The 288,358-nt window shown below is 39.0% G+C and overlaps 1 protein-coding gene and 1 long non-coding RNA gene across 2 annotated transcripts; both read left to right on the top strand.

Annotated features, from left to right (window-relative positions):
* Positions 1 to 66,223: 66,223 nt before the first annotated feature.
* On the top strand, positions 66,224 to 256,794 carry ANO4 (anoctamin 4). The gene is made up of 26 exons (XM_058568797.1): positions 66,224 to 66,263; positions 70,857 to 70,961; positions 82,521 to 82,657; positions 85,245 to 85,403; positions 115,904 to 116,004; positions 131,410 to 131,541; positions 159,728 to 159,834; positions 170,645 to 170,700; positions 173,053 to 173,174; positions 176,424 to 176,558; positions 177,633 to 177,729; positions 182,487 to 182,547; positions 200,270 to 200,352; positions 203,778 to 203,918; positions 206,451 to 206,615; positions 212,252 to 212,288; positions 214,395 to 214,506; positions 215,378 to 215,435; positions 215,576 to 215,673; positions 217,577 to 217,719; positions 231,051 to 231,203; positions 232,183 to 232,330; positions 238,485 to 238,604; positions 252,028 to 252,133; positions 253,883 to 254,078; positions 256,240 to 256,794. Exons 1-25 carry the CDS (start codon positions 66,224 to 66,226, stop codon positions 254,072 to 254,074), a joined length of 2,808 nt encoding a protein of 935 aa, XP_058424780.1. The 3' UTR covers positions 254,075 to 254,078; positions 256,240 to 256,794.
* Positions 256,795 to 275,432: 18,638 nt separating this feature from the next.
* LOC131421765 (uncharacterized) lies at positions 275,433 to 283,744 on the top strand. The gene is made up of 3 exons (XR_009223948.1): positions 275,433 to 275,831; positions 279,321 to 279,753; positions 280,586 to 283,744. It is a non-coding gene; the product is annotated as an uncharacterized LOC131421765 (long non-coding RNA).
* Positions 283,745 to 288,358: the final 4,614 nt, after the last annotated feature.

The following is a 288,358-nucleotide window of genomic DNA, read 5'->3' as shown; positions in this document are numbered from 1 at the left end:
TAAACATATTGAGCCATTCAATCTACGAACACAGTATAGCTCTTCGTTAAAATCTACTTCATTTTCTTAACCATGTTTTCCACTTTCTTTATAGAGGTATTGTATATCATTATTCTTAGATTTAGTCTTAGCTATTTGGTATTTTGATGCTGATACAACGGTATTTTCTTGAATTTCATTTTCTCTTTGCTGGTATTAGAAATATAATTAATTTTTAGATTATTGACTTATATTCAACAACATTGCTGAAGTTTCTTATGAATTCTAATAATTTACTTGTAGATTCTCTTGGATTTTCTACAAACATAATCATGTCATCTGTTCATAATGATACCTTTGTTTCTTTCCTTTAAATGTTATATCTTTTATTTGTTTTCTTGTCTTAAATGGTGATAGTATGCATAGGTGCCTTGTGCCTTATCTCAGAGAAAACTTTCAGTAATTCACTGTTAAGTATGATATTTGTTGTACTTTAATCATCAGATTAAGAAATATCTCTGTTCTCCTAATGTGCTAAGGGATGGACATGTGATTTCTCTACTTTATTCTGTTAACTTTTAAGGCCTTTTATTTTGAAAATTTTTAAACTTACAAAAAAGTTGCAATAGTGAAATGCACTACCTGATACTCTTCACTTAGATTCACTGATTGTTAACATTTTACCACATTTACTTTATCATTGTCTACTCATATTTTTATTGTTATTATTCCTGAACCATTTGAAAGTCAGCTGAAGATATTATGACCCTGTAATCCTAAATACCTTCTAAGAATAAGGGTATTCTCTTATAAACCACTGTAAATTATCAAATTCAAGAAATATAACATTGATATAGTTCTGTTATCTAATGTATAGTCCATAGTAAAATTAACCTAATTGTCCCAATAATGTCTTTTATAACAATTAGTTTTTCCTATCTGGGAATCATGCATTGTATTTAGTTGTCTTATCTCTTTAGTATCCTGTAATCTGGAACCCCAACTTTTCTTTGTCTTCCATTTCTCTATGCACTATTTTTTTTTCTGTGTTCTTTTTTCTCCCTTTCTTGCTTTCTTTTGGTTTGGGCATTTTTTTCTTATTCTGTTTTTTCCTCTGTTAGTAAAAGACTATAGCCTTTATCTACCCTTTACCTTAGAAATCATAGCATGCTTCTTTGACTTATTAAAGTCTAGTGTTAATTGTAGTATCCATGGATATTTAACAAGTATACTCATCAGAAGCTAAAGATAGTATCTCTGTCTTCTTCCTCAACAGCACAAGGATCTAAATACTGTTGAACTATAGTCTTCCCACTCCTGTATGTAATATTTTGGTTTAGTGTTTTACTTACACCTGCTTTCTGATCAGCCCCAAATTAACCATTATTATTTTTCTTGTAGTCAATCATTTTATGTAGATTTACCAATATGATAACCGGTTTATTTGCTTTTTGTTGCTTTTGAATTTCACTCATTCCTTGTGGATTCTATTTGGTTCTTAGCAATGAGCGTCTTTATGGCTCTATGGGTGGCAAAATCTTATTTTCTTGAAAATGTCTTTGTTTTGCTTCATTCGTGAATCATAGTGTTGCTGAGTATAGAATTCCAAGGTGAGTTATTTTCCCTTGGTTCTTAGAAGATAATTTCTTAGTTCTTAGAAGATATTTTTTCATTGCTTTCTGCATTTTTGGTAGCTCATGAGAAATCTGTCGATCTAATCGTGGCCTTCTTGTTGGTAATTGTCTTGTTCTTTATTTGTTTTAGCTCTTTCCTCTTTTCTTTGAAGGAGTGCAGTTGTACTAGTTGTGCTAGCTGTGGTTAGGTTGAGAAGTGCTAGAGACCCATGTCTTCCTTCAGTTGTGGAAATTTTTCAAACATTATTTTGAATTTTCTCTCCCCCGTCCTGTCTTCTTTTATTTTAGAACTTGTGTATACACAGGGTTGGGTATTCTGTCCTTCCTGTTTCTTAATGGATCTTTCATATTTTTTTGTTCCTTCATTTCTCTGTCTTGCATTCTGCATGACTTTCCAGGTCTATCTTCTAGTTTATTAACTCTCTCTTCAGTTGACTTCTTTTTCAAAATAACATTTTGTTCCCATAGAGCTAGGTCCCTGTTCTTTTTACTCATTCAATAGAGTAAACATATTTATTTTATAGTCTCTTTTAAATTTTTCTATTTCTTTAGTTTTTGAGGTACAAATTATTTTCTTTATTTTTATCTCCTTAATCTTGCTCATCATGTTTCATTTCCTCATGTGGTTTGTAGCTTTCCTTTGGGAGCTTATTTTCTGCAGGAATTTTGATTGTTGTGGTTGTTTATGTGTGCGTTGGTGGGGAGGGGGTTCCAAGCGTCCTGGCTCCTATATGGTTCCTTTCAGAACCAATTGATATTTGCCTCTAACTGGCCTAGATGGTTAACCAGCCTAACAGCTGGTTTCTATTTTAATTTCTCAGCTCAGGATTCTCACTCCATGCAAGTCTGAATTTGAATTCTATACCCACCCATGATCAAGCCAAGGGTTTGGATTTCTCACAGGTGATTTTTCTTTTTTCCTCCCTCATGGCATGTGCAACCAGCAAAATTCCTTGTTACTTTCATGGGTGAATGAGCAGTGTTTACTTAGCGCCCTTTTCATGGACTGGGTGACCTTTTGAGTTCCTGGGCTTCATGTAGGGAGACTAAATACCAGCTCTCACCTAACGTAGTCTCAAGTGCATTTCTTTTATCTCCTCATATGCTTTATACCCCAAGCTCCTAGGTTTTTAATCTGAAACCCATTTGGACCACAAATGTATCAATTTCTGCTTCCTTATCAGGAACTGAGTTCCTTCTCTATCTCTGTAGCTGGGATATTCCATTTCTTGTTTTCCAGCTTGGTCTTTTATCACTTTGTTAAATCTTTGTGTCATTTCTATGTGTTAGTAATGTCAGCTTGGTTCAGCACATCCTTTTATTTCTTCTTTATTTCTGTTTTTATCTTTATTGACTTTTCTACTTTCTGTCCTTAAGATTTTATTATTATTTACCAAAATACTTTATGCTAACATTGGAAGAGGTTTATAAAAAATAGAAAACTTTTCCCATAACCTCATAATTGAGGCAGAATGGTCTATTTCTAGTCTCTGGATATCCTTCAAATCTTTATTCGTAGGGCTCTATAGTTCCAACCATGCCATCTATTTAATTTTGTTTTCTAACTCTCTTCTGGTTTACATAATTTTTTCCATATTTCTAAGTAATCTTCAAATTACCATTTTTGATGGCTCTGTGATGGTCTCTTGAATTAGTGTACTCTATCATGCTCACAGAGCTTCTTGTTTCAAACAATTTCTTCCCAGAATATTTTTTTGCATATATAGTTTTACGTTATTTTCTATGGCTAAAATATCAGGAAGGAGGATATTAAATTAAAAATCCTTGTCCAGACACTGCCAGTTTGTTATTTGAGGAGACTTTTGTCATTTTACAGGGGCGTCAGGAATACATTCACATACCAGCAAAAACCATTTATTAACACCTACTGTGTGGAAAGCTCCATGCGTTTTTGAATGCCATAGTGATGAGTAGGACCTACATCAATTTTCAAGGAACTTACAGTGAAGTCAAGGATGTAGACATGCTAACAACTTTTATGATATTAGGACAGATGGAACAAGTGCTGCAGTCAAGATCTAATCAAGGAAGAAATTTTACAAAGGAGCTTGCACTGCAGCTGTGGGTAGAGGAAAGAGTAGGATTTCCCTGGGCGAGGAGAGGCAGGATAATGTTCCATGCTGAGAAAACTTAGTGGACAAAAAGCCAGAGGCATGAAAAACTATAGTGCATTTGGAGAACGTTGAACTTGGTGGTGTGGCTGGAGCAATGGTTGAGGGAAGGGAAGGTTGTTAGACTGTAGATCTTGAGTACTTTGCCAAATGATTTTGGATATAATCAGCCAGAGTGTTCATTTTTGCCTCTAATTGCAAATACTGGTTTTAGAAAAGCATGCATCCTAGAATCATGCTACCTTATGGTTGGCAGAGGACTTAGCCAGCCAGTTCTCTATTTTGTAAATGAGGAAAATGATTACTATAGAAGTTAAGGAACTTTTCCAAGTTTACAAGTTACTGATAAGTAGCAGTATCTCTGAGGGTAAACTTGCTTCCTCTTTTAGGAAATATTTGTTGAGCATCTGTTCAAGGCTCTATACTAAGCACTGAGAAAATAGGAGGTGAGTAAAGTATAGGGCCAGCTCTCAAGCAGTCGGGAGAAATAGACACAAAAATCAATTATTGTGAAACAGCAGGGTACAACCAATGCTAGAGAAGGGTAGAGGGTGTTCTGAGAACACAGAAATGGGCAGCTACTTCATCTTATCAAGGTTAGGGGGAGGTTGTGGAAGATGATGTCTGTATTGTATCATAAAGGATGTGTAGGAAGAAGTCTGCTAGGTATGCCAAGACCATGGTCAGGGGAGGGTGTTCCAGCATGAGTAAAGACAGGAGTAGGGAAAGAGCAATATGAACGTGGGAACCAAGGCAGCTTCCCATTGTGGGAGAATCACATGTGAGGTAGAGAGTGGCAGGATATAAAGCAGAGGCTAGATGGCTAGGTCATGTTTGCCATGGTAAGCAGTATGGGCTCTATCTCTTAGGACAGCAGAGGATCTTAAAATATTTAAGAGGGAAACTTGGCAAGACTTTCTGATTGATTGGATGTGGGTGTAAGGCTGAGGGAGAGATGAGAAAAATATGATTCTCAGGTGGACCTATCCTTTCTTCTCTAGTTAGTTGAGTTCATCAAGATTTAAGGTGATGGTGCTTTTGTTTCAGTAGAAGCAGTGCAGTGTGGTGTCATATGGTAGTGGAGAAAACTTCAGTGGGCATATGGAAGCTCAAGTGTTCTTGAAATGCCTGAGAAGACATGCAGGTACATTTGGAGGTCACAGTGGGCTGTGCACACTGTCACATTTTTAATAGCCCCTCTTTATTGCTAAGAAGTTCGTGGGTATAAAAAAATGCATTTATAAGGTTCATAAAACCTTAAATGGATAATCTCAAATGCACAATAGGCAAAGCAGAGCCAGAAGTTCTTATGGGTAGTGGAGCTTATCAGTACAGAATGACAATAGTAGGTAGTGATAATAGCAACTAACATTTATGGAGCGCTCACTGTTTTCCACTGTTTTACTTCACAGTCTTACTTAATCCTCACACAACCCTTACATGGGGGAAACAAGGGCACAGAGAATGTAATTACTTGCCCGGGGTCACTAACTCTAATGCAAACCCTGAGCCATGCCAACTCCAAGCCCCTCGCTCATAAACTCCAGTGCACCCTGCCTCCCTGTGAAGCTGATATGTGGACAGGTGTGGTGCCACATCAAGATTTTCAGGGTTCAGCTGGCAAAACGATGGCATCATTGAGCTATCCATGTGAAATAGGAGGTTGAGTGCCCTACGCCAGCTGTGTTTGAGAAGTGGTAGGATGGGGGATGAAAGGAAGAAATTGGGTTGTCTCTGAAGCTCTGAGTTTGTAATAGAACTGCCATCTCCTTAAACCAAAATTATAAAATAACCTATGTCACTGCTTTTCTTATGAAAGAATTTTCATACTAAATAGGTTAACGTGAGAAGACAAAATGAAACAGATTGTAGATCATATTAAAGGCCTTCATTTGAAATCAAACCATTAGAACCAGAAAAGAAAATGAAATGTCACCATCTCTTAATTCCCTGGCAGGGATATATGTATGAAAGCATAAATTTTATCATTGGCGGTAGGAGAATTTGTGATTGAGGACTTTATGGGCTGGGAAGAACATTTTTTTTTAACTAAGCTGATGAAAATCCATACAAATGATATTTTGTATTTGCTAAAATAAAGCTGTAGACCTCATACTAAATAGAGAAAATTGACATTTCTGTATTTATATGGGGATGAATTGTATAATTAATTTCTACTTATCATCTTTTGCTTCTTAGAAACTTCATGCTCCTTCATAGTTTAAAGAACATCCCTCTTAATTTCTCCTGTTTGGTTACAGATAGTTTGCATGTAAAAATGCTTTTGTCTTTATTTTCTTTGCCTGGTTCTCCATTCCAATATTCAATGCCTGTGTTACTTCAGTCCCTTTCTTCTTACAGATACGGAGTAGGGTTTCAGGATTGGGGGTCCGTTTTTCCCTCAGCTTCCTGTTTCTTGGCAGTAGCTTTCTTGCAAAAGCCACTACTCCTCTGCCATCTGCCCCGCTTCCATTTGCTATGTCCCCCCGCAGTTTCCTCATTTTCTTATTATTCCCAACAGCAGTGACTCAAGTGTGTATTGGAAGCAAGATTCCCACAGTTGATAAATAGGAACAGGAAAGTGTCACGTACTAGATTTTCACCAAGGGAGTCATTGTGCATCTGGATTTTCATCTCCCAGAGAAGAAGAGAAGGAACTCGCAAGGGAAGCCAAGCCTTAGGGCAAAAAGTAACATAATAAGCATATTTGGGAATAGCGTTTTCAAACTTCCGTTTCTGTTACACCTTTAAGGTGGTCTTCAGGGCTGTTCACAAATATTTGATTCTCTTCCTCTTTTGGGATCAGTACAGTGTAGTTACTCTTCTCTACTCAACTGAACTCAGATATGGCCATATGACTTGCTATAGCCAATTAAATGTGTGGCAGTGACAGGTGTCACTTCTGAGCAGAAGCTTTAAGAGCCAGTGAGTGCTTTGATGTATTCTGATTTTTGATGGTGGCTGCTCTATCAGCTTGAGTCTCTGAGTAGTGATGTGAACAAAGTCCCTCAGCTCACTCACAATGGGACATATAACATGAGCAAGAAATAAATCTTTGTTGTTTTAAGTTTCTAAAATTTGAGTTTTTTTTACCATGGCATAACCAAGTCCATCCTAATACACTATAAAACTTCCAGCATCTAGGCCCATAAAAAATGTATAGCAGATGCAAATCTCATACCTCCTGTACATAAATCAAAGATGATTTGAAGACTTAAAAATGTAAGTATTTTTAAAGCGTTCACTCTAAGAGAATGCACTTTTTCTGCATCCCTGTAGTAGTGTGTAACCTATCACACGATAGTTTTGTGTTTATAGATCTGCCATGGTTCCCGAGGCTCTTGGAGGGCAGGGATGATGTCTCTTTCTTCTTCACTCCTAGGCACCCAGCACTATATGTGACATTTAGTGGGCACTAGCTGATGATAGTTAGAGTAAAGAAAAGGACCAAAAATTGCCTGGCACATTAGGTGCGGAGTAACTATTTGGTGTTAAATATGTTACTATTTGTGGTTGCACAAAGTGCATGGCTGACATTTCACCTCCTTGGTAGCTCTTTGGCTAATTTTCCAGGCATGAAGAAGCAGTTTAATGTAGATTCTCGAATTGTATTTTCCCTGCCATCAGGGTCTTTAAAAAGCCTTATTTAAAGAAGTACCATTAGTGCAGCTTTGGCTGGAGGGATGATGTATTTGCACATAAAGTGGTTTGGAGTTGGTGCTGAGCTTGTATCTTGACCATCTTTCCACTGGGTGTCATAATTAGGAGGAAATTCTGATGCTAAAGCCTGGCTAGTGCATAGTGATTGATTCAAAGTTTATTACTTCACCAGGGATTGCAAAGAACTTTATTTGGTTCAAAAAGTGCTTAGTATTTACATGTTATCCTGAGGTGTCGAGGGATTATCGACTTGGCTGCTTTGAGAGCTTGCGTTGATCCGGTAAAAGCTCTGCCTCCATCCCCCTCCAGCCCCGGTTTTGTTTGTTTCTTCCCAGGAAGGATTTCAGGCATCTGGAAGAACATATGTACACAAGGCTGTGGTGATTGGGTCCTTGCTGCCTACCTCTCCATATTCTCTCTCCTAAATTTAAATTCCCTCAATGGAGCACGCTTTCCCATATCTCTGTCCTCCGTCTAAGATGTTTCTCCAATGGTTCATTCGTTCATTCTCAAAGATGTATTAAGAGCCTAGTCTATGCTAGGCATTGTTTTAAGCTTTGTGAGTACAGCTTTCCTGGAACTTATATGCTGTTGGATGAGACAGATGATTAACCAAGAAGTAAATGGGTAGTATGTCAGGTGGCTGTAAGTGCTATGGTGAATAATAAAGCGGATGAGGGAGATCATGATTGTGGGTGTGGGGGGGGGCAGTGTTGCCAGTTGTTGCAGGGAAAGAAAAGCCTAACTGATAAGGTGCTTATCAGATGCCTCAAGAAAGTGAGGAAGAAAGCCATGAGCACATGGGGTGGAGAGGAGCTGGAAGGGTTCCCAGCAGAGAGAACAGCAAATACAAAGGCTCTGAGGCAGGAACATGCTTGGAGGGCTAAAGCAGAGGAAAGAAGCCAGAGTCAGAGGGATGGGCTGGGAGTGGGTTGTTCAGATCACATAGGGCTTTTTGGTCAGTGTAATCTAGTCTTTAGTCTGAATGAAGTGGGAAGCTATTGTGAGTTTTTGGTCAGAGGTGTGTCTTAAAAGCATCAGGTTGTGATGAGGATAGACTGCAGGGTGGCTAGAACAGGGAAAGGGTGACCAGTTAGGAATCTGTTAGACTAATCCAGCATGAGATGAAGACACTGACCTTCGATACTCAGCTCAAGTGTTAACTCTTCTGGGGAGCCTCTCCTGACTCCCCTGGGCTGAACTGGGTCCACTTCTTCTGATCTCCCATAACAAACTTACTCTGAAATGAAAGTATGTAGTTGAGTCCACTTAAGTCTGGAGGCCAACTATATAATTGAGAGTTCTCTGAATTAATTTCCAATTAGAATACAAAGTTAATTAATAAATTAGCCTATTTTTACTTAAGGCTTATATGTATATTATGTTATTAAAACTTAACAGTAACTGCAACAATTATTTGGAACTTTGACTAATAAAAAGATTTTGGGGGGAGGAATAATTTTGATAAGGTTTAAAATTGCCAGTGAATGGTGATAATAAAAAGCAGACTGACTCATAGTGGGTTCTATTATTGTTTTTAAATTCTTTATAATCTACCTTCTTAATGCCTGCAGCCAGGGTAGATTGATCTCACTACCCTGCCATTGGTATGTCACTGATAGTAAGAACTTTTTCTATTGCAGGTGACAGAGCACCCAACTCAAAATGCCTTGAGAAAAAGAAAAGTCCATAGGAATATCTAGCTTCAGGCATGGTTTGATCCAGGAGATTCAAACAGTGTCATCAGAGCTGCTCCCCATCATTGCAATCTATTTTCCTCTGGGTTGGCTTCCTTCAGGCAGGCTGTCCACTCTTAGCTGCAAGGTGGCTGACAGTGGCTCCAGCCATCTGGATGCCTTGTTCCAGGTCACTGCAGCAAAAGTCCCAAAATATGACTCTCATACTGTGATATGCTCACTCTTGAATCAGTATCTGTGGTCAAGGGGATGTGATACTCTAATTGGCCAGACACACCTGGGTCTCTTGCCCCGCTGTGGATCTAGGGATGAGTTGGGTTCATTTCACTTGAATCACATGGAAGTAGGATAGGGAAGGACAGGCCCCTAAGAAAAATTAGGATGCTGTTAGCAGAAGAAAAATTAGGAATAGATATTGGGTAGTGAAGCAACAATCGTGTACTATCAGTGATTATTTCCTATTTCTATCCAGAATTCTATCCTAAAGGGTTCCCAGTTGGTAGAACAGGTAGATAGATGTGAAGTTCTCACCCCTAAGTTGATTGTCACTATAGTTTCCTCTCCCTTTAGGCTTAGGATTCTCAGTGGGAATTCCTTCTTCAGCCTCTCACTCACACACACATACACACTCCCACACAGACACCTTTTGTAATAAGCTCTGCTTTTGCTTCAAGGACTTTACTTAAACTTATCTCATCATATTTTTTGTGTATGTGTTCAGAAAAACAAACCTCACCAAAGCTGCATTTTATTTTACCCTGTTGATGCTATATAAATCTGGGTCTCAGCAGGAAACAGATGGAACGCTCACATTAGGATAATTTGAGAAGAATGTAATACAGGAACCATTTGCAAAGGTGTGGGCAGGGTGTAAGGAAACCACGGGGGCAGTACAGCGCTCTGGGGCTAGAACCTGCAGCTCTGTTTCCCTCCCCTAGGCCTGAAGGGGTGGGGGGAGGAGGGAGCCCCTGGCAGACTTAGGTGGGACACGACAGACACAATGGACACAGCCAGCTGTTGCTGATCCCACAGGGAAGGAACTGGAGGAGTTAATACCCTGACATCTCTCTCTTTTAGCCCTCTTGTCTTTTACTGGTGCCTCCCATGGGCAGAACCCAACGAGAAGCCACAGGGAAGACAGCCCATTGGTAAAATCCGTTCTAGTCAGCCTTTCAGTGCACAGGGCAGGATGGAGAAGGGTAGAGACCTGGAGGGGCAATGGATGATATCCGGCACAGCCCACCCTTTTTGCCGCTTAGTTTACGTGTTTATCTTTTATTTAAGTGAAAAGTTCTTGTTCCCTTCACAGGGGACACAGAAGGTCCCATCAGCTATAGCTCATTAAATAATGTCTCTTCAGTGATGCTCCCTCCTCAAACCTTTGGTCAGGGAATAAAGGAACAATGCAAAGCATAGCTGCTGCAGTTCTTGATTCTGTAGCACAAGCTGTCTTCTCCCATCCCCCCTCCATGTTCCCCTTACTTTCTCCAGCTCCTCAGCTAGGCGGGGCTGGAAGGGGGTGACCCAAACCTTTATTCCTGCAGAATCTCAGTCCTGGCAGCCCCCTCTTTATTGGGTTGCTACAGTGTTCCCTGGTTCCAAGCACAGTCCTCCGTGTTGTATTAGCCCAGTTTCCCCCTGGTAATTGGGATTAATTAGTGAGTACTTCTCTGCCTGTTGGTTAAGTAGTATGACCAACCCACACTACCCAGGGGTAAGCTCAACTTCCAAGTCAATGGAACTCTGGCTGTGTTTCCTGATAGAAGCATTTCTCCTTTAGGTGCTAGGACTTCTGAGGTCAGGTGGTCAAGGTCATGGGGATGTGAAGCAAAAATCCTTCAAGTGGGTTATTAGGTGTTAGGATTAGAGTTAAGATAGGAACACTCTTACCTCACCTTCTTGTTTCTGGACCTGGATATTCTGGTTGAGGAGGAGATAAATTATGTAAAATAATGTTTACATGGGAAACATGGTAACATCTGTGAACCCAGGCATGAGAGTGCACTGCTACACTTCTCATGCCTTAAAATACATTCCCTGGACAGAAGCAGTGTTACATGAGATACCACAGCAAATGGATAAGGCATTCTGCAAGTCCATAATAGTGGTGCTGGCAGAAGTGCTCCAGACAATAACATGACAGAGAGGTCTGAGGCTAACAGTAAAAGTATACCGTTCTCCCCAATAACTGAAAGCAAACTGATTCTGATTTTCTTTGTTGATGGAGATGGCGGGAAATTGCATTTGCCTGGTCAATAGCTGCATACCAGATGCCAGTCTGTGTTTATTTCTACAGTAAAAATACCACTTCTGGAGCCCCAGCTGTGACTGGCAATACCACTTGGTTCAGTTTGTGATGGTCGCCTAATAGTCTCCACAAACCATCTGGCAATTTTTGCTGAGTTAAATGAAGATAACATAGGAATCACCACTCCTTAATTCTTCAAGTCATGGAGAGTAGCACCAAGCTCTGCAATTCCCCCGGGTGTGTGGCAATGATTTTAGTTTATTCTGTCAGGTGGAATAGTTCTAGGGGCCCATTTGCTCCTCATTCAATGAATCATCCAAACAATGTGGGGGTTTTGCCAGTTGATAAATATATCTATTTCTACTACATATTCTGGGACTGGGGAAATAGCCCCAGGATGGGTCTCCGGTACCATTGGACCAATGTGAGGTGGACTCAAGCCAAGACTTTATCACGTATCTCCACAAGCACCCCCCCACTCCCATTTGAATGGTGCACCACAGCAATATTTTAGAGAGCTCTCCAGAGTGCAGTGCAAATTGAGATGCAGTATCTAACTTTTGGAAGATCAATTTCCCTTTCTCATGTGCATAGTCACCCTGGAAACAGCCACAGGATCCTCTATGGAAGGCTTGAGGGATGCTGAGGCAGCATTGCAGGGTCCTCCTCAAAAGGACCCAGCCTCTCCCTCTATTGAGAAGCTATGGGTGAGTGGAACTTGGTAAGAGGCTGAGGGTCCCCACTCCAGTGACTGCATTAGGTTTCAGCCCATCAGACCTAGAATTTTTCCTCTTGTATGTTTCAAGTAGCACCTTTGTAGGTTGCCCATCTATTTCTATTTCATTTCTTGGAATCCTGTTATCATTTAGTCATCACCACAGATCCTTGTGGATCAAGGGTCTGATTACAACTCATCCCTGTGGTTTGTTGCCTCCATCTTGTCACTGACAGTTAAGTGCCACCAGCTGGCGTCTACCACTTTTGGATCCCTTTTTCTCCATTGAGATCAAAGAACCTGATTCCATTTCAACATCCTCCCCTCTCACACCCCGTCCATCTCCAGTCTTCAGAGGACAGCCACTACAGAGGACAACCACCACAAGCTTTTCAAGGGTGCCTTCCCCCCAATCTTAGTGAAGATAGTAGTTGAAATTAGGGAGTGGTGGTTGCTCATAATAGATCCACTTCAGCGCTCCCATCTCTCTAAGGCCTTAGACTCTTTCCACTAAAGCAGGATTCAACTCAGCCAACTTCTGTACAGGGCCAGATAGTAAATATTTTAGGCTTTGTGAGCCAAGAGGCAAAATTTCAGCAACTGTTCTTGCCAAAGGCTGATAGTTTTTTGTTTGTTTATGTGTTTGTTTTTTTAACATTTAAAAATTGTAAAAAACATTTTTAGGTTTCAGACCACACCAAAACAGGTGGCAGTCCAGATTTGGCCTGTGGGCCATGGTTTGCTGACCCCTGCTCTACAGGATGGCAGGAAAGTTCAACTTGACCAGATAACTTAGGCCACTTTTGAGTCCAGGCTTTAATTTGACAATTTGGCAGATCACTGGTGCCACTCTCTGGTGCTCAAGTTAAAACATTAAATCCTAAATCCTGGGCGAGTGCACTGTGTCAATGAATTAAACCAGATTGAGTCTTATATTTTGTCCTTCTTGGTCCAGTGCTCTTGGGAACTCATGAATGCTCTTCTGGTTCCTGCCAATACAGACTGGCAAAGTCATGTAAATCTTAAGATATGTAGGCTGTCTCATACTTCTCCCTCTGGGCTGTGCTGTGACCTAACCTTAGATAGACCTAGAGGCAATGAGAGGTGGTAGGAGTGGGTCCTAAGGGGAATAACCCACCAATAGACTATTATAGAGAAAGAGGCTCTTTTCTTAGACGGGGAGGAAATATCTGTCCCCATGTGCAAGAGGATTTTGTGGGTTCAGAGTTTTCAGCTTTGTCTGTGTCTGCCCAAATGATTGCATCCCATTTATCAGGGTCACACTCCCTTCCCACCAGTGCCTTACCTTAATATCAGACACCTGGTGGAGCTGATCATGTGACTGGCACTGCAGCTCTGCAACCTTTACAGTCGGGCCCTGGGCTTGGTCCTCAGCCATATCTACTCTGCAACCCTAGAAGATGAGGGATTGCTGAGACTGTAGGAGATGAGTGGCTATGGGGACTTTAGTTTATCCTTGCATCCTCTCAATTGTATATTCTCAGATTTCAATTTCTCATTTTCCTTTTGTACACCTTCTAGGGCTCTGAGAAGAAGCCAAGAGACTTGATAATCTTTATAATCATTACCATCACCACAGCAATTAAGTGCCTCAGCTCCTTGCCCTCCCTGTACCTTCCCTTCCACCTGCACTTCATCCCATGCCACCACTGGTGACAACATGACCAGCTGCTGTCACCACTTGCCCTGGGTCATTGGTTTTCCATTTCCTCCTGGCAAGGGAGATTCTGCCTGCATTTCTCAAATACATGAGCAATCCAATATTAGAATCCCATTTTGGGGTCTCAGTAGAAAACAGCATATTCAAATTAGGATAATTTGAGGAGAATTTCATAAAGGGATATGGAGGCCTGAAGCAGTGATAGAAGGGAGCAGTTGCTGGAACTCAAGGCAGGGAGAACTGGGTGGAAAGGGTTGCCAGAAAGGAGCTGAGAGGGTCCTAATTTGAGGGACAGGCTCAACACTTTTGATATTTTCCTGTAATATTTTATGCAGAAAATCTCATTTTAATGTACCTTATTTAAAACTCCAGGGCATCATATGACTTCTGTTTTAAAAAGTCCACAAAATAATTATTTCAGTTTCTTTAGACATCCTTATCATATTCTTCAGCTGATGGAATTCAGTTAAGCAGCATTGGTTGTCTATTGAAAAATGAAATGAATGCAGTGAGGATTTATTTTCAGTTTTCATTAATTCTTTTTACAGCATAGTCCTTGAAACATGACAGTTTGTCATTCCATATATTTGCAGAATTTTCTTTTAGAAAACCATCCTGATCTTCTATTTTCTTACTTTCAAATGCCATCATAGCATAATTTATTTTAATCCCTTAGCCTGTGGGTCACTTTTATCTGATAACGGCTTTCATTTAAATTTTAATTAGGGTTTGCAAGCCCTTCTTTTAGACACTGCAGGACAATAAATAAACTTTTGTAGTGTGGCAGGGTAATCCATAGTCCAGGAAATCAATATCCAGTCTTCTATATGCATTAGTTCAAGGCAGGAACTATTGTCTCATTTGTTCCTGAAATTACTTTAGGTTTCCAAACATATAATTATATTGGATTCCATACATTAAGGGTATAGGTTTGTGGTTCTAGAGAAGTCGCCTTCTCCACGATGGTATTTTTCAGGTATTATTGGGATGTGTCTTTATTTATCTGGAGAATGGGTACACTTCCTCTCTGCCTTTATTACATCATTCCTACCCAGTACTAGGAGACGACAAAAAGAAAATCTCTTTTAATAGGTGGCACATATGCCTCTTAATATTGCTGTCCCGTATATGGTGCTGTTAACTGTCCCCTGGAAATCCTTTTACTAGAGCTGTTCCTGGTAGTCTATCTGCATCCATCACTTTGTGATTACTGAGTTTTTATATCACCTTAAATCTTTGATGATCTGTTCCTCAAAGAAAAGAAAGTCATTTATCACGTCTGTCTTATTGAAAGGACTAGACAAGATGAAGAGGTGTTACAAATCCACGGCATCCCTGAAACTTTCTAAGCCATATTCAAAATGGATAGCAATTCTTTAATAAAACTTGGTACAAAATAAATGGGGTGTTGTTTGTGAGAAACCCCTCTCTCTCCACACCAAACTTTTTAGCACTCTTCAATTTACACCTTGAAAGTCAGCTTCTCTATGAAGTGGTTTTTGAGACTGTTGGAGGCAATTAGCTGTTCCCAGAGCTGTGCCCCAGTGTGCTTGGTATGCACTTCTGTTACAGCACTAAACACCTCGTGGCTTATAATGTATCTTTTTATAAGTCTTTCTCCTTTTGTAGACTTAGCACCCTGAGAGCACAGACTGTTAATTATTCACCATTCTGTACATATGGCTACTAGTCTGTAGTGGCTGACTGAGTAAATTTTGAGCAGTAAGCTTAGCTGACATATCTTTGCATTTATATGTGATTGCCACTAATAACTCCAATTACTGAATTTATGATGCATTAGTGATGCTATTTTCCTAGTCTCAGCAGTCAAATGGTTACTGGATTAACTTTTTCAATATTTTTTCATTTGTTCATTCAACATGTATTGAGCACCTACTAAATACCAAGGTCTGATTTAAGCTTTGAGAATCCAAGAAGAGTTAGACCTTATTCTACTTTGCCCTTCAGCTAGGAAGACAGACATAGAAACAAAACAATTGCACCACAACGTTATTAGATGTTGGCACAGGGCAGAGAGGGAGCAAAAGGAGATTGAGAGGGGCAGGGCAGCTGAAAGATGCCCATTAGTCCCCAGGGAGAATGAACATGTGATCTTGAGATTAGCTCTATTTTATGAGCAACCATGGCAAACCAGAAAATGGTCAGGGATGTCATGGGTTTATGTGTCCAGGTAACCATTTGTGTTTCACTTTATGATGCTAAGTGATTATGAGGATTAGCTGCTGAATTAACACGTGTTTTCAGCTAAGCAAGTCATTAAAAATAAATGTAAGTCCAATTTAGCTATTCTTTTAGCTTTAATAAACTAACATGTTGCAGTAACAACCTTGTTAATTTGTGCATTGATAGGAAAAAGCCACAAAAATGACTTGATTTGCACTTTATTTTCAAGCAGCTATCATTTTATAAAACTGGGACACGTTGACAATCTAAAAAATACTTAGTTATGTAGTTTCTACAAGTCACTGAAAGTAATTGTCACATCATAATTGAATGCTTCCCTGAGGTTCCCTTAGAGAGTAAAGACTATTCTGTCCTAAGCCACCTAGGGCCTTTTCTCCCTACCATCCATTTATTTAATGAACACTTAATGAGTACCTACTATGTACAAGTGAACAAAAAAGACAAAAATCCAAAGGTCACTCTTGATCTGACTCCTAGGTGAGGTAGTATACTATAATTACTGAAAAGGATACTCTCAGAGGCTCCTTCCAACATCCTGCACACTGATTCCTAAACAAGTCCTTTGAGCTCCCTCTCCTTTTGAAACTGTACATACCCCAGGGACCTGATGCCAGAGAAATGATGAGTTTCTATTAGTTAAAGTAACTCTGGTTGCTATGGCAGTTAAATATCAAAATCCCTATCACTGAGCACAATAGAAATTTCCCACTCAGGTCAAGTCCAACTGTCCTGCAGGGAGGGATGAAGCTCTCCCCAACTTCCGGGGATCCAGGGCTAGACTCTGCTGTCATCCATACATGGTTTCCAAGGTCAACTTGGGGTACACCAACCAGCCAGCAGACCGTGAGGAGAAAGAGTAGGTGATTTCCTGTAGGAAGGTTCTGTGAGCCAGGATGGCGACATCACTCTGGACTTATTCCACTGGCCAGAACTCAGGCACATGGGCACACATTCTGCAATAGAGGGGGCCTGGCAAATATAGTCTAGCTGTGTACATAGGGAAATCGAAAGGAACTGGATTTGGGGAATAATTAGCCAGTCTCTGCCACAATGATGATGGATTTTTTTAATTAATCACATTATCTACAACTACCATTTATTGAGCATCAAACTGTAAAATAAGAACTTTCCACCAATTGTCTCATAATTTTCACAACAACCCCATTCACCCATTTGTTCATTGAGAAATATTTGTTGTGCTTCCATTATGTGCAAAGTATTGGGCTAGAGTGAAACTACTATCCAAACTTTTTACCACGTCTACTACCATGGCTAGTAGGCGTGGTAAAAAGTTGGTCAGATGAGGGATATATTTTGAAGCTAAAGATGATAGAGTTTTTTGATCGATTGGATCTGGGATATGAGAGCAATGGAGAAATCAAGAATGCCCTTCAAGTTTGGGAGAATAGAGGTGTTAGTCACTGAAATTGGAGCACTGAGGCAGGGGCAGGTTTGTGGGATGGATAGAGGAAACTCGAAAGTTTTCTTTTGGCCATGTCAAGTGTGCAATGTCTCCTAGATGTGCTAGTGGAGATGCCCAAGTGGCAGTTGGGTAAAGAAGTCTGGAGCTCAGGGGAGAAGTTGGGACTAGAGATTTAGTTTAGATGTCATCAGCATAGCTGTGGTTATTAAGCCTTGAGAGAAAATGAGATCCTTAGAAGGAGCATAGGTAGAAAGGAGAAAAGGGCTTGAGGTGGTGCTTGGGGACCCTCCAACCTTTAGACAAAGTAACCAGAGACAGCTTTATGGGCATGTGGCCTGTCTAGTCACACAGGGCTCCCCTGCTTAGAAGGGTCCCACGTTTGGTTTACTGGTTGGCTGTTGCAGTCTTGAAATTCTTAATTTTTTTAAGGGCCTCACATTTTCATTGTCCAGTGGGCTTCACAAATTATGTAGCCAGTTCTGGAAGGAATTCTTAGTGAGGCAGAGGATATCGTGAGAGTGTGGGGATCTAAAAGCAAAGAAAAAAAGGCTTTTGAGAAGGAAGATACGTGAGAGACCAAGGAAAGTAAAGACAGAGAAAGAGCCATGGATTTATTAAGATGGGGATTGCTGTTGACTTTGACAAGAGGCCTGAGAGTGGAGTGAGAGGGTGGAAAGCCAGTTGGAGTTGGTTGAAAAGAGAATGGTCCTATAGCTGACTATGCCCACAGTTTTGAGGTGGCTAGGGCACAGGGGAATGGGATGGTAGCTGGAAGGGGGTGTAGGTCAAGAGTGTTTTTGAAAGTAAAGGATGTTTATCTGCAATGTGAGTGATTCAATAGAGAGGGAGAAAGTGATGATGGAGTGATAATGGGAAGAATTGCAAAGAAAAGTGATAGAGTAGGTGAGAGGGCAGAGATGCGGAGGACAAGGGGAAGGGTTGATTCTAAGAACAGACATGCTCTTGGGGCCAGTCTGGTCCGTAGTGGTTAAATTCATGTGCTTCTCTTCAGCGGCCTGGGGTTCTTGGGTTTGGACATACTGCTCATCAAGCCATGCTGTGGTGGCATCCCAGATACAAAATAGAGGAAGATTGGCACAGATGCTAGCTCAGGGCCAATCTTCCTCACCAAAAAAAAAAAAAAAAGAAAAAAGAAGAAGAACAGGTGTTCTTCTATTTCAAAAGCAAAGAAGGCAGAGTCTATACATTCAGGTAGGTTGGTGATATGGTGTCAGTTCTAAGCTGGGTGCCTCCTTTTTTCTTAATGGAATATGAGGTGAGGACAGCGGCTGAGGTGGTGGGAGAAGGTGTCATGAGTTTGGTGAATTACTTCAGACCTGAAAGGTTAATTTACTAGAAAAAGGTAGGATTGTTGGGCAATCCTACACTGAGTTCCCATTTGATATTTTGTGATCATCTATTTACAGTCAAAACAGTTGAATGATTTTTTTTCCAGCATCTTTCAACTGCTCAGATGCAAGTATAGAGTAGAAAGATAGTTGGGTTTAGACAGAGTTGGTTCTATTATTGTTCTTGTTTTACAGACAAACTGGGGTCAGAGAAGTAAGTAACTTGCTAGTAATAGGCAGAATTTGGACATAATCTTCTCTAACCCCAGGCCCCAAGCTTTTGAGCACTATGTCATATTTCAGAGTTGTTCTTGATATCAGGTGCTAATCAGTGTAGATTCTGTGATATTCTCTTCCTTCCCCCAGTGGTGAGCAGGTGAGTGAGTTATAAATTGAGATACAAATTACACACTGGCCTTCAGCATCACACAGCAATATTGTCCATTAAAGATATGCTGCTGGGGTGGAAAAAATAATGCAGAGGTTGAATAACACCTCTCCTGCCTACTGGCCATGTGACTGGCATTACTGTGTGAGAAACCATTCAACATTTATTGAGCACCTATAGTGTGCTAGCCACTGTGGAAGATGCTGAGGAGATAGAGGTAAATCTAACTTAGTCGTGTTCCCAAGGAATTAGTCTGGTGAATTAAGACAATATATGTGCAATGTTGTGTCTGACACAAAGTGGGCACTCCATAGGTGCTAATTCTCTTTGTCTTCTCAATGCAATTTGTCCTCAAGTGACGACAGGTGTCCTCAGGTAACGACACTTCTTGGTGAGAACATCAGCACTCAGTGGGAAGTTTGTTCCATGTCCTGATCGGATATTAAGTGAGGGTCCCACTTATGTGTAAATATCCAATGGTGTTACCACTTAAAAGTTGGTTCTCCTGCAGCCAAATCACAATCAACAACTTAGAGCCAAGACAGGACTCTTACTGAGTTGACTCTCCCTCCACCAATAAAAAATAAACTTTTTCCTAAAGCAATAGGAATGAACACAAGTTACCATGATTGTCTGTTGGCAATGCTGGAATAGTCTCCCTGAGGAGTGCTGTTCTCTAGCTGGCAGTTACTTTATTTTTTAATGAAAGGAGCATCAGCTTTTCCTGGTTTATTTGCTTTCAAAAAGCCATGAGAATTCTTTAAATGAAATGAATCAACCGTTGATAGATCTTAAATTTTACCTTCTCAATGGTGCATTCTCTGATTCACCAGTCAATATTTATTTCTGAACCTCAGATCTTGAAAAGGTCTGTCAATGGTACTTGAATTACTGTGTCTCAAGAAACCAACCCCTGGGAAGGTGTTGGTTTTGTAACACAAGAGAGGCTGGATTTTGTACTCTTGGAGGGAAAGTGTTTTGTCTTTCTTCCCTGTATCAGAGTGCCTACTGCAGGAAAGTTTGTTAAATGAATGAAAGAATGGATCCACAGGGGGAAAAGGTCTTGCTTGGTATCAAGGTATTTGAGTTCAGTACCATAAATCTCTTTTATAAAATTTCTAATGCCATTAAAGTTTCTGACAGTGAAGCAAACTGTTGAAACACATTCTTGTGAATATTAGATGTATTATTATACACTCAATTTAGCTTAGAATTATTTTATATAATTCCTCTGCAAGTGGAAATCATGTAGATAAATGAGCAAGAAATTAAGAAGTTTGGAAACCTGTGGATTAGTCTCAATCTCCACTAATAGAGCAGATAACTTTGCATAACTGTGGAGCCCAGTTTCATCTGGGGATCAAGGATTGGATTAGAGCTTGTGAATCTAACTGTGGTCTACTTGTGAGACTGGGAGTCTCTCAGGGCTGAGAGCAGATCTTTTTCTTTTGGATCTATTTCAACATCTAGCACAGTGCTAGGCATATTGTAAATGCATGATAAATATTTGATGTATTAAAAGCTGAGTATTCTGTTTATTATTTAGGAAAAAATGTATACATAGACATTTTTTGTACACTTGAAAGTTGCTGAGAGTAGATCTCAAGTGTTCTCACCACAAAAAAGTTATATGAGGTGATTAATTATCTTGATCTTGGTAATCGTTCCATAATGTATATGTGTATCAAATCATTATGTTGTCCACTTTAAATATATATAATTATATTTTTCAGTTATTCCTCAATGAAGTTGGGGAAAAAATGAAGGCAGAGACCATTTCCTGTTTTTCTTGTATTTCAGCATCAGGCAAAACAGTAGGGAAATAGTAGGCATTCAATAATTGTCCATTGACTCCTCTCCTCCCTCTTTTTTTTTTCATCCTTCTACAGAAATTTATTGAATGCCTTCTAAGTGCCAGACACTTGAGATACATCGGTGAAAGAACACAGTTTAGAAGGGACAGAGTTATTATATTTAGGTAATTACAAAATAATAGGATAATGGTTATAATAGAAGTATGCATAGTTTCACTGATGCAGGGAACGAGGAGAACATGCATTGGCTTGGGCATTGGGGAAGGCACTCCAGAATGGTGATGGTTGAGCTACCTCTATAAGAAAGAGTAGGGCTTGTCATAGTGGCCCAGGATTGAGGGGCAAGGGAGGCGCTCGAGGTGGAGAGGACGATGCACACACGTTTATGGAGTTAGGACATAGTACAGCACACACTGCGGGGGTAGTTTAGCATGGCTGGAGGCAGAAGTGTGTAACAGGGAAAAGGGTGTGGCCAGAGAGCTGAGATGATTCTAGGAGATTGTTAGAAGTCAGAGACTGAAGAACATCACAAAATAGGAAAAATTGAATGGCATGCGTGCTTTTCTGAAAGACTGTAATTAAATTCTTTAGGTTCTCTCTCAGTAGTAATGGTGATAGTAATATCAATGGCTAATATTTATTGAGTGTTTTCTAGAGACAAGTACTGTTCTAAGCACGTGACTCATCTAATCTTTACAGTAACTCTTTCAGGTCTTTATCCGCATTTGACAGATGAGGAAACTGAGGCATAGAGGTGCCTCATGGGAGGTCACAGAGCTAGTCCAGACATTAACCCAGAGGGTCTGGCTCCAGAGTCTGTTCTTAATCACTATCCTGTGTTGCAGTGTGGAAAGTATATTGTAATATTGCAAGTCTGAAGTTAATTTATAAAATAAAAAGTCACATACATCAGAACTTAATTCTCATTTCATATCCAAAGAGCAGGGTGAATCACTGCTTCCAGGCTTCAAAATTTTGTTAATCCCTTGACCATGTTTCTTCCTAACGATGTGATTTTTCTGAGGTGAGCAAGTTAAGGTCACTGCCAATGGATCCTCACCACCATTTTCCATATGCAAGACTTCCATAAAACATGTTCGTATGTTTAGTGCAACTTTCGGCCAGGCCTTTGTGCTGCAAGAGTATCTAGCCTAAGCCATGAAGACAGTTATCTATGTGACCTGCTCTGAAATTCCCTTCTTCATCCCTAAACCAATGCATGCATCCACCCAGTGCAGTCTTAGGAGGGGTCAGATTTGGTGGACGTGTGGGCCTTTTCATCAGAGTTTATTTGCAGAATATACTCCAAGCATTGATAGGCTCTGCTTATCAAATTCTCTACTATTTAACCTTCTCCAAATACCATATGATTTCCTTCATTAAGTAGTAGATAACAACAACAATAAACAAACTCACAGAGACAGAGATTGGATTGGTGGTTACCAGAGGGGAAGGGGGGAGGGAGGAGGGAGGAGGGCGAAAGGGATAATTCGGCACGTGTGTGTGGTGATGGGTTGTAATTAGTATATGGGTGGTGAACATGATGTAATCTGTGCAGAAATAGAAGTATAATGATGTACACCTGAAATTTATACAATGTTATAAACCAATGTTACTGCAATAAACAAAAAATTAAAAAAAAAATTCTCTACTATTTAGTAACAAGTAGATTACAATGTAAAATGATTTCCATTTAGGTTTCTATCATTAAGCCCCAGCAGTGTTTTGTGATGGAAGGGTTTGAGACCAGAAGATCTGATTTTAGTTTTCACTCTGATGCCAAAATTGTGTGGTCTTAGGCCAATCATTGAACTGTGCTAGATCTCCGTTTCCTCATCTGGAATATAAGGTTGTTGGAATAGATGATCTGTAAGCTTTCTCCCAACTCGAACATTATGTGCTTTTGGAGTTTTATAATCTAATACAATTGTCTAAAAGGGAGAAAAGCAGTTGTCATGGCAACTCTTATTTAATACACAACCCTGTTTCTTTTTGTTCAGCTTTGTTGAGTTATAATTAACAAATAATATAGTAATATATTTAAAGTGTACAATTTGATTATTTAATATACATATACATTGTGAAGAGATTCCCTCCATCAGGTTAATTAACACATCCATCACCTCACATATTTACTTGTTTTTGATGAGAACACTTAAGTTGTACTCTTAACAAATTTCAATTATACAATACAGTATTATCAACTGTAGTCACTATGTTATACATTAGATCCTCAGACCTTATTCATCTTATAACTGAAAGTTTGTACCCTTTTACCAGCCTCACTCTATTCCACCCCCCCACCCCACACTACCCTCAGCCCCTGGCAACTACCAATCTGCTCTGTATCTTTGAGATTTTTTTTTTTTAAGATTACACATATAAGTGAGATAATATAGTATTTGTCTTTCTTTGGCTTATTTCACTTAGCATAATGCCCTCCAGGTTCACTTATGTATAAAAGGAAATGGCAGGATTTCATGTTTTAAGGCTGAATAATATTCCATTATTTATATATATATATGTATATATACACCAAATTTTCTTTATCCATTCATCCATTGATAGACAATTAGGTTGTTTCTATGTCTTGGCTATTGTAACTAATGCTGCAGTGAAAATGAGGGTGCAGATGTCTCTTCGAGATAAAGATTTTGTGTACTTTGGATACAAACTCAGAAGTGGGATTGCTGGATCAAATAATAGGTCTAGTTTTAGTTTCTTGAGGAACCTCCATAAGTTTTTCATAGTGGCTATTCTAATTTACATTCCCACCAACAGTGTACAAGGATTCTCTTTTTCCCACATCCTTGCCAGCATTTGTTATCTCTTGTTTTTTTGATAACAGACATCTTAACAGGTGTGAGGCGATATCTCATTGTGGTTTTGATTTGCCTTTCCCTGATGATTAGTGATGTTGAACATCTTTTCATTTACCTGTTGGCCATTTGTATGTCTTCTTGGGAAAAATGTCTGTTCAGGTCCTTTGCTCGTTTTTAAGTTGGATTATTTGTTTTTTTGCTATTGAGTTGTATGAGTTCCTTATATGTTCTGGATATTAACCCTTTATCAGATATGTGGTTTGCAAATATTTTCTCCCATTCCATAGGTTCCCTTTTCATTTTGTTGATGGTTTCCTTTGCTGTGCAGAAGCTTTATAGTTTGATGTAGTCCCATTTGTTTCTTATTCTTTTGTTGCCTTTGCTTTTGTCATCAAATTCAAAAAATCTTTGCCAAGACTGATGTCAAGGAGATTACCCACCGTGTTGTTTTTGTGTGTGTGTGTGAGGAAGATCAGCCCTGAGCTAACATCTGATGCCAGTCCTCCTCTTTTTGCTGAGGAAGACTGGCCCTGGGCTAACATCCATGCCCATCTTCCTCTACTTTATATGGGACGCCGCCACAACACGGCTTGACAGGTGGTGCTTCGGTGCGCACCTGGGATCCAAACCCTGGGCCACCACAGTGGAGCACGCGCACTTAACCGCTATGCCACCTGGCTGGCCCCTACCCCATGTGTTTTTATCTGGGAGTTTTACAGTTTCAGGTCTTACATTCAAGTCTTTAATCCATTTTGAGTTGATTTTGTGGATGGCGTAAGATAGAGGTCCAGGTTCTTTTTTTTTTTTTTTTTTTTTTGAAGATTAGCCCTGAGCTAACATCTGTTGTCAATCTTCCTCTTTTTGCTGAGGAAGATTAGCCCTGAGCTAACATCTGTGGCCATTTTCCTCTATTTTGTGTATAGGATGCTGCCACAGCATGGCTTGATGAGCAGTGTGTAGGTCCATGCCCAGGATCCCAACCTGCGAACCCTGGGCCACCGAAGTGGAGCTCATGTACTTAACCACTACACCACTGGGCCAGCTGCCCAGAGGTCCAGTTTCATTTTTTTGAGAGTGTCGATATCCAGTTTTCCCAGTACCATTTATTTAAAGAAACTGTCCTTTCCCCACTGTGTTTTCTTGGCTCCTTTGTCAAAAATTAATTGGCCGTATATGATGGTTTTATTTCTAGGCTCTCTATTCTGTTCCACTGATCTTTGTGTCTGTTTTTATACCCATACTATACTGTATTGATAACTATAGCTTTGTAATACAGTTTTAAATCAGAGAATGTGATACCTCCAGCTTTGTTCTTGCACAAGATTGCTTTTGCCATCTGGAGTCTGTTGTGGTTCCTTACAAATTTTAGGATTATTTTTTCTTTCTGTGAAAAATGCCATTGGAGTTTCAATAGGGAATGCTTTGAATCTGTAGATTGCTTTGGGTAGTATGGATATTTTAACATCCAGTCCAGAAACATGGAATATCTTTCCACTTATTTGTGTCTTCTTCAATTTCTTTCATCAGTGTTTTATGGTTTTTGGTGTAGAGATCTTTCACCTCCTTGGTTAAATTTATTCCTAAATATTTTATTCTTTTTGATGTTATTGTAAATGGGGTTGTTTTCTTAATTTCTCTTTCTGCTGGTTTGTTATTAGTGTATAAAAATGCAACTGATTTTTGTTTATTGATTTTTGTATCTTGCAACTTTACTGAATTTGTTTATTCTAACAGTTTGGTACAGTTTTAAGGGTTTTTTAATACATAACATCACGTCACCAGCAAATAGTGACAGTTTTACGTCTTCCTTTCCAATTTGGATGCCTTTTATTTATTTTTTCTTCCTAATTGCTCTGTCTAGAACTTCCAATACTGTTTTGAATAAATGTGATGAGAGTGGGCACCCTTGTCTTGTTCCTGATCTTGGAGGAAAAGCTTTCAGCTTTTTACCATTGAGTATGATGTTAGCTGTAGGCTTGCCATATATGATCTTTATTATGTTGACATGTGTTCCTTCCATATACCCAGTTTGTTGAGAGTTTTTATTATGAAAAGATGTTTAATTTTGTCAAATGCTTTTTCTGCATCTGTTGAGATGATCATATGATTTTTATCCTTCATTTTGTTAATGTAGTGTATCATATATATTGATTTGCATATGTTGAACCATCCTTTCATCCCAGGAATAAATCCCACTTGATCATGGTGTATGCTCCTTTTAATGTACTATTGAATTTGATTTGCTAATATTTTGTTGAGAGTTTTTGCAACTGTGTTCATCAGGAATATTTTCTTGTAATTTTCCTTTCCTGTAGTGTCCTTGTGTGGCTTTGGAATGTTGGCCTCATAAAATGAGTTTGGAAGTGTTCCCTCCTCTTCAATTTTTTTTTGGAAGAGTTTGAGAATGATTGGTATTAATTCTTCTTTAAATGTTAGGAAAATTCACCAGTGAAGTGATGGGTCCTGGCCTTTTTTTGTCTTGCGGAGTTTTTGATTACTGATTTTATCTCCTTACTAGTAATTGGTATATTCAGATTTTCTCTTTCTTAATGGTTTAGTCTTGATAGGTTGTATGTTTCTAGGAATTTATCCATTTATTCTAGGTTATCTAATTTGTTGTACAACTGTTCATGATAGCTTCTTATGTTCCTTAGTATTTCTGTGGTATCAGTTTTAATGTCTCCTCTTTCATTTCTGATTTTATTTAGTCTTTATTTTTTTCTTTAGTCTGGTTAAAGGTTTGTCAGTTTTATTTATTTTTTCAAAAAACCAGGTCTTAATTTCATTGATCTTTTCCATTGTTTTTCTAGTCTCTTTAATTTGTTTCTGCTCTCATCCTTGTTATTTCTTTCTTTTTGCTAACATTGGACTTAGTTTGTTCTTTTTTTTCTAGTTGCTTGAGATGTAAAATTAGGTTGTTTATTTGAGATCATTATTTTTTCTTAATATAGGTATTTATTGCTGTAAGCTTCCCTCTTTTGGAGCTTTTGCTGCACCTCGTACATTTTACTACATTGTGTTTCCCTTTCCATTTGTTTCAAGATATTTTTTGATTTCCCTGTTGATTTCTTGTTTGACCCATTGGTTGTTCAGGAGCATGTTGTTTAATCTCCATATTTTTAATTTTCCATTTTTCATCTTATAATTCATTTCTAGTTTCATACAGTTGTGTTCAGAAAAGATGCTTGGTCTGATTTCAATATTCTTAAATTTGTTAGGACCTGTTTTGTGGCCTAACATATGATCTATCCTGGAGAATGTTCCATGTGCACTTGAGAAGAATGTGTATTCTGCTGCTGTTGGATGGAATGTTTTCTTTATGTCTGTTAAGTCTATCTGCTCAATTATGCATTTAATTTTTTTAATTTTTTAAATTTTTTTAGATCAAAGAATATGTTTTTATTTTTAGATTGTTTAGAAAATAATAAAAATAAGGAAACTACATATCAAAATGTATCGTGTGTGGCCAAAGCTAAAATCAAATATGAAGTTATAGCCTTAAAATTTTCATTTTGAAAAAGAATAAATTGGAGTAAGTGTACTAATGTTACAACATTGTAACCACTAGCAAAATTGAAATATCAACCCCAAGGAAACCAGGATAAAGGAGATAATGAAAATACAGCATAAATTAATGAAAAATATATTGAGTGTTTATGATGTACCATTCAGCAAAATAAATTTTTGTGTTTTCCATGTTCTCTGTAATGTTTATGCATTTTTTAAAATTTTTTGTTTATTGCAGTAACATTGGTTTATAAGATTGTATAAATTTCAGATGTACATCATTATACTTCTATTTCTGCATGGATTACATCAAGTTCACCACCCAAATACTAATTACAACCCATCAACACACATGTGCTGAATTATCCCTTTCGCCCTCCTCCCTCCCCTCTTCCCCTCTGGTAACCACTAATCCAATTTCTGTCTCTATGTGTTTGTCTATAGTTGTTATTATCTACTACTTAATGAAGGAAATCATACGGTATTTGACCTTCTCCCTCTGACTTATTTCACTTTGCATAATACCCTCAATGTCCATCCATGTTGTCACAAATTGCTGGATTTCATCGTTTCTTATGGCTGAGTAGTATTCCATTGTGTATATATACCACATCTTCTTTATCCATTCGTCCCTTGATGGGCACTTAGGTTGCTTCCAAGTCTTGGCTATTGTGAATAACGCTGCAATGAACACAAGGGTGCATGTATCTTTATGCATTGGTGTTTTCAAGTTCTTTGGATAAATACCCAGCAGTGGAATAGCTGGATCATATGGTAGTTCTATCCTTGATTTTTTGAGGAATCTCCATACTGTTTTCCATAGTGGCTGCACCAGTTGGCACTCCCACCAGCAGTGTATGAGAGTTCTTTTCTCTCCCCATCCTCTCCAACACATGTTGTTTCCTGTCTTGTTAGTTATAGCCATTCTGACGGGCGTGAGGTGATATCTCATTGTAGTTTTGATTTGCATTTCCCTGATAGTTAATGATTTTGAACATCTTTTCATGTGTCTGTTGGCTATCTGTATATCTTCTTTGGAGAAATGTCTGTTCAGGTCTTTTGCCCATTTTTTAATTGGGTTGTTAGTTTTTTTGTTGTTGAGATGCATCAGTTCTTTATATATTTTGGAGATTAAGCTCTTATCAGATGTATGGTTTGCAAATATCTTCTCCCAATTGTTAGGTTGTCTTTTCGTTTTGTTGATGGTTTCCTTTGCTATGCAGAAGCTTTTTAGTTTGATGTAGTCCCATTTGTTTATTTTTTCTATTGTTTCTCTTGCCTGGTCAGACATGGTGCTTGAAAATATGTTGCTAAGACCGATGTCGAAGAGTGTGCTGCCTATGTTTTCTTCTAGAAGTTCCATAGTTTCAGGTCTTAGATTCAAGTCTTTAATCCATTTGGAGTTAATTTTTGTGTATGGTGTAAGGTAAGGGTCAACTTTCATTTTTTTGCATGTGGCTATCCAGTTTTCCCAACACCATTTGTTGAAGAGACTTTCCTTTCTCCATTGTATGTTCTTGGCTCCTTTGTCAAAGATTATCTGTCCATAGATGTGTGGGTTTATTTCTGGGTTTTCGATTCTATTCCATTGATCTGTGTGTCTGTTTTTGTGCCAGTACCATGCTGATTTGGTTACTATAGCTTTGCGGTATATTTTGAAATCAGGGAGTGTGATACCTCCAGCTTTGTTCTTTTTTCTCAGGATTCCTTTACCTATTTGAGGTCTTTTGTTGTTCCATATAAATTTTAGGATTCCTTGTTCTATTTCTGTGAAAAATGTTGTTGGAACTTTGATAGGGATTGCATTGAATCTATAGATGGCTTTAGGAAGTATGGACATCTTAACTATGTTAATTCTTCCAATCCAAGAGCACGGAATATCTTTCCATTTCTTTGTGTCTTCTTCAGTTTCTTTCAGAAATGTTTTATAGTTTTCGGTGTACAGATCTTTCACCTCTTTGGTTAAGTTTATTCCTAGGTATTTTATTCTTTTTGTTGCAATTGTAAATGGGATGGTATTCTTAATTTCTCTTTCTGCTACTTCGTTCATAGTGTAAAGAAATGCAACTGATTTTTGTGCGTTGATTTTGTATCCTGCAACTTTACCATATTCGTTTATTACTTCTAAAAGTTTTCTGGTGGATTCTTTAGGGTTTTCTATTTATAAAATCATGTCATCTGCAAATAGTGACAGTTTCACTTCTTCCTTTCCAATTTGGATCCCTTTTATTTCTTTCTCTTGCCTGCTTGCTGTGGCTAGGACTTCCAGTACTGTGTTAAATAGGAGTGGTGACAGTGGGCATCCTTGTCTGGTTCCTGTACTTAGAGTGATAGCTTTAAGTTTTTCACCATTGAGGATGATATTAGCTGTGGGTTTCTCATATATGGTCTTTTTATTATGTTGAGGTACTTTCCTTCTATACCCATTTTATTCAGAGTTTTTATCATAAATGGATGCTGTATCTTGTCAAATGCTTTCTCTGCATCTATTGAGATGATCATGTGATTTTTATTCTTCATTTTATTAATGTGGTGTATCACGTTGATTGATTTGCGAATGTTAAACCATCCCTGCATACCTGGAATAAATCCCACTTGATCATGGTGTATAATCTTTTTAACATATCATTGTATGCGATTTGCTAGTATTTTGTTGAGGATTTTTGCATTGATGTTCATCAGTGATATTGGCCTGTAATTTTCCTTTTTTTTGTGTTGTGCTTGTCTGGTTTTGTTATCAGGGTAATGTCGGCTTCGTAGAATGAGTTAGGGAGCTTCCCCCCCTCCTCAATTTTTTGGAAGAGTTTGAGAAAGATAGGTATTAAGTCTTCTTTGAATGTTGGGTAGAATTCACCACGGAAGCTGTGTGGTCCTGGACTTTTATTTTGGGGGAGGTTTTTGATTACTGTTTCGATCTCCTTACTGGTGATTGGTCTATTCAAATTCTCTACTTCTTCTTGATCCAGTTTTGGAAGGTTGTATTATTCTAAGAATTTATCCATTTCTTCCAGATTGTCGAATTGGTTGGCATATAGCTTTTCACAGTATTCTCTTATAATATTTTGTATTTCTGAGGTGTCTGTTGTAATTTCTCCTCTTTCATTTCTGATTTTACTTATTTGTGCCTTCTCTCTTTTTTTCTTGGTGAGTCTAGCTAAGGGTTTGTCAATTTTGTTTATCTTTTCAAAGAACCAGCTCTTGGTTTTATTAATTTTTTCTATTGTTTTTTTGGTTTCTATTTCATTTATTTCTGCTCTGATTTTTATTGTTTCCCTTCTTTTACTGATTTTGGGCTTTGTTTGTTCTTCTTTTTCCAGTTCCTTTAGATGCATTGTTAGATTGTTTATTTGAGATTTTTCTTGTTTGTTGAGATAGGCGTGTATTGCTATAAACTTCCCTCTTAGAACTGCTTTTGCTGTATCCCATAAATTCTGGCATGTCGTATTTTCATTTTCGTTTGTCTCCAGGTATTTTTTCATTTCTTCTTTGATTTCTTCATTGACCCAGTCATTGTTCAGTAGCATTTTGTTTAATCTCCACGTATTTGTGGCTTTCTGATTTTCTTCCTATAGTTGATTTCTAGTTTCATACCGTTGTGGTCAGAAAAGATGCTTGGTATTATTTCAGTCTTCTTAAATTTATGGAGACTTGTTTTGTGGCCTAATATGTGATCAATCCTGGAGAATGTTCCATGTGCATTTGAAAAGACCGTGTATTCTTCGGTTTTTGGATGGAATGCTCTGTATATATCTACTAGGTCCATCTGTTCTAATGTATCATTTAAGGCCAATATTTCCTTATTGATCTTCTGTTTGGATGATCTATCCATTGGTGTAAGTGGAGTGTTAAAATCCCCTGCTATTATTGTGTTACTATTTCTGTTTTTATGTCTAATAATTGCTTTATATATTTAGGTGCACCTACATTGGGTGCATAGATATTTATAAGTGTTATATCCTCTTGTTGGATTGTTCCCTTAATCATTATGTAATGCCCTTCTTTGTCTCTTTTTACAGTTTTTGTTTTAAAGTCTATTTTGTCTGATATGAGTACTGCTACCCCAGTTTTCTTTTCATTGCCATTTGCGTGGAGTATCTTTTTCCATCCCTTCACTTTCAGTTTGTGAGTGTCTTTAGGTCTGAAGTGTGTCTCTTGTATGCAGCATATATATGGGTCTTGTTTTTTTTATCCAATCAGCCACCCTATGCCTTTTAATTGGAGCATTTAGTCCATTGACATTTAAAGTAGCTATTGGTAAGTATGTACTTACTGCCATTTTTTAACTTTTTTTCTCAGTGTTTATTAGTCCTTCTCTGTTGCTTTCTTCTTCTATACAGAATTGATGGTCTCTTTAGTTTGACCTCTGTCTGAAAGCTCTACTTTTTAACTCCCCTCCTCCCTCCTTGTATGTTTTTGATATCATATCTAACCTCTTTTGTGTGCATTTGTATCCATTACCCTCTTATCATGGAAATAGATAATTTTTCCTATTTGTGGTCTTCTCTTTTCCCCTTAAATCAGTCCCTTTAACATTTCTTGTAGCACTGGTTTCTTGGTGACAAACTCCTTTAATTTTTGCTTGTCTGGGAAAATTTTGATCTCTCCTTCCATTTTGAATGCTAACCTTGCTGGGTAGAGTATTCTTGGCTGTAAGTTTTTTCCTTTTAGCACTTTAAATATATCAAGCCATTCTCTTCTAGCCTGTAAGGTTTCTGCTGAGAAGTCAGCTGATAGCCTTATGGGGTTTCCTTTGTATGTAACTTGACTTTCTCTTGTGGCTTTTAGGATTCTCTCTTTATCTTTAATTCTGGATGTTTTGATTATGATGTGTCTTGGTGTGAGCCTCTTTGGGTTTATCTTGTTTGGGGCTCTCTGTGCTTCCTGTACCTGGATGTCTGTTTCCTTCCTTAGGTTAGGGAAGTTTTCATCTATTGTTTCTTGAAATAGATTCTCTGACCCCTTGTCTCACTCTTCTCCTTCCGGGACACCTATAACACGGATGTTAGTGCGCTTGATGTTGTCCCAGAGGTCCCTTAGACTGTCCTCACTCTTTTTAATTCTTTTCTCTTTTACCTGTTCAGCTTGGGTAATTTCTTCTAGTCTTTCGTCCAGCTCACAGATCCGTTCTTCTGTATCCTCTACTCTGCTTTTGAGTCCCTCTAGTGAATTTTTCATTTCCAGTATTGTAGTCTTCATTTCTGATTGGTTCTTTTTTATATCTTCCATTTCTTTGTTGACATTCTCACTGAGTTCATCTATTCTTCTCCCCAGATCAGTGAGCATCCTTAACACTCTTTGTTTGAACTCTCTGTCAGGTAGGTTGCTCATTTCTGTTTCACTTAGTTCCTTTTCTGGGGTTTTGTCCTGTTCCCTTACTTGGAATGTATTCCTTTGCCTCCTCATTTTGCCTCTTTCCCTGTGATTGTGTCTACGTATTAGGTAGGTCAGCTACATCTCCTGCTCTTGGATAGGTGACCTTATGTAAGTGATGCCTTAAGAGTTCTGCAGTGTGCTCCCCTCAGTTCTCAATGTTCCAGGGGTGATCCCTATGTGGGCTACGTGTGTCCTTCTGTTGTGGCCTGTTTGCTCTCCCTGTAGGCACCCAGGGAGGCCGAGTTATGCTCCTGGCCAGCTGTTGTAATGCTCAGCTGCTTGTAGTTGTTGTGGGCCCTTCAGTCTCTTTACCAGGTCAGGGGAGCCCCAGCACAGTTGGCTGCAAGGTCTAATACCACATTTGTGTTGCAGTATTTCTTTTAAGTGAGTAGGCCCCCAGCGTGGCAGGTTGTTAGGCTCAGGGGCTTACAATTGCTATAGGCCTCCAGCCTTTAGGTCTCTTGTCAGCTCTCTGAGGATTGCAGCTGGGTGGGGCTGGCCTCAGGCACAGGAGCACTCAATTGTTTCAGGCTTTGGAAGGTTGGGGCAAACCCCCTATGTGGGTCTTTGAGAAGCACAAGTCTGTAGCTGACAAGCCCTGCCACCCACAGGTCCACACAGTCAACACAGTCCTGCCCCGTGTGCGCGCCTTGACCTCACGAAGTGGACCCAGTCTCTCCACGGTGGGAGCCCCACACACTCCACCACCGCCCCACTCTCTCCACCCGCTCCTTGTGTATGCCCTGTCCCACTGAAGTTGGCTCAGTTGCCAGGCTGCAGAGAATCTAGTCACCAATCTATGCAGGCCCACAAGTTGCCTGCGGGCTTGTTGTTGGGTGGGGCCAGTCTCTAGGGTGGACTGCCTGCCCTGGCTGAGCTGGATTAAATCGGTGCTCTAGTGGGTAGGGCAGACCTGGGCTAGCAGGCCTCAGGGAGAACTCCAATGGTGTCTGTGTCAGCACGCCCACACCAGGCCACAACAATGGCCGCCGCCAATGTCCCAGTCCCTGGAGAGGTCTCACCTCTCCCCAAGTTGCACACAGGGCCTAGTAGGTGAGTCTCTTTTCACCAAAGTACTGTGCACCTTTCTTTCTGGTGAGTTTAGGTTGCTTTCTGAAACGGGTTAGTTTGTGCATGGGCCCTTTAAGAGCCAGTTTTATTTCTTTGTGAACCAGCTTTACTGGGGGTACTCCCCAATGTTTTAGTAGCAGACAAAGGCAGATATTATGCCACTCGTCTCGATTGTGCTGGATCCACAAAATGCCCACAGTGGGGGTGCTCCCCGCCTCAGGTCCCTGCTCCTCCAGCGAGGCTACGTACCTTTGTGCTGCTCCTGGGCGGCCGTGACGCTGGCGGCTTGTGAAGGCGGCGTTTTTCCTCTCCAGAAGAGAGTTTCTGCCTCTTCCACCTCAGTTAGGATTGTCCGTTGTTGCAGGAGTTCCTCTTATCCAGTTTTCAGTTCTGTCTCAGGGGTAATTTTTCCACGAGTAGTTGTAAATTGGCTGTGTCTGCGGGAGGAGGTAAGTTCAGAGTCTGCCTACGCCGCCATCTTGACTTCCTCCTCTCAATTAAATCCAGTGTTTCCTTATTGATTTTCTATCTGTATGGTCTTTCCACTGTTGAAAGTGAGGTATTGAAGTCCTTAGTACTATTGTATTTGTGTCTGTTTCTCCTTTCAGATCTGTTAATATTTGTTACATATTTAAATGTGCCAATGCTGGTTCATAAATATTTATAATTGTTATATCCTCTTGATGAATTGACCCCTTTATCATTATATAATGACCTTCTTTGTCTCTTGTTACAATTTTTGGCTTAAAGTCTATTTTGTCTGATATAAGTATAGCTACCCCTGCTTTCTTTTTGTTTCCATTTGCATAGAATAATTTTTCCCATCCATTCACTTTCAATCTGTTTGTATCTTAAAGTTGAAGTGGATCTCTTGTAGGCAGCGTACAGTTGAGTCTTGTTTTTTTTTAATTCATTCAGCCACTCAGTGACTTTATTTTTTTTATTTTTTGTTTATTGTGGTAACATTGGTTTATAGCCTTGTATAAATTTCAGGTGTACATCATTATACTTCTATTTCTGCATGGATTACATCATGTTCTTATGTTCACCACCCAAATACTAATTACAGTACATCACCACACACATGCCTAATTATCCCTTTCACCCTCATCCCTCCCCCCTGCCCCTCTTTGCTTAGAGAAGTTAGCCCATTTTCATTTAAAGTAATTATTGATAGATGTGGACTTACTATTGCCATTTTGTGCATTGTTTTCTGTCTGTTTTGTAGTTCCTTTTTCCCTTTCTTGCTCTCTTCCATTGTGATCTGATGATTTTCTGTAGTGATATGTCCTGATTTCTTTCTCTTTATTTTTTGTGTATTTACTATAGGTTTTTGCTTTGTGGTTACCAGGAGGCTTACATAAAACATCTTATAGTTATAACAGTCTATTTTAAGTCTTTTTAAAATAAGTCTATTTTGAATGTGTATAAAAGGTCTACATTTTTCCAGTCTCCTTCTACATTTTACATTTTTGATGTCACATTTTACATCTTTTTATATTGTATATTCAACACATTATTGTAGTTATAGTTATTTTAATGCTTTTGTCTTTTAAATTTTATATTAGACTTATAATTTAACTTTTATATTAGAGTTATAAGTGATTTTCCCACCACAACTCTAATTACAACATTAGAGTATTCTGAATTTAACTATATGTTTAATTTTACTGGTGAGTTTTATACTTTCCTATGTTTTCATGTTACTAATTAGCCATTTCATTTTGACTTGAAGAACTCCCTTTAACATTTCTTCTAAGGCCCATCTAGTGGTAATGAACTTCTTCAGCTTTTGTTTATCTGGAAAACTCTTTATCTCTCCTTTAATTCTTATGGACAACTTTGCCAGGTAGAGTATTCTTGGTTGGCAGTTTTTTCTGTCAGCACTTTGAATGTATCATCCCATTCCCTTCTGCCCTTCAAAGTTTCTGCTGAAAAATCTGCTGAGAGTCTTATGGGGGTTCCCTTGTATGTAGCAAGTTGCTTTTCCCTTGCTGCTTTTAAGATTTTCACTTTGTCTTTAACTTTTGACAATTTAATTCTAATGTGTCTTAGTGTAGGTCTTTGAATTCATTTTATTTGATACTTTTTGGGCTTCCTGGATCTGGATGCCTGTTTCTTATCCCAGGTTAGGGAAGTTTTCAGCCACTGTTTTGTTGACTAAGTTTTCTGCTCCTTTCTCTCTATTCTTCTGGGATCCACATAATGTGTGTATTGATCCTCTTGATGGTGTCTCATAAGTCACTTAAGGTATCTTCACTTTTTTCCATTCTTTCTTCTTGCTCCTCAGATTGGAGTAATTCTACTGCCTTGTCTTCAAGTTTGCTGATCCTTTCTTCCCCTGATCTAGTCTGCTGTGGAACCCCTCTATTGAATTTTTCAGTTCAGTTATTGTATTCTTCAGTTTTAAGAATACAATCAGGTAAATCTATCACGTAAATCTCTTATCTCCATTTCATTAAGACCAATATTTGGAGATTTATCTTCTTCTTTTGTTTGGAACATATTCCCTTGTTTCTTCATTTTCCTTCGCTCTCTGTGTTGGTCTGTGCATTAGATACAGACTAGCCTCATGTAGGCAATGAACCTCGTCAATTGGTCCAGCATAAGCTTCTTTTCTCTGAAATCTTTGTGATTGTCCAAGCCACCATCTTTGTTCTTAGTGGCTCCCAATACTTTAGGTTGTGCCAAGACCTGTCAATGTCTCGAAGGGGATGATCACAGTCAGCACCTAGATGCAGGCTGACTAGAAGCTGGACCCTCAGGCAGCAGCTGGGAAAGTATATAGTTAAGCCCCTTCCAGGGGGAAACTGGGATATGAGAATTTTTGCTTGCTCCTGTGCTGATCCTGGGTATATAGCTGTCGGAGGGGAGATGTTTCTGCATCCATTTTTGTTTGCTATTTTTCTGTGTGACTTATGAATGCATGCCTCATTGGCTATCAGAGCTAGAAGATATCAGGCCCATTCCTCAGATGGAAGCCATAAAAGTTGGAATGCTAGATGTGTGGACAAGCTCCCTCTAGTGAGATACTGGCAACCAGGTTTTATTGTTGGAGTGAGCCAGAGAGAAAAGGCAGGGGAAGTACCCATTGACTCTTTTAGGCTCCAAGGAGGATCACAATAAGTATTAGATGCATGCTAGTTAGAAGTCAGAGCCTCAGGCAGCAACTTGTAAAGTGTGTGGTCAATCCCCTTCCAGGGAAAGACTGGGAGATGACTATTTTTGCCTGTTAACTCTGCGCCAAGCCCTGGGGGGAATAGCCACAGTGAATGCTCACTATCTTTTAAGAACTGTTTGTTTGCTATAGTCCTGTGGGTCTCATGGACATAAGCCCTGTTGCCTTCAGAGCTAGGTGTTTCGGGAGCCCGTCCCTTGGGTGGGAGCCTTAAAAGTTGGGGTGCTAGATGTGTGATCCAAACCCTTCGCTCCTCAAGGAGTAGCTGGGGGTTGGAAGTTCCCTCCTGATTGTATGGCACTATACCGGGGATGAGATTTATGGCATGAGTGTGTCTCACACTTTCCTACATATTTCCATGTGGGTATTTTCTCATTAGCCCAATGTGTAGGAGTCACTCAGCTAGTTTCTGTATTTCTCTCAGAGGGAATTGCTCTTTGTGTAGCTGTACATTCACTCCATCTGTGGGAGGAAGGAATTTTAGGAGCTTCCGACGTCACCATCTTAGTCCCTCCCTCCACAACCCTGTTTCTTAATCAGCCTTTCTTTCTTTGAAGAAATTTGCCTCTATTATGATGAAGGCCTAAAGGTGTCCTAATGCCACTTTTGGAAAGGCTCAGTTTCCAGTTCCATCACTCAATGAATGAAACCAGGTATTTAACCTCCCTATGCCTAAGGTCCCTTATCTTTAGTGTTGATAATAATATTGACCTCATAGTGAAGAGCATTTATAATTAATGTTCAATAATGAAAATGTTAATAATGATAATACTAATACTAAAAGTAATAAAAATAGCTAACATTTATTGAGTGTATACTCTGTGCTGGGCACTGCTATATGCATTAACTTATATAATCCTCAAAACAGCCCTATGGAGTTGATGTTACTATTATTTCCGTAGTTAGATCAAGTTGTCCAAAGTTCCACAGCCAAAAATGAGTGGAACGAGAATACATGCCAACCTAGGTAGGTGGATTGTAGAGCTTACACTTTTAACCATTAGTCTAGTTTTCAGTGGTAACTAATATATCATAGTAAATAGTCAATATTTTAATAAAATTTGCTATTTTCCCAAAACTGCTGTATCATATGAGGTAAATACTTATTCCCATTTTATAGACAAGGAAACTGAGGCCCCCTAGAGGTTGATTAGAACACACAGGTGGTGGTGGCAGAGGCAGGATTTGAACTCAGGCAGTCTGGATCCAGGGTCCATGATCCATCTTAACCATGATGCCTCAATATAAGCTATTATTACCACTATACCCAGTTCATTTCAGCCTCCATGAACAACCTAAGACAATGATTAAATTATAATATATATTATGTTATTATTATTTTAGTTCCTCACTAGACTATGTGAGCCTTTTTGTGGTCTATTGGATCTCTGTTTATACTCTTCCCTATTGTTCCCAACAGCCCCCAGAAATGTACCCCTAAACTACCACATTAGTGTGTGAAAAGGCCAAGCAGCTACACAGGTATTTTTCTATGCCTTACAAAATAAAATGAGAGGAAGTAAATGTCAAAGTCAGTGAAATTTCAAGTCATTAAGGTCCAAAATTTCAAACAACAGATATAGTCTGTGAAATGTTTGAGAGTTTGCTTCAATAGTCACAATACCTGAGCAATGCTGTCCTAATACCTTAGCAATATTGATTTAAGACAGGGGTAGGCAAACTTCTGTAAAGGGCCAGACAGTAAATATTTTCAGCTTTGAGGGCCATAGGGTCTTTGTCACAACTATTCACCTCTGACATTATAGTGCAAAAACAGCCATAGATGATACAGAAACAAATGAGTGTGGCTGTGTTCCAATAAAACTTTATTTTCAAACACAAGTTGTGGGCCAGATTTGGCCCACGAGCCATAGTTTGCTGGCCCCTAATCTAGGAGAAAGATTGTCCACCGCAGCAGATATTTTATGCTAGTGAATTTTGAGATCAGTAGCCACTCGGAGGCAAGTATTTTAAAGCAATATTAATGCCCTGTTTATTTTCACCTTACTTCCTTATTTTCTAGAAGACCTGATCTTGCTGTTGTTACACATTTACTGAATGAGGTACTTGAAAACTGTGGTTGGCTAAGGCTTACAATATTTACATTGCTATAAAAGTGGTACATACCTGATTCCAGCTATTAGACTCATTAATATATTGAAATTTGACTTGAGGGACAGGCTTCCAACACTATGTAACAGTAGTGACAAAACAAGTTTTAAAAGATCATATAGAATGAAAATGTGTGAATATATACCTTGCTTTGAGCTATTTCAAATCCTTCTGCTAAATATTTTTGTGAAGTAGGGAGTAAATTATTTTAAATATATGTTTGTTTAAAGAAAATGGACTTTTAAAAAAATAATTTAAAACATTTCAAATGGGTCTTAAAAAATAATAGTGGTCTGCCAGAGGGATTGTCATTAATTATTAACTGAATCAGAAATTTAATTGAGTTAGCACTGAAATTAGTGAAGATCCACTTTATAAATCAAATCACATAAATAACCTTCATTGTTCCTTTGAAACACTCATTGTAAACTCAATTAAAAAGTTACGTTTCAAAGTCCATGTAATTTAATGTCATTTTGTTCCTGTTTTTCAAACATTTGTTAAACCGAGTGTCTGTAGAAGCACATCGTATGGCTAAAAATCTAATTGCACCATTATTAGCATAGAGCAGTAATCAGCAAATAATTAGTGAGTTGCACTCTGGAGATGCTTTTGGTAAATTTTTAGACTTCTCTGAGTTAACATTTGTTTTATGGTCAGTTAAATTAAATATTGATTAAGGAAATTCAAGGCATCTTCACCATCTCTCTCTTTCACTGGCCCCTCAGTATGTTGCCTTGGACATCGGGGAGGCCATGCTGACACTGGGGAAGGTCCATCATCAGTGGTTGTTGACTGGGACAGGCTAGAGGACCAGGGTCTTAGAATCATTATCAAGAATATTAATCAGGGGCCGGCCCGGTGGCATAGCAGTTAAGTTTGCGCGTTCCACTTCGGCGGGCTGGGGTTCGCCAGTTCGGATCCCGGGCGCAGACCTATGCACCGCTCATCAAGCCGTGCTGAGGCAGCGTCCCACATAGAGCAACTAGAATGATGTACAGCTATGACATGCAACTATCTACTGGGGCTTTGGGGAGAAAAAAGGAAAAAAAGGAAGATTGGCAATAGATGTTAGCTCAGGGCCAATCTTCCTCAAAAAAAAAAAAATCAGATTAAAGAGAGTTGGGGACCTGAATTAGTGTTCTATTGCTGTGGTAACAAATAACCACTTACTCAGTAGCTTAAAATGACACAAATTTATTATCTTAAAGTTCTTCAAGTTAGAAGTCTGACACAGGTCTCACTTGGCTAAAATCAAACTGTTAGTAGGCCTGTGTTCCTTCTGGAGGCTTTAGGTGAGAAGCTATTTCCTGGTCTTTTCCAGCTTCTAGAGCTGCCACATTCCTTGCCTCATGGCCCATTCTGTGAGCCGGCAACATAGCATCTCTCTCTGACTCCAGCCACAAAATATTCTCTGCTTTTAAGGACTCATGTAATTAGATTGAGTCCCCCAGATAATCCAGGATAATCTCCCCATGTCAAAGCCCTTAATCAAATCTGCAAAGTCCCTTTTGCAATGCATGGTAACATATTCACAGGTTTCAGGGATTAGGACTTGGACATTTTAGGGGAGCATTATATGCTCCTGTCAAATTATTCCATCTGTGTTTTTATTTCTGTTAGTATCTTCAGATCCAAACCCCGATTTTGATTCTCTCCTGAGAATCAATAGAGATTCTATTCTCTATTTATCTAATAAATAGAGATTCTATTCTCTATTTATCTCTATTCTCTATTTATCTAATATCTCTATTTATCTAAAGGAGAGAGATTCTCTCCTTTCCCTCACCTCTAAATATCAAAACGCTTATAAAATCTACGGAATGTACCTTCAATCTGTCTCTTTAACCTGTTTGCATTCCTCATGCTGCTGCTCTGATCCAGGCTCCTATGACTATTACCTCGATCTATTGTTCCAGTTGAAGTAGAGCAGTCTTCTTAAATCCCTGCTCTGATCATGCGTCCCCCACCTTGCTCACATATCCTCAGTGATTCTCCATTGTCTTAAAATAAAGATTATATTTAGTGCAGGATTTAAGGCTCTTCAAAAATTCTCTAAAAATTTAAAAATTCCGTACAAAAGTAAATTTTCATTGTCATTACTTTGAGTTTAAACAGCCAGTGTTCCTGCTCAGACACCTTAAATATGGTTGAAACTGGACACGACGCATCTTCCTTTCCTGAATTTGCTCTTTTCTTTCATACCCTCATGCCTTTGTTACCAGGAACCGTCTTTCCCTCCATCTCTGCCTATTAGAAACTTACCCAGCCGTCCAGGCTTAGTGTCAGTACTGCCCTCCTTGTGAAGCCTTCCCTGATAGCCTTCCCCCTAACTCTCTAAGTCAGGGGTGGGCAAACTACAGCTCATCTGGCTCACTGTCCGGTTTTATGAGGAAAGTTTTATTGGGACTCTTCCATACTCATTCATTTATGTCTGGGATACAGTAGCAGAGTCGAGTCATTTCAACAGAGATCATATGGCCTGCAAAGCCGAAAATATTTACTTTCTGGCCCTTTACAGGAAAAGTGTGCTGACCCATTGTCCCCTTGGAATGTACATAGTCTGAACTCTACCTGCCTTGTGAACCTTTCACGTCTCCCTTCCGTTAGAGTTACTCCTGCACACCTTTTTTCCTTGCGAGAGCACAGATTCTGCCTTCATCCTCCTTGTTTTTGTCATTGAAGCCTAGCAGGATGTAGGGCTTGGTAGTTGTCGGTAGAAATAAATTATTCTGTGAAAAAAAAATTATTGTTAACTGAATTTTACTCGCTTTCCTAGATGACCAAAATCTTATATAAAACACTGTTCCCTTTAGGGGGTTAGTGGTTATCATTTGATGTTTATGGTAGTAAGATATTTTGGGTTTCATTTCTAGAAGCATTTTATTGACTGCCAAGGTCAGTTACAAAGTTGAGTCCAAGGATTTTAGGAATAATGTTCTTATGCTATTTAAGTTGCTCACTTGGTGATACCATTTAATAAGTGGTTCCGCTGAAATTTAGGATTGCAGTGTGTACTTTTTCACAATGTGTGCATTTCACCATGTGAAGTAGACATCTAGTTTCTCTTTAGATATTTTTGTTGCCTACCCCCAACTGTATGTGCCTGGAGTATGATAACATTTGACCATGCTTACGAAAAATGCCAGATAGTCAAATTTGTTTTAGGAAAACCAGAGATACCTCACCAGCTTCTGAAGGAGAGACCAAATGACCTTGATTTTTTTTTTAATCCAGAAAGTATTGATATCTCCTCTGGGTTACATTAGATGCCCTTGCTCTTTGTTCCTTTAGTGCTGGGGGGCTGCCTCCTCTGTCAGACTGAGCTGCATGAGTGCAAGGACTCTGTCCTTTAGTCTCTGAATCCTCAGTGCTTGGCACGGAGTAAGCTCTTAACAAATGTTTGTTGAATCAATCAATAAACAATTGAAGATTTCAAAAAGAACTCTTTCCCAAGGTAGTAATTTTAAACCATGTACTTATAATTGCCTACTTTCCATCTTGTTCACATCCTTGAATACCACCTATGACAATTATCTATGATGTTTTATATCTATCTGTGCATATTGGGATGGGGGGCGAGTAGTCCACAGAACACAAGGAAAACCCTCAAACGAGAAATCCATAGCCTTTCGCTCAGTGTTTCCCTGAGTGAAAATATAGTGATTTAGTATAAATTAAATAACACAGGATAAGGCAAAGTGAGAAATCCAGAGTTTAGATAGGTCTTCAGAGCAGTGAAGAAAAAAATATAACCCAAAATGAGAAAATCTTGGGGAATAAAGGTAAAGGATAGCAAACATGACGTTTTTGAGAACACTCTAAGGAAGTTTTCAGTAATGTTGTTGATTTATGAGGATGTAGAACCATTAACTGTTAAGATTGAAAGGGATGGATTTCCAAGACTCTAATATTCAAGGTTCAGGTAGGAAACAGAATTCCAGTAAATGAAGAGATTTTAATAAAGGGATCTCTTATGCTGCAAAGGGGCGGATAGGTTAAGGAAGTTAACAAGAAAGGCAGCCAGTGGTGGGTAAGCACCCAGGGTCTAGCAGTGGTGGGGAGCCTTTACTCTGCCTAAAGAGGAAAGGATAATATTGGAACCTGGCTAGAGTGGGAGCTGTGGGCAAGGGGCCACCCAACAGGAGTAGACTTGTAGAGGGCTTTCAGAAGTTCTGAAGCAGGAAGGGAGCAGGGAAGAAGTAACTCAACCTCTCATTTCACCCATTCTCCAGCTCCTGCTGGTGCCTCCCATTGGCTGAGGCCAACTGGAAGCCTGTGAAGGAACCCAGTGACGCAGTTTGTAGGAGTCAGCTTCCCAGGGCACAGAACAGGGTGGAGAAGGATAGAGAATAGACTTCAGACGGCAGGGGGCCAACAAAACATCACCAGCACAGAGAAGATCTCCAGAGAAGGTATGAGGAATTGGGAACAATGATCCACCTTGTCATTGTGGGTTCCTGAAATGAAGTCCTTCTAGTAGAATTCTGTAGCAGGGGAAAAAAAGGAGACTCTAAATCATCCCCAGCTGCAGGACAGAAAGAAGTTACAGAAAGGCTATAAAGAATCTAGAGGTAGATTTGAAGGAGAGAAGCCCTGGTAATTTATCTCCAGCACTTTATTAGAATTCAAGTAATATTGGTTAAACATTCCTATAGGCTCTTATCCTTTTTGATTCTGTAAATTCTTCATATAGACATTGAGTCAAAAGTTAAGTCTGGGTAGTATTGTATCGAGTCCTTAGCATTTTGGTCTGTTTCCAATGTGCTTGAATGCCAAGTTAATGTGGCTTTAGACAGACAACTGTCACAAAATTACAAATAACAGCGATTTGGCAGGAAGTTCTTCCTGGTTTGATGTGCTGGTACTGCCAGATTTGTGTAACATGCTGATGCCAGTCCATCAAACAGCCTGTCGAGATGCAGGAAGACCAAACAGAAGGAGGTGTGACACACCTAAGGACCTAGTACAGTGGAGGAAGGTTGGACTGTAGCAAATCCTCTCATCAGGCCTACTGAGACTAAGCGGTGATGTAGCTTCAGGCCTCTGGAGGCTCCCATATGGGTTAGATCTCGGCATCTGTGACTGCTCCCTGCAACGCACCCATTTTGTTACTTGCCGTTTCTGAGGCTCAAAGCTCTGCAGAATCTGTTTGCTCTGGGTCCATCTGAGCTCACCTCACTGAGGTGGCACAAATTCTGTCCCCTCTAATGGGAACATGCTTAAGCTAATGACAAGTGGGGTGTGCTATTTGCTCTGTGCAGTCCTATGGGTTTGAGTCTTTTTTTATCCCTAGGATATAGGAGGGTATCAGTCTATTTAATAACTGTTTTGTAAAATGTTTTCTGAGCCAGATAATAGAGGATATTAGAAAACCTCCAGAAAGTTTGGGAAAGTAAATCCAGGCCTGAGATGAGCCAGAATTTCCACCTCCATATTTGTAAGTGTTCTGGGAGGGAGAAGTGCCCGATTTGTTCTCCACTTTGTAGTTAAATCTGAGTAAAAGAGAAAACTAGAAATAAATATCCCCTCCTACAGATGATTTTTTTTCTTAATTAAGAATAGGTGAGTCTTATGTTTTGCTCATGGTGGTGACATTCAAAACATAGTTTTTCAGTGGTTTGAAAAGTAATTTATCTAAGAAATGACAAGGAGAGTGATGCAACACGTAGACGCTATTGCTGCAAGTTGTAAAACATTGACAGAACTACAAATGTTCCTATGGCACAGAGCTCTTCTGAATCACAGGAATGACATTTAGATGAAAGCAAATCCCCTTTACACAGGCACACTTCTACCGTGCGATGCAGCCAGAACTGGTGTACCTTGGAAGTGAGCCAGAAAGAAAAAGCACCAAAGAATTTTATTTCATCAAGAAAAATGCTTACATTTTAGTTAGAATTTTTGAGAAATAAAGATCTGAGGAGCTTGAAAGAAATCTGAGCTTTGTTTTCTGTTATCAGAATGTTAAGCGCTTGTGTTTCTGTGGACTCATTGAATTTCTCAAGAGAAACCTCAGATTAAATAGGAAAGATGGGCTTGAAATTTAGGAGACAGTGCAAAGCAGGAGTGACTTTGGGAGCTGACAACACAAAGACGGCAGCTGGAGATGTGGAGTACTGAGGATTACTTGGGGAGAGGAGGTAGAGAAAGAGAAGGCCCAGGTCAAAACCTTGGGAAATGTCTGTGTCCTAATCCCCAGAACCTGTGAATGTGAACTTATTTGGAAAAAGAGTTTGCAGATGTGATTAAGTTAGGATCTTGAGATGAAGAAGTTATCTTCTATTACCTAGATAGGCCCTAAATGCCATCACAAGTGTCCTTATGAGAGAGCGGCAGAGGGAGACAGAGACAAACACAGAGGAGAAGGTGATAGGACTGTGGAGACAGGGATTGGAGTGATGTGATCACAAAGCAAGAACCACCAAGGAATGCCAGGAACCCTAAGATGATGAAAGAGGCAAGGAACAGATTTCACCCCCAGAGCTTCTGGAGGAAGCACAACCCTCCCAAGGCATCAATTTCAGACTTCTGGCCTCCAGACTGTGAGATAATAAATTTCTGTTGTTTTAAGCCACCAGAGTCATGGTAGTTCATTACAGTGGCCCTAGGAAATGAATACCCCCACGTTTGGGAACAGGAGAGGGAAGAGAGTTTGAAGTTAGGAGAGGTAGCAAGAAGCTTAAGTGTCATGGAAACCAAAGAAAGAGTTCAAAAGCAGATGAGCAGAGGCAATGGTGTTAAATGCTAGGGCCGAAGGGGCAAGAATGAAGAGTAAGGGGAAGTCATTGATGTGATAGAAGGTAATGATGACAGCTAACTTGTACCAGCACCCACTTTATGCCCCGCACTGCCATAAGCACTTTAGAGGTATTAATTCATTCTCACAACTCTGTGAGGTATAAACTGTTATTGTACCCATTTTACAAGTGAGGAAACTGAGGCTCAAAAAGAAGAAATAACTTGCAATAGGTAAAACTGGTAGTAGATGGTGTGGCCAAGAATTGAACCCAGAAACCCTGACTCCAGCACCCACTTCTTAACCACACACTATACTTCCTTCTCCTCATCCCTAAAGGTGTGTGTCTCTCAAGGTTCTGACTTTGGTTTTTGATCAAGTAAGGTAGATGATAGGTCCCAAGAGGAAAATGTATTTTTTTTTAAAGATATTTTGAGGTAAAAAAAAAAAATCTGCTTGAAGGTTAGAAACTACGTCATCTGCGCTTCATCTTCTCGGCTGAGTGAGAGAGGAAGCTGCCTGCTGAAGCTGAGGGAAGCAGCCAAGTTTCAGGCCTCAAGGAGTCTAGGGGAGATGACGACGGTATACTGAAACAGTAAATTAGAAATTTGTTGCACAGGTAAACATGCTCAGTGTCATTTCCTTGACTGGCTCTTGATGCTGTGCTCTGCCTGTGCCCGAGCAGTCTTTGCACCTTGTAGAATGCAACATGCAGGGGGAAGATGGGGTAAAGGGAGGTTGTCACCCCATATCTCTTTATAGAATGTCCTTTGTTCACAGCTGAGGAAGGAATCAGAGAAGTACACGATGTGATCCTTGCCCTTAGAGACTCTAGAGCTAGTTGGAGAAATGGGATGGCAGGGCATTGCATTATAAGGGCTAATTGCAATTGGAGTGTTGACTGGGAGCCAGGGGAACTGGCAGGCCTTCAAAGGGAAGGTGTAGTTTCCACTGGTTCTTTCTGACTAAGGTGTTTGCTAGCTGGTCAAGAACCAGGAGGACATTTCAGCATGGATGGAAAGGTGGGGAAAAAAGATAGCTCTATGAGAGCTTGGGTCAAAGGAGTGCCAGCATGCTATACCTCCCAACCGCCTTGATAGATTATAAACCTTCCAACCCCACCTCGTTAAAATTTTCAGAATCACTACAGACAAAAAATTAGCCTATGGATTGGTATTTAATTCATCAGGCTATGTGCTATAGTGGAAAAGAGTAGAGTTAAAATTTCAGTTACTCATCTGTGGCTTTTGGCAAGTAACTTCACCTCTTGAGCCGCAGGTTTCCATCTGTAAAATGTAGATACTGATTCTCTGTCTTTTAGGGTTGTGGTGAGGCATTAATGGGATAATCATCAATATCTAGCACAGTGCCTGGCATTTAGTAGATAATCAGAGTCAACATTTTTTCCAAAGTAATTAAGAACAAATTGGATGAAGCAATTTATTGACTGACAATTCATTTCTGAAGATGTGACTGCTGAATTTTCCATAAATGTTAACTTTTCATATGTCTGGAGAATATTTGCTGTCTTGTGTACTATTTGTTTACATATCTCTTTCCCCTATGGACTTAGCCATTGGATGAAGAGAGCTCTGATGGGCCAGGCCCTTTATTTGTACCTCTGAGGACTCTTAATTCTTGGAGGATCCAGATGGATTTGTTCAGGCATGAAGGGTTCCTCCCAAATTCCCCTGTAGTATACCCATCTTCTTCATGTCCATCCTCTCCTGGCAATACTCCTGAATTCTTTTTTATTTTTAACATTTTCCCATGGCCTACATTGTTATATTTTTTAAAATGTGGAATTCAACCATTTCAAGTACCTATGCCATTTATTTACACTGTGTAATTTTTATTCTCATTTCTGTCATTTTGTGCTTCCTTGAGGGGAGTTAGATAAGAGCTAGAAGTTCCATGCTGAGTCACAGTGCTGGTACCTTCAATAATCCTCTGCAAAAGAGACAAGAAGAAATGAGAGAGTGGTCTATTTCATATTTGCAGACTGAGACTGCATGTACCATCTGATATTGACTTAAGACATCTCTCCCATCTCCTTCATCTGTCACCTGAAAATCTCTGCATTCTTCTAGAGTCTTTATGGGTCTACAGATGTTCATTTTGGACCTCTGGAAATGTGGAGCATACAATGGTGATAGGGAGCTTGGTTGCGTGGAAGAATACCAGGTTGACGCTGTAGTGCTAGTCCTGTCCACAGAGAGTCTCACATTTGCCTGAGCATTAGAGCAGGGCATGCATTGCTATGGGAAGGCTGCCAGGCTGTATCCCAAGGGGCCACCCAGCATGACAGGCCTTACCTGGGTGAATTTCCTAAGAACAAGGCTCAGGCTTGCAGCTTGTGGGCTTAGAAACCAGATCTTGGGGGCAGGCTCATACTAAACAACTCATAAGGAGGTAGTTGTGTAGAAGACCAGAATGCCTGTTTGTTAGCCCACACTGAAAACCCTGTCTGCTGGGTAGATGGGAACACTAGTGTAGTTACTCTCTTTCTGCACTGAAAGCCAAATTCTAATCTGAAGTTTGTCTGGTGAGCGCTGTCAGAGCGAGGGCAGTTAAGTGAATAAAGAGAAGTAAAATTGTGTGTTAGGACTGTCTTCCTGTGCAGTTGGAACCCTTGAACTTTGAGGCTATTGCCTGGATGGGCACTGCCCATGTTTGTCTCTATTATACTGTTTTTTTTGTTTGTTTTTTGTTTTTATGCTTCCATGGCTGACCAAACTTCATTCTGATTTGAGTCATCCTTTCTTAAAATTCGGTGGAATTTACAAAGTGGCCCAGGTCATATCCTTTTTATTTTCCCTTTTGGGGAAATTCAAGGTAATTCTTCATACTTCTGACAATGACTCATGATTGCTGTTTTACAATTGACCTCTGAGCAGGCTTTTTATTTCCCTCATGTCTAGGATTTTGGTAGACTTCGCACTGCAGCCTTCCAGTACTGGTAACATGTAAACCGATTGTTCTACCCTGCCAGGCTCAGTTTCCTCATCTGTGTAAGGCATCAGATTAATTAGCTAACCATTAAGCTAACTTGCATCTCTAAATTTCTACCTTCAAGTGTCAAGAGATTCTTCTTAATAAAAAATTCTGTGATTTGGTGAAGTTTAGCTTTCCCTTATCACAGGGCATGATTCCTGACCAACTCTCCCTGGCTGGTTGGTGTTAAATAAGGCTAACACCTTTCTTTGGCTCTTTTTAAAGACCAAATCTGTATTCAGTCATTCATGAGTTTGAATTCCAGCTCTATCCTCACAGTGCTTCTTTGGATAAATCATATTGCCTCTCATATTTCACTGAGACTTCTAAAATGATTTTCTAAATCTCTTCTCCATCAGTAATTTACTACCTGGAATTCTTCTGTAGTAAAGAACTTTCTCTTATCAACTATTTGGTTACCTTGAAATATGGTTAGTAAAGGAAAACCAGGATAAATGCTTGCTTCTTGCCCTTTATTTATCAATTTTCTGAGTAATAAATTGGTATTTTAGCAACCTCCAATGATGATCAATGAGTATTTTTTTAATATATCTTTTGAACTCAGAATTTTTTTATATAGTTCATAAATATCAGTAAGTGTAATCCATAAACAAACTTACAACAAAGGGAGTAGGATAAATGAAGATTGGGAAATTTTTTTTTTCAGTTTTATGGAAAAATCTTGATATTTGTTGAAGCTGGTTGGTGGGTACATGGGGCTTGTTATAATACTATTCTTTTTTCTTTTGGTATATTTAAAATTTTCCCAGACAAAAAGCGGTACTAAGAGGGAAGTTTATAGCAATACGGGCCTACCTCAAGAAACAAGAAAAATCTCAAACAATCTAACATTACACCCAAAGAAACGAGAAAAAAGAAGAACAAGCAAAGCCCAAAATCAGTAGAAGGAAGGAAATAATAAAAACCAGAGTGGAAATAAATGAAATAGAGACTGAAATACAGTAGAAAAGATTTATTAAACTAGAACTTGTTCTTTGAAAGATAAACAAAATTGACAAACCTTTAGCTAAACTACTAAGAAAAAAAGAGAGAAAACTCAAATAAATAAAATCAGAAATGAAAGAGGAGAAATTACAATGGATAGCACGGAAATACAAAGGATCATGAGAGAACACTATGAAAAGCTATACAACAACAAATTGAATAATCTAGAAGAAATGGATAAATTCTTAGAATTATATAACCTTCCAAAAGTGAATCAAGAAGAAATAGAGACTCTGAATAGATCGAACGCTAGTAACGAGATTGAAAGAGTAATCAAAAACCAAAAGTCCAGGACCAGGTGGCTTCCCCAATGAATTCTACCAAACATTCAAAGATTAAATACCTATCCTTCTCACTCTTCCAAAAAATTAAAGAGTAGGGGACACTTCATAACTCATTCTATGAGCCAACATTAGTCTGATACTAAAACCAGACAAGAACAACACAAAAAAAGAAAATTACAGGCCACTATCACTGATGAACATATACGCAAAAATCCTTAACAAAATATTGGCAAATCGAATACAACAATGCATCAAAAGAATCATACACCACGATGAAGTGGGATTTATTTCAGGATGCAGGGATGGTTCAACATCTGCAAACCACGTTAATAAAATGAAGAATAAAAATCAGAAGATCATCTCAATAGATGCAGAGAAAGAATTTGAATTCATCTGAAAGTTTCAGCATCCATTTATGATAAAAACTCTGAATAAAATGGGTATAGAGGGAAAGTACCTCAACATAATAAAGGCCATATATGACAAACCCACAGCTAACATCATACTCAATGGTGAAAAACTGAAAGCCATCCCTCTAAGAACAGGAACAAGACAAGGATGTGCACTTTTGCCACTCTTATTCAACATAGTATTGGAAGTCCTAGCCAGAGCAGTTAAGCAAGAAGAAGAAATAAAAGGGATCCAAATTGGAAAGGAAGAAGTAAAACTGTCACTATTTGCAGATGACATGATTTTATATATAGAAAACCCTAAAGAGTCCACCAGAAAACTACTAGAAATAATAAATGAATGCAGTAGACTTGAAGGGTACAACACCATCATACAGAAATTAGTTGTGTTTCCATACACTAACAATGAAATATCAGAAAGAGAAATAAAAAATACAATCCCATCTACAATCGCAACAAAAAGAATAAAATACCTAGGAATAAATTTAACCAAGGAGGTGAAAGACCTATATACTTAAAACTATAAAACATTGTTGAAAGAAATTGAAGACACAAAGAAATGGAAAGATATTCCATGCTTGCGGGTTGGAAGAATTAACATAGTTAAAATGTCCATACTTCCTAAAGCAATCTACAAATTCAGTGCAATCCCTATCAAAGTCTCAAAAACATTTTTTCACAGAAATAAAACAATCTTAAAATTTATATGGAACAGCAAAAGATCCTGCATAGCCAAAGCAATCCTGAGAAAATAGAACAAAGTTGAAGATTTCATACTCCCTGATTTCAATGTATACCACAAAGCTATAGTAATCAAAACAACATAGTACTGGCAGAAAAACAGATACACAGATCAATGGAACAGAATTGAGAGCCTGGAAATAAACCCACACATATATAGACAGCTAATTTTTGACAAAAGAGCCAAGAACATACAATGGAGAAAGGAAAGTCTCTTCAATAAATGGTGTTGGAAATATGGACAGCTACATGCAAAAGAATGCAAGTAGACCATTATCTTACACCATACACAAAAATTAACTCAAAATGGATTAAAGACTTGAATGTAAGACCTGAAACCATAAAAATCCTAGAAAAAAACATATGCAGTATGCTCTTTGACATCAGTCTTAGCAGTATCTTTTTGAGTATCATGTTTCTTCAGGCAATGGAAACAAATGAAAAAATAAACAAATGGGACTACATCAAACTAAAAAGCTTCTGCACAGCAAAGGAAACCATCAACAAAACAAAAAGACGACCTAACAATTGGGAGAAGATATTGCAAACCATATATCTGATAAGGAGTTATTATCCAAAATGTATAAAGAACTCATACATCTGAACAACAAAGAAACAAACAACCCAATTAAAAAAGAGGCAAAATATCTGAACACACATTTTTCCAAGGAAGATATACAGATGGCCAACAGGGACATAAAAAGATGTTCAACATCACCAATTATTAGTGAAATGCAAATCAAAACCACAATGAGACATCACCTCACACCCTTCAGAATGGCTATTAATAAAAAGACAAGATATAACATACGTTGGAGAGGATGTAGAGAAAAAGGAATCCTTGCGCACTACTGGTAGGAATGTAAACTGGTGCAGCAACTATGGAAAACAATATGGAGATTTCTCAAAACGTTAAAAATAGAACTACCATATGATCCAGCCATTCCACTTCTTCGTATTTATCCAAAGAACACGAAAACAGTAATTTGAAAATATATATGCACGCCTATGTTCATTGCAGCATTATTCACAATAGCCAAGACTTGGAAACAACCTAAGTGCCCATCAATGAATGAATGAATAGAGAAGATGTGGGATATATATATATATATCAATGGAATACTACTCAGACATAAAAACGATAAAATCTTGCCACTTAACGGCAACATGGATGGACCTTGTGGGTGTTATGCTAAGTGAAATAAGTCAGACGGAGTAAGACAAAGACCATATGATTTCACTCATGTGAAACATAAAAAAACAACAATAACAATAACAATCAAACACATAGACACAGAGAATAGATTGGCGGTTACCAGAGGGGAAGGGGAGAGGGGAGAGGGCAAAAGGAGTAAAAGGGCATATTTAAAATTTAAATTAAAAAAAAAAAGCTCTAAAAGCATACAGAATTCTAATGTTATCAGAGGTGTAAATCTGAGTTCAGTCTTGAACTCTGGCTTATACATGAATCCTGTGGAGAAAGTGCCTTGATTTTTATTGAAATTCCAGATAGCCCAGAAACAGTTCCTAATCCTCACTGTCCCTGATAACATCATGTCAAATATGAGCCTATTTTCCAAAGGTTTTGGAAAGAATTTTAATATCTATCTTCATTGGATTCCTGTTCATAAAACCCTTTCATGATAACTGAGAATGTCTACTTTTGAATGAAATAATGTTCAGTAAATAGTGTAATGTGAAAGTCAGTTGATATCACAATTCTAGCATCACTAGTATTCTTTGAGAATTTGAAACATAGTTGCTTATGCTCTCTGGATTTCCTGCCAGAAAATGATTTGGCATTTTAGCCATTCTGAACTGACTTCTTCCATATAATGGTGCTATTTCTCATTCCAGGTTTAAGTTTATCTATTCATGGGGCTGAAAAGCGTTTGCAAATCCATCAACGGCGAAGTGTGGCAAGCCGCCCAGGGTCACGTCGCCTGCCTGTGGTCAGGCATTCCTCACTCCCACCAGGCAGAAGGTCAATAAAAATGGAGGCAAGCTCTTCTGGAATCACTAATGGGAAAACCAAAGTCTTCCACCCAGGTAATGCACGGGGAAAGTTCAACAGGGACCAATTTTAGCAGCAGCCTAATGCAGCCTGCATTATATTTTTATTATCTAATTATGCCGTAACTCCAGTTAAGCTTGCTTTTTTAGAGAGTCTTGTTTTTTCCCCTCTCTTTACTTCAGTCAGTGGTAAATGTCACCACGACCAATAAGAGGAGAGAGAACTTGATGTAGCAGAAAGATTAAGGCTACATTCCACCTACAGTGGAAGAATCTAATGAAAATCCCAGTGAATAAACTTGCTTAGTTCAAAAAACTTATTGTATAATAAAACAAAATAGAGTTTTGGCCATTTTCTTAATAATTTGCTTAGGATAGCCCAGGGAAAAAGTCAAGCTGAAAATGCCCACTTTTGAAGCCTGAGTTATCTGGTTTGATTTGCCTACATCCTCCTAAGATTAGGGGAGAAGATTGAAGTCATATTAAATTTCAAGGCTCTGAGAAACATTTTAACATCTTAAAAATGTTAAAATGAGTCTATATCAAAGCCAGAAATTCCAACTAAATGGTTTTATTTGCTTGTTTGGATGAGAAGCTCATTTAGGTATTCATTCATTCAACAAAGTGCCTACTATATGCCAGGCATTGTTTTGGGTGCTGAAGAAACATAAGTGAACAAGGCAACATTCCTGTCCATCTGCCTTGTAGGAACATCAAATTGTGAGGGAATTCAGAAGTCATTTAGTATTAACTCGCAACTGATCCTGATTCCTCTGTGTAGTGTCCTGGCAGGTGACTACGCAGTCCCAACTAAAGCCAAGCCTCCATCTCTAGCCATGTCACACCATTCTCTCTCTCTCAGTTAATAACCTTATTTCCTAATCTCACTGAGAACCCCAGGGCCAATGGGCGTGAATTACTGCAGAGCCCTTACCCTCCATCTCCATATGTATTTCTGTTTACTCCCATCCTTCCCCACTTTCCTTCAGTTATCAGAAGATGAGGGTCCTCCCAGTGTCCTTAAATAAGCCTTCATCTGTGGCCTTGGCCACTCCTCCTCTCTTGAACCTTGCTCAGGAGAATGTGTGGCCTCTTGTCATCTCTCTTCTCCCTCCCTTGCTGCTGGCTCTTTCCCTTCAGTCTATGAAAAAGGCTCAAGCTTCTCCCATTCTAATCATCTTCATTTGACAGTGTATCCTTTTCTCTCTTCGGCCACTTTTTCCTCCTCTTTTCTAAGCCAAACTTCTGAAAGAATAATCTACCCTTGTTTGCTCTGCTCTCTCCATTTGCAGTCACTCTTCAACCCAACACAATCTAGTTTCTAGCTCCTTCACTCCAACACAGCTCTTCTTGATGCCGTTAGTGACCTCCTTTTGTCACTATGTGGTGAGTAGCAAACTCTTCTGATGCCCCAGACAGGATGGACCACCACTTCCTCCCAAAACACTGTTCCCTGGCTTCTATGATGGTCTTCTTTCTTGATTCTCCTCTTACTTCTCTCACAGGTAATGTTCCTCATTTCCCAGTCTCCAGCATCACTCTCTCTTCCTCTTGCCTCCTGTCCTAGTACATCCTTTACACCAAATCCAGAATGACTCATCCTCCACCCCAATCACGTCATTCACTTTGCTTGTCCTGCCGGTTAGAGGGTAAAGTTCAAACCTCTTAGCATGTTAAAAACAGATACCTTATATGATCTAGCCTTTACTGCTTCTCATCCTTCATTTTTTTGCCCTCTTCTGCCTTAAACTTTATACTTTAGTGTATCAGTGTGGGTTCAACCAGAAAAGCAGACCAGTAGAAGATATGCACTGGAGATTTATTACAAGGAATTGACTTCCCTGATTGTGGTAGCTGTCTAGGGAAGTCTGAAATCCATAGAGCAGGCTGTCAGGAAGGCAGGCTGGAACTCTTGGGCACCGCTGAAGTGAAATTTCTTTTTCTTCAGGAAAGCCTCAACTCTGCTTTTTTTCTGTGTGTGAGGAAGATCAGCCCTGAGCTGACATCCGATGCCAATCCTCCTCTTTTTTTTTTGTGAGAAGGATGGGCCCTGAGCTAACATCTGCCAATCCTCCTCTTTTTGCTGGGGAAGACTGGCCCTGGGCTAACATCCATGCCCATCTTCCTCCACTTTATATGGGATGCCGCCACAGCATGGCTTGACAAGCGGTGCATCGGTGCGCACCTGGGATCTGAACCGGTGAACCCTGGGCTGCCGCAGCGGAGCACGCGCACTTAACTGCTTGCGCCACCGGGCCGGCCCCAATCCTCCTCTTTTTTGCTGAGGAAGATTGGCCTTGGGCTAACATCCGTGCCCTTCTTCCTCTACTTTATATGGGACTCCACCACAGCGTGGCTTGACAAGTGGTGCGTAGGTCCGCACCCGGGATCCAAACCTGCTAACCCGGGTGGCTGAAGCGGAGGGCGCGCACTTAACCGTCGCACCACCATGGCAGTCCCATCAACTCTGCTTTTAAGGCCTTTCAACTGATTCAATCAGGCCCACCCAGATTATCTAGGAAAATCTCCCTTACTTAAAGTCAACCGATTATGGACTTTAATCACATCTACAAAACACCTTTGCAGCAACACCTAGATTGGTGTTCACTGAGTAACTGGGGACTATAGTCTAGCCAAGTTGGCAGATCAACTACCATCACATCTAACCAGACTGACTTGCTTTCAGTTCTCCAGACACATGATGCTGTTTGATGTCTCCGCATCTTTGCTCATGCTGCTCTCTCTAGGATGCCCTGGTTTCACTCCATTATCTTTTAACATTTTGAAATTACCTGTTCATCTCTCCACCATAAGGTCTTCAAGGGCAGGGATTCTGGATTATTTATCTCTGTACCCCCCCGAAATATTTGTAGGGTAGGACTGAACTGAATCTTCATTAGCTGTTTTTCAGACTATTGCAATAGCTTTATTGGAGTATAATTGACAAATTACAATAGCTGTCCAACTGCTCTACCTGCCTTTCTTTCAACAAATATTTATTGAGGGCCTATTAGGTTGCCAGGTACTCTTCTAGTACTTGGGATACATCAGTGAATGAAACAGACAAAGGTCCTGGCCCTCAGAAAGTTCACATACTAGCTGGGGGAGACAGACAATATGTAAACATAATAAATAGATAAATTATATAGTGTTTATGAAGAGGATTTGTATTATGGATTAAAAAAGGTAAGAGAATCAGGTGGAAGGATTACAAGTTGCAATTTTAAATAAGGTGGCCAGGGTAGCCCACACTGTGGAGGAAATATGGGATCAAAGACCAGAAGGAGCTGAGCGAGCCATGTAGATGGGCAAGTGCATTCCAGTGAGGGATAGCCAGTGGACAGACCCTAGGATAGGAATGAGTCTGGAAGTTTAAGGAATAGCACAGTGGCCCCTGAGCCTGGAGTGAAGGAGAAACATCAGCTCAGAGAGGTCAGAGGGACCAGATGGGGCGGGGCCTTGCAGGCCGTTGTAAGGACTGTGAGCTCTGTGTGAAATGGGAGCTCTTAAAGCGTTTTGAGCAGAAGAATTCCCTGATCTGACTTACATTTTAATGCGATCACTTTGGCTATTGTTTGAGAATAGATTATAGATGGAGAAGGTAAAAGGAGAAAGGTCAGATAGGAGGCCACTGTAACAATCTAGTTGAGAGATGATGGTAGCTCTGACTATGGGTGGCAGAAGTGGTGGTGAGAATTTGGATTCTGCAAGTATTTTAAAGTTGGGCCAACAAGATTTCCCAATGGAGTGGATGTGAGGTAAGAGAGAAATGAGAACTAAGGATGACTCCAAGGTTTTTGGGCTGAGTAAATTGGATTGGTATCAACTGAGATGGAGAATGCCACAGAGGAAGCAGATTTGGTGGGTTTGAGGGCAGACATGGGGCCAAGATCAGAATTGTGGACATGATAATATTGAGAATTGGTGAGATCACGTGGGTGGTGGGATAAATGTGTTTGTAGTTTGAGAGATTAGTCTGGGAAGGAAATATAAAACTGACTATTGACATATAAATGGTCTTTAAAGCTGTGAGATGGAACAAGATGGCCAAAGGAAGAAGTATAGATAGAGAAGGGGAGAGGATTAAGGGCTGAATTCTGGCACATTCCAATAGTAAAAGTCAGAGAGAACATGAACCACTAGCAAAGAAGACCAAGAAAGAATTATCAGCAAGGATGGAGAGAAACCAGAAATTACATGTCTTGAAAGTTAAGTAAAGAAAGTTTATCAAGAAGAGAGGAGTGATTAAGTTAAGTGTTGCTGAAAGTCAAGGTGAGGACTAAGAGTTGGCCATTGATTTTAACAAAGGACAGATAGATGGTAATTTTGTGAAGAGCAGTTTTGGAGAAGTGATGGGGATGAAACCCTGGTTAAAGTGGATTTAAGAGAGAATGGAAGGATGTGAATTGGATACTGTGAATACAGATAACTTTTTTAAAGCAGTTTTGCTGTGAAGGCTGGTGAAGAAATAGGGCAGCAGCTGCAGGAGAAGTAAGGTCAAGAGAGAATTTCTTTTCAAAATAGCAAATCTCCAGCAGATAATTCATGATGTTCGGGAGACGGGAGGATTCGTGATGTGAGCGTCAGTGAAAGAAGTAAGAGCTATGCACAATAGAATTGTGAAGAGTTTATCTGTGATAACAGATGGGAAGGGAGAGTATGTGGATGTTGGCAGTGTGAGGAGGGTCTAAGAAATTCTTTTCCCACTGTCAGTTTCATCTGTCAAGTGGGAAGCCAGGTCATCACTGAGAATGAGAATAGAGTCAAGTTGAGAGACAGAGATGGTATGATGATATGATGGTATGGACAGGGGAAATACGATTGCTAGCCCACATTGAAGGGCCATTTGAGATTCATGGTCATGAAATTGGAGTAGGACAAGTCACCATGGTTGTGGATTTTTCTTTAACCTTGTTTAGCTACATCACTGAAGACAGAAAATAGATGGAGAGTTAGATTTTCTAGTGAGGGCTGTGATTTTGCCAAGGAATTAGGAAAAGAGAGAGAGAGAATCAAAGCTGCATGAGAGGGAATGATAGCAACAATCAGTTATGTGATTTAAGCTTGACAAAGAGAGGAGTGAAGCCATCAAGGGGGTGAGGAACAGTGGAAAGTTGATAGGATCAATTGGTTGAAGGTCCCAGAGAGGTTGAAAAGATGTTGAGCTTAGGGTAATGGGAGGAAAAGCTGGAAATGTAAGAGGTAGTTGTGAGAGTGGAATGCATGGGACTGATATTATGGAGGGGGGTGCTGTTATTAGTAATGACAAAGTCTAGACTAGGGTATACAATGGGTGACTGTAATAGGGTAGATGGCAAGATCATTGGAGGAGAGAATTCTCAGGGATTGAGAAACTAGGGTTTGGGAAGGATCATCTACAAAGGTATTAAAATTGTCAAGAATTGAATAGTTTTGGGGAGAGTTATAAGAGGCCAGGAGTTAACCTTATCAAGGAATGAGGGAGCATGACCTAGGAGGCAGCAGGAGAGCACAATGATAAAGGATAGAAGGTGATATACTATAACAACCTGAGATTCAAGGCTGGAGGTATTTAGGGAAGAGGGAAGAACAATGGTCTGAAGGTGGCATTAATGCCAAGGAAGATACCTCCTTCTCCAGATCCATTGGTGTCAGGGCTGTGGGAAAAAGATAGTAACAAACGAAAGAGCCACAGGGAGGAATTGACCTCTGGGAAGAGCCAGGGTTTCATTAGAGCAAGAAGACAAAGGAAACAATCTGAGAAAAGACTGATGATGGGAAGAGAATTCTGGAGGGCCCAGTGGGAGGGTTTTGGATGTTGGAGAATGGCCTTCCATGGCTCTCTTTAATTATCTTTCCAGACCACCCCAAAGTTCTCCTCCAAAGGTGGTTAATATTATCCCTCCTCTGCTTAAAAACCTTTATTCTGTCCAGAAGAAAGTGCAGCCTTGTGAGCCCAGTTTTTCAAGCCCTCTACAATTTAACCTCTCCCTGTGTTTCCTGGCTTATCTTCCTTTATGCTCCACAAGCTGCCTTGTTCTACTTTAACCATCCACAGCTCTTCACTATTTCTCAAGTACGCTTTTCCTCTTCCATTTCTCTGCCATTGCTCAAGCTCCTTCCTCTTTTTGGAATGCCTCTTCCCCCAATAAATCTCTATTTAACCCTTCTCATTCCTCAAAATGTAACTCAAATTCCACTTCCTCCCCAAAGTCTTTCTAGATCTCACTAGTCAAAATTGATCTCCCACTTTCCATTAGAACTTGGAGGCCTTATCAAAGTCCTCTTGTTAGATTTTATAGTTCTCCTGGAAGGCAGGAACTATATTCAATTTATCTTGTATTCTCCATCTCCCCTAACCCCATACATTATTTGGAGTAGGTTTTACTAAATGGTTATGTGCTGTTTGTTAAAATCTATTCCACCTACTGGATCTAGGTTTGCATTCTGAAGTTATACAGAGTAAATCTAATTCTTTTTCCAAATGATGATCCTTTAATTGTTCAAAAACTGATCCAGAGCTATTTGCCAACTGAAATACTTCCTACTTTCTTCAGTGCTTCCTTCAGTGACATGGTTTTCAGATTCTTTACCATCCTACCTGCTTTGCTCTTAGAAACAGTCTCATTTCATTACTCCCTCTTTGAAAATACAGCGGCCAGAATTGCATAGAATATTCTGTTGATGTTTGTCCCGGGTAGAGTAGAGTCAGCCTTTAATTGCCATCCTATACTGATATTAATGTAATACAAATTTAAAGAAATGTTATTAAGGTATTTCCTAATGGTGTAATATCAGCGTGGGGTAATTTAGCATATCTCGAGTCACTGCTCTTGCCTTAAAAACACATCACTACGTTTATCTATCCGTAATTTTATCATAGATTCTGGAATTCTACTTGCATTTTCTATTGGTCGAAAATATAAATAAAACCAATTCTTCAGCACAGAATTATAATTAATAAAAATTAAACAAATTACAGTTAGAAACCTGTTTTTAAATATATATGTATAACTCATATTATTCTGCAAGATAGCTTGTGATTTCAATTCCATCCCTTTATTTTTAGTGTACTTCTACTAATGCGTCATAGCTCTCTGTTGGGAGATTACAGAAGAGGTCTCAAATTGAGTTTCTTATTTGTAGTGAGTCAGATCTTAGAAGCAGCCTGGACATTTTAGTCATATTGAGGCCTATTAAGTTATCCATCTACTTTTTACAAAGTTAATAACCCCAATTCCCAAAATGCTATCTGACGTCCACTCAGAGTGGTTGTTAAGTACGAAAAGAGAGAGTGAGAGGGTCTTGTAGATCTTCCATGCCATCAACCCTAAACAATTTCAGGTCATTTACCCAGCTTTGAGTTTACAAACATTTCTGAATGCCTACTATGTACTAACAAATAATTATTTGGAAGATACCTCTTCGGGGCTGGAATGGAATAGAACTCTACAACACATGGACCTTAGAGAGCTCATAGTCAAGTCCAAAGAGATGATCAGTCAGGGTTCTTTGGTTATAAACAACTGAAACTAATTATTTAATCCAAGCAAAGAAGGAATTTAAATTTGAAGGATATGGATGGAAAGCCTGGAGAACCAGCCTTGGAAAAAGGAACAGAAACCAAGAAAAGAACTATTTGACTATCTGGAATAAATGAACTTTTATAATTTTTATTAATTTTTTGTCATTTGGCTTAAGCTTTGAAGACCTAGGAGAGACAGTCCTATTCACCATGTACCCCTCCCTTGGTTGGGTAGAAGGTGATGAGAGAAAAAATAGCACAGACAGAGACCTCTCCCTTCAACTTTTATAATAGGAGAGTAGGATATCTTGGTTCTCCTCCCACTTGACTTACATACAGTGTGGGAAAGCACTTCCCCAAAAGGGAATAGAGATGATGTTAGACAAGGGAAATGTACATGGAAGAATGTCCACTACAGGGACCTGTACTTAACTTGCTATAATAGAAGTCAAACTGTATTAAGGGCTGGAACAGAGATATAAATAAATTTACGGGAACATTCTTACTGGGGAAAATTTAAGAAAGATTCAAAAGGCACATGGTCTACAAGTTGGACTTTGAAGGTCAACTATGATATTAACAGGAGGGTGGCCATCCAGATATAGGAAAGAGCATAATAATAGAGACAGTGTGTTATACTGGCTATGAATGCAAGCTTTGATGTTAGGTGTTTAAAACCCAGATATGTTACCTGATAGCTATACAGACTCGGGCAGATTCTCTGAATCTCAGGTTCCTCAACAGCAAAAGAGGATATTAATTCCTCTCTCATGGTGTTAGGGTTGGTAGATGAAATATAAGACTCACAGTTAAATTTCAGATAAACAATGAATACTTTTTGAGTGTAAGTATGTACCAAATATTGCATGTGGCACACTTATAACAAAAAATTACTAGTTTCTTTGAAATTCAAATTTAACTGCGTCCCCTGTATTTTTATATGTTATATCTGGCAACCCTATATGGCATTGTTATGACCATTAAATAAATTCATTCACATAAAATGCTCAGTATGATCCTTGGCACATAGTTGGTGCTCAGTAATAAATGGTAGCCATCATTTTTGTCGTCACCATCATCAAAACCAAATCAGAAGCCTGAAAGTGCATGTGTCCCGGAGTCACTTCTTGCTTAGTCATTGCACCATAGAGCAGTTTCCCAGTTAACTTGTGCCAGAATACCAATAAGATGGCTTCTCATTGTGCTATACTGACACAGGAGCCATTCATCATCATCTTGTATTTGTGTGGTTTCTCTTTCCTCCGATTGTTTCAGATGTTTCTCTTGTGTATCAATTTCATTTTGACCTTATCCTTTAGCCACTTGTAATTAACAAATATTATTTTCTATTCCCCTTTATAGACCAATAATAAAAGTTTTAAATGGCACCAGACGTGGGACTACAATTTAAGGGTCAAGAGCAGAGTAAACTGAAACATTGATTGCAAATTTTTTAGTTTGAAACTATAAAGATTAGTGGGTATAGATCAAATTATTCCAGTTTAATGACTAGGTCATATAAAATCGATTAGAAGTATTCTGAAATCTAAAATATTCTATTGCTTTTCCTGTATCTATTAGGCCCATCATATAGTCCTAGAGGAATGCCATTAGTCCCTGAATAAGTCCTTTATTCTCTTTTCAAGTTTGTAAAATGATGTTTAGCTGTTATGTCTCATTATTTTCCCAAGTAATTTTTAACACAATTCTTTTACTTCCCTTTTAAAACCTAAGTGGCTCTTTCCCCTTTTATGCATGATTATTTTTCCCTTATAGAGATACGGTTTTTGAATGCTGGGACAAGTCAATTTCACATAAGAGAAATTTTAGGATTTTGTTGTTTCCAGCGAGCTAGAATGATTGTAGTGTTGTCTGTATACAGGGGTATTAAATGTTTGACAATAATAAAATTATAGCTACAATTTATTAAGCACTCTACCATATTCCCAATCTCAAGAACTGTTAAGCTATTTTGCTTTCATTGTCTCGTTTAATTCCCATAATATCCTCATGCTATTATTGTTATTTTATGGATGGGGAAACTCAAGCACAGAGAAAGTGAGGTAACTTGCCCAAGAACATGTAGCCAGTAAGTGGTGGAGGCAAGATTCCAACTCAGGTGGTCTGATTCTCTCTTTCAATGTGCCATGTTTTACCTTCTTCTTCAAATAACTGGGTAGCAATATTTCCTAGCAAGTTTGTATAAGAAAGCCTTACAAAATTTAAGTTAAAAGCCCTGTAATAGTTCAAACCTTAGCATGAGAAGATTGTACTGAAGAAGGGACCAGTAGGATTCCATTGAAAATATATGTAGTCACCTTAACAGATGATTATTTCTTTCTGTACAGTCGTCCCTCAGTATCTGTGGGGGATTGGTTCCAGGACCCTACCTCCCAGTACCGAAATCCACAGACGCTCCAGTCCCTTATATGAAATGGCAGAATAATTGCGTATAACCTAGCAAATCCTCGCTTGTACTTTAAATCATCTCTATATTACTTATAATACCTGATACAATGTAAATGCTAAATAGTCATTATACTGTATTGCTTAGGGAATAATGACAAGAAAAAAAGTCTGCACACGTCCAGTAAAGACTCAACTATTGTAGGCCTTTTGGTCTGGAGTTGGTTGAATCCGTGGGTGTGGAACCCGCAGATAGGGAGGGCCGACTGTATAAGTGAGGCTCCACTTTGTAACTTCTTTTCTGTTCTACTCTGCATTAAACTTTTGTTTTTCCATCCTCCCTTTTTCTGTTTCCAATATTATGAAACTCGTTCCTGTTTCCTTGAGTTTCCAAGCTTTCATTCTGGCCCTTCTGTCAAGACCTGGTCTCAAATTAGGGAACGTTCTGAACTCAGTAAGTGCATTTCATAATGTGTTTCACTCCGTAAACAGCAGTACCAGAGGCTGCGGGGAGAGAGCAAGGAGAGGAGCAATTAAAGAGAGATTTTAAAAAAGAGAGACAGCCAAGAAAGATGTGTCTCTAGTTCTGCCTAGATGAGAGTCTAGATTTAATTCGTTCTTTAGGGGAAAAAAAATAAGGAAAAGTATAACCAATCTTTACAACAGTAATAATCATAGTCCTATTAGAGGATGCTGCAGTTGTTTCCCAAGGGCTTTCACAAATGTTTCTCCTACATCTCATGTAGTTCTTACAGCAGTCTGTGTAGTGGAAGTACCCCTATTTTACTGTGGCTCTGGAAATGAAATTACTTGCCTAAAAGTACAAAATTAGTAATTGATGGATCCTAGCTAGAACCTATGTCTTTAACTTTTTATGGATGGTTTTTTACACTGTGCCAATTTTTTTCTTCTTGAAGATGAGCATTACTGAGTGTGAAATTTTGGTGTTTTCTCATCATCACTTTATCTGGAAACAGACATTGAGAATTGTGGCTGAAGCTTGTTTACTGAACCCAGGGAATCCGCCTGTCCTCCTTGAATAGATCTGAAGCTTGGATGAAATTGTCTATTTGTTTTCCTATTTGTGAAATGGATTTTTGGTGTGGTTGGAAGATAAAGTCTTCCACATGGCTTTGAAATTATGTGGAAGAAATACTATAAGAGCTCCTTTGGACTTCTGTTTTATTTCTTACTGAGTTGAAGGTGAATGTTGTGCCTTTCAGAACAGTTAGTGCTATGGTTTAGAAATAACACTAATCATCCTTCACTTGAATCTTTTCCTTTGTAAGTGGGGCTTTTTTTAAGATGTGTGATATGAGTTTAATAAATATGGGATACTTAGGAAAACAAGCTATTTTGGGCCTTGGCAAATATGGGCATTGGTATCTGTGCTCCTTCCTGTCATTTGCTGAGTAACAAATTTGTGTTTTCTAAAAATACATACCAAATTCTTTCCTTAGATATTTGCATTTTTTCCCTTTGTTGAGGGACATATGCACATATTTTGACCTACATGATACAGTTAGAGAGACTATTCTGAAGACTCCTTTCACAGCCGTTTGAAAACACAAAGTGAATGAAGAAAAGCCGTGGAAAAGGCAACCACACAAAAAACCCAAGTGATAAATTTCTGGAAAGAGTGTTGTGTTTTATGGAATTTGAAACTGCATCTTCTGCCTGAGGCTATTTCAAATAATTTTATATGTGAGAAGCTTGGAGAGATTTAAATAACTATTTAGCTCAACAACATGTAACTATAACTAAGCTCTAACCCTAACCTAAGCCCTTAAGTGTGGTAGATAGTCAGGTAATGGTGAACTTCCACTATGCTTAATTCCCTGAGTTAGGGGTGAGAGGCTGATGCACAAGCTCTCATGAGGCTTGTTGTCTTGCAATGTCATACTGCTTCATACATTCATTTCAAGCCCTTCTGTAGATTTATCACGCAAGTTAAGAGAGTAAACCACATTATAGTGATGCTGAAAGTCTCGTGGTTTCTACTCTGTGACCCCTCCTAATCCTGAGTTTCTCTCTTCCCCTCCTCTGTAAGATTCCCTGTCCTCACAGCAACAGACTTCAGTGTCTAGGAGCTTGGGAGACCCCACAGAGCCCTGCCTATAGGACTCACAAATTCTTCCAGCCTTTTGGAGCTTTGCAGCTCTGATTTCCAGGCCCTCTCTGGAACTCTTAGTGCGGAGATTCATTATAACTTAGGAGATCACTATCTTGCCAATCTTGGGAAACGTGGAAGCAATTTTGTTGAAGGTCAGCCATTACTGGCTGAAGCAGTGGGATTCTTATTTTCATTTTAGACCTGAGAAACATCTGCCCAATATAGTCAAATGTGATTCTCCAGTCAGGACCCAGTCCAGAATTCAGTCCTTAGAACTACTCAGTGTAAATAATTTGAAGGAATATCTTTAGCTTTTGTAGTGACTAGTGTGAGTGAATCAGTCTGTTTATTCCTGCTGATACAAAGCCGAGCTTTCTTCTGTAAAAGAATGACCTTGCAATATCACTAGATTTAGAGTTATGCAACACTGATATAAAAGAGTGTGATTCGTGTCTTTTTGCAAAGCACTTATGAAGCATCCTCTATTGTAAGTATTATAAATGAAGTTAAGAAACAGAGTTGGAAAGTTTTTCCAGAACCAGTAGAATATCCCACAGGTAAATCTAGGGTTTCTGATTTCAGATGCTCCAGAAGAACTAAATTCATTTCCATTTTTCCTTCTTGAAAGATTTATCTTGGACACTGGCTGATGCAGGGAAAGTCTGTAAAGAAGATAGAATGTACCTCCCTCCCTTCTTAACACCATTCTCCATCTCATAGAAACACTGAATTCACTTATGAGGAACTGAAAACAAACTCCCAATTCCAAAAATTGTGTCTTTGCATCCTATTAAGTCCAAAAATGTTACATGTGAGGATTTATTTTATTGTGTTGAAATATCACTGCTTCCTATTATGTAAAAAAAAAAAATGCTGCATTTAAGGATGTGTATTAAACATACCTCTCAGGACAGGAACTACCAATTTTTTGTTTGCAAAATGTAAATAGAATATAGACAAAAGCGCAGATCTAGCATCATTTATTAGGAAGAAATCACGAAAAATACCATTTGTCCCCTTAAACCTATGTTACAGAGTCCTCCGTCTTTTGTGTTTCAAGAGGAAGGTAAGATTTGTTTTGTCACATTTTCCTTTATTTCTGTTTCGATATGGAATAACTATTACAAGTCCAAATTACAGGATTTTTTTTTTTTTTTACTGAATTGTTTTTATTTAGTCTAGGCCCTAAACTTGGAATTGGCCCTCATTTTGCAGAGAAGGAATATGTTACATAAAAATTTTAGTGGATCATGGTGAACTAACACTATGACCAAATTATTTACAAGCCTCCCAAAATTTCATCCTTTCCATTTTATAAATGGAAAAAATGAGGCTCATTATTCAATGGCTCGAGGTCACATAAAAATGGCATTCAAATCCAGGTCAGTGTAGTGCAAAATCTGCTTTTTATACCACTTTGTGTTAATTTGCAAATATAAGATTTGTATATATTTGATTGAATAATAAATTGAATTTTAAGTAATTTGTTTAAAGGTACTAAACTAAGACAGTATAATAGAATAACTAAGAATAGTGATTTGATGGGTAGGTGAAGGACAAGGGAGAGTGACAGTAATATGTTATGTAGTCTTGTGTCATAGCATAAAACAATAAGTGATATATAAAATTGATCAAGAAATGATGGAATAGAGGTGTCCAAAAGAAATAAAAACATAAATGCTTAAAAGTGGTTGAACTGGGGGAATAGAACCGGGGTTGAGAAAGGGGTAGGGTTGGCAACTACTGATTTTCATTATAAGCCCTTTAGTGCTTTTCGATTTTCTTTGTTATTTGACAAAATTTAAAAAGATTTTACAAAAAAGGCAAATGTGTGATCTAGAATATGTCTTTCATAGTCATCTTTAGCTAGCCTATCAAGATGCCTTAAAATTGTGGACTAGGAAGGAAAACTGGGACATTGTCTTAGTCTATAATGGATTATTGTTACTAGTAATATGAAATTGCAGTAAAAGAGCATTAACTGAGCAACTAATATGTTTAAGGCCTCGTTCTAAGTTCTGTAGGAGATAAAAATGTGGATGCAGTTTGGTCCCAGGCCTGCATCATGTTACAGCCTAGTTGAGGGTGCTAGAGATGAGGATGAAACCCAGATGCGGAGGAATAGGAACTCACATTTTGTCAGTGTCTCCTCCATACTGTGCTGGTAGGTACTTTACCTACCTTATTTTTGATGGAAAATGTAGATAGCTATATGGGTTCAATGGGTGGAAAATAGTATTTACTTGTTAGGATCAAGAAATGCTTCCTGAAGCAGAGCATTTAGGATGGGCCTTAAAAGTAGAAAGGGATTTCTACAGACAGATGGAATGAGAGAGGCATTGACATATTTGCTAATCAAGAAACTCATATTTGGAACTTGTTCTTTTTGATTCCTTTGGTATGTAAGTATTGAGCTAAAATCCCTGTAAGCTAGATACAAACCTGAAATGAATTTTTAAAATATTGTTTGCTCAGCTGAAGACCTTTTCCTAAATGTAAGTGCTGTTATCAAGATTACTTGTATTGAAACTACTTTCAACTTGACTCATACTACAGAATCACGATTAAGATTTGAATATAATCACTCCTATCAATCAAGTGTGAGAAAAACTAAAGGTAAATTTGGAGATCACATGAAATTTGTAGCTATTTTTGATTTTTTAAATTGTTCAGTATGTTCTCCATGTCTTTAGGAATCTTTTTAGCTTCCCTCTTTAATGTAACTTATTTGTTTAGTTTCCTTGGGATTGCACTTAGTTGCATGTCAATGACTGAGGCCCAGTGGGGTTATATTTTATTTTAAAGACTCTTCAGTTTGAAACCCTGACATCTTCACCATCTTGCCTAATTTTTCAGAGCTTTGTGTTTTGACTCAGTTAGAGACATCCTTGACTATAGGAAGAACTCCAATTCTCAATTTTTTAGAAATCACATCAAAACTATAGGACTAAGAATAAATAATTAAACATCAAAAGTTCAAAGTAGATATACAATTTTTTGTGTATTGAGGTTATTTAGTCTCTCTCACTTGGGCAGTATGTTTTAAAGATGAAGACTGTCACCTTGAAGGATTCATTTGGAAATGTCCTTGCACAGTGATCACTCTCCATTTAGGAAAGTTTACAAAAGTCTCTGTTTTACAGCATCCCTCCTTTGTCATGTGAGACTTCAGTGAATGACTTACTGCCAGAAGTTCCAGACCATTATATTATACTTTATGAAAGTGTATTTTATGTTTCTTCTAGAGCAGAGGAAGAAAAATACCTTATATTTTAGGGATTCCAAACGAGGTCTTATTGTTTACTGTGACGAAAATGTTACATCCTGCAATTTGGAGCTATTTGACTTATACATCTTAAGAATTACATTAACTTAGAAAATCTTAAATTAATTCCTTAATGGCTTAACATCTGTACTGTTTAAATTTTGAATCTTGAACTCTGAATGCTTAATATCCTCCACTGCCACAATCTGAATTTTTAAATGACTTTAAAATTAAATATTTTATGCTTATTGTGAAAAACAGAAAAGATAAAGAATAAAACAAAATACACCCCTAATTTCACAGCTGAGAGATAACTTCTATACCCATTTGGAGTATTTTCTTTCTGACTTTTTTTCTAGTTGTATAAAAGGGTGTGTTTTTTGTATACTTGAGACATATCTATATTTTTATCTGTATCCTTGTATTCCATTTTTTAACTTTTTCATTATATCTTAAGCATTTCCCATGTCATTAAATATTCTTTTAGACAGACTTTAATGACCTGAATGCCTCCTTTATCTTGCGGCTTTTATGACTTCTTATACTCCTATACTATATGTCCTCTAACAAAAACATTATTAAAAATTTGTGGAATTTTAGTTATTTAAAATTGTGGTTATTTAGTAGTCATAAATACTCCTGCATGAATTTATAAGCTCCTGACTATGAAAAACAAAAAGTAAATAAATTGGGCTTTTATTTATTAGTCTATTTAGGAAGTTATTTGCTTTTTAGGTTATATAATGGCTTTTCTATTGGTCTGAAGTCACTAGAACATGGGACTATTGGTAAATCCAATTCTCTTATTTCCAGCAGCCTGTATTTGTGACTGCTTGGATGTGAGTGGTGTTAAAGACTAATTAACAGCATGGCTTGGTATTATAGCTTTCCAACTTAGTAGCTGTGTGACTTTGAGCAAATTGCTCCTTCTCACTGCACCTCCTTTTCAAGGTTAGAGACTAAATGAGATAATAAAGTACATAGCATGGAGCCTGGCAGATATATAAATGCCAGTGTTGCTTTAATAAATTATTATGGGTGATAATAGTAATGGCTTCCGTTTACTGAGTGCTGTGTGACAGCTAAGAGCTTTTCATGCATTATCTCATTTAGTCCTCATGGCTACTCGGTAAGACTGTTATTATCACCCCTATTTTATAGATGAGGAAACTAAGATTTAAAGAGATTTGATGTTACCTAATAAGAATTTGAATGCTGCTTTGTCTGACTCCAGAGTCTGAGTTTATAGCTTTACTTGTAGCTCTACTGCCTTTGTTTCATAGTTACCACATAGCCTCATTCATTTATTCAATATACATTTGTTGAGGGCCTATCTGTGTAGGCACTGTTCTAAGTGCTGGATTAGAGCATGCGGATGGAAGTTCCTGGCTTCCCAAAGCTCGCCTTCTATTATATTAAGTTACTTGTGTCCCTTTCTCTCCTAGAATGAGTGTTCCTGTAAGACAGTAACTGTGTCTTAATCTTCTTGAGTTAGGGATATAATTAAAATCTTATTTGAGGCTAAGAATAATTCCTGGGCTTATGAAAGAATTATTTCTACAGAAATATTGGAAGCTAGGGCATGCACCATTCTATTCATCAGGCTATCTGTTTATTTTAGCACTGGCTTTTAGCCCTTCCAGACTCCTCAAATTGGAGAAATTCTTACCAATTATTTTAAGAAGCATTTGGAGATTTATTATTGTTAATGATAAAGCTACTTTTTAATATCTTGGTTTCTTTGACTTCCTTAAATGTCCTGTAGGTGTGTGGAGCAGCGTTAAAAGCCTTTCCTTTAGAACACACCAAAAATACATCAGACAAACCTTATACAAAAGGCTTAATTATTTCATGGAATAAATAAAAGTATTCTAGTATAATTGAAAAATAAATGATGTAGCAGAGAAGTCCAAATGTGAGGGAAAAATATTGATACCTTTTTTTCTGTGATATCAAGAATATTAAATCCTTCCCTAAGAATGAATTAATATAATTTTAAAGAAGATGATATCATAAAGTGTTTGTGTTGAATGTCACTTTTTAGCCATGTAGAAGCTGAAAATAATTTTCAGCTTGAAACCTCCTTGAGTGGAGGTTAACATGTTATATTCTTCACTAGGAAATCATCAGTAAATATTATGAAATATGTGGTATTTTAAGAAAGTGATTGCCTTATTTTTGCATTGGAAATACAATTAAACCTTTTTGGTCCCATAAGGAGCAAATGGCTGGTAATGTTCCTCATTTTTTTAAAGTCATTTGTCCAAGAGGGAGGATCATTGGCAAACCAGCTGGCTGTTCATTTTAGATTTTGACATTGCTTCTCTTTGGGACCCTAATGCTGGGCTCTCTGATAACCGGTGCAAACTCCATGAATATCTTTCATTTCTCTAGAAGGAGGTGTGGATTTGCAAGGCTACCAGCTGGATATGCAAATACTACCTGACGGCCCAAAGAGTGATGTGGACTTTTCAGAGATTCTTAATGCAATACAAGAAAGTAAGTTCCACTCAAATTTTAAATTCACCATGAAAAGGAGAAACTATTATAATACTTGGGAGGGTTAATAAAATTAGAAACCTTAGATGCCAAGCTTTTACAAAGTAAAATGACGTCTTAAAAGTGATACTGTGTAAAATAATTTTGAGACCAGAAGAGATGGGTAGTGAGATGTGGGTTTAATTTATGAAACTGAACCACATAATATTGGGGTCTTTGAAGAAGCCTGGTGGAAAAGCTGTAGTGGAATTATAAATTCTGTATATTTAGTATCCTATAATATTTAGTAAATCATTAGGTATTGTCATTTTTTAGATTCCTTAATTCATCATAATAAAAAAAATTGTTAAAAAAAAACCCAGAATACTATTCCTTTACTCAAATGTAAGTAGTAAGTGAATGTTGATGCCGTAAGCTGAAATCTGGAATTTTTTCTCCAAAACGGGTGTCTGGAGTCATTGATGATGGCCTGTGACTCAGAAGTGAACCCCTCTCTTCTAAGCGTTTTGATTAATCAAGGTTTACTCTTTTTAAACTACTTTGTGTTTTATAGTTTTCACTAAGAATATTATCATAATCAATACATTAACTCAAGTTACAGATTTAACATTGAGGCTGGGTGACACCATATATCACATACTAAGTCATTAACATTCGTATTTTGTTATCAGAGCTCTAATTCTAGATAATGATACTCCTCTTTTAATATCAGATAGTATTATATAATGTTGCATTCGAAGGGTTTAGATCTGAAGAGCATTGCATAAAGAACCACTGCAATTCTTTGCTACTTTTAGTTTTGTGACATTGCATTTCTATACTGATTTTTAATGAACAATTTTAAACATTTTTATAGTTGTTACCCCCTGTTGTCATTCTACTCCCCTTTGACCTTATGAGATAATTAGTATCTCCACTTTATAGGTACGACAACTTAGCGTGGGAAAAGTCAAGTACCAAGATAATATGATAATAATGGAGACCAGACTAGAATGGAGGGTCTCCTACCCTTCATTTAATTCCTTCACGAATGTGCTCGGTATGGGGTTTAAACACAGTGAGGAGAAGGATCCTAAAACTGAGGAAGATGAGGCTTGTTCTGAGAGAAATATTTTTAATAAAGAATATAAGAGGACCAGCTATTTGTTCTGGATCAGCAATCCCTTCATATTAGGTTAATGAATAAAGGAGAAAAAATTTCCCCAGGAGAATAAAAATCAAATTAATAGACTTTAGAGAGAAAATAACTGTGCATGAAAAGTTATAAAATTATGTGGTTACTTTATTTGATTTGAAAGATGGTAGATTATACAATGCTGAAAGGATTTTTAAAAAATTTTTAGTAAGTGATGAAAGTTGGCTTCTGTGTAAGTACAGGAGATGAACTTAAAATTTTTTAGGGCTGAACAAACTTATACCAAAATGAACTAAACGTTTATGAGACTAGTATAGTATGAGTACTTAATATTTAAATTTAAAAATAAAGAAAAGGAAATATTGCTTCACTTTAAAATGCAATCAACTTTTTTATAGGTTTAAGAATTTTCTAATACTTTGGAACTAATATATTTATTTTCTTTTTAAAAAATAAGTATTATGTTAAGTAGGTTCGGGATGTGCCCACATAGCCTGGGTCTTTCTTGGTAGGACACATTTGGGCCATTCATCTACCTTCAATTTCTACATAGATTCCAAATATGATTCAAATGTTTAACCAGTTTATTGAAATTTCTAAGTATAAAAATACATAGTTTGGATCTTCAAGGGACTGTTCCTTAGATTATTGTTTATAAAAAGCTTTGAGAAACCAGCATATAAAAATGTAAAAAAATACAGAATTTGTGTGTCAGTAAAACTCCTCTCCTACAAACATTTTTGTTGAGATTAGCAGGATGATGGAAAGATTTCACTGTTTTCTTAGAATTTTGTGAACATATATGTATGACCTTCAAGATCAAGCTAGAAGAGAGGGTGTGTGTATGTGTGTGTGTGTATTTCAAACACTTCTTGAGTGTCTGAAGTAGGCTGGCCATCATGGTAAGTGCTTTTCCGTGCTATCTCTTTTCATTTTTAAAACACCCCTAAGTAATATTAGATACTATTTTCTCCATTTTAAAGGTGAAAAAACTGAGTATACACCCACAAGGCTAGATGTTTACTATCTGATAGAGTCAATATTTAATTGTTATGTCGGCCCTTGTTCTGCTAAATAGAAGATTAAATAAAAATGATTAGGAAAAATGAACTACTTTGGATTTTAAAAATTTTATTCTTATGTTGTTACATCTTGAGACAAGAATTCCTCCCCATGCTTCTGCATTGTAAAGTACATTTACATTTTTTTCCCCCTATAATATTATTCCCTAAGAATAGCGTCATCTATTCAAAAGAAGATGCCTCAGAGTGGCTGGACATTCCTTAAGTTGTTTCTCAACTTCCCCCATATCAGATGGACAGCTTATAAGGAAGAAGAGAGTTATTTTATCCATTCATCCATCTATCTATCTCACCTGTCATTTGCCAGGCACTGTACTAGGCATAATATTTTCAAGCAGTGGTGAGGGGCCGGCCCGGTGGCACAAGCGGTTAAGTGCGCGTGCTCTGCTGCGGCGGCCCGGGGTTGGATCCCGGGCGCGCACCGGTGCACTGCTTGTCAAGCCATGCTGTGGCTGCGTCCCGTATAAAGTGGAGGAAGATGGGCACAGATGTTAGCCCAAGGCCAGTCTTCATCAGTGAACAGAGGAGGATTGGCCGATGTTAGCTCAGGGCTGATCTTCCTCACAGAAAAATAAATAAATAAAGCAGTGTTGAAAGTTTACATAGTTCAGTTCAGGAAAAATTAAAAATTCACAGATCACATTTTGTTTTGTTGTTAACATGAAAACAATTTGATTGCTTTCTAGGAGAAGAGCATTTATATATGGCAGTATAATGTAAGGGGATATTTGTGTGTGTGTATTTCCTTGATGTGTTTTTTCCCTCCCTCTCTATTCTCAACCTTCACTCCCCATCCCAAGATGGCAGCCAGGTCCCTTGAACTCCTTTGTTTCAGCAGAATTTTGTGTTGGCTAAAGTTCTGGCTTTTGTTTTCTGATAGCCTGAGCTTCTGAGTGGCTGATGCTTGGATAGGAGAAGAAAAAAGAGAGACAGGGGGAATTTCCTAAGACCAGCTCTTTTAGAGCAAACTGCAGTGGTAGCATGGCTTCTTGTGGGTGGGAGGAAGGGGAGGGAATGGCTGTGTGGTGTGCCTGGGGGACTGCACCTGAGCCACCTGAACTGCCAGCTGTGGCTGAGATTCCCCAGCTTGAGAAAGGAACAGATCCTCCAGCATTCAGGGAATTTTGGAGGCTCTAGGAAGATGGCAGTCTTATTTTCCTGTTTCTTTGTTGTATCCTCATTACCTTGAGCACAGAGTACGGAGTATAGTAGCTGCTAAATAAGTTTTGTGAATGAATGAATGAATGAATGAATTCCACTGTAGACTTGAGAGGGGGGCAGCTCAGCAGTAGCCACTGCATCTTGGAGACCTGAGTGATCTCTTTAAATGTTCTGCTGTTTACAAAACCTCTAGAACCTTTGTGTAGTCCTGGATACGTGACGTAGAGGAGTGGGAATGTCAGCAATGACTGAAATTAAATTGTCCACCAAGCCAGTGGGATGGGGACTCCGAGACAGATTTAACTTGATGTAATGTTGACAAAGTCATGGGGCAATTCTTACACTTGAGTTTGTCTAGTAAGATTCAAACCCTCTATACATAATCTAAAGATTTGAGTGCCTACTTTATTATGTATGATAATATCAATTTAGACAAAAAACAAATCCTGCTTGTTAGTTACCAGTTTTAAAATCCAGATGTTTTTGAGAAGTAGACGTTTAAAAAGATTTCATTCCGAAATTAGATTGAGAATCACATCTTAACGCTCTGCAGTCCATGAAGCAGGCATGTGTATATGTGTATAAGCATGCATTATATGAGCAAACCATTGAGAAATATATAATTCAAAGGGTAAACCGACCCTTTTAATACTCGCTTTAAATTATTACCAATGCCGAGCCCTTTTTAGAGATCATTCCTTTCCCTGCCTTTTGTCACTTGTCCCTCCTTCTTGTCCTTACTTCTTCTTTTCTTGATTCCCAGTATATACAGACAGAGATTGGGGGGACTCTTGAGTGGCGTTCATACTCTGGCAGACATTATTGTGTTGTAGTCTTCTAGGTTTTTATGAAGGAAAGATTGCAAAGAGCAAAAAGCGTTTGAAATGAGAACTCAGAGGTTGGAAGGATTATCGGATCATTGTTATTTTATAGTCTGACCCTTTGTGTTTGCACCTGTGCTTACATAATCCTGTAGCTGTTCCCACATTGGTGGTGCCCTGTGCTTCTGTAGCTGAGGAGACTGAGTCATTTCTCAGTGACGTCCAGTGAGTCATTTTGAATCCAATTTCTTGAGCCCTGATTTCCAATTTTATTTTTAATCCATACGGTCATGCTGCTTCAAAGGGTAAGATGGGGAGAGGGAGGGGCTGACATATATTGAACACGTAATCTTGTCTGGCAACTCTGTGGGTGACATTTTACCTATATTATTGTATATAGTTTTAAACTCTCTTTGCCTTAATTTCCACATCTGTAAAGGGAATAGTTATAGTAAATCTATGTAAAGCCGTTAGTGTAGTGCCTGGTGCAAGGTAAGTGCCATATAAGTGTTGACTACCACCTTGTCTTCATTCCTCTCAACAATCCTATATGGTAAATGGTATTATCCCCACTAAAAAGATAAGGAAATTAAAGTTTGAATAAGTTAAATAACCCAATCTAAATGCTAGTAGGTGGGAGGACTAGCATTTGAACCCGGACTTGTCTAAATCCAAAGCTCATGCTCTTTCCCAAGAAGAAGAAATTATGGTCAGTAGACTTTGAGGATCCTCAATGCAGAACATCACTGATCTCATTTCAAGTTGTGAAAAGGTAACCAGGGCTGTTGAGCAAAGCTTGAATTAAGTACACAGTTCTTCTCTAAATATCATTCCCGGGGTTGTAAGAGGTGCCATCATTATCTGCCTTGTTATGGAAGTAACCCAGGTGTCTGTCTTGTCTTGAGAATGAAGGAGTAGCAGAAGCTCTTCATCAGAAACATGCTGTCCCAGGAACCAGTTAATGATCTCGGCCCCATCGCAGAGTGTACTGTGGGCGTCCCGTGCCATTGTCTGTGCTCTGTTTTATAAACTGCATCATGACTGAGCCAGGAAATGCCAATGAAATGATTTTTTTTAACGACCACACATTTTTAAAAATCTCATGATTTTTTTTTTTTTTTTTTTTGGAAAGACGTATTTTGAATCTCTAAGTATTTCAAGTAAACGTTCCACAGCAGAAAAAGAGTGCTTACTCTCAGACCTGTAACAGTTAGAACCCCAGCTTTCTTACGCCAGTTTTAATTTGGGAAGATGTTAACCTAACCATTTAATTGTTGCCATAACACACTAGCAGAGGTTTCCAAACTTAAAGCAGTAGAATCTATTGTTTTCTCCCCAAATATATTTTTTACATATAATCTCAGTATATAAAACAGATGACTGAGCTGTTTGGGGTAGGAGGGGTAGAAGGGATAGTGCTTTGCCCACTCAGTTTCCTCTCTGTCCCTCCATGGCTCCTGAAGCCCCTCAAAAGGATCCAGGGGTTCCAGGGAACACACTTTGAAAACTACTGGCCTATTGGAACCGAATAAAACCGGTTAAGGAAGGATTTATGTTCTTTCCAATTACTTTATCTATTTATGTTGAGTTTTCTAAATTAGGCCCTCTTTTTTTTCTTATTGGTAAACCAGGCAGTCTCTGCCTTAGAGCCATTATCAGATTCATTTGAAGAGTAATGACCATCTAGAGAGTTCTAGGCTTGCTAGTGTCATAGAAATGCTAAGTAGTGTTTGGTTTTTGAAATCGCAGCCTAGGGTGTGCAAAGCTGTGCTGAGTCTGTGTGTTTCCCTGAATTTTTGAAAACATTTAATTTGATCTATTTGTTAAGTTTTAAAAAGTGTGAGACCTGTTGGGCTACAGATGTAATGTCTAGCTTTATTCAGATAAATGTGAAAACTGTGACAAGACAATGGTTTGGTGGTTAAATGACTTCCTGTTCTTGAAAGCCAAACCTCATTTAACAACAGTGGAGTGCTTTCCACGAATCAAGAAGCCGGCTAGAAATAGCATGGATTTGGGAGTCAGAACTGGGTTAGAATTCATCTCTGTCACTTACTAGCTGTGTGGCCATTCTTAGATCTCTGAAGCTGGCATCTTTCTCATAATACCTGTCTCATGAGGTGTTCTGAGGATGAAAGGAGAAAACAGACCTGAAAATCCTTAATACATAGTTTTTGCCTTTCAGTAAACTGTCCCTTTCTACTTCCTTCATATTTAATCTCTGAGAAACAGATTCTTTCAAGAAGTCTCACTGGGATAATTAGAATAAGAAAAAATAACTATTGATATGATCTTACAACTAGCTTTTGTTTATTTTAAAATGGACATTGAGCGCCTCCTATTTGCTAGCCCTTGTGTCAATTTTCGAGCCATCTTGGACCTTCACCTGAAAGGGACCCTAGACGTAAAGATGAACTTGTTATAAAATAGCCAGGTAAGTGTTCCAATTAAGATATAAACAATCTTTTTTTTTAAATTTATTTTTTGCATCCTAAATTCTTCCTGAAGGTGTCCTTTTTTGCATTGTCTAATGAGGCTTTGAGGTCAATATGCAATACTTTCAGAATTCTGAGTATCAGATGTAATAATTTGGAACTCAGGACAAAAATAGTATAATGAACTGGTGCTCTGAGAACAAATATAGATATTTGGATTGTGCTGCACAACTCTCTTGCGTCTTCTTCAGTGACCTATAATTTCATTTTATTTTCTCTGCATCAGAAAATACTGAGATTAAAGTATTCCTATACTGTAATACCAAGATAGGGTTATTCTGCTGCATTTGGAAAATAGAGAATTAAAGAAAAGAGCAGTGAGTTGAACCATTTGATTGTTTGGTATTTATTTTTTCTCTTTTAGACTATTTCTAAAACACATTTAGTGTTTGTTTTTTTCATTGCCTTTATAGCACTGGTTCCTTGATTTCATCCTCTCGTCTGGAAGGACGAGGCTTCCCACTCTTGTTTTGGTCATGTTATACCTCCAGCACCTAAAGTAAATGTGGTTCGATGAACAAATGGCAGAAGATAATTAATTAGTTTCTTTCTTTCTTTCTTTGAGCCCCTTGCAGTATATTTCTGGTCTCTTTTCCCTAGAGAATGAATAATAGCTAACATCCCAAATGGTTTTCACTGAAGGAATAATTGAAATAATCACAAATATTTGATAAGTAGATTTAGCACTACCGCAGTAAATTTGCCTTCTCATCACGTAAAGAATGTCAGGCCCTGCCTGCCTCCTGGCCCTCTGACTTCTCTGCTCTGCCCCTATCCAGGGATAGTACAGCAAGCCAGCCCTCGGAAATCTCTTTTCTGTACTGAGTTTATTGCTTTACTCAGACTCTGTAGCTGATTTTTGGTCTCCCAGGCAATTTGAGGTTCTTGACCCTCATTCAGTTGTGATGTGGGAGTCCCTGCTGTTTTGTTACCAAGTCTTTTTAGGCTGAGTGCCTGCTTTTTGCAAAAGAGAATCATTGGGGTATGTCCCTTGCTTTCCCAAATGCATGGTATCCACCTACCCTGACCCGTCTTTGCTGCCCAGTTCTGTTCACACAGCCCTTCCTTAGGGGGGCTATGCAAGTAATGCAAGTCCATTACTTGGGCTGCATGGAATTTTTGCATTCTCTCTCCCTCTTGTCGTTTTTAATTGACTCCTCAGAACATTTGGCTCTCTGTCTTATTTAATGAGCTTAATAGCAGAATTCTACCAGGCAGATAATTATCAAACATTTTTCTATTTGAGAAAAAAAAGTGTAACGGAGGTGATGGAATCCATTAAGTGACCTTGTTTGGATGAGGAGTATGTTTGCAGTGTCCATGCCCATGGATAGAGAAGCCCCACTCCCACCTTGGCTGGACGGTGAACTCTGTGAGGGCAGGGACCATGCCTGTCATGTCCAGTACTTGAGCCCCAGTTGTTAGCCCAGCACGGTGTCTGGGCATGGTATGCACTTGACAAATGTTTGTTGAATGAATAGATTTTTAAAAATTGGTTAACTTTGGAAGTTGGGGGTTGTTTTCTCCTTAAATAAAATGATATAAGTTTGCATCAAAGGATATTGTGCTTTGCTCCTAAAACTTTCCTGTAATTGAAGGTGATATACCAGTAACAATGGTGAAATATTGATGAAGGGCACGTGTTTCTTCTGTCTGTGGAGTGTCTACGTGTTCTACAGAAGCTGATCACTTTCTGGCAGTTCAGCGTTTCTAATCTCTACTGAAGCTCTTGAGAAGTTGGCAAGTGATAATGGTACCTCAATATCACTTATTCTCTAAAAATCAGATTGCCATGACATACTAATTTCCCTTGAGTACTCAAGTTGCATTAGCCCCATAATGACTTCGAGACAATAATTCTGATGGGCAGCAATAAGGAAAGTGAAAGTCTTCTCTCCTTTTCCCAAGTTAGCTGATCCCTCTAGAATCACATAATTGGGCCTTTAATATAGAACAGAATTTCTCAACCCCAGCACCATTTTGAGATGGATAACTCTTTGTTTTAAGAGCTATTCTGTGTATTGTAGGATGTTTAGTGGCATTCCTGTCCTCTACCTACTAGATACCACTAGCACCACCCCCTCCCTCAGTCATGATGATCAAAAACATCTCCAGACAATGCCAGATGTTTCCAGAGTGACAATTTGGTCCCAGTTGAGAATCGCAGATGTAGCAGGCTTTATTGAACTGATTGTGCCAGTGCCAGAAAGGGATACTGGCAGAAGATGACCTGGTAATTTTCTATCCTTGCCAAACCTTAGGGGCAATTATCATGGATGGATATTTAAGAGTTTCTCCCCGGTGTGAGCCAGTCACCTAGATGGGAATCTGTGTCCTTTTTAGCTTCCCACTTATCTCGCATCTCATTCCAATTCATCCCTTATAACCATTCTAACTTATAAATGCCTCTTCTGCCTTCTCGTATTGATAAAGCTAAAATGCTAACTTAAGATCCCAGAGTCTAAAATCAACAAACCAACATTTCTTGCAGCTCTGCTATGTGTCAGCCACCCTGCTAACTTATACATTATCTCATTTAATCCTTTCAGCCACCCTGAGAGAGAAGTTTTCTATACGTGACTCACCAGTGAGGAAATGGGGGTGGAAGTTCACACAGCTAAGTGGTAGGGTTTGAATAGTAAGCAGGTCTTCTGACTTTGTTAAAATAATATTTTTATCCTGTTGTTCAAATCTAATCAATATCTACTTGAGATTTAATCACTATCTACTTGAAAATTGCATCAGTATCCACTTGAAACTGTAGCTCTTGGCTTGTGACTAAGAATTGTGTTAGAAGAAATGTATATGAAAAGTCCTAGAAGCATAGAATATGGCTCTCAGACATAATTAGACTGTGACCACCTTGGGATCATCATTGTGTCATTAAACAAATATGTGTTGAGGGCTTACTTGGTGCCAGGATCTCTGTACACCAGTTAAGACAGATAAGGTCCTTGCCCATATGGAGGTTATATTCTAGTAGGGTAGACATCTAGTACACAAGTAAATAAATGAATAAAGAATATAATTACAGATTGTGATAAGTGCTGTGACGGAAATGAGCAGTGATGAGAGACAGAGAATAATTGGGTGAGGAGGAGCTTCTTTACGTAGTGTGGTCAGAGAAGTTGTCTTTGATCTTGACGCGTCCCATGACACTGGACATATTGCACTCCCTCAAAAGTGTTGCTTCCTCTCCTTGAGTACTTGGCACAGTTCTCCTAAACCTTGGTTGTATGAAAAGACCGTGGTGTTTTTTTCTCTGTGGCCGCAGAATCTAAAAACCTGTAGTAAGTGTGTTAGTTTCCTTTTGCTGCTGTAACAAATTACCACAAACTTAATGATTTAAAGCAACACAAATTTATTATCTTACAGTTCTGGAGGTCAGAAGTGACCAAGGTGTCAGCAAGACTGTGTTCCTTCTGTGGGCTCTGGGGGAGAATCTGCCGTCTTGCCTTTTCTATCTTCCAGAAGCCACTGGCGTTCCTTGAGTCGCTGCCCTATCCTCCATCTTCAAAGCCAGCAGCATAGCATCTTCCAGTCTCTCTAAATAATCTCCTCATTTTAAGATCCTTGAGTTAATCACATCTACAAAGTCCCTTTTGCCATATAAGGTAACATTCACAAGTTTCAGGGATTAGATCCGCTTTGGGGACCATGATTCAGCCTATCACAGTAAGCAATAAATGTTAGTTTTATTCTCATGCCCATTTTATTATATAGATGAAAAACTTAGAAGTTAAATGAATTGCCTAAAATCACACACTTGGATACAGCTTTAGATCCTGGTCACCTCGTTTAAGTACATCATCTCTGTTTTCTCTATAGCCAAACTCTGTTCTATTCTTCATAGCACTCACCACACTACATTTCTTTGATTGTTTTATCTGCTTATTACAAGTGCCAGAAGAATGTCACTTTTATTCGCCAAGGTACAGCCATCACACAGCTCTATGCCTGACACATAGTATGTACACCTCTAAAAATTTTTAGAATGAAACAATGAATAGTCTTTTATATGCTTGGGTAAATAGAACCCAATCTCCTACAAATTATTCTGTGCAGTGGCTTCTGACAGGTTGAAAATCTTTAGCCATTTTTAAAGCATCAAAGCTTCAATGTTGGTCCATAATTCGAGTTGGTCAAGAAAGGACTCATACCTGGCATTATGTTTTCTCATCCACTAGTGCTGAACTTTCCTTTCTGGTGTACTGCAAGGCACTGTGCATTTGGACCTGGTGTTCTGTATGGGGAACTCTGATAGACAGTACTTTATGTATGGACATGTTAGCATCAACAGTCTTTTGCAAGAGCCCTGAGTGTCATTAATGAGTCACTTTTTGACTTCTTTGGGTTTTCTCTCTTAGGCTGTAAATAAGGAAAAAGGAGGAATAAAATGACAGTTCTTACTGAACCATGCAAGTGGCACGATTGTGGGTTCACTTAGCAAGTTATATGGCACTGAAATGAAAAAATAAAAAATAAAAAAGTATAGGTTATCTCCAATGTGGAGAATAAGTTTTTAGAAGTCTTAAATGAAAGTACCTTATGTGAAGGAAAGCTAAACGAACACAACACCTCTTGTGATCATGGAAGACAAATTATATTTATATTATGGAGGTACTTGACTTTGCTTCGCACTTGCCTTAATCTTACCTTAATCTTGCCTAATGAAGACACTGTTTGGTCAAACATATTTTGCATCTGACATCGTTTTTTCTTAGGAAATACTATACCTGTCACTCAAGGTGTTATTGAAACAATGAAAAAATATGAAGCCAAAGGGTAGATGTCTCCTCTTTTAGTATTGCTTCTAAGATCCCGGATCCTTAACCCCACTTGTAATGTATTTACTTTGGTTCTAGTGGCCAAGGATGTCAATATTCTTTTTGATGAATTAGAAACTGTCAACAGTCCTTGCAAAGATGACGATTCTCTCCTTCACCCTGGAAACCTGACCAGCACTTCAGATGATGCTAGCAGATTGGAAGCAGGGGGAGAGGTAAGAGTGTGTGATTTCTTAAAAATGCAATTCTTGATCTAGATGGGAACCCGTGAAGCATATTCCAATGGACTGTTTAAAGTCTCATTGAACTGTAGGTTCCTGGAAAGCAAGGGGCAGGTCGTATATTCCTTTGATACCCCCATGGATCTGGCACATTTCAGGAATCCTAAATCTACCTTTGCTCAAAACAAACTTTCAGTGGGTCGTTCACTTCCCTTGTTATACCTAAAGACATTTTGTTTATACAAAGGAAGATTCTTAAAACCACCTGTCATTTTAAGATAATTTACATTGTGAGTGTCACTGACTAGTAAAAAGTAAGCTTTACATGGATGCACTTCCTTGTGTAAATCCACCAGTACGTAGAACAGTGAAACAAAATGGACCAGCTCTCAGTAGATTGTGTTGTCTGACGCCTCTTCGAGTTTCCATTTGCCTCTATAATCTGGAAACTCATTGCCATTGTAAATAGACCCATCTGTTCATATGTCATTCTGGAAAAAGAAGTCTTTTGTTAGTGACATTCACTGTTGCTCTAGTTGCATTCAAGGGAGTTTAATGTCACCTTTGTAGCTGCACTCGGTACAGGTAATAGGAACATAGGATCAGAGTCATTTGTTTATTGCACATTCTTAATTTTTTATTATTCCAGAGCCAGTTAACCATTGAAAGGATTAGATCTTTGAACAGGGAAAATTGTTTACTTCTACCAAGCTTCCCAAACCTCTCCTTACAAACACCCTATGCTACTATCCATGTATTTTTTTTTTTAAAGAAAAAACATTCTGTCATCATCTCTTCACACAGATACTTTGAATGTCATGATGTGACATAAAGGAGGGATCTTGAAAAGGACCTCAAAAGCAACTGGTCTCATCCTCTTAACTTACAGATGAGGAAACAGTCTCAGAGAGGTTAGGGCTTTGCTAATCCTCTTGCTGATGCCTTGGCTGAAGCCCTGTTTTTGCAGGCAGGTGCTGATTTGCTGAATCTACAAGATAGTTCCCTTGCTTGGCAAATAATTGTTAAGAAAGTGTTTATTCAGGTAGACTTCCAAGTACCTCTTAAGGCAAGAGCCAAAAAATAGTCAGTAAGGATTGGTCATCAATTGAAAACATCCACACCAAGACATGGGACATGAGCATTTCCATCCCTCCTGGTTGAAATTTTCCTTTTGGATGATGTGTGCGTGGCACTTGTGCAAGAATGTGGATTCTAGCAAAGACTTTGGAGGTATGGCATGTGTCCTTCACACCACTATTTGGAAACTGATGTAAACTGTGGCTTGGAGAAAAGGTAGCTCCCTCGTTTCCACTTGCTAGGTTTACAGACATGTTTTTGAAATCTATCAGCCTGAGAAGCCTGGCTCCAGCCTAACCAGCCCGTTCTTGATGGTCTCTTTCAGTGTTGTACATAATTACAAGCCTATGGAGCCTGGATGAAAATTACACCTACTGTTTTTGTTCTTTAAGTTTTATATATGTAATCACTGCAAAATAATACTTGTAATTCACATGTAGGTTATGAAGCATAATAATAAAATGAACACTTTGAACCACCATCCAACTTGTGAACTAGAATGGTATTTTTCAAATTATGGTGGCAATCTAGTTGTAGGTTACTAACTCCAATTGTTTTTTAATGTAATGGAAAATTAATATTAGCGTGTTTGTAAGTAGAAAGGATTAAGTATTGTTTTGTAAAACTTTTGTCCAGATATTTTGTGTGTTTATATACATACACAAGTATCACAAAATAAAATATTTTTCTTATCTCTTTTAACATTTATTTCTCATTTTTCTGGAAAAGTTTGAGAAACATTAAAACCATCAAAGCTATTTGCACTCCCATCCCTCTACCCTACCAGAGGTACCATCTTCCTGAATTTTTGTGTTTTTTGTTGTCTTGTTCTAAAATAGTTTTGTCACATACATATGTAGCCTTAACAACTTCTTTTTAGATTTCCTTTATTTTGTGCTTTATAAAAATAGTATCATGCAGTATGAAGTCTTCTGTGACTTGCTTTTTTTCTGTCAGTATTAAGATTTATGCTTACTATTAGATGCAACTATAGTTCACTTTCACTGCTGTATAATATTCCACTGTATAGCTGTTCTACAATTTATCTATTTGCCCATTCATGAACACTTGAATTGATTTCCATTTTTATTTTCTACTCTTATGAACAATGCTGCTATGAATATTCATATATACGTCTCCTAGTTGCTTTAACAAGAATTTCCCTAGGATTGTATGTTATGCAAATATTCAATTTTACAAGATAATGCCAGTGTGTTTTCTGGAGTAAATATATCAATCTTCATTCCCACCTGTAGAATATGAGAATTCTCAGTTGTTCCACATCCTTGCCAACATTCAGTATTTCTAGGTGTCCTAAGTTTTGCGCATTTGACTCAACGCTTTTTCCAATTTTTGTATTTTGTCTCCTCTTTACATTTTCATTAATAAAAATGTAATTTTGATAAAACTCAATGAAAAAATTAGTTTTGATTGTTCTTTAACATTACTCACTTGGGGCTGTTTTATGAGTGTCTTAAACTTGTCCCTTTCTCTTTGTGTGCAGACAGCGTCAGAAAAAAGCAAATCAAATGGACTTTACTTCAGAGATGGAAAGTGTCGAATTGACTACATTCTTGTATACAGAAAATCCAGCCCCCAGACTGAAAAGAGAGAAGTATTTGAAAGAAATATTAGAGCAGAAGGATTACAAATGGAGAAAGAGGTAAATAGATAGCTTGGATGAGAAAAAAATATAAATATACATCTATTCCTATCAAGAGGCAATTTAAAATGTAAAATTAGTCATTATGTTAACTGAATGCTTCATTTGGTCAGAGTTTGCCAATCTGCAGTGTTTGGGGAATGTTTCAGCAATTAGACTTTTGCAGCACAGAAAACTTGGGATAAAATGCAATCACCACACTCGGGAGGTTCTTTTCACATTTCAAGAAACCCTCACACACCGGAAGAGACTGGGTGATTTGGCCAAAAACAGCTGGAACTTACAAAACGATTCCAGTTTTTTTGTGTGTGTGTGTGAGGAGGTTAGCCCTGTGCTAACATCTGCCAGTCCTCCTCTTTTTGCTGAGGAAGGCTGGCCCTGGGCTAACATCCACGCCCATCTTCCTCTACTTTATATGGGACGCCGCCACACATGGCTTGCCAAGCGGTGCGTGAGTGCGTGCCTGGGATCCAAACCGGCGAACCCCAGGCTGCCGCAGTGGAGCGTGCACGCTTAACCGCTTGCGCCACCAGACCAGCCCAAAATGATTCCACTTTTAAGAGCCTTTCAGGTTGTTTTTTTCAGGTTCCCAAACTCAAGAGTTATCTTTAGTGTTTTGCTCTCCCCGCTTCCTTCCTTCCTTTCTGCATGAGGAGTTTTAAGGAAAAATTTAGTAAGGAAGGCACAAGAGGCCCAGCCAGGCCTCTGATAAAAATCCACAATGGGGTTGTTGTGTACCCGGCCCTGTTGGCTGAATTATATAACTCTTCTCAGATTTTCCCTGAACATTGTGCAAAGCTCCTCGAGCTTTTCAGAGTCAATGAGAAGAACATATTGGCAGTTAAAAATGTTTGCTTCTCATTCTACTTCTCAAACCTGAGGGGATAGATCTTTGAAATCAGACACCGAGATTTTTCTTGTACAGTGCTGGTTCCATGCTGATCTTGGGACACTTGAGATAAATGGGATTTTTCCGAATCTGTTAGACTGACCTCAACTCTTGAGCATTTATAAAACAGAAGCGATATTTTTCTGGAATGTCTCCAAAAAAGAGAATTAGAAAAACGGTGAGATAAGTATGGCCTTAAGGGAACATGTTCTCCTCCTCAGGAAAGTGAAACCAGATTGCTCAAAACACCATGTCAGTTGGAGGTTTCCCCAGAGCAACAAACAGAATTAAATGTTATTTTTTCCACTTTTGTGGGGTTCCAGAAAAATCTTTCCTGTACCCATTGAACGTATCCTTGATAAATCTTGTTCTTTAAGTTCTTATTGAGACAACTGTATACTCTTTTCTTAACATTAATAGTGCGTAAACATTTTTATCCTTAAAAATCATTCCTTAATCTTTTATTCTTTCTCCTGTTTCAAAATTTTTGTATAAAGAAATAAAAGATCTGAATTGCCGCATTATCCTAAATAATGAAAGTTCTTCCTCTGATCCATTCTGACTCTGTCAAAAGTTTGATTGCCATCAAAACTAGGTAGCTTTGTTCAATTAATGAAAGATTTATATTTTGAGCTTCATAACTATTTTCTCCATTCCTAGCGTTTCTTCTGCATAGGTCTTTTCAATGTCATTTTATGACCTATTAGTTAAAACTCAAAAAGCCTAATACTTTTGAATACACATTACTAAAGAGGTGACAAATCTATGTGTGTCATAAAACATCATCGGTACTACAGGGTTCATCTACCAGGATTAGAGCAGGGAGCTGAGGAGGATTACTCTGCCTTTGTTGGACATTTGTCCTGTGTAATCCAGTGTTGACCATGAGATGATGATGGGCTGCTCATGTGATTTGGGTTGTATATAAGATAATTTTATTTGGAGATAATTTTTAAAAATTTTATTAGCTAAGTATTTTAACGTATACTATATATTATACTATAATATATACTAATATATTTTAATGTATACTAAAAAAAATAATAGCAATTGGAAAAAAGGCAATGTCACCAGATGGCAAAGCTTCATAAAAACTTATCTAAGCATCTCTTCCTCTCCTTCCCCCAAAAAGTTCTTCTCTGGGTGGCAGCTTCCCTGTCTCTCCTTTTTCCCACAATCCTCTATTCACAACCAACAACTAGGTTTTCCTCTTTCTGGAACTTCTTCCTCAGCAGCCTTTCCCACTGCCTGGCTCCAGTCCTGCCCTGCTGCCCATACCCCTTGCATAAATGGCACAGTTGGCTCTCACTCAGCCTCCAACCTCTGCTTTGCATCCTCACAGCCTCAGCCAGCTCAGCAAGAAGAGGGGCCTTTGCAGGTTCTTCTTTGCTTGGGAAGCAGCAGGAAATTATAGGTAAATTAATTTTTCCTGTCACAAAGAATTAAAATAAAATGTCCCTTGGTTGAACAATAAATAAACCTGTATCTACTTTGTGTTATTAGATTTAGAAACCATCAGAAGCACTCTTATTTAAATCAAGTGTTTTATAAACAGCTGCAGCAGAGAGACAACAATTTTATAGCTATTTCAGTTTCTAGAAGTTACTTCAACCTTTTATATATAAAACAAAGAGCTTAGTTCAAGGTGGAAAAGAAAAAAGAAAACCCAGGGAGCTTACTGTGAATCCATATATGTCAGAAATGATTAACACTAAGTACATTTTATGAATTATTTGTATCTTCATTAGCTATGTGTCATGATGTCCATCAATTATGGCAAACGTCTCACAGACTTAGAGGTTTATGCTTCCAAGTGGGTAAAGACAGGCTCTGTAGTTGGACAGTTTGACAGTAAGAGAATCCTTGTCTCTTTTAACATTGAATGTCAAGAAACACACTAGGAGAATCTTTAATTAATGATAAAAGTGAGGACATAGTCAAATTTAATCTTTCTTAAAACCTTTGCCCCTTCCTGATTAGTCAGCAGGTAAGTGCTTGCTTTGGCACCCTGTGTCTTTAATATGCTGTAACTCATCTTTCATATTAGTCCCGAGAAAGCAAAGCACAGCAAAATTCCCACATAAAATATCATTAAGTTCAAGTGATTTGCTTCTCAGTGTTTGTCTGTTTAAAGAGATCCTCTTCCTAAAGGTAAACTTACGTATATATTAATTCACATTTTCTATTTTAGATATTTTTCCATTTTTAATTTTATGTCCATCATTGACTTTTTGGTACCTATTTTGAAATCATTATCATCAATAAGAAGTTTATCTTTTCCTTCATATAAATAGTCAAATAGTGGATGACTTGAATTACTTGCAATGTGTGTGTAGCAGTTGTATTAATGGAGCTCTCTTCCTCTTTAGAATCATGTAGAACATGGGGGAAAACCCATGTCATTACAGGCATTACAAAATAACTATAATCAGAGAAATCATACCATCTTGATGATAGTTAATTCATTCAACAAATATTTTATTGCACACTCTATGTCTGGCACTGCTTTAAGCACTAAGAGCTCAGTGATGAATAAAACAGACAAAAATCTCTACCCTATTGGAACTTAAGCACAAAATAAATAAGTAAATATATATATATATATAAAATATCAATAGTTGCTAAGGAGGAGAAAGTAAAGCAGGAAGTGTTGGGAGGGGCTTTCATTTTTATAAAAATTGGCAAAAGTGGGCCTCTCTTCCAGAGAAAGTGAGAAGAGCAAGTGCAAAGGCCCTGAGGCAGGAGCATGCTTGGTGTGTTCATGGAACAATGAGCAGGCCAGTATGACAGGAGTTGACTGAACAAGGTGGAGAGTAGTAAGAAATTACACTAGAGAGGCAATAGAAACCAGAGGACATCAGGCTTTAGCAGTCATTGGGAACTTGAGCTTTTCTTTGAGTGACATAGGAAATCATTGGACAGTTTTGAGCAGAGGCATGACAAGATCTGGTTTCTGTTTTATCAAGGTCACTCTTGTTGCCTGGTGACTTTGGACTGTGGGATGGGGAGAGGTGGCAAGGGCAGAAGAAGGGGAAGATCAATTAGCAAATTTGTTGTAAGAATCCAGGAAAGAGATGATGGTGGCTTGATAAGTGCACAGCAGAGGAGATGTTGAGAGGAGTAGAAAGTAGAGCTCATGGGGATTGCAGACAGACTGAGTGAGTGGTGTGAGAGAGAAGAGTCACAGGGCTCTTCATTTGTCATACACTGTTCATTTAAGGAGTTGGAAGAAAGGAGTTGTCATTTATGGGATGCAGAGAGGAGTGGGTCCCGTTGTAGTTGTAGACATGTTAAGTTTCAGGTGTCCCAGTGGTGGATGTGTTGAGGAAGATAGAAGAGTCTGGAACACAGGGAAAGATCTCTAGGCTGGAGATATACATTTGGTTGACTACAAATAGAATGACTACAAATAGAAAAGACATCCAAGAATTGAGCTGAGGATGGAAAGGAGCCCGCAGAAAGGAGCTAGAAGGAAACCAGAGCGTGTGGTGCCTGGAGGAAAGAGTTTCAGGAGGCAGGGTGACACTGACTGTGTCAAATGCCGCTGATGTGATAGTTAGATCAAGACTAAAAGTTAATCTTTGAATTTAGCAGTGTGGAGGGTTTTGGTGAGCTGAGCAAAAGAAGTTTCCATGGAGAGGTGGAAGTGAAAGCATGACTAACGTGTGTTGACGGAAGAATGGGAGGGGAAATTTGGAGACAGCAAATATAAATAGCGCTTTCAAGCAGGTTCACTATGAAGGAAAAGAGAAAATGGGGTGATAACTGGGGTAAGAAATTGGGTCAAGAAAGAGTCCTTTCTATTTAAGATGGGAGAAATAACTGGTTGCTTTCACGCTAATAGAAATCATTTATTCGGGAGGCAAAATTGATGTGGAAGAACGAAGGAAGAATTTCTGGAGCAGTGTCCTTGAAGCAAAGAGAAAAGAATGACCAACAATCCCTCCCAATGCATGGACCACCTGCCTGCATCTGTGCCCACAATTGTAGCCTTTCCCCTGGTGTGAAGGACCTCCTGACCATGCTCCTAGCTAAGGCCAGCCCTTCACTTTGGGCACAAGACCCCATCCTCTCAGTCCTACTCAAGGACATTGTCTCCAAAAGAGATAAAATATAGTAAACTTTAAAAATGAAAATGCACAAAATAATGCAATCTGTCAAAACAGTTTATTTCTGTTTTCACTCATCTCTCAGAAGGATTGAAAAATCTGACGGCAGTAAATACGTACACAGCACTCAAGGTTGGGTATCGTGGACATTTTTCTTTGAGATGATGACAAAAGTTAATAAAATTTTCGCTCTTGCATTTATTAAGTACTTACTATTATCATCCCCATTTTATAGATGAGACAATTGAGGCAAGGCAGTAACTTGCCCTAGGTGACAAGGCCAGTAGGGGATAAAACCAGGATTAAAACCTGACTGTACTTGCTCTTTACCCTTATATCGTGTTGATTCATGGTATCTAAAGATGAATCTCAAGGTTGAAGAAGTTAGGAAACAGGCTGAGTTATGAAAAGGAAAAGAAAAAGGAACCAGGAAAATTGGGGTGCATAAAGAAGTAGGGTGCTGTCTAGACTGTAGTTTTGTGCACTTTGGCTGCCAGTAGCCAGCTGTGTATTTGAATCTTGGTACAACCATTTACGAACTGAGTGATCTTGAGCAGTTTACCAAATTTTTCTGGATCTCAGTTCCACATTTTTCATAATAAGGATATTATTTACCACGAACTCGGCAAGGACTAAATGAGCCCATATACATAGTGTATGTGTTAGTACATATACCTAGTACAGTGCTAAGTCTTTGTTTTTTATTTTACCTTACCTATTTACCTTCCATTTATGACAAGTAATATTGATTTTCCATTTATAACTGTGATATAAAAGTTGTTTCTAAAATAATTATTTTAAAAAGTGAGTCAATTTAAGGAAATATAAACAAGTAAAACATTATAGATGATGTACAAGTTTGGCAAAAATTGAGAAGATGGCACAAACATGATGATTGCAGTCTGTTACTTACCTAGTGGTTGTAAAGTAAAGACCCTAAAGTCTGAGATGCCTGCCTCCTGGTTTTCACACCTTTGTATAATTCTCTCCCCTTGAGAGCAGGTGGGAACTGAGACTTTTAACCAATAGAATATGGCAAATGTGGTGGGATGTTACTTCTATGATTATGTTATGGTACATAAGACCCGTCCCAGCCAATTGGCATTAGACTCTCCTTTGCTGGCTTTGAGGAAGTAAGCTACCATGTTGTGAGACAGTCTATGCAGAGGGCCACATGCAAGGAAAGGTGGGATGGTCTCTAGGAGCTGAGAGTGCCCCCAGCTGACAGCGGGCAAGAAAACAGGGACCTCAGTCCTACAACCACAAGGAGAGGAATTCTGCCAACAACTGAGGGAGCTTGGAAGCAGATCTTTCCTCAGTTGAGCCTCTCATGAGACTGCAGCCTTGGCCAAGACTTGTATTGCAGCCTGCTGAGACCCTGAGGCAGAGGACCTGGCTAGGCTGTGCCTGGATTCCTGACCTACAGAAACTGTGAGATTGTTAGTGTGTTCTTATGCCTCTAAGTTTGTGGTCATTTGTTATGCAGCAATAGATAACTAATACAGTGGTTAAGAGTCTGGGGTCAGAAATCTGAGTGCACATTTGGTTCCACCATTAAAAGCCATGTGCTCTTGGGAAAGTTAGCTCGTCTGCAAAATGAGGCTAATAATGGGATCTATTTCCTGGGTTATTATGATAATTAAATGAAATAATTCATATCAAGTGCTTATCTCTCTACCTGTCATATTGTAAGCATTTAATAAATCTTTATTATTACCATCATTATAGTTATTATAATATTATCATAATAGCTGATACAATGTATTAACACGTTTACTTTTAAAATAGTTTTTTAAGGCAAAGTTTTTAGGAAATTTTTCATACAGTTTACAAATCCCTTAAAATGTTACCATTAGGAATAGCAACATCAATTGACCATTTATTGCTAATGTATATGCATTAATGAGATTTATGATTATCTTTAATGCTCTTGGAAGAACTCAGAATTCATCAGGTAACAAATTTAGCATTGTCAAAGTTCAGACACTTATCGGCTTCCAGAGGATTTGGTTTTGGATTCATCAGGGAATGAAATTATGTCAACCCAGAACTAAAAAACTGTCCTTCATTCCCCATCCTCGTCTTGCTTTACCCCTATTTAAGGGAAAACTTCACAAAGATTTCCCCATGTAGGGTGCTAATCTCACCCAGACTGTTCTCTGCCTTCATAGGCTTCCTGCCCATACTGTTCTATTTTTCATCCCTGTTTGTGTTCTGCGACCTTATCCAGCTTGTTACTGTAGATGCTCTCTCAGGATCCAGATTCTCTCTGAGAATATGAGGAGAAAAGAACCAGGGACTCCTCCATTCCTTCGCAATTAAAATCACAATAATGAATGTCTAAAATAAATGTCAGCACAAACTGAACTACTCAAATTCCTGTCCACTAATGCTTTCTGGCCTCAGAAGAGAAACTCAGACCTTACTCCACTCAGTAATCTCCACTTTTTTTTTTTTTTTTTTTTTTTTTTTTTGTGAGGAGATCAGCCCTGAGCTAACATCCGCCAATCCTCCTCCTTTTTTGCTGAGGAAGACGGCCCTGGGCTAACATCGGTGCCTATCTTCCTCCACTTTATATGGGACGCCGCCACAGCATGGCTTACCAAGCAGTGCGTCGGTGCGCGCCCGGGATCCGAACCAGCGAACCCCGGGCCGCCGCAGCGGAGCGCGCGCACTTAACCGCTTGCGCCACCGGGCCGGCCCCAGTAATCTCCACTTTTTTATATGTCACACGTATGTATTACCAAGGGTCTCAGATTGGGGTGAAGAGAAATGAGAATTGAGGACAGATCTAAGCAAAGAATGAAGAAAGCATATTTCCTTCTGAACATCAAAGCCCTGGAGATTCCTTGAGTGTCTGTCTTAATCCGTTCAGGCTGCTATAACAAAATACTGGGTGGCTTATAAACAGCAGAAATTTATTTCTCACGGTTCTGGAGGCTGGAAGTCCAAGATCAAGGTGCCCGCAGATTCATTGCCTGGTGAGGGCCCACTTCCTGGTTCATAGACACCGTCTTCTCACTGTGTCCTCACATGGCAGAAGGGGCTAGGGAGCTCTCCGGGGTCTCCTTTATAAGACCAGTAATCTCATCCATGAGGGCTCCACCCTCATGATCTAATCACCTCCCAAAGGCCCCATCTCCTGATACCATTACCTTGGGAGTTGGGATTTCAACATAAGAATTTTAGGGATACAAACATCCAGACCATGGCAGTGTCCTTCAGGAGTTACCGTTGTTGATCTGTACTTGCAGTGGCGTTTTTTTTAAGTGATGCCTTAGGTTCAATTTCTTCCCTAAATAGAAGCAGAGCCTGAGGTGATGATTCTTGCTAAAGTTGTTGATTGGTGGAGTGTTCTGAGGAGATGGGAGAGTGAGGGAAGTAGAAGAGGGCAGGGGAGAAAAGCTAAGCCAAGAATGTGTTCTCTGATCCAACAGGGAAGCTCTGGGGCAGAGAGTGCACGACAGCTGGTTTACCTTTAAAGCAAGGGTCCCTTGTCCGTCAGTCAGCTGAGGTCTGTGGAGATGGTGGGAAGTGGGTGCAGATCCTGTTTGCCTGAGGGTGATTTTCCAACACTCAGGGCAGCTCGACTCCCAGGCTGGGCACCAGTCAGCGTTCATTACCACTGATATTGAGTTTGTAGTAGAGATGCTACCAAATCTACGGTTTTCAGACAACCCACTTTGAGATCCCCAAAATCAGGGAATTCTAGGGGTCCTTGATGGAAGTGAAAAAAGAAAGAACAAGTGCACATAGCCATTTATTCTTTTTTAATTTGCCCAATCTTTCCTCTAAGTTTAGGATACTGAATCTTAAAGGCAAAGATTCCATGTAGCTGGTGAAATCACTTTGAGAGCAGATACTGTGTCTTACTGATTTTTATACCCCAAAGATTTAGCCCAGTGCTTAGCTAATGGAATTTTGAGTTTCCCACAAAAGATTGTGAATAGCTGATTTCCATGGTGTGTCTGGATAACACCAATCTGTTCGGCTCCAGGATTTCTCAACCTCAGCACTATTGATGTTTTGGGCTGGATAAGTCTTTGTTGTAGGGGCTGTGCTGTGCATTATAGGATGTTTAGCAGCATCCCTAGCCTCTACCTACTAGATCCAAGTAGCACTCCCCTCCATGTAATGACAACCAAAAATGTCTTCAAGCATTGTCATATGTCCCTGGGAGCAGGGGGGGCAAAATCATCCCTAGTTGAGAACCACCGAGTTAGACCCTTTGATCCAACATTCTGTATTTTGTTGCCGTGTCTTTGAAGTTGGTAGAGAAATTATAGGCAGCTATTCCATTCTTTCATCCATGTGGATCAACTGATTTAAGCACTCTTGAATCAGAAAGAGGCCTATATATTTGAGTGGAAGAATAGAGTAGGTTAAGATTGGCCTTTCAAGCCAGACAGCTGGGATTTACTCCCACTTACTACTTCATCATTTACTAAGTAAATAACCAGACAAGGCTATTAACCTCTCTGTGCCTCCATTTCTTTATTTATTAAATGGCAGATAATTCCTATCGCATATGGCTATGAGGATAAAATGAGTTAATACATTATGACATTAGAAAAGAGTCTGGCACTTATTAAGTGCTCAATACATGGTTGTTGTTGGTATTCATAAAGAAGGGAGCGGCTTCAACCACTGGTTATCCTCTTTCCTGTTCTGCATTCAACTCTCACCTTTTGGACTGGGGGGTCCCTGGCCTGTGTCAAAGGAAAGCTAAAGGGATCTGGTGGGTGACAAGAGATACCAATGGTAAATCCTACCTCATCACCAGGTTTTGGTGTCGCCTCCCACTACCCTGTATCAGTCCATTAAAATCAGGGTCTTATTCTCACTGGTCCATCTTCTTAAGACAGTTTCATCAAACTGTTGCTGGGGAGGGCACTATCTCTGCCTTTCTCTTTCTGTCTCTCTCCCTCTCCCTGTCTTTCTCGTCACTTAATTTCGCTTTAATTTTTGAAACCTGCTTGAAGATCTGAGGGCCTAATTATTATTGCTTCAACTGCTTCTTCTTATTTTGGAAGACAAAGTTTAATCAAAACATTTTTGTTGCCAGGTCAAAATGACCAGTACAAAGTTATCTTGAACTGATTTACTCAAAGGATTATTCTAAATCAATACATGTTTCATGTGACTCATGCATATTCTTTCACTCAAGACAGAACAATGTTAAGAAAAAAAAAATACCCATTATACAAGGCACAGCTGAAGAACTGAAGTCATATTATGAACTATTGTTACCATCCCACAAGAAGAAACTTAATTAATCTAAAAGATCTTCTCAGTGATCTAAATTGAACTTGTCTAATTATAAAGCACAAATATTGTGTTTTATATCAGAATGCGTCACATAAAACACATTGTCATCATTTTTCACATACCAGATGTAGGTGTTGTATTGTTGCAGCTATGAAAGGAACTGATGTCCTTTTTTTATGGGGTTGTTTTTGTTCCTGTTGTGTTTTTTTTATTTTTTATCTATTTATTGTTTTGGTGAGGAAGATTGGCCCTGAGCTAACATCTGTGCCCATCTTCCTCTATTTTTGTATAGGGGACGCCACCATAGCATGGTTTGATGAGCAGTGTGTAGGTCCGCGCCCAGGATTCAAACTCGCAAATCCTGGGTCGCCAAAGCAGAGCGCGTGAACTTAACCACTATGCCACCAGACTAGCCTCTGTTCCTGTTGTTTTTATATATATGTATGTATAGTAGGAATATGACAGTAATTATTCATTAGAGAGATGGAGAGATTTCAAAGCTTTGAAGCAGTGTGGAGAACTGTAAATGCATGTCTCCTGCTTGTGATGCTTAGAAGTGGAGCATTTGAAAAAGGTGAACTGTAAAGTGAATTTTATTAACCAAGCCTGATATACTCTAGTTGCAAAACTGGTGATGCAGCACTGTCCCTTGAGGCAGGGGCCAAGGCTTAACTCACTTCCTGTTGTGTGTTAGGCATATTTTAACAGCAGTTGATGGTGTCTGAGGGTTCCATTTCCAGATGGAGTCATTCTTTATTCATTCATCAAGTATCTAACGAGTATCTACTACCATTGAGGAGAGAGAGGCATTAAATAAACAACTATGTCAGGTGTGATGAGTGCTGTGGAGAAAATATGCAGGAATGCTGGAAGGGAGTCGCTATGTCCTCCCAGGAGTTCAAGGACAGTATGATAATGGGGGAACTAAGCACAGAGAGAAATTGGGGTTCGCTTTCCTAAACACAACTCTCTAAAGCAGTTCAGAGTGTTCCCACTGTTGGGATTACCTTTGCCTGGTGTTTCCCCATGTGTGGGCTGGGGTGAGAGTAGGAAGAATAAGCAGAGCAACTGAATGGGGGGGCGGGGTGCACTATAGGAGGCGGAACCAGCTGGGTTTGGCTGGGGGAGGGGGCGGGGAAGACTGGTGTTTGCATCTAAGTGACCTCTAAGTGACCAGGGGCAAATCAAGTGCATGAGCAGTGTTGGGATCTATGGGGAGACCTGACCTGGTTGCCAACCCCTCTCTAACTTGCTCTTTGCCATTCATCAGTTTAGCTTCCACCTCTTTTGTGGTCTTTCACACTTTCGTCTGCATACACACCAAAGTTTCTTCTTTGAAAGTCTTCTCTAGAGCTTGCAGCTGTTTGGCTCCTCTTTCAGTTAGGAGTCTTTCAGAAGACAAGCCACTCTATGTCTTCCAAGTTTAAGTGTTTCGTACAGAGGCTTACAGCACTGCTGAAAAGGCTGGGGAATGACGGGCAGGGAAGCCACCTCCAACTACTTCCTGAAGCACCAGAGCTATGGGTCCCAGGAGCTGGCCGGGAAGCCTCTATGCATCTCAAGAATGTCTGGCTGTGGCACAGATGATTCTCAAAAAACTTACCCGAAGCTGTCTCTAACTTACACAATAACTTACACAACTGTCTAACTGCATACCTGGGGGGAGAAATAGCCTCTTCTTTTCCACCTTCCAAATTTCACTTGAGCACCCCCTCCTCTTCCCACAGGAAAGAGGATTCTGGGAAATGTAGTCCCAGCTTCTCCTCGGCAATGTGGAGGAGGCCTCAGAAGGAGGGGGCAGAGATACCAAGCTGACAACAAACGGTATGGGGCACCCACCAGCCCTGCTTCTAACAGATTTAACTGGCCACCTGTCCTTTCACTTAAGGTTATGCCAGCCCCCTCTCTGTCATACCCGAATGATGTTACAGTTGTAAGTCATGAACCCTAATACTGCCCCTCAGGGTGATGGTGGGATAGTTTGTCTGGTGTTTCATATGGCTGAGTAAGTCACAGTACCTCCGCCACACCCACACCTTGGTTCTGATGTGAACACTAGGCAGTTCTCTTTGTTCAAAGCAGACCTAAATTCATTGAGACCAAATCTTTAATTTGAGAGTCAAACAGTAGCAGTCACAAGCCTGCATAACGAGACATGCGTGTGCTTGTGATGCAGGGGAAAGGGAAAGAACAAAGGAAAGACCAGCTGAAAACTGCTTCCCCCACAACTGCTCACCAGAGGAATAAAGAGGAAGGTTCCCTCCACCACTTCTGGCTCCTGTGGTGTTAGAGCGTCAATCATCAGGCACACATGTATTAAGTGCCTGTTATAGCCCAGGTACTGTGCCAGGCAGCAGAGAATCAAAAATGAAAAAGTGTTCCAATTATCTATTGTTGCATAACAACTCCAAAACATGTGGCTTAAAACAACAGGCATTTATTTTACTGTCGAATCTGCAATTGGGCAGAACTCAGCAGAAACAGCGTTTCTCTGCTCCATGGGGCATCAGCTAGAGCAGCACTTCTGGGGGTCTGGCAGACCCCTTCTCAAAATGGCTCACTCACATAGCTGGAAAGTTGGTGCTGGCTGTCAGCTGAATGCCTTTCCATGTGGACCTCTCCACAGGCTTCTCTGCCTCAGGCTTCCTTATGACCCGGTGGCTGGGTTCCACCAGAACAAGGCAGAAGTGCATTTTTATGACCTAGACCCAGAAGCGTTTCTTCTGTTGCACCCCATTGGCAGAGGCAGGTCCAAAGGGAAGGGAGAGGGATTTACCTCTTGATGGAGAGTGACAAGCTCCTAGAAGACATGTGGAGTGAAAGCTATTGTCAGGGCATCTTTGGAAAATACAACTCGCCACAGTATGCTCAGTGTGTTTGAGGAGCTCGTTGACTAGCAATGAAGACAGACATAAAGCAGGTGATTAGAACGTAGCCTGAAAAGTTTCTGTGAAAGCACTAAGGGAACTTTAGACTCTGCCTAGAGGTTTCAGGGAGGTTAGAGGAAGTGACCTGGTTCTTGAGGGATGAATAGGTATTTACTGAGCAGGAAAGTAGAAGGGCGTGGCATTCCAGACAGGAAACAGTATGAGCAAAGGCACAATAACTTCTGATTGAGGCATCACGGCTCCTCTGTGCGTCCTTGCTTCTCCAGTCGGAGTGGGACTCCCATGAGGACCACGAGGGTTTCCCCACTGAGCCCAGCATAGTGCCTGGCTCACCATTTTATCTGGACTTTCACATTGTTTATGATCGTTCCTCAATTTCCCATGAATATAATTTACATCAGATATAATTATTCTCCCTTAATCACTGGAGATACTAGCCAGATATGCATTTTTTTACTCACTTTTTTCAAGATGATCTAACATTATATCATTGAGCCTCTTTGCAACCAAATCTATCCCAGTGTACTTCTATTTAAATTGTCATCTCATTGCTGGATTTCTTTCAGGCCAAGGGTTTTACTAAACCAACCATACCAGCTATTACCTGCAAACTTAACTAAGATCGTGATGGTCTTCCAGATGGTGTTTATTGCTCACTAGAGCTCTTTGTTTTTCACCTCCATCCTTCATTCTGACTTTTTCTACATATGTCAAAATTAAACAGAGCTTTATAGAAGGCTGGGAGTAGAGCAGGCAGAAGAATGAAACTGTACTGCATACAATTTTCCTTGACCTTAGCAGTCCAGTAGGTAGGAAAGAAAATTACACACAGTGAGACCTCGTGTCCATTAGTGTTTCAGAAATGCATTATGTCTCTTCTTGGGGCCTCTCCTCCTCCTCAGTGTGTAGGTTCCTTGGTTTAGCCAGGATATTATTTTGGATTGCACAGCAGTAAATCACTTTGACATTCATTTGAGGCTGCCTTTATTCAGTTTTTCAGACTCTAATGAGTGCCTGTGGATCTTCTGAAATCTAGTCCTTCATTCAGTGACTCATGGATAACACTGTATACGTTATGTTGGAGGCATCCACTGAATGCTGGAAGGGATCTCCCACTCTGCACTTCCCGGTACAAACTCCAGTCAAATGAAAAACTGCTAGTCTTGATTCTTTATGTCACATAGTGCTTTATTTGGTTGGCAAAACATAGATAAGAAGTAATCAGTGAGTATGTACTGAATTTTAGTTTGTGATTTTCCATTTTTTTTTTCTTTTTCTATTTATACTTAGCAAAGCTGTACCTTAATCTCCCTTTAAAACAAAGTCTCTTTAGGGAAAGAGGATACTAAGTAAACCTTTAAATACTTGGAGCTAGTACTTGGAACTGAAACTTGCTTTGAATGAGTTTAAATATTCCAAAATGTCACTGAGAAGTACATTGAATATGGTAATGAGTCTGCTGATGAATTGTCCCAACCACTTTGACCATCATTTAGTTTTGCTCATTACTTAGCTTTGATTCCATAGTCCATCATTACGACCGCTCATTTACGAGCACCTGAATCCTCTCATTACTCTGACTTATTTGCCTGGCAAAGCCTTGACCTTGATTGAACCCCACTTTCTTTGTGTCTGCACTTGAGTGCGTTGAATGTTGCTAGAAAAACATGCTGACTGGTTCACTTTAAATCATGACCACCATCTCAGATGAGCACCAAAGCATGCCAGAGAGCCTAGTTGGTTTGCTCTCTCCCTAACCCTAACAATGAACTAACTTCATTCCTTCTTCCCATCCTTTCCATCCTTCTTGTCTTTGCCTCCTTGTGTCTTTCATATATTCATTTTTTATTTCAATACAGTTTTCCTTGACCTTAGCAGTCCGGTAGGTAGGAAAGAAAATTACACACAGCGAGACCTCATAAATATATGGTGCCTGGCACAATTCTAGGCACTAATAATACATCAGTGAACAAAACAAAGGGCTCCTATCCTTGTAGCACTCACGTTCTAATGGGGGAGACAGTGAACAACAAACATAATAAGTAAAAAGCATAGTATGTTAGAAGGTGATAAATGATATGGCAAAGGAAAAAGGATAACAGAGTATGAAAGTACTGGGCATGAGGGGGTACTAATTTCAAATAGGGTCTTGGGTGGGGGGCTCACTGAAGGTGACGTCTGACCAAAGACTGAATAGGTGAGGGAGTTGGCCAACTGTTAATTCATTTTCTTTCTCCCCCCTCAACCATCTGACCTCCTTTATCTGCAACCCTCCCCCCAGCCCCACCACCACCATGCATGCACAGGCTCTGCTGGTAACCTTGCCTGTACTCAGAGAGAATAGAAGCCATCGGACGGGATCTTCTGTGACTATCCGCACAACCTCTGCCTTCCCTCTGTTACTATGCATGAAGCGTTGCTGCTTTCCCGGGAGCCTTCCTATTATGTGCTGAATCGCCTCCCATTTCACCTTCTCAAGGACTTTGCTCCTGTAATTGTCTCCTGTCTCCCCTGCATCATCAGTTTTTGCTCTCTACTCAATCATTGCAAACATGCTCCTGTAACTCATATCTTAAAAAGAAAAATCCCTTGACCCGCATATTCTCCTCCAACCACTGCCCCGTTTCTTTTCTCCACTTCGCAGAACAACTTGTTGAAAGATTTGTCTAGCGTCACTGTCTCCATTTCCTCACCTACCATTCTCTTTTCAAATGACTCAGTCTGAGCTTTCTCTCCCACCATTCCACAGAAACTGCTTTTATAAAGGTCAACTATAACCAAATCCAGCGGTCCTGTTGTCTCTCTTACCTTACTGGCCTTGTCAGCAGCATTCCTGTACATGGTAGATTGTTCATTCCTTGAAAAATGTTCTTCTTTTGGCTCCGGAGACATGTCATGCTCTCGTGGATTTCTCCCTTCTTCCTTGGCCTTTTTTCAATCTCCTTTGCTCAGCCTCCTCTTCTATTTGATCTCCAAATGTTAGAGCATCCTAAGACCTGGATCCTGGGTCCCCTTTCCTTCTATATCTATCTCCCTGTGATCTCATGCGGTTCCACGCAGGTCTTTATGTAACTTCTACATGTCACTCAAGCCTTTGTCATCTCAAAGGCTTATGGCAACAGGATTTACTTCTTGATCTCAGGACAGCAGGGGTGGGGGGAGGGGGAAGGGAACTGTTTTTGTAGTTACCAGGGACCCAGCATTACAAAAGCTTCATCCAGACACCTCCTCAGGGAAAGGCAAATTACACACCAGTCTTCAAGGCTTCTGCTCACAGCTCAATGGCTGGAGCTTATCATATGGCTTTAGCCTGCCACAGTGGGCCAGGAAGCTCAGACTTCCATGTGCCCTGAAGGAGAGGAGAACCAGATGCCAAGGACACTAATGGCACTCATGCAACATGGTTTCAAATTCATTGTCTAATATAATATTATATGCTTATATATAATACTATCTAACAATATATAAAGATCTAATATAATAATATATTTAATATTTATATATAATATATATAATTATCTAATATTTTGTATATATCTTAGCCCCGTAAAGTAGGGAAAGGAGTTCTATGAGCATTTTACCAATGAGGGACTGATAGGAGTTGAGGTATAATCTATCAGCTACATTTCTCTGTTATCAAAAATCATGTGAGCCCTATTTCTTAACAGCTTCTTCATAACCTTTAGGTAAAAAGCACTTTGTAAGATATACAGCTCTGACCAGCATTCCACGAAGAGGTAAATATAATAGGCCTAGGAGGGATGTCGTAACCTTTCCACAGGCATTAAAAAGTATTTCCAAAGTTAAATTGCTTCTTCGCTGGCAGCGGGCACCCTGCTCATCTGTCCTTTCTGGGTCATGCTTATTTCATGGCTGTTAATCGCTGCAGTTTACTAAGGGCATAATGACACATGGGTTACTGGCTGGGTCATAACTGAATAGTTATCAGTGTGTTGGTCATTTGTGATAATATAAAGCATAATTGTGATGATATAGTTGTCCCCATGTTCAATTTATCTAATACACCACCTTGAAGGAAGAAGGAAATGTCATGATGATCTGTAGCACGTGAAAGGACTGTTGGCGTTCTGTAGATCAGAGCTGACGTTGCTTACTTCTGAGGAGAGATTTAGTACTGCACAGAGGGAGCATCCACAAGGGAGCATTTTCTCTCCTGTGCTCCCAGAGGACACTAGAACAACTTCGTTTCATATTCATCACATTATTTTTAGTTAGTATGATAGTTGCTCTGCTGAATTGTGAGTTTCCTGAGATCCAGGACCATGTCTTAGGCTTCTCTATATCCTTAGGGGCCAATATAGTACCTGGAATGTATGTAAGATTATTTTCAGGTGTTTGACAAATAAATTTGAATGACTTTATGGTTGGTTACCTTGTAAGGAAGATAAGACGTTTGCTTTACATGATGGATCTACTGCGATCCTAAGTAAGTGATAGAAGAAGGGTGTTCTATATAAGTTGTGTATTAATTAGCATTACTCATCAGATACAATCTCTCTTTCTGGTAGCCTTGTAGACAAATGGGTCCATGTGACTAGTTATTTTTGTCCAGTGGGCGGTGCGCAGAAGTGGCCTATGTCCTTATGAGACCCTCTGAGCTCTACCTTCTTTCTGGCACAGTGACCCATCATCATGAATCACTGAGTCACTAAAGTGACCTGACCTGCAATGGACTTGTAGCATAAACAAGAAATAAACCTTTATCATAGCACCAGCCAATAGATGTAATGTAATTTTAAATTTTCTAGTAGTTACATATGAAAATTAAAAAAAAACAGATTAAATTAATTTTAATTTTTTATTTAATACAACAGATCTAAATTATTATCAGTTAAACCTGTAATAAATATAGAAATTGATGAGGTATTTTATATTCTTTTTTTCAGACATTCTAAGTCTTCAAATCTAGTCTATATTTGTCACAGACAGCATATCTCAGTTTGGACTAGCTATGTTTCAAGTTCTCAATAGCAACACATGGCTGGTAGCTACCATATTGACAATACAACTCTACCATTTTAAATCACTGATATTTGGGGTTACTTGTCACTGCAACATAACTTAGCCGATCCTGACTGATACACCAAACGTTGATTTTCTTCAGATATCCTGATACAGTAAGTTTCCTAGGCTTGATGCAGGGATGATGCAGATTAACCAAGAGCACGTAACAGCAGTGTTTACTTGATTGCAATGCACGGAACCTCTGATGAAACGTGAAAATTTGCGCTTAGCTCCTTAGCACTGGACCTCTCCTGATAGTGGCCTAGAGGAGTGTTTACCTGAGCTTTTCATAAATTTAAACCATGTTGAAATCTTTGTGGTAGCAAGAGGATGAATTTTTTCTATCTGAGAACAGTGTTTTAATAAGGTAATCAATAACATGAGAAAGCTACTCATAGTCAAGATCCCAAGATGTTTATATATTAATTTAGGAAACATTCATTCTCAATGACTATGTACTCGGTAACATCCTGGGTGCTGGCAATACAGCTGTGCAGAAATTGTACAGTCTCTTAGAGACAATGGCGAAATACGTAGAATTAATTAATTGAAATATGACCAGTATTAGTTTTATATTGCTGCATAAGAGATTACCTCAAATTTAGAGGCTTAAAACAACCTATGTTTATGATCTCATAGTTTCTGTGGGTCAGGAGTATGGGTTCAACTCAACTGAGTCTTCCAATCAGGATCCCATAAGGCTGCATCTGGTGTCAGCCATGCTGCATTCCCTTCTAGAAGGTCCTTTCACATGGTTATTGGCAGAATTTAGTTCCTTCTGGTTGTCAGACTGAGGTCCCCATTTTCCTGCTGGCTGCCAGCCAGGAACTGCTGTCAGCTCCCAGAGGCCACTCATGAATCCTTGCCTTCATAGGCCCTCTCACAACATGGTAGCTTATTTCTTCCAAGTCAGCGAGAGGATCTCTCTGACCTCAAGACTCTCTTTTAAGGACTCACCTGATTAGTTCAGGCCAACTCAAGAGAATCTCCCTTTTGATTAACTCAAAGTCAACAGATTAGTGTCCCAATCATAGGAGTGATATCCCTTAATATTCACAAGTTCCACCCACACTCAAGAAGAGGTGGTTATTCAGGACGTGTACACTGGGCAGGTGGGACTCTTTGGGGCCATCTTAGAATTCTGCTTGCCATATAAGATAAGACCTGACGGAGCAGGATTTATCAGGCAGAAAAAAATGACACATGAGAAAATCCTTAGGTTGTCAGGAGTTTGGCAGCTTGGAAAGAAGAAAAAAGAAGGCCATGTGACTGGAGCCCTTTTGGAACCCAGAGAAAGGAAAAGTGGCACAAGATAAGGGAGTGGCCAGATCATGCGTTGGCCACTTTAGTGATTTTCCAGATAGCCGCGGGGAAACCCTGGATCACATGCGTTTTTAAACATGTCTCTAATGTCGGTGAGAATACACGAGGCAAGAATGGAATTGGAGGGAGCCCAGCTATGAGGCTATTGCAGTCTTCAAGGAGATAGATGATGATGTCTTAAGGGAGGATGATGGCAGTGGAAATGGAGAGAAGTAGATGGATTTGAGAGCAATGTAAGAAGTAGAATCAATAAGACATGGTGATTAATTGGATGTAGGGTAAGGAAAAAAGGAGAGGTCAAAGCTGACTCCTGGACTTGAGCAACAGGGTGGATAGTTGTGCCTTTTCCCGAGTTTGGAGGCGCAGAGAAGAGCAGTTTGCCAGAGAAGTGGGATCCATTTTAGACACATTGAGTCTCATGTGCCAATGAGACAACCGAGGGCAGATGTCATGTTGGCCATTGGCTGTGCTGATCTGAAACTTGGAAGAAAGGTTTGGGCTAAAGATATGAATCTGGGAAACATCAGATGATAGGTGACATCTAAAGCCATGGGAAAGGAATGAGATCAACCAGCGAGAACAGAAAGATGAGAATAGAGCCTGAGTGAACTCCTCAGGGAACCCCATTTAAAGGTCTGCTAAGGAAGAGAGTGACCATTTCACACACCTATTTTCTGTCGCTGATGCTAATGTCATCTTCAAGGAATGAACATTGTGACCATTTAGGAACACACAGAACCTCATAGGCTTCTCTCCACCAGGGCACAGTGTGTGTGTGTGTGTCTGTGTGTGTGTTTGTGTGTGTGTGTGAGAGAGAGAGGGAGAGTTGTGAAGAGAGAATTGTGTCAGAATCAGTTGAAGAGTTTTTTTAAACTACACTCACAAATCCTCATGTGTCCCTAAGGGAAGCAAGAATAAAACACACACACACACACACACACACACACACACACATACACATACACACATATGCCCTTTTATAGACATGTGCCCTCATTTTTCAGAGAAAACTAAAGCTCAGAAAAGTACAAGTCATTTGCCCAGTGACACGCAGCTGGTTGGATGGCAGCCCCACTGAGAGGAGATGAAATTGCTTAGTGATTACTTCCAGCCCTGTAACCCTCCAGAAATGTACATTTCTCCATCAGTTTCAGAGACTAGATTCCAGATCTACCAAGAAATTCTAGTGTCACCTATAGGTTGGCAGAATGTCCACTGAGCATTCAGTAACTATGGGAAGAAGGAAATTCTTCCTTATTGAACCACCTACGATACAACCATGTCAGCTTCAGAACAACCCTGTGAGGTGGCTATTGTTATCCCCATTTTACAAATGAGGAAACTGAGGCTCATGAACTAAGGAACGTGCCCAGAAACACACAGGTAGTGAGTGGCAGAACCAGGCTTCAGGTTTGTTTTCCCGCTGGCCTTACATTCATCTTAGGATGTTCAGAGGGCACTGTATGCACTGTACTTTGGATTCCAAAATGTAACCAAGCATTTTTGCAAAAAATAAAATGACAATGGAATTGAATCCATGAGAAAATACATTCAGGTTAGCCCCAGCTTTCCTGGTGGAGCAGCTGTTCTGAAGCCCAACTGCCTTGGTGAGACTCCGGGCTCCCCTCCACACTCACTGTGTGATCCTAGCCAAGACACCCGACATCTTTGTGCTCGGTTCCTTGTCTGCAATAAATTGAGATAAACATGAAGCCTGCCTCATAGGGCTGGTGTGAAGATTAGATTATTTACTGTACATAAAAGCCATAAACACTACCTAGCATGTAGTAAGCACTATGTAACTGCTTCCCCCCCTACCACCACTGTTTTTTTTCTCCAAGGGCCTTATCTGAGTTCCTAATTGGAAATTAATATCTCCTTTTCGCCCAAGAATTTTAGGGGTTTGCTTTGTTTTTCTAACAGCATAGTTATGAGAAAGTGATATCCAGGTACAGAACAGATGCGAGCGGCTACCCTGATTTGACCCTTCGTGCTCAATAAATTGAAACGTCAAGCATATTTATGCCTCAGGGCCTCGGCCTTTGACTCTTCTCACTGCCTAGAATGCTCTCTCCCTGGATAATGGAATAGCCTTCTTCCACACTTTCTTCAGGTTTCTGCTCAAATGCCACCTTGTTAAAAGGCCTGTCCTCACCGCTCTATCTAAAATAGCATCTCCTTCCTACCATTACTTTCTATTTCCTTACCCTTCTTTACTTCTTCAAAGTACACCATCGGAAATATTATCTACCTGTTTATGAAGGGTCTATGTCCCCAGTAGAACTTGAGCTCCATGAGAGCAGGGATTCAGTCTGTTTTGTTCACAGCTGTACTCGCAGCACCTGGGAGGCATATAGTAGGCCCTCAATAAGGTCTGTGGAATACATGCACGGATGAGTGAGTGAATGCTAAATTACAATTCACACGCTGAGACTCATGGTCATCTGCAAGACCATGATTTTCAGGTTCACTTCCGCTGAACAAGTTTGTAACAGACTGATTCATTCCAGCCCCTCCTTCTGCAGGTGAGGAAACCGAGGGCAGAGAGCAAGAGCCAGGCTCCAAATCTAAGCTAGCCAGAGACTGGACGGGACTGGACACTCTTCCACATGCTCTCCCCAGACTGTTCCAGTCTGTGCCTCAAAACAGCCCTAGAGGTTTATAGCATAGGAGTCATGTTATCTCTGTGTGGAGAAACTGACAGGGAAGTGAAGGGACTTACCCAAGCTCCTAAGGGAGAGCTGTGACAGGACGTGGCCCACGCGTTCTTTCCACCACACAGCAGCGCACAGTTGGCTGTTGGCCAATGATCACCTTTCAAGTCAAATCAAGGATACTTCTAGATACTTCTATAAAGTATCTAGGCCTAGGTCTCCTTTAGTCTTCTGTACTCTTGATAAAGTTCCAGCTCTTAAGACTGTTTTCTACTGAGTTAAAGAAAGGATTTGGGATCATCTTTTGAGCTCAGGTGGCTTTTTTAACTTCGACAGCCTCTTGTAGGACCCCAGGACCTCTTAGGGTGCTAGACTAACCTAGACCCATGGGGAGAAAATTTCCAAACAGACCTCTGTTTCATTCCCCTTCTCATGCCCTCCTGTTCCAGGTCCCTATTTGGCACAAATGTAACCCCCATATGCACTTTTTGTCTTAGGTGAAACCAGAATCAAATAAGCTTGCAAGGGAGAGCCAGGTCCCTTTGAGCATATCACTCTGTAATATCCACGGAAAGGAACATTGCTCAATTCTCAAATGCAGCTGCCTTTCCTAGTCCCGTCAAGCAAATACCACTCCATTCCTAATGTCCCATCACTATGCTTTTGTGGCCAAAATTTGCAAACCGGGTGGGAAGAAAGCAATCTTTTTTGTTCTTCAATCAAAGCTTTAACTTTTAAAAATATTTTCAAATGCCTTTGATGAATCACTTACCTTCCTCCTTACCATAAAGAGCATTTGTAGTGCAAAGGAAACTAGCTAAGTGCTTTGCACACATGAAACCCTGTAGTCCTGAGAAGAAATCTGAAGTCAGTGCTGTTGTTATTCCCACTTCACAGGCGAGAAAATTGAGGCTTATAGGGGTTAAATAACTTGCTTAAGGTCACCAGCTACTAAGTAGCAGATCTGGCCCTTGAACCTAACTCCAAAGCTGGGACTTTTAACCACTATACCGTGTGGTTTCTCTACTCAATGTACAAAGAAAGGTTGCATATCCTTGGACTTGTTTATCTCTTGTTCTCTAATTCTACTCAAATTCCACATGTACTTCCAGGTGGCCACAATCCACAGTTGGTTGAATCCGTGGATGTGGAACCAGCGAATGAGGATGGCCAACTAAAGGGCTTGAACCTTTAACATCCATGGATTTTGGAATCCACGGGGGTCCTGGAACTAGTCCTCACCGCAGTTACCAAAGGAGAGGCCCACTGTATTTTATCTCCATGGCTAGGGTATTGGCGTCTCAGAGGCAAAAATGGCTTCTCTCTCTTTCTTTTTTTGTATAGCCCAAGGTACATCAGAGCTAGTTGCCTTGTTATAACACAAATGACCCTTTCCCAGCAAAAGGCAAAAGGTTAATATGTGTATAGTAAATATTTGATAAATAAGTGATTAACCAAATCTTTTAAAATTATTTTCCTTTCTCCTGCTACCTTTAAAGAAGTGCCACCATCCTGTTTCAATATAGCTCAATCAATGAAAATGGACTTGAAATGAAAATAAAATTGATAAAAATTTCCCAGAATAAGGTTGCTATGGAAAACGTGATTTCTGGTATATTTCCTTTATGCGTGCACACACAGACATACACAGCCGTGTGTGACTCTATACAGGATCATGATCTCATGCAGACAAACATCATAGGCATAAAATGAAACTCAAAATTGCAATGAGATTTTTCTTTGAAATCAGCATATGTGTGTGTAATGAGGACCTAGAGGTGGAGGTGAGGCCGATTTGCATGCCCACCTCAGGAATTCCGGGAGGTTGCCAGGAGTTTTTGTTGCCTGATAACCTTTGGGAGAAGTGTGGAGAGCTGCAGCCTGGGTCTGGGAACCTCAAGTGCAGAGCAGAGACTTGAGCCTCTTCTGACCTCTTGACAAGGTGCTCTGAGAGGGCTGACAACTCTCCCCAGCGTCGGTGACAGGAGTCACGTGAGGGCTTCATTCTTTGCTGCTGGTTTGCATGTGGCAGGGAGGTGTGCTTGGGAGATAGACATGGTTGGTACCCGTGTGCCCTCCTTGAACTCAGCTCTGACTCCTCAGGAGAACCAGCTGGAATATGGAAGTTCTCAGCTTCCCTTCAGGGAACAGGCTGACAACTGTTAGAAACAGTTCCATCCCAGCTCTGCATCAGCATCAGGACCAGGGCCAAGGGCACTGTCAGCAGGTAAAGGGGAGGCCGCCCCAGGGATGGGACAAGCGGCACTGCTGAATGAGGCCAACTCCAGGTAGCAGCCCAGGGGTGGCTGTGGGAAAGGTTACCTGGGCTGTCCCTGGATTATCTCACACAGATCATCCTTTTGGAAGCATTTGGGCTTCTGCTTTGTCCCTCTCCCTGTTTCCTGCCTACCTCTCTGATGGCTCCTTCTCAGTCTCCTTGATGGTTGCTTTCTCATCTTCCAAACCTCTAGGTGTTACTGCCCCAGGGCTCGGTCTTTACCACTTCCCAATACTCTTTCCCTAGGTGACTTCATCAAGTTCTTTGCTTTTAAATATCAACTACATGCCTGCCATTCTCAAATTAATAATTCCCACCCTTCTGAGAGCCAGACTCGCGTATCCATTTGCCTACTTCAAACTTCTGTGTAAGTGTCTCCCAGGTACCTCAAACATGCATATCCCAAAATAACCATCTTCTCCCCAATTCTTCCCTAACTCAATATGTGGTACTACCATCCGTCCAGTTTTCTGGGCAAAACAACCTACGCATTATTCTAGACACTGGATTTTTTCTCACTCTCCTCGTTTGATCAACCTCAAATCCTTTCAAATCTACCTCCAAAGAGATCTCAAGTCTGTCCATTTCTCTCCTAGCCACATCCACCTTCTGGTTCCAGCCACCATCTTATCTCCTCTGGCTTACTGGAATAACCTTCCTATTGAACTTCCCAGTCCTGTGCTCTCTCCAGGACATTCTCCACAGGGCATTCAGAGTGCACTTTCTAAAACAAGCAATCCCATCACCCCTCTGCCTTTAACCCATTAGGGACCTCCCATTGACCTTAGAGAATAAAATCCAAACTCCTTACCACATTGGACCTGGCCTGGCATGGTCTGTCTCCAGCCCTCCTCTCCAGCCCCATCTCAGGTAACTCTCCCTACCCCACACTTTACAATGTCCAATCACCTGAACGTTTCATTTCCTAGTACCATCTCTGGGTCTTTGTACTTGCTGTTCCCTCTGCTTGGCATGCTTTTCACTGGGCTTCTCCCATGGGTAACACCTTCTCACCTTTTGGATCTCAGGTTAGATGTCACGCCTCAGAGATGAACCAGCTGATCTAAAGGAAGTGCCCCTAGTTCCTCTCTCTCCCACAACACTACATTCTTTCTGTTTCTACCACTTTTCATAATTTTAAATCATGTTTGTTTATTGTTTAATGTCTGTCTCCTAATCTAGACTGGGAATTCTGTCTGCTGTGTCTACTGTCTACATCCAGCACCTGTAGAGTACCTGATATGTAGTAGTCACTTAATGAATGAATGTTGAATGTTGTTGAATGAATAAATGTCCTTAGAGGAACATGTAGGAGACCCTGGGGACCATGGGGGGACAGGAGACAGGAATTGTGGGCTTGACTCACAGCATTTCCTCTGGTTGAGCCTTATAGTCAAGGACTGGAGAATCCTTTCCAGATATTGGTTCCTTATTTATTGCCTTCTCAGGATCTCAACTTGAATGAGTAGACGTGCTGTGTTCTTCCCACCACCACCAATATGGTGTGGCTCTTCCTGGAGATAACGATAACATGATTTTAGATGTACTATGAACATCTTACCTGTATTATGCCATTTAATACGATTCAATAGATATTGCTATCATTTCCCATTTTGCAGTTGAACAAACTGAGGCACAGAGAGGTTAAATAGCTTGCCCAAGATCACAGAGCTGTTAAGAGATATATGAATATGAATATGTGTAGTCCAACCTCAGAGTCTGCATTCCTAACTAACCTCTGTGGTTCAGCTACACGTGTGACACTCTACCCATACTCTCTCTCAGAGTGACCTCATCCAATCCTGTGGATTTAAATACTGTCTATATCCTGGCCACCCTTACTTTGTATCTCTGGCCCAGACTGCTCCGCTGAGCTCCAGACTCATTTATCTAACTACTCACAAGACATCTTCTCATGGGCATTTTGAACTTAACATTTCCAAAACTGAGTTCATGATCTACCTCCATGCCCCCACTCCTAAACCTATTTGTCCCTCAGAGTCCCCTTCTCAGCAGTGCTGTCAGGGGTCATGAGATGTAGAGATGTGTACAGTCATAGATAGGTCTTTCAGAGATGGATTGCTTGGATCAGATAATGGCATCCTATTTCTTCTTTTCCTTACTGTTGCCTTACCTAACCTTCTCTTACTCAATTGTGACATACCACAGCAAGGACTACAATTTATATATCTTTGCATTCCCACCATATAGTACATAGAAGGTGTTCAACGTGTTCTTGTTGAATGAAGCAAAGAAAGAAAGAATGTTTTCTGTGAATCTTATCTATTTCTACTCCAGGTAGTTTCCCTCTACTGCTTAATTTCTCCAGTCATTCTTCTAAGGATATTTTTCCAGACTCCTCGAAATGGCCATTTTTCTTCTCCCCAAGGTTCTAACCTAAGGGATTTTTATTGTTGTATATTAATGAAACAACTCTATGTTTCAAAAAATCATTTTCATTTCTCTTCACTTTGGCCGTTGCATACTTAAATTTATGTGGAAATAAATACTTAATAATGAGGAAAAACCTGTTTAGAAGCAGTAGCATAATCATTCAGCAGTAGAGCAAAGAGTGAAATATGAGCCATATAATTAGCAATCATCTGTTTCACATTTATTTTTCTGGGCTGAAGTTCAGTTCCTCCTTGAAAAATTGCATTCAAATAGTAAGTCCCATACACACACAGACACAGACAGACGCACACAGTGAACCTATGAATAGACATTCATCATCATTTGAGGGAATTCAGTTAACATTTTTCTCAAGATGATCAAAATAACTTTGAATAGTTCCAAATCCAGTCTCAGTTCATTAGTAGTTTAATTTTGCTCTTTGTGTTTGTTACTTTGTTTTCTAAAATATGAAATTCTTTTCAGATTAGTTTGTATAAACTGGGAAAGGAGCAATTCAGAGATTATGCCTCTTCACTCCATGTACAAAGCCACAGATTTGTTTAAACCTCAGAGTTTATTAGATGAAATTGACAAGGGAGTCAAGGGATGTGGGTGTGGACTCAGCTCTGTGTGGGGCAAGTGTTCGGTTTGGCTGTGAGCAAGTTGCTTGACCTGTTCTCTCTCTCCTCTAAGAAATTGAAAGAAAGCCTCTCTCACAAGGTTTGTGTGAGAATAAAATGAGGTAACTTGTGAAAATGCTTCCAAAATTACAAAGCTCTAAAAAATTAATAATAAAGTGAGAGTGATCTTATAATTATTATTATAATTGAAATAATAAGAAAATGAGGATATTTTTATCATGCCAAATGAATCAAAACAGCTGCACTTTTATGCGGAAAATGGTTGGGAACCTACATTAGAATTTTTGTTGACTGAGTATGTATTCAGATAATTAACTTTGCTTTTCTACACTTAGAAATGTGGCATTTAAAATGTGCCCTAAGTGGAATATGTTATTGTGGTCTCCTTAATATTTTCATACATTCATGGGGATATCCAAAAAGATTTTTTTTCACTAGGTTGTACCTTTTCTGTAAAACTAGCAATTACAGTAATTCCATGGAGAGAGTATACTCTGAGATGATATTCTGCTCTGAATCAAAGTTTGGCTGATTCTGTGAATCAAGTCACATTCCCGTATTGTCTTCCATATTGCACAGTTTTAGTCGTTTTCTCATAGGAAGATAAAAGAAGAAACAACAGCTTGTAGGAAAGCTAGGTGAATTTAAAGATTTCCCATTACCACAGTTAAACTTTCTAAGTAAGGAAGTCATAAAACCTTCCCAGACTCTAAAGTGTATGTTTAATATAAACAAAAAGACCCATTTTTAGGAACTATAGTCTTTCTTCTGCTTTATAACTTGGAACACTGTACTATATTTGAAAAACAAGTGGCCGTCTTTTCCAGAGCACAGAAATGCTCAACTGATAAGCTGTGAGACCATCTCAGATCAAGGCATCAGTGCGTCCACAGACGTGAACGGGACAGGACGGAGAGTGTGTGTGTGCGTGTGTGTGTGTGTGTGTGTGTGTGTTGTGTTTCTCTATGTTCTGTATGCACATTGCCATCAATGAGCTCATTCACGTGCCCCCTGGCTCTAAGCACTCAGTAGAGGGAGAACTGAATATAATAGGTTATTAAATAGAAAACCAGTTTGTGCAAAGACACAGCACTGGCCGTCACATCTTCAGTGCTTACTGGCTTGTCTGTATCCCGGTGCGGGGTGTCTCATTTGCAGTAACCTGCTATGCTGGCTTCAAGAGTCACTTCATCAAGAGTCCCTTCCCGCTTCACAGGACTCACAGCTTTCACCTGGGCCGGGACTAAATATTCGCATTTCACTAACCATGTTCATGAATTAGACAGATATTTGTTGTGCTCCCTCTGTGCTAGGCCCAGAGAATTCAACCATGAATAATGGAAACATTCCTTCTTCTCGGGGGGCTTACAGTCAGGGGTCTGCTTGTCCCAAGTTGAACTGTAAAACCTCATTTCAGATGATCTTATCTGCTGTGAAGTTTGATTTTTCAGACCAGTATCAGAGAGTACCCCCTACCATCGTGGATTTGGGCCCTGGCCCTCCTCTCCATGGGAAATTCAACATCACCAGAGTGCCTGAGAACATTGTAGTTGACACCAGTTTGATTTTCATAATATCTTGAGGAGTTCTTATGAATTAAGTATAATGTTCGGAAAGAAGACCCTGAATGACAGAAAGATAAATGAATTATAATCGCGTATCATCTGCAATTTAAAAACAGTTCCTTGTAGCACAGATTTACCCTAGCTAGAGCATGTAGTTGAGTTTCTATTTTTGTCAGCTGTGTAAAAACTGTGGCTTGTTTATAAAGACTATTATAAGGAAAGCTTAGCCACAAAGGCCTAACATATCTTAAACTATAAAAATTTAAATCAACATTCTTAAGCTATACAAGGTTAAATGGTTTTCAGTCCAGAACAATCCTGTGTGAAAAAGATACAGATAAATAATTGGCCATTTTGCTAATTTAAACTAGTTTGGCTTGCAGTTTTCTCACTTTTGTTCTACCTCCTTCCACAACCCAGTCCTCCCCCTGGGAAATGACTTTCAAAGGAAGTCTAACTGGAGATGTCCCTTTGGCCAGAGGCGTAGACCAAAACCTGTTGGGTTGCTATCAGGGTGTGAAGTCCTAGTTTTACTTTCCTGTCTAAGTTCTGTGTTGATAAAAAGCCCCAGAGAAGGCGAAGGTTTTGGGCTAAAGAGCACAGTCCTTTGAGAAAGCTTTGCCTGATACTGACGCAGATTTAAGTCTCACATCCCTTAGCTCCCTCCATCTCCACCACCACCACCATTTGCTTTGCCTGGATGAAAGAGAGCATCTCCCCTTCTCTCTGCTTTTGCTGCCCCTCTCCCTTATAATTTATTCTCCATGCAGCAGTCCCATTGACCTTTGAAAACCTAAATCAAAATGACTACCTAGTGTTCCTAGAGTAAAGTCCAACCATCTTGCGGCCTGTGAAGCACAGCACACTCCGTCTCCTGCTCACCTTTTCAGGCTCTTCTCATGCTAATCTTCGTGATGGACATGCTCCAGACCTCTCCTCTCCCTACTGTTCCTCTAACACGGGACATACCAAGCAGTTTCCCAGTGTAGGGCCTTTGCACCCAGAACATCCATCCCATGCTCTTTATCCAACTGGCAGCTTCTTTATGTCTCAGCTCACATGTCACCTCCACAAAGAGGCCTCTTTCCTTGACCCCTTGTCCTAAGTAGCATCTGCCGCCTCCCTGTCACTCTTTCTCCCATTACTTTGTTATCTTCAGAACACTCATCACTATCTTAATTTATCCTTCTCTGTTCAACTTATTTTTGCCTGTCTTCTTTTTTTTTAATATTTTGACAGAATGTAAATGACATCTATCTCTTTTGTTCACAGCTGGGTCTCCAGTGCCTGACACACAGTGGTATATTTGCTGAATGAATATGCACACATGTAGGGCTTAACTTATTGCTAAAAAAGGCCCCAAATCTTAAACTCCATACCAGTACATGCGTTCGAAGTTCCAACTCAATTTTAACCATAGGAGACTTGGATATACTTTTCAATTTAGTTTCTTTTTTCTGTTTCAGTCCTCTCTAATAAATAGTGACATTATCTTTGTGAAGTTGCATGCTCCATGGGAAGTGCTTGGAAGATATGCAGAACAAATGAATGTAAGAATGCCTTTCAGGTAGGTGGAAATGTATTTCCCCCCAACTCTGTCTGCTGCTTCACTGTAAACCCAATGTGCTCCTCTCTAGGAACAAATATAACTGAAATGCAGCCTGGAATCCTGTCAGAGAAGAAAATCCTTCAAATGTTTAGGAAGTCCTTAAGTCTTCACAGCCAATAATGACTTCATGGCTTTTTGTGAAATTTTCTGGCTAATTCATTGCTTAGCAGGTAGATATTTCAAGTGCCTGTGAGAAAGAAGAACTTTACAAGTGGCATTTTCATTCCCCAAGTGCCATTTTTAGAAGCCCTGTATACTGCTGCTTTGAACAGCCAGACCCCAGGCATCAGCAGTACAGGGGAATATTTACGGTCCTTACTGACCAGTCCTTTAAATCTTCTTCCACTGAAACAAGTTCAAGAAATTTCGTGAAAATGTGATCTATTTTTTAAAATATCCTATTTTTAAATTTTAAAAAGTTAAGGTCATAAATACCATGTAAACACAAGCATTGATTTTTTTTTTTTTTTGTGAGGAAGATCAGCCCTGAGCTAACATCCATGCTAATCCTCCTCTTTTTGCTGAGGAGGACCGGCTCTGAGCTAACATCTATTGCCAATCCTCCTCCCTTTTTTTTCCCCAAAGCCCCAGTAGGTAGTTGTATGTCATAGTTGCACATCCTTCTAGTTGCTGTATGTGGGACGCTGCCTCAGCATGGCCGGAGAAGCAGTGCGTCGGTGCGCACCCGGGATCCGAACCTGGACCGCCAGTAGTGGAGCGCGCACACTTAACTGCTAAGCCACGGGGCCGGCCCACAAGCACTGATATTTATTCCAAGGGGAATAGAAAGTACTTTGTGTGGATTGCTTAGTTATTTAAAAAGATGAATTTACCTTCATCTCACAGTGAATATTCTTATTTTCCCTGTGGATTAAGGAAAAGTGATCTTTCTTTGCTAGACGGAAATAAAATATTAAACCTGAAATTATAAATGCCAAGATATGTGGGAAATCCATAATGGAATCTCCTAAAGGAGGTGGAGGGATTTAGTACCAAGGACAGTTCCAAAGGGAATAAAGAATTAAATACTTTTGGTTTGCAGTTTGCCAATAAGACCAAGTCAGACAATAGGAACTAGGCAAATTGGTGCCAGTTCTAAAATATACACCTTAATGAGCTGTGGAAAATTATAGAGACAAAGAATCAGCTACATTCACAGAGACAGAGAGGAGCTGGGGACACATTTAGAGAAGGGCAATTTCCATTCATAGGCCTGTAATTGATCTCCCTGGTGCATCTTATTTTCTCTGTTTATTGGCCTTTATGTCCTAATACCAAGTCAAAATAGAGGCTGGGATTTCTAGTATCCATTTGCCTTGAGGCAAAATTCTCAAAAGAATTGAGATAAGCATAGTTCTAATCTTTGGATTTATTTTTGTATTTAAAATGTTACAAAGGAAATCTAAGAAACCAAGGATTTTTTAAAAATTATATATTATCACTAAGAGAAAGAAGGAATATCAATTTAGTTTCCACAAAAAATTGTTCATTATAATTATAATTAATTAAAGCCAGTTATTTATCAACGCTGTAACTATCTAATGTGGATTAATACTATATCACATATAAGAACCAAAAGAAAAAGAAACCACCACAAAAGATGCTTAGGTAGAGTCATGTATCAGACCAACATCTTCTAGCCAACAAAACCAAAAGTCTGCCTTTATTGATGTGATTTTGTCTAAGCATGGTTTCACTTGATGCAATGTGATATATTTAAAATTTATGCCATCATATTGTCCACAGTTTCAGACAAATAACTCGAGCCTACGGAGATATTTTTATTTCCAAGGGAGGAATTGTCCTGCCATATCATTTCAACAAAATGTACAAACATCAATTTGGCTGAATTTAAATGCCCCAAAGAATATCATCTGTATTTATTATTTTCTGTAGACTGCACTTCTGCATCTAATCCAAGGTTTAGTCTCCTTGGATTTTTATTCCTACAATGTTTGAAAGGAAGTTGAGGAATAGGATTCTTATGGGAAATTGCAAATACAACCTGATTCTCAAATACCTGTATGTCCATGGATATGGGTTTTTTAAATTAATAGACTGTTTTTTTAGAGCATTTTTAGGTTTACGGGAAATTGAGTAGATAGTAGAGTGTTCCTGTATATCCCCTCTCATCCAACTGACAGTTTCCTTATTATTAATATCTTAATGTGGTATATTTGTTAAAATTGGACCAATATTGATACATTTTTATTAGCTAAAGGTCATAGTTTACTCTAGGGTTCACTCTTGGTGTTACGCAGTTCTATGGGTTTTGATAAGTGCATGTGATGCGTCCACCATTACAGTACCACACAGAATAGTTTCACTGCCCTGTACTCCACCTATTTATCCCCTCTTCCTCCGACCCAAACCCCTGGCAACCACTGATCTTTTTATGGTCTCTGTAGTTTTGCCTATTAAAAACATGGATATATTTTTAAATTTTCACAGATATGCAAAATAAGTTTTGGCGTATAAACTTCCCATTTTCCAAAGATAAGATAGTTCAGTAACAGTTCGGAATACGTATAAACCACATCACTTTCATTACTACAGTAGTCTCCCCTTATCCGCGGGGGGGATACATTCCAAGACCCCCAGTGAATGCCTGAAGCCACGGAGAGTACCGAAGCCCACACATACTATGTTTTTTCCTATACATGCATATTTGAGGTACAACAGCAAAACTAGCTTGAGTTTCTTTTCCTTTCTTTGCAATTTCATGGAAAGAAGAATCATTGTTACTGTAGATCTTAGCAACCTCAATATACCATTTTTTTCTTTTCATATTAAGTTGAGAACTTTCACTTTTCACTTAAAGGAAGCACTTACAGCTTCTCTTTGGTGTATCTGAATTGTCAGCATCACCACTGTTGCACTTTGGGGCCATTATTAAGTAAAATAAGGGTTACTTGAACAGAAGCACTGCGGTACCAGGACAGTGGATCTGATAACCAAGATGACTACTGAGTGACTAAGGGTCGGGTGGTGTATACAGCATGGATACACTAGGTAAAAGGGTGATTCACATTCCAGGCAGGACAGAGCAGGATGACATGAAATTTAATCACGCAACTCAGAACAGCATGCAATTTGAAACTTATGAATTGTTTATTTCTGGAGTTTTCCGTTTTTTATTTTCGAAGCACGATTGACCGCGGGTAACTGAAACTGCAGAAAGTAAAACCGTGGATAAAGGGGGACTATTTTACTCCATTGGTTGAAGCCCAAATATGGAAAGGGAGATTGCATTTTAATGAAGCATCTAACACATGTACTCTCCATTCAAACTACACACAGAATTTTCATTTGTAATATTTTTTTAAATGCAAATATACAGAAGTACAACAGATTCTTATTAAGTCAGATTTAAAAAAATTTTTTCCAGGATTCCTTGATTTACCTCCTTAGGTCATCTATAACCAGGGGCCAATGGTTAGGCATTATGCCCTAGGGTGGTGATTTACAGCAGAATGTTGATGCTGATTGATGTCCTTCCCATACTGGTTGTAAAATATACATATTTTTGTATTACCCCTCCCTATATCTAAATGAGTAAGGTATTCTGTAAACTTAAAGTGCTATATAAATATTAGTTAATATAATAGCGTGCCCATTAAATTATGTATGTTGCCAGCACGCTGGCAATCCATCTCTGCATCCCTGAAAAAAGTCTGACTTCAGCTGCATTCATACAAATACCAATTGCTCCAAATCATTGCTCTGCAGGGGTTTTGTAGGCAAAGAGCAACCACAAAAAATTATGGTAATGAGGAGGGGAAAAATATCAAATGGAAACTGTTTCATAAGATTTCATGACTCAAAAACGCTTGCCCTGTGTTCCCACTACATTTCTCACTGTTAATCTCTCTTTAGTTTTTTCTTCTTCACCTCTTACAGGCTTCTATCTTCAATCTCCTTTCCTTCCTTGCTAGTTCAAACTGTAACTGACGATGGGTTTTCTTCTCGACTGGCTTCATTTTTGCTGTTCTTCCAGGAGAAAAATCTATTACCTGCCCCGCCGGTACAAGTTCATGAGCAGGTTAGTGGCATGCTCTGTCATGACTATGTTTGCTTGACCTGTTGGCTTGTGTGCCCCGACAATGACAAGGAACACAAGATGGGCAAGATGGGCCCTTGTCACATGGGAAAACAGGCTGCCATGCACATTCCAAAAATAGCTATTTCAGGTTAGCCTGAAGAAAAAGCAAAGATGAAAATATCCCTCTCAGAGTGTTCTCTGTGACTTCTCCACACTTGGGAGGACGCAATTCATCTGCAGGTGTGTTGGGACTGGGTTTTTTTGTTTGTTTGTTTTAGCCCATCGTATTAGATAAATTATCCCATATCCTGGCTGTCTAGAGGATCTTTGGCCTGGGTGTATTTTTTCCCACATAAATTTCTCCCTCCACTCTATGTAACTCGAATTCTTGAAGTGTATACAGTCACCTTCTCAAAAAGCTGATAGTTTCTTGGCCCTCCATGGGCAGGCCCTCCTATGTTAGTAATATTTCAGTGAAGTATACAGGTGTATTATCTCACTCAGGAGCACTTCCTACCCTCTTTTTTACAAAAAGAAAAAAAAAATCCCACTGGATGAAGATGTCTGTATTATACTATGTCTCCTTCCAAAGTTGATTTGTCCTTGTTTTTCAGAAGCCAGGGAGAAGGGGAAAGCATCAGTGATGTCCTTTACTTTGATTCTAGTGTGATCATTGGCAATCAAATTTCACAATTTTCATTGGTCTTATGTGACCATTCCCCCTGAGCTGTGCTGGTGGTTAAACTTGAAAACTGTTGCATTTCTCTGAAAGTCCTATACTTCGTCCAGTTCTGTGAGATTTAGGATTCAAGTTCACTCTGTTTCTGTGTAATGCATGGTGATCATTAAAAGAGTAATTGTTTTATTTTAGTGGGTTTACTCAAATGCACATGCACCCAACAAAGTATGGTGTGAGAATTGGCATCTGAAGAAACTAAGATGTTGTGGTTTCCCCAGATTCCCCTGTGCACATCCTTATTAGCAGTTCTTTCATTAGGCGGTAGCCATGGCATTTGGATTCACTGCTGCTTAGATTAGCCCCTCGTCGCATAATGACCTTCTGTAAAAGCCTGATGCAACGCTTTAGCCTATGTCAGTAGGTCTCAATAGTTCTCAAACTTCAGCCAGCCTCAGAGTCACCTGAAGGGCTTGTTAAAACACAGGTTGTTGGACCCCACCCCCAGAGTTTCTGACTTAGCATATCTGTGGTGGGGCTGGAGAATTGTTATTTCTAACAGGTCCCAGGTGGGGCTAGTGCTGCTGGTCCTGGGACCACGCTTTAGAAACCACTGGTCTGTATGACAGGTCCATCGCCACCTTCTCATTGAATTGAAGGTTTGACTGACTATGGGTGGAGTGAGTTAAAACCCAAATCAAATAAAACCTGAAGTAAACACGACAAAGTGAAGAGAAAGTTCTCCCCACTTTGGTGGCACAGTGGAAATATCAAAACTATACATATTGTTTCAGTGTATTGAATGCAGTATATTCCAGATGCTTAACGGAGTGGGGAGAAATCTTACTCTCATCCAAATTTGCCAAGCAGCCTTCATTCAATAAATCCAATATGGGTGGGAAAAGGCACATCCTGTGGGATCATAAAACCTGTGTTTAAATTTTGGCACTAGATGACTTTGGACAAGTTACTTCACATCTTTGAGCCTAAGTTTTCCCCATTTGTAAAATGAAGATACTAATTCGCAACCTGTAGGGATGATGTGAGGTTTAGTGCCTGGTGTGTAGTAGATCTTCAATAAATGGTGTCTATTAATGGTATCTGGTATCTTTCATTATAATGGATGGTATCCATTATTATATGTAATATTTATAATAATAACCTTATGTCTTTTCATACCTCCTATTTCCTTTCTGCTTCTGATCTTATCCTTCTCCTATAGTCTCCTTTTTCCACCCTCTAGTGACTAGTCCACTAACACTGTTCTGATTTTGCTTGTCATTTTCTCCATTTGTATTCCCTTTACAGGCCTTGTCTACTACCCACACAGTCACCTCACTTAAAACCTAAGGTTCCTTCTGGATGTGTTGCCCCCTCATCTAGGCAGTCTTTCAAGTTATGCAGATGCTGCCCCATGAACACCTCTAGAATCCATACATTACACTCAGTTCCCACTGCCATTAACTTTATTGAGCTCTCATCACCGCTTGCCTATTTTACACAAATTTATCTTCCTACCTCTGTTCTGACCCTCTTCCAAACTCTCCTCTAGTCATCTTCCTAAGGAGCAAATCCGATCTTGTCACTTGGTGGCTTCCTCATAGTAGGAAAATAAAATAAATTTAAAAGCCTTCAGCTTAAAACACATCCCTTTATAAATTGTCTTCATCCATCTCTCTCCTCCCATCTTTCTCCTCTTCCTCTTTGCTCTATCCATATGGAACCACTCATGGTTCCCAGACACATCATACTCACTTGGGCTTATGTACTTTTGCATATAGTTCCTTCTGGAAGGTTCTGTCTCATCTTGTTCACCAAGGTAATGCCTACTCAGTCCTCAAAACTCAATCTGCATGGTTGGACCTTTTAACCAGGTTACATGATGCCTCTTCTCTGTTCTCCCATTGGTACCAGATGCCCCCATCATCCTGTGCTATAATATATGATATAGATGTCCATCTCTCCACCTGGATGGTACCTATAGGCAAGGATGACTCATTCAATTCTATATTTCTAACACCTAGCATATAGTAGGTGGAGTGAGTGAATGAATGAATCTCCATACACACATGTGAGGATTGGAGTGGGCGGAAAGGAAGTCAAAAAGAAAAGAAGCATAGAAAAAACAGGTCTGCCTAAAGTGTCAGACACAGACTTGGGACTGAAACATTTGCTCACGCTATGGGGGAGGAATGGGAAATGAGGGCTTGAAAGAAAATGGTGATAGAAGGAACCATGTAATCTCAGGGTCGGATAGGATATCAAATATCATCAAGATATTTACACATCTCTGAAGACAGGGAATTCCCAAACCCATCTGTGGGCACCTCTGACTATTAGAAAATTCTTCCTTAAAATAAGCTGTAATCTCTCCCTCTGTAGCTTTCGCTCTAAAGGACACTCAGATTGAGGTTCTTCCCCCTGGATAGATGAAAAATAACCTACAGAGCAAAAAGGCAAAGTATATGAGAAAGATTGTGAAATTATAGGCCAAAGGACTTAGTACTTAGCAGATATTTGGAAATTGAGAATTGGGAGGAAGAGAAGGAGGTTTCCATACCTAAGGGGTTGGGAAAATGTTGTTGGAGGTAAAAAAGAATGGAAATCTGGAGGAGATATAGGTGTGGTGATAAAGATGATAATTTTTGTTTTAATAATTCTCACAAAAATTAAATTTTGTTTTAATAATTTAATTAATATAACTCACAGTAGGTCTTTGAGGTGTTGGTGTCCTGAAGGCCTTTGGAACCAACGGCAAAGCAGTTGAAGCAAGAGGTAAAGCTGGAGAATCCAATTTGGGAGTCAAAGCCATAGAAGTCATGACATTAGCCAGAGGAGTGGATGGAATTTCCCAGGGAAGGATGTAGAGAGTGACGAGAAGAAGGCCAGTGCCAATTCCTTGGAAAATCTGTGTTAAGGAGACAGGAGAAGATGGGAGGAGGATGAAAAAGAACAATGTAAGAAGTCAGAGGAGAACTAAAGGAGGGCAGTGTCGAAGGTACCAGGAATGAGTTTTCATAAGAAGGAGTGGTTCTTCAGCTCCTGATGAAGGATGAGAGATGAGAATTGCTTTTGGATCCAGGCATACCTCGGAGATACTGTGGATGTGGTTCCAGACCACTGCAATAAAGTGAATATCAGAATAAAGCAAGTCACACAAATTTTTTGGTTTCCCAGTGCATATAAAAGTTATTATTTGCACTATACTGTAGTCTATTAAGTGTGCAATACATTATGTCTAAAAATATAATGTACATGCCTTAATCAAAAAGAACTTTATTGCTGAAAATACGCTAACCATCATCTGAGCCTTCAGTGAGTCGTAATCTGTTTGCTGGTGAAGGGTCTTGTAAAAAACACAATACTGTTTAGAAGTTGCTGGTAACTGCCGTGATAGCAGTCTCCATGGAGTGGTGGTTCTCAAACTTTAGCATGCATCAGGATCATCTGAAGGGCTTTTTAATACTCAGATTACTGGGCCCCTTCCCAGGATTTCTGAGGTGAGGCTCAATAGTAATTTGTACAAGATCCCAGGCGATATTGATGTTGCTGGTCTGGGACTACATTTTGAGAATGATGACCACAGAGTGGAGGGTGAGGAAACCAAAATATAGCTGGTGGAGAACACAGGGAGGTCCTGACAAATCAGGGGCAGTGATAAGTTTCATGGTAGAGGAAAGGAGAAAGAGGAATGGGATTTAGAACAGAAACTAAGAGGAGGAAAGCAAAGGAGACTGAACACATGACCAATCATGTATTCCCTTTGTGTGCAGAGGAGAGATTTTGAGTGACTAAGAGCTTAGAAAGCCTTGTTTCTTGAACTGGGGGAACAGCTTACTAAACACTAATCTTTGGCCTGAAAAAGTGGGTGCTACTTCAAGTGCATAAACCACAACCGTAAAAGAATGTAGGCATTGGAAGGCACTAGAAGACGCTGGGAAAAAATAAAGGAAAGAAAATCCTAACTATGGTGGTATGACACATTGATTCAGAATGGCCTCTTAAGATAAACTTCATTGCTTACCGCGTAGAATTAAGTTTTGGACATTGCTGTGGTGGTGTAACCAATGTCTGGTGTAAATTTTAAAATGTAGTTTGTCAGAAAATTTTGTATCTACTTTAACTCTTTATTTCACCTCAGAACAGACTGATTTAGATCATAAAGAGTGTCTCTTTGTAGCCAGGACTGATATTACAAATTGAAGTGCACATCTACAACTTGTTATCCCGGGCGTACACAAGTAATAAAACATTGACTTCCAATATTCTAAAATTCTCACATCATACTAAATATGGATTTTTATTTTGGATTTTAGTTTCATCCATATAAACGATATTTCATTTCATTAGTCCATGGGAGCATCTCTGAAATAAACCTATCTCCTTGAAGGATAAGAGAAATGAATTATAAATTTTGTAAAGTTTCTGAGCAGGCAGAGAAATAAAGCATCGTTTTACAAATATCTTTATTTGAAAAAGTCACCTGACTCCATAAAGTACACTCACATAGTTCAGACATGTATTTTTGGAGTAAATGCTCTTTTCATCCACTTACTCGGTCTATTAAATGCTGTTTTGACTCTTATCTTTGGGCAGACTTACAGGCATTATAAATTACGTATCCAATAAAGAAAGAGAATTTATCATCTTTATTCTGCCTTATAATTTTTTTTTTTTGCCTTCACCAAATAGTACAAATATTGTCTACAGAAGATGTGATTACAAAGTAACAAATCTGATTATTGTGGGTGGCTTGTAGCTGAAGTCTCATTACTGCTCATTCTTTTTTCCTCCATTCCCCCATACACAATCTGCCTGCCATTATTCTTTGCGATGCTTGGCAGAATGAATGCTGGACCCTACTACATTATACTTTCAGTGCAGTTGTAATCATATCAGATGAGCATAGAGGCAAAATGACAAAATGACTTGTATATTTCCATCCCTGTTTTTAAAAATAAATATACATAAGTGTTCCAAAGCCTTTGGACTCTTCTGTAAGATATTTAGGCTGTGCCTCAATTAGTAGCCCTATGACCTAAAAGAATTGCATTAGCTTCCATCCCTAACTCCTATCCAAGGAGAGGCTACAAATACAGGGGACTTGGCTCTAGGAAGAGGAAAAAGAAATCTAAGCCTGCTGTTGTCTACCTGTTATCAGTCTAGGAGGCCTTCACTTACTACAATGTAGGGCTGTGTGTGATGCCTCTGTTTAAAAAACAGAACAACAAACTCATCTGTAGGTTCCCTCTAGGCATATCATCCCTGAAAACATAATGTAACTGTTAGAGATATGATGCTATTATTATAATATTCCCATTTGGGGAAAAGCAGGTGTCTCTGAGGTAGCTTGTTTCATTTAATTCAGCCTAATTAAGTTGTCATTGGTACAAACTCCCTCCTGGGTTGGCAGTGGCTCAAGGGAAAGGCCTTTGTCTTCTATTTTTCAGGGTACACCTTCAGGGTACATCATCCAGGTCAGGGCTCTGCACATAGTAGGTAATTTATAAAGGCCTACTGACGGCTTAGCATGTTGGGAGTGAAGTCCTTTGCATATGGCCTTTTCTTGAATCATCACCACTTCTGAGGTAGGTAGGATTGTCTCCCCTTTTTACCACTGAGTTAACTGAGGGAAGAAGAGATATAAGCAGAACCTTCTCAAGGCACATTTCCAAGGCACACCTTGGGAAGGCACAGCACAGCAGAGGTGGTGTCTGTGCTCATTTGCTTGTGCTGCACTGCCAGCTCTTTCCAGCTATCTGAAACCTCACCTGCCATGAACCAGCATTTTGACGGGACCCTGAACTTACCATCAGAACAACTTTCTATAAAAGTAACTCATCTTTTAGTCCAGATATTAACTTGACAAGTCAAGGCCAGAAATCCCCAAGTGGATAATCCATCTTCTATTTATTGATTTGCCTGTGTAGTCTGTAAGAGGGCTTTTGCTCAGTAAATGGCAGAAACGGAAAAAAAGTGACAATGTATCTAACCCAAATCAATGCTAAATCCTTAAGCCAATGTTTTTTCTTTTCTTTTACCTGCCAGTAGAGACTTTATTAAGTAAGCCCCACTCCTATACTGAAGAGATAAATGGGATGCCTTCTGGTTGGTTCATTTCTCAACTTTTACATGTCTAAGTAAATTTCAGGATTGCCTGTTCAGGGATGTTTATTAGATGCAATGTGGGAGCACAGACCTCAATATACAAGTGAGAATCAGAGCTCTTAAATTTCTGTTAAGAACTTTCTACGTGAAAGTTCATTGTCATTGTCACCATTTTCTTCATCCTAGAAACTACCACTTAATTGAGCATTTTGTACATCCAAGGCATTGTGCAAACACTTGATATTCCTTATCTTGTGTTGTTCTCACCACCACCTTATGCAAAGGGTATATTAGCTCAGAGAGGTTTAGTCACTTGTCCAGTATTGCACTCACCACTAACAAGATGTGCAACTAGGAGGTGAACCCACTTCCAGCTGACTCCAGTGTCTGTCATTCTATACAGAAGATTATCTATTGTGCATTGAGAAAAGGAAAGCTCTTTATTAACTCAAGTTTGTTTAGAGTGATAAAGCCAAGATATTGCCCAAAGCATCACCAATGTGTAGTATCTAAAAAGCATTTGATTGCTCATCATTTTAGAGATGAGGATACTAAGGCTCAGTGAGGATAAAAGGCTTGTCGCAGTCCACACTGACACATGATGGCAGAATCAAGAACCCAACTGGAGTCTCACACTTTCCAGCCCAGTGGCTTTTGCACTATGTGTTTATCCTTTGCACGGTGAGAGGGGATCCTCAATAATGTCTCAATGGCACAGTTTGAGGGTGGGAGTGGGTTTGTGGAAGAGCGGTCACCCAATATCCAGCCACAGAGAGATGAACCGTTGTTCCCAGAGCCGCCTGTCTGGAAGGTGGAGGCAGCATGTGGAACATCAGCCTCAGCCTTTGGGAGCCTGACGAGCCATCAGGTTTCAAGGGGAAGGTCAGACCCAGACTGTTTTAAGAGGTGTATTAGTTTCGTATTGTTATAAAACATTCCCAAAAACTTAGCTACATAGAACAATACAAGTTTATTATCTCACAGTTCTGCAAGTCAGAAGTCCTGGGGAGGGGTCTCAACCAGTTGCTTTGCTCAGGGTCTCACAGGCTGAAATCAAAGTGTTGATCAGTCTGGGTTTCTCTGGAGGCTATCGGGGAGAATTGGCTTCCAGGCTCATCCAGATTGCTGGCACAATTCAGTTCCATGCAGTTGTAGGAGTGGGGTCTCTATTTCTTTACTGGCTGTTAGGCAAAGGTCATTCTCAGCTTTTAGAAGCTGCCCGCTCTCCCTGGCTCCTGGCTGTCTTCATTTTCAAAGCCAGCAACGGCGGGTTGAATCCTTCTTGCACTTTGAATCTCTTTGACTTCTCCTCTGTCTCATCTCTCCTGTCTCCAGCCAGAGAAAATTCTCTGCTTTTAAAGGCTCATGTGATTAAACTGGGTCCACTTGAGTAATGCAGGATGCTATTTTAAAGTCCATAACCTTACTTACATCCGCCAAGTCCCTTTTGCCATGTCACATAATGTATTCACAGGTTCCGGGGATTAGGGTGCATACATCTTTGGGGGGGCCATTCTGCCAACCAGAAGAGGGCACAAACTGCTGACCACGTTTGAGTATTTGTTTCTGTCACTGTGAAGAGCACACAGCATGGACCAGCGTGTGTGATGGAACCCGGACAATCCATGCTTGGTCCTCTTGCTTCTACTCAGGCTATCCCAGTGAAGACCAGTCCATACCCTCCAGCCAGTTAGTGTCTCAGGGGTTTTATTTTTAAGATATCTGAAATATCTATCTTCCACCATAGTTTTTAAAAAGCCCAGTTCCTCTGCTTTCTATCACTTTTACATTAGTCTCCATGGTCCTCAAGAAGTTATTAATAGCACTGCTATCTACCTGGAAGCTTCTCTAAAGCATTTCATGCACACCATCTTTTATAAGCCTCCTAACAATCCCGTGAGGTCAGTAAGATGATGACAATGATTATTATCCCATTTTTAAACCCTTGAAAATAAGGCTCAGAAAGGTGAGTGATTTGCGGAAGGTAACACAGCTGACAAGCAGCAGAGCCAGGATTTAGGCGTCCTAATTACAAATCCCAGCTTCTTTTCACCACATCAGGCAGCTTCCCCTCACTTCCTTTTGCCCCTCCTCATTTTTCGATTTATTAATCATTTTCATTACCCTGTTCTTCTCTCTCTTCACCATCTTCACATTTCGTTTAAATTGTGTGCTACAAGGCGGTTCCTGAAAGCTGCCATTTCTTTCCCATAGAGTATTTATGCCTGATTTTTTACAGCTTTATTAGTTTTTATCCATGCTGAGCACTGTACCTAGCTGGATTTAATTCATAGTCATTGCACGCAGAGCCCAGATTCTGTGAGAATGTGAACTTCACAAAGTGTAATCCGATTAGTGCTGCAGACTGGAGATGTGTGGGAGGTAAAAGCTCTATTATGAAAAACCTCTGAGCCAGTGTCCTCTTTCTTGAATGAGTTTTAAGGCAAGAGCCAAGAGCCACGAGGAAGACCACCAGCTTATCCTAGGAAGTCAAATTTATGAGTCCATTTAAGGACTAAATCATTGAACTTGGACAAGTGATAGATGCTAGTGAAGCACAATTAACTTTGAATTGAAAAGCAAAAAGGCAAATGTTAAGAGGCAAGGGAGTTGCTCAAATTCTTATTTTTGATAAAAAAAAAAAGAAAAAGAAAGTAGTAATAATAGCCAGTGGCTTACTGTACACCAGACACTGTTCTGGAGACTTTACGTATGTGTTGATCAGTTCATCGTCAGAACTCCATGAATTGAGTATCATTATCATGCCCATTTTACAGATGAGGAAATTGAGGCAACGCAAAGTTCAATAACTTGCCCAAGGTCACACTACTGATATTTACAGAGCCAAGATTTGAATCTAGGCACTCCTGCCCCAGAGTTCATGTTCTTGACTGCTGTGTCATACTGCCTCTCTGAAGCTCATCATCTCTCTGTATTTTAGCTATCTTTAAAGAGATGGTGAGGGAAGGGAGGACCAGGAGGATGAAGGATGGAGGAGATGGGAACTTTTCCCCTTCCTGGGGCTGTGGGCCCTTCCAATCTACTATTCTTTTCTGGGTACATGACCCTGGGTAGAATCTTTACTTCTCTGTGTGAATATGTGGTGGGGATGGGTCATCTTTGAGAGGAGGGGCCTAGAGAAGCTGTGAGACCCTTTCCAGTTTGAACTTCAAGAGGTTCTGGAGAAAGGATGGCCGCCATCGGACAGAGTAAGGGGTCGTGATAAGGCTGGAACAGTGCTGAGAATAAAAGAGGTGGTAAAAGAGGAGTTTACCATTCATTTTTTCATTTTTGAGTTGATTGGTTATATAAAAAATAATCTATTCAGCTGGGAGTTTCACTAAAAAGGATAAATTGCCATGTAAATATTTTTTTAATTGGAAAAAAACAAAACATGCCCAAATTCCGTGTATTTTCAGTTAATAGACTTAGAAGTCATTTAGAGATTTTCTTCTTTAGAGAAATTTGTCCCTTCTATAGCCCTTAAGTGAAGATTCCCATTATCAACTACTTTGATGGGGTGATCTCCAAATCAAGAGTCCAAAATCTGCATCTTGGTCCTTTATACACTGGCTGGGTCTGCCCTGGGTCTCTTTTGTGATGTGGAAAACGAGAATGGTACCTGTTCAGTCTACCTCACAGAGATGCTATTTGATATGGGCTCTTGGAAAACAATTTTTTCCAGTGGTATACATACCTGAGGTGGCATAATCATTTTAAAGTCTGGTGTGGTATTTGCTCTTTCTAGTGGTTTGCTGTGAATAATTCAGAATCTGAGCACTTGGAAGCCAGATGTTTTCATCAGCAGAAATCAGAGGAAATGGGGAGGTAGCCAGGGGGAAAATGTGTCTTGAAAACCATTTCTAGGACACTGTTGTTTTCCTTGACTTGGCATCATTGTGTGCCCTGGCCAGAGTGACACATGTGTCATGACACCCCAGCACCATGAGAACCATGGGGTCAGTTTGAGAAGAAAGCATGAAAGCTAAACAGCCTGCTGTCTGCTGAAAGGCTGCCCACGGAAGATATGAGAGGCAGGAAGCAAACTGTGACGTCAGGCTCTCTGTGCGCAGTCAACCCACTGGGATGTGCTGTCAGGCCCCCTGGCCAAAGTTATCTACAGCTAGAGCTCTTCCCTGACCTCAGAGGGAGAGATTTTCCAAGCACAAAATGAGTTTCTAGAACCTGCAGAATATAAGAAGTTAGTCTCTGCTGCTTTGCTTAAGGGACTGTCAACTTCTTTCCAGAGCCTACCAGCCTTGTTATGACTCCTTGGTTATTTGTTGGCATGTGGGTGGGCATATAACTCATGGCTGCTGTTTCATAAACAGTAATATCGAGCCCCCTTGGTGAAAGCAAAGGAACAGAGGAGTTGTGGCTCTCTTCTTTCCGTCTGTAAAATGGGGGTATCATGAGTGCAGTGAGAGTGCCTGGAGGGTGTGGTGTCATAATTACGGCTCTGTGGAGACTTCCTGCCTGTGTTTTGGGGCAATGCTGACATGCTGTACCCTTTGGTCTTGCCTTTCATGTACCACAGGATCGATAAACAAATAAGCAGGTTTCGGAGATGGTTACCTAAGAAGCCAATGAGGTTGGACAAGGAGACACTGCCAGACCTGGAGGAGAATGACTGCTACACTGCCCCTTTCAGCCAGCAAAGGATCCATCAGTGAGTGTTTCCTGTGAAAGCCCTTGTCTTACTAAGGACGTGCAGCTGTGGCAGAGCCTGCTCCTGCGCGCCTTTGATTCCTTGGCACGTGGAAGAAACAGCTTAGTGCCCTTCTTCCCTAACAGTCCTGTGAGTGTTCATATCCCTATTGTATTAGGGTAAGCTAACTGCTCTAACAAACAATTCCCACATCTCAGCGGCTTAATACAATAGAACACATGTCCATATGTATGTTGGGTCAACGATCTTCTCCATGGTGATTCAAAGCCCCAGGCTCCTTCTGTCTTGTGGTTCTGCCAATCCCCAGTGCTCAGAGCCCCCTGCAGGCTCATCTGCATCTCGCCAGCAGGCAGGGAAACTGGTCTACTCCTTTCCCTGTTGAAAAGAGGGGTTGGCTTTTTCAAAAATCTCAGTTCACTTCTCAGTTCCCCTTTCTTCAGTAACTCACCAAGTTGCTCCAGGAAAAAACCACATCACCTGGCAGCCGGCTTCCTGGTTCATTTATCAGACATCTCTGAACAGTAAATTGTCACTATTGACATGCAGGGGGACCAGGAGAGAAGTTGGCTGAGTAGTTGAGCCTTTGAGAAATTGCAAAAGTGATAGACAGTTGACTCTGAAGCTTCTGAGATGACAAGAAATCATGGCTGGATGCCAGGGTCTGTGGTAGGAGAGAAAAGCATGCCAAAGACTGTAAATGACTAGGCAAAAACAGCCTCCTAAAAGGGGGATAAATCAGGTCGACCCAGCCTCACTCTCAGCCAGACTTCAGGAATTCCTGCCTCTCCCTGCTCCAGCCATAGAGACAGCCTCAATAAAAATGACTTACCTGGAGGGAGGAAAGGAGTGACAGAATTTTTAAAAAATAGGTTACCGACTTAGAGAAAAAAATAAACCAAATGGTAGTTGTCAAGTTGCAGGGAGTACGAGGTGGGGGCACATTTCAGCAACAGAAAATCAATTAAAGTCTGTGGACTTCTGGAGGGCAAAGGAGAGAAGGAAAATCAAACAATGTTCTGTATCAAAATGTATAATGTACAATGCAAAGGAAGCAATTCAGTAGGCCTCTGAAATAGCCAAACCCTGGATCCCCACAGGTCAGATTGATGCCAACCTAGCCACGTTATGTGAACATTTGAAAGGGTTATTGAAAAAGACATGAAACACACAGCCAGGCCTCAAAATTCTAGTTAAATCCTGCATGAGAAATAGGAACTGAGAGGGACTTCATGTTAACTCAGAGATTAGGACCTATGGGTGTTTTCTTAAGAGAAAAAGTAAAAACTGACATGTTTCCACTCTTAATTTAAACTTTCACCATGCCTATGTTGTTCATCTTGAAGATTCTTACACAAGTGATTGTTTGACTTTAAATTCTACTGGAGTAGAGTCTGATTTACCTGCAGATTTCCTCTTTGCTTCTCCCCTGCCTGAGAGAGCGCCTACCACAGCTTGGGAGGGTCTCAGAATTTTTGGATGGATGGATGGATGCATGGAGTTTTTAAGTTTTAAGTTTTTAAAAATATATAATAAAGAGGGATGATAGCACGTGGGATAGAGGTATTCAGCCATATCTGTCATATATTTGAGAAGCCTTTTTTGACTTGTTTGGGTATTCATTCATTGAATAATTGATTCATTCAACAGTCACTAATTTGGTGTCTACTTCTTGCCAGGCACTGTCTGGTTACAGAAGATATAAAGATAAATAATACACAGTCTTGATTCCGGCCTAGTAAAGACAGCAGACCATTTAAAATAATTGTAAATAGTATGATGGGTGTGACTTAAAAGAGAGAGTGTTCCATTTTCCAGATTTGGAGAGAGGTTGGTAAGAGGTGAGGGTTGAACACAAGAAGAAAATGCTTGAGGTGGGTCTTGAAGGATAACACTTGCCCAGGCAGGTAAGGTGGAAAAGATATCCCAAGAAGAGAGAATAATGTGTATATAAGAGAATAAAGGCATGAGACAGAATGGAGTGTTTGAAGAACTACAAGTAGTCCTCTGTGATTGGGTAAAGGGCATGAGAAAACCTGGCATTATTGTTTGAAAAATGGGAGTGATCAGGGGAAGACGAGCTTTCAAGACAGGAGGACTAAGGAGGAAAAAGTAATTAGAAGTATCTGGTTAATGAGCTCCGGGAGTTATAAAATGATCTCCTGGTTTTCCAAATGCAGTCCAAAATCTCCTGTGACTTCTTGGTTTTGCAGAATGTTTGATATTGTATTTGTCTAGGAATAAAAGAGAATAATAGAAATTTAAGTGCGTGTGTATGTGTAGTAGAAAGAGAGAAAAGAGAATTGGAAGTTTAATAAATAATGAACAGAGTGGGAAAACAGCCTTAAAAATATTTCTCTCTCAGGATAAAACCCAGACAGCTAAGCTGGCTCACTATCTCCTGCTTCCGTCGCCTGGCTGTGTGTTTTGGCCACGCTGAGCTGCTTTGATCTCCTTAACTCACTGTGTCCTCTTGTCTGCTGTCTACACATGCTCTTCCCTCTGCCTGGAATACCCTTTCCCTTAGGCTCCCTTCTTTCAGGTTTCAACAGAGACATTTCCTCCAGAAACCCTTCCATGATTTCCAACTTATACCCCCATTTCTGGGTGAGATGCTCTCTTCTATGCCTTGGTAATATTTTTTTTCCTATCATAGCTCTTAATTAATAGCACCATCCATTTTCATTGCTTTCTCCTAGTCTATAAGCTCCTTGAAAGGTGATGTCTGTATCACCATTTTTGAATTCCATAGTTGGTTCTTAATAATAATTTGTTAAATGAGAAAATAAGTAGGAATGAAAATAAGAGAATCACGTGAGTAAAGAATAAAGATGATGTGAAGTTAGCTCACTGCACACTCAGCTCAAACCAAATTCAAGGTGTTTTATCCTCAAACGTGGTCCACTTCCATTGTCCCCTGTCTCAGTAAATGGTACTAATATTTGACCAGTTGCTGAAATCAGAGTCTGGAAGCTATTCTAGATACCTCCCCCACCTCTACTTCCCAAGGGCTGATGATTTTAGTATATCTCCAAGGGCTGATGATTTTACATGCTAATTATCTCTCTAATCCAGCAACTTCTCTCTGTCTTCCCCACTATTATCTCACTTCTAAAACCCAGAAATAATATAACAGATCTCTCTGGTTCTATCCTTGCCCACCTCCAATCCATTCTCTCAAGTGCATAAAGAATGATGTTTTCAAAATGCACATCTAATCATATCACTTCATCCTATTTAAAAACTTTAGAATAAATACCAAAATTATTGAGGTGACCTACAAGGCCTCAGATGGCCTGGCCATGCTACCAACTCCTCTCCAGCCTTATCTGCCTTCACTGCCTTCCACTGCTCACTTGTTATGATCCAGACACATACAACCTCTCTTCATTCTTTGGATGCACTTTGCCTCAGGGCATTTGCACATGCTGTTTTCTCTCCTGGAATTCTCTTCCCATTCCTTCCTCCTTCGCCTAGTTTACTCTTATTCATCCTTTAAACCTCAGGTCCAAAGACTCTTCTCAGGAAAGCCCTCCTCCCATCCTTCCAAAAACCAGGTCTCCTTGCTGTATACTCTGTTAGCCTCATGTTTCCCACGTTAACATTTTTCATTTTTGAAGTTTTATAACATTTGGGTATTGTATGATTAATGCCAAACTTTCCAGGTAACCTATGACGTCCATGGAGGCATAGGCCGTGTCTGTTTTTGCTCACAATTGTATCTCCTCCACCAACACAATGCTTAGCATACAATAGAAGCTCAATACTTGTCTATGAAATGAATGGAGTAAGGATAAAAGTAATAAAGACAACACAGAATAGTCCTAATCTGTATTTTGAACTATATTGTACAAAAAAATTAAAGTTGAGAATCGATTAAAAAATAAATAGCCTAGTATTCTATTTGAACATATATATCCATGTTTGAGAAGCAATAAAAGCGAACCTCTGCATACACATCTCTATAAGTCAGTGTAGCATGCCATTGGTCATTTTATGTGGTATCACCAAAAGTGGGCCTACAGATGGGAAAACTCTTACTTGATGCAAGACACTATTTTAAAAACTTTAATCCTCACAACAACCCTATGGGAAAGGAGCTATTATTGTCACCATTTTACAGATGAGGAAAGTGAGACAGAAAGAGGTTAAAGAATCTGCAGTAGGTCGCACAGCAAGGCTAGTCTACCTGCCCGAACAACTGCCAAATGTCAGAGGTTTAACGGTATAGAAGTTTATTTGCTGTTCACATCATTGCTTAGTGTGGGTCACCACGGGGAGGGAGGTGCAGTGTCTGTTCCACATAGTCAGTCGGGTACCCAGGCTACTTCTGTCTAGTAACTCTGCCATCCCCTAGATCCCTTGCACTTGGTTGACAGAGGAAGACAGATGAATGACTTTGTAGAAAGTTTTTATGGGCCAGGTTTAGAAGTGGCATACAGTACTTTCACCCACATTTCGTGGGCCAGAGCTTACTCATGTAGTTACCCCCAACTCGAGGGATGCTAAGATGCATTGCTGTGTGCTCTAGAGGAAAAGGGAAACAGGTTTGCTGAACAACTAGACAGTCTGTCTCAGTGATGGAGCAGGAATTCAAATTCAGACAGAGAACCTTCAGATCCCACACTCTTAAGCGTTGTGCTCTGCTGCAGGATTTCTGAACCTCAGCACTGTTGGCATTTTTGACTGAATAACTCTTTGTTGTAGGGGGCTGTTCTGTGCATCGTAGGATGGTTAGTAGCATCCCCGGCCTCTATCCATGAGGTGCTAGTAGCAGTTCCCTCCCACCTTAGTTGTGAAAATCAAAAATGTCTCCAGATATTGCCAGATTTTCCCTGCTGGGGTGGGGGGGGGTGGGTGCAAAATCGCACCCCTCTCTCGCCTTGAGAACCATTGCTCTGCTGTCTTTTACCACGTGACACCCTTCAGGCAGGACCACCCACTCTCGGAGATAACTTAAACCTCTAGTCGAATCTGATGACTGTGACAGACAAGTCCATTCAGGAATTAATTTATTCGTCTTCACCTCCTTGCCTGTAATATTGTCCTGCTTGAGTAATTGCCCTTGGGGCAATTACTTTCTAAGGTCAATATTTGTAATAAAGGTTTTCTGCTGGTAGACAGAGAAGGGGAAATGCGAAAAAGAGTCATATCACTTTTTAAAATATATATACAGTATAGTCTATCAAGAAATAAATCAATTCTGAGCTGTCTTTCAGAAAAATGTTTCTGTTAGATACAGAGAGAAAAATGTTCCTCCCTGTATTTTTTATTTCTGATGTTACCATTATTTTGTTTATTTTTATGAAAATCCATAAAAAGGAAGTGAAATATTGATCACTTCCTAATAGAAGAATCTGAAATTTGTTTGTCGTGTGTGTATATGTTTGAATTGATATTCACTCATTCACATGCTCCACCACCGTTGTTGTTCTGGGTGCTTGGAAATGAACAGTGAACAAGTAGGCAAAGATCTCTGCCCTCCTGGAGCTTCCATTTTAGCTGGGGGTAACCGGCAATAAGTTATGAACCAATGGTTCTCAATTGGGGGGTGATTTGGCAATGTCTGGAAACATTTTTGGTTGTCACAATTCAGGGTGGAGGGTGCTACTGGAATCTAGCAGGTAGAGGGCAGAGATGCTTCTGAACATCCTACAGTGCACAGATAGCCCCACAAACAAAGAATTATCCAGCCCTGAATGTCGATAGTGCTGAGGTAAACATTTAAAAAAATCAATTGTAAAGCATGTTAGAAGGTGATAAATGCTATGGATAAAGAGAAAAGAGGAGGGGAATGAAGAATGCTGGCCTGGGGGCGTGGGTGCAGGTTACATTTTCAAAAGACAGTGTTTATATTCTTCAGGCCTCAGATAGAAGGTGTGATTAGAGAAAGACTTGAAGGAGGGAAGGAGGGAGAGAGAGAGTTCCAGGCAGGAGAATAGCCAGAGCAAAGGCCCTAATCTGTAATCTGCCAGCACTTCTGGGTGTGTTCAAGGAAAAGTAAGACCCTTGTGGCTGGAACAGAAATGACAAGGAGACAGGCAATAGTGATGAGTTAGAGAGGTAAGAGAGAGGCTGATGATATACAGCCTGGGGGCCACTGTAAGGACTTGGGCTTTTACAGAGGAATGATATGGTCTAATTTAACTTTTGAAAGAGTCATTCTGACTGCTCTGTTAAGAACAGACTGTAGGGAGCAAGAGTAGAAGCAGGGACCAGTTAGGAGGCAATTATGGTCATCCTAGTGAGAGACGATGTATTTATGTATGATTTTTACATTTCTAGATTTTGAAAGTCCATAGTGAAAATATGTACCACATATAACTCAGCACCAGTCCATTTCCTTGCAAAGGTTGGTTGTACACAAAACACTTCAACGTGTGTCCTGGGCATGTATGAAATGGATATTATAAAAAGACCCCTTGAAATGGCATTTATTCACATGCCTTTCTCCCCCTGCTAGACTGTGAGCCACTGAGGGCAGAAAGTGTGTGCCTGGCAGCCAGTGGCACCCGGGTATGCTCCTAAGACCTAACAGAACAGGAAAGGAGCGCACAGCAGAGTTGGCATTATTGCCACTGCTGGAGGACAGAGCTGGGGCTCCAGAGTCAAATTCTCTCATCTCCTAAACCCAGAACATCCGGATGAAAAGTTGAAAAACACAGTCAACTAGTCAGTCAACTGTGGTCTCCGTGTTCAACTTGAATTTACCCATGGCTTGATTTATTTTTGGTCTCAATTCTGCTAACTGATAAATCATCTTCCTTATCCATTAAATCCTGTTATCAAGACTAATGCCTGACCCCAAGATATTTAACTCATGCATCACACATTTTAATTCATGTGTCATGTGCATATACAAAATGGGCAGCATAAAAAGACCACTTGCCATGAAATTGGCTTGCATGCCTTTTTCCCCTCATCCTGACTGTGAGTTAGGGAATAACAAAAAAGTCTAGGGATTAACAAAATGACACACCTCTTGGTGCCCAAGAGACCACTAATCATGGAAATCTTGGTGCTAGGCCAGCAAGGGCTAATAAGGACAGGAGAAAGTTGCTGAAGGGTTGGTGGTGGGAGATTATCTGTAACCTCCCTTTGATTGCCTTTTTATTATTTGACCTTCCTCTCAACCAAATAAGCCAGCAGACCACGGCAGTGGGGTATAGACAATAGTGATCAGCCGAATGGCAGTCTTCAAGTAGTGGTAGCAACAATTGCAATGATAAAAAGTGATGCTGACCACCATTTATAAACAACTGTTGTATTCCAGAGTTACACCACAGATCCATTACAACTCTGAGAGTACAGGTAGTATGATGAAGGTCAGAGAGACAGAGTGGCTTGCTCAAGGTCGCTCCAATGAATGGCAGATTAGCGAACAGGAGAGAAGTATGTTTTCTCCACAATGCTGCCACCTCACATGTGTGCCATACAAGTGGATCCAAAGTGGTTACTCAGACATATTACACTAGCGTGAGCCTGTGCGTATAAAAATATCTGACTGCCTTTGGAGTTTATTGTTAAAGCATTTGAGATGGGTTAAAGAGACAGATAAAATGGTATAATGTACATATTCAGAGCCAAGGAGAATAACATTTAGAATAGGCATTCAGGTTCAGGAAGAAAATAGGCTCAGATTTGTAGGCCTCCATGGCCTATATATCTGTAATGGTTGATAAATGAGCCAAAAAATTGGGCTTTCAGCCTAGCGGGTAGAGCAGAGGGAGAAACAAAGCAAGTCACGTGATTCTGATTGTTGGAGAGAAAGGAAACCAATCCCTTAGTGAAGCAGTGCTTTGCTTAACATTTTCCCAGTATTTACGAGAAATAAAATTCTTGCATGGGAAGGGGGGCTCTGAATGAAGTGGTGGACGATATCCTCAGCCACCTCCTCAAAGCAGACACCTTGTAGGGCTTTTCCAGAGTCTGTTTCCGGTAGGCCCCTCAGCATGGTTCTCGAGAATTCGTTGCTCATGGCCATAACCTTCTGTGGGAGTTTAGACACCTCTTCAGCAAAATACTGCAATGTACCCTGAATTAATCTCATTCTAAGTCTTTGTTGTTTGAACTACATTCTGCAAAAATTAAAGCTGAGAATGGATTACAAAGCAGATAGCCTCACATTCCATTTGAACATATCTTCATGTTGGAGAATCAATGAAAGCAAATCTGTGGGTACACATTTTTGTAAGTCAATGTACAATACATTTGGTCATTTTTTTTTGTTTTTTGCTGAGGAAGATTAGCCCTGAGCTAACATCTGTTGCCAATCCTGCTCTTTTTGCTGAGGAAGACTGGCCCTGGGCTAACATCCGTGCCCACCTTCCTCTACTTTATATGTGGGATGCCTGCCACAGCACGGCTTGATAAGTGGTGCATAGTTCCATGCCTGGGGTTCCAAACCTGCAAACCCCGGGCCGCCGAAGTGGAATGTGTGACCTTCACCAGTACGCCACGAGGCCAGCCCCCAATTTGGTCCTTTTATATGGTATCACCAGGACTGGGCCTACACGCTGCTTGCCAGCTCTGATTGTGTGGGAACCTGAAGATCTGACCACACAGAAAGCTCTCCTGCCCTAGCCAGCTGTGGGGCCCAGGTTGTCATCCTTAGAGTTAGTCATTTTATTGAAGCATTGAAGTTCCAGAAAGCCCCTCTCAAAACTCAGACAATTTCAGGGAAGCTAATTCAATACAACAGTAGGGAGTTCATTGAAGGAATAATGACAGCTAATATTTATGTGGTGCTTACTAGGTTCCAAGTACTTCACAATTATAAACTCATTTAGTCCTGTGAGTAAGGCATAGTCATTATCTCCATTTTTATAGAAGAGAAAACTGAGGCAGAGAGAAATTAAATAATTTTCCCAAGGTCACACAGTTGGTAAGGGGAAGGGCTTGGGTTCTAGGGTCAGGCTTTCTGGCTCCAGTCAGCCTATTAATGTTATGTATTAGTTTTCTATGGCTGCTGTAACAAATTGCCATGAATTTCATGGATTAAAACAATACAAATTTATGATCTTATGGTTCTGTAGGTTAGAAATCCAACATGGTTCTCAATGGGCTAAAATCAAGGTGTGAAAGGGCTGCATTTTTTTCTAGAGGCTTTGGGGGAGAGTCTGTTTCTTAGCCTTTTCCAGCTTCTGGAGGCTGCCACATTCCTTGGCTCGTGGCCCCCTCCTTCATCGTCACAGCCAGCAACGGCAGTTGAATCCTCACATCGCAACACTTCACTCTGACCTTGCTTCTGTCATGATGCCCCTCCTCTGACTCTTCTGCCTTCCTCTTCCATTTTTAAGGACCTTTGTGATGACATTGGGCCCACCATCCAGGCTAATGTCTATCTTAAAGTCAGTTGATTAGCAACCTTAGCTTAACGTAGTCACAGATTCTAGGGATTAGGATGTGTGCATTTTTGAGGGACCATTATTCTGCCCAGCACAGCTATATAAATTTGCCAATCTGCAAAGCCCCAAGGGTCTAGGACGGAGGACAGGTAAGTTTTGATGGAGGAAAAGAAAAAAGGAAGGAAGGGAAGGTTGTGGCAGTAGAATTTGGTGACATTAAATGAAATGACATATGTAAAATACTTAGTCCGGTATCTGGCCATAGAAAGCACTCAATAATTGATAGCCATTGTTACTCCTCCTCCTCCTCCTAGTACTACTACTACTCCTCCTCCTATTACTATGAGCTAGGAGTACAATGAGAATCCTTGGGAGAATCTCTGAAAAGTTACAGTCAGTGTGTAAAGGGCAAGTTCGAGGTGACAAAGACTAATTTTTGCAAAGGTAAATATCTGACCTGAACTGGAACAGCATTACTTTTAAACTAGATGTTACTCGGTGTTCTGGATATGTTATGGACTGAATGTTGGTGTCCCTCCACAAATTCATGTGTTGAAATCTAATCCCCAGTGTGATAGTATTAGGAGGTGAGGCCTGTGGGATGTATTGAGGTCTTGATGGTGGATCCCACATGATGACATTAGTGCAGAGAGACCAGAGAGCCAGCTCACTGTCTTTCTACCATGTGAGGATACAATGAGAAGCCTGCAGCCCTGAAGAGGGCCCTCACCAGAACTTGACCGTGCTGGCACTGTGGCCTCAGACTTCCAGTTTCCCAGAAATAAATTTCTGTTGTTTATAAGCCACCCAGTCTATGGTAATTTGTTGTAGCAGCTTGAATGACTACGTCAGGATGCAGTGCCATTTCACATTTATTTATCAGTGACATCTGCATATTTGATTTCTAAACCCTCTCAGCATAGATATCTGAAGATATCTATGATTCTTCTAGCAGGTGCCTTTTACTGTATTTTCTTTTCAGTGTTTGGAGCTTTTCCATTGTTTCATCGATCTGAAATCTTTAGAAAGTCCTTTAGGCAAAGAGACACTGAGATTGATTGAGGTAGGATTAACGTTCTCTTAATGCCTCTGTGACTTACAGCCTCTCAGACACTTGTTTTATTGCAGTCACCTATTTGGCATTAGGATCCTCAATATGCAGGTTGTTTTTATTGATCCATAGAGTCAGGGGAGACCTATCTCTGTCCTGGAAGGTTTTAAACTGGGATGAAAATGAAACAAGCCACACAGCCTGAGATTTGTGCTTCTGAAGATGATGTGGCTCCTTTTAAGTAGGATGTAAGTTAATGACTTTAGTTTAAAGGACAAAAGATTCACACAGTCATGTGGGAAAAGTATACCTTTGGGTGTTGGAGATCCAATAGTTAGTGAGCTGTGTTCTCTTAGTATTTGTGGGAACAACTATGAATAAGTCACTTAGAGATTGCCATTTATCCATCTGTAAATAAATAATTTTTTTGTTTATCAATTCATTCATTCAACAAATATTTTTAATGTACTGTTGCGTGCCAAGGATTGTACTGTAGTAGAGAAATATATACGTTGCTGTGTGTTCATATGTATAGGTATGTGTGTATATTTCCATTTAAATTTTTAACTTGAGCATGTTAAATTTGTTGGGAAAGATGCTATTTTACTCATCAAAGTGGCAAAAAGGCAATTTAAAGCATCTCTAGGAAAAGGGAAGATTTACCCAATTTAGGTACAATGAAATAAGGAGGGGTTAACATAAAAGGAAGGAAAGGGCCTTGGAGCGCATCTGCAGGTGGATTGTATGTGATGTAATTTACTGTGCATGACACTGTCTGCAGCACTTGTCAGAGGGAACAGGGGAGATGGTTGGGGGAGCTCCGTGCTGCGTGATCTTCATTCATTGTTTCATTTGACCTTGGCAGCAACTTTGCAACATAACTTTTCATTATCATCACTTTACAAAAGGTGGAACCCAGGTTCAGAGAAGTTAAATAGTTTACCCAGGGCTACACAGTAACAAGCAGACTTTGGAGTTAGAACTCAAATCTGCCTGATTTCAAACCCAGGCTCCTTTCATGATACCACAGCTAACATTTATCAAGCATTCACTAGACATCAGGCCATCTATGAGGCTGGTAGTTTAGAGATGGAGAAATGGAACAGAGAGGGTAAAAGTCAATTATCTGAGTTACACAGCCAGCAGAAGCAGGAAACCCTCTTGAACAGTCAGATGCCATGAGCTCACTCTTACCTACTCTGCTGGCACCCTCACACCAAGGCGCTCATTTATCTTAATTAGGGTTTTGGGATAAAAGACAATAGGTTTATCTCTTTTAAATCACTACTCTTGAATCTAAGAGGAGGGCAGTCCTGCTCATAACAATTGTAAGGCCTGGGGCAAGAGTACAAATGAAGCCTATAGACTATATGTCTAAATAATTAAAAGTAATAAATCATGTTAACAATTAAGTACAACATAGTCCCTCCTTCTACCTTGACAAATACACCTGCGAAAAGACCTGGAAGTCCAAGTTCTCAGGATCCTCAGAGATCCAGCCCACTGGTGAGATGTGGGGAAAACTGTCCCCCCACCCATGGCCTGCCCCCTTCTCTTCCCACCCATAGCTCCATCCGGCACTGCGGGGCCTCAGGGTCATGCATGTGGACACCCCAGCCCCACATCCAGGTGCCATCCACACCCCCTGCAAACAGCCTTGCTACTTGTCATGTGTAGAGTTGTCTTCAGGAGGACAGACCTGGAGTAGAGGCCCACAAAAACCCAGAAGTGGGCTTGGGGCTTTTGGTGCAGGCTCCAAGCGGGCACATCCCCTTGGCCTCACTGATACCTCACCCCACAGGGAGCAGTACAGCTGGGGGAGCCCATTTCTGAGTCCTCTAAAATCTGGGGCCTTAGCAGGATACTTCTTACTCACATCTAAGAGTGGCACTGGGAGGGGACAGGAGTTAAACCTGTGGACTTTGTGAATAGTACTTTCAAATGACCGCTAATTTAGGACCATGTCTTAGAAATGTCTTTATCCCTAGGGATAAACCTGATTCTTCTCATTTCCCACTTCCCTCACCCCCAATACTGTCCATCAGTTTTGTGTTTCCCACTCCTGGTTAGTGATATCACTGCAGGTTGACCAACTTGAACACTACCGTCTTCCTCACCGTCCACCATCACCACCAAGTCCTTTGGTCCCAGCTCCCCCTTTCTGACCTCACTGCCTTAGTTGAAGTGGCCACCAACTGTTGCATGAGCAGTTATAAGTCTCCTCACCTCCGCCGTCCTTCCACACTCCCAAATCTGTCCACTACACTCATGTCACAGGTCATTTGAAGGGCTCCTACTTTTAGCCCATATAGCATCTTTGTACAATTAGAAGGAAGACACCCTTCCTCAAGGCATTCACAGCCCACAGATTGACAAGCAGAGTATCGCCTGGATTTCTAACCTTCTTATTTCCTTAGTCGTATACCTTTGGCAGTGAATAATAGGCACTGCCACATGTGGTAGCATTGCCTCCTTATTTAACGGTTTTCAAAGATTCCCTAGGGCCTTTGAGATAAAGTTCAAACTCCTTAGCATAGCACAAAAAACTGCTTTTCCAGTTTCTTCTCCCCTCCCCCAGCCTCCTGGGCTGGATGCTCCTACGACACACTGCAGTGGAGGTTGCCTGACTATCCGATGACTATTGTTCCTTCTTCCTAAGGTGTGCTCTCTTTCCCCTCACTCTCTCGTGAAAGCCTGTTCTCCCCTTGAGAACTAGTTCAGATGTCATCTTTATGAAACCTCTTATGTCTCCTGCAGACAGCGTTAGACTTCTGGGCCCATTAGCCTTTGTAGATGCTTTGATTATGGCACTGATTATATTATATCACAATTATTTGTTTCCATGTCTGTGTGTTGCACAAAGCATGGTTCAGCAAACAAAAGTCATTAGAGGGAAATTCCAGTCTTTACTGGAGTTTCTCAAAAGACACAACGAGAAGCCAAGTACATGGTCCTCTGCAACCGCTTATTACATCCTTTCTCCTTCCTTCACACCCTCCCTTACTACCCCTGACAAAAACATCCCTCCCCCACTGTAGCCTGCATGACCTTTCTTTCCTCTTCCTTTATTGTTCCTCTCCTCACCCAAGCCTCACCCATATCTCGCATCACTTTATTATGTGGACTGACATAGCTTCTCCACAAGCAGAAAAAGAAATCTATCCTCTTTAGGAGTAAGCAAATTAAGCCATAAATTACTGGATTGTCTTTGTTGGGTTAGAGACTGTGACAGTCAGATTATGCTTAGGTTTTGCTGCAGTAACAAACAAACCTGAAATCTCAGTGGCTCACTTATTTCTTCCTCACATAACATATTAGCTGTGGGTCAGCTGAGGCTCTGCTTCACATGTCATGTGTATTATGGGATCTTGGCTGAAGGGGCAGCTGGTACCTAAGACGTGCATTCTCATGGCAGAGGGAAAAAGTAATGATAGAGCCACACACCGGCTCTTAAAATTTCTGCTTAGATGTGGCAAATATCACTTCTGCTCGTGTTCCATTGGCCAAAACAAGTCTCATGGCCAGGCGTGGGAATGGGGTGGGGAATTATACTTCTCCCCCAGGGAGGGGGCTGCCACTCCATGATAATGGGTAGGGATATATAATCCTCACAAAGAAAAGCAGCAAATTGGGAATAATAATGCAGTTTACCCTGGAATACCCTATATTAATTTTTTTTTATCTTGTCAGATTTCTATAACGCATTAGTCTGTGAGCTCTTCTAGAGCTCAGATGATGTCTTGCACTGTTTTGTTTTGTTTTAAACATCTTTCATATTTTTAGGAAAGGAAGTTTCCATGCAAGTTAGCAAAGACTTGGGCAGAAAAGAGAAAAACTCTGTAGGGTAGAAATCAGACTTGGGATTGGAAAATTTCAAAATTCAAATTTAGAAACCATCTTTATACTGTGGTGATATTCCTGTCAGATTAACAGGCAGGATAGGTAGATGGCTCCTTATGTGGTATGTGGTTTCTAAGAGAGAGAAGGCCTCTTCCCCCTAAAATGTTTCTTTTTCTAGTTCCCTATACCACTCAGGCTCCATTCAGGAAAACTGAAACCCAGCAGTTATTTTAACAGAGACGTTAATATGGGGGATTGGTTAAATAGGTATTGGAGAACTAAAATGTCATAAAAGGAGCACGTAGGCCACACAGATAATAACTGCAGGAAGTGAAGCAGCTCTGCCCCTAGAATTAGGAGAACAGAAGGAAGAGGTTGGAGGTTGATAACCTAGAAGCCGATGAACCTAGAAGCTCAGAGGAGGGGCCCCTGGAGCTTAGCACCAGACCTCTGAGGAGGAGACGCTGCCCTGCTGGTACCTCTGGGGTATAGGGCATGTCAATGAGTCTAGTTTGGGGAGTGTTTTTGTTTTTTTAAGAGCTGGAGACTAGAACCAACTGCCACTGCAAGTTGAAGAATCACTGCTGGGGTGACTTTGACAGAAACAACAGACAATCAGGAAAGACCAGGTGCCTCTACCCACTTTGTTTCCCTTCCAGTCTCCTTGTAGTGCCCCCTAGTGTCAGAAGATATCAGAGAGCCAACTGCAAAGTAGAATTGTGGTTGGCAGAGTCCCTACTCCAGCATCACAGAGAAGAGTTTAGAAGAGGGAAGCTAGGAGATAACAATAAACAGTACACTCCCTAATGACTAAAACTTTATGATTTGAACTTTAATCCTTTGGTTATAGTCATCTGCATGTAAAGTAAAAATGTCCCTGGGAAAGATGAAAATTTTAATGTTATTCTTCATTCACACCCCATTATAAATAAGTCTGTCAGATCTCTTCTAGAGAGAGAAAAATAAAGAAGTGGAAGAGGAAAGAAGAGCTATACAGCCAAGGATACTGGCTGTAGCGGAGACAGAGAGAGGATACCACTCAGATGGTAGAGGGGAATAAAGGTCAAAAAAGGCAAAAGAAGGTGGGGATTATGGAAGATAAATTTTACCAACTTCCAAATTTTATAGATGCTTGGCTGAGTTTCTAGGTCTTTGCTGATCATAGCAATATAAATGAACTGCAGGAAAGTAGACAGATCTGGCCCTGCAGTCAACACTCAGGCCAACTCAGCTCCAACAGAGAAAATAGAAACAAAGCTAGTCACCAAGACCAGACTAACACGGTAGCCGTGGATGAGTCACTGAATGATCAGTTGCCTAGGTAATTCAGGCAAAAACTTGCTATTGACTGAATTACAGTAACATCCTAATTAGTGGAAAGCTGAGACCTGGGTTATTCTAAATTAGATTTTTCTGGCCTGAGGAATAATTAGGAAATTACTTATGTTTCCAAACTTGTTTTTATAGATTTTTAAAAAATGGCTTCCTCTTTATTCTGGCTCAATTTTGAATAGCAAATAAAAGTGATCTCTAAGTGAATATTGCAATGCTTTCGTGTTTTCATTCTGAATTCCCATTTCAGTTCGGTCAGCATCAAGCACCAGTTCAGTGACAGGCACTGTGTACCACTGGACAGAGATGAATGAATCATGGTTTCTGCCCTTGAGAGTTCATGGTTGAGCTCACACAGCTCTGGTTAGGAGCACAGGCTCTGGAGTCTGTGGGGCCTGGGCCCCAAATCCCAGCTCTGCAACTCACAAGCTGTATGATTCTGAGCTTCAGTTTCTTCATCTCTAAGTTGGAAATAGTAATAATACCCAAGTAATATTGTGAAAATTAGCAACACAGTATGTAAGTGCCTACGGTAAATGTTCAATAAGTTTGTCTATTATTGTTAATAATATATGTACCTGATGTACAAACAGATAGATAATTTTAACATATGTGTGTTCTATCTGTGTTGATTTTCACTGTGCAGCCCAAAGATGGACATAGTCTAGGACTGGTCTGAATTGTTACCAATTCCAGGATATCAGTTTTTTCTCTCTTCCTCTTTTCTCCTCTTTCCTACAGCCTTCTCCTTTCCTTTCCCCCATTCTTTGCTCTTCCTGCCTCCTCGTGTTCCTCCAGAATTATCCAGATTACCACCCGCCTCCCCAGTTCCCTTGGTTCTGTGTGCACCTAGCCAACATCAAAGGTACTGTTTGACTTACTGTGTCTTACCAATAGCTTTTCAACCTCTGGCCCGATTAATGCATATCCTTGTGTTAGGTAATTTACATTTAAAAAATATTTACTGGTTCAATCAACGTTTCTCCAACCTTTTTCTACCATGACACATGGTAATGTTTACTTATTCAGCACCCTCCTTTGTGCTTTCCTGTTCCTTTAGAAAGCATATTAGAATACATAGGAGTAAATTGATATTTTTATAAAGGTACCTCAAATCCATTCGATTTTTTAAGAACTAAATTCCTGAATTTAGGCACACTAGCCGTTATTAGTGTCGAATTAATGGTAACACACCTCATGATTGATCATGTCACATCAGGATGTTGTGACACATGGGTAAATTAGACTCCCAAATCTGACTGTTGCTTCTTTCTTAAGATCTATCCAAATATACATACCAGAAATGCCACTCCTAGGTGTGTTCTTCCTTGAGAAACATTTGCACATGTGCATTTTACAGTGTTGTTTATAATAATAAAACATTGGAAATAGTCTAAATATCCACCAGCAGGAGAATGAACCAAGAAACTGTAGTGTCCTCATACATAGATTTCTAAGCAGCGGGGCATCTGATTGGGCTGGAGCTCCTTGTAGCAACATGAATGAACCTCACATGGTTGTGCAAGGCAAGCAAGTTGCAGAAGAATTAGTATAGCATGATGCCATTTCTGTCAAGTTTTAAAACATACAATATAAAACTATATTTTTATGAATACATACACGTTGAGAATTATAAAAGAAATTCCTAAGAGTGGTTACCTCTGGGGGAGAAGAATGTAGTTGAAGAGGACACACAGTGGGACTTCTACTGTATTTGCAAACTTTTATTTCTTAAGTTAGTTAGTGGGTATATAAGTGTTTGATATTATTCAATACATTTTTGTGTGTCTGAAGATATTTTACTAAAAGAAAAAGACCTTTCAATAGCTCATTTCAGAATAGCAGGTGCTTATATATTGGGGCCTATTAGAACTATGAAGATCAGTAATCCTTATAAAAAGTGACAAATTGAGAGCTAATTATAAAATCATAAAGCTATCATTTATGAGCACGATGTGTACATGAGTGCACTGCATGCAATACTTCCTAATCCTCAAACTCCTCTTGAAGTTTGTCCCATTTGAAAGATAGGGATGAGAGAAATTGCTTTTCTCAATTCAAATAGTTACTGCTTGGCAGAACAGGACTCTAAGCCAGGTTTGTTTTACATTTAACCAATAAAGTAGATGTTATTATATGAGCTCTTGGGCTCAAAAGAGTAAATTGAGGCAGCTTCATCCTCCAGAATTTGGAGAAAATAAATTTCTGTTGTTTAGGACACCTAATCCGTGGTACTTTGTTGTGGCAGCTGTAGCTAACTAATACACATATTTTTGATACTTTTCCCTTTATTGATAGTTTGACTAGGTATAGAATTCTATATCCAGCCCAGATCCTTTTCCCTCAGAATTTTGAAGGTCTCACTCTTCTGAATCTAAAATTTGATGTTGCTGCTGAGAACTTCAAAAATATTCTAATTCCTAATTCTTGTTTTCTCCTCTGTGGAAACTTATATGATCATCTCTGTCCCTATTGTTCTGAAGATACATAGTGATGTATCTTGATGTGGCTCTATGTTCCTCTATTTCACTGGATAATCAGTGCACCTTTCAACTTGAATACTCTTATCTTTTAGTTCAGGGAGATTTTCTTGAATAATGCTTGAATTTTGTTAATGTTTTGTTCCTTTTCCTTTCTTTATGAAATTCCTGTTTTTCAAATATTGGATTTTCTGACCTGATCCTATCATGCTTTATATTTTCTCTCTTTTTTTGTTAATCTATATATTTTTGCCCTAGGAGATTTCTTCAACTTATTTTCTAGAAGATTTCCTCAACTTATTTTCAAATGCTTCTATTGAGTTTTTAATTTTTCCTGTCATTTTGTTTTAGTTTCTAAGGGATATTTTTATAATGTTCTGGCTTTTTTAAAATCATATGTTGAGCTTTTTTTACATAAACGATATTTTCTCAACTTTCTGAGCATAATGATTTTTTTTAATGTTTCATCACTCTACATAGCCTAATTTTCTCTAACATGTTTTTTTCTGTTTGTTTTTGTCTCTTTGTATTATTCTCTTGTATGTTAATGGATTTCTTCAGATACCTAATCATCTTTGGCATATTTAAGAATAGAAAGTGCAAAACTCCAGTAGAGGTTCAGAGTAATAGGTGGGTCCTGTCAACTGTGGGCTTCATTGTAGGGAAATGATTGTGTGGTTTCATTTTGGAGTCTGCATTGTCACTATCTTTAGATCTTTCATCTTAGGCTGGTCAGATTCCCCAGAGAAGTCTCTGCCAGTCTCCTGCTTGGAAATTCAAGGCCTGGCTGCCAATGTTCTGGAGTCTAAGTGGATGAAGACAGCCAGGAGTTAGCTTCCAGGATGCAAACATTCACTTTGATCCTCTATTTTCATTATGGTACCCCTACCCCTAACAATGCCTGATATCATAGACTGTATTACCTTATAAAAAAAAATAACCCCAGGGGCCGGCCTGGTAGCATAGCAGTTAAGTGCGCGCGCTCTGCTGCGGCGGCCTGAGGATCTGCAGGTTCGGATCCCTGGCGCGCACCCACGCACTGCTTGTCAAGCCATGCTGTGGTGGCATCCCATATAAAATGGAGGAAGGTGGGCATGGATGTTAGCCCAGGGCCAGTCTTCCTTGGCAAAAAGAGGAGGATTGGCGTTGGATGTTTGCTCATGGCTGATCTTCCTCACACAAAAAAAAAATAGCCCCAGTCTTCTGTTAGAGTACTCGCGAGGATCTGGAGATCTAACTTCTTCCTCACCAGCTTTTAACCAGCACTTATTTTAGCATTCCCTTCGCCACACTTCCAGTGGTCACTAGTGCCCCAGTTCTAAGATTTTTTGAGATTTTGTAGTATAAATATGATTGATCTTGGTTTTCCCCAGAGCTGGTTTAGGATTCAGCTTTTTCTGGTCTCCTAAGTCTGTTACCACTTGTCTGTCTGATTTCACATCGCAATGTTTTGTTGCTGTTATTTTCTGCTATCTTTGTTCCTTGAGGGTTTATTCCTTTCTAACACACACACACACACACACATTACTATTGTTGTCATCAGGTTTTGAGACAGAGCAAAATTGAATGCAAGTGTTTAATTTTCCATCTTTACCTGGAAGTCTTAAGAGCAAGTATTTCCTAATTTGTGTTTAACACTCAGATGGCAAAGATGGTGTCATAAATTAGTACAATTAGAAATGACCATTGGAATAAGAAAAATGTCTCACTTTGCTTTATATTCCAGTAGCTGATTACTTTATCCTAGAAAGAGGATTGAAAATCTTTACCAAACAGGCAGAACTCTGAATATTATATGTTTTATCTGATAATCACCTCATCTTTTTTTCTTACTCATTACAATAATTAACGTGAGAAGTTAGTTATTGCACTGCAGTTGTCTAAAGCCCAAAAAAACTCTCAAAATAGGCCTTGTGACTTAAGAATTAATTGGTTGCTTTGTTCCTACTTAGATTTCATTAACTTGAGGACATAATTTAAGTGACAGTTAACTGTATCACCTTTACTTCTTCTTGTTAAAAAAAAAAATCTCTAAAAGACTAATTAAGAAAATTTCCTGAGGTATTTATTTTTAAGGCATTAACATTTACTTTTCTTTTTGTATTATGAAATAATACAACTTCAACCATCAGAAAAGACTTATATATTGGTCATCTATTGCTACATAAAAATCTACTACAAAAGATACTGACTTAAAACAACACACATTTTGTTTGCTCGTGATTCTGCTGGGTTCAGCAGGTCAGTTCCTCCACTTCACCTAGAGTCATGTGGCTGCCATCATCTCTTAGCTCAACTGGGCTGGACAGTCCAAAATTGTCTCACTCACAAGTCCAGTGGTTTGTGCTAGCTCACAACTGGGTTTCTTTCTCTACATGGTCTCTTGCCTCCAGAGAGGCTAACTCAGCTTTCTTTCCGTGGCAGTCTTGGGGCCGTAGTCCAAGCCATCAAGAGTGAAAGCTGCAGAGCCTGGGCTAGAACTCACAAAAATCATTTCTGCCACATTCTGTCATTTAAAGCCAGTCCCAAGTCCTGTTCAGATTCAAGACATGAAGAGACAGACTCTACCTCTTGGTGGAAGAAGCAAGAAATTCACATCACCAAGGGGTTTGTATATAGGGATGGGAGGAATTGTGGCATTTTTTGCAATCTACCACAGTCTGCCCTCTCGCCATAATTTATTCAAATTTCTCCCACATAGAAAATATACTCATTCCCATCCAAGGATCCCCGAAGGTCCCATACCAATATGGCATCAGGCTCAGCATCCAGGATCTCATGTCCCTCATCAGGTTCCACTGGGGATGAGAATCCTTGGAAGCAGCTCTTCAGGTATGGTTCTTCTTGAACCACAGATCTGAGAATGAAAAAGACAAGTTAACTGCCCCCTACATTTCCAACAGATAGTGGGGTGGTGGACACAGGGTAATTACACTAGATGCTTCCATTCAAAGTGGAGAGCAACAAGAAGTATATAGCAGTCACTGATGCAGAGCAATTCTGAAATCCAGCGGGGCACATGCTTCAAGCTTCTTTACTCCAAGGCCAAGAAAATTGCCTTGATTAGTTATCTGGTTCTGTTTCCTACTTTGCCATATGCCTTAGATTTTTAAATTTATAGAGGTAAAGAATATGGCTATAATTCTAAAATAATTGTACAGTACCATCTATAGGTAGTTAAATGCTTCTTGACAAAGTTATCACTTCCTCCCGAGGCTTTAACCAATGGGGATTTTCATACCTTTGAGGATACTTGTTTGTTTTATCAATCTCTGAAATTCTATAATATAGGTATTAAATCAAGTTTAAAAACTATCTTCATTGCTCTATTTCCCCTAGAGGAGTACCACATAAAAAGCATAGTGATAATATGAAACTGATTTTCAAGATCTTCAAGAAAAAAATGTAAAAATTTATCTATAGTTTAATCTGACAATTTCTGGAACATTCAGTGAGCCTCTGGGTATTGGGAAGCACATGGTCTGCTCACTCAGGCCCTAGAATAGGGGATAATGCCAACCCCTGTCCTCATAAAGCCTGCATTCTACAGGAGAAAGGGGGCAGACAATGAACAGGTAGACACATCTCCGCCCATCAACTCCAGTGAAAAAAATTTCAGAGAGTAAAACATAAGAAGAAAATAAAACAAGGTACTGGAATAAAGAGAGAGAGTGACTTGTGGGGCAGGAGAGTGACTGTCTTAGCTAGGATGGTAACAAGGTGACATTTAAGTTGAGACCCAAAAGTTGTGCAAAAATCTAGGAAAAGCATGAGCAAAAATCCTGGATAATAAAAATCTGTTTTTTTTTCAAGGACAGAAAAAGGACAATATTGCTGGTTTACAATGATTAAGGGGAAGAGGAGAGGAAATGAGGTCATTGATGTAGACAAGAACCAGACCATATACAAGCATTTAGACTATGGAGAAGAGTTTGGGCTTTGTTCCAAATCTATGGGAAGTCATTGAAGAGTTTTAAGCAGAAGAGGGATAAGATTTTTTTTATGTTTTAAGAAATCATTACTATATAGAGAATGCGCTAAAGGGAGAAAGAGTAAAATTAGAATACTTAGGATAGCTATTGCATTGTCCTAGAAACAACTTCAAAGCAAAGAGGGTGAGAAAGGATCAGATTCAGGATAACATTTGGGAAGAGGGACCTAAGAACTTAATTGGCTATAGGACATAAGAGAAAGAGAGGATCAAGGTTGCATTTCAAGTTTGTGACTTGAGAAATTAGACTCATAACAGTGCCATTTTTAAGTTAGAAAAAGCTAGAGGAAAAGCAGACTTTTCTCTTATGAGGATGCAGATCAAGAGTTCTGGTTGGGCCATGTTTGGTTTGAGTTGTCTCTTAGACTTCAAATGCACTGTCAAATAGCCAGTTGGATATATGGAGTCCAGTCATCTCCCAACTAGGTTTGCCAATCTATCTCAATACTTTATAGTCTCAATTTGTGACTATATAACCCCATCCTTGGGCTACTAAGACATTATGACTCTCATTTTCCTGACAAGTAACTGTGTTCCAAAGAAACCCAATGAATTCCCCAAAGACACACAGCTAAAGTGAAAGGGCAGGACTTGAACCCAGGTCTTCTGACAACCTGTACATGGACCTGGAGGGCACTCTCACCCGTTGAATGCTCTCCTGCCTCAGTTTTTATAATCAAGGGGAGATGCAGGATAAGAATCCCATCATTAAGGCTCTTCCCACATGCTCAACGTATAATCTACAATTCAGGCAATCATTTATCTGTGTTGTCAATATGGTACCTACTAGCCACATGTAGCTATTTAAATTTTAATTTTAATCAGCTAAAATTAAAGTAAAAGTTCACTTTCTAGTTGTGCTAGCCACAGTTTAAGTGCTCAATAGCTGCATGTGACTAGTGGCTACCAACCATATTAGATAGCACAGATATAGGACATTTTCATTTTCTCAGATGTTTCTATTCAACAGTATTGGACCTGGACAATTCAAACTAAAGTAATTGTGAAGAAAGTGTAGTCTTATCCTCATAGCTTTGGACTAAGAGGAGAGTTTAGAAAAAGAAATGAGTTGTTATTTGCTTTAAAAGTGGCACACTTTATAATTAGCTGATTTTATACCCAGCTTTAATGAGTAACTTTCCCCAATTCACACCCTTGAATGTTTGTGTGTTTCTCATTTTATCTAACAAGAATAGAAGCTCCTTTGAGGAGAGGAGGTAGGTTCTTTCCACGTTTGCATTCTTTTCACTCAAAATACATACATACATAACACCCACATCCCTTCTGACCCGCCACCTACTTCCACAAGTAACACCCCCAATCGATGCACAGTGCTTTACACAGAACAAGCGGAATGTTTGCTTGTTAGACAGCCAGCATATTACAATACTTTACAGCACTGCTATGGACAGTTTGCCATGAGAGAACATATCAGCAAAGAGCAAATAATCACAGCTCCAGGAGGTCTGTAGCTAAACCCCAATTTCACAGCATATTCTTTTCCCATTTCCTCCCTTCCTAGCAAAGAGGAGATCAGGAGTCTTGTCAAGTGAAAACAGAGGGCTGCTCACCTCCAGAGAAAGCAGGAGAGTAGAGGTCCTAGAAGGGAGTCAGTGGGAGCTTCAGGCTCAGGTCTGCCCATTGTTTAGTGAGCAGATCAGCAGGCCTTCTTCATAGGGCAAGATAGAAGCCAGAAAGCCCCCTTCACACACACATGCACACAGGCAGACCTGTGCTCTCAGCAGTTCCTTTTACAAATGAATGGAAAGGTTTGGAACAAGACAGATGATTTTTGAATCCCTTCCTGCCACCTGCTGCTTGTATGACTTTGAGTGTATTACATAACCCCTCCAAGGGGGTAGGATAAGAAGATATATGTTTAGGGCCTTGATCACATAGTTGATACTCCACCAAATCAGAGTTTATTTCCCTCCTCACTCCTTAGGGTAAAGGTGAGAACAGACTTTGAACAAAAATTGCATTTTCCCTTAAAAAAAATTTTTTAAATATTTCCATTTTTTATAGGTAATACTTACATATGATAAAAGTTTCCTAAGTGGGTACAGTGAAGTTTCCTTCCTACCTTCCCAGCCACCTAGTTTTCCCCAGGGGCAACCAGTGCTTCCAGAAGTATATGTATCCTTCCATAGTCATTCTATGCAGCACAAGCAATATATATGTCAATAGGTTTATAGCTGTGTACTTCCTTTACATATATATTTTCCTCTTTGACACAAATAGCTGTGTGACTGTTTTGAACCTTGTTTTTTCCCTGTAGTATCTTGGAGATTTTTTATATCTACAGTGAGCACCCTTAATCTCTTTACAGCTATAGAGTATTCCATTGTAGTTTTGTACCACAATTTGTTTATCCTATCCGCCACTGCTGAATTTTTTAGATCATTTCCAGATTTTTGCTATTATAACCCATGCCATAATGAACGTTCTTGTACATTTGTCACTTCGCACATGAGTGAGTGTATTTGTAGAATACATTTCTAAAAGAAGAATTGCTGGGTCAAAAGGTATGTAATGAGAATGTGAATCATAATTGTGATAGACTTGATCAAGTTGCCCGCATAGAATTTGTACTAGTTTGCTGTCCCACCAGCAATGTATGAGAGTAGAGCTCAGTTTCTAAGCCTGTGTGGAGCTCTGATACCTCAGAGACTGAGCACCAAGTCTTATGTTTGCCAGAACAGCTCAGCTTACATCGTGTGTGTGTGTGTGTGTGTGTGTGTATGAGAGAGAGAGAGATTTCATTTGAAGATAGTTGTTTTTTCTAAATGGATAAGAAAAGCTTGAAAACCACGATGTAGGGAATCATCACTCTTCCTTCTTATCTCTCCTATTTGAAAGAGTGATGGAGAAAATAAGATTGCACCACACTCTACAGGAAGATCGTTAGACAGGCAATGTCCTTAGACAGGCAATGTGGAGAGGATGGTTCAGGTGGTAGCTAGAAAGATGGAGTGGATAGAAAGATTTCCAGGAGACAGGAGTAGAGGCCAAGGTATAAGGAGAATGAAATTTAGTGTCATAGCCCCCAGTGTTAGTTAGTGTTCTCCACAAGGTCAGCTCATTTGAGCCAACTTTAAGGGCTTGTCATGTGCCAAGCCCTGTACCAGTGCTGGGAATACAGAGATGAGCATGGCTGGTCCCTGCCCTCAAGAAGCTCATACAGAGACATCAGGCATGTAGGCAAACAAGTTCTATATAACGTCATAGAAGCAATTGCAATATTGTCAGCTAACTCTGAGAGCTTATTAAATGCCAGACAGTGGGCTCAGCAATGCTTGTCATCTTGCCAAATTCTACAAAAGCCCTATGAGAGTGACTACAGTGTTATCCCCACTTCACAGATAAAGAAACTGAGACCCAGAGAAATTGAGAGCTGATTCCAACACCAATTAGTAAGTGGCAAAGCTGGGGTTTGGACTAAAGTCTGTCTCACTTCAAAGTCTTAAAGGAAAGTAGGAGTGATGTTGGAGCTAAAAGCCCATCTCCCTCCTCCATTAAATGGTTTTCTGCTTCCTTCTCTTTGTTTAGCACCACTTCAGTTTACAGGGAGAGGGTGGAGGGTCAAGGAAGACTGTTGGAGAGAGATGTGACCTGAGCTGAGGCTTGAAGGATGAGTGGAAGTAAGGAGAGAGTTCCAAGCAGGGCAACTTTTGGGCTGATCCCAATGAAAGCCAACCTCCAGGAATCAGGAAGTTTCTGACACAGGGAGGCAGAGGAGTGAGTGGATAAGAGAGCAGCCTCTGGAACCACACTGCCTGAGTTCAAACCTGGCTCTGCCCCTTATTAGTTGAGTGACTTTGAGCGCATCACTTAACCTCTCTGATTCTTCACCTGTCAGGTGGGGCTATAAAGTACTTACCTCCTGGCTTACCATAAGGATTGAATGAGGTAACGTCTGTGGAGTGCTTAGAATTGTGGTTGGCACCTGCTCTATGTGTTTGTTCTCACTATAGAATCTGGGGCTCCAGGTACAACCTAGATGTAAGGAAGAGGAAAACAAAATTTTGAAGCTTGTCTGTGGTGCCTATTATAGAGCACTATTACATGAGCTCACGAAGTGTAATGTGGTGCTATAAAAGGAGAAGAAAGCAGAAAACCATTTAATGAAGGACGGACATGGGCTTTTAGCCCGGAATTGTCTTGTCAAGCATGGTCGTGCTTATCAGCTTTCAGTTATCATCTGAAATTGTGAGTCAAAAATGGGCTTTTTTATTTGTTGTCTATTTCTTTATGACATCTTTATTTGGTATTAAAATGTAATGGTCTATCTCAAATAAGATGAAAAAGCAGAGGAAGATAAAATAAAAGGAACCGCATTTGATGTAACTCGTGGTTTTCCCTTCTTCCTCTTTGCTGTCATAAAATATTTTCAGAAAACCCTAGAGAAAATGTAAGATAAATGCTGCAGCTTCCTCATTCACTGACATAACATTTATCTCTCATCTACCAAGTCAAATTACTTTTTTCTGAGAGCAATATTCTATAACAGAATCCAAGAGAAGTGAAGTGAGAGGAGAATACTTCTCCAAGGAATCAGTTCGTGTGATTTACATCTTGTCTTCATGTTCTCTGGCCTTTCTCTCCTTTATATGTTATCCCAAACTCACATTCCCAACTCTGTTCCCAAACCAAACCTCATGCCTGGACCACCCTTTCTCAGGGCCAGTTTTCTCTCTTCCTCCCCTCATTTGAACAACTCTTGAGAATCCATCTTCTTGAAAAACATTCAATAGCAATTTCCCCAACATAAACCCCCATGACCTTCAATTATTGCTGTTCAAAAACCTGTACCTGTGCTGTGTACCAGCCTCTCACTAGATCCTGGGGCTACAGAAATTCTGATGATTCAGCCTTTTGTCCTAAATGCGCCTTTAGTCTTGTGTGGGAGAAAGGCATTCAAAAGGAGGTTGATTCTGCCCGTCTCTGCCATGCGATCATGTTCATTTCCTTTATGATTTGTTTCCCTCATTAGACTGTAAGCCTCTCAAGGACAAAGATTTTATCTTTTTTGTTTATCACTGTATAATCAGTATCCTACAGAGTGCCCTCAATAAACATTTGCTGAATGAATGAATGAAAACAAATAAATGACAGTACAGAATGATCAGTGAATTGATGTGTTTGTGAGATAAGAAGTAGCTCAGAGGAGAGAGTACTGAACTCTTGAGGGCAGAGTGTAGTTGGAGGGGTGGGGAGACTTGCTGAGGGAGGTGACTTCTGAGTTGGTTTTTGAGAGGGATGCTACTAACATTGATATGGCTTGCCGGGTGTCCAGCTCATAAAACTACCCAATAAAAGTTTGCTGAGTTAATAAACCTTACCATTTATGGACCAATTATACTTACAGTATCTCTAATATTCTGCCATTTAACACATTCCTGGGAGGGGAAGACATGGCCACCTCATGCTGGATTATGTGGCCCTGGAAGCTCTGTCTGTCACCTGGAAAACCTCTCAGTAGGCTTGGAAAACCCAATGTCGTGGTGTGTGTATATGAGCTCTGTGAGAGACTTTGGAGGCTGGCTGGGCCAGTGGCTGAGAGAGAAAGCAATCTTAAGTATATGCTTTGGAAGAGGGGTCCCATCTGAGAAAGAACATGGGAAAGGAATGGACAGAGGCAATTTCTAGATACTCACCTCTCACCTCACCCCTGAGCCAGACCAGAGCTCCTTACTTAACTCCTGTGTCCACCACCCAAGCCAGTTTCAGATATTAAAATTCCTGAAAAACCAGGTGCTTATTACATGGGAGGGGATGGGGCAGAAGACAAAAAGAGATAAAAACAAAATGAATTTTTAGTTGAATTTATCTAATGACCTTACTGAGAAAAAAACAAGATATGAGGCCTAGACGCTTGCTATTAGTTTAAGGTTTCTGAATTTTATTTAGCTCCAGCTCCTTCCTGATATAATGATGTTAAAGCTCAGGAGACTGAGAACCAAAACTACTGAGATTTGTGAGCCTCTTGCTTCTGGTGTGGCCTCTGGGCTCTCTCATGCTGTCCCAGACATGCCCTCTCTATGACTGATTGAAGACGCTTCTATATGAGTAACACCAAATTGTATCAAAGATTAGATACCTCACCTCCAATTAATCCTCGACTTGTGTTTTCAATATGTGTGTACAGCTTCATCATACACAACAAAGACACTTTCTTCAATAATGCCACAAGAAGTAGAATTGTACATCATATATTACAAAGAATAAAGTATGAAGAAGGAAAAAACAAAATTGGTAAGTAGTATATTAGTATAATAAGCTACATTTGATTTTGGGGGGTTACAGACTTTCCTTTGGTTTTATTAAGTTTATTTCAATTCTAGAAATGCTTATCATTTATAAAACCTCTAACTACTCCTTGATGGAGAACTCACAAGTGTAAAATCTTAATAGCATCCTTAGATCTCTTTTTTAAATAGCATGTTATCTCATTTATCCAAGATCATGCAGAAATTCTCTTAATTCAGCAAATATTTATGGAGTGCCCATTATGTGCCAGGCACTGGGCTAGGTGTTGGGGAGATAAGCACAGTTCTCTCCTGGAACTTATATTCAACAAGTTCAAAGCAGACAATAAACAAATAAGTAAATACAATAAGTAATGTGAGGAAATTGAAATGGATGATGTTACAAAGATAGACTGGTAAGGGGTGGGGGTGAGTTCAAGCTGAGATGGTGTAGTCACGGAAAGCTTCACTGGGAAACTGAAATTTGAATTAAGACTTGAATGACAAGAGGGAACCAGCATGGGAAGATGGAAGGGTAGGTGTTCCAGGCAGAGGGATCTGAAGTGCAGAGATGAACTGTCACATGTAAGTAAATTCTCCAAATAATCACCTCCCCCATTAAATAGCCTCCATAATTTATATTTTGGGCATTTTTATGAGAACCTTTCCATATTATATTACCAAATGTCCTGCCTTATTAAACAGATTATTATATATCAGGAGGATTTGGGTGGCTTTGTCCTTATCTCTGTCCCAGCAAGATTTTTATCAATAGTTTGGATAATGACCTATATCAGTCAGGGTCTAATCGGTAGACAAAAATCACACATAATTTGAACAGGGAAAGTTTAATGTAAATAACTAACTTTGACAGAGGATTGGAGTAATGGAGGATTGGCTAGTGAAAGGTAAGAAGAACTCTAAAGAATAGAGGAATAGCAGATATTTAAGAGCAGCCACCACTCCTAGAAAGATTCCCCCCAACAAAGCTGAGATCCAGACCCTCTTGGAAGGGGTACACCTGTGGTTCACTAGGTGGCAGAGCAGGTGCTGGGGGTTCTGTGCCAGTAGGACTCTCTGGGAATCTGCCCTCTTGAGTACTGGGAGAAGCTGCCTGGAGGGATTCCAAGGAAGCCATTCACTGGGAGATGTTACACCACCAGCACTACTCTATGAAGCCGTTCAAGGGGATACCTCCCCTTGAAGAGGTGCCATGTGCTGCTGGCCACCATGCATTGCAGGAGCTGGGTGTTGCAGAAGCCTGCAAGAGGAGTATACTAGACAAACTCTTTCCTCCTCCAGTGTCCCTCCAGTGCCTCCTACTAACAAAGCTTAACATTGTACCATCTGAAGGAGAAATATTTACAAGGTCCAGCTCCATTATTGCAAAGCAGGCAACGAAAGTTCACTTGGAGCTAAAGAGCAATACATTGATAACTGGCACATAGCCTAAACAGCCTATTCATCAAGCTTTCAGGTAGGGTGAAGACTGGAAAGGTGCATTAAATGTTGGTCATTGGAGTCGGGAGCCTAAAAGAGCTCAGTGATCTGGAAATTTCAGCCAAATCCAACAAGATGACATTTAATAGTTTGTAAAGGTAAAGTCCTACACTCAAGTTCAGCAAAACAACTACCCTGGTATAGTGTGGGAGAAGTGTTGCTCAACAAGATCATGAGAGGGACAGACTTGAGAAGTTTAGTTGAATGCAGCTCAGTGTGAGTCACTAGTATGTTGGAGCTACCAAAAACTACTTTGATCCCAAACTGCATAAATTATAATAGAGAGAAACAGATGGCTACCAGTCCAGATCTGAATACACCTGGAATATTATGTTCAGTGAGCCAATGTAGGTGAGTATGGTGAAACTGAACCTGATTTAGATCTTTCTTAACTTCAACGTGGTTGTGGGTTAGCACATCCTCATATTCTCTGCAGCAGTCATCCATCCTTGAGACACATCGTCTCCGTAAAGTTCTCCATGACCATTCCAGCTTGAAGGAATTCTCCCGTCTTCTGAATTCCTATGGTAATTATTTTTGGAGTGTTTATTTGATAATTAATCATGTACAACTCTTCTTTTATTATCCTGAATTGTTTAGTTTCAATGACATTATGAAAATTCTACCATCTAAAGAGAACCAGTGTTAACATTTTGGTGTACTTAATAATTAAAATATTGCATTAATTACTTTTTTCATATTTATCCCATATTTGTCCATGTGATTTTTTAACAAACTTAGGATGTGCTACACATACTTTTTATCACTCTTTTATCAGTTAATGTCATATCACGAACATACTGGAAAAGAAGTGAGTGGATGTGAAATGATTACGGCAGTAGCTTTTCTGGATTATTTCAAAAAATACAAATAATTTTAAAAAACAATACCTTCACCCATATTGGTATTATAAGTTTCAGCACACCTCACAACTTATTATAACACGCTAGTGTGTTGAGAATCTGCAGTAACAACTTCTAGTCTAGATAATAAGCTCCTGAATTGTAAATAAGTTGCCTTATTCATCATTGTATCCTCATTTCCTAGCATAGTATCTGGCATATAGTAGGAGTCCTTGGTGAACTGTATTGAAATCTTTTAAACATGATCATTGTCTAACCATTGGCATCCTTACAAAATCAAAAACTATGTACAATGAAGCTGTAGAGCAATTATTGTTCTTAATTTTTGCATCTCGAAATGTGGGCTATTTTTGCAACTAGTCAAGATGAAGACAAAAGAAGGGCAGAGACGGTGATTTTTAAGTGTTCTGAAGGAACACAGGGAGTGTAGTATTGTTATTGGTAAGAAATTATCTTTGAAAATGTTCTCTCATTTGATAAAAGAAGGAGAATTTTATTCAAGAACCCCAATGCTTTGAAAATTGGTAATGATGAGCTGGAAAAGTATTTAATGAGACATGACCAATCACAGAATGAATTATTAACCCAGGATCAGTGGGTTAATCAATATGCTGATCAATAGGCTGAAAAATACGGACTAAAATTACAAATGCTCTGTTGACCCAATGTTTCATTGTAATCTTTGGTTTTGTAAATAAAAGAAACAACAAGGTAGAAGAAAATTTAATTTATTGATAGAATTAATATTTATCCAGGGTTAGTTTCTGCCTGAAGCACTTTCTGAAAGTGGCATCTTTCATGAGCCAACAATGATTAGAGATAACGCAAAAAGACTGATGTGTAAACGTGATTCATAAGGGTATGTCAGTGGAGTGTAAATTACCACTATGTAAGTTTTTCAACTTCACTCTGAATTTATTACAACTGAAAATCAAACCTGTTGAAATCCATTTTCAAAATAGATTAACAATTAATAGATCAACAAAGACTTATTTAACAATATAAGTACGTAAAATAAATCTTGAAATTGATTTGTATTTTTAAAATTGGTGCTCAGAGGGAAAGCTAGTAAAGTGATAGACTTCAAATATTAACTACTTTCTCACTTTGCATGACTCTGATAAATTATGATAAACTTTCAAAGATCATCATGAGAGTTTCTTATTAGGTCCTTGTGAATCTTACTTTTTCTAGTATCTGGGATGTTTGAAAGTTGTTGATGAGATGTGTGGAATTCTCAATAGAGACTCCGGGAAATCAAAGCTTTTACATAGTCATTTATTCATTCATTACAAAGGTATTTATGGAGGGCCTCCTCTGTGCTGGGCAAAATACAAAGCCCTATGGATATTTGTATTTCAAATGCTTTTCTTAGACATTTAATGTTAATGTCAAGCATCTTAAAACATATTAATGTTTTACTATGATTAAAAGTAACTAAACATTGATTGACTCTCCATCAATAAAAAGTGACTCAGTGCATGTTCCATTTTCCAGTTAGGCTAAGCCTCTGAGCTCTAATCAGGATCTAAAGCATAGAGAACATTCCTCTGTAAGCCACTTGAGAGACATCCTTCCAGTCACCCTCTTTGAGGTACATTTTAGGAAGTAGCATAATTCTTGATCTGAAAGAAACTTTAAAGATCAACACATGATACTTCTACTTCTGTCCAAGATGGAGTAACAGGCACAAGATTCACTCTCCCACCTGAAACAATCAAAAAAGAAAAAACAGAAAAATGTATGAGACAACTATGTTCAAGACACTGGACATTGGGCAGCCAAGAATAGGAATCCCTGAGAGACAGAAAACAAATGAGGTGAGCCCTACACTTGCCCCAGCTTACTACCTTGAGATAGTTTCTAGACAGCAGCTCAGGGAGGGAGAACACAGGTAGAACCTGGTAGATTCTCTGAGTTGCGAAGATATTGCTGCGAGTCCAGGGGACCAAGGTAGCTAGAGTTCACAGAACAAAGTAACAGCAGAGAGCTCCATAGAGAGAGAACCCTAAAGATCTGCATCAATACTTGAGGCCCCACTTCAAATATTGAGCAGAGTACTGATTAGTGCATATGTGTCAGGAAGCTACCCAAGGCCAGAGAAAGAACAGTCCAAAAGGATTTCCAATGAGATTGGAACACCTCACCATTCACAGAACATTGAATGTAAATGGTCTAAAGATCCCAATCCAAAATTCAGAACTTAATACATGAATAAATAAGACCCCATTTTTTGCTGCCTGCACAAAGCACACTTTAAATATAGAGACACAAATACGTTAAAAGTAAAAGGATCAGGGCCGGCCCCGTGGCTTAGCAGTTAAGTGCGCGCGCTCCACTACTGGCAGCCCAGGTTCGGATCCCGGGCACGCACCGACGCACTGCTTCTCCGGCCATGCTGAGGCCGCGTCCCACATACAGCAACTAGAAGGATATGCAGCTATGACATACAACTATCTACTGCGGCTTTGGGGAAAAAGAAAAGGAGGAGGATTGGCAATAGATATTAGCTCAGAGCTGGTCTTCTTCAGCAAAAAGAGGAGGATTAGCATGGATGTTAGCTCAGGGCTGATCTTCCTCAAAAAAAAAAAAAAAAGTAAAAGGATCAAAAAAGATATACCATGCTAACTAAAAGAAAGCTGGAATGGCTATACTGATAAGGACAAAATAGACTTAAGAACAAAGAATATTAACCAGGGATAAAGATGGCCATTTTACAATGATAAAGGAGTCAATTCATCAAGAGGACATAACAATCCTAAATGTTTATGAACTTAATAACAGAGTTTCAAACAACATGAAGCAAAAACTGATAGAACTGCAAAGAGAAATAGACAAATCCACAATTATAGTCAGATGTTTCAATGCCCCTTTCTCAATTAATAGAACAAGTAGACAGAAAATCAGTAGGAGTTAGAAGACCTAAACAACATTATCAATGAACTCAACTTAATTGGTCTTTTAGACCACTCCACCACCCCTAACAGCAGAATACCCCCTTTTTTTTTCAAATGCACAAAGAACATTACCAAGGTAGACCACATTTTGGGACATAAAACAAGACTTCATAGATTTAAAGGGATTCAAGTCATCCAGAGTATGTTCTTGGACCACAGTGGAATTAAATTAGATGTCAATAAGAATAAAATCTCTGGAAAATTTACAAATATTTAAAATTAAATAATATACTTTTAAATAACTCCTGGGTGAAAGAAATCAAAAGGGAAGTTAGAAAGTACGTTGTATTCGATGAGAATGAAAACACAGTATATCAAAATGTGTGCAGTACTTAGAAAGAAATTTATAGCACTATATGCCTATATAGGAAAAGAAATGTCCCAAATTAATGACCTCCCCTTCCACCTTGAGAAACTAGAAAAAGAAAAGGAAATTAAATCTAAAGTAGGTAGATGAAAGGAAATAATAAAAATCAGAGAAGAAATCAATGAACTTGATCAATGAAAAGAGAAAAAACAGTAGAGAAAATCAATGAAATCAAAAGCTGGTTCTTTGGAAAAACTCAATAAAATTCATAGACTTTGTGGTGGACACATCCTAGAGTGACTCGTCAATGAATCATGCCCATGTAATCCCTTCCCCTTAAGTGTGGGTGGAAACCGTGGCTTACATCTAACCAATAGAATATTGCAAAGGTGATTTTGTCACTCCTATGATTATGTTACATTATATGGCAAAGTTTAAGGGATTTTGCCGATGTAATAAAGTCCTTAATCAGTTTGACTTTGACTTAATCAAAGGGGAGATTATCCTGGGTGGGATAACAGGCAGTCCCTTTAAAAGACGGTTTAGGCCTTCCCTGAGCTCAGAAACTTGAAGCAACAGAGACTCTTTTTCTCTGTTGCTGGTTTTGAAAAAGCAAGCTGCCATGAATGCTGCAGCTGCAAGGAAGTGAATTCTGTCAACAATCTAAGGAAGCTTGGAAGTGGATTGTTTCCTAGTTGAGCCTCCAGATGAGAATGCAATCTGGCCTTTAGCTTTGTGAGACCCTGCGCAGAGAACCTGGCTAAACTATGCCCGGACTTCTGACCAACAGAAGCTGTGAAATAGTAAAGGGCTACTACATTTCTTGTAATTTGTTACACAGCGATAGAAACTTCTAGGCAGGCTAATCTTGAAAAAAAGAGAGAAAACACCAATTCCCAAATTATCAGGAATAAGAGAGGTGATATCACCATAGAAATTGAACAGATAATAAGGGAATATTATAAATAACCTATTGTCACTAAACTTGACAACTTAAATGGACAAATTCCTTGACAGAGGCAAATAATTGAAATTCATTCAAGAAGAAATAGATAACCTAATTAGCCCTATTTATATTAAAGAAGTTGAATTTATACTTTAAAATCTTCTCACAAAGAAAACTCCAAGCCCAGATTGTTTCACTGGTGAATTCTATCAGGCATTCAAGAAAGAAATAATACCAATTCTACAAAATTCTTTCACAATATTGAAGGGTATAGAATACTTCTCATCTTATTCTGTGAGGACAGTATTACCCAGGTACCAAAGCCAGGCAAAGACAATACTAGAAAAGAAAACTACAAATAAAATTATTCATTAATATAGACGCAAACATTATAAACAAAGTTTAACAAATAAAACCCAGCAATATATAAAAAGGATAATACATCATGACCAAGCAGAGTTTGTACAGTTTATCCAGGACTGCAAGGTTGGCTTAGTATGTGAAAATCAATCAATATAATTCATCATATTAGCAAAGGAAAACGATGTGATCATCTCTGTTATTAGTTCTGTTGTTGATTCCAACTCCTAGCAACCTTCTGTACAGCTGTGTACAACCCTGTGTACAATCTTGTGTACAGAGTGGAACCCTGCCTGGTCTTTTTGTGCCATCCTCTCACATTCCAGTGCTATATCAGACAACACTTTGCTGCTATTCATAGAGTTTTTATGGCCAATGTTTTCAGAAGTGGATGGCGAGTTCCTTCTTTCTAGTCTGTCTTAGTCTGGAAGCTCCACTGAAACCTGTCCACTGTGGGTGACCTTGCTGGTATGTGAAATACTGGTTGCATAGCTTTCAGCATCACAGCAACATGCAGCCACCATAGTATAACAACCAATAGACAGATGGGGAGGTTCCTTGACCAGGAAATGAACCTGGACCATGGCAGTGAGAATGCCAAGTCTTAATTAACCACTAGACCACCAGGGCTGGCTGTGATCATCTCTACAGATGCAGAAAAAGCATTTGACAAAATCCTACATTCATTCCTGATAAAAACTCAGGAAACTATGAATAGACAGGAACTTCCTCAACCTCATAAAGTACATCTATGAAATACTTACAGTTAACATTATACTTAATGATAAAAGACTGAATGCTTCCCCGCTAAGATAAGGAACAGGACAAGTATGTCTGCTCTTATATTCATCATTTTACTAGCCAGTGCAATAAAACAAGAAAAAGAATAAGAGGCATCCAAATTGGAAAAGAAGTAAAACTGTCTTTATTCTCAGATGACCTGATCATCTATGTGGAAACTCCAATGGAATCTAGAAAAAGCCTAGTAGATAATAAATGAGTGTAGCTATGTTGCAAGAAACAAGATTGATATAGAAAACTTAATTGTATTTCTGTAAACCAGCAACAAACAGCGAGGAATTGAATTTTTTGTGTGTGTGTGTGTGAGAAAGAGTAGCCCTGGGCTAACATCCGTTGCCAATCCTCCTCTTTTTGCTGAGGAACACTGGCCCTGGGCTAACATCCATGCCCATCTTCCTCTACTTTATATGGGACGCTGCCACAGCATGGCTTGACAAGCAGTGCATCGGTCTGTGGCCGGGATCAGAACCTGCGAACCCAGGCTGCTGAAGCGGAGCATACAAACTTAACCACTGCACCACCGGGCTGGCTTGAGGAATTGAAAGTTTAAAGACAATACCATTTACAATAGCATCAAAAAATGTGAAATATCTATCTGACAAAAGATATGTAAGATATGTACACTGAAAACTACAAAACATTGCTGAGGGAAATTTAAGACCTAAATAAATGGAGACACATACGCCATTCATGGATCAGAAAACTCGATATTAAGATGTCAATTCCCCTCAATTTAATCTATAGAGTCAATGCAATCTCAATAAAACTTCCAAGGTTTTGTGTATGTGTGTGTGTGTGTGTGTGTGTGTGTGTGTGGACATTGACAAGCTGATTCAAAAATTCATAAGGAAATGAAAGGACCTAGAATAGCCAAAATAACTTTGAAAAAAAGAAGGCTTTTTTTCAAATAGAGGGCTAACACTACCAGATTTCAAGAGTTATTATAAACCTAAAGTAATCAAGAGAGTGTGGTATTGGTATAAAGATAGACAAAGAGATCAGTCGGAACAGAATAGAGAATCCGGAAGTGGAGCCACACATATATGAACAATTGATTTTTGCCAAAGGCTCCAAGGCAATTCAGTAGATAAAGGATTGTCTTTTCAACAAATGGTGCTGGAACAATTCATACCCATATGCAAAAGTGAACTTGAACCCATATATGAAAATCAACTCAAATGGATCATAGATCTAAATGTACAACCTAAGACTATAAAAATTCTAGGAGAAAATCTTTGTGACTTTGGGTTAGTCAGAAGTTTCTTAAATACTATAATACTAAAAGTGCAATTTATAAAAGGAAAAAATGGATAAATTGGACTTCATTAAAATTAAATTTCTACTCATTAAAATATATTTTTAAGAGAGTGAAAGAGAAGCCACATACTAGGAGGAAAAATTTTCAAAGTGTATGTATAATTAAACACTTTCATCTAGAATGTATAAAGAATGCTCATAACAATAAAAAGAATTAATGGGCATAAGATTGGAACAGATATTTCACAAGAGAATACATAGAGATGGCAAATAAGCACATGAGAAAATTTTCAACATTATTATTTATCAGGGAAATGCAAATTAAAACCACAAAGAGATACCACTACACACCTATTAAAATGTCTGAAATTAGGGGCTGGCCCTGTGGCTTAGCAGTTAAGTGCGTGTGCTCCGCTATTGGCGGCCCAGGTTCAGATCCCGGGTGCGCACCGATGCACCACTTGTCCAGCCGTGCTGTGGCGGCGTTCCACATACAGCAACTAGAAGGATGTGCAACTATGACGTACAACTATCTGCTGGGGCTATGGGGGAGAAAAAGGGGAAAAAAAGGAGGAGGATTGGCAATAGGTGTTAGCTCAGGGCCGGTCTTCCTCAGCAAAAAGAGAGGAGGATTGGCATGGATGTTAGCTCAGGGCTGATCTTCCTCACACAAAAAAAGAATAATAATAAAATAAAATGTCTGAAATTAAAAAACGATTATACCAAGTGTTGACAAGGATGTGTAGGAACTTGAACTTTCAGACACTGCTGATGGAAGTGTAAAATTGTACACACGTCAGAAAATAGTTTGGCAGTTTCTCAAAAAGTTAAACATACACCTACCACATGATCTAGCCATTCTACTTCTAGGTATTTACCCGGAAGTGAAAGCAGATATCCATACAAAGACTTATACACGAATGTTCATAGCAGCATTATATGTAATAGCTCAAGACTGGAAACAACCCAAATGACTAGACAAACAAAGAGTTATATATCTATATGATGGAATACTACTCAGCAATAAAAAGAAATGAGCTACAACATGGATGATTCTCAAAATAATTATGCTGATTGAAAGAAATCAGACAAAAAGGAGTAAATACTCTATGATTCCATTTATATAAAACTCTAGAAAGGCAAGCTAGTTGATAGTGACAGAAAGCAGATCATTGTTTGCCTTGGAGATAGCATAGGGAGGAGTGGGCATGATAACAACTTTGGGGGTGATGGATGCATTTACTATCTTGATTGTGCTGATGGTTGTATGGGTATATAGATAAATCGAAATTTCTTGAATTCTGTGTTTTAAGCATGTGCTGTTTATTATATGTCAGTTATGCCTCAATAAAGCTGTTTAAAAAGATCACATATCCGACATGCCTCCCCCATCTTATGGATGAGAAAATTGAGGCCTGAGGACAAGAGGACTTTTCCAAAGTCATACTGCTAGTCCAATGCAGAGGAGTTAGATTTGTCCATGTTGAAGGTTCCAGATGAAAATAGAAGAGGTCCTGGTGGAAAATGATCTTTTTGATGATAAATTCATCCACTTTTCTCAGTACATTCTATTCTCTATGCCAAGCACTGTACCAAGTGTGCTTCGTTGTTTTATTTCTGTTTGGAAACCTGATTTCCCAGCCCTTAATTCCAATTTCCAAGCAGATAGCAAGACTTCCTTTCTAAACTATTGGCCTTTCCAAGTGGGTTTGAATCACTTCTGAAAACCTAGATTGTTTTCTCCAAAAAGTAGCACCCTTACATTAGTCTTCAACAATGTGAGAATTCCAACTTGGTATTAGAGTTGGACTTTTTTGTTGTTTTAGGTCTGAATCGTTTGCTTACCAATGGCTCCTATGAAGCTGCATTTCCTCTGCACGAGGTACTGTCCTGCCTTTTCTCCTTCTCTGTCAATTTCTCATTATTAAATCAGTTTCTGATGATAGCCATTAATTGAGTTTGTTGATACGACATTTGTTCAGAATGAATTTAATTTGTTCAATGGGTAGTTAGGGAGAGCCTACTTGCATTGTGACGTCTCTCCCCCAGCATAGATTTATTTCTGTAGTATATCTTTTTATGTAACTGCAAGAATACTTGAATCAAGAGTCACTCAGCATAAATTCAGATGAATAGCTGAGGGCCTCCAAGTCATAAAATTAAAGAGGCATTGAAATTTGCATGAGGCACCAGACCCAGGGGAAAATGTTTCTGAAATATATAGTCTCTGCAAGAAAGAAATTTATAGCTATTCTTTAAAGAGTGAGAGGAAGCCATCTTGCAAAGTCACTGGTAACCAAAGGGTGATAAATGGAAATTAATAGTGTTGTACTTATCATTGCTCATTTAAGATACATAAATTCTGACTTTTTTTTACTTATTAGTCTTTTTAACTTATTTGTTTACTTATTTACTACACAGTCTTTATCATATATAAGGACTTTTTGTAAATGTCACTGTGATTACCCTCAACTCTAGTTTCCCCATTATATCTTGGGTTGTTTAACCCAGAATTGTCTTACACTTGGGTTTTCAGGGACATAATCCTCATTATTGGTGAGAGATTATTGTCATTTTCATGATATTGAGCCCCCACTCCATACTGGTCACTGTATGACAGAGAGAACATAAAGATAAATATATCATAGCCCATGCCCTCAAGACCTCACAAACTAGCCAGGGTGAAACTACTGTTAGAATGATTTTCAGAACAGTCTTCTATTAGAAACAGTGTTAACAGTTCACCAATAAACTTTGGAGGACAGTTCCAACTGTCCACAAATGGCAAGTCTTTCCAAAATATACTTCTTATTTTCGACCCCTTGAGGATGTAAAAGATGATGTAGAATTTTAAAAATCTTGTTAATTAAGAAAACTAGAAGCTTTGGTCTGAGACCCTATTTACATAACATTTTTTACATGGAACATTTTTGGAGTGATCCTTTTAGTATGACAGAAGTAAACATTTTGACTCAAGGTTTTCTAGAGCCACACACAGGTGTTTCTGAACTCTAAAGACAGATTTCCCCCCAAAACATCATGTGGCTTCCTGTAGTTATTAGTTTGTATTGCCCAAAAGAGAGTTTCGGTGAGAACTGCATCCTCCCACTGCCCATCCCTTGCCCATGGTAAGGGCAGTGCCTGAGCGGTGGTAGGGGAGCAGAAGTACCTGTGCAGGCGAGTGGGTGGCAGGCATGATGGTGTCCGAGGAGATGTGGCTATGAAACACCACAGAGTAACTCAAGGCCTTCTCTATGGTTTTCATATCTCAGTAAAGCCCTGCATTCTATGAGAGGAGAACTTCCAAATTAGTAAGAGCAGCAGCAATGAGAACATAATCGTTCTTTTGACATTTTACTCTCAGTATAACTTGATTATACTATTTAACCTCGTAACAACCTTCAGAGGCAGGAAGGGCAGATATTGTTGCCCTTGCTTCATGTTAAAAATTTGAATAGAGGGTTATAGAAAGGTTACCCCACCTCTAGTCACACAGTGAGTTGGTGTTTGAATTGAGACTAGAATCCGAGTTTCTTGTCTCTCAGCCCTGGACACTTTCCACTATAGAAGGACTCCTCAGGTTAATGTCAACAATTAGTTCACCTCCAAAATGTACCTTTTCTGTTTGTGAAACCAGCATTGCCACAGAAAAATCCCCACCTCGCTGATCCTTGGTCTCCTCATTTGTTCAATGAGGAGGTCGAATTAATTTTGAATTATTATAATTCTGAGGTGACTTCCAGCTTTTACATTCTAGGGTTTTCTTATAGATAAGCCAATGTAACAAGGTTACAGTAATGGCTGTTTACTAACTATGGGCTTGAGACAAGTGGGAAAGAGAACTAATAAGTCTTGGACATGGCCTCTGGGCAAGACATTTTATTCATTCAAACCACAGAAGAAACCTAATGAGGCAGATATTATTAGTTCCATTATGAACTAGGAATCCAAGGCTCAGAGAATATAAGGTCTTCTGGCTAAAAAGTAGTGGAACTGAATATGAACTAAGTTCAAACCAGCCCAATTCTAGCAAGCACGTGCTTTTTACTACACAGCATCATCAACAAGATCATGTCCAGAACAACTCATCAAACTGCTTTCTCTTCAATAGTGTGGATCCGTTTTTTTCCTCATATCATCCCTATTGCTACTCCTGACGTAAGAGTGTTACCATCAGCTTTTCCTTATGGCTTTTGTGAGTATTACCTCACCAGCAGTGATGTTTTTATCCCAGGGAAGTTACAGAAGTAAAAACTCCATTAGAACCCACGGAGCGGAAAACCACCGACACCTGCTCTATGAGTGCTGGGCCTCCTGGGGCGTGTGGTATAAATACCAGCCTTTGGATCTTGTAAGGTGAGTTTTTAACCAGCTGCAAATGGAAAGCTTGCACGGAATGATGAGGGCAAGTCAGCTGGGACAAGAAAAAAGTGTCTGAGGTGCACAGCTCTTGCTGAAATCTGGCTTCATCTCGAGAAGGCAACTCATCAGAGGACGTCGCTCATTTTTGGTAAACCAAGCTTCCCTCTGATGAGGATGGTGTTTCCTTCAAAAAGGCCTTAAGAAGGGACCTGTGACATCAGTCAGGCCTCCCACAGGCTTCCATAAGGAGCAAGTTACCATGTGACCATTATTAACAAATTATCAATAACAATTGTAGAGATATAACACTGCTTACATATATCAGTGACAAATGGAATATTAGTTACTATTATGTAAGTAGGAAATATAAGGTGCTGTCATTCTAATAAATTTCAGGCTTATTTTAATTTTCATTTTAAACTAATAACCTTTAAAGATTGTTTTAACTCTGGAGGTCAACAAAGTATGTCAGCTTTTAACCTATGATAATTGTGCAGTTAAAATGTTTTTTCTTTAACTGTCTATATATGCCCAACTTTCTGCCATGGCAGCATTATCCTCTGACATCTCATTATTTATTTAGAGTGTGGTTATTAGGATTGGGTAGCAACAATCCACACTTCATGGATTCCTTATTGAATAGAAAGTCAGATCTCATTTCCTAGACTAGCTGGATTTCTTTCACTTTTTCTGGGGCCCTTAAAAGATGAGCCCAGAGGAAAATGAAATAAGATGACAACCCACTTTACATTTCGTCTCCCTGGATAGTCACTTTTCCTGCCAGAGTTGTTACCAAGTGTTTACTGTTGTTGACCCAAGGACATGGATGAATTGTGTCCCATTCTCTGTATTAATAACAAATGATCCAGATGATCTGGGGGAGTGCAAAATATTTTCTGAGATGGGATCATTTTCCTTTGACCAGTATCAATACATGATAAAACAGTGGGGAAAAAAATAAAAGCAAATTCTCTTCCCGGCCTCAGTCCCATATTATAGGATTACATTGATTTAAAATTACAGAAAATTGCTGCAGGTAAAACATCTCCCTTCTATGACAGTGTTTTGATTAAGATTCTGTAGTTTGTCAATGAGCATTAATTAACTGCCCGTTGTGTTTTTAGTTCAATGCTAAGTACTATTGGCAAAGACAAACAGAAGCGACAATCTCTGGCTTTGAGAAACTCAGTTTCCTTCAGGAAAACAGGCCTTGCATACATACTTGAGACAACTAGAAGGCAATACAAGACTATGCACAACTAGGTAAAATGTGTGATGGAGGTGATAAGTTTTACAATAAGTCAGAAAAATGGAAAGGACGAATGTGGGTCTGTACCCCTGTGGAAGGCTCTGTAGAGCTCAGCTCTAGAAGAGCAATGGGATTTGTGTTGGCCAAAGGGAAGGGAGATGAAAAGCACAAGCAAGATTCGAGTAGAGTGAAGTTGTGGAGCATCTAGGGAATCTTATCTCTTAAATAGTTCTTGTCCTATGGATTTTGCTTCCTCCACATCTCTTGAATCTAGACACACCCCAACATCTCCGCCATACTGCTTCCTTCACCTGTAACCTGGACTACGGCTGTTGTCCCCTACTTAGTCTCCCTTTTCCCACACTGGCCCCTTCTAATCCATTCTCTACCCTGCAGACAGAGTGATCTTTTTGGAATGTGAATCTGTTCATGTCCCTTGATTGTTAAAACTCTTTCATGATTTTCCATTTCTCTCAGAACAAAGATCAATGCATTTAGCATGGTCTACAAGACCCACTGAGGCCCAGCCTCCACCTACCTCATGAGCCCACCTCTTATTATTGGTGTTCCAGCCACACTGCCCTATTGACCTGGTCCCTCCTACCACAGGATATTTGTACATACTGTTCCTTCTGCTAGAAATGCTCTATTCTGTCCCCAATCCCACCTAGTTACCTTTCTTTCATCAGCACAATAGTCACCTCCTCCTAGTTAGGAAGAGAAGTCTTTCCTAACTAGGGTGGTCAGATGGCCTTGTTCTATAGACTTGTGGAGTTGTGTTCCTCGCCTTTTGTAGCTCCTTCCCCAGTTTTGTAATTGTAAACCTATTTCTTTAATTGATTGATGTGTGTCTACTCTATCAGCCTGTGAGCCCCACAAGAGCAGGGACCAAGCTTATTTTGCTCACCATTTAATTCTCAGCACCTAGCATAGTATTTGCCATATAGAAGGAATTTTTTATTTCTTGAGTGAATAAAAGAATGTACCTGTGTTTTTGAATATCCATTGGCAAAGTCTTCTGGGGGTGGAAAGTTTCTGTTGGGACATAGAAGAAGATGGGGTAAATAAATAATCCCATGCTTTTAGGAGCCATTGGGCATTCCAAAAAGAAAGCGGCAGCCAGTATTTGGAAACAGATGATCAAAAACATTTGTTTAGAATGAGAATGAAAAAAATAATTAAAGTATTTTTATATTGGACTAAGAAATAATTAACTTCTAAGTAATTAAATGTAGCAGTTGAGAGGCACGGAAAGCACAATTTGGCTTGTATTATAACACAAGTCAATCACATTATTAATGACGTTTAAGAAATAAAAGAAAAAACAAGGAATTCCCCGAACACGTCCAAACTTCACAGACCGCAGGGCACTAGGCAAGCTAGTTAGTCTCAGAAAAGTATTTATGAAGGTAGATGTTGAAGCCTGAAAAGTTGTCACTTAAGAGGGAAATTTGCTCTCAGTATTGATTCATGTTGAATCTCAGTAATTAGAGTTCTTTTCTTTTTAATATCTTGTGATTTTAGAATTGTAAACATCTAGTAAAGCTGCAAAATATTGAAAGGGATGTTTAAAGTTTTTCACAATAACTTTGTCTCCTAATTTTTAAATATATATATGTGTAATTATAATATATACATTACAAACAAGCACACTCTCAGAAATTATATGTTGGCACCAACTCATCAGATCCCCCTGGTTCTGTATTAACAAGGGTCATCTTCCTGAATGGGCATGGGTTTATTTTGTGTTCCCAGAACAAGCTTGTGCATAATCATGTTCTTTAATGGAAGAGCCCATTCTATTTCTGATATAGAGTAGTAAGAGAAGAAATTGAAGCCCAGAGCCTAGATTTGATCAAATGTTCCATTCTCTTGGCTTACTTTGCGTGTTTAGCAGCAAGACAACTACAAAGTAAAATGCCTGAGCAAAGTGTTATAATACCTAACTCTTAAACACTTCAGTATAATTTGCAAGGCTGTTCTGTCTTGAACAGGCGGTACTTTGGAGAGAAGATTGGGTTGTATTTTGCCTGGTTGGGCTGGTACACCGGCATGCTCTTCCCGGCTGCCTTCATTGGATTGTTTGTCTTTTTGTATGGAGTCATTACTCTGGATCACTGCCAAGTCAGGTACGGAGAGCCCTGGGTGAGCCTGCCTTTGCTTATATTTAGAGATGGGTGTTTGTGCTTTGCGGGTGTTCACAGACCATGGGACCTCTTAGCTTTTCCTTCCTACTTCCTTCCCAGTCTCTCCTAGAAAACTTCAACTGTCTCAGTTCACTAGATCTCTCCATCCATTGCCCTTGTTGCTGTAGTCTTCAGCTACCAAGGAAGCAAAGTTTACATTTACGGACATATAGGCCACTCTGCATCCACAGAACAAATCACTTTCATTCACTGGCTAAAAGTTGCTCTCTTTCTGACTTTTTCTGCTTTCTGCTAATACTGTAAAACAGTGGGTTAACAATCTTTTTTTATAAATTCTGTATTTATACAAGGACCCTTTAAACCTAAGCCAGAAAGATATCTTACCAACTTACTGGGGCTTTGAGAATGATTCGGTGTTGATGGGTGTTATCTTGGTTCCTTCACCAGAATACAGTTTAAGGTATTCATAGAGATCTTATTGCGAGGCTGGACAATGATCTTAAATAATAAATATGCCTTTAGAAGTGATTACAGAAATAAAAGTGATTGATTCATCCTCTCACCTACAAAAATATTTTACTTTCTGGTGAAACTGTTAACGAAATATAGCTTTCTCCTCGAACTAATCCCTAGTATTTTTATTTATTCCTCCATTTTCAGTTTTAACTTATCATGCCTATAGAGATCAAGGCAGGCACTTTGAGGTATCTTGTTGATTTTATAATTCAGTATGAAATTGCTTCAAACCTATGCAATGTTGTGAATGATTTTTGTATAATTTGGGGTAGAACAACCAATGTTTTGCGTCACGTATTTTCCTGAGTTTAACATTAATATTTAAAGCCAAGAAACAGCCTCATAAATAAGTAGATTTATCAGATTATGAAAATGTGCAGACACTTGTTTACATTAATAACAGAGCAGGCTGAGAGGCTTCTGAGGACAAAAATTTAATCTACTGGATCTTATTTGCTTGTTGAATATTCTGGTGAAATTGGAGGGGAACAAATGCTCTTATGTCATCACGAAGTAGTCCTCCTCTGTTCTCTTTTCCAGTAAAGAAGTCTGCCAAGCTACAGATATCATCATGTGTCCTGTGTGTGATAAATACTGTCCATTCATGAGGCTGTCAGACAGCTGTGTTTATGCCAAGGTAATTTCAAATATGAAGCATTTTAGGTGGATTGAGTTTTACATACACTTTCCTGAGGCACAGAGGGTTACTGTCTTCTCTCTGCCATTTCTGGTCTTTGATTCTCAAGTTTATGTTGTAGGAGAGACTTACCGCCATCATTCAGGATTCTAATTCAAATATCTTTTTTCCTGTGTATATATTTTAATGTGTTGGCTCTAATTATCATCACAAGAAGCTGCAACATGCATAGTGCAAAGAGCACGGTTATTAGAGTCAGAGAAAGGCTCAAATCATGACTCTGCTCTTTACCTCTTGTCAGTCTGGGAACAAGTTAGTTAACCTCTCTGAGTCTCAGTTTTCTCATGTGTAAAGTGGAAAACATGCTGCTTGTTTCACACAATTGTTATAAGAAATGAGGTAAGACACAGCATACTGAGCAAAGTGCTTGGCAGATGGTAAGATCTCATAAATGAAAGCCGCCATCCTTTTCCTCCTCTTCATCATCATTATTTGTCAAAATGACTTAGCTTCAAAGCTAGCTCAGCTACTTATTTCCTTGCCCTTGCACATGTACAGCCTCATTGAGGCTGAACTTTCTTAGCTCTAAAACACAGGCAGAAATACCTGCCCTCCCTGCCCCGTGGCATGTCCTGAGGACCCAAGAAGGTAACATGTGTGAAAATGCTTTGAAAAAAACAAATACATAGCACTGTTATGTCCAACATATGTCATTGCATGCCCCTTTCTCATGTTATGTCTTACTTTATTAAAATTTTAGACACGTTCATCAAATTCCTATGGTTTTTTACTTAGGGGCAGCGTTACTAATGCAAAGCAGTAGCTGGAGTATGGGCTGATGACAACTCTCCCAAGACCCACTGCCCAACAGCTTGCCCAGATTCCAGATATAAAAGAGCTTGGCAGCTTTGATTGAACCTCTGCAATCGCTGCAGCTTTGATCTGTCTAATCACACTGTTGGCATTGCTGAGTTTTGTTCCTTTTAAATGAGAGAACATTTGATAGGCAGCCCAGGATCCTGCCCATCCGTGATGTCTTTAGCACTGTAGGTAGCCAGTCATTGTGGTAGGACCCCAAACCACAGCAGCCAACTGTGATTCTAGAAGGATTTCAGCTCTTAGTATGTGCTATAAGGGACCAAAAAAGCACGAAATACTCTCCCTACCTTTGGAGAACATACAGATAAACCTGAATGGATGAGGACAAATTTAACAAAGTGATTTGGGAAATATAGATTTGGTGAAGATCAAAAGAACTTTGTCAGTAATATAATTTTCTTTAAAGATTGTGAGTTAAGGGCCAGACCCCATGGCCTAGTGATTAAGTTTGGCATGCTCTGCTTCGGCGGCCTGCATTCAGTTCGTGGGCTTGGACCTATGCCGCTGGTCCGTGGCCATTCTGTGGTGGCAGCCCACATACAAAATACAGGAAAATTTGCAACAGATGTTAGCTCAGGGTGAATTTTCCTCAAGCAAAAAGAGGAGGATTGGCAACAGATGTTAGCTGAGTGTGAATCTTCCTCAGGAAAAAAAAAAAAAAAAGGTTGTGAGTTAAGCCTGAATGACTTGGGTACAAAAATCCTGCTTTCTGGGAATCTCAGAAGCCCAGTTTTGTTGTTGTTGTTTTGGGGTATTTGTTTATTTGTTTGTTTTTTACACAGAAAGATATGCCTTGAGTGAAGTTTTCTCTTTAGGAGCTCCATAATTCTTCAAAAGGATCATCATGAATAGTTTAGAGTGCTCAGATTTTATAAAGGCTGCTTTGGGCAGTTTGCTACTGAACATAAGATCTAGAGCAATAATAATTATAATAATAGCTAGGCCATGGCTATAAAAATAGCTAGGTAACCTACATTTATTATTTCTAATTCTCACAGCAACTTCAAAGTAGATGTTATTCCCATTATACTCAAAGACTCAGAGAGGTAAAAATTACTCATCCACGGTCACACAGCAGTAAGTAGCTGGGCCTTGGTTTATTTGACTGCAAAATATGTCATTGTGCCATACTGAGCTACAAGATGTTTAGATTCTGGATTTTAGATTTGGTCTTGCCTAGAAACTTAGTTAAATGAAGGCTAGAAAGCCTCAGAGTGAAAGAACTGAAGTAATACGGAGTCTCCTTTAGAAACATTTATTAAAAATGTCAAACTGACTTCATGGGACTGAGGATACATAGGAATGTTGGACCAAATCGGAGCCTGGATCCAATCCAGTCAATGGCTGCTCCACTGATCAGGGATGCTTATCCCCAACCCTTGCATTTGCAAGGATCTGAAACTCCACTCAAACTGGCTTAAGCAGAAAGGGATTTACTGGCTTATTTCACTGAAAAAGATATTAGACACACTGTCTGAGAACAAGGACCCCAAGGCCTAGAACAATGAGGAATCCTGCAGGCCTCCAGATGTCTCTCTGGCCACCTGTCCACATGATCATTGTGCAGACAGGTTCTCATCACACCATGGGGAAGGTGGCTGCTGACTGCCGCAGCTCCAGGCTTACATCTTCCTTCCTTTATCTCCTTAAGCATATGTTTATGCTTATTTTAAATTCTTTGTTTGCTGTTATAGAATGTCTATTTCAGAAGGTATATGTTGCCTAGTTTGGAAGTTTTTTTTGGAGGCAGCTGTCTGTCCCAGATGTTCCATTATTTTGGCCTGTGGTTGCTTGTCCCCTGGAGGTGTCAACCACTTTGGGTAAGGGTCAGAGGCCAACCCTAGGCTGTCAGTCCTGGTGAGTTTACAGAGAGGAGAGGACCGTGTGTTCCAGGCACTACCACTCTGCCAGAGGCTTCTTCTTGTTGGAGTTTTCTTTTTAAGCCTGCTTAGAACAAAGCAGAATTGGGAGGAGGCACTCTCCCTTGATTGTAATCTACCAGCCCTAGGGCTTAAGAGGGAATGGACTGAGGAGTGAATACCCCAGGGCCGCTGGCCAGGCAGCACCTGCTTTCCTCATCTCCTCAACCAGGCAGGACTCTGAGCATCCCTGGATGTTACTCTAAGAACACCAGCACTTGTGGTTTGGCCTGTTGCAGCTGATTTCTGAGGGAGGGGAAATTAATTGTCCAATGACCATTGAGAGAGAGGCTGGAGTAGAACTCGTGTATTTCTCTAACCTGTGCTCTCACTCTGCTTGGGAATTGCCGCCTAACTCTCCCCATACACCATCACCCCCTACCGTCTCTCTCTCTCTCTCTCTCTCTCTCTCTCTCTCTCTCTCTCTCTCTCACACACACACACACACACACACACACACACACACGCACACGCACCAGTTCAAGGCAACCTTCCATCTCTCCTTGGGCTTCTCAGGGGTTTTGTTTGTTTGTTTATTTTTGTGTTTTATTAGTTCCTAGAATCTACTGTCTTGCTTCTGCAGGGTTGATTTTGGCAGAGGGAGCCATCAGCCTATGCTAGCTTATCATCTTAGTAGGAACGAGAAGTCCCTGTTAACTGACCCATCCTGATTCACAATTCCCAAGTAACTGCAACAGGAAAATGTCTCTCTCCAAATGTTTGCATATCAGTCCCCAGGAAGAATTCCACTGGTTCTATTTGAGCCATGTGCCCCCTGGACACCTACATGAGAGAGATTTGTTATCTGGAGAAGGGAGAAGGGAGGAGAGATGATCTGAGCAACCAAAAACAATGGCAACCACAGTCTATTTCAGAATCTACACTGATGGTGCAGGCTACAACTTCCACCAACTCCCAGAAAATACCCTCATAGAGAGCAGAGACCAACCACATACCAATGGAACTCTCAGGCTTGGTTTAATGCCGAGTGCCCAGTACACAACTTAACACTCCCTCTGGCGTGGGAAATAAATCAGCTTTAGACTTTTGTCTCACTGCTGCCCATCTCTTCTATGTTCAAAGAAAGAGAAGGTATAAACTTTTGGAAAATTTTGAAATACTTCACACTCTGATATAACAGGAAAAGACTTGTTTATAATTGCCACATTCTCTAAGGGACAGTAAAGTATACCTTACAGAGAGCTATAAAGCACAAAAAAAAAAACAAACGTTATGCTTTATGAACGTATCAGTCATCATTTCAATTTGGCGTGACAGTGCTGTGATTTTTCCTGGAGACAGAAATGAGCTTGGCAGTTTTGCAGTGAGAATAGATATTTTTGCTTTCTGCTGTGGTGTTTGCAATAGAATATATTATTCTAGCAATACAGTATTCGCTAGCTGTTATACGTAATAAGTAAATATGGTGATTATCCAAGACTTTAATAAAGGTGGAAGTGGATTTTGTTAATGGTCTGCTCTCTTCTCTTTATAATGCTGAAATCCAGAGAGCAGCCCAGAAAGTGTTTGCTCCAAACTACATGAGCAAAATAGCCATGTTTTCAAAGCGAATAAATGAGGCATTAAAAACAGTGCTTGGAAAATCAGAAACAATAATACCTTTCTGATCTTAAATATGAATATATCTGTATACATATGTGCATGTATGATAGTTTTTATAGTGCACAAAAGGAAATTCTTAGAACGCTATTGAGGCTGCTGATGAATGTTCAACTAGATGATACGCACATAAAGGGAACCAATTCTCTCCTCCATATCCAAACTGCTTCACAGTTAGAGGAACCCCCTTCTTGATTATGATCCAAAAGGAATAGCTCCCAAAGAAACCCTGCAAAATTCATTGTATCATCACAACTATTTTTACAGAACTTGAAAATAATGTGAATTGGAATATGATATATAAGAAATTTGTTTAAATGTGTTTCATGATGTTCCCAGGTAACCCACCTTTTTGACAATGGAGCTACCGTCTTCTTTGCTGTTTTCATGGCCGTCTGGGGTAAGTTTTCTACATATGTATAACTTGAGTTCCCCTCATATACTCTATGATATGTTCCTTTAGAAATCTGACTTTGGATGTGAAAGGAAGAAGCTTGAGTAAATTCAGTTGGCTGTTCTTTTAGATGCAAGCTGGTAAATACATTTGATTTATTTAAAAAGTGATATTGTGGGGCCGGCCCCGTGGCTTAGCGGTTAAGTGCGCACGCTCCGCTGCTTGCGGGCCCGGTTCGGATCCCGGGCGCGCACCGACACACCGCTTCTCCGGCCATGCTGAGGCCGCGTCCCACACACAGCAACTAGAAGGATGTGCAGCTATGACGTACAACTATCTACTGGGGCTTAGGGGGTAAGAAAAATAAATAAATAAAATCTTTAAAAATTGATATTGTAGAGGAAAAACATGTCTGATTTCTCTTCTCTTAAACCTTCAACAATTCTATCAGCATTCCATTATTAGAGTAAAATTCACCTTCTGTTGGAGGCAAAAATGAAGTTTATAGTACATCAAAAGGTCTGGTGAGACCTGAATACCCATCTCAGTGTATATAGGACTTTCTTTTGTGAGTAGAATCTTTTCATCTGGCTAATGTATGCGCACCCACATCTGGCTTTCTTCCAGTTCTGGTCAAAATGGCCCCCTATAAACAAGAGCTACTTACAAGGCTGAATTGAGTCCTTTTATATCAGTTCAAGCCAACAGCCCCATAATAACAAGGTGTAATGGAACATTCACTTAAAGAATTACTTAACCCAAAGAAATCAGTTAACCCACTTCTTTGTGAAATGGGTTTAATAATATCTTCCTAGTCAAATAATTATAAAGCTTTAGTTTAATAGTGTAGAAAAGAGTCTAGACAAATTCAGAGTAAATTAATTGTGGTTACCTCTGCAGAGGAGAATTCATGGAAGGGTAAGTGAACAGTAATGAGAGAGAAACTTTTTACACTGTATATTTTCAATTGGTTTTAATTTTTTACAATGAGTATGCATTTCTTCTAGAACTTGAAATACCATAATCTGAATTTTGATGTTATAAAACTCTACTAACCAAGGCTTAGGTTCATGTTGTTCCTTATATCTGGAATGAATGTCAGAATCTTTCCCATCTTTTAGGGCCCAGCTGAATTATCATCTTCTCTAGCCAGAAGATGTCTTCCTCCTTTAAACTTCATAACATTTGGCCTATGTCATTCTTTGGGCACTTATAATGATTTGCATACACAACTTATCTCCCCTAGTGGGTTCATGGTCCTTGAGGACCATTGTGGTCATTGGAGACCTCATACATTTCTTTTGAAGACAGAGAGATTCATATTTGTTGGATCGATGGATGGATGGATGGATGGATGGATGGATAGATGGATGGAAAAAAAAGAGAGAGAAGGAAAAGAGAAGAAAATTACCAAAAGGATTTCTTTGTGAGACAATGAATGTGTTTAGATGGTCTCTTTGACAAGTGGAAATATAAAACTGTTCTCTTGAGGAGGCTTGTTCTAGATGTATTGTGTCTTCCTACCTAGAGATCTTCAAAGGAAAATTGTCCCACCCACCACAGCTCTGTTGAAGGGACATATTTTGAATGCTGTGACTCTAGCCCCTATCAACCAGTGGGCATTTGGCCCAAGATCAGCCAAACCATAGGTTGGTAAGCAGCCCGGGACAAGACCTGAGATTCTGCCCAAACAGGGACTAGCAGGGCCACCCAGAGTCTTATTCTCAAGAATGTGGATTGGAAAATGTAGAAAGAGACAGGGAGTTAGCAATAGGAATTGACACTGAAAGATGGAGGTCGGCGAGGAGAAAGAGAGAGATTAAGATTGACCATCAGGTAGAAGTAGGGCTCAGGAAGAATTATGAGCAGGCTGAAATTATGAATAAATCAGAACCTAGAAATACACAGAAGCAAAGAACGGGTGGAAAAGATATAGAAGAGAGGGTCCAGAAGCTAACTGGCAGCCAACTGGGAGAAAATGCAAGACAATCCCCCAAAGAGAAGCAAAGAGAGAATGTAGCCAAGTCATGTTATTAGTGGAATATCAAAGTAAAGACCCAGGATCTCTTGTGGCTGAAGTCTCTCAAGCTTCTGGCTTCCGTATCCTGTCTCTGAGTAGCCTAGTCTTTTAGTTCCCGTGGGATTTCTGCCTCCCTTAGTGGGTCTTCCAAAAAGCCCTCACTATTTGTGCTACCCCATAGTGCATCTCTGTCCCTTGCAAACAAAGGAAGCTAATCATAACAGAGTTTTGGTTGTAGGACTGAGCTCTCAGATCACAAATGTGTATCTGCTTTTTCTAGAACACATCAGTGTCGGTAACCATGATCAGCAAGTATCATAAACCACCCAGTGCTTAAGCTTTGCCATGGTTACAAATGAGGAGACTTTAGAAAATGTGTTCATTTCTTAAACCAGTGGTTCCCAAACTTCTTCAAGTCATGGCGCACATATAAATGATAATATTTGCACAGCTTACTGATATACATGAAGGAGCCTGCTCATGGCCAGGGATAATAACTGCCCTGAGCACCCTAGCCTTAGCTGCCCCAAGGGCTGCAGGGGTTATTACCTCCTGCAAACCCATAATCCATTCCTGGCATACCTATTGGGAAGCTCTGCTTTGGGCTACTAGTCTACTGTGTGATGAGATAATGCTTCTGTATACAGAGTGGTATTCTGGAAGAATTAATATACAAAACTCCCTTCTCACTTCAGCATTTCACCAATTTTAGATATACTTTGACGTAAATAATGTTTTCTTCTCCCACAGTTTATCCTCTGGGACTATATAGAAGTAAAATTCTGATATAATGACATTTGTCTATAAGGTAGAGGTTGTCATCTCCCACATCCCTCACCCAGTATCACCATTATAAAGGGGATTGCATCCCTTCTTTACAAGTTGGAATGTCTTATGCTGGGGATAACAAATAGGATCTATTTTATCCCTGCTGACCTCAACTGTTTGGTGGTGGCTGCCTGGGGCATGGAGTTGAGAAGCTTCTGAGTTGCAAGTGGGTGGATTGGAGATTTGACAGTGCTCATGCCTTGGAGGGTACTCAGTAAGAATCTGATAGATGTTTTGTGATAACCTTTGGGCACAAGGGAACGTTTTAGGGCCACTCCAGGCAAGGCAAGCTTGGAATAATTCATCCTCTGAGTTGCTTTGTCTTAGTTAACAACTTATTGCTTAAATCTTGTATTGTTCCCAGAAATGTGCTAGTTGGAGAAAAAGAATGATTTACCTTGATGTTTCTTTGTAGATAAGGCTATAGCTTTTGCGGAAATCTGGAATGGCCAATAATAACAGTTGTAATAATAGCATACACTTATGGAGAACTTACTATGCACTGGACACTATCCTAAGCGTTGTACAGTATCATCTCAGTTAATCTGCAGAGTAACCTTTGAGGAAGGTACTGTTTATCTCCATGTGATGGACGGGGAAACTGAGTCAGTAGCTAGAAAGTGGCAAAGCCAAGAGTTAAACTGGGCTGCCTTAGCTCCTACACTCTACCGCTAGGATCACGTACTGTTTGTAACCCTGTTTGCTTCTGCTTCAGAGATCTGAACTTTAAAATAAGGGACTGTTTCACTCGTCCTGAGCACCATTTATCCTGCTTTGCCACGGTGACGTTCTATAAAATCATGTCAGTTCTAATGGAGCTCGGTTTAATGGTCTCAGGACCATCCTTCGTGATTGACAAGTTACAACATTTAATAAAACAAATGTACTTTATTTTCAGGAAATTGCTAGATACAGAGATGCTGAGAACAGATGTAAGTGGTTTACAAGACCTCCAAAGGGACAGGGTTGATGTGTTTGCCTTTTGCTTTGTGTGTTCACCAGAGAAACAAAAGGCTCCACTTGGAACCCATCTGCAGCAGCTGGGGAGGGCCTTTGTGTGGAGTTAGAAAGCTTGACGGAACTCCACCTTTGTCCAAGTTCACACGTGTGTGATAGCAGGGCCTCCTGGGGACCCTCTAGGCCTCTGGGCTTGAACCACAGTGTGGCTCTTTCCTCAATGCTCAGCATTGTTCAGAAAGATTCAGAGACAGAACAGTTATGGCCTGAATTAGCTTCTCTTCCTATGAGAAAAAATGAGTCATTAAGGAGCTAGATGTTGGTGGAGACTTGTCCGGAAGCAGATTATCTCCCTCTGTTCTTAGTTTCTTTTTTTTTTCCTCCTTCTTCTGTTTTGTTTTTTTTTTTTTCCCACTTTCAGTGTTGCCAAAAATTAAATTATTGCCAGTCAACAAACAAGTCAAGGTTCTCAGAGCCCTCCAATCAAAATAACAAGATTGTGGTTATTTGAATGCAAATTCAAAGATTCTGTGGATGGTCCTGTCAGTAATTTGTGAATGAAGTATGTCTCATTTTTTGAAAATAAATTTTATAATAATTGGCGTTTTGTTTTAGGTATTTACATGCATTTTGTCTTTTATAATCTTATCCATATATCCAACAAAAATGGCAATTGTATATTCAAAAAATATATATATATTTACTAAATGCCTGCTAGGTGTGTAGGTGCAGTCATATATGATGCCTCATCAATTTCTCATAACCCACCAGGAAGAAATTACTACCCCCATCTTATAGATGAGGATATTGAGACTCAGATAGGTTATGCAACTTGCCCAAGATTACCCAGCAGCTGATAAGTGGTGGAGTCTGGATTTTAAACCAGATCTGGTGAGCCTAACTACAGAGTCATTCCAAAATGTGTCCACCATGCCATGTATCTTCTATGGGATATACTGGTTAAGATTTCATTACTCAGCAGACAGTGCATTCTCACTGTCACTTGGCATGGCACTGGGTATACAAAAAATGTGTAAGATGTGATCTCTGCTCTCAAAAATCTCATGGTATACTAAGAGAGAGTTGGTAATTATAAAACGGAGGGTTAAGTCGAATTTACGATGGGACAGTGAGGGTCCATGCAGCCAACTTCCTGAGACAAAAAGGAAAAGCAGAAAAAGTTTCACCCCAGATGAGACACTGGAACCAAGTAATATATTTACCAGGCAAAGGAGTGGGGTTGGGGAAGGTGTGGATGACATTCTGAGCTAAGAATAGTGGGGCAAAACTCTGAAAGGGAAGGGTTGGGTGTTCAGTGTGATAGGGACATGGAATATGTGTTGATTTCCTAGGGGTACTGTAACAAAATACCACAAACTGAGTGGCTTAAAACAACAGAAATTTATTCTTTCACAGTCCTGGAGGCTATAAGTCCAAAATTGAGGTGTCAACAAGGTTGGTTCTTTGGAGGGCTCTGAGGAGGAAACTGCTCCATTCCTCTCTCCTAGATTCTTGTGACGGCTAGCGATTCTTGGTGTTCCTTAGCTTATAGATGCATCACTCCAGTCTCTGCCTCCATCTCACCTGCATTCTTCTTCTGTCTTTGTCTTCACTTGGCTGTCTTCTTATAAGGACACTAATCATTGGATTGAGGGCCTACCCCACTCCAGTATGAACTCATCTTAACTAGTTAATCTGCAATTACCTTATTTTCAAATAAGGTCACATTCTGAGGTTGGGGCTTAGGAAATTAACATACCTTTTTTTGAGGGGTCCACAATTCAACCCAAAACAGAGTGCATGTTGTGGGCTGAGATCTGCTTATCACAGGATATTTGTACCATCACAGAGAACCATGGCTTCACCCTGTAGGCAAAGGAAATCTGGTTGAACTTATAAGCTGAGTGACATCATCAGTTGTGTTTGCACAGTAACTCTGGCAACAGTGTGGGAAGGGGTGAGGGTGGACCAGTACATAGCAGGTAGCCACTTCGAAGGCTGTTCCAATGTGCAGTCAAAATATCATGCAGAATTGGGCTTCAAGAAAGATCTAAATCACAGAATAAAAACCTTATATGTAAATATGTTTTCCTTGCTTTAGTTACTAATAACTGGCAAAAATTGAGAATAACCTAACTTCAATTAAAAAAAAGTATTAACTGATAGCAAAGCTGAAAAAAAATTAGGAATAACCTAAATATCCAACAATAGAATGGTTAGCGAAATTATAAGCAACCATTAAAAATTAGTCTTTCAAAGCATATAATATAACACAAGCTTATATTTAAAAAATTGTTGGGGCTGGCCTAGTGGCATAGTGGTTAAGTTTGTGCGCTCCACTTCGATGGCCCGGGATTCGCAGGCTCGGATCCTGGGCATGGACCTACGTGCCACTCATCAAGCCATGCTGTGGCAGCATCCCACATAAAAAATAGAGAAAGATTAGCATAGATGTTAGCTCAGGGACAATCTTCCTCAAGCAAAAAGAGGAAGATTGGCAACAGATGTTAGCTCTTCCTCACCAAAAAAAAAAAAAAAAATTGTTAAATATAGGACATAAAGTATACAAATAAAGTGTGATTTCAGGTATATTAAATACTAATAAAAACAGAAAGAAATTATGTCCCAATGTTAATGGTGGTTTTCTCTAGGTGATGGGATTATGGGGAGTTTTTGTCAGCTTTATTTAGATATAATTTATATAAAATAAAATCCAACAATTTTATATATAAAATTTGACAAGTTATGACAAATATATATAGTCGTGTAACCATCCCAATAATGAAAATGTAGAACATTTTTATCTTTGGGAAAGTTTTCTCATGCCTTTGCATCCGTCCTTTGGCAACCTCTAACCTACTTTCTACCACTATAGTTACACCTGTTCTAGATTCTCACACAAATAGAATCATTCAATATTTAGCATTTTGTGTCTGGCTTCTCTCACTAAGATTAATGCTAGTGAGATTCATTTATGTTGTTGTATGTCAGTAATTTGTTCCTTTTCAGTATAGAATAGTATTCCATTACCTGGATGTACCAAAATTTGTTTATCCATTTACTAATTAATAACATTTGGATCCAATCCAGTTTTTAGCTATTATAAATTAACCTGAGAATCATTGGCTAGTACAAATTTTTTGCACATTTGCATGAAAGTCCCTGTATCTATTTCTCTTGGGGAAATTACTAGGAGTGGCATTCTGGATCATAGGATAAGTGAATGCCTAACTTTATAAGAAATGGTTTTCCAAAGTGGCTGTGCCATTTTGTATTCCCAGCAGCATTTTATGAGAGTTCCAGATGTTCCACATCCTCACAAACATTTGGAATTATCAGTCTTTATCATTTTAGTCATTCTAGTGGGTGTATATTGTTATCTCGTTGTGATTTTAATTTGCTTGCATTTCCCTAATTACTAGTGATGTTGAACATGTTTTCTTGAGCTTATTTGCAAACTGCACATCTTTGGTGAAGTGTTTGTTCAAATTGTTTGCCCATTTGTTATTGGGTTGTTTGTCTTCTTGTTTTTAAGTTGAAAGAGTTCTTTATACATTCTGGGTAGAAGTCCTTTATCATACATATGTTGGCAAATATTTTTCCCAGTTGGAGGCTTGCATTTTTATTTTCTAAATGGTATCTTTTGAAAATCAAAAGTTTTTACTTTTGGTATAATCCAATTTAAGTTTTTTTATTTTTTTCTGTCTGTGCTTTTTGTGTTTTATTTAAGAAATCTTTGCCAAATTCAAGGTCCCTAAGATTATCTTTTCTGTTTTCTTCTAGAAAGCTTGTAGTTTAGCTCATATATTTAGGTTCATGAATTATTTCAGGTTGATTTTTCTATGTGGTGTAAGGTAAGGGTCAGATCCATTTCTTTCCATATATGAGTATCCAGTTGTTCCAGTAACACTTGTTGAAAGATTATCCTTTTCCTCCTTGAATTTTCTTGGCATTTTTTGGTTGAAAATCAGTTGGCCATATATGTGTGGATCTATATCCAGAATTTTTTTATGTTTGATCTGTATGTGTACTTTTATGGCAACAATACACTGTCTTGATTGTTATAACGTAATAGTAAGGATTGAAATCTTATTCTTTTAAAAAATTCTTTTGGCTGTTTTAGGTCCTTTGCATTTCCATATAAATTTTAGTTTCAACTTGTCGATATCTACCAAAAAAATCCTAATATTTTGATTGCAAGTGAGTTGAATCAATAATCAATTTGGGAAGATTGAAAACTTAATATCAAATAGTTCTATCCATGAACATCATTTAGCTTTTCATTTACTTGTGTTCTGTAATTTCTCTAAGCATGTTGTATCATTTTCAATATACAGGTATTGCATATTTTTAGATATTTTTCCAGAATCATATTGTCTAGGACTCCAACTACATGTATGTTAGACCACTCAATATTGTCCTACTGGTTACTTGTGCTTTGTTCATATTTTTTAGTCTTTTTAGTCTTTGTGTTCTCCATGCTTCTTTTTGTATTGTTTCTATTGATTTGTCTTCAGGTTTACTGATATTTTCTTCTGAAAAATCTAATCTTATGTTAATCCTACCCAGTGTATTTTTGTTTCCATAACTTGCATTTTTCATCTCAAATCTCAATCAGTTGGGTCTTTTTATACCTTTTATTGCTCTCCCCATTGTGCTCATGTTTTCATCTACTTTCTTGACATATGAAGCATATTTATAATAGTTGTTTTATCATCTTCCTTCTATCATTTCTGTCAGTTCTGGACTGTCAGTCTGGGATAGATTGAATTTTCTCCTGCTTATAGGTTTTCTTTTCCTGCTTAATTGCATGCCTGGGTAATTTCTTATTAAATGCTGGAAAGGGTTGAGTTTTGGTATTCGTTGTGTTTCTTTAGTGTTGGACTTTGTTCAGGCTAGCAGTTAACTTACTTGCAACCTAGTTGGATCCTTTTAAGACTTGTTTTTAGCTTGTTAGGGTAGTCCAGAGATCCACTCTAAGGCATGACCTTTATGAGGCCTCTTACAATACCCTATGTATTGCAACGTCTCTGCACTCTGACTAGTGGGGTTGGGAATTACTTCAAGCCCTCTGCGAACTCTGAGGACTGTTTAGCTACCAAAAAGCAGCCTCATGTAGTTTCACCCTATGCATGTCAAGAGCAGAAGGGACTTCATTGCTGATATACGGAACTTTCTTTCAGTGTAGCTCCCTTCTCTCTGGTACTCTACCCCACAAATTCTTGCTAACTCAGCCTCCCCACTCGAATCTCTGTCTCCCAAGCTTAGTAAGACCACTAGGATCTGTTTTCGTTCCCCCTGCCTAAATTGTAGCCTGGAAACGGCCTCCACACAATGAGCTGGTATGATCCTAGGGCTCACCTCACTTATTTCTTCTCTCTCAGGGGTCACAGTCCTGCACTGTCTCTTGTCCAGTGCTAATAACAGTCGTTTCTTATATTGCAGCAGTTAATCCTCCTGAATGGAAGTGAAAATCCTCAGCCTGCTGCATTTTGATGGCTTTTTATAGAAGAGAAGCATACCCTCAGACAGAGCCTCAGAAAATTGTGATTCCTTGGGGAAACTACCATGATCCATGGTATCTACTCAGGTTTACCGGTTCAGAAACACTGTTGGAATACCCAGAGCTAAGTTGACTTGGGGAAACAGACTCCTCTTCTAAACTCCGCAAGCACCAATTCATAACCCAGAATTTGAGAATACAGGTATATGGTAGAGAATATTATTTTATAATGACCATCTAGAGCACCTTCTTCCTGTGCCAGGATACTTAGGAAGCCAAATTAATCATCATCTGTTGTTTGAGCTTGGAAATCAGTGCAGCTAGCAAAATCCCTCGCACATCAAAAGAATGCAAGTAATAATTGTTAAATGAATGGAAGAGGGGAACAAGAGCTATTTTTTTTTTTTTTTTTTTTTTTTTTTTGCTTAATTTGTCATCCTTATCCAGTTACATAGAACACCCCTAGAGACTGGTTCATGTCAGGATATCCTTCTAATACCCTACATTAGATCACACTCTATCAAATTTGTTTTCTTAGACTCTTGTTTTTCCTAAGTTCCAGCTTGGCCATCCCCTATCTGGACACACTGATTTTCTCCAGAAAAGGTTCTAATACCAATAATGAAGTTTCAGCTTCTTAAAATGTAGTCACATTCCTGTCCTTCCTGGATCCTGAGATTACCCTCACCTTGGCATTTTAGGGTATTTCACAAGCTCTCTAGTCACTCATTTACATTCACTTGCATTATTACTGTCAGTGGCCTACCTCAGATGTTGCAAATTAACAACCTGTAAAAATATTCTGTTTGGTCCTCACCAATTTCAAAAGTATACAAATAAACTATTATCGTTTTGAAATTGAGATAGTTCACATGAAGATACATTTTTATAGTTTCTCTTGAAAATTTTGAAGATCTGGTCACAGTACAATCAATGGGAACTGAGGACACCTACCACTTTACGTGGTGCACACACTCCCCAATTTGTTCTAATCCCCACCACTCCCTATTGTGTGGTTTCCTCTTCTAGGTTCTGTACTGATCTGGCCCTTTTAGCATTTGAGTTTGACTCCTGGCTAAGCTCATTCATTATGCAAAGATTTTACAAGTTATGCTCCCAGGAGGTGACCTCATTCCTCTATTTCTAAATTCTTGGAAAGTGCATCATTGTAACTCCTCTGTTCCTCCTCCAAATGAACATTCTCGGAAAGTTATAAAGGACTGAAAAAAATGAGATCTGTTAGTATTATTAATTTACTTTTTAAGAAAGGAAATTAGTCTTGGGAGAGAATGACTGAATGTGTGTATGAAGTAGGTCATTCTACTTCCTAGGAAGTAAGAGAATCATCTTAACCAAGTATCTGAAGATGCTTTGAGTCATCAGACAGCAGGTCACCATTCTGAAGTAAAAATCATCCTTTCTCTCCCACATGTACTTCCCATTTTATTGCTGGCTGCAGCTCACTTCTTGTTTTTATACAAACAAATGGAACACAATCTTTTGACAAGTTAAGAAAAGTTAGACTATAGGATATTTAAGCTGCTATTTTTTCGAAAATAAGAAAAAATGCCTTTATAATTATTTTCTAGCATTAGACATAATTCTCCTCTAGACTACCAGTTTAGACATTTTCAAAATGAAGAATCAAATTAGGCCTTTCAGTATCTATTATGGTATCAGAGGGAAAAAATTGGCAGCATTGTATCTCTGGCAGCTTTTGGAATAAGTGTGGGCTTTTCTAGGCCTCCCAGAAGAAGAGTATAGATCTAAGGGAAGGATAGAGAGTAAATGCTAGGCTCCCTAGTGATGTATAACCCTGGGGTATGATACTTTGTATTTATAATTAGTTTCAGCAAAGTGCTCCTATAGTTGGATAATGAGCTTTGTTTGTCTTTCTTTTTGGCTCTTCTCGATTCGATAGAAATTAGAGCTCTCAGATTAGACTGTGATGTAGTAACTAAAAGTCAGACATATAGCACCCCTGGCTCCTACCCTAAATGCCAGTTGTTCCCCTAGTCATTGTTATAGCCCAAACAACCCTGTTATGGGTTGAATTTTGTCCCTCCAAAAAATATGTTTCAGTCCTAACCCCCAGTACCTGTGAAAGTGATGTTATTTGGAAATAGGGTCTTTGAAGATGTAACCAAGTCAAGATGAGGCCATACTGAATTACCAGTATGACTGGTAAGAGAAAATAGAGACACAGACACTCACAGGGGAGAAAGCCATGTGAAGACAGAGGCAGAGGTTAGAGCAGTGACCCTACAAGCCAAGGGATGCCAAGGATTGCAAGCAACTATCAGAAGTTGGAGAGAGGTACAGAAGAGACTCTCCCTCGGAGCTTCCGGTAGGAACTGACCTTGCCAACATGTTGATTTTGGACTTCCAACCTCTAGAACTTTGAGAGAATAAATTTCTGTTGTTTTAAGCTGAAAAAAAAAAAAAAAAAAAAAAGAGGCAGATCAGGTCCAAATCCCAGTTCTGTCATTTATTAGCCATGTGACTTCTCTGTACTTCAGATTCTTCATCCACAGGATGATGAAAATAATACCAACCTCTATAGACTTTTGAGAAAATAAAACATAGTACCTAACATGTAAGAAATTTTTACTATATGGTAGCTAAATATTAAATAGTGCAGCATTTCAATCCTGCCATGGAGCCTAAGATATGCAGCTGAAGGGGGAGATCCCCCTGCATAAGACTCTCTAAGTGACTTAGGAAGATGACAAAAATATAGTAACTCAGTGGGTTTTTTCTTCCTATTTGCAGAATGTTAACCATAGCTATACTCTCCAGAAAAAACCTATATCAGTTAGACTGTGTAAAGTTAGCTGCCATAATATACAAAGGACAAAACCTTGATGCTCAATAGAACCCACACACATAAAACCCAACCAGGTGTTCCTGATTGTCAGACAGCCTTCCACACGGTCATTCAAGTACCTAGATTCCTTCTAGATTGTGGCTTTATCCTTTTCTGTATCCTCAGAGTCCTCTCCATTCATTCCAGAAAAGAAGAAAAAAGGCATAGGGATGATACACCTACTTCTTAATTCTTTAATTCAAAAGTAGCTCACATCACTTCTGTTTACTTTCCATTGGCCAAAATTTGGTTCGTGGCCTAATTGCAATAAAGGCTGGAAAATATAATCTAACTATGCCTGGAAAGATAAGAAGTGGCTTTGGTAAATGCAAAGAAGTCTGCCACAAATTGATTTGAAATTGACAATAATTGTCCTGTTTAAGACAATGATAATAGAGTGTGCCCTGCAGGACACTCTATGTCATGTCCCTTTTGTGTCCCTTATCGGCTACATGTGACAGCCTTCTCAACTGGGTATGACTCTGAGCCAAGAGTGTCCTGGTATTTGAACACGAACCCACCTGAACGCTAACCCTGACCCTACCTATATTGGAAAGGCAGAAGTCTCAGATTTTCCTGATGTGTCAACTAATGTTGTGAGAGGGTTGTTATTTGGGATTGATGTTAACACCTCAGGTGAACTTCGTTTGTGGGTAGGCCAGGTGGTAGTGCAGGAGGTGAGGGTAGAAAAGGGGCAGGAAAGAGCATGTGTAACTCTATCTTATAAGTAAAACTAATAGTTTCAGATATTGTGGCTTGAGATTGCTCTATATAAGATCTGTAAGGGAAGTAACACATACATTATTTCATCTTCTTGCATCATGCAATGTCTCAGTGACCAAGTGAGGTGAGCATTCCAGAAGGGCAGATAGCCCTGCTCCACGTGGTCATTCAAAGACTCATATTCCTACAAAAGAGTTGTTTGCCATCCCCCCATGCCTTGGCATCATTTTCATGGTCTCAGCTGAGTCACTTGGGTTCCACCCATCCAGAAAGGGAAAGAGAACGTGTAAAAAGCACCCCTAGTGTCTTAAGATATCAACAGGCAAGTGGTATATATCACGTCACTTCTGCTCACATTCCACTGGTGAGAACTGTCCATTGGCCACATCTAATGGCAAGGATATCTGGGAAATACAGTATAGGCGGGCAGCCATGTTCCCAGCAATAATATTTTTACCATGGAATAAGGTATGAATGGATCTTAGAGGACAGTTGGTAGTCTTTGCCGCAGGTTCCGTGCAACCAAATAATGGAAGTGGTAATTCGAACAGAATGATATTTTTATTGCAAGGAAAAGAGAAGCATAATAAGTTTCAATTTTTCATGTTAATAAGTTATTTATTTAACTGACACTGATGCATGAGGCATTCAGAAGATATAGCTTCATGTTCTTCAAACATATCCAAATTTCTTATAAGATTTAGATATGTGAGAAAAGAGTAATTTGCCACATTGCTTTCCTTTTCCTGGCAGCATTTCATTTGTACATTTACTGTGCCTCTGTGGATGCTAGTCATTGTGCTAGACTCTGGGGTAAATAAAGACAGGATACAGCCCTTATTCTCAAGAAGTCCACAAGCTAGTGGTAGAAATGATCAAGTTTGTCTGTTGTTGTTTTCTAAGTGCTGAATGCTGTGGTCAGCACTGACCTAGAGTTATATGTGCAATTCAGCATGGGAACAGACAGAGGGTTCAAAGGGAGTGGTTGCAGAACACACAGGGCCAAGTCTGGAGATGAGAGTAGGAGTCGACCAAATGGACCCAAATAGGGAAGAACATTGCAAGCTGAAGAAATAGTGTGGGCAAAGCTAAGAAAGTTATGAAACAGCTCAGGCGTGGAAACTGCTAGTGATTTAGCCTGGAGTCTATGGTTCAAGTCAGGGCAGAAAGACTTGGGCACAAGCAGGGTCATTAGGAGCCTTGCATCCTGGGCTGGTAATGGGGGCTTTTCCTATAAGTGATATGGCTCCATTGACCCCCACGAGACCTGGTCAGATTTGGGTTTAGAAAAATCATTAGCTACATGGGAAGAAAGATTGGAATCTAAGGAGTTGAAAATGCTAGCAGTAAGGTTAAACCTTCTGATGCTTTAGCTGAGAAAAAGGAGATATTTTGGACCAAATTTTGGGGGAAAGAATTTCATGTATTAGAAAATCTTGACAAAATACTTAGGAGTTTCGAGTCTTTTGAGAATCAATCCATAAAAGATATATGCTTTTTAATCAAACTTATCATAGTATTGGGTGGTGTGGGACAAAGATATATATATTAACATAAAGATATACATAATCATATATATGTCCTAAGCCAGCTCCAAAGGAGACAGAGGAAAGTGTGAGCTCATGACATAAGGCAGCATATAACTAGGCATACTCAAAGTGCAGTGGGCTCCCGGGGCTGTGGGTATTCAGACAAGGGTGTTTCAATCATAGTGTAATGAGGGTGTGGGATTGGAGCTTTGCCTTGAAAAGACCTATATTAGTTCAGTTATGTTCTAATTCATGGGTAGAGATACAAGCAGATTCTTCTTCCTCAAATGAATGGGCATTTTCACACAAAAACACTCACAAGAGAGTGGCAATTGCACAAGCAACAATTTCTTCTTCTCATCCTCCCAAGTTCTAGAATGGAAGAGAGAGAGGATGATTGTTCAAAGAAAGGGATTACTGGTTAGAGTTTCTGTCTCCTCCAGGCAGGGTTCAACACGTGCTGGGGAGGAGAAAAGTGGTAGAATATTTCTGACAGCCACTGGCTCATCTTAGAAGTCAGTTCCTTCAGATGAGAACCACAGATGGGTTGGTAGGCCTTAGTGGGAGCAGCCAGTAAGACAGACTGCAGGTACATCCTATGCCTCAGGCTATCCTAGAATGGTCCCCATCAAGCCTTTCTGAGGCCACAGGGTACAGTCCTGACTCTTATATAGAATAGCCACACATTCAAGATCAGGCTACTTTGTCTCTTCAAGGCCAGGGAAGACTCTGGAAATCAAAGAGAGACAGTCTTTACAAAGTGGCATTTGTTTGAGGGGCCATAGGACCAAGTAAAGAAATTGTCTCTGGGACCCCATGCAAAGACAAGATAATTTGGTGAGGCAGAGGATAAGTATACAGAAAACAGTTAACAGAGCAGGCCTGCTTTACAAAGTCCTGCTTTCAAGATTGGCCCTTGGTGTCTGGGAACTTGGATTTCGGGAGAGTTTCCACCACCCTAACTGCTAAGAGTAACTCATCGTGCATAAACTGTTTGCTCAAACAGTATGGTTTCTGCTGAACACCTGATTTCCTTCTGAGACTCTGGAATTTTGGCACATGCTAAGCAGAGGGTACCTCTGTGACCAGCTCCCAGTAAAATCCCTGGGCACTGGGTTTCTAATAAGCTTCCCTGTTAGAGGACGTTTCACATGTTGTCACAACTTGTTGCTGGGGGAATTAAGCACATCCTGTGACTCCACTAGGAGACAAGGTGACTCTGGGAGGCTTGTACCTGGTTTCCTCCAGACATTACCCATGCGCCTCTTCCCTTTGCTGAATCTGCTTTATATCCTTTCACTGTAATAGATCTTGGCCATGAGAACCGCTATATGAGTCCTGTGGATCTTTGTAGTGAATCATCAAACCTGGAGGTGGTCTCGAGGACCCGCCGACACAGCAGGACTCACAGGAGAGACTCCAGTGGGAAATGGCTGCTCAGCTTTTGAACTTTATTAACCTCCAGACACATATATTGATTTTAATTTCCCTTTTCTAGAATTAAACACTTGAATATTTTAGGCGTGGCTTTTTAACAACTATAACTACTCTGAATTTTTCAGATTTTAGAAAGGCAGTATGGCATATACACCATATGTTATGTAATACTCCAAGAGGTCTGGGAAGGACCCCATATTCAAATGCATTAATATGGCTGCTTTTAATGTATAGATATTGTCACTAAGAGGGATAAATAGAGACTTTAAGTAGCCTCACATCAGTCCAGGTCAGAGCTTGCCACAAGATGAGTTTCTGCCAAACTTAGGGGGAGAAAACTTAGAATTTTTAGAGCCTTTTGAATTTTGACATTGCAGATAAGGGATTATAGACCTGTATTGCCATCCCTCATTTGCTCAGCAGGAAATTGAGAATTTAAAAAGTTAATTGATTTGCCAACAGTAGCACAGCGTGTATATGATCTAGATTTCAAAACCAGAAATGTCTAGATCACATGCCAGAGAGCTCTTAACTGTCACCCTATGCTGTCTTTCCAGTTACTTATTTTAGAAATATATGTTCTATGTCTGAAGACCACTAATGAGGAGGTGAAGGAAAGGTGGAATGGAACAGAAAGTAATTATCTCTCTTTGGAATGGGCATTTGGATATTTACATTTCCTCACGAAACTGATTCCAAATATCTGACATATTTTTACTTCTGTAAGTCTCAGTACACAGCAAGACCCAACAGAGATAGATCCTCCAATTCCATCTCCTAGGGTGTCTCTGTGACGTCCTTAGTTGCAGTTATCCTCAAAGTTCGAGTATGTGTATGTGTGTGTGTCCCCTCATTTAGCTTGTGACTTCCAAGGCAGCAAGATTATGTCTTGATTATTTTTTTTTGTATCTCTCTCTGCCATTGTATAAGGCTCAATAATTCGAGTAGAGAGATATATACATTTTTTTAAGCTCTGGAGATCTTTTTGTTTTTCTCCCCAAAGCCCCAGTGCATAGTTGTGTATCATAGTGGTACGTCTTTCATGGCTGTTCTATGTGGGACGCTGACTCAGCGTGGCTTGATAAGCGGTGCATAGGTCCCTGCCCAGGACCTGAACCGGTGAACCCGGGGCCGCCGAAGCAGAGTGCATGAACTTCACTGCTACGCCACCAGGCCAGCCCTAGAGTAGATATTTTTAATCTAATTGAGTAGACAGTTACTTTGGCTGAATGAGGATAACCCCCAGATATCCCTGCATGGGGAGGTCAGCTGTGGGAAAAAGTTCATAACAGAATTTGCACAGTTTTGCCTTCAATGTGACAGTAAAGAGATGGTTTGGAAGAAAAAGAGAAGCAGTAGGACTCCTTCCTCCAGTAAAATAGCTTCCTTCAATAGAATAGTAAAATATATTTTAAGTAGATATTTGTTGTGAGGAAGATTTGGAGAACGAGAAATCACTGCCAATCAAACGCATGTGAACTGCTAAGTTTTCTTTTTTTTTCTCTGCCCCTACCTGCCCCTTGCTTTTAAAAATAAATGCTCTATCAATTAGAAAGATGTTGGTAACCTAGTTTTCTGTATTCTTACATCCCAGAAGCTTTGTCATTCTAAGTTTGTTCTGCCTCAACTTGCAGATCAGCTTAATTTAATTCTAAATGAAATCTCTAATTTTTCATTATGCTTGACACAAGCTTAATAATTCTCAGAGAACAGTCCTTGTTAAATGACGTTTAGCTAGAAATTCTGATCTTCAAGGATGCTTACACAAACAACTGTCATTCTTTGCAACGGCTTCATTATTCAGTGACACAGTTAACAGCATTGTTTTATTTGAAAATGTCTTTGTCTTTCTCTGCTTGTTCCAGCAACAGTTTTCCTGGAGTTTTGGAAAAGACGGCGAGCAGTAATTGCTTATGACTGGGATTTGATAGATTGGGAAGAAGAGGAGGTTTGTATCATTTACCTCAAAAATTTTTAAAAAGCAAGTCACCAAGAAATACACAGTCTCCTTGAGTCACCCCTCTCTGCTCTGTAACAGAAGTCAGGTTTACTGATAAAGCATTTTCAATTTCTGTCTTTGCAGGACATTTCAAGCAATATAAAAGGTACTAGCAGAATTAAAAAAAAAAAAAGACAATATTTTGATTCCTTAGTGAAATAAAATTCTGTGAATAAGTAAAGCATTTCACTTGTAGGTAGAGGCACCAGAAGAATTGGTAGTAAGATTTGTTTAGTTTTCTTAAATATCATCCATTTTTTACTTCAGCAGAATGAGTGTTGTTAGTTTTATAACTCTAGGCACATGGAAGCAAATCTCCTAAGAGAATTACTCCAAGGAAATGTTTCTGTGAGGCTTCCAGGACCCTGGACAGTGCCCAGGTGTGCACAGGCACAGAAGTATTACCTGAAGAGGTAAATACTGAGAAGAAACTACTCCTCAAGTGGTGTCTTTGGTGGATGTGGCTCAATTCAGGGCCAGCTCTAAATAAAACTGTCAAAGAGAAGTAAACTCAGTCCCTTAGACTTCACTTTCTCAGCACATTCCCAAGCCCCATCACTCTCCTTTTACCCCTTCTAGGCCAATACATTATGCCCTTTCCTAACCTATGTCTGGTCTTGATTCTCCTGTCTTGCCACATTCTTGTCAGAAGTCTTGAGTACCCATGCTGGGTTTGGTCTCCATGTGCCCCATCAGACTCTGCTTTCCCTTGTCAGTCGATCCAGGCCTGATCTCTTCTTTCCTTGCTCCCACACATTATGTCTTACCTCTCATGAGTCCCATTTCCTCAGAGCCTTGCTGTGCCAGTAAATCAGATAAACTAATCCTATATTGTGATAATGGGTATTAATGGGTATTTTTCTCCCAAGAGACACATATATATTTTTTATATATTAAAAATAATATTCTGGAAACATAAAGGAGAATTTTAGCCCTGTGGTAGGCTTGGTGGGAGAGAGAATTTTGAGAGGTATTTTTTGTTTGTTTCCTTCAAATCATGCCTCGTGAATGACTGCCTTTTCTCCTCATGTGCATGAACACATTTCCGTAGTTTTTTAGATCTAGAAATGATACTGGGATTGTCAGCAATCCTTGTTCTTTTGATAAGGCTCCTCTCATGCTTTTATAAGCATTCTCCAGAATACGATTTTCTGCATTTGAAGAAACTCCTGAGGCTACTGGCAGCAGTCAGGCTGCATTCAGGACTTCCTCTTGGGTGGAGCCATTCTGCTGTTTTTGTTATGTGTGTGCATGGCAGCAGCTTTCCAGTGGGATGGAAAATGTTCTTTCCTGGGAATCTGAGTCACCACTAAGTAACTGTGTCACCTTGGACAAATTACTCCCCCTTTGGACTTTTTTCACCCCCAAAAAAAGAAATGTGACTAAATTTTCCCCTTTCAGCTGTAGAGTGTGGCATTATTTAATTAACTTTGACCAAACCAATATAAAAGTCACCGTTGGCACCTGTGGTGAGTCCAAGACATAGGTTCCCTTAGGGCAAACATATCCCTTGTAAGTCTGGAGCCCCCTGTCTTCCCAGCTCCTGTTAGAAAGCTTGGAGCACTGAACCACTCTTTGACTCAGCATACCTTTGCACAGGAGCCTACCTCAGTAGCCACGTGCAGATCCAGTTCTCAGCTTAGGATTTGCTGTAGAACTGCCTCTTCTAGCCTGCGGCTCTCAGCATGCTGTGCAGAAACGCTGACTTGCTGCATGCCTTCTTCAGGGTATTGATTTGCTAGGGCTACCATAGCAAAGTTCCACAGACCGCGTGGCTTAAACAACAGAAATTGTTTTTCTCACAGTTCTGGAGGCTGAAAGTTCAAGATCAAAGTATTGGCATGGTTGATTTCTTCTGAGAGCCTTGAGGGAAGGATCTGTTCCAGGCCTCTCTCCTTGGCTTATAGATGGCCATTTACTCCCCGAGTATTCACATCGGTTCTCTCTGTATGTCTGAATCTAAATTTCCTCTTCTTATAAGGACACTCATCATATTGGACTAGGGCCCATCCTAATGACCTCATTTTAACTTAATTACCTCTGTAAAGACCCTGTCTCTAAATACAGTCACATTCTGAGGTACTTTTTAGGACCTCAACACATGAATTTGGGGGAGGGGGCATGATTCAGCCCATAACACTCCGGAACACAGGTCTGGCCCTGTGATTGGCCTCAGTTCCTGGATGATTAGCTCAAACATTCTTGATGACACTTATAGCCTGATAGATTGAAAGAGTTTCCCAAAGAAGCAGAAGATTCTAGGTCTGTTCTGTTTATATCCTCAGGTATAACTGCCTAAAATAAGTGAAAGAAGGCAGAACCTGTTTATGACTGTATCTCCCCCTGACCTTCCCCATCACCCGTCACTTAGTGAGGTCCAGCATTGGGCTATCCTATAGCAGGAGCCAGGATGCCCTTCCTCCTACCCAGGCAGGCTACTGCCAAACTGTGCTCATTCTCCATAACCTCTCTTCTGTAGGCTCCTTCACTTTCTGTCGGTACCTTCATCTGATTCTTGAGCATTTCTGCCTGGATTAATTCAATTCCCATTTCACCAGATTTTCCGCTCATTTTCCCTCCTCTTCCAAGACAGTCAAACAGAACACATACTTAATTAACTGGACCCACTTCAGCACACCCTCTCGCTGATTTCCTTTTCCTAATCCCATAATTGCTTTTTAGTCAGAAGCTTTTCATGTTGGATGGGGCTCAACTAAATGAAATAAAATCTCAGCTTGATTTAGAATTAGAGAAGCCTTGATTTCAGCTGGATTTGAAAGGATTTACCTTTTTTTCAATGCCAATTAAGAATACATTTAAAATCTACTGGTTAAAGGTGAACAACTCCTATAGGAGCTTATTAAAAAATCGATTCACCATGTTTTTAGCTGCCTAAATCAAAAAAACAGAAAAAAAAATTGTAGGAGAAAACTAAGAATCTTATTGCCATTACAACTCACAAAATGAATTCTGAACATTTTGCTGTTCAGAAGCTTTCTTAGTCTTGGGGTCCATATCATTTCTGGTAATAAAAGGAAAAGCTTATTAGTTGTTTCAAACCACTCGGGACAGGATGGGTAGTCCCTTTTCTCATTATGTTTCTTTCTTCAAGCATAGTTTAATAAGATAACAGACACATTTACTATTAGTCTAAATTTCATTGCCTTGATGATAATAAGTCTAGATCATCATCCTTAGATTTTCTTCAAGTGGCCAATTTCCAAACATTTAAACCTGGGTCTCCAAGCCCACCTCACTGATTGACTGATTACATGGTGCCTGTTGATTGAGTTTTACAGTGGAGTAAATGATATTTTTTTCTTACTGTCTGAACACCTCTTCAGAGCTTAAAAATGTGCCTGCTTGTTCTTTAGGAAGAAATACGGCCCCAGTTTGAAGCCAAGTATTCCAAGAAAGAGCGGATGAATCCCATATCGGGAAAGCCAGAACCATATCAAGCATTTGCAGATAAATGCAGCCGACTTATCGTTTCTGCATCTGGAATATTTTTTATGGTTTGAAATTTTTTTTCAAATTTTTTCAAAACTCCATTTGTTTCATAAAGTAAATATTTGTAGCATGGTAACAACAATAATCATATTAGGCATTTTCCTAGTTCTACAAAACATTTTTGTATGTTCTGTTATTTAATTCTTACAACTTCATTAGGTGGTCATGGGTGGTATTGCTGTCCCCATATTACAGATGGGGCAACTGAGACTCCAAAAGGTGAAGGGGCTTATCCAGGGTCAACTAGTAAACAGCCAAGAGCTCAGATCCTCTACTCTAATTTGATGTTCTTTCCACTTGCCTCTCTATACCATGCTGAAAGGGACTAAAAATATGACATAGGACCTACAGCAGTGTTTTTCAAACTTTTTTCACCAGACTAATGTAACAAATACATTCTCTGTCATGACTCAGTATATGCTATGCAAATAGATGTATAAAACTAAATCTAGTAACTGAAGCAATGCTTATCTTTACAATACACACTGAACTGTAATTTTTTTTTCTTTTTTATTGTAGTGTATTTTTTTTAATACCGGCTATAACCCCCTAAAATTGCTTTCCAGGCATAACTAATGGTTATATAAGTTTGAAAAACATTGACTAATGGTTATATAAGTTTGAAAAACATTGGGTGGATTTTTAGTTTTTCCTAAAAAGAAGTCATTTTGTGATCAACTTCGACTCTGTTAATTACTGAACAAAACATATGCATATTTTTCAGAAATGTCATTTTAGAATAGAAAGGGGTGGCTAGGATTCTCCTTTCCTCTTTTCAAATGGCAAGTGTGTAAATATATATCTTAGATCATTAGAGAAGGAAGGACAAGACTATAGCAAATCCAGACAATCTGCTCCCTTTAGCCAGAAAGAAACTGGATAGATGAAAGGGTAGGCAGAGTCCCTCAGCTCAGATGAAGATTCAAATCCATGACCTTCTACAGATTCTTCTTTGTAAGCAATTGGGTCACGCTTTGCCTTCTAAAAGTACGTTCATATTTATTGCCTTGTTTTTTCTTCTCACAACAAGACCTATAGATATAGATTAAGCTTTCCCTATGCTGCAGATGGGGAACCTGGAGCTAGGAGGCCGAAGCCATGGAGAGGACTAGCTACTTGCCCAAGGTCACACTGCTAGGTAGTAGCTGACCCAGGACTCAGACCTGACTTCTGACTGAGTCCAGGGAGCTGTCCATTCCACCATGTTGCCACCCTTGTCTGAAATGCAAAGTAGATTTCACCTATCTCCCTATGAACAGCTCTAGGATTAAGATGAGGGCAGTTTTTTGTTTCTTTGTTTATTACTATTATTTTGGCCAGTTCCAGCTAGAGTTCACACTCAAGCTTTTGGACCATGTCACTCAGAGTAAGCCAAAAATAGAGTTTGTGTAAAACAGAGGAATGCCTCTATGAGGAAAGGAATCTCTAAGTTAGCAGAGGCCATCCTGAGTCCCAGTATTAAGGTCCATTTTTTGATAACTGAGTGGACTAAGGTCTCTACTCTGATGTAGTAAGTGAGTCACCTAATGAAAGTCACAAAACTTTTTGGAGTCTCAGATTCCCATTATTTCATAGATTTAGAAGATATGCCATATTATTCTCAAATACCATGAAATCTTCAGAGAAAGATGCCTCAGTTCAGTCTGTGTATATATCAGATTAATAAGAGATTATGCACCTATCACCTGGTTGGCTCATTCAGCAACAAATAACTGAACATCTACTGTGCACCTGTAATTATGTTAAGGTGCTGCAGGAACCATGGTGAGCAAAACACATACTGTCCTTGCCCTGATGGAGCTTACTTTCTAAGTGGGGGAGACTGACAACAATCAAACAGACAAATTGTTAGAAATTATAAGTAGGATACTGAAAGAAAAGTATAGGTACCATGTAACAAAAGAGAAAAGTCTGGGGGTCATGAAAAGCTTTAATTATGAAGTGGTTCTTGAGATGAGATGTGAAGGATGAGTAGGTATTAACTAGACTGTGTTCGTGTGTATGTGTTTGGCAGGGAAAATGGTGAGTCAGCCTTTTAGGCAAAGGAAATGGTCTTGACGATTAAGGATGCCTAGCCCCTTTGAAACAATAAGAGAAGGTCCAGAGACTCCAGAGGGAGGGGAAAATGGCCCTCAGTGGGGCTGGAGAGTCTTGCAGGCCACCATAAGGTCTTAGCTTTTATCCTAAAAGGAATCCAATAAATAGTTTTAAACAGAATAGTGACATGATAAGATTTCCATAATAAATATTTATCTGCTCAATCTAATATTCTGCTTAATAAAATGTTACCCCATAGCTTACACAGTTTATCAGCTTTCAAGGGCTATGGTTTTTCTATTTGAATGACAAAGAAAATATAGACAGACAATGGAAAGTATTAACCATGATGAAGAGTATGCATTTTGTTGTAGTTTCTTGAGTCGGTACCACCGTTGCTTTATTTCCTTTTCTCATCAGAGGATTTTCCACGTGGCGGGACCCTCTTCCTGAAGCACTCCCCCGCAGTGCTCACTGGGTCTCCTCTGTCTTCCTGCCAGATCTGCGTGGTGATCGCCGCAGTGTTCGGGATCGTCATTTACCGGGTGGTGACCGTCAGCACTTTCGCTGCCTTTAAGTGGGCGTTAATCAGGAATAACTCTCAGGTTGCAACCACAGGGACTGCTGTGTGCATCAACTTCTGTATCATTATGCTGCTGAACGTGGTGAGTGAGCTGCAAGGTAGCTAGTCAAATGGGTAAAATATGTGGGCTGCAGGTGATAGTTTTCTTCTGTTGCTAAAGGGACCTGGCCTCAGAGAGATGAGTCAGTCAGTCATGTAACATGATGGCCTGGCGGCAAAGTGCCTAATATGAGATGCATTCAGGTCTGGGGATCTAGAAGGCTTGAGTCAAATCTAGGCTCCAGGATTTTCTACAGTGTAAGACTGGGCAAGGCATTTGCCCTCTCTGGATCTTAGTTCCCTTATTTACCCAATAAGATTACACTGTATACCCCTTGGGGAAATTTAGAGAAAGAATGTATTGTAAAGGCCCAGCTCAGAATCTGTGACAAAGCTCAACAATGTTGGTTCTCATTTCCTTTTGAATCTGAATGATGGGAAGGTCGTCAGTATTCAAAGCATCCCTCCGGATAACCCTGCAAAGGGCATATCAGGGTGGTACATGTTGCATGGGTTAACTCCAGGCTTTTTTCAATTGTATGTTTCAGCCTAGATGTCTCCTGAACCCCAAACTCATATGTTGAACTGTCTACTCAACCATACTCACCTAATAACGTTAAAACTCAAACCCCCTATCTTCCCTCTAGAATCAGCTTCTCAGTTGCTCAGGCTGATAATTTTGGCATTCTCTTTGACTCCTGCCTTTCTCTCACCATTAAACTGTCTCCAGAATTTGATCACTTTTTGCATATCCCCAACTCACACATTAGTCCAAGACCCCAGCATCTCTCACCTGGGTTATTGCTGTGCCTTCCTAACTGGTCTCCCAGCTTCCACATTTGCTCCCTCAGTCCAGGCTCATCACAGCAGCCAAAGCGAGCTTCTTACATGTAAGTCAGCTCATGTCACTCCTCTGTTCACAATGTCTAGTGGCTTTCCTCTTGCTCAGAATAAAAGTTCACATGGCCTCCGGTGCTCTTCCTCATCTGGCCCCAGTGACATCTCTGACCTCGTCTCCTCCTGCTCCTCGCTGGACTTCTCTTTGTTCCTTGGGTGTGCCAGGCATGCTCTCATCCTAGGACTTTTTACTTGCTCTTCTCTCTGCCTGGAATATTCTTCCCCACAGGGTCTGCATAGCTTACTCTCTCACCTCCTTCAGGTCTTTGTTCAAATGTTACTTTTTTAATGTAACTCTTCCCTGGTGACTCAGTTTAAAATTGCAACTACTCCTGCCCTCTGACAATTTCCTATCTCTTTGCCTGCTTGATTTTTCTCCACAGCATTTATCACCACCTCATATGCTATTTTTTAAAATTTGTTGTGTTTATTATCTGTTTATTATCTGTTCTCCATTGGAATGTAGGCCCATGAGGGCAGAAACTTTTGTCTGTTTTTTTTTTTACTGTGTTATTTCCCAGTGTCTGAAACAGGGCCTGGCACATAGTAGGCCTCAGTAAATTGTTATTATTTGCAGAATAAAAGGTAGTGGCTGACAGTGTTAGACTTGAGGTCAACCTATACCTAAAAATACTTGCTTTAGGGGTTTGTAGTAGGGAATAAATAAGATAATATGTGTGGAGTGCCAAGCACGGTGTCAGGCATGGAGTAGATATTCAATGAATTATAGTTCCCCTCACACTTATTTATATTGCATCTTAAATCTGGGCCATATGCTGAAATGCTCTCATCATTAGAAGAGGGCTTTCCAAAGGCCAAGTAATTTAAAACTATCAACGACAGTTTTATCTATTTAGATCTTCATTTCTAGCTCTTTAAACAATCCTAAAGTCTATAGTAAATAAACTTTGTGTGATTCCTAAAAGAATTCAACCTACCTAATAATAAAGGACTTTATTTATGATTCTTAGATGAATTAGTAATCAATGAGTTTATGAAATATAGGTAATTTGTTGTTATTATTATTATTAAAATACACAGGAACTTCTTTATTATTTTAGAAAAAAAGTTTCAGAATCCAGAAGTTATAAAAAGGGAAAAAGAGCAGTTGCTGATCATTTTGACATGATGATTGTGTAACTGCTTGATCAAGTGGAGACTGAAAGTGGATGTTTGGCACCCCCTGGCACTCTCATCTCCACGACTCAGCTAGTCTCAAAGTTAATTCTGGAATATACATTGTGAAGGAATGTGATTCATAGTGAAATTAACCAAACAGCCAGAGTGGTGAAAGATTCTACGTCTAGGTAGGATGCAATGAATTAAAGCTTACTGTATTTTTATCATCTCTTTTCTCCAATGTCTTATTAAAATTTAATTATACATCTTAAGAAATAAATTTCTGATTTATGCAGTGAGTCTATAAATACATGTTTGCCCCTACATTTTGAGCAGATGCCAGTGTTATCAGAGCAACACCTCATTTAGCTGGAAATCACTTACCCAGCAATCTCTACTTCATGAGACATAGCCAAGGAAAGAGAAAGTAAACAAACTAAAAATGAAGAGGGGAGCATAAGGAGTGGGAAAAGTATGTAGTTATGGACATTACAAAGCACCTACTATGTGCTGGGAGCTAGACTATTAGACATTTTATATGTTTTTTCTAACAAAGGGTTTCCGAGTCACCAAAATGGATGATGCAGAGTCCACACGCTAAAGCTAACATATATTATTCTTATGAATGTCCTTAAGGTTTATTTTCATTTATTTTAGATGCAATGTGAATATCTTTGGTGTTCTGATTTCTGAGCCAACATCAAACTAGAATAACAGAAGCTTACTAAGGCAAGAATACTGACAAGAATAGGAAATGATAAGCCATAGCAACGGGAAGGAAAGAAAATTAGAAGCCTATATAAGAATTCTCAAAGCAGCATCATCCAGGACCCTTTTGTGCAGGAACAAGTTGCCTTGCCCTCCTCTGCCATCTCTGATGACATGACATCCCCATCCCAGCACACACATTTACCCTTCTGTCTTATGCCCTGAAGCTTTGCGGGTTCCATTATGAAGGTAACCAAGTGTGTAATATAGTTTGGAAAGATTTTCATCAGCATGTCTAAAAAAAAAAAAGTAAGTCCTTATAAAGCAAATATCACATAAAGGAGAGATGACAGACCAATGACTATAAAATAGCTGTGACCAGTTCAGAACTAAACTATCTACTGACTTCTGAAATTACTCAATTTAAGATATTTTCATGACTCAATAATATAGATTTTTATAGCTATATAAATTGTTTTCAACTACTTAAAAGTTTGGCCATACTAGTCTTACAAAAAAATATCATCATGTAGACATTAATCACTAATAATTTTTCATTAATTGAATATAAAAACCTTGAGAGCTAGATTGTTTTTTAATTTATGTTCATTAAAGCCTCTAATTTTTAAATAATATAATTGTTATGGATCACATATTCTGTTTCTGACTTTCTGCTGTAGTTGTCCAGTCCTAACTGAAGAAGCAGATCTATAAGAGATGTCTATCTTCTTGATGTGGATTTACTTTTATGTAGCGCATACTTTAAAAATAAAATGCATGTTATTTTACAAAAGTATTCTGAATCCTAACAAAATATTATGCTTCTTAGTGATTGGTTAAGGGGTATTTACTAGTTTTCATTTTATTCCATGTCTTTAAATATTTCAAAGATGGAGTGAATAGGATGGATTTTCTTACTCCTTGTCATATGTTTCAATTCCATTCTGCTTCACTAGTGACCAAAGAACATCTCAATATGATGGTTACAAGCTAAATATGCCAACAAAGGATATATCCCAGGGGGTGACTAAAAGTTACTACCATCCTTTTTATTGTGCAATTATGGTATAATGAATTAGATATTTCATTATACCATAAACAGTGAAAACCACAAAGTCTTGTTCCACAAAGAAACAAGCCGGAAAATATGGCTTGCATCAGAACAAGCCCACATACATTAATTGGTCTGACAAGACAAAATTGGAAGTTCTCATAACTGCTTTTGGACATATCCTTAAGATCAGAAAGCTTGCCATCAGTTACAGATTTAACACACAATTTGTGGCATCCAGTTAGGAAACTTAGATTTTCTACTGCTCTTATCAGAACAAACCATCCATGGTTTCTATCTCAACTGCCTAATGGGAAATCAGACCTTTTCCAGAATCCGCTCATCTGAAGATCTCTTGCCAGCCATCATTCCTTCCGTTTATGTGCCCTTTCCTGCTGCATTCTACTCAACGGCTCACTGTCCATCTCATTGTGTCTTCAACATATATACAAAGTGTTCGCAGGTGCCATGGATTTCTACTGTGTCCCCATACACTTTGCCTTATTTTTCAAAAGGTTAATATTAATCATATTTCAACTCCTATGCTCTTCCTTTTTTAAATTCTAATTTTTTCAGTGTCCAAACCAAAATAATCATGGTTTATATCATCAGTATTTTATTTTTGCAATAAAATTGAAATGTATGACTAATCTATATAGGATTTCTTATTGAAAATTATGCCAATCTCTTTTAACATTGGACTCCAAGAGTCTGCGGTTTCTATACACAAAATTTGATACTATGGCCATATTAGTTATATCTTATAACAAACCATAGTAATTGCTTAAAATTTAGAGTCATACAATCTGAGTATTTTGCCTGTGTCTGTAGTTAGCAAAAATCTAGGATAAGAGAATTCAAAAGTTAGGAAGAACCTTAAGATCAATGAGTTCAGTACTCATTCTCAACCGCCTATAGGCAAAATGATGGTCTAAGGAAGAGGTGAGGTAACATTCCCAAGACCTACAGCTTACAGGCTAGTAAAGCTGTAATTCCAGCCTGGGCAATTTCAACCAGGGCGAATTCACTGCTTTAGTATAAATGTGGTCTTAATTTTCACGTTGTTCAAATCCATTGACTAGTTTTTCTTTTCTTTTCTTTTTCGTTTATCATCTTTCATTTGAGAGAAAGCACTTGCTCTTTTTTTGAATTTATACCCTTCCTGAGGAATCTCCTAGAGCTGGGTTTGCCCTAAACTGTACCCCCTGCACTTTTTTTTTTTTTTAATTTTTTGTTTATTGCGGTAACATTGTAAAAATTTCAGGTGTACATCATTATACTTCTATTTCTGCATAGATTACAGCATGTTCACCACCAAAATACTAATTACAACCGCTGCACTTTGATATATACATGCATACACACAGACACATACGCACATGTACATGCACACGTGCCCCTTCCATTCTGTCATAGGACCTTCTGTTTATCAGATGGCTGGATGAGTTAAGGAAGCATCCAATTCACGAATGGAAAACAGAGTACCATAAGTTTGAGAGTGCTATAATCTAGAAAATGCAGCAGTCCATAAAAGCAATAGGATTGCAGAGTCTTTACCATCAGAAGCAGTCTTAGAGAGTTTACACTGAGGATGCTTAGGCCCAGGAATGTTGTGACTTATCCAGCATCACATAGCAAGCTGGTAATTAGTTGCAGCTAGCCTGTTGTCACTGAATTATTTATGTCAAAACAAGAATTGAGATTTTAAAAATAGTGAAATGGGACCTTGTACATTTCTTTCTTGCCCTAGAAGGACACAATTGATCACAATGTTTTCATTGTTTGAGCAGTAGATGGTTAATGAAATTATTTTCACTCATGACTTAATTACCTATTTCCTTTATAATTATAGATTTTAGAACTTGTACAGTTCATTTGTTAAATATATGAAATGTATTTTACAGCTCTATGAAAAAGTTGCGCTGCTTCTGACGAATTTAGGTAAGTGAAACTCTTTTTATTTCACAGTTCAGTATTGCGGTCTAGAAAATGCCTTTTCAAGGGTTCCTTTCTGAAATACTGCTGAAAAGAAATATTCCCTTTATTTTGAATTGCATACAACAATTTGTTCTTTGCCCTCAACAGGACATTTTACAAATGTCTAGAATTGGCAGATCTTTCCTACCTAAAGCTTTAAAACCTGTCACAAACATTATCTATCATGAGCTAATGTAATTAAAGTAGGTTTCTCTTAATGCACAAAAAATATAGCATCACAAAAGTACATGTGTATGACAGGCCCAGAATCATTTAGAAAAACTTTCATTTGCTCTTGCCTACAATTTTTATTTAATTAAAAACGTGTCAAGTTTTCATGGCATATAAAAATTACAGCAAAATTAGTTGCTTTGAAGACTGGGAACCCCTTACCAGGAATGTAGGCAGGCTAACATCACTGACATTTTTAGAAATAGCATTCATCTGTACAAGTCACCGGCAAGAACATTTCTCCGACTCCATAAAGCACCAGAACACTCTGGTAGCCAGCTATAAGCTGGACATTACTACATATTCAAGATACAAAATTGTCCCAATTTTATTAATGAGATATTAGTCATTTTATTCTATGAAGTTTGAGAAAACTACATGCTCCCACACAAAACCTGTTTTAGCACATTCTCATACATAGCTTGTCCAAAGGGGAAAAAAATCACAAAAGTGTTTTTATTTATAATAATCATTATAATAAAAGATGCCATGTATTGAGTCCTTCTATGTGCCAGATACAGAGTGAGGCACTTGGCGTATCTCCTTTAATGTCATTGGAATCTCCCATCACCACCACCCTTTGCCCAAAGAGATAGAAAGAGGTTTATGTCCACAGAAGAGGTAGCTGCCCATTGGTTGACTATGGTTAGGGGCACCTTGATCCAGGCCAGCAAAGAGGCCAGTGGAGATACAGCCCTGGTCCATCCATGGTTGGGACACCTGGGAACCCACCCAGCTGGCTAACACCTAGGAGACCTTCCTATGGAACCAAAAGTTCGGTAGCACAAGTGAAATAAAACTAAAACTCTTTAAGAATCCTTTGTCTTTTCTTCCCTCAACAGCAGTGCAGCCTTGTTCTGAAATTTACTTTTAAGCCATTTTAAATTGGAGTCTCTTTCTTTCTCCCCTCCCTTCTCAGATATGCTCCCAGGAAGCATTTTGAGTTATAATTCTTGGAAAAGAAATCGGTGGGGTGAAATGGTAAATGAGCAATTAGAAGCTCAGCGAACATGCTCAATGCTAGTGCCTTAAATACATTTTCTTTGACTTTGCTTGAGGTAAGGATGCAGCTCCTAGGGAAGGTTAAGTGTATTTGAGACGAGATGTCAAGTTGGAGGTGTGATGCATATTTTGGTTCCTATCATGATGTCCGAAGAGCATGTGCTTTATGGAAGGAAAAATATGAGGAGATGAGAATTGGCACCTGACTGAGGTCAGGAAATTGTAAGCACAGATGGTGACATACAGTAAAAGCTCTAAGGATGAGATCATCTCTTTTGTATTTGTCCATAAGAATGAAAACGGTAGAGGAGGGTGATAGGCAAAGAAGTCAAATACTCTCAGCCTTCTGAGATGGGCGTCTGACTCTCTCTCCCCCAGTAGCACCTGGCATTACACCAGAAGTAGAACTCGAGACCAAGGAATTATTAGGAGCTGGAAGAAGACCTTGACCCCACCAGGCCCTATCCCATAGGCAGAAACTAAGAACAAAAGGAAAGGCTGCTACAGGGAGCCAGGACTGGGAATGAGGCCCTGTCGGACTGGCTGTCTCTACTCCAGGATCTCTGGGCATCCTGTAATAGTGGAACAAACTGGATATTCTATCCCCTCAGATAAGTCAGTAGCCACTTTCCACCAAACTCTTGTTGGGGCTGGTCTGCAAACTTGAGGATCCCACGGATGGTCCCTTCCATCACACACCATCTGTAGGCAAACTAGGGTCTCCTGCAGCCTCCTTAGGTTGCCTCTGCTCCCACCCTGTGAGTATGGGGAGGCGAAGAAAGGGAATTGAGAGGGGCTCACATGCAGCCTCTCAAACTGCTCCCCTTTTGTCCACAGAACAGCCTCGCACAGAGTCCGAGTGGGAGAACAGCTTCACCCTGAAAATGTTTCTTTTTCAGTTTGTCAATCTGAACAGCTCCACATTTTACATCGCATTCTTCCTTGGAAGGTAAGGACCCGGTATCTCCACACCTCCGAGGGCTGGGGACAGAGTGCTCAGAGGCCAGGGGTGACAGGAAGCCCCTCCTTTAGAGTGATTTATACAAAGTGTAAAAAGAGAAGATCAGTCTCCTCCTTTCCCTTCCCATTCCCAACCCGGAGAATGGTCTTCTCCACTCAGAAGTGCCTGCACACCTTTTCTTGCTAAGGTAAGTAGAGGAAAATCCTCTGCACACGTGAAAGATGGATTTAAAACTTGGAGGCTCCGTCTGCACCTGAATCAGGCCCCTGGCTCTCACACCTATCTGAGCAGGTGACACGATGGGGAGGGTGGCCTGCAGCCTGTCCTAGATGCTGACTTCAGGATTTGGAAATGACCTGTGTTTAGTGGCCGTGTCCCATGAATTCCATTATACCAGGAAGTGTTTCTGAGGATATGAGAACTGGGGAAGGGCTGAGGATTGGATTTTGATGAGATGGATGAGCAGCCTCTCCTCAATTTCTGGCTACTTCAGCATGGAATTCTAGTCAAATAGTTTAATTAAAAAAAAAAATACAGCATTACTATTATTGAAAATGATCAGATGTGTTTAAATCCAACCTGCTGCTTACACGGCAGGCACTTGATATTCAGCAGAAACTGTCAAGAGTCACAGCCAGCCACGAGAACTGGCCTCTGTAGTCAGGAGCCAGACAGAAAGGCTGGAAGAGATAGCCCTTGGAGAATTCCAGAAGCTGTAGTTATGACAGCTCTGGCGAGTTGCCCAATTTCCTGATACTTACTGTACCAGTAATTTTCGTTGGAGGATGTGCTAATCTGAATATAATATTCACTGAAAGCTATAGGATGCTAATGGTTTCTTTTCCTGTGTGTGTTAAAGATTTACAGGACACCCAGGTGCCTACTTGAGGCTGATAAACAGGTGGAGACTAGAAGAGGTCTGTATTCTCCCATCATTCCTTGTTTCCTACAGACTTGTGTTAAACAGCCTAAGGGCAATTTTGTGCATATTATAAACCAGACCCGGCTTTCTTCCTCTCCATTGATTCTTGAATTTCTGTGTTTGCTTACCTTGCAGTGCCACCCTAGTGGATGCCTTATTGATCTCTGTATGCAAATGGGTATTATAATGGTGCTAAAGCAGACCTGGAATAATTTCATGGAACTTGGCTACCCGTAAGTACCTTTGATATCTATAGTTGAGAGGCAGCATTTCTCATTATTGGCTTTTCTAGGTGTGGCAAGTAAGATAAGCAATGCAAACTCAGCAATTAAGCCAGTGTATATACCCAGAGCTAAGTCTTCATGCTTAGATAGTCAAAGACATTCATGAAAATAACAAATATTGGCTCTTTTGGAAGATTTAGCACAAGTCACATGAACAAAAGTGAATATTCCTTAAGAAGTTTCAGTGAGCCCCTAAATATTGGATACTTGCTTCAAGCTGCTTTAAATGATGCCTCTGCCCTTTAAGCTCCCGTATTGCAAGCCTTTAGCTATTTACAACATATTAACTAGATCTCTACTCCCCCACCCCTGTGATAAATCAGGAATGGTAATTTTTTTAAACTACCTTAAATTCAGACTGTACAGAAAAGAAACTTACAGAAAGGAGAAAAGTTTAGGAACTCAGAAAAGAAACCAGAGTATTTCTAAGTCAGTATGTCTTAACCAATAAAAATATTATCACCCAGTGATCATAGTTTATATTGATGAGAGTGGACAAAATCTTGTCTCACCTTTGTAAGGATAACCTTGAATTCTGCTGTGTTTGCTCAGCTCTGGTCAGTTAAGTTTTAAAGGGACAAATCAGCATCACTTCTTCCATTTCTGCTTTAATCCACACCTGCTGGTTTCCATGTCAGCTTGGTGTCTCCACAGAGGACTCCTGGTTTCAGGGAGGATCTCTCAGCCAGAACAATTAGCTAGAACTTGGTGCACTTTGAAAAAGTCATCCCTTAGCTCTCTGTCAGAACCAATGCCAGTAATTTTCTATTCTTAGATTTATTTTTAGAAATCTTATTGCAAGTGTTTGATGTTTTCTATAAAGCTTTTAAAAAATAAAGCATAAAATTAAAAAACACTGAAAGACCACTGTGATGAATGCAGCTTGCAAGTAGCTTGTTAGAAACATCTTTATTACAAGTCTTGTTAAACACTTCACTACATGCATATCACTTCCGTTCACTAAAAAAAAAAAAAAAAAAAAAAAAAAATTAGAAGCATTATATTCTACTTTAAAGTATAAACCACAATTTATCAAAATATCATAGACATCAAGGGAACTATATTTTATCTTCTAGTAACATGGACATAGAGCAAAATTGTGAAGTAGGCAAAGTTTCTCTTTGATACCATCCCCATATTTCCTTTATTTCACATTTTTTTGACATTTCTGTACTTGGATACCCCTCAACATTTTCCTTGTCCCCTCCAGCACACAGACCTGAACCCCTCATTTCCTCAACCCCATTCCATATCATAAGATGCTCGAACACTACTAAGGATTAATGTGCTAACATCACCAGTGTGAGATGAATTTTACTGGGAGTCGGAGCCCCTGTCAAGCTCAAGCCAAAAGCAGGCAAGTCCAGTTGTGGAACTGCAGGCTTCAGTGTGCCAAGAGAGGAAGCATTTTGTGGGTTTGCAGATCTTCTGGGCTCCTCAAGTCAGAATATCCAGGTTAGCACTCACATGGTAAGACTGCTCATGGGTCCTAAATTAAGCCAGCTAGGCCAAATCTTCCTCTACTCAGAGGTCTGGGTGTTGCCTTTGTGCTGGGAGATAGATTTATAGATGTTCTCAGTTCTCTATCCAAGCCTCGTAGATGACACTGAACATGAGACAGTTTCATGAATGATTAGAATAAATTCACCAATCATTCGGTTCAGTTGAAAGTACAAATGTTTGAAGTATAGCTCCATTGTTATTTTCTTCCTAATCCAAGATTGCATTTCCTTTGCAGCCTGTCCTAAAATTTTTAAACTATGGTTCTATATTCGAACTCTTCTCTTTCTTATTACTTAAGTCTTATGAACAGTTATATATATTTTTTAAAGTAATTGATCTTTTTGTGCAGGTTAATTCAGAATTGGTGGACTAGAAGGAAAGTACGACAAGAACGTGGGCCTGAAAGGAAAATCAGTTTCCCACAATGGGAAAAGGACTACAACCTTCAGCCAATGAATGCCTACGGACTCTTCGATGAATACTTAGAAATGAGTATGAGAATATTCTACTTTATCCTTTCATCCTTTATCCTATTAATTATAAATGCAAATTCTACATCTCTAGCTATATTCAACTAAACATACACCCATTGTCATCAAGGCCTCAGTGTGTGGGGATTCTTGAGCTAAGTGCAGAGGAAAGTGTGTCTTGCTTTTAGAAGCTTAATCCATAAAGATGGTGCCAAAAGCCTATACACACATCAAATTCTTTGTGACATTGTGTCCTGTCCCTTGTAAAAAATCACTAGAAAACAAAAATATGTTGGAAAACTTGGTGAACCAAAGAAAAAGGAGTTATCACTCCTGGCGTGATTGATTTACTCATTTAGCAGATATCTGTTGAGCCATGTTATGTCCAGGAAGACTCTATACTTGGCACTAGAGGTGCAAGAAGGAACAAGTCACAGTCCCAGCTTTCAGAGAGTGCAGAGGATACTGGAAAGCAAGAGATGTAGAGTAAGTACCATAAAGTGTCATAGATGCTGCAATGTGAATCAGTAGGGAGTATAGTGGGGATAGTCATTTCTCTTGGAGGGGAATGGCAGGTAGCTGGGAATGCTTAAGCTGTGCTACATTTATACTTAAGGAATCAGATTTCTCTAGAATCAAACCCAGCTATTTTTCTTAGCATGTATCTAAGAGCATGGGCTTTGGAAACATTACCTGGGTTCAAATCTCAGCCCTATCACTTATTGACTAAGAAACCTTGGGCAATTACTTAATCTCTCTTTGTCTCAATTTCCTCGTCTCTAAAGTGGGGCTAATAATAAGAGTAAGTACTTTAGGAGGTGTTTATGTGGATAAAATGAGTTAACGCGTGGGAAGGGCTTAGAACAATGCCTGGCTCGGGGTATGCACTTTGTACATGTTATCTGTATCATTGTTACTATGATCCTGTCCTTATCTCCCAGGGGAGAAAAGCTAAAAAAATCCCAGATAAATTAAGTGTATAGGTTTGTTTTCTTTTTTAATTATGTTTAAGCTTTGTAACATTGGGATAAAAGTGGGAGTGGGGATGGGCAACATGCATTCCTTCTGAAAGAAGCAGTTCTTTCCGGGCAAATCTGAAAATTAAAAGAGTAGTAGAATTGATGCTTAATGCTTCTTAGATTGCTTACGTCCTAAGTATCCACTGATGTTTTTAGACTTTCGGTTATAGAATGGCAGAATGATATAACTTGGAGAAGAAATCAAGTTGGGCATTAATAATAAAACTTAATAAAGTGAATTCATTAAGAGAACTAACCACTTTGAGGTCTCTTAATGGACTCTTCTCCCATAAAGAAGGAAATAAACAATGATGCTGGTATATTGAGTGCTTGAAAAGTTTTTATGTGGCTAGAATTGGTACTGCTCCAAATAATGCAGTGTCTTTGCAGCAAGAAACAAATCTCAGAGGCCTCGCAAGCAGACTAGTGAATCCTAACTGCTTACTTCTGTTCCTGTCATTTTGTTATTATCTTGGTGACTTCTCTGCTTTGTTCTATTTTTAAAATTTTATTCATTGAAGTGTAATATATAGTAAGAAAAGTATATAAATCATAAGTGTACAAATCAATGAATTTTCAGGAACTCACACTCAAATGTAACCAATTTATGTAGGTGAGGGGTTGGCAAACTACAGCCCATAGGTGAAATGCAGTCCATTGCCTGTTTTTGTGAGTCAAGTTTTATTGGTACATAGCAACACCTGTTTGTTAACATATTATCTACAGTTGCTTTTGCACTACAACAACAGAGTTGATTAGTTGTGACAGAGACTGTATGGCCCAAAAAGCCTAAAATAATTACTATCTGGGTCTTTACAGAAAATGTCTGCCATCCTGTGAGCTAGATCAAGAAATTGAATATTATCAGTATCAAAGAAGGCTCCTTTGTCCCATCTCCCAGCCATAACACCCTCCCTAACTACTTTCCTGACTTCTAATGCCATAAATTAATTTTGCCTTTTTTTGATCTTCATATAAATGGAATTGTGCAATACATAGTCTTTTGTAAATGACTTTTTTCATTCCATTCCCAGATACTCCCCAAACTTCTCCCCTGCCCCCCACAGCACACAGGAAAAACCCCACCGTGGCCAGTCCCTCAACTCTCTCCTGTATCATGAAATGAACATCTGAGCACTGCTAAGGATTAATGTGCTAGATAGATGCATTTAAATAGGAATCAAAGCCTCTGTCAAGCTTGAGACGAAGAAGGGCAAATTTACTTATGGAAATGCAGGCATCATTGTGCCAATGGATGAACTATTTTCTGAGTTTGCAGATTTTCTAGCCATCCATTCTACTGGTGATAGACACTGGATCATTTCTAAGTTTGGATTCTTACAAATACTACAGCTATGAACATTTTTGTACATGTGTTTTGGTTAACATGTACATATTTCTGAAGGGAACTTACGTTGGAGTGGAGTTACTAGGCCATAAGGTATGCATTTATTCATCTTCAGCAGACACTTGCAAATAGTTTTTAAAACTGGGTTGTACCACTTTACACTCCAACTAGCAGTCTAAGAGCTTCAGTTATTCCACATACTCCCTAAAACTTGTTAGTGGCAGTCTTTTTAAAATTTTAGCCATTCCAGTTGGTCTGGAGCAGTATCTCTTCATAGTTTTAATTTGAAATTTCGTGACAACCAATGAGGCTAAGGACCTTTTTATATGCTTATGGTCACTTGGATAGTTGCTTTTTCTTAGTGATTTATAGAAGTTATTTACATGTTCTGGATATGAGTCCTTTGTCAGGTATGTATGTTGCAAATCAAATATCCTTTCCTGGTTGGTGGCTTGACTTCTCACTTTCTCAGTGGTGTTTTTAAATGAACTGAAGTTTCAACTTTGTTCTTCTTCAAAATTGGTTCTACATAACTTTTAGAATCAGATTTCTAATTTCAACAAAAATCTCATTGAGATATTCCTTGGAATTGAATTGAACCCCTAGATAAATATGGGGAGAATTGAGATTTTTTTCTCATCTATGAATATGGTATATCTCTGTGTTTATTCCTTTTTACATTTTTCTCAGCAATTTTTTTATAGATTTTAGTGTACAGTTTTTGTACAACTTTGGTTATATTTATTCCTATACACTTTGTGAATTTTAGTTCAATTGCAGATGGTGTTGTTTTATAGTATTACTTTCTGATGTTTTGTTGCCAGTGTATAGAAATAGATTTTGTATATTGACCCTTTATCACACAGACTGCTAATATCAATTATAATTATTTCTATATTTTTTGAGATTTTCTATATACATATCACGTCACCTACAAATAATGATAATTTTACGTTTTCCTTTCTAATCATTATACCTTTTTTGTTGTTCTTACCTAATTTCACTAAGACCTTCCATATAATGCTGAATAAAACCGATGATATTGGACATCATTGTTCCTTACCTGAGAGTATAAATGTTCAACATGTTACCATTAAGTGTGATGGTAGCTGTATTTTTTTGTACGTCCCCCTTTTTTTTTTTTTTTTGGTGATATCTCATTGTTTTATTTTGGTTGTCTGTACATATATTTATTGGCCATTTATGTTTTCTCTTCCATAAATTGCTTGTTAATACACTTTGCTCACTTTTCTATTGGGATTTTCTTTTCTCAGTTGTTTTAGTGTTGTTTTCGGTTTACCACAAAATCGAGAGGAAGGTACAGAGATTTCCTATATGCCTTTTGCCCCTACACATGCATAGCCTCCCCATTATCAACATCACTCACCAGAATGGTACATTTTTTACCAAGGATGAACCTACATTAACACATCGTAGTCACCCAAAGTCCATGGTTTAGGGTTTCACTCTTGGTGCTGTACGTTCTATGGGCTTGGACAAATGTATAATGACATATATCCATCATTATAATATCATACAGAGTATTTTCACTGCCCTAAAAATCCTCTGTGCTCTGCCTATTCATTTCTCCTCCAGCTCTGCCATGCACATACCTTTAACAGGTTAAAGAAGTTTCCATATATCCCTAGGTTGCTGAGAGCTATTATTGTTAAGTCATTATTAAATTATATCAAATCATTTTTCTAAATCTATTTAAATGTTGATATGGGCTCCTTCTTTATTCTATTAATGTGATGAAGTTCATTGATTGCATTTTTTGGTTGTTAAGTTGTGATACCAACTTAGCAAAACCTGGAAAAAATATCCACTTGGTCATGATGCATTTTTTTTTCTTGACTTGCCAAATTCAATTTGCTAAGATTTTGCTTATGATATTTGTATATAAGTTCATGAAACATATCATACTGTAGTTTTTCTTGTAATGTTTCTTTCAGATTTTAGTATCATTGTTTGACAGCCTTTTAAAATGATTTGGATAATTTTCCTTTTTTTTCCTATTCTCTTAAACAGTTTGTGTAAGGCTACTATTATTTCTTCCTCATGTATTTCGAAGACTTCACCAGTGAAGTTAGCTGGACCTGGAATTGTCTTCATGGGAAGGTTTTTAATTATACATTTAATTTATTTAATGGATATAGGACTATTTATATTTCTATTTCTTCTAGTATCCATTGTGATAAGTCTTTTTTTAGTTGTATTTTTCAAGAAATTTATCCATTTCATCTAAATTTTCAAATTTAGTGGAATAAAATTGTTTATACTCTCATTAACCGTTGAACACCTGAAATTTTTACAATGTTATAAACCAATGTTACTGCAATAAACAAAAAATTACAAAATAAAATAAAATAAAATAAAATAAATATTAACCTTTAATGTGTATAAGATCTGCAGTGATGTCTTCTTTTTCATTTATAATTCCATAGTTTGTGTTTTTCTCTCTCTTTTTTTAACACCCTGGTTAGAGATTTATTAATCTTTTGAAAAAACCATCTTGGGATTTTGTTGATTTTTTTCTCTACTATACATTTGCCTTCTATTTCATTCATTTCTACTCTTATCCTTATTTCCTTCCTTGTATGTTCTTTGGGCTTAATTTTCTCTTTTCCAACATCTTGGAAGGAAGCTTAAAGGACTAATTTTCAGCTTTTCTTCTTTTCTAATATAGGCATTTAGAGCTATAATTTTCTCTATGAACACTGCTTTAACTGCATCCCGTAAGTTTTGACGTGTTATATTTTCATTATTAAGACATATTCCAATTTCCATTATAATTTATTTTTGACCTATGTGTTTTTCTAGGAATGTGTTGCTTAATATCAAAACAGCTGTGGATTTTCTAGTTATCCCTCTATCATTGATTTCTAATTTAATTCCACTGTGGTTGGAGGATATTCTCTCTGTCATTTCAGTCCTTTGATATATGTTGAGATTTGCTTTGTATCCTGCATATTGTCTATTTTGATAAGTGTCTCAAATGTGTTCTGCAATTGCTTGGTATAATGTTCTGCATATGTCAATTAGGCAAGGTTGTTTAATTGTGTTGTTCAAATCCTCTGTGTCCTTATTAAACTTTGTCTATTTTATCTACTAGTTACTAAGAAGAGGGCATTAAAATTCCCAAGTATGATTGTGGATTTATCTTATTCTCCTTTTAATTCTGTTAACTTTCCTTTACATATTTTGAAGCTATGTTATTACGTGCAGACAATTTAAGATTATTCTATCTTACTGTTAAATTTACCTTTTATCTTTATGTAAAGTCATTCTTTATCTCTAATAATGCAATATTTTGAAGATGTGACGGGCAAGAAGCTAAGGAGCTAACGTTAAAACCTTCCAAAGGGCAGAACTGAGTCTCTTGTAGTCTTTCAGGGCTGAGGACATAAAGACCCACTAGGTTCTCAATCACAGCAAAGGAACAAGAACAACCAGAGGTGGACCAAGCTTTACAAAAACTGCACCTGAATACCAGACCAGCTTAATCTCTGACCCAATTCAAGTGATCATCTCCTTCCGTATCTGCCTAACAGGAGCATGAGGAACGCTTTCTGGTGGAAAAGAACATCACGGCGAGCAGAGATCAACAAACTTGCTCTTAATGGGCTAGATAGTAAATAATTTACTAAATAGTAAATAATTTAGGTTTTGGGGACTAACAGGAAAGAGTGAGGCTATTATATACTTATACAACTATTTAAAATATAACCATTTAAAATATAAAAACCATTCTTAGCTCACAGGTGGTTAAAAAAAAAAAAAAGAAACAAAACAGGTAGCTGGCCAGATTTGGCCTCCAGGCTGTAGTTTGCTGACCCTTAATCTAGAGCCTCTACATGTCTGGCATATAATAAAAATTACTAGGCATATAGCCTGTTGAATTATATGAAACAAAGTAAACAAATTCATAACTAAGGAAGGTGTTTTCTATTTCAAATGCAAAAGCAGAGGTGCATATCATTAAACACTATGAAAAATCAAGGAAATATGGTGTCACAAAAAGAAAATGATAATTCAGCAACCAAACTCAAAGGCACGGATATTGTTGTCTAGCTGATAAAGAATTCAAAATAGCTGTTATGAAGAAATTCAATGAGCTACAAGAAAACTCAGAAAAGCAATTCAATGAACTCATAAATAAAATTAATGAACAGAAGGAGTTCTGCTCTCCAAAGAGATTGAAATTTTTAAAATGATCTAAACAGAAATTCTGGAGCTGAAGAATTCAATAAATGAGATGAAGAATGTAATAGAGAGCATAGGTAACAGGGAAGACCAGATGGAGGAAAGAATAAATGACTTGGAAAATAGGAATATAGAAATAATTCTGTTAGAAGAGGATAGAGAACTTAGATTTTTTTTAAAGTGAAGAAACCCTACAAGAGCTCTCAGATTCAATGAAAGGCAAATATAAGAATAATTGGTACCAGAAAGAGAAGAGAGAAGGTGGCAGAGAGTTTATTTAAAGAAATAATAGCTGAGAACTTCCCAAATCTGGGAAAGGAATTGGACGTTCAAGTTCACAAAGCTAATAGAACACCCTATCATCTCAATGCCAAAAGACTTTCTCCAAGACACATTATAATGAAACTGACAAAAATTAATTATAAAGAAAGAATCTTAAAGGCAGGTAGGGGAAAAAAAGCAAGTAACCTACAAAGAAACCCCATTAGGCTATCAGTGGGTTTCTCAGAAGAAACTCTACAGGTTGGGATAGAGTGGAATGACATATTCAAAGTGTTGAAAGATAAAAACTTCCAGCCAAGAATACCTTCTCCAGCAGTTATCCTTCAGATATGAAGGCTTTCCCAGACAAACAAAAGCTAAGGGAGTTCACCACCACTAGACTTGATTTGCAAGAAATGCTGGAAGGAGTTCTTCAAGTTGAAAGGAAAAGACACTAATCAGTGGCACAGAAACATACGAAAATACAGAAAACTCTGGTAAAGGTAAAAATAAACAATCAGAATTAGAAAACTGTAACTCTATATTAGAATGGTATATTAACCACTTAACTATAGTATAAAGGTTAAACGAAAAGAGCACTAAAAATAACTATAGCTACTATAATTTGTTAACAAATTCACAACATAAAAAGAGGTAAATTGTGACATCAAAAATATAAAAGAAGAGGAGTAAAAGAGTGGAGCCTTTATAGGCAAATTTGGAGATAAGTTGCTATCAGTGTAAAATGAACTGTTTTATCTACGAGATGTTTTATGTAAGCCTCATGGTAACCACAAAGAAAAAGTCTAGAGTGGATTCATGAAAGAAAAAAAAAATGAGACTGAGCATATCACCATGGAAAGCTACCAATTTACAGAGGTAGGCAGAAACAGAGGGAAAAAGAAACAGTATAGATACAAAACAACCAGAAGGCAAACAATAAGATGGCAGTAGTAAGTCCTTACATATCAATAATCACTCTAAATATAAATGATTGAATTCACCAATCAGAGGCACAGAGTGGCTAGATGGATAAAAAAACAAGACCCAAATATATGCTTCCTATGGGAGACTCATTTCAGATCTAAAGATACACGTAGGCTCAAAATGAAGGGATGGAAGAAGATATTCCATGCAAGTGGAAATCAAAACAAAGTGGGAGTAGCCATACTTATATCACACAAAATAGACTTCAAGGCAAAAATGGTAACAAGAGACCAAGAAGATCATTATGTAATGATAAAGGGGTCAATACATCAAGAAGATATAACAATCATAAATATATATGCACTCAACGTCAGAGCACCTAAATATAATAACCAAATACTAACAGATCTGAAGACAGAAATAGACAATACAATAATAGTAGGAAACTTCAATACCCTACTGTCGGCAATGGATAGAGCATCCAGACAGAAAATCAACAAGAAAATGTTGGAATTGAACCATACTTTAGACCAAATGGACTTAACAGACATATATAGAACATTCTGTCTAATAGCAGCAGCACACATATTCTTCTCAAGTGCACACAGAACATTATCCAGGATAGATCATATGATAGGACGCAAAACAAATATTAGCAAATTTAAGAAGATTGAAATCATACCAACTACTATTCTGACCACAGTGGTATGAAACTAGAAATCTACAAGAGGAAATCTGTAAAATCTACAAATATGTGGAAACTAAATAAAACACTTCTGGACAACAAGTGTGTGTCAAAGAAGAAATCAAAAGGGAAATAAAAATTATCTCAGAACAAATTAAAATGGAAATAAATCATACCAAAACTTATGGGATGCAGCAAAAGCAGTTCTGAGAAGAAAGTTTATAGCAGTAAATGCATATATTAAGAAATAAGAAAGATCTAAAATAAACAACCTAACTTTATAGATCAAGGAACTAGAAAAAAAGAACAAATTAAATCCAAAGTTACCAGAAGGAAGGAAATAATAAAGATCAGAGCAGAGATAAATGAAATAGAGATCAGAAAAACAATAGACAGGATAGATGAAACTAAGAGCTGGTTTTTTGAAAAGATAAACAAAATTGGCAAACCTTTAGCTTCACAAACCTTTAGACTAAGAAAAAAGAAAAGACTTAAATAAAATTAGAAATGAAGGAGGAGACATTACAACTGATACTACAGAAATATGTAGGATCATAAGAGACTACTAGGAATAATTACATGACAGCAAATTAGATAATCTAGAAGAAATGGATAAATTTCTAGAAACATACAACCTACCAAGTCTGAGTCAGGAAGAAATAGAAAATCTGAACAGACCAATAACAAGTAAAGAGATTACATCAGTAATCTAAAACTTCTCAACATAGAAAACCCCAGGACCGTATGGTGAATTCTATTAAACATTTAAAGAAGAATTAATACCAGTCCTTCTCAAACTCTTCCAAAAAATTGAAGAGGAGGGAACACTTTCATACTTATTCTGTGAGGCCAGTGTTACCCTGATACAAAAACCAGATGAGGACACTACAAGAAATGAAAACTATAGACCAATATCCGTGATGAATATAGATGCAAAAATTGCAACAAAATATTAGCAAACTAAATTCAAGAACACATTAAAATGATTATACACCATGACCAAGTGAGATTTATCCCTGAGATGCAAGGCTGGTTCAACATACACAAAACAATAAATGTAATACCTCACATTAATAGAATTAAAGATAAAAATCATATGATTATCTCAATAGATGCAGAAAAAGCATTTGATAAAATACAGCCTCCTTTCATGATAAAAACCCTCAACAGATTAGGTATAGAAGGAACATACCTCAATATAGTAAACGCCATATGCGACAAACCCACAGCTAACATGATACTTAATGGAGAAAAATTGAAAGCTTCTCCTCTAGGATCAGGAATAAGACAAGAATGCCCACTCTCACCACTTTTATTCAATACAGTACTGAAGTCCTAGCTAGAGCAATTAGGCCAGACAAAGAAATAAATCTATCCAAATTGGAAAAGAAGAAGTAAAATTGTCACTATTTGCAGCTGACATGATTTTGTTTATAGAAAATCCCAAAGACTCAACCAAAAAAATTTTGGAGCTAATCAATGATTTCAGTAAAGTTGCAGGATATAAAATCAACATACAGAAATCAGTTGCATTTCTATACCCTAATAATGAAACATCTGAAGAAGAAATAAAGAAATCCCATTCACAATAGCATCAGAAACAATAAAATACCTAGGAATAAATTTAACCAAGGAAGTGAAAGATCTATACAACAAAAACTACAAGGCTTTGCTGAATGAAATAAAAGACAAAAACAAATGGAAAGACATCCTGTGTTTGTGGATTGGAAGAATTAATATTGTTAAAATGGCTGTACTATCCAAAGCCATTTATAGATTCAATGCAGTCCCCATCAAAATATCAATGGCATTCTTCACAGAAAGAAATCCTAAAATTTGTATGGAACCACAAAAGACCCCAAATAGCCAAAACAATCCTGAGGAAAACAAACAAAGCTTGAGATAGCACACTTCCTGATTTCAAACTATATTACGAAGCTGTAGTAATAAAAACATAAAAGTACTAGCATACAATTAGACACACAGACCAAAAGAACAGAATAGAGAGCCCAGAATTAAGCCACCAATTATACGGTCAACTAATATTCAACAAGGGAGCCAAGAACACCTAAATACTTTTTCTTCAACAAATGGTGTTGGAAACCTGGATAAACACATGCAGAGCAATGAAATTTGACCCCTGTCTTACACCACTCACTCAAATTAACTGAAAATGGATCAAAGACCTAAACGTAAGACCTGATACCATATAGGCAAAGAGCCACAAAATCAAGACAAAATAAGTTTTATGATGGTAAGCAGAGTTGTGGGAGCTACAAAGGAAGCAGTAGTTTATTACAATTATGGAAGGCACCAGAAGAGAGCACATTTGAGCTTACCCTTGAAGTAAGAATAGAATTTCACCAGAGTATGAACGGAAACGCTAAGTACATGACGTGACTCCATACAACCAGAAGCCTAGTATGACCAGAGTAGAGGATTGTTTGGGACACCTCTCTGGGGCCTTGGGTACGTTTGGACATGAGGGTTGGAAGATCCTTGAATGGCACAGAGAAAAATTTGAGATTTAGTCTCTAGGCAATGAGAACCTACTGAAACATTTTGAGAAGGGAGATGATGAGTGATGGGCTTTAACTAATACAGCAATGTGTTAGGGGAGGAAGGCAAAAGTCTGAGGCATAAAAGCCAGTTAGAAAATCAGTCTGAACTCCAATAGGGACAATGGAGAGGAGGGAGGGATGAGAGACATTTTTGAAGGATTATTAATTGTTGAGACTTGGAGGCTCATGGTTCTGAAGGCTGAGCTAGCTGAGACCTCGTTTTTATGCCAGACAACCCTGAGGGGAGGAAGGACATGAAAGGAGGAAAAGGTTTAAAGATGAGGCTGAGAGATGGTTTGGAGGGTGCTGCTTCTGCAGCATAACAGCAGAGATCTGGAAATTCCCTGATAAGAGATAGAGATAGAGAATTGAGAATCCTCATCAGAGAGATGATAATGAAGTCATAAAAGTGGATGGACCTCCCCTAGGAAAGAGGGAAGTTAGGAGAAATAAAAACCAAGAGAAAAACAAGGGGAATGCCTATGTCTATTGGTGGGTGAAGAGCCACCCAGCACAGGCACTGAGTATGAATGTGACCAAATACAGGAGACACCCTGGAGGTGGCAGTGCCACATAGATGAGGTAAATGGACTCTTCGGGGCTCTGGAACCAACCACATCACCCAAGTTAGAATTGCTTCTTAGCAATTCTGCATGTCTTACGTGTCTTGGGCAAGTTATTTGACCTCTTTGTGCCTCAGTTTCCTCGTCTGTAAAATAAGAATAATAATAGTACCCACATAATAGGGTTGATCTGAAAATTAAATGAGTTATTATATGTGAAGTAATTAGAACAGTGCCTGTTACATAGAAAATGGTGTATAAGTGTTAAGTCATTGTTTTGTTGCTGTTACTTTCTAAAATAAAGTTTAAAAAGTAGAAACAGAAGAAATTTTATAGTCATTCCTTCAGCCAAGTACTTTTTTGGAGTCTAATAAATTGTATTTTTTTATTTTCAACTATGCCATCTGGTTGTTTTGCATGAGAGACTGTCTTGTTTCTTAAATTTTTATTTTTGCGAAGTTGCAAAAATAGTGCAGAGTTCCCATATACTCTTCACCTTGTTTCCTCTAATGTTAACATCTTCCATATTTATTGAAACCAGAAAATTAACATTAATACAATACTGTTAACTAATCACAGGCTTTATTTGAATATTGCGTTTTTCCATTTTTTTCTCGTTATGCTCCATCCTGGATCCAGCATTGGATTGAGATGTTGTGTCTCCTTAGTTTCTTCCAATCTGTGGCAGTTCTGTCTTTATTTTTTATGATTTTGACACATTTGAAGAGTAACAGTCTATAGTTACTATAGAGTTACTATATAGTCTATAGTTACTATATAGTCTATATACTGTAGACTATAGTAACAGTCTACAGTCTATAGAGGGTCCTTCAATTTGGGTTTTTCTAATGTTTTCTCATGATTAGGCTGTTATGCATTTTTGGCAGGAATACTATAGAAATGGTGATGTACCTTCCTCAGTGCATCATATTAGGGGTATGTGATATCAATATGTCTTATTACTGGTGATATTAACTTTGATCACTTGGTTAAAGAGATGTCTACCAGGTTTCTCGACTGTAAAGATACTATCTTTCCTTTTGTAATTATTATCATATAGGGAGATACTTGGAGAATATATAAATATCCTATTTTTTAAATATAATTCCACCTCCTAATTTTAGCATTCTTTGATGGTTCTTACCTGCAACAATTACTACTGTAATGTTTGACTAATGGTAATTTTCTATTTTCATCATTCCTTCCACATTTATTAATTAGAATTCTACAAAAAGGAAGAGCTGTCCTTTCTCCCCATTTATTTAGTCAGCGTATATTTATATCAGTATGGACCTTGATACTTAGTCTTTGGGTTGTAGTCCAGTATTATGATTATTTTGTTGTACAAATTGTTCCATCTTGGGCCATTGGGAGCTCCTTCAAGTTTGTCCTGTGTCTTACTGATGTGTCCCTATCATTTTTTAAGCGCTTCCTAACTTTGTGGCATCACAAGATATTCCAGGCTCATCTTGTATTTTCCCTACAATAGCTCTGGAATCAAATATTTCTCCAAGGATCCCTGGTTCTTTTTATTAGAGAATAGTATTTGGAAAACAAGATCTGGACCCTAGGTATGATCATTGCTCCTAGGATGCCATTGCTTCCAGGCCCAAGGAGTGCCTCTTTTTCCAGTGTCCTGGCCGTTTTTCTGGAAAAGATCTTCCCTGTGCTTCTGTATTGAGAAAATATATGTTAAGTCAATGATACATTCAGATTATTATCCTTTTGAAAATAGTCATGGAACACCAGTACTCTTTGTTCTTTTTCCTGTTTTCTTCTCTAGTTCTTCAGTTTGGATTTACAACTATCTTTGTGGCAGCTTTTCCCCTAGCACCACTTCTGGCCTTACTGAATAACATAATTGAAATTCGACTTGATGCTTACAAGTTTGTCACACAATGGAGGCGACCTTTAGCTTCAAGGGCCAAAGACATAGGTAAGTTGGATTTGGGTATGTTTTTTAAAAGATATTAACCATCTGGTGGATAAAAATAGCCACCGACTTTAGATTTTTACTTATAGTTTCCATGTAAGATGACTCAACTAAGTCTTGCAAAAGAATAATTATGTTAGCTTTAAATAATATTAGGCAAGAAGTAAAGCTGACTATTTGGAAATTTCTAATTTCCAGTGCTAGAGAATTTGTGCTTCAATAGATTCTCAATTTGGTTATTTCCATCTTAAGACTTCGGAATCTAAAAATTTGATTTATTATCACTTATTTCCTTTTTAAAGTAGATCTTCCATTTGCTTAACTTTGTTTTGCCCTTTCCTAAATATTTGCCTGAGTCACACGAAACATGATCCAGTTTTTCTAAAGGTGGAGATGGCCTTTGGCCTTTGACTAGAGATGCTGAGTTGAATCAGGTGCAGCCTTTTGAGAGCTGCCTGAGATCAGAGACTGTATTTTATTCATTTCTGCATTCAGTGCTTAGTACAGAGCAGGCAGGCTCTCAGCTAGAGTGTGTGGATGTACTTGGCTCATAGTAGTCTTTTAACTTCCATATGAAACACACACACATTCAATGAGTACCTACCCTGGGTCACTGTGTCAGGGACTGGGCCCAAAAGAAGTCAGCACCTCTCAGGAGCTCCCAGTCTGGTGGCAGCTTGACATTGTGAGTACTGATCTTATCAGATGGTGTTTTGGTGCCTTATCCTTGACCAGAACTCTCTGACTTACATCTGATCCTGACTGAGTCATTAAGTCATGAGCATTGGCACTTCCACAGAAATTCCTTCAATGCCAAGGTGTTTGCAAGTACTAATTCTTACTTCTCGTTACAAATGTCAGTATTTGGGAAGACGAAAGGACCCGTGGAAAGGACTATTGAAAATTAGTTACCCCAGTTGTTTTCATACCTATTATCTCTGCTGTTGTGTCTAGAACTAATATAACACTTCTCTTTGAATAGGAATTTGGTATGGAATTCTTGAAGGCATCGGAATTCTGTCTGTTATTACAAATGCATTTGTCATAGCGATAACGTCTGACTTTATCCCTCGCTTGGTGTATGCTTACAAGTATGGACCTTGTGCAGGCCAGGGAGAAGCTGGGCAAAAGTAAGTTTGCCATAAAACTGTTATGAAATGCCCATTTCCTATCCATTGTGTGATGTTGGACACTCAGACAGAAGCCTCTGCATTGAAGTAACCCAGGACCAGAAGGCCTGTGATAGGGGAGGTAGAATTATGATATAATAACTCTTTCAGCCAAAGAAAACACATCCCGATCTACTGAAGGGAGGGAGGTCATACAGATCAGACAAGTTTTAGGTGGAACCCAATGTGAGAGCAGGAATTAATCATTTTTCCCACCCCGACCCCTGCCCATAATGAATTCAGAAATGTGTGGTATGCTAATTTGTACAGACAAAAACGTGGTACATGATGTAGTATATAGTTATGCTGTTTTTATGAGTTTGTAAAAGGACAATTAGAATCTGATTCCCCTTGTGTCATTATACGTAGACTCTGCAAATCTATGAGTACACAGTAGGTACTCAATAAATACTTGTGGAATAAGTAACTAAATAATTCTTTCCTGGCTATTGACCTGACCACTGTCTATATTACCCCAGGCAAATTGGGTGGACCCTGGGAGCTCAATTCTATGGCATCACATCAATGATTCCCAAAGCCAGGGCTTTCTGGGTATTGCTGGTAAGATAAAACCTAGGCAAAATTATAACATGTCCCCTAGCTTTCATTTCTATACCCTTGGAAAAGAAACAGGAAGTCTTAATATACTTTAATGGGAGAAAAATACCTGTTTGACTAAAGTCAAAATAATCAAGTTCTGATTGTGAGATTTAGATGTCTGTAGGTCAGAATGGGATGTAATTTGAGGTCATAGGGTCTTTTCAATGCCCCAGAAATCATCCCACATGGGCCACTGACTACTCACACAAGCAGCCCTGCCTCCTGTTTGGTCTGAGCCAAACTAATTCATCCTCTATAGCCATTATAGTTCGATTAGCCCCAAGGAATAAAGTGCCACCAAATCAAGTCAGCTAAATTCATGCACACCTGGCCTAGGTCCAATTTCATTATTAATCCTACATAAATGCTCTATGGATGGACATGGATGATCGAATGCGATACATCTCACAATGCAGCTATTTGAAGAAGCTTCTATAAAGTTCTTTACTACAATAACCATGTGGCCATTAAATACTAATTATATAGCAACTTTAAGTGATCATACCGTCCAATTTTAAGAGAGATTTAAAGATTTATGTTGTACTACCCATGCATTTCTGTCTAATTGTAACTGTTGTCAACATTCTCTGCTGACTTAACCTAAAAAAGCTTACGTTTATTCAAACCACTTTCGCCTATGTTTTGCATTTGATTCTCAAAACAACCCTGGCAGTGGGATATGCGTTATTATCCTTACTTTAGCAGAAAGAGATTAAGAGAAGTTAAATCCAGAATCACAAGGCAGAGTAACTGTTGGAACCTACACGAAGGTAAAGCCTAGATTTATATGGTTCTCTCCAACCTGAACCTCACAGCCCTCAGGGCCAAGGCCAATAAGTGGCCCTCTAGCTCATCTAACAGTGAAACTCCCTGGGATTTAAGTCCCAGTGGTTATTTCAGGTCTTTGCCGACTCCAAATGTGGTGAAACCTATCTTGGTTTGAGAGAAACCAAAAAATAGAGTGGAAAAATTTATGCGCAGTTGATAGTGAATCAAAGCTTTAGAATTTTGACAGCCTAATAGATTTAAGGCAATGTTTGTGGTGATTAAAATTTATCTAATAGCCTCCTTAATTCAGTTTTATTGGGCTTATATATATATAACCTTTCTCTTTGATTTAAAAGCCTTCTGCCACTTTCGATATGTGTAGATCTACTTTTTATCTTCTAATACATTGGTCATTTTTCTTGTTTTTAAATAGTTATATTTTGTATGTTTCTTCATAAATCTTATTTTCTGCCCACCAGCTGCTCTATTGTCCTTTTCAGGTTTGTTTCTTTTTCCAGTTTATAAATGACTGAACTCATAGAGGAGCAGCATTGTCAAATTTTAGAATGTCATAGGCTTTTGGAGTAGTATGTGCAGTCATAGTTCAAATCCCACTTACTATGATTTAATTCAGCTGTAGAAATGCCATATTTCAATTTAAATTGACCCTAAATCAAAAGTACTCCAACCAAACCAATCACCTTTCTCCAAAACTTCAGGCTACCTCCATGCTTCCTTCTTACCATTCTTTTAGCTTTCCCTGGCTTCTCGTTGGATGAGAATTTCACGCATATGTCTAAGGTCATTCAGTTCACATGCCCCTTGTCCCTATGACAGAATGTTTTAGTTGTTCCTGGCTGTGCATTCCAATCACAGTCTCTCTGCTCTCATGGATGCTCAGCAAACGAGTCTTCAGTGGCATAGTGGGGAAGACATTCTCATTTTTCAGCCAGGTCTGTACATCAAAGGAATGCTGTGCTTTGAGGTGATGTTCTCCACAATAGGTACAGGAGAATTTTTCAAAAGTTTTCACTTTTCCTCTTAAGACACTCTTTCTTTTCAGCTACAGCCTGCCTGAGTTGATTCCCGGAACAATGCTCGTGATCAGATTGCTCATTGTTTGCAAAATGAAGCCACCTCCTCTTTCAGGGTATCTTTCCAAGAACCCTTTAGAAAAGAGCTTAGAGAACTAAAATCACCTCTGGGCAGACATCAGGAGACAGAAATTATGAAGTAAAGCCGAAGATGTATCCTATAAAATTGTTCTGTCAATCAGAGTTAAAATTTCAATCAACAAACTAAAATTTTTTCCAGACAGCACAAATAACCAGTTTGATTTCTTCCCCCACTGAATGCAATAAACTAATTATTTTGTTATCAGATAAACATGGACTACAGTTTTGGAACATTCTTTAAGGATATATGCAGGCCTTCAAATTATTGTGAGGTATATACCTGATTTAGTGATAGAAATAAAAGCTGATTTTTCTGTAAAAATAGTGATATTATAAGGAATTAGAGACTTGATCAAGGACACAATGCTCAAATTTTCACAGAATCAACCACATATATCTTACTTAATGAACTATAAATAACGTTTATACAAACTATAAATCAATTAAATAGATCAACACAATAACCAGTTGCAAAGTTGTATTTAAAAAGATAAAACTTACTGTACAGAGGTCTAATCTTCCTTTTTCATAATGTCTGACGTTTTTATTGCAAAAAGTCAGAAGTCCACTTTCTTCTGTCCTCATCAGCCTAATTTATTATCTATAAATAAATGTCATTTATTGTCTATAAAGCATGTTTGACTTTAAATGCACAAACTTGATCTAATTTCCCCTAGCTTTTTCACTCTTTGAGTCTTATCCCCATGCTACTTGTATCACAATGTCTAAAACCTCAAAAGCAAATTTAGTAGCAGAATTCAAAGACACTCAGCAGTGAGTTGGATCTGGAATCTACAAACTCAAAAGTCAACTTCTGATTCTGTTCTTTCTCTTGAAACCAATTATAATGATGACTAGTTCATCCTTTTCCCCGTAGTAAAGGATTGAAAACAATAAGTAATGAATGGGTTTAAAACCAGAATTCTCACATTTAAATGAATGTGGTCTTCTCGTAAGTTACTTGGAAGAGGTATGCATCCTAATTCAAACAATGCTACTCTTTCATAAGACATGTTCTGAATCTCCTTTCTTAGAAATGCCTTCAGACGCAATCTACCAGCCCCTTAAGAAAATAGACTTCATTATTTTATATTCACAGGCAACCCTTTCTCTGTCTGATACTTTTTCTTCATACCTCTCTCTTCTCCCTGATCATCAGTGTAGCCTCGTCTTTCCTCTGTCTCTCTTGGAGCTGGTGATGTGTCACAGTGAGAGTATATAGATCTCCCGCCAGCAAACTTAGTGATAGATATGGGATCTGCTGCTGCCCATGGCCTTCCTACTGTATCAGTAGTTCATTGAGTTGACACATGGATGCCATTGGCTGAACTTAATACAGCGAAGCATGGGAAATTTCATTTCCCTGCATTGATGACCATCTCATCTATTTGATGTTGGCAAGCTAATATTCTACCATAGTGAAAAGAATTAGAGAAATGCCTAGACAGCTCAGTATTAGCAGTCCTTCTTCTTTACCTGATTATGGAAATAATATGGAAAGAAGACTAACACAGCTGATAACTATATATGTACTAGGTCCATGTGTAATGCTTTGTACCCAGAAGGGTATAACCAGAAGTGTGTACACACCCACTAAAGGCACATTTTCAGCTTGGATTTATGACTGACATTATGTGAATATGCTTAATAAATAGTTCAAAGATATATCCTCCTTATTTTGAGGGTAGGGTGTTCAGTCCATGAGACAGGTATTTCATTCAAATTTAGATCTAAATTGAGTTTTTGAACAGAGCAGCCATTAGACAGCAGCTTTAATCTCAGTACAGCTCAGGGCTGCTTTGTGACAGAAGAGTGTAGGAGAGGTCATGAATATTCCATTTCAGTACTGGGCCTGTTTTTGCCAGTTTCCAGAGCACCTTTCTTTTCCCATGGCTCAGCTCCTGAGAAGACTGCCATAAACTGTATTTCACAAAACTAGCTCCCTCTCTGTGACAGCTAATAATCATCAAGGCACTAATTATTTTCATGTCACGTTCTAGGCAGTTCATAGATGAGAGAGACATCATTCCAAATTACCTTTTCAAGCAGTGATAGGGGAGGCCTGCTGCCAGTTGGAGTAAGGCATGTTATACACCCGCTGACCATTCGTTTCACCCATGAGTGATTTGACAAATGGGTCCTTCTGCCTGGTTCATTTTTTTTAAGGCCATGATGAAACCAGTGATTTGTCTTGAGCAAGACAACACACAGAACCTATGTGTTCTCAGAACTATGTTCGTGTCATCATTTTGGCTTGGTATTCAGCAACTTGAGATAATCACACAGACATGTTAATGAAGAGAGTTTGAAGACCATGATTTATTCATTCAGTCAGTAATTATTTCTTGATCTCCAGCTAGGTGCAAGAAATAAATAAAATGAATTAATAATAGCCACTGACATTTATTAAGATCTTGCTCTAGGCTAAGCACTATATCATTTGCTTTACATATATCATTTCGTTTAATCCCTATGATGGTGGGCACTTTTGTTGCTTAAAGAAGTTACATAATTTGCCAAGATTACATGGCTAGAAAACAGCAGAGTTACAATTTGACCCCAAAGCCCAAGTTTGTAGTATTGTAATTTACTGACCCCCAGTATAGAATGAAAGCCACGTCCTCAAGAAGCTTATAATCCCTAGGGGATCCAGGCAATAGTTTTATTCCTAGTCCATTCTCAAGACCTTGATAGACTCTCTGGTACTTCAGTTTTCCTCCAATTGAATTCAATATTTACAGGATTCCTATGCTGCACGAGACTGTCCTAGGTCCTATATCTAATATCTAAAATATCTATGACACCTGCTCTGCTCTAAAAAAAATAAATAAATAAAACTATAATCCAAACGAGAAGGCATACATATATGCAGCCAACTCTAGCACAAGCTGTATGGCAATTGTGAAGTAAGTGTAGCAGCATCGCAGAAAGAAGGGAATGAGTCTTCTTACTGGGGGGATTAGGATGTCTTCCCAGAAATGGTGGCAATTCAGTTGGCCATTGAAGGGTGAGCACTATTTCCACTTGTAAAGAAGTGAGTAGGGAATCCCAACAGAAAAGACAACCTGAGCAGAAGTATGAAAGCCTATGATACATGCAGGTAATATAGTCTAGCATGAGTGTAGCATAGGATATGAGTTGGCTGTGTGGGGAGGGAGTCATATTCACACCAATCATGTTCATGGCATTATGAAAAAGTATAGATATTCCTTAATGAAGGAATGTATTTATGTATGCATGTGTGTGTATCGTCAATGAAAGAAGCAGAGACTTACCTATCATTTATGCTGATCATGCAATGCTATCTTTCAACTAGTTCACTGAAGCATTGATTGGGGTAGTGATGTTCTGTATAATGATTCTTCACAAAAAGGACTGGAACAAAAGAAATTACTTATTCCTGACTCAACATCCCCAGGGTTTTCCAGTGTATCCTAACTGGGGCACTTGTGATACGGAAGAGCCAATGCAAGGTACTTACAACTGCAGGAACTTCTAGGAAGTAAAGCCTTTAGTGAACTGGGTGCAGAGGTGATCAGAGTTCTAATTATAGAATTTGTTTTCTCTTTTAGGTGCATGGTTGGCTATGTGAATGCTAGCTTGTCTGTGTTTCGAATTTCTGACTTTGAGAATCGATCTGAGCCTGAGTCTGATGGCAGTGAGTTCTCAGGGACTCCTCTGAAGTACTGCAGGTGAGCATAACACTCTTAGCCTAAGCTGAGCTGGCTCTGCTGTGGGGAGGTTTTGCTCAGACAGCCCTTTCTGACTGGTGGGTTTAAAGCAGTGGTTCTCAACCTTGATTATGTGTTGAAATCCCCTGGAGAAATTTTAAATCTCCTCTTGACCAGGCTATGATCCAGACCAATTAAAACAGAATTTCTAGGGCTGGAACCCAGGCATCTAAATCCAAGAAGCCCATAGAGTTCCAAATAAGAGGAACCCAAAGAGACCCACACAAAGATATTATAATCAAAATGTCAAAAGTTAAAGACACTAAGAGAATATTAAAAGCAGCAAGAGAAAAACAACTTGTCACATGCAAGGGAACCCCCTTAAGACTATCAACAGATTTTTTTTCAAAACAACCTTTGTAGGCCAGGAGGGAGTGGCACAATATATTCACAGTGCTGAAGGAAAAAACAGCTGCTAACCAAGAATTCTCTACCTGGCAAAGTTGTCCTTCATAATTGAAAGAGAGAGAGTTTTCCAGACAAGCAAAATCTAAAAGATTTCATCACCACTAGATCAGCCTTACAAAAAAAAACAAATTAAATAAGCTGAAATGAAAGGGTGCTAATTAGTAACAAGAAAACATATGAAACTATGAATCTCACTGGTAAAGATAAATATATAGAAAACATAGTAGAATAATAACTTATAAAGCTAGTAGGAAGATTAAAAGACAAAAGTAGTAAAAAGTAATTATAACTACAGTAATTAGTTAAGGGATATACAAGACAAAAAGATGTAAATTGTGACATCAAAAACATAATGTGGAGGGGAGAGTAAAAATGTAGAGCTTTTGAATGTGATTAAACGTAAGTTATCAACTTAAAATAGACTGTTATATAAATACAAATTGTTATACATAAGCCTTATGGTGACCACAAACAAAACTTGGCGTGAAATTTCAGTTGTATATTATTAATTGTCAGTCATCATATTTATGTGCCACTTTGCTTCTTGTGCCCACTCCGCAACCCTCTATCCCTCTGGTAACCATTAATCTGTTCTCTTTGTCCATGTATTTGTTTATCTTCCGGTGTTTGTCTTTTTCTGTCTGGCTTATCTCACTTAATATAATACCCTCAAGTTCCATCCATGTTGTTGCAAATGGGACAATTTTGTCTTTTTTTTGGCTGAGTAGTATTCCATTGTGTATATATACCACATCTTCTTTATCCATTCATCAGTCGATGAGCACTTGGGTTGTTTCCACATCTTGGCTATTGTGAATAATGCTGCAGTGAACATAGGGGTGCATAAGTCTCTTTGAATTGTTGATTTCAAGTTCTTTGGATAAATACCCAGTAGTAGAATAGCTGGCTCATATGGTATTTCTCTTTTCAATTTTTTGAGAAATCATCCATACTGTTTTCCATAGTGGCTGCCCCAGTTTGCATTGCCACCAACAGTGTATGAGGGTTCCCTTTTCTCCACAACCTCTTCAACATTTGTTGTTTTTTGTCCTGGTAATTATAGCCATTCTAACAGGTGTAAGGTGATATCTCACTGTAGTTTTCATTTGCATTTCCCCGATTATTAGTGATGTTGAACATTTTTCATGTGCCTGTTGGCCATCCACATATCTTCTTTGTAAAAATGTCTGTTCATATCCTCTGCCCATTTTTTGATTAGGTTGTTTTTTTGTTGTTGAGTTGTAAAAAAAAATTTTTTTTAATAATAAATAAAGGCAGAACCCAGAGTGGTATGCAGAGCATTGCAACCAACTTTTACCCAAAGGGCGTTTGCTGAACTGGGTAGACTTAAGTTTTGTTTTTCAAGACCTCACGTGGTTAGGGAAGTTGAAAGAAAACAGAGAAATGACCAGCCTTTGAGTATAAATCTAAACACATACCACATAAGACAATAAAATATTGTTGATATAGACCCAATAAACTAGGGTCTATTTTACAGCAGTGGAAATAAATTAGCTACATGCAACAGCATGGATGAAACTCAGTAGCATGATAGTGAAAAAAAAGCAAGCCTCAGAAGGCTTTCTATAAAGTTCAAAAACAAAACTGAACAGTATAATATTCAGGCAAATGAGAATACATATACGTACATAAATATATGTTAATGATAAAAATGAAATTCAGGGTAAGGAAAGCAAGGGGATGAGATGAGGGAGGAGCACAGAGATAGATAGAATTTCCTGGTAATGTTTTAATTCATGGGTTGCATGGTGGGTTTATGAGAGTTCACTATATTTTCAAGTATTAAATGAATAAACATCAAAATTAGAGAAAAGAAGAACATGAATGGACCAATAAGGTTAGTGATTAAAATTAAGAATTGTGATTAGGCCAATTCTGAGCACCTGAGGGCCAAAATAATGTTATATGGAAAGGCAAAGGATGAAGAATAGTCAAGACGCGTTTGAAGGTTGAGATTTACCTTATGTTAGACATAGTATAAAATTATAGTAATTAATCAATGTGGTGTTGTCACAAGAACAGATAAATAGAAAATGTGACAGAATTGAGAACTGAAAAATAAATTGCATAATTAAAGATGTAATCATAGCACAACACATACAATATGAATCCATTTATATAGAGTTTATTTTTTTTTGTTTTTTTTTGTTTTTTTTTCTGTTTATTGCAGTAACATTGGTTTATAACATTGTATAAATTTCAGGTGTACATCATTATACTTCTATTTCTACATAGATTACATCATGTTCACCACCCAAATACTAATTACAACCCATCACCACACACATGTGCCAAATTATCCCTTTCGCCCTCCTCCCTCCCCCCTTCCCCTCTGGTAACCACCAATCCAATCTCTGTCCCTATGTGTTTGTTTATTGTTGTTATTATCTACTACTTAATGACGGAAATCATACGGTATTTGACCTTCTCCCTCTGACTTATTTCACTTTGCATAATACCCTCAATGTCCATCCATGTTGTCACAAATGGCGGGATTTCATCATTTCTTATGGCTGAGTAGTATTCCATTGTGTATATATACCACATGTTCTTTATCCATTCGTCCCTTGATGGGCACTTAGGTTGCTTCCAAGTCTTGGCTATTGTGAATAACGCTGCAATGAACACAGGGGTGCATGTATCTTTACGCATTGGTGTTTTCAAGTTCTTTGGATAAATACCCAACAGTGGAATAGCTGGATCATGTGGTAGTTCTATCCTTGATTTTCTGAGGAATCTCCATACTGTTTTCCATAGTGGCTGCACCAGTTTGCACTCCCACCAGTGAGGATGTGGAGAGAGTTCCCTTCTCTCCACATCCTCTCCAACACATGTTGTTTCCTGTCTTGTTAATTATAGCCATTCTGACGGGCATGAAGTGATATCTCATTGTAGTTTTGATTTGCATTTCCCTGATAGTTAATGATTTTGAACATCTTTTCATGTGTCTGTTGGCCATGTGTATATCTTCTTCGGAGAAATATCTGTTCAGGTCATTTGCCCATTTTTTTATTGGGTTGTTAGTTTTTTTGTTGTTGAGATGCATGAGTTCTTTATATATTTTGGAGATTAAGCCCTTATCAGATGTATGCTTTGCAAATATCTTCTCCCAATTGTTAGGTTGTCTTTTCGTTATGTTGATGGTTTCCTTTGCTGTGTAGAAGCTTTTTAGTTTGATGTAGTCCCATTTGTTTATTTTTTCTATTGTTTCTCTTGCCTGGTCAGACATGGTGCTTGAAAATATGTTGCTAAGACCGATGTCGAAGAGTGTGCTGCCTATGTTTTCTTCTAGAAGTTCCATAGTTTCAGGTCTTAGATTCAAGTCTTTAATCCATTTGGAGTTAATTTTTGTGTATGGTGTAAGGTAAGGGTCTACTTTCATTTTTTTGCATGTGGCTATCCAGTTTTCCCAACACCATTTGTTGAAGAGACTTTCTTTTCCCCATTGTATGTTCTTGGCTCCTTTGTCAAAGATTAGCTGTCCATAGATGTGTGGGTTTATCTCTGGGCTTTCGATTCTATTGCCTTGATCTGTGTGTCTGTTTTTGTGCCAGTACCATGCTGTTTTGGTTACTATAGCTTTGTAGTATATTTTGAATTCAGGGAGTGTGATACCTCCAGCTTTGTTCTTTTTTATCAGGATTCCTTTAGCTATTCGGGGTCTTTTGTTGTTCCATATAAATTTTAGGATTCTTTGCTCTATTTCTGTGAGAACTGTTGTTGGAACTTTGATAGGGATTGCATTGAATCTATAGATTGCTTTAGGAAGTATGGACATCTTAACTATGTTAATTCTTCCAATCCAAGAGCACGGAATAGCTTTCCATTTCTTTGTGTCGTCTTCAATTTCTTTCAGCAATGTTTTATAGTTTTCGGTGTACAGATCTTTCACCTCTTTGATTAAGTTTATTCCTAGGTATTTTATCCTTTTTGTTGCAGTTGTAAATGGGATGGTATTCTTAATTTCTCTTTCTGCTACTTCGTTGTTAGTGTATAGAAATGCAACTGATTTTTGTATGTTGATTTTGTATCCTGCAACTTTACCATATTCGTTTATTACTTCTAAGAGTTTTCTGGTGGATTCTTTAGGGTTTTCTATATATAAAATCATGTCATCTGCAAATAGTGACAGTTTCACTTCTTCCTTTCCAATTTGGATCCCTTTTATTTCTTTCTCTTGCCTGATTGCTCTGGCTAGGACTTTCAGTACTATGTTAAATAGGAATGGTGACAGTGGGCATCCTTGTCTGGTTCCTGTTCTTAGAGGGATAGCTTTTAGTTTTTCACCACTGAGGATGATATTAGCTGTGGGTTTGTCATATATGGCCTTTATTATGTTGAGGTACTTTCCTTCTATACCCATTTTATTCAGAGTTTTTATCATAAATGGATGCTGTATCTTGTCAAATGCTTTCTCTGCATCTATTGAGATGATCATGTGATTTTTATTCTTCATTTTATTAATGTGGTCTATTACATTGCTTGATTTGCGAACGTTAAACCATCCCTGCATACCTGGAATAAATCCCACTTGATCATGGTGTATAATCTTTTTAACGTATTGTTGTATGTGATTTGCTAGTATTTTGTTGAGGATTTTTGCATCGATGTTCATCGGTGATATTGGCCTGTAATTTTCTTTTTTTGTGTTGTCCTTGTCTGGTTTTGGTATCAGGGTAATGTCGGCTTCGTAGAATGAGTTAGGGAGCTGCCCCCCCTTCTCAATTTTTTGGAAGAGTTTGAGAAAAATAGGTATTAAGTCTTCTTTGAATGTTTGGTAGAATTGACCAGGGAAGCCGTCTGGTCCTGGACTTTTTTTGGGGGGGGAGGTTTGTGGTTACTGTTTTGATCTCCTTACTGGTGATTGGTCTATTCAAATTCTCTACTTCTTCTTGATCCAATTTTGTAAGGTTGTATGATTCTAAGAATTTATCCATTTCTTCCAGATTGTCGAATTGGTTGGCATATAGCTTTTCATAGTATTCTCTTATAATCTTTTGTATTTCTGAGGTGTCTGTTGTAATTTCTCCTCTTTCATTTCTGATTTTACTTATTTGTGCCATCTCTCTTTTTTTCTTCGTGAGTCTAGATAAGGTTTGTCAATTTTGTTTATCTTTTCAAAGAACCAGCTCTTGGTTTTATTAATTTTTTCTATTGCTTTTTGGTCTCTATTTCATTTATTTCTGCTCTGATTTTTATTATTTCCCTTCTTCTACTGATTTTGGGCTTTGTTTGTTCTTCTTTTTCCAGTTCCTTTAGGTGCATTGTTAGATTGTTTATTTGAGATTTTTCTTGTTTGTTGAGATAGGCCTGTATTGCTATAAACTTCCCTCTTAGAACCACTTTTGCTGTATCCCATAAATTCTGGCATGTCATATTTTCATTTTCATTTGTCTCCAGGTATTTTTTGATTTCTTCTTTGATTTATTCATTGACCCAATTATTGTTCAGTAGCATTTTGTTTAATCTCCACGTATTTGTGGCTTTCTGATTTTCTTCCAATAGTTGATTTCTAGTTTCATACCGTTGTGGTCAGAAATGATGCTTGGTAATATTTCAATCTTCTTAAATTTATGGAGACTTGTTTTGTGGCCTAATATGTGATCAGTCCTGGAGAATGTTCCATGTGCATTTGAAAAGAATGTGTATTCTTTGGTTTTTAGATGGAATGCTCTGTATATATCTACTAGGTCCATCTGTTCTAATGTGTCGTTTAAGGCCAATGTTTCCTTATTGATCTTCTGTTTGGATGATCTATCTGTTGTGTGTAAGTGGAGTGTTAAAGTCCCCTACTATTATTGTGTTACTGTCTATTTCTGTTTTTATGTCTGTTAATAATTGCTTTATATATTTAGGTGCGCCTACATTGGGTGCGTAGATATTTACAAGTGTTATATCCTCTTGTTGGATTGTTCCCTTGATCATTATGTAATGCCCTTCTTTGTCTCTTTTTACAGTTTTTGTTTTAAAGTCTATTTTGTCTGATATGAGTACTGCTACCCCAGCTTTCTTTTCATTGCCATTTGCGTGGAGTATCTTTTTCCATCCCTTCACTTTCAGTTTGTGAGTGTCTTTAGGTCTGAAGTGTGTCTCTTGTATGCAGTATATATATGGGTCTTGTTTTTTAATCCAATCAGCCACCCTATGCCTTTTAATTGGAGCATTTAGTCCATTGACGTTTAAAGTAGCTATTGATAAGTATGTACTTACTGCCATTTTTTAACTTTTTTTTTTCTCCGTGTTTTAGTAGTCCTTCTCTGTTCCTTTCTTCTTCTATAGAGAATTGATGGTCTCTTTAGTTTGACCTCTGTCTGAAAGCTGTACTCTTTAATTCCCCTCCTCCCTCCTTTTATGTTTTTGATATCATATCTAACCTCTTTTTTGTGCATTTGTATCCATTACGTTATTATCATGGAAATAGATAATTTTTCCTATTTGTGGTCTTCTCTTTTCCCCTTAAATCAGTCCCTTTAACATTTCTTGTAGCACTGGTTTATTGTTAACAAACTCCTTTAATTTTTGCTTGTCTGGGAAATTTTTGATCTCTCCTTCCATTTTGAATGATATCCTTGCTGGGTAGAGTATTCTTGGCTGTAAGTTTTTTCCTTTTAGCACTTTAAATATATCGTGCCACTCTCTTCTAGCCTGTAAGGTTTCTGCTGAGAAGTCAGCTGATAGCCTTATGGGGTTTCCTTTGTATGTAACTTGACTTTCTCTTGTGGCTTTTAGGATTCTCTCTTTATCTTTAATTCTGGACATTTTGATTATGATGTGTCTTGGTGTGGGCCTCTTTGGGTTTATCTTGCTTGGGGCTCTCTGTGATTCCTGTACCTGAATGTATGTTTCCTTCCTTAGGTTAGGGAAGTTTTCATCTATTATTTCTTGAAATAGATTCTCTGCCCCTTTGTCTCGCTCTTCTCCTTCTGGGACACCTATAACACGGATGTTAGTGTGCTTGATGTTGTCCCAGAGGTCCCTTAGACTGTCCTCACTCTTTTTAATTCTTTTCTCTTTTACCTGTTCAGCTTGGGTAATTTCTTCTAGTCTTTCGTCCAGCTCACAGATCCGTTCTTCTGTATCCTCTACTCTGCTTTTGAGTCCCTCTAGTGAATTTTTCATTTCCAGTATTGTAGTCTTCATTTCTGATTGGTTCTTTTTTATATCTTCCATTTCTTTGTTGACATTCTCACTGAGTTCGTCTATTCTTCTCCCCACATCAGTGAGCATCCTTAACACTCTTAGTTTGAACTCTCTGTCGGATAGGTTGCTCATTTCTGTTTCACTTAGTTCCTTTTCTGGGATTTTGTCCTGTTCCCTTACTTGGAATGTATTCTTTTGCCTCCTCATTTTGCCTCTTTCCCTGTGCTTGTGTCTATGTGTTAGGTAGGTCAGCTACGTCTCCTGCTCTTGGATAGGTGACCTTATATAAGTAATGGCTTAGGAGGCCTGCAGTATGCTTCCCTCAGTTCTCAATGTTCCATGGGAGACCCCTATGTGGGCTACGTGTGTCCTTCTGTTGTGGCCTGTTTGCTCTCCCTGTAGGCACCCAGGGAGGCCGAGTTATGCTCCTGGCCAGCTGTTGTAATGCTCAGCTGCTTGTAGTTGTTGTGGGCCCTTCAGTCTCTTTATCAGGTGTGGGGAGCCCCAGCACAGTTGGCTGCAAGTTCTAATACCACATTTGTGTTGCAGTATTTCTTCTAAGTGAGTAGGCCCCCAGCGTGGCAGGTTGTTAGGCTCAGGGCCTCACAATTGCTGTAAGCCTCTAGCCTATTAGGTCTCTTGTCAGCTGTCTGAGGATTGCAGCTGGGTGGGGCTGGCCTCAGGCACAGGAGCACCCAAGTGTTTCAGGCTTTGGAGGGTGGGGCAAACCCCCTATGTGGGTCTTTGAGAAGCACAAGTCTTCTGCAGCTGACAAGCCCTGCCGCCCACAGGTCCACACACACAGTCAACACAGTCCTGCCCCGTGTGAGCGCCCCGACCTCCCGAAGCGGACCCAGTCTCTCCACGGCAGGAGCCCCACACACTCCGCCACCGCCCCACACTCTCCACCCGCTCCTTGTGCACACCCTGCCCTGCTCAAGTCGGCTCAGTTGCCAGGCTGCAGAGAATCCAGTCACCAATCTATGCAGGCCCACAAGTTGCCTGAGGGCTTGTTGTTGGGTGGGTCCAGTCTCTAGGGTGGGCTGCCTGCCCTGGCTGAGCTGGATTAAATCCGTGCTCTAGCGGGTGGGGCAGACCCTGGGCTAGCAGGCCTCAGGGAGAACTCCAATGGCGTCTGTGTCAGCACGCCCACACCAGGCCACAACAATGGCCGCCGCCAATGTCCCAGTCCCTGGAGAGGTCTCACCCCTCACCGAGATGCACTCAGGGCCTATGAGGTGAGTCTCTTTTCACCACAGCACTGTGCACCTTTCTTTCTGGTGATTTTAGGATGCTTTCTCAGATGGGTGAGTTTGCGCGCCGGCCCTTTAAGAGCCGGTTTTAGTTTCTTTGTGAACCGGGTTTTCTGGGGGTCCTCCCCAACGTTTTAGTAGCAGCAAAGTCAGATATTATGCCGCTGGTCTCGATTGTGCTGGGTCCACAAAATGCCCACAGCGGGGGCGCTCCCCGGCTCAGGGCCCCGCGCCTCCAGGGAGGCTGTGGACCTGTGAGCTGCTCCCGGAGGCCGTGAAGCTGGCGGCTTGTGAAGGCGGCGTTTTTCCTCTCCAGAAGGGAGTCTCTGCCTCTTCCACCTCAGTTAGGATTGTCCGTTGTTGCAGGAGTTCCTCTTATCCAGTTTTCAGTTCTGTCTCGGGTAATTTTTCCACGAGTAGTTGTAAATTGGCTGTGTCTGCGGGAGGAGGTGAGTTCAGAGTCTGCCTATGCCGCCATCTTGACTTCCTCCTATATAGAGTTTAAAGCAGACAAAACTAAGCACTGTTTTATTTAGGAACAGTTGCCTAAGTAGTATAAATAAAGAAAAGCAGGAAATTATAATAGCAGTTACTTTCTGGGGTGTCTGGGATTGCCAGTGAGGCATTTCTTAGCCACTAACTATGTTCTGTGTCTTAATTTGGATGGAACATAAGGTTCACTTATCATTCTTTCAAATGTACATGCACTTTTATTTTCACAGTTTAAAAAATGGGAATGAATTAACTATATCTGGTGCTAGAAAAATAATGTTTGCAAGCCAATCATCCATTGCCTGAGCAATAAAAGCAGCTTTAGAGAATGCACTAATTTAAGTCAAAAAGAAACATCCTTCTTTTCCCACATGTAAAATTGAAGCCAAGAAATTAAAACTGTTACTTTCTGAAAACAACTCTGACTCACAAGAAAAAATTCCTCCAAACATTAATACCTCTAGACTACTTAGTGTCTTTGAAGGTACTAGACTAAAAGATTAGAGGAGTAAAACTTTGATTTAATTAGCTTTAAAGATTAGCTTCCTGGCTGTTTCTACAGCAGGACAGGGAAGCGTTTTCTTATACAAGTGCCAGAGAACATGTAGCCAGTCATTTTGCAAATAAATAGCACTGCATCAAAAACAGAGCACAAGGTTCTGAGAATTTCACAACATCTGATTCTTGTTCTCAGAACCTAAGTGCCATGGTTCTGAGAACATGGAGCACAAATGACATCTGAGCATAGTCCTGCCTCAAACCTCTGCCTCATGGAAAAGGTGAGTGGGATCGGGATAGGCTGGAGCATGATCTGAGAGGTCCACTTGCAACAGTCACCTGCAAACTCCTAGAAGAAAAGAGTGAGAGTCCAAAATTTTAGGACAGGGTGAGCAGGGAGACTCTAATTTTGTTGCTAGGGAAAACTGATGTCCACAGAAGCTTCATGAATTACCCAAGATGATATTTATCAGGCAAACCCCAAACTTGGTTCCACTATGCTTTCCAGTGCATAATTCTGGACACAGCAGCAGGCGGTGAAGCAGATGACAGCTGAACTCATTGGCACCACTGAGTTTTAATTCCTTTAGGGTAGCAATAAGAAATTTTCGAGAGAGAAACTTGACTTTATGGTACAGTGACTTAAGCGAGTAGGAAGGCCAGAGGCCTGCTGCTTCTGAAAACTGAAACTTAAGAATTTCACAACATCTGATTCTTGTTCTCGGAACCTAAGTGCCAATATGGGCGCATTATGTTCCTCTGCGCACAGGTTAGCCGAGCTCTGTGGTAGATCCACAAATGGACGTACATTACATGCAGGCTGAACAGATAGATGCATAGCCTCTACAACTGGATCTCTCCATAGAAATTATCTAAAACATTGCCAGCTCACCATAGCCATGAGTATAAGTGTTTTCTAAATATTAAAAAGAAAATGTAAAGAACATTAATTTTTCATCTTAAAAATGCATAAATTAAAATTTAAAATTACCATCTAGAAACAACTGTTTTCATTTTTGCATATTATATGTGTACAATTTTACAAATAGAGTCATTGTGTTTGATAATCTAGTCTCATTATTGAGTCATAAAAAGTATTTCAACTTTCTAGTTTTGATACTTATATTTAATGGCTGTTTATAGTTGACATATCCTATGCTGAATAAATGAATTCATTTATTTGCTATGAATTTGCAGCAAGAATTTCAAGAATGATACATCTGAATTGTATTTTCTGGAAATAGTCAAGGAAACTGGTCTGCAAGGTTAAGGAAAAAACCATGATTTTCCACTCAATGAATTTAGAAGGGATCTAGGGAGAAAGAGATTGTTCAAAATTCTTCAAATGAGGGGCTGGCCCGGTGGCTCAGTGGTTAAGTGCACACTCAGGGTTCACAGCTTTGGATCCTGGGTGCCGACTGATGCATTGCTTGTCAAGCGATGCTGTGGCAGTGTCTCTTATAAAGTAGAGGAAGATGGGCACGAATGTTAGCCCAGGACCAATCTTCCTCAGCAAAAAAGAGGAGGATTGGCATCTGCTGTTAGCTCAGGGATAGTCTTCCTCACATAAAAAAAAAAATTCTTCAAATGAAAAGCCAAACAAGGTCTGAGAAGCTAGGAGATGGAGTAGTCAAGATGAAGGGCAAAGGCGAGAGCAGAGAAGAGGCATAAATAGGAGACGGACCAGTGAGTCCTGAAAAGAATTTCCTGTTTTAGTGAACACTATTGTATAAAAAGTTTAAGGAGTTAGTGAAGGTGACTCTTGAAACAATTTGGGCTCCCTCCTTTTATAAATGTACTTTTGTCTAATAATTGACCAGATGTATAATTAAAAGCATATGCTGTTTTTCTTCTAGAATATTTACTTGGACTATATTTGAAATATATGCAGCTAAAGACAAGCAAAGGAATTAGATTTGTTATCTTCATTGCAGAAAACACAATTCCTGGTTCTTGACTAGCTGTGCTCTGCAAAAAGTAAAAGAAGGTTAGAATAGTCCGTGCAAACTTTTAGTCCTGAATAAAATTCTTCTTTCTAAAATTCCAGACATTGTTATTGGACCTATGACAGTAACAAATTATGTAACAATATATTAGAAAGAACAATGTTTTAGACAATTACCTAATCCTCATCATTATAGACAGAGCCAACAGTCTGAAGGCACTAACAGATTCATTCTTAATTTCAGCACCGGGTACTCAACGTAATATCACTTTACTGACAAAATAATCATGATACATTATTGCTACATTCCATAGACACTAATAACAATTAAGATGATTATGAAGATGATGATAATAGGGACAGCTCATATTTTTGTAGTCCTTGATACTTTTCGAAGATACTCTGCATAGGAATTATCCTGTACCCTCATGCAAATTAGTGCTGATCTTAAGGTTAGGTACTGTCTCATATGAGAAGCTAGATAATCATAATTTTTTGTGTGTGTGTGAGGAAGATTGGCCCTGAGCTAACATCTGCCAATCCTCCTCTTTGTGCTGAGGAAGACTGGCCCTGGGCTGCCATCCGTGCCCGTCTTCCTCCACTTTATATGGGATGCTGCCACAGTATGGCTTGACAAGCAGTGCGTCGGTGCGCGCCCGGGATCCGAACCGGCAAACCCTGGGCCGCTGCAGCAGAGCATGCGCACTTAACCGCTTGTGCCACTGAGCCGGCCCCTAAATAATCATAATTTTTATTCAGACAAGGGAATTTGGTATGTCTACACAGCAGATCTGTTGGAATAACCAATATCTCTGGGTCTTTTCACATTTCTGGAGCTAATGAAAAGAATATTGGATTCAAATCACGTGAAAACTATATGATGTTGAGAAAGTCAGTTTTCCCACCTGCAATAATAGTAATGGTATGGTAAGGATAAAATGGAGTCACATGGATTTAAGTTCCTAGAATAGTGCTTGACCCCTAGTAGATGCTCAACAAACATTTGTGGAATTTGACGCTGCCTCAAAAGCTACAGCTGGAGCATACATTAAGAAGGACTCTTCAGTGGCAAGTGGCAGAAATCTAGTATAAATTGAAACAAAAAGAAATTGATTGGTTGAGGTAACTGGGAGGTTATAGGGGTGATATCAACATTAGTTATGGCTGAATCCCAGGCCTCCAGCCCTGTCAGCAAGATGCTGCCTCTCTGCTGGCTTTCTTTGTTCTATTGACTTCATTTTCAAGCAAGCTCTCTGCGTACAGTTTGTGATGGCCACCAGCTGCTCCAGGCTTTAACTTCTGTGGGTTTAGTGATAATTCACTAAGTCATCATTCTTACAGAAATCCTGGTGAAGTAGTTTCACCAATCAGGTCTGCCTCATCTTCTGAGCTGGGTTCAGGAAAGGGGGCAAGCCCTGCCCAACCCACACAGATGAAACCCCAGAGGAGAAGAGATATTCTTCTACCAGAAGAAGAAATGCTGAACAACCAAAATGATAGATGTCTAGTATACAGAAACCTTTTAAACTTTTCTCTCATGAATGAGGACTACATAGTGGGAATGGTAGAGATTTGGGAGTCAGGAAAATCATAGTTCAGAGTGTAACATTGTCCTGTATGTTTATAGATACCGAGACTACCGTGACCCTCCTCATTCACTGGTGCCCTATGGCTACACACTGCAGTTCTGGCACGTCCTAGCAGCTCGACTGGCTTTTATCATTGTGTTTGAGGTAAGTTTGCTCAGCTGATTCCTTTATTTCCTTTGACATAGTGAAGTAACAAGAAGTAATGCATAAATAGAAGTTATGAGAACTTTCATTGTGATTATTTATGCCCAGAATTAGTATAGTAGTGTTATGTAATCTCTTTTTTATCTTCTCCTTAATTAAAGTACTTGAATTTTCCAAGAAATATTTGAAAGTACAATGTTGATTGTTAATGCATAAGTCAGGAATCATTGGTCCTAAATATAATATTCAAGAACTATGGTTCTTAAACTAGTAAAATTGCAGTTTTTCCATCCCTACTCCCAGAGATTCTGATACATCATGTCTGCAATTTGCTTTTTACAAGCCCTCCAAGATTATTCTGATGCAGGTGTTCAAGGACTGTGGATTGGAAAGCATTGAAATAGGTATTACAGGTGGTAACTTCGGGTTGTGTATCATCATGACATTACTTATGTTAAGCATGAAAATAAGTATTCACTTCTAAGACTCTATGGACTTATAAAATATAATCTACCTGGTAGTTGCCTATATAGTGTGTCAATAAAAATACAGCATCTATTTTCTTTTAGTCTTTAAGTAAATTGCTGCTAAAAATAGTTTGCATTTCTGTGCTCATAAATGGCAATTTCATCTCCTGTCACATATATGAAAGCCAAATTAATGCAAGCTAAGGCTGCCTCTTGGTTTAGACTAGAAGTTTCCTATACCTCTTTGAAACTATTTCATCACTGTTTTTTCCTTCACTCCAGGGAACCAAAAAAAAAGACAATATTAAGCTGCTCTTCCCTGAGAATTAGCTTATCAATGGCTCAATCCCTTTTAAAGAAGATATTTTTAACCCACTACTATCTTCAGCTTTTTCATACGAAATAAAAAAGTGGTTGTATTAAGTTATTTGACTTATCAAGTAGAACTTTCCATTTCTTTTCAATATATTGTTATTAAACTATTTTAAAATACTAGAAAAATGCAGAAAATCCTCTTAATTAGCAGGATTGTGTGTCATGCATGTGTCACCAAATTTTATATAAAGTTAAGAATACTTAATGGTATCATTTGAACATGATTAATCTTTATTAATACTTTAGAATTGTAAGGACCTTTAAATTGTCATCTAGTGCTGTATTGGTCATCATCGTATAGATGAACAGAAATGACAGTGATTCTAGAGTTCCAGCTATTAGTATTTGTGGCAGTTTACAAAAAAAAAAAAAGAAAAGTTTCTTCCTGAAATGATCACTTCCCTTAGGCCCTTTGATAATTCTTACAATCAAGATTTGCAAAGCATTTAGCAATCTATAAAGCATTTTAAAACATTTTCTTGTAATTTTCACAATAATACCCAGCTTATACATGAGCGAATTGAGGCTCAGACTGACTTAGCATCAGGTAGACAGACAGCTCTTAAGCAGTAAAAGCTACCAAGCTGGGATTCAAACCTGGGTTTTCTGATTCCACAGTATATGTTCTTCTGGCTCTCCTTTGCATTTTCTGACCACTCCTTCTCCACCTTCTTTCCTGACTCCTCTTCTCATTCCCTGTGGGGTGCCATCAGACCAAGTTCAATCCTCACCTATCCCTGTGATCTTTCTTCACACACACCTCCCCTGGCCTCATCCCCCTTTCCAGATACTCCAGACACTCCACATCCCTGGAGTGAAAGGAGTTCTTGAACCAACTCCCAGAGCTCTTTGTAGCAAAGAATGGACAATAGACCTGACGCTGGTATATTCTCCTCTGTGTTTTCAGCACCTCGTGTTTTGTATAAAGCACCTCATTTCATATCTGATCCCAGACCTCCCAAAAGATCTAAGGGATCGAATGAGAAGAGAGAAGTACTTGATTCAGGAGATGATGTATGAAGCAGAACTGGAGCGTCTCCAGAAGGAACGAAAGGAGAGGAAGAAGAATGGAAAAGCACACCACAATGAGTGGCCATGACCAGGTAGGCGAGAGGTGTGCTCATGGTCTGAAACTCTCCTTGGTTGGGAGGGGGCGCTTTAAACTCCCTGAATCAAAGCTTGCCACTGTTCTACTGGTAGGGATCAAAATAAACTTCTTAGAAGCTTCTAAAATCAGCTTGTTTCTTACTTTAATTGCAAATATAACTTGATCATCCTTGTGCACGCAACTCCTGCAACTCTTCTCTGCCTCCATGCCTCACTCTGTCCTGGCAGTCAAGAGCTTCATGAGTTGGCCTAGGTGTTCTCTGAAATAAACCTTCCTTTCCCTTCTACTCCAGCCTGGCTATATTCTCTTTAATATCCCCAGAGCAACCTGCCCCTTCTTTTTGGTTAAAGCCACCTTTTCATCTCACCCAAGGTGGCCTTCCCTCCATCACCCTTTTGTTTCCTCCCAGGCTGATCCATGTCACGCCAAACCCTTTAAGAAGGTTTCCCTAGACTCATCAGCCCATTGAAACTGACTCTTTATAAACGTCTCTGGTTATTACATCAGTACCACATGTATTGACATATATTGATCTCTATTGTTAATGTATGATTTTCAAACAGTCATCAAGCTTCCTCAGCACAATTGAAGCATCTTTAGGAAAGCCTCTATGGGTTGTAATTTTATTCTCCCCACTAGTTAGCAGTGTTAAACACATGGCATCCATTAAACGCACATTCAGTTAATGAAGGTTGGATGAATTAAGACTAAAAACATTGTAATAAAGTTCTGTAATGTTCCCCCATATCTTATCAGAAAGTTCTTCTGAAACCTTTCTTCTCTGGCAAGTCAGTTACTAGCTGTGTGTCCTTGGACAAGTCACTTAACCTCTCTGAGCCTCAGTTTCCTCAGTGATGAAATGGTTAGAGGAGCTCTCAGTTTTGATACTCTGTGAACCTAATATTATAGCATTTCTTTTGCCTTCCTTGCCCTTCATTTCTCTCTCTCCACTTGTTTGAAGACTAACTTTGAAAACATTTTCCAAAGTGTGGCCTCCAAAGGAAAAATGAGATATACAGGAAGAAAAAAATACATTTTTCACTTTTCATATAAGTTAAGCTGTAGCAGATATCTGCAGTGATGTTTGTTGTTAAATCAGTGAAGTTGTATCAACCCAGATCTGTATTAAGAGTCCAGGAGGGTGGACTTGAAGGAAATCACCTAGACCCTGGGTCCACTGGGATAACAGGGGTATATAGATGTTGAACATTGGCCCTGCCCTCAATTCCAAAGTAAGCCTTGGCTTCACTAAAGGCAAGAAATTTTTTTTTTTTAATGTTTTACAACTTAGTAATTTTGCCATTTTCCAGATCTGTTATTTGCCTATGTGACTTTGGGGAAATTACTTAATTTTTTTAAGCCTTCTTATTTGGCAGAACTAATAATGCAGCTCAAATGAGGCAATGTACCTGAGACATTTATGAAACAATAAGGTTCTATGGAATACGATACGGGATTTGTATTGTTGTTAAGCATTGTGTTCTAGTCCACCAGATTCTAGACCTGGCTTTTCCATTCTCTATCTCTATGACCTGGGGTGGAACATTCATGTGGATTCGATTTCCACATTTGCAACAGTAAAGGAATTGGACTGAACAATACTTTAAGAGCCTGTGTGGCTTTAACCTTCTGGGATTCTATAATTTGTTCCAAGCTCCTACCCTGCACCCATTCTGATCACCTCTTCCCTGGCTCTGGGCAGCCTTCAGAGGAGAAAGGTTGACAATCCAGATAGCTTTGGTTGGGATAGGAGGCAGACATTAGTGAAGAGAATTGCTCCTGGGAGCTGTACTGCTGACAATATCCACGCCTTAGGGCTGCGCTGGGCCGCAGGGCTGGTAACCAATTGAGAGTTTCTTCCGTCCTCATAATTATGCGCTGCTTTCTCCCCAAGGAGGCCATTTCTAATTTTTGCTTGAAAGCGTAGTGTTTGTCTGTCTCTATTCCCCTGGTAGTTGGCAGGATGTCACCTTGCTTCAGACTGCCCTTCTGACTCAATCTGTTCATCTGTAAAGCAGGCACAATAACGTTTATACCAGTTTCGGGTTAAAAATTCTTTGAATGCCTTTGATTCATGGTAAGTACAAACCATTGCACATCATGTTCTTAAGCTTTCGTGTGTACATAAGATTTTAATACTTCTTTTCTCTTTCCAGGTCATAGTTCATTTCCAGGCCAAGGACCTGAACTGTGTTTACTTCTCCCGGCTGTGCAAAAGCACATTGAACTGAATGACTAAAATGCAACCGCAGTGCATGTCGCAGACATCGGCAGCAGCGGAGGGGTCAGCACCCTTACAGGACTGCCTGGGAAATCACGCTGCTGGGAAATCACGTTGCAGTCCAGCACACAATTGCTCTCTATCCATAGACCATTCTTGACCAAGCAAGCATGCACATCATGGGCAGTTCCATTCTCAAGTTTTTAAAACCAAGGGAAACTTGTATACTGGGCCTGTTTTTCAGCCTGTTTGCTACCTTTTTTGCATTCTATCCCATGTGAATTTTACAGACACTGGGCTAAAAAGGATATTCAGACACCTGGACACGCATTCCTAGAATGTCATCATCTGGTCCTAATTCCATGTCACCGAACAACACAAACAAGACCCTGTTTATGACTTTTTCTTTCTTTTTTTTAATTTCAGATCTTTCTGAGGAGGTTGTTGTATATGACATATCTATAGCTATGTGTATGGCCATAGATGTATTTCTGTGTGTACATATGTATAGTCATATATTCTTACATATGGTACATATACAGACAGAGATATATAAAGTACATAGAAATTCCTTACTTGTAAATAGCCAAAATGTACTGACACGAATGACAAATTTTCACATTTAAATAGTCATCGACATGAAGCCGTGTTTAATGCTTGTATAATGTGATGCAATAAAATTTAAAATAAATTTATGCACATGGAATATTTTTAGCTGGGTCTTCTGAGATTCTGTTATATTTTCTTCTCATAAAATAAGAGGACTTGTAGAAGAGTGAGATCTTTAAAGAAAGATCTACTACTCCCAAACATTCCTGAGAAATCACTTCACCCTTCAGAGAGACTGCACTTTTCTTCCTAACCCACCTTTTCCATCTTATTTGCTTGCTATCTTCTTATAGTATCAAGCTGACTAATTAGAAATCATTCAGAACAGCTTGGAAAATTCCATTGACACACTTTTTTGAGGAAATGTAAAGTATAACCAGTGATACTTATGATGCTTTTGAATTCCCTGCCTACTAGTATGTTCTGCTAATCTTAGGAAAGGGGCAGGCTGTCTGGGGGAAAAAAAAAGTGTGTTTCTAAGAAATACCTGTTGTTGTAATTACTCTTTTTCCAGAAATTCCAGAACCTACCCTTGAACGATGTCATCACATTTCCTGTGCCAGTTGGGGAGATGAGAGTGCTCCCATTACCACGTCCATCAAACACTGTCTCATTTTGGCTGTGGGTTCACCTGAGCTGACTGTTTCCAAAAGACATTAGATGTTCCCTTAGATGGGAACAGTCAGTCAGAGTGGCTTTGGGCAGGATAGAACTTCAGGCATTTCTTAGTTTCATCTTTCTAATGCTCCTTCTGACCTGACATTCCTGGGAGTGAAATATTAACCCTAGCAGGGCCTAAACTAAGGAGATGCACTCTATGGGAACTGAAGACAAGAGGCCGTTGACAGAGCTTTCTTTTCAATCATTGGCTAAGAAGTCTGTGAAATATTTCACACCAGCCCCAGGGAGAGGAATTTCCAAGGAAAATCTCAAGAGATGAAATACCAGAGAGGCTCCAAAAAGACAACTTGCTCTACTGACCCAGCATTGTAACTTCTGCTTGCAGTGCCTGAAGCTCTACCCCAAGCATCATAGCCCAATAAATCCTTGGATTTGACACATTCATAGCTTCTCTCTTGCTCCTTGAGCTATGGAGAGTGATGGGGATAGGAGAGGGAGTTGTGAGCTCCTCTTTGGGTTTAGAATGGACCATGAATATTCAGTACTAGGTAGAGGACCAGCCAAGGCACCGGTCAGAATAAAGGAGTAAACATTTATTAAGTACCACTTTCTACCTGGCCTGAGGATAAACTGAACGTAAGACAACTCTATGGTGAGAAATTTTTCCTGCTCGTAGAATTCTGCCTTTGCTATTGCAAGTGCCTCTGGCAGTCACAATTTCTCATACATTTCTAACATATAATTCTTCTCTTTCCTCCCTCCCTCCTTTCATTTCTTTCTCCCAGCACAGTGAATGCATTTATTCACCTTTCCTGTTTTGGGTATAAGTAACATATGGTGACTATCTTAAGTTGCATTTAGGTTTGTTGGTGGAGAAAGGAAAGAAAGTTATAGAGGGAAATGTATGAGGGACTTCATAAGAAATCAGGTGCTAGGAATGACGTCACCAAGATGGCAACATAGGTTGTTCCTGACTTTGCTCCCCCTCACAAGAGGAAAACTAACAACTATTCCTGAACAAGACTCTGCTGAGAAAGTCCTAGAACACAGGGATGAGGCTGAAGCACCCCATTGCACCACAGAGACCAAGACAGACCACACTAGTGGAGCAGCTATACCCTGACTGCATTGCCCGTCCCCCAAACCAGCGCAGCACCACATGGAGAGGTCTCTTCTGAGCCTACATTTCCTCCAGTGGGAAAAGAGAGCCTAATGTGGACATCTAGCTCCCCTAGTGGGTCGCTTCTTGGCAGCCCCTACACTGCTCTTGCTCCATAGGGATTGTGGCGGGATCTACAGGGCTTGATCATTGGAAATCCGACTGTGATGGAGAAGAGGGGAGGCGCTTGCAACAACCAACACTTGGATTTTGGCAGACTGAGTTCCTACTCGCAGGGTCCAAGTAGTAGTCTCAACCAGTGGCTTTGCTCATCTGCAGAGCCATGAGCAGAGAACTTGGGGCATTGCAGGTTTCCCTGATTCAGGTCCTCAAATGAAGAGCCTTGCTAGCCTTGGAGCCTGGTCTGTCCCTGCCCAGGCAGGGGAGCTGAATCATGGCCCAGCCCATTGCTGTAGCTCCCAGCCCCACCTGACCAGAAAGCCTGGCCAGAATACCTGGAAGCTATGTAGCTCAGAAACACTTGAGCAAAAAGTATAGCAGGCAGAGCTGACAGTCCACAGAGCAGTGGCACTGTAGGGCCAGGAAATTTGGGGAGTGGGTCAGATTGAGTCAAGCCACAAAGAACCTTGCCAGGCTTGGAGGTATCCCCTGCCCCACCCAGGCAAGGGAGATAATTCACAGCGTCCCCTACTAGTGAGTGTTGCACCCAGCAGTGCACTCTGCTAACTAACACTCTGGTTAGTTTCTCCTAACCAGAAAGCCTGATCAGGAACACTTCTTAGGAGGCTGCTTGGCACTGGCCCTCTCATTCCACCCAGGTAAGGGAGTGAATTCACAGCCCCATCCATTGCTGACTGTAGCTCCTAGCCTGCCTGACCAGAAAGCCTGGCCAGAATACCTAGAAGCTATGTAACACAGCAACACTCAAGCAGAGAGTATGGCAGGTAGAGCTGATCAACTGCAGAGCAAAACCCGTGGTCTTGTTCATCCAGGGAACTTGTGTATGGGTTGGCTTGAGTGAAGACCACAAACACAGAGCCTTGCCAGCCTTGAGTATGATTTCTCCTGCTCTGCCTGGGCAAGGAAACTAATTTGTGGCCCCACCCATTGCTGAATACAACCTTCAGCCTCCTCACCAGGAAACCTAACCAGAGCACACTGGAAGCTGGGTAGCCCATCCAACAGACCTGCTTAAATTGAACTTAAACAGAGAGCACAGCCTGTGACTTTCTCCATCTGCAGAGCAAAACCAGTGGTCCCATCTGGCCAGGGAATATAATGCATACTCTCGCCTGATTCAGATGCCCAAACAATGAGATGCACAGGCCCTTGGGCCTGTTCTGCTGCCCTGTCAGGGCAGGGAAGCTAATTCACAGTCCTGCCTACTGCTGAGTATAGTTCCCAGTCCCAACCTTCTAGTAAGCCTGACTAGAGAACCCAGTCAACCGTGGAGCCCATCCTACAGCCTCACTTAGGCAAGTAACAAAACCAGCAATCTTATCCAATTGTTCTCAGCCAGAGACATCCCCTCCCCACTCCAGCAGGGGCAGTGGCCTCGCTCAAAAATAGACCCTGATAGCAAATCCCACCTACCCAAGGATGTTACCAGCAACCATGTCCAGAAACCCAAACTGAGCTGACTGCTGAAGAACTGTCTCTGCCAAAGTGAACCTGTAAAGTCTGGAAGAGGAGACTGCTCATTGAATGCACGGATACCAACATAAGGAATTACGTATCATGAAAAATCAGGTAAACATGATACCACCAAAGGAAACAAATAAAGCTCCAATAGCTGAACCTAAAGAAATGGAGATCTATGAACTGTCAGACAAGGAATTCAGAATAATCCTCAAAAGGAAATTTAGTAAACTACAAGAACACACAGCAGACAACTAAACAATTAGGAAAACAATACAAAACAAAACAAGAAGTTCAACAAAGAATAGAAACCATCAGAGGAGGAGGAGATTAGTTGACGCAGCTACAGCAGAAGTGGCGCAGGAGAGGGTACATGCTGGGTGGCAAGAGCCTCATGGTGGAGAAAGAGAGTGACCAAGAAGCCAAATGCCTCAAAAAGAGCTTGTGGCCATTGTGAAGTCCCTGCAAGGCCCTACAGGGCTTAGAGCTGCAGTGGTGGTGGCAGCAGGATGAGCAGTTGGCATTACTGCCAAGACTTCTGTCAGGTGGTTGAAGATTATGCTGGAAGATGGCAGATCCTTTGCCACAGCTTCAGGTTCTTCAGAATGCACTTTGCTGTTTTACATCAGCCAGTGCATCATTCTCAGTTGAATGTGAGCATGTACAATATGTTTTGACTAGCCTTGCTTTCTTTGATTCATAGAACTAGACCACAACATTATACTATCAGCTTTCACTGTGGAATGAAGTAAGAAAAAGAAAAAGAAAACAAAAAAAAATATGACATAACTTCTATAATTGTTGAAAAGTTGACAGAATTTTGCTTATTGCTCCTTATACATAAATCTTAAAAGAAAAAATCCCCCCCAATGCATCTAAACATGTAAAGCAAACATTAAGACGCCTAAAGGGAGAAATAGAAAGCAATATAATAATAGTAGGGGGACTTGAATACCCCACTTTCATCAATGGATAGATCATCCAGATGGAAAATCAATGAGGAAACATTGGCTTTAAACAAGATCAGACATTAGACCAGATGGACTTAACACACATATACAGAATATTTCATCCAACAGCAACAGAATACACCTTCTTCTCAAATACACAGAATAGATCATATGTTAGTCCACAAAACAGTCTTAATTTAAGAAGATTGAAATCATATCAAGCATCTTTTTTGACCACAATGGTATGAAAATAGAAATCAATTACAAAAGAAAACTAGAAAATTCACAAACATGTAGAGATTAAACAAGATGTTACTGAACAACCAATGTGCCAAAGAAGAAATCAAAGAGAAATTTTAAAAAAATACCTTGAGACAAATAAAAATGGGACTACAACATACCAAAACTTATGGGATGCAGGAAAAGCAGTGCTAAGAAGGAAGTTCATAGATATAAACGCCTACATCAAGAAACAAAAAAGGGCTCAAATCAGCAACCTACTTTAAACCTCAAGGAACTAGAAAAAGAACAAATGAACCCCAAAATTAGTAGAAGTAAGGAAATAACAAAGATCAGAGTGGAAATAAATGAAATCGAGATCAAAAGGAAATAGAAAAGATCAATGAAACTAAGAGCTGGTTCTCTGTAAAGAAAGAAAAAAATGACAAACCTTTAGCTAGACTCACCAAGAGAAAAAGACAGAGGACTCAAAATAAAAAATGAAAGAGGGGCTGTTACAACTGATGCCACAGAAATGCAAAGGGTTATAAGAGAATTATACACCAACAAATTTAACAACCCAAGAGAAATGGATAAATTCCTAGAAAGACACAATCCACCAAGACTGAGTTAGAAAGAAATGGAAAATATGAACAGATGATAATTAGTAAGGAGATTGAATCAGTAATCAAAAACTTCCCAACATACAAAAGTGTAGGATCAGATGGCTTCACCAATGAATTCTACCAAACATTTAGGGAAGAATTAATACCAATCTTTCTCAAATTCTTCCAAAAAATAGAAGAGGAAGGAAGACTACCAATTTTTTTTTAAAAGATTTATTTATTTATTTTCCCCCCAAAGCCCCAGTAGATAGTTGTATGTCATAGCTGTACATCCTTCCAGCTGCTGCATGTGGGACGCGGCCTCAGCATGGCCGGAGAAGCAGTGCGTCGGTGCGCGCCCGGGATCTGAACCTGGGCCGCCAACATCAGGGATCGCGCACTTAACCGCCAAGCCATGGGGCTGGCCCCCAAATTTTTTTTAATGAGGCCAGCATTACCCCAATACCAAAATCAGACAAGGATATGAGAAAAAAAGAAAATTACAGATCAATATCCTGATAAACATAGACACAAAACTCCTCAACAAAATATTACCAAGCCAAATTTAACAATACATGAAAAGAATCATATACTACAATCAACTGGGATTTATTCCAGGGATGCAAGGATAGTTCAACATCCAGAAATTAATTGGTGTGATACACCGCATTAACAAAATAAAGGATAAAAATCATACGATCATCTCAATAGATGCAGAAAAAGCATTTAACAAAATTTAACATCCATTTATGAGAAAAATTCTCAATGAAGTGAGTACCTCAACATCATAAAGGCCAAACATGACAAGCCCACAGATAACATCATACTCAGTGGTGAAAAGATGAAGATTTTTCCTCCAAGATCAGGAACAAGGCAAGGATGCCCACTCTCACCACTTTTATTCGACATAGTACTGGATATCCTAGCCAGAGCAATCCAACAATAAAAAGAAATAAAATCCATTTGAATCAGAAAAGAATAAGTAAAATTGTTTCTATTTGCAGATGACATGATATATTAGAAAATTCTAGACTCCACAAAAAAAACTATTAGACTAAATGAATTTAGTAAAGTTGCAAGATTCATAATCAATGTACACAAATTAGTTGCATTTCTACACACTAATAATGATTCTGACTAATAATGTCAGAAAGTGAAATTAAGAAAACAATCCTATTTACAATTACATCACAAAGAATAAAACACCTAGAAATAAATTTCACCAAGGAAGTGAAAGACTTGTACACTGAAAACCATAAGACAATGATGAAAGAAATTGAAAAAGACACAAATAAATGGAAAGATATTCCATGCTCATTGATTGGAAGAGTTAATATTGTTAAAATGGCCATACTACCCAATGCAATCTGCAGATTCGATGAAATCTCTGTCAAAATTCCAATGGCATTTTTCACAAAAACAGAACAAACAATTCCTAAAATTTTTGTGGAACCACAAAAGACCCCAAATAGCCAAGGCAGTCTTGAGAAAGAAGGAGAAAGCTGGAGGCATCATGCTTCTTGATTTCAAACTATATTACAAAGCTATAGTAAACAAAACAGTATGGTACTGACATAAAAACAGACACATAGGTCATGGAACAGAATAGAGAGCCCAGAAATAAACCTATGTATAAATGATCAATTAATTTACCACAAAGGAGCCAAGAATATACAGTAGGCAATGGACAATCTCTTCAATAAATGATGCTGGGAAACTGGAGAGCCACATGCAAAAGAATGAAACTGGACCACTGTCTTACATCACACACAAAAATCAGCTCAAAGTGGATTAAATACTTGAACGTAAGACCTGAAACCATAAAACTCCTAGAAGAAAACATAGGCAGTAAGCTCCTTGACATCAGTCTTGGAGATGATTTTTTGGATTTGACACCAAAAGCAAAGGCAACAAAAGCAAAAATAAACAAGTGGAACTACATCAAACTAACAAGCTTCTGCACAGCGAAGAAAATCATCAACAAAATGAAAAGTCAGCCTACTGAGTGGGAGAAAATATTTGCAAACCATATATCTGACAAGAGGTTAATATCCAAAATCTATAAAGAACATATACAACTCAATAGAAAAAACACAAACAATTCAATTAAAAGATAGACAGAGGATCTGAATAGACATTTTTCCAAAGAAGACATAAGTTAGCCAATAGGTACATGAAAAGGTGCTCAACATCACTAATCATCAGGGAAATGCAAATCAAAACCACAATGAAATATTCCATCACACATATTAGAATGGCTATTATCAAAAAGACAAGAAATAACAAGTGTTTGCAAGGACATGGAGAAAAGGGAACACTTTTGCACTATTGGTGGGAATGTAAATTGGTGCAGTCACTATGGAAAACAGTATAGAGGTTCCTTAAAGAATTAAAAATAGAACCACCATACGATCCAGCAATTCCACTTCTGGATATTTATCTGAAGGAAACAAAAATAATAACTCAAAAACATATCTGCACCCCTATGTTAATTGCAGTATTATTTAGAATAACCAAGACATGGAAGCAATCTAAGTGTCCATTGATGGATGAATGGATAAAGAAAGTGTGATCTATATATATAATGGAATATTATTAGCCATAAAGAAAGACAAATCTTGCTATTTGTGACAACATTGATGGACCTTGAGGGCATTTTGCTAAGTGAAATAAGTCAGAGAATGAAAAATACCATATGATCTCACTTATATGTGGAATCTAAAACACAACACAACAAAACCGAAGTCACATGTACAGAGAACAGATTGGTGGTTGCCAATCTGTAATATGTATTACAGATATATATACTGTTACATATTCTGTAATACGTAATGGTGGTACGTAATTCACTTACAACTTTAGTTTAAAAATTAAAGAAACAGGGGGCCGGCCCAGTGGCAGAAGTGGTTAAGTGCACGCACTCCGCTGTGGCAGCCCGGGGTTCGCCGGTTCAAATCCCGGGCACGCACAGACGCACTGCTTGTTGAGCCATGCTGTGGCAGTGTCCCATATAAAGTAGAGGAAGATGGGCATGGATGTTAGCTCAGGGCCAATCTTCCTCAGAAAAAAAGAGGAGGATTGGCATCAGATGTTAGCTTAGGGCTGATCTTCCTCACCAAAAAAATAAAAAAATAAAAGTAGTGAAAATAACCATGACTATAATAACCTGTTATTGGTTACACAATATAAAAAAATATATAAACTGTAACATCAATAACCTAAAATGTGAGGAGGAGAAGTAAAAGTGCAAAGTTTAGGAATGCTATCAATATTAAGTTGTTATCAGTTTGATATATGTGTTAAAATATAGGTGTTAAAATTTTAAGATATTATATGTAAGCTTCGTGGTAACCACAAGAGAAAAACCTGTAGTAATTACACACACACACACACAAACATGATAAAGAAATAAAGCATACTGATACTAAAAGATATCAAAACAAAACAAAACAAAAGACAGCAGGTTAAGAAGCAAAGAACAATGGAGCTACAAAACAGCCAGAAAACAATTAATAAAATGGAAGTAGTTGAGTTTTTATCTATCAATAACTACTTTAAACATAAATGAATTAAATTCTCCAATCAATCAAAAGACATAGAGTAGCTGAATGGATAAAAAAACAAGATTCAACAATATGCTGCCTATAAGAGACTCATTTAACCTTAAAGGCACATATGACTTAAAGCAAAGGGATGGAAAAAGATATTTCAGCAAACAGTAACCAAAAAAAAAAAAAAACAAAAAACAAAACACAGGAGTAGCTACACTTATTTCTGACAAAATAGACTTGTAAAATGGTAAGTAAAAATGGTAGGAAGAGGCAAGATCATTATATAGTTATAAAAGCGTTAATCCATCAAGAAGATATAACAATTGTAAATATTTATACCCAACATCAGAGCACTTAAAAATTTAAAGAAAAAGTTACAGAGCAAAAAGGAGAAATAAACAGCAATACAATAGTAGCTGGGGACTTTAATACAGTACTCTCAACAAGGGGTAGATTATCCATACAGAGGATCAATAAGGAAACAGCAGATTTGAACAACACTATAGATCAAATGGACTTAGACATATACAGAACGTACTATATCTGACAACAGCAGAATACCCATTCTTCTCAATTGCACGTGGAATGTTTCTAGGATAGACTATGTGTTAGGCCACAAGACAGGTCTCAGCAATTCACGAAGACTGAAATCATGCCAAGTATCTTCTGTTACCACAATGATATGAAACTAGAAATCAATAACAAGCGGAAACTAAAAAATTCATGAATACGTGGAAATTAAACAACTCTCTCCTGAACAACCAATGGATCAAATAAGAAAGTATCTTGAAACAAACAAAATGGAAACAGAACCTACCAAAACTCATGTGATGCAGCAAAAGCAGTTCTAAGAGGAAAGTTAACAGCAATAAATGCCAAGATTAAGAAACAAAAGAGATCTCAAACAACCTAACTCTATGCTTAAAGGATCTAGAAAGAGAAGACCCAACTGAGCTCAAAACTAGTAGAAGGAAGGAAATAAAGATTAGAGCAAAATTAAATGAAACAGAGAATAGAAAAACAATAGAAAACATTGACAAACATAGAGCTGGTTCTTCGAAAAGATGAGCAAAATTGACAAACCTTTAGCTAGATAACCAGGGAAAAAAGAGGAAAGAGCCAAATCAACAAACTTATAAATGAAAAAAGGAGACATTACAACTGAAACCACAGAAATAGAAAGGATCATAAGAAACTACTATAAACAACTATATGCCAACAAACTGGACAACCTAGAAGAAAAATTCCTAGAAACATACAACGGACCAAGATTCTTCAGAAGTAGGCTGATAGGCATCACCTTTGCACTCTCCCTCTGGTTTGCTCCAGCTTGCCAGTACCTCCCAGAAAGAATCTTGCAGCCTTGTCTGGTGCCCTGACTTTTGTGGCTGCCACCCAGAAAACACCCATGGAACTTATACTCAAGAGTCCCATAAAACTGTTACCAACGGAGAAAAAGTTCTTAAACAGCTACCACCCCCAGGGTACAGCAAGAGGCAACAGTCTGCGGAGCCCAGTCTGTCTGTGAAAGTGACCTATTAGCTTATCTTCACAGCTGCAACCTGAGGGGCAAGCTTCTAATTAAACACACATCTAAGGGCTTACTTTAATCCTTTCCAGAGACCTCAGGAGCAGGAAGCAGGGCACTATCTTTGCACTCTCTGTCTGCCACACTCCACAGCACCAGTATCTCCTGGAGGGGAGCTTTTACACAGATGTGTGTAAAAGCTAGGTGTCTAGTTTTTGCAGCTGCCACCCAGGGGATACCCTTTGATCACCTGGCTCTAGTGGCCAGAGGGACTTGCATTCCTGGATCCCATGGGACTATAACAATCAGAGAAACAATTTTTGGCTGGCTACCACCCCCAGGACACTGCACAGAGAGCAGACTGATACATATCCCCAGTCTTTCTGTGAAAGAGGCCTATTTGCTTGTCCAGGAGCTTTGGCCTGAGGGGCAGGCTTCTGGTTTGGCACACATCTGTGAGCCTACTAGGCCAGTGGATGTAATCTTTGCTCTCTCCTTCTGCCTCACTCCAGCTCACCACTGTCTCCAAAAAAATAACTTGTACACTTGTGTGGCACCCTGATTCATGTGATTGCCACCCAGGGGACACCTCTAGTTCACCTGGCTCCAGTAGCCAGCAGGACTTACACTTGCAGTCCCACAAGACTGTGTGTATTTGCATAATTTAAAAGCTTCTGCCTGAGGGTCTGTCTTCCTATCAGCCTGAATCTAGGTACTGACTAAGATCCCTCCCTGTAGGACACTGAGAGGTTTTGTCAGACCCTCCAATACTGGGAGCCATTAAGAAAAAGTAGGCTGCTTGGACAATCACAAAGATTTGAGAGACATCCAAAAGCTTGGCACAGTTGAACTATATGATGCATCTCCAACATGAGGCCATTCTTTAGAGACTGGGAGAGGTGGCTGTTTTATTTAATTCATAGGCCCAACACAGAGAGTCAAGGAAAATGAAGAAATAGACGAATATGTTCCAGATGAAAGAAAAAGATAAAACTTCAGAAAAAGACCTTAATGAAATGGAGATCAGTCATTTATCTGATAAAGAGTTGAAAGTAACAGTCACAAAAATACTCACAGAGCTCAGAAGAACAATGCATGAGCAAAGTGAGAATTTCAATAAAGAGACAAAAAATATAGCAAAGTACCAAATAGAAGTCAGAGAGCTGAAGAATACAATAACTGAACTGAAAAATACAGTACAAGTCTTCGATAGTAAACTAGCTGAAACGGAAAAAAAGATCAGTGAACTTGAAAACAAGGCAGTAAACTCATCCAATCAGAGCAGCAAAAAGAAAAAAGAATGAAAAAGATTGAAGATAGCTAAAGGAACTTATAGAACAATATCAAGCTGACCAACATTTGCATCATAGGGGTCCCAGAAAAAGAATAGAGAGAAAGGGTCAGAAAACTTACTTGAAGAAATAATGGTTGAAAGCTTTCCTAACTTGGGGAAGGATACAGACATCCAGATTCAGGAAGCCCAGAGAGTTCCAAATAAGATGAATCAAAGAGACCCACACCGAGAAATTAAAATGTAATTTTTGTGTGTGTGTGTGAGGAAGATCAGCCCTGAGCTAACATCTGTGCTAGCCTCCTCTTTTTGCTGAGGGAGACCGGATCTGAGCTAACATCTATTGCCAATCCTCCTCCTTTTTTTTCCCCAAAGCCCCAGTAGATAGTTGTATGTCATAGTTGCACATCCTTCTAGTTGCTGTGTTTGGGACGCCGCCTCAGCATGGCCGGAGAAGTGGTGCGTCAGTGCGTGCCTGGGATCCAAACCCGGGCCACCAGTAGTGGAGCACGCACACTTAACCACTAAGCCATGGGGCCTGCCCCTAAAATGTAATTTTAATGTACACTGTAATTAAAATGTCAAAACGTTAAAGACAAGGAAAGAATCTTAAAAGCAGCAAGAGAAAAACAACTTGTTATGTACAGGGGAACTACCACTACACTATCAGCAGATTTTTTAGCAGAAACTTTGCAGGCCAGAAGGGAGTAGCATGATATATTCAAAGTGCTAAATGAAAAAACTGCCAAACAAGATACTCTACCTGGCAAACTTGTTCTTCAGAATTGAAGAAGAGATAAAGAATTTTCAAGACAAGTAAAAGCTAAAAGAGTTCATCACCACTAGACTGGCCTTACATGAAATGTCAAAGGGATTTCTTTAAGCAGAAATGAAATGGTGCTATAGTAACAGGAAAACATATGAAAGTATAAATCTCACTGGTAAAGGTAAAAATATAGTAAAATTTAAGATAATCTAATGTTGTAAAGATGGTGGGTTAGTCACTTATAAAGCTAGGATGAAGTAAAAAGACAAGAGTAGCAAAAACAACTAAACCTACAGTAATTTGTTAAGGGATACACAAGATAAAAAGATGTAAAATTTGACATCAAAAACAAAGTGTGAGGGAATGGCAACAAAAATGTAGAGTTTTAGAATGCAATCAAATTTAAGTTCTATCAACTTAAAATCGACTGTTATAAATACAAGTTGTTATATGTAAGCCTCATGGTAATCACAGAGTACAATCCTATAGTAGATACACAAAAGATAAAGAGAGGGCCGGCCCCGTGGCTTAGCGGTTAAGTGCGCGCGCTCCGCTACTGGCGGCCCGGGGTCGGATCCCCGACGCACACCAACGCACTGCTTCTCTGGCCATGCTGAGGCCGTGTCCCACATACAGCAACTAGAAGGATGTGCAACTGTGACATACAACTATCTACTGGGGCTTTGGGGAAAAAAAAAAGGAGGAGGATTGGCAATAGATGTTAGCTCAGAGCCGGTCTTCCTCAGCAAAAAGAGGAAGATTAGCATGGATGTTAGCTCAGGGCTGATTGTCCTCACCAAAAAAAAAAAAAAAAAAGATAAAGAGAAATGAATCTAAGCATACCACTATATAAAATCATCAATTCACAAAGGAAGAATCAAGTGAAGAAGAAAGGATAAGAGGAACTATAAAGCAGCCAGACAACAACTAACAAAATGCAATAAGTACATACCTTTCAATAACTACTTTAAGTGTAAATGGACTAAACTCTCCAATCAAAAGACACAGAGTGACTGAATGGATAAAAACAGAAGACACATCTATATGCTGCCTACAAGAGACTCAATCCAGATGTAAGGACACACACAGACTAAAAGTGAAGTGATGGAAAAAGATATTCTATGCAAATGGAAACCAAAAGAAACCAAAAGTAGCTATACTTATATCAGACAAAATAGACTTTGAAACAAAGACTATAGTAAGAGACAAAGAAAAGCATTACATATGATAAAGGAATAAGCCCAACAAGAGGATACAACATTTATAAATATTTATGGTCCCAGCATAGGAACACCTAAATATATAAAGAATATATTGACAGACCTTAAGGGAGAAATAGACAGATATACAATAATACCAGAAGAATTTAATACCCCACTTTCATCAAAGAATAGATCATCCAGGCAAAAAATCAATGAAGAAACATTGGCTTTAAATGACACATTAGACCAGATGAACTTAACCAACATTTACAGAACATTCCATCTAAAAACAGCAGAATACACATTCTTCTCAAGAGCACATGGAACATTCTCCAGGGGAGATCATATGCTAGGCCATAAGATAAGTCTTAACAAATTTAAGAAGACTGAAATCAAACCAAGCATCTTCTCCAACTACAATGGTATGAAACTAGAAGTCAACTACAAGAAAACTGGAAAATTCACAAATATGTGGAGATTAAATAACATGCAATCGAACAAAACAATGTGGTCAAAGATGACACAAATAAATAGAAAGATATTCCATGCTCATGGATTGGAAGAATTGATATTGTTAAAATGGCCATACTACCCCAAATCAAGCTACAGATTCAACACAATCCCTATCAAAATTCCAATAGCATTTTTCACAGTAATAGAACAATCCTAAAATTTGTATGAAACCACAAAAGACTCCAAATAGCCAAAGCAATCTTGAGAAAGAGGAACATAGCTGGAGACATCACACTTCCTTATTTCAAACTACATTATAAAGCTATAGTAATCAAAACAGTATGACATTGGCATAAAAGGAGACAATCAGATCAATGAAACAGAGCAGAGTCCAGAAATAAACCCAAACATATATGGTCAATCAATTTATGACAAAGAAACCAAGAATATACAATGAGAAAAGGAAAGTCTTTTCAATAAATAGTGTTGGGAAAACTGGACAGCCACATGCAAAAGAATGAAACTGGACCACTATCTTACCCCATACATAAAAATTAACTCAAAATTGATTAAATACTTGAATGTAAGACCTGAAACCATAAAACTCCTAGAAAAAAACATAGGCAGTAAGCTCCTTGACATTTGTCTTGGAGATGATTTTTCGAATTTGACACCAAAAGCAAAGGCAAAAAAGCAAGAATAAACAAGTGGAACTACATCAAACTAAAAAGTTTCTGCACAGCAAAGAAAACCATCAACAAAATGAAAAGGCAACCTACTGAATGGAAGAAAACATTTGCAAACCATATATCTGATGAGGGTTTAATATCCAAAATATTTAAGAACTCTTACAACTCAATAGCAAAAATAATAATAATAATAATATGATTAAAAAATAAGCAGAGGATCTGAATAGGCGTTTTTCCAAAGAAGACATACAGATAACCAACAAGTACATGAAAAGATGTTCAACATTACTAATTATCAGGGAAAAACAAATCAAAACTGCAATGAGATATCACCTCACACCTGTTAGAATGGCTATTATCAAAAAAACAAGAAATAACAAGTGTTGGCAAAGATGTGGAGAAAAGGGAATGCTTGTGTACTGTTGGAGGGAATATAAATTGGTGCAGCCACTATGAAAAACAGTATCGTGCTTCCTCAAAAAATTAAAAATAGAACTACCATATGATCCAGCAATTCCACTTCTGGGTATTTATCTGAAGAAAACAATATATGCACCTCCATGTTCATTGCAGCATTATTTACAATAGCCAAGACATGGAAGCAACCTGTGTCCATCGATAGATAAATGGATAAAGAAAATGTGGTATATGCATACAATGGAATATTATTCAACCATAAAAAAGAATCAAGTGTTGCCATTTGTGACAACATAGATGGACCTTGAGGGTATTTTGCTAAGTGAAATAAGTCAGACAGAGACAGACAAATATCATATGATCTCACTTGTATATGGAATCTAAAACAAACAAACAAACAAAAACAAACAAACTCATAGATACAGAGAAGAGATTGGTGGTAGCCAGAGGCAGGGGGTGGGGGATGGGCAATATGGGTGAAGGAGGTCAAGAGTTACAAACTTCCAGACATAAAATAAATAAGCCATGGGGATGTAATGTACAGCATGGTGACTATAGTTAATAATACTGTATTCTGTATTTGAAAGTTGCTAAGAGAGTAGATCTTAAAAGTTCTCATCACAAGAAAAAAAATTTGCAACAGTGCTGTGATAAATGTTAACCAGACTTATGGTGGTCATCATTTAGCAATAGATACACATATCAAACCAATATGTAGTGCACCTGAAACTAAGATAATGTTATATGTCAATTATATCTCAAAAAAAGATAAATAATTATTAGTGACATAATGTACATGATGACTATAGTTAACACTGCAGTAAGGTATATTTGAAAGTTGTTAAGAGAGCAGATCCTAAGGATCTCATCACAAGGAAAAAAGCATTTTTTTTTTGTATCTATATGAGATGATGGATGATAACTAAACTTATTGTGGTAATCATTTCACAGTATATGTCAGTCAAATCGTTATGCTGTACACCTTGAACTTATACAGTGCTGTATGTCAATTATATCTCAATAAAACTAGACAAATAAAAAAATAAAGAAATCAAGTTTTTATTAGATGAATGTATGCAAAACAAAACAATATAGCCAGCAAAACATGAGCACATGTTTCTGATGAACTCTATTTCCCAGTGTTGATGCTGGAATATTTTAAATATCATGCATAATGAGTATGCCGTAATTTGAGAGTTTTCTACTCTGTCTAACCTTACGAGTCTTCATAAAATTAAAACACTAGAAATATCCTACTTCAACACCATAATCTTCATTAAAACCTCAGCTGTCTGGATCCCTCAGAAAAGTAGTGATTCTGGTTATAAAGCTATTCATTATTAAGCAAAAGGGGTTAATTTTGGAACCAGCAAAATTTTATTTTAGCTGATTTTTAAAAATGGAAATCTTCCCAGAAATAAATTTCTGTATAAATTTTCTATAAATACACTTTCCAGGGTTTCTTAAACAAAGGAAATTGAAACCCATTTATCCTTCCTTTGATTATTCACCAACACCATAAATATATTCTAATGTACAGTAGAGGCAATTAAGAATATAGCAAATGCCCCTGCCAGGCAGCAGACTCTCCTGGATTCAAAGAGAAGTTCTGGTAAAAGTCCTAACTCTGCATCCTGGCCTTCAAAGCTGACCACTCTGCTTACACAATTTTCCTTCACCTCAGCATCAACCTCCATGTTGGCCAGGTCCATCTCCTCACATCCCTCAGAAGAGCAGACTCTTTCACTCCTTCCAAAACTTTGCTTATACTCTTCCTCCATGCACCACACTCCTGGCAAAACATAATTCCCCTCTTCTTTGCCTATTCAGATCATCTCTAGCTTCAAGGTCTAGCTCAAACTCCAACTTTTCAAAAAGTACGTCTCCCAACAAGTTCTGTTCACTAGGCCCCCCTGTCCCCCAGAAGTCTCCTATTGCACAATCCGTCCCACTCACTCAGACTCTTTCCTTGTGTATTATTCCTCAACTAGTGTATGCATATCTGTCTTATATCCTCAGATAGCTTAAAAGTGGTAGAGGCCGAGAACCCCGCAGTCGCTTTCCCCAATGCATAACAGTGTGTGATGCCTACAGTCAAGTGCCTCTTAAAATAAATGAATCTAAAATGGGCACACAATTTTTCTTACAGCATGCAATCAATCTAAACTCACTTTCCTGTAAATATATTTCAACATGAAAGAGCCAAGTATAAAACCTCAATTTCATATAATCCTCTACTCTACAGAAGAGGTTAAAACCACTCAGATCTAAGTGCCAGCTATTGTTTTCCGAACAGGGAACTTGAGTAATTTCCCCAGATTGCCCATTGATTGTCAGGATTTAGACACAAATTTTATAATATTTTCCACAAAAAATTAAGGAAGGCTTGCTTAACAATATTCCCAACACATGAGTGGTTTTAAATACTTGAAGTATTCAATTAGCAGATCCCGCTAATCTCCTGGCAGGGAGAGTTAAATATTGAAGCCATTATCAGTGGGACCCTATACACAGACACACCTAGGTTGCCTAGACACTAGCCCTCAAGGAGGTAATCGTTAACTTTCGCTAATTCAGATCTCACTAATTAGGAAGTTGCAATCATTTGGGAAGGCTGAGGTCCAACATGCAAAGCAAATACAGTGAACAAAACAGAGGAAATATTCAAACCATTTTTAAAAGAATCATTTATAAACAACCTATTTGCTAGTTATAAACTCAGTTTATTTTTCCTGCTAATTATCATTATCTAGTCCATTAGTTCTCAAACTAACTCTAGCATGCCTTAGAACCACCTGGACCCTACCACCACCATTTCTGTTTCAGTAGGTCTAAAGGGATCCTGAGAATTTCAATTTCTGCAAGTAACCAGGTGGTGTTGATACTGTTGGCTGGGAACCACACTGAAAATCACTGATCTACTCAATATTTTGCCATAATTTGAATTACTTTAATAAACTTCACAATTCAAGCTGAACTTAATCAGTTTTATCTGACTGTATAACATTTTAGAGAATATCACCCTGGTGGAAAGGTAGCTGGGTAGTGATGGGGTTCAGGGCAGGCCACATCAAGATGTGCCACTCTGGTATGCAGATTATTTCGAGCTGAAGACAATAAAGGCTCAGAAGACTCTCAAAGAAACTTTGACCTCCTCCCCCTCCACTAACTTCCTAAAAGGATTTAAGATGGAAGGCCTGTTCCCAAGACAGACCATCACCATAGATAACTCTGGGTATGGATAGCCTGGGAGGGCCCTTGCTAAACCCATTCTTTTCAAAGTTTTGTTTACCAAACATTTACATTTGTAAGGGAAATCTCCATGTATAAAGGTATCTCCGTCTCTGTACCAGGAAGAAGAAGGGATGACCTCATCTCTAGAAACTTATCAATGTGGAAGGTGAGGCCTTAAATCTGCATAATAAACTTACTCTTGTTTACTGTGCTTTTCTGGTAATCTCCCATAACTGACTCCTCCTACCTCCAACATCCTCCTTTGTCTTTAGATGAAGATAGTATTTAAGATGAGAACCTCTGCCATTTTGTTAAGTTACCTAGTTTTTCTGGGTCTCTCCCATGTATACATGTTATATAAAGCTTTGTTTGATTTTCTCCTGTTATTCTGTGTTATGTCAATTTAATTCATACACCAGCCAGAAAGGACCCAGAGTGGGTAGAGGATAGTCTTCCTCCCCTTCAGTATGGCAATGAGGATTGGGTAAAAAATTCACTGGTTGGATGCTCTTCACTTTTGGACTACTGCAGCTGAGAGGTCCTGGACCCCTGACAAGAGCTGGCAGGAGATAAGAGTTCTTACCATGTCGGTCTCCCGGATCTCTGCCTACAGGGTCCAGTGGAAGTGAGAGTGGTGAGTTTTTTTTTATTTTATAAATTTGGATTCGCAGGAGAAAATACTGGTGAAGCTAGCTTCTTGGACTCTGCAACTCTAGGATTTGGTTGAGAACTCATCGGTTAAGTAGATCCTTTTCCTCCCAGAGATAGTATTTTTCCTTTTCTCTGTCTTTTTTTGTCATTTGTCATAAGACACAGGCATCACTACATGCCTGCTATCTGGGTCTTGGCTTTGTGATCTCATTGGTCGCCACCATCTGGAGGATACATGTACTGCCATGCATCTTGGTGGCTAGTTGAGTAGACTGGGGTTCTGGGAAATGCTCTTTGTCCAGCTGTGTTTACTCTCGGGTGTTTGTCATAAGGGGTCCCATTTGCTCTCACAAGGGGCCTTTGTTGTCTCAACCTTTGTTACTTGTTGTGCTTTCTTATTTGGGGGAGTTAATTCTCTGGATCTCTTTTGGGGATGCCTCTTGCATCCATGATTAGGCTTTGGTATGAGTCACTATTAAGATTAAGATCCTACTTATCAATGTGGCCAAACAATGGATCATTTAAATTGGGAAAACTTCTAAATTGGGGAAAAAACTTATAAGAGCTCTCATCATAATTGTTTTATTGGTACCTATGAAGAGGCCAAATTAAAAAAAAAGAAAAAATAACTAGCCTTAAGACACTGACTCAGGTTACAATTAAATTGAGAAGATGTAAAAGTGTAAGTGTTGATAAGATTATAAAGGTTGGAATGTTTGAGTTAATTTTATATGAAAAGGTTATATCAACTTTGCCTGAGTATTTTTTAAAATGTCAGGCTGGGAATGCCTCCCCTGTCCAAAATTATAAGACCAAGACCTATTGATAAAGTCCTAATGAAATCTGCAATTAGAGGTATAAGAGGTGATGGAATTCAGATGAAATTTTGTAGAAAAACTGATGTATTTATGGGCTTTATGTGAAGTGATTTTATCTCTTTTTTGCCTGACTGTATTACAGACTGTATTGTGGGGCTAGACATTGTGTCTCACTAGGGAACATTTTCCCTGCCTGATTGTAAGACAGCATATAAATCTGCCTTTAAGACAGTGGTAATTAAACTTACAAAGGGGGGAGTCAATAGGGTTGCCTGAGCCCACCTGTATGAGATAAAAACTAGAGGCTAATATCAGGTGCTAATAAAGAAGATAATGGGAGTTTCCCCCACCAAGGTCTTGGGTTAAATTGTACACTTAGAAAGGTGTAGACTTTTAAAGGTGTGACATATTGTCCTGAAAGTTTTAAAGCATACAAATCTTCGATTCACCTCTTAAGTTAAATTGTTCCCTGATATAAAAATAAAAAACAATTGGAAAAAAAATGTAGCTGGAAGGGTGGGTCAACTTCTTTGTCATTCAAACTGTAATCCAGTTCTTTGGGGACCTGGAAGCAAATGTCTTTGTCTTACAAATCACTGCAAGCCTGGAGTTATGGCTCCAGCAGGCAGTTCAAAGTTCATTGGCCAATCCCAAAGCATCCCCTCTGAACTCCGGAGACTTGCACAAGTGCTTAACAAAAGCGGAGATTCCTAAGATTGAAAGAAAAAAAAAATGGAAAAAGAAGCTTTTGCAGATGCAAACTGCTAAAATTTTTAACAGAGGTTATAAAATCTTTGTTGCATCTGTCTGTTGTTTATGTGTGTGTCTCTATGTATGTTGCATGTGTGTGATATTTTACCTCTGTATGACATAGCCAAAATTAAGAGCTCTGTTTAGTTGACTTAAAGTAAGCGCTTACATGTCTATCAAGTTAATGTGATATGAAATAATCTTTGGTGAATGAAAGCTGGTTTAAGTTTGTTGGTTTGATTAAAATAGACGTGTCCTTAGAGTTATCAGCATGGGATATGATGCAGACTTGCAGCCTGAGTTTACTAGTTAAATAAGCTCACCTTGTCCCCGTTACAAATTTGTCAGCATAACTTAAAATGATGGCTAATTTTATCCAATGTCTTGCTAAGTTTCTTGGGTAATCTAAACATAATTGTGGGCAACAAATGATTTAGATGTGAGTGATTTAGAGTTTATAGATAAACTTTTAGCAATAATTATAAGTTGTCACATGTGTACTTAAAATAATTTCCAAAATCTCTTTGGTAACTTGAAACTTGAAAGTTTGCTAGGTTAATTTAAATGATAAAAATTCATTAAGTATTTAGGTCATTTTCAAATAAGATAAGATATTAGACATTGATTGCTAAATATAGGTTTATCTACTTTTGGCTTCTTATTACAGAAAACCTAAAAGGTATTTTGGGTCTATTGGTAATATGTCTTGTGTTTTATTAAAAGATTGTACCATAAAGTACCGTGTTTCTAGAAATTATGAAAAGTGTTTATAAATTTTCCAAGCCACGGAATGCTAATGTGAAAGAAAGTTTATAACTGTTTACTTAGTTTTTTAAAAATTAAGGTTTCTAAGGGTAAAAATTTTAATATGTGATTAAAACTAGTAAAAATTAAGGAAAATATGTTTGTATTCAAGAAAAGTAAGATATGTTTTCAGTAAAGAAGGTATAAAGAATGAATATATTTTTGTTTGTTTTGCTAAGAAAGATAAATTTGTCCTAAAATACTAGAAAGGAAGAAAGGAAGTCATGGGACAAATTCTGAGTATAAAAAGTAAGTGACAGAAAGTTTGTGAAAGTAAAACCCTGAGGAATTTTATGCATGATCAAGTTGGCTAAGATTAAACTAAATCCAATTAAGTAAATGAGTTTTAATATCAAAAGTAAGCTGGTGCAAAATTAAAATTTCGTCTTCTTTTTCTTAAAAGGATAATTTTCTTGAACTTTTTGTCTGAGAGGTTATAAAAGGTTTTTCTTTACCTTTGAGTAAGTCTACCTAAAAGACAGAAAAACTATGTTAAAATAACTTCCTATGTTCAAAAGGACTGAGGTCTCTCTATCAAGGTTTTTTTGACTATTTTAACTCTCTGTTTGCTCTTGACTCTTTTTGTTGTCACTTTGATTTAAAGGATAACTGAGCATTGTTTCACAGTGAGCATTGTATCCTACTTGATCAAGAGTTTTAAAACATTTTGATATTTTTGACAAGCTTCCACCCCAACCTCCCCAAAAAATATTCAAATCCTGAATGAAGTCTTTCTTTTGACCTGGAAAAAGAAAAAAAATTTTTTTTTACTTTGAGAATTTTCAGAGGGCCCCTGGGACTTCTCAAAGAAATTTGCTCTCTTCCTTTAAGGAGGAAGATACTAAACTTATTAGGCTTATTTGGTATGTAAAATTACATGGGAAACATTGTCAAATAAGTGATGATAAACCTTCTTAGGTGGTATTATGTGGGTAAATGTTATTGATATAAGTGTTTTAAAAATTGTATACCATTCCTAGAATTCTGATCTGTCCTGGTTATCAGTCATAATTCTGATTATTATTTTGAAGTGTTTATGTCACAGAAATAACCAAGTTTTGTTTGTCAATTGTTATTTTTAAATCTTTTTGTGTTTACAGACAGTTATTGTTTCACTCTGATGCTTTCACAAATATTTTCATCTTCAGAGAGATTCATGGAGAGGACTCTGAAATTTACTCTGGAATACAGGTTTCTGACAAACTTTCAGATTATAAAGCTGAACTGGGTAAGAAATTACAGAACTCTAATGGAAAAACTGACTTCATGAAATTGCTAACAAAATTAAGTTCAAGAGTCGATTACACAGGACTGAATGAACTGATGGGGATGATTATAATTTTTATGACTTTTGTTTGAAATATTGCTGATTTTTTCAATGTTTTGTTTTTTCAGATTTAAGGAAAACTATTTCTCTTTTCTCTTAAGCTAACTATGACTTATAGCAATTTGATGAATTATACTTCTATAAACAGAATGGAAACATTTATCTTTTTCTTTCTACCTAATCCCTCCAGAACTTGAAAATTCTTGGTAAGTGAATATTTTTATTTCATGGCAGAATAGTTCTTTGCATAAGTTCAATAAGAATCTGTTCTCCTTATAACAGGACACAATTGGAAACATTGGTTATATTACCAAGGCTTTGACTGGAATGTTATATTTTCAGAGAAATATACAGACTCAGACATGACAAGGCAGCTTTTGAGGAATAAAGGTTGACTTTCTGGAATAAAGCCACTTGGAAATATTGGCCTGATACCTTGTTTACAGAAGTTCCAAGCAACCTTAGCCGGATGAGTAAGGAATGTCACTTATCTGGCAGGTGCAAAGAACCTTGAAATATTTGCAGAAACCTCAAAAAGAGAGGAATTCACCCAAATCTCTGATGTTGCAGGCAAAATCTGATGACAAATCCTTGACTTGACTTTCCTGGCCTTGAGAGGCCTTTGAAGTTCAATCTGCGGTTCCTCATAAAAAGTTCCAGCAAAGCAGATTTAAAAGAGCCTATATGATCAGTTGCTATTCTTGCTGTACTTATGTAAATAATTGGGCCAAATTTATTGAAACTAGACTTATTTTCCAAACTAGTTCATCTTGATTTGGCTATCTTTGATAAAAAGGAGGGTTATTTTAGAGAGAAAAATTATTTCAGTGGAAACTACAGTACACATTTGTGGGTATTAGATCCTAGTTCTGTTAATTGTCTTTGAGGCTTTTGTTTTATATCTGTTGACTTGACTGGATCCTGAATTCTTCTAGTCTCCTTAAATATCTGGCTACAAATCTCCAAACTAACATTTTCAATTTTCCCATCATTTTCATTTGGAATCATTGACAACTGAACCTGCACTTTTTCCTGAAGCCCTGCAAACTGAAGCAGGACAACTTGATATAAACTTGAGAGAGATCACCACGATGGCATGCTTGTTGCTGTGTAATCCACTCAAGAGAAAGCTACAAGAAATCTTTAGATGCTGACATCTAGAAATCTTCTTAATTGGCTGTCCTCTGAGCTCAGAAACTGGTTTATAATTTGCTCCAACCATTAACCTTGTTTTTCTTTTGTTTCCATAGAAATCCTTCTTATTAAATATCTGATTGCTTGCTTCCACAATATAGGCCTAACTTTGGGAGCCCACCTGCATCACCGCTTTCTAAAATGAACTTAACTGGACTGATCTATTACCAGGACTAAGAAATGTGTTCAGTGAGATGAAACAATCTACCACTCAGCTTCTGGACTATGAAACTTCTTTAAGTTTCAAAAGGACTGTGAAACTTCTAGGGAAACTTCAGGGAACTAATGGGGTTCAGGGCAGGATGCCCCAAGATGTGCCACTCTGGTATGTGGATTATTTCAAGCTGAAGACAATAAAGGCTCAGAAGACTCTCAAAGAAGAGTTGACCTCCTCCACCCACTACTAACTGCCTAAAAGGATTTAAGATAGAAGGCCTCTCCCCAGGACAGGCCATCACCATAGATAACTCTGAGTATGGATAGACTGGGAGAGTCCTTGCTAAACCCATTCTTATCAAAGTTCTGTTTACCAAACATTTACCTTTGTAAGGGAAATCTCCATTTGTAAAGATATCTCCCTCTCTGTACCAGGAAGAAGTGGGGATGACCTCATCTCTAGAAACTTGTTAAGGCAGAAAGCAGGGACTTAAATCTGCATAATAACCTTACTCTTGTTTACTGTGTTTTTCTGGTAATCTCCCGTAACTGACTTCCCCCACCCCCAGCATCCTCCTTTGTCTTTAGCTTAAGATAGTATTTAAGATGAGAACCTCCACCATTTTGTTGAGTTGCCCAGTTTTTCCAGGTCTCTCACATGTATACGTGTTATAAAGCTTTGTTTGATTTTCTCCTGTTATTCTGTCTCATGTCATTTTAATGTGTACCCCAGCCAGAAAGGATAGGGTAGCCAGAGTGGGTAGAGGATAATCTTCCTCCCCTTCAGTAGCAATTTCAAACTGTAGCAGTCATCAGTTAATCATATCATTCAACAAAAAGCACTGTTAGTGCAGGTTTCTAGCTGAGCAGGGCACTGGGTGTTTCTTGAAGGATTGGGTCAGGGCCACACAAAGGTCCTTCACCCTGGCCTGCACTTTGTATCAACCCAGAAGCCTGAGAATAAGTCCTTCTAACTCCAACCTCCACCCTCTCCAATGCAGGAGTGAGCTTACATTAACACGTACAATAGAACAAATTTGTTAAGATTATGGGCTTTGGAGTTAGACAAAACTAAGTTCAGATCCAAGGTGTATAACCTTGGATAAATTATTTAACTTTTCTAAAATGCAGTTATCTCATGAAGTGGACACCTTCATGAGTACACTGCCGAGGTCTTCTTTCAATGAAGGACTGCTTGCCCCAGCCATTGGGAGTGCCATTGGCAGACAGCCTTCATGTCTCAGCCCCTTCTGGATTGCCTCATTAGAGAGGATCACCTGGTCCAAGACCACACCCCTTCCTGTGACCACCCACATCAATGACTAACTGATGCAGGAATATGAAATCCTGGCTTTCTTAGCCCAACTCAGGATAATTTTGACGGGCTCCCCTCACTCCAGAGTCACTGTGGGGCGAATGTCCTTGGATCTGCATTGCAGCTCAACCTCCACCTCTGCCCACACCTGCTTATGTCATCTTCCTTCTACTGGTGTTGATTCTAAAGTCACTTCTTAATAAACATTAAGCACATTAAACTCCATCTCAGAATTTGCTTCCCAAGAAATCAAACCTATTACATTCAAAAACAAACAAGCAAAAAGGTGAATGAAAACTCTAAGTGGCAGGAATTGTATGGATTCATTCATTTAACAAATATTTATTGGGCCAGACTCTGTTCTAGATGCTAAGAATACAGCAATGAATAGAGATGACTAAGTTTAAGAAAAGAGCTCATGAAAAGCATTGAGGTTGAAATCAATTTTTAGCTACAGTATTGATTGACTACTTGCTACAAAAAGAGAATAGTATTTCTTCCTCCCATCACCACTCCCCCATCTGCCTCATTTTTTTTTAATTGTCTAAGCTTAGAATATTCATATTATGTTCAGAAACCATAAAATCTTTGATTGTCAGTCTAAGTAGGTCTCAGCCTGTTTGAACCCAATTCCCATACAGGTTTCCTTCCATACCTCCATGCTGCCATTGGGAGCTTAGAAATCATTATACTGCTATTCCATTACACTAGATTGTAGGAAATTGTGAAGCTATTTAAAGTCCTATTCACCTGAACACCTCATGCATCAGTTTCTGCTTCTGTGCCCATGAAACATGGTAAATTCTAACACCCAATGAGTGTACACCTGCCCAGATACACCACACAGCTGTGTATTTACTGCGGTCTTGTGGCTCTAAGCTCTAACCAGGAGATGGGGCACAAGGTTTATTGGTTTTCAAATCCCACAAACCTATGGTGGTTTGCTGCTGCCATCCCAGGGCTCAGCACATAGAGTAGGACATGAATTCATTCATGTCCTCAGAGACTCAGGAATATATTAACTCTCCTCACTCCCCTCTAACCCTCCCAGCATAAGGAATCCACTTCTACTCTAGGGGTTCAAGAAACTAGCTCTTACCTTCCAAGATATTTTATTCTTGTCAACCTAAGAGCTAGACTTTTGACACTCAAAAGCCAAGAAGAAATCCCTCTTTTCTCTAGTATTTGCTGAAGCACCCCTTTTCTGAGCTATAAACATGAAAGACCTGAGAATTAGAGTGTGAAGAAAGCTAAGGAGGCAACTGAATGATCCAGGGAATGGAGGAGATCATTGGTTAAGTTTTCTGAATATCTCACCACTATACTTTGCTCTGAACCCCCTCACAGGCCTCTCTTCTCTGCTTGATCACTCTCCCTGTAGACAGCCTCCTTGAGCCAACCCTTTGCCTCTCCAATAGCGTGTAAACCAGGGTATTCCTTGACTCTCTCCTATCATTTTTTTGCAGTCTTGCCTTTGCCTGGTATCCTGTCTTGCACCCAGTGTTATATAATAATGCTGTGCATGGCCTCAGGAGGAAAGCAAATCTATGTATTTATCTGTATCTCCTGTCTCTTCATTTATCTTCTTTTTTTCCTCCACCTACCTCCACAATTAGCCCTACCTCCAAACGCTGGCACTGCATTTGTATGTCTTATTTACTGAAACACCATGTTTCCTACTCTGCCTTAATTGTGTGAATAGGACACTTTATATTTCTCTATTTCAAAATCACATTATATTTTACTTCTATTTAGACTTCAAATGACTTTTCTCTGTAACTCAAATACTTTCAATTAGAAGAAAAATCTCCAACCCAGAATGGAAGAAGATGTTTGCAAAATATATATACACAATATATATACACAATACAATATATACACAATGTATATTCAAGATTTATATCTTGAATATACAAAGAACTGTTACAAATCAATAATAAAAAGACAAATAAGCCAATTAAAAATGGACAGAGGATCTTAATAGACATGACTCCAAAGAAGATGTGCAAATGTCCAATAAACATAAAAAGATACTCAATATCATTAGCTGTCAGGGAAATGCAAATCAAAGCCATAATGAGATACCACATCACACCCAATAGAATGGCTATAATAAAAAACACAGATAATAACAAGTGTTGGCCAGGATGTGGAGAAGTTGGAACCCTTGTACACAGCTGATAGAAGTGTAAAATGGTGCAACCACTTTGGAAAACATTCTGGCATTTCCTCAAAGGATTAAACATAGAGTAACCATTTGACCCAGCAATTTCATTGCTAGGTACATACTCAAGAGAAATGAAAACAGTTGTCCACACAGAAACTTGTACACAGTGTTCAGATCAGCATCATTCAAAATAGTTTAAAACTGGAAACAACACAAATGTCCATCAACTAAGGAATGGATAAACAAAATGAGGAATAGCCATACAACATAATATTATTAGGCCATAAAAATGAATGGAGTACTTATACATGCTACAACGTGGATTAACCTTGAAAATATTATGCTATGTGAAAGAAGCCAGTCACAAAAGACCACATATTGTGTGATTGATTTATATTAAACTTTCAGAATAGATAAAGCTATAAAGACAGAAAGTAGATTAGTGCTCACCTAGGGCTAAGGTGGTTGGGAGACAAGGGGGAGTGATTGCTAATGGGTATGGGATTTCTTTTGGGGGTGATGAAAATGTTCTAAGATTGTGGTTGTAGAACTCTGTGAATATAAAAAACCATTGCATTGTATACTGTAAATGGATTAATTGTACTGTATGTGACATATCTCAATATAGCTATTATATAAAAACAAAATTCTCCCATGTACCTCAGCATTCATGTGTTCACTTAATAACATTATCCCATTTTTCACATTGCTTTGTAATTGCCATGTGTGATGAATATCTCCTCATGTCTTCATAGCCTAGGATAAAGCAAATTAAAAGAATAATAACAGAACTTCCAACAACTTGTAGTCCATATGGATACAGATGAGCACCCCTTCTGCTATAAACCCATAGAAATTCTGAATCAAATGTCACAAAATAAAAATTTTAATACATAGTCAAACTTGTAAAAATGAAAAGGGAAACACCAATCCCAACAGTAAAAAGACAATCAAAACCATAGCAATGATACCAGCAGATGTTGGGTAACCTATGGAGGTATAGACCCTGATGAGTTCTTATGCCCTCTTGGGAGTAAAGATGAGGGTTCTTCCCACAGAATGTGGAGGAGTCAGCACTCTACTCCAAATATCACCAAAAGTCTGAAGCCTTGAAGAACTGCCTCATCATTTAAAAGGGAATTTTAAAGGAAGTTTGCCTCTATCCAAGCCTTTGGATGGAAAACAAAGTACTTGAGGCATCAAACCTAAATCCTGTGCCATGCACAGGTAGGTATAGGATGAAAATTGATGCTGTGAACATAAGAGAGAAGCCCAACCTGAGATAATGACGTAAAATTGGTTGAAGGCCATTGAAACAACTAGGGCACAACAAAGGCTACTTAAAACTTCTCTGTAGAGACTCTCACTAACCATAGCCCCAAGAACTCTCACTAGGTAAAATACAATCCCTACTGAGGATAAACTTCCAGTTAAAATGATCAGTTACATAAGGAAAGAAACCACCACGAGGGAGAGTAACCAAATGAACAAGTAGAAGAATTAGCACACCAAGAATTTCAGATAATATAACAATATGAAAGAGTAATAAATATGGTTCAAATCATTAAAAAGATAAAAGAATGTTTGGGAATCATACTGAAAGAATCCAATATTAGGAATAAAAGAACAGAAAAATTTGAAAAAGCACATCTACCTCTAGAAATGAAAAAAGTAAAGTCACTGAAATAGAAAATTCAATGGATAAGTTAAGCAGTAGATTAGAAACAGCTGAAAAAAAATGAAAGGAAATATCTTTTCAGTTATATTTATGTGATGCATCCTGGAAATGCATCCTGAAATTTTTAAATATAAAAAGATGGAAAATATGAACCAGATTAAGAGACATGGAGGATAGGATTAAAAGGTACAACATTCATCTAATAGGAGTTAAAGAGTTACAAAATAGAGAAAATGGGAGGGGGGAATATTCAAAGAGATAGTGGCTAAGAAATTTCCAGTGTTAAAAATATTACTTTTTGTTTTCAAATACAGTGTTTAGTACCTAAAATATAAAATATTCTTCAGGGACAAAAGCTCTGCATGTTTATTTGCTTACACTTTTAAAATATCTATATAGTATATAGGAAGAGTCCTTTATGTGGTAAATAGAGTAAAAATAACTCTTTGTAAAAGCTGATAAACAAATTATATTCAATTTGATATTTATCCCCCCAAAACAGACAACTGCAAAGACACTTGTAGAGAGTTTAATCAGCAAGTTGAAAAATCAGAAATACAACCATGTTTTACATTATAATGTTCAACTCTCTCAGGTTTTTTCACAAACAAGGGGCCCGCAACTTAAATGCAAAAGTAAATTTTACAATGACCAAATTGTGTAGTGACTTTTCAGTAACTAAATGGCGATGCACTCAGCTGACTCTATATCAACAGTCGTTATTGGAAAAGACTCAGAATTTCCTACAAGAATCAACACAGAGAGTCACTTCACCGATATCAACCCCATCCCTGCCCCTTGTATCTACATCATGGACAGAGACTCAGTTGTTAACAATAAACTCTACTTCCTGGGGTTTTCATAAATAAAATTATGAAATCTTCATATTCATGTATTTACCATTTCCTTCATCCTAATGTGTGTTAATGTTGGAAATCATGTTGCAAAGCAAAACTTTCTTAAGAGTTGTTTTCAAAATTATTCACAATTTTATAACGCTTAATATTTTCATAATGCTTTGAAAATATATGGTCATTATTCTGTATCATAACATCCCATATGCTAGCGATATTTTCATCCTCATCTATTGATGAGAACGATCAGATACAAGTGTCAAGGCAATTTCCCTAAAAGAACACAACCACAGTGTGTGACTTCAGGAAAATCAAGATTGCAACTTTAGCCTCTAGGGCAGAATTTCTCAAACTCAATACTGTTGATATCTGGGACAGGATCATTTTTTGCTGTGGAGGAGAGGGGCAGCCCTGTGCATCACAGGATGTCTGGCAGTATCCCTGAATTCTATCTACTAGATGTCCGAAGCTCCTTCTCAGCAGCTGTGACAACCAAAAAATGTATCTAGATATTTCCAAATGTTCCTGAGGTTCAAAATCGCCCCTGAGAAATTGCATTGAGAACCACTGGTCTAGAGAGAAAATGACTGCATAAGCAACTAAATAGATGAATATACATTTATACTGTTTTACATCCGACATATAAAATTTTCATTTCTCTATGTAGTGAATATGATTGGTTTATAGCTTTCTTTAAGTAAAGTTTACATTCTCTCTGTTAGAATAATCCTGCTGATTCCTAAATATAGTTTAACATTTCTATGGCACATATTTTTTAGAGAAGGAACTATCTCCATATCATTACATTGCAAACTATTAACAGCTCACCTTTTTTTAAAACTAACAAATGACATTTGTTTCAAATTTGGATTCCTAATCATATTGAAATTTTAAGTAACACTATTTGAGTTAATAAAGTGCTATCTGACCTTTCATACTCACATTATTTCTGTGAGGTAGGTAAGTGTTGGTAGTGTTAAGTTCCATCATTATAGGAGATTAAGGATAAATTCAAGGTCATACAACTTCTCAGCGGCAAAATAAGAAGAGACAACTTGTGTGGCTTTTCCCTCTCACTGGAGTTGTTGTGATTCAAAATAGTTAAGAACATCAGATTATTTAATTTACATTATAATATATTAACCTTTTACTTCCATTTGATTTACCCAAAGATCTAGATAAGATATATTAATTTTAATAATTAATAGTAATGTTACTTTGATTTCTTAAGAATTCTGTCCGGCACTCTTATGTATTTATAAAAGTAAAATATTGACAGTTCCTAATGTCACAAAGATATATTTTGTTAAAAGAAAGTGGAAAAGAACGGAAGTATCATATCTCTCATCAAGAATACATTGTATAACCCCTGGGATAGGAGTCAGATAAGAGAAAAAAATTATTTAAATAACCTGATTTTGATTTCTAAAATTGAAGCATTCTGCAC

This window comes from Diceros bicornis, chromosome 25 (assembly GCF_020826845.1).
Source record: "Diceros bicornis minor isolate mBicDic1 chromosome 25, mDicBic1.mat.cur, whole genome shotgun sequence".
NCBI classification, from domain to species: Eukaryota; Metazoa; Chordata; class Mammalia; order Perissodactyla; family Rhinocerotidae; genus Diceros; species Diceros bicornis.
Note: the sequence above shows the minus strand (reverse complement) of the source record. Positions and strands in the feature narration are given on the sequence as shown.

Excerpts from the sequence above, each read along its gene's own strand:
- ANO4 (XM_058568797.1), top strand. The coding sequence starts at position 66,224 with ATGTTACAGAGTCCTCCGTCTTTTGTGTTTCAAGAGGAAG. Across the intron at positions 176,559-177,632 it reads CTGGATCACTGCCAAGTCAG|TAAAGAAGTCTGCCAAGCTA; the intron begins GTACGGAGAGCC and ends TCTCTTTTCCAG. Across the intron at positions 215,436-215,575 it reads ACAGGTGGAGACTAGAAGAG|TGCCACCCTAGTGGATGCCT; the intron begins GTCTGTATTCTC and ends CTTACCTTGCAG.